This window comes from Ascidiella aspersa, chromosome 4, assembly GCF_963924565.1.
Source record: "Ascidiella aspersa chromosome 4, kaAscAspe10.2, whole genome shotgun sequence".
Lineage (NCBI taxonomy): Eukaryota > Metazoa > Chordata > Ascidiacea > Phlebobranchia > Ascidiidae > Ascidiella > Ascidiella aspersa.
Genome location: NC_139450.1, coordinates 12,092,300 through 12,375,657, shown reverse-complemented (window position 1 = coordinate 12,375,657; position 283,358 = coordinate 12,092,300). Strand labels below are relative to the sequence as shown.

General features: G+C 38.3%; 23 protein-coding genes, 1 non-coding gene and 1 pseudogene across 27 annotated transcripts; 12 read left to right on the top strand and 13 right to left on the bottom strand.

The window, feature by feature from the left end:
- Positions 1 to 2,393: 2,393 nt before the first annotated feature.
- LOC146147920 (nose resistant to fluoxetine protein 6-like) lies at positions 2,394 to 12,028 on the bottom strand. The gene is made up of 13 exons (XM_083386727.1): positions 11,725 to 12,028; positions 11,498 to 11,643; positions 10,980 to 11,155; positions 10,617 to 10,768; positions 9,658 to 9,825; positions 8,577 to 8,766; positions 6,272 to 6,446; positions 5,867 to 5,946; positions 5,604 to 5,726; positions 5,200 to 5,374; positions 4,573 to 4,762; positions 4,219 to 4,377; positions 2,394 to 3,809 (listed from the first exon to the last, which is right to left on the bottom strand). The coding sequence occupies exons 1-13, from the start codon at positions 12,011 to 12,013 to the stop codon at positions 3,634 to 3,636; spliced, it is 2,199 nt and encodes a 732-aa protein (XP_083242853.1). The 5' UTR covers positions 12,014 to 12,028; the 3' UTR covers positions 2,394 to 3,633.
- A 2,083-nt stretch (positions 12,029 to 14,111) lies between these two features.
- Positions 14,112 to 23,745, top strand: LOC146147919 (spermidine synthase-like). Its single transcript, XM_083387204.1, has 6 exons — positions 14,112 to 14,280; positions 14,651 to 14,864; positions 21,867 to 22,020; positions 22,395 to 22,624; positions 22,815 to 22,937; positions 23,007 to 23,745. Exons 1-6 carry the CDS (start codon positions 14,150 to 14,152, stop codon positions 23,076 to 23,078), a joined length of 924 nt encoding a protein of 307 aa, XP_083243330.1. The 5' UTR covers positions 14,112 to 14,149; the 3' UTR covers positions 23,079 to 23,745.
- Positions 23,746 to 31,765: 8,020 nt separating this feature from the next.
- LOC146147918 (arginine and glutamate-rich protein 1-B-like) lies at positions 31,766 to 36,737 on the top strand. Its single transcript, XM_083388488.1, has 5 exons — positions 31,766 to 32,150; positions 32,965 to 33,085; positions 33,256 to 33,360; positions 34,091 to 34,174; positions 36,262 to 36,737. The coding sequence occupies exons 1-5, from the start codon at positions 31,798 to 31,800 to the stop codon at positions 36,415 to 36,417; spliced, it is 819 nt and encodes a 272-aa protein (XP_083244614.1). The 5' UTR covers positions 31,766 to 31,797; the 3' UTR covers positions 36,418 to 36,737.
- Positions 36,738 to 37,119: 382 nt separating this feature from the next.
- On the bottom strand, positions 37,120 to 43,430 carry LOC146147917 (transcription initiation factor TFIID subunit 6-like). Its single transcript, XM_083388486.1, has 12 exons — positions 43,248 to 43,430; positions 42,605 to 42,676; positions 42,163 to 42,331; positions 41,667 to 41,845; positions 41,100 to 41,231; positions 40,636 to 40,815; positions 40,194 to 40,376; positions 39,721 to 39,795; positions 39,495 to 39,620; positions 38,825 to 39,007; positions 38,375 to 38,569; positions 37,120 to 37,451 (listed from the first exon to the last, which is right to left on the bottom strand). Exons 1-12 carry the CDS (start codon positions 43,416 to 43,418, stop codon positions 37,425 to 37,427), a joined length of 1,692 nt encoding a protein of 563 aa, XP_083244612.1. The 5' UTR covers positions 43,419 to 43,430; the 3' UTR covers positions 37,120 to 37,424.
- A 5-nt stretch (positions 43,431 to 43,435) lies between these two features.
- LOC146147916 (cytochrome c oxidase assembly protein ctaG-like) lies at positions 43,436 to 44,471 on the bottom strand. The gene has a single exon (XM_083388487.1). It carries the CDS (start codon positions 44,455 to 44,457, stop codon positions 43,564 to 43,566), a length of 894 nt encoding a protein of 297 aa, XP_083244613.1. The 5' UTR covers positions 44,458 to 44,471; the 3' UTR covers positions 43,436 to 43,563.
- Positions 44,472 to 46,722: 2,251 nt separating this feature from the next.
- LOC146147915 (putative E3 ubiquitin-protein ligase RNF144A-B) lies at positions 46,723 to 52,900 on the top strand. Its single transcript, XM_083386709.1, has 11 exons — positions 46,723 to 47,023; positions 47,499 to 47,605; positions 48,022 to 48,126; positions 48,346 to 48,406; positions 48,751 to 48,875; positions 49,167 to 49,202; positions 49,693 to 49,769; positions 50,371 to 50,506; positions 50,630 to 50,719; positions 51,100 to 51,210; positions 51,408 to 52,900. Exons 1-11 carry the CDS (start codon positions 46,879 to 46,881, stop codon positions 51,549 to 51,551), a joined length of 1,137 nt encoding a protein of 378 aa, XP_083242835.1. The 5' UTR covers positions 46,723 to 46,878; the 3' UTR covers positions 51,552 to 52,900.
- On the bottom strand, positions 52,465 to 54,702 carry LOC146147914 (26S proteasome non-ATPase regulatory subunit 12-like). Of its 2 annotated transcripts, XM_083386708.1 has the most exons (2): positions 53,548 to 54,702; positions 52,465 to 53,469 (listed from the first exon to the last, which is right to left on the bottom strand). In XM_083386708.1, exons 1-2 carry the CDS (start codon positions 54,625 to 54,627, stop codon positions 53,269 to 53,271), a joined length of 1,281 nt encoding a protein of 426 aa, XP_083242834.1. In that variant the 5' UTR covers positions 54,628 to 54,702; the 3' UTR covers positions 52,465 to 53,268. The 2 variants fall into 2 exon arrangements, with proteins under 2 accessions (XP_083242834.1, XP_083242833.1); XM_083386707.1 differs by having other exon boundaries at positions 52,468 to 54,702.
- Positions 54,703 to 55,006: 304 nt separating this feature from the next.
- Positions 55,007 to 57,446, top strand: LOC146147913 (acyl-CoA-binding domain-containing protein 6-like). Its single transcript, XM_083386397.1, has 5 exons — positions 55,007 to 55,240; positions 55,777 to 55,893; positions 55,982 to 56,129; positions 56,651 to 56,771; positions 56,918 to 57,446. The coding sequence occupies exons 1-5, from the start codon at positions 55,068 to 55,070 to the stop codon at positions 57,076 to 57,078; spliced, it is 720 nt and encodes a 239-aa protein (XP_083242523.1). The 5' UTR covers positions 55,007 to 55,067; the 3' UTR covers positions 57,079 to 57,446.
- An 832-nt stretch (positions 57,447 to 58,278) lies between these two features.
- LOC146147912 (activating molecule in BECN1-regulated autophagy protein 1-like) lies at positions 58,279 to 68,259 on the top strand. Its single transcript, XM_083386396.1, has 11 exons — positions 58,279 to 58,901; positions 59,490 to 59,684; positions 60,545 to 60,653; positions 60,878 to 60,933; positions 62,413 to 63,337; positions 63,471 to 63,576; positions 63,985 to 64,119; positions 64,539 to 64,715; positions 65,503 to 65,613; positions 66,265 to 66,335; positions 66,654 to 68,259. Exons 1-11 carry the CDS (start codon positions 58,524 to 58,526, stop codon positions 66,779 to 66,781), a joined length of 2,391 nt encoding a protein of 796 aa, XP_083242522.1. The 5' UTR covers positions 58,279 to 58,523; the 3' UTR covers positions 66,782 to 68,259.
- Positions 68,260 to 72,279: 4,020 nt separating this feature from the next.
- On the top strand, positions 72,280 to 80,897 carry LOC146147911 (nose resistant to fluoxetine protein 6-like). 2 transcript variants are annotated; one of them, XM_083386470.1, is made up of 15 exons: positions 72,280 to 72,349; positions 73,291 to 73,595; positions 73,658 to 73,797; positions 73,931 to 74,085; positions 75,081 to 75,187; positions 75,396 to 75,578; positions 75,901 to 76,090; positions 76,396 to 76,570; positions 76,844 to 76,923; positions 77,076 to 77,198; positions 77,620 to 77,624; positions 78,430 to 78,617; positions 78,677 to 78,866; positions 79,266 to 79,424; positions 79,746 to 80,897. In XM_083386470.1, the coding sequence occupies exons 2-15, from the start codon at positions 73,319 to 73,321 to the stop codon at positions 79,928 to 79,930; spliced, it is 2,157 nt and encodes a 718-aa protein (XP_083242596.1). In that variant the 5' UTR covers positions 72,280 to 72,349; positions 73,291 to 73,318; the 3' UTR covers positions 79,931 to 80,897. The 2 variants fall into 2 exon arrangements, with proteins under 2 accessions (XP_083242596.1, XP_083242597.1); XM_083386471.1 differs by lacking the exons at positions 72,280 to 72,349; positions 73,291 to 73,595; positions 73,658 to 73,797; ... (1 more) ...; positions 75,081 to 75,187; positions 77,620 to 77,624 and having other exon boundaries at positions 75,412 to 75,578; positions 78,386 to 78,617.
- A 4,935-nt stretch (positions 80,898 to 85,832) lies between these two features.
- LOC146147910 (polypyrimidine tract-binding protein 1 pseudogene) lies at positions 85,833 to 88,756 on the top strand (annotated as a pseudogene).
- A 74,652-nt stretch (positions 88,757 to 163,408) lies between these two features.
- Positions 163,409 to 167,084, top strand: LOC146147909 (uncharacterized). The gene is made up of 3 exons (XM_083387671.1): positions 163,409 to 163,883; positions 164,088 to 164,504; positions 165,241 to 167,084. Exons 1-3 carry the CDS (start codon positions 163,604 to 163,606, stop codon positions 165,669 to 165,671), a joined length of 1,128 nt encoding a protein of 375 aa, XP_083243797.1. The 5' UTR covers positions 163,409 to 163,603; the 3' UTR covers positions 165,672 to 167,084.
- Positions 167,085 to 174,522: 7,438 nt separating this feature from the next.
- Trnan-guu (transfer RNA asparagine (anticodon GUU)) lies at positions 174,523 to 174,596 on the bottom strand. Its single transcript has one exon. It is a non-coding gene; the product is annotated as a tRNA-Asn (tRNA).
- Positions 174,597 to 176,275: 1,679 nt separating this feature from the next.
- On the bottom strand, positions 176,276 to 178,770 carry LOC146147907 (ferroportin-like). Its single transcript, XM_083387464.1, has one exon. The coding sequence runs from the start codon at positions 178,735 to 178,737 to the stop codon at positions 177,115 to 177,117; it is 1,623 nt and encodes a 540-aa protein (XP_083243590.1). The 5' UTR covers positions 178,738 to 178,770; the 3' UTR covers positions 176,276 to 177,114.
- A 1,154-nt stretch (positions 178,771 to 179,924) lies between these two features.
- LOC146147906 (uncharacterized) lies at positions 179,925 to 181,334 on the top strand. Its single transcript, XM_083387846.1, has one exon. The coding sequence runs from the start codon at positions 179,925 to 179,927 to the stop codon at positions 181,332 to 181,334; it is 1,410 nt and encodes a 469-aa protein (XP_083243972.1).
- Positions 181,335 to 189,113: 7,779 nt separating this feature from the next.
- Positions 189,114 to 193,025, bottom strand: LOC146147905 (uncharacterized). Its single transcript, XM_083386716.1, has 6 exons — positions 192,529 to 193,025; positions 191,641 to 191,741; positions 191,320 to 191,456; positions 190,789 to 190,926; positions 190,581 to 190,670; positions 189,114 to 189,887 (listed from the first exon to the last, which is right to left on the bottom strand). The coding sequence occupies exons 1-6, from the start codon at positions 193,023 to 193,025 to the stop codon at positions 189,822 to 189,824; spliced, it is 1,029 nt and encodes a 342-aa protein (XP_083242842.1). The 3' UTR covers positions 189,114 to 189,821.
- Positions 193,026 to 198,906: 5,881 nt separating this feature from the next.
- LOC146147904 (prefoldin subunit 3-like) lies at positions 198,907 to 200,003 on the bottom strand. Its single transcript, XM_083387339.1, has one exon. The coding sequence runs from the start codon at positions 199,986 to 199,988 to the stop codon at positions 199,443 to 199,445; it is 546 nt and encodes a 181-aa protein (XP_083243465.1). The 5' UTR covers positions 199,989 to 200,003; the 3' UTR covers positions 198,907 to 199,442.
- A 5,248-nt stretch (positions 200,004 to 205,251) lies between these two features.
- LOC146147903 (conserved oligomeric Golgi complex subunit 3-like) lies at positions 205,252 to 222,498 on the top strand. Its single transcript, XM_083387960.1, has 26 exons — positions 205,252 to 205,451; positions 205,678 to 205,818; positions 206,081 to 206,242; positions 206,388 to 206,528; positions 206,613 to 206,705; positions 206,779 to 206,907; positions 208,978 to 209,105; positions 211,597 to 211,708; positions 212,016 to 212,122; positions 212,536 to 212,675; positions 212,859 to 213,019; positions 213,583 to 213,691; positions 213,732 to 213,895; positions 214,446 to 214,590; positions 214,927 to 215,040; positions 215,280 to 215,424; positions 215,680 to 215,761; positions 215,987 to 216,065; positions 216,574 to 216,701; positions 217,079 to 217,177; positions 218,563 to 218,838; positions 219,402 to 219,605; positions 220,176 to 220,392; positions 220,671 to 221,149; positions 221,246 to 221,368; positions 221,865 to 222,498. Exons 1-26 carry the CDS (start codon positions 205,290 to 205,292, stop codon positions 222,288 to 222,290), a joined length of 4,266 nt encoding a protein of 1,421 aa, XP_083244086.1. The 5' UTR covers positions 205,252 to 205,289; the 3' UTR covers positions 222,291 to 222,498.
- Positions 222,499 to 223,750: 1,252 nt separating this feature from the next.
- On the bottom strand, positions 223,751 to 228,441 carry LOC146147902 (tRNA dimethylallyltransferase-like). The gene is made up of 11 exons (XM_083388602.1): positions 228,269 to 228,441; positions 227,927 to 228,064; positions 227,714 to 227,863; positions 227,448 to 227,561; positions 227,243 to 227,375; positions 226,074 to 226,170; positions 225,845 to 225,906; positions 225,629 to 225,775; positions 225,384 to 225,532; positions 224,655 to 224,760; positions 223,751 to 224,233 (listed from the first exon to the last, which is right to left on the bottom strand). Exons 1-11 carry the CDS (start codon positions 228,416 to 228,418, stop codon positions 224,001 to 224,003), a joined length of 1,479 nt encoding a protein of 492 aa, XP_083244728.1. The 5' UTR covers positions 228,419 to 228,441; the 3' UTR covers positions 223,751 to 224,000.
- A 400-nt stretch (positions 228,442 to 228,841) lies between these two features.
- On the bottom strand, positions 228,842 to 232,880 carry LOC146147901 (exonuclease 3'-5' domain-containing protein 2-like). Its single transcript, XM_083388601.1, has 12 exons — positions 232,592 to 232,880; positions 231,940 to 232,116; positions 231,534 to 231,643; positions 231,358 to 231,466; positions 230,987 to 231,267; positions 230,785 to 230,891; positions 230,362 to 230,527; positions 230,130 to 230,262; positions 229,959 to 230,019; positions 229,234 to 229,369; positions 229,101 to 229,173; positions 228,842 to 228,982 (listed from the first exon to the last, which is right to left on the bottom strand). The coding sequence occupies exons 1-12, from the start codon at positions 232,841 to 232,843 to the stop codon at positions 228,851 to 228,853; spliced, it is 1,737 nt and encodes a 578-aa protein (XP_083244727.1). The 5' UTR covers positions 232,844 to 232,880; the 3' UTR covers positions 228,842 to 228,850.
- Positions 232,881 to 233,191: 311 nt separating this feature from the next.
- Positions 233,192 to 240,740, top strand: LOC146147900 (uncharacterized). Its single transcript, XM_083386986.1, has 16 exons — positions 233,192 to 233,317; positions 233,502 to 233,637; positions 234,179 to 234,307; positions 234,888 to 234,971; positions 235,054 to 235,181; positions 235,306 to 235,408; positions 235,600 to 235,771; positions 236,203 to 236,312; positions 236,760 to 236,873; positions 236,970 to 237,092; positions 237,170 to 237,301; positions 237,406 to 237,491; positions 237,614 to 237,710; positions 238,191 to 238,504; positions 238,897 to 239,143; positions 240,169 to 240,740. Exons 1-16 carry the CDS (start codon positions 233,235 to 233,237, stop codon positions 240,199 to 240,201), a joined length of 2,091 nt encoding a protein of 696 aa, XP_083243112.1. The 5' UTR covers positions 233,192 to 233,234; the 3' UTR covers positions 240,202 to 240,740.
- A 358-nt stretch (positions 240,741 to 241,098) lies between these two features.
- LOC146147899 (NADH-cytochrome b5 reductase 3-like) lies at positions 241,099 to 243,863 on the top strand. 2 transcript variants are annotated; one of them, XM_083388672.1, is made up of 7 exons: positions 241,102 to 241,306; positions 241,543 to 241,709; positions 242,470 to 242,629; positions 242,838 to 243,026; positions 243,094 to 243,204; positions 243,336 to 243,435; positions 243,505 to 243,863. In XM_083388672.1, exons 1-7 carry the CDS (start codon positions 241,283 to 241,285, stop codon positions 243,675 to 243,677), a joined length of 924 nt encoding a protein of 307 aa, XP_083244798.1. In that variant the 5' UTR covers positions 241,102 to 241,282; the 3' UTR covers positions 243,678 to 243,863. The 2 variants fall into 2 exon arrangements, with proteins under 2 accessions (XP_083244797.1, XP_083244798.1); XM_083388671.1 differs by having other exon boundaries at positions 241,099 to 241,306; positions 243,336 to 243,863.
- A 66-nt stretch (positions 243,864 to 243,929) lies between these two features.
- On the bottom strand, positions 243,930 to 245,910 carry LOC146147898 (UDP-N-acetylglucosamine transporter SLC35D4 homolog). Its single transcript, XM_083388673.1, has 2 exons — positions 245,529 to 245,910; positions 243,930 to 245,039 (listed from the first exon to the last, which is right to left on the bottom strand). The coding sequence occupies exons 1-2, from the start codon at positions 245,692 to 245,694 to the stop codon at positions 244,267 to 244,269; spliced, it is 939 nt and encodes a 312-aa protein (XP_083244799.1). The 5' UTR covers positions 245,695 to 245,910; the 3' UTR covers positions 243,930 to 244,266.
- Positions 245,911 to 246,971: 1,061 nt separating this feature from the next.
- LOC146147897 (uncharacterized) lies at positions 246,972 to 262,277 on the bottom strand. The gene is made up of 12 exons (XM_083386440.1): positions 262,014 to 262,277; positions 261,888 to 261,942; positions 261,578 to 261,711; positions 261,190 to 261,368; positions 260,870 to 260,923; positions 258,998 to 259,166; positions 254,248 to 254,388; positions 252,107 to 252,175; positions 251,320 to 251,468; positions 250,290 to 250,456; positions 249,903 to 249,987; positions 246,972 to 249,585 (listed from the first exon to the last, which is right to left on the bottom strand). The coding sequence occupies exons 1-12, from the start codon at positions 262,275 to 262,277 to the stop codon at positions 249,228 to 249,230; spliced, it is 1,824 nt and encodes a 607-aa protein (XP_083242566.1). The 3' UTR covers positions 246,972 to 249,227.
- A 3,650-nt stretch (positions 262,278 to 265,927) lies between these two features.
- Positions 265,928 to 275,015, bottom strand: LOC146147896 (guanine nucleotide-binding protein subunit beta-1-like). The gene is made up of 9 exons (XM_083386387.1): positions 274,741 to 275,015; positions 274,498 to 274,536; positions 274,225 to 274,331; positions 273,982 to 274,045; positions 273,416 to 273,578; positions 273,205 to 273,271; positions 272,109 to 272,310; positions 271,396 to 271,612; positions 265,928 to 269,919 (listed from the first exon to the last, which is right to left on the bottom strand). The coding sequence occupies exons 1-9, from the start codon at positions 274,813 to 274,815 to the stop codon at positions 269,813 to 269,815; spliced, it is 1,041 nt and encodes a 346-aa protein (XP_083242513.1). The 5' UTR covers positions 274,816 to 275,015; the 3' UTR covers positions 265,928 to 269,812.
- Positions 275,016 to 283,358: the final 8,343 nt, after the last annotated feature.

Sequence of the window (283,358 nt, the reverse complement as noted above, 5' to 3'; positions counted from 1 at the left end):
GCCATCGCCAACATTTCTATGGTACAATTGAAAGACTGTATAAGATGTTTAGTTCTATACAGAAAAACAGATAATGTTTCACACTTAATTTTGACACCATGTAGACAGTTAGATGTTGTTAGGTATAAAGTGTATTTTTATCAAGTGTAATTATGATGTACATTGCTGTAGTAGATACAGACTTTTAAAATTTCTGAAAAGACAAACTTGTCATCCTGAAAGATTATATAGATTTTTTATACAAGGGATTATTCTTGGAAATGGTAGAACAATAAAAGTTTTATGAACATGTATAATCATGTGAGCCAGACAACATTCCATAACTTGCATACGCCACATTGGCACATATGGCCAAAATTCTGTGATATATATAACAAAAAGCAACTTTTTTTATTGTATTTTTTCTCATTGCCCAAGTATTACACCTCAAAGAAAGGGACTAAAATATAATCGGGCGTGTGAGAGCTGTTGCACAAAATTTAAATCATACAAGGAGAGGCAATGAAATCAAATCAACAGTACACTAACTTCTCAAATAGTAGGCGCTTGTGGCTGTGAGTTAGCATTTGGGTAAGTCAGTTATTACTATTAGAATTATTTCTTATATATTTATTTATTTCCTGCCTAATTTCCATTTTGACAACTAGTTTCATTACGGTAAAGAAAAAGTGGTAGGATTCTAGACAAGTACCACAGTTTATTATGTCATAAATTTATAAAAATATCGAACCATAAAAGAAAAATGAAATTTTAACACAACTGGATTTTGTTTGTAACAGAACATTGATGCAACTAAAATTTTAACTACAAGGTGACGTCCTCTTATCGTCAATTGGCAATATCAGGAAGCCAGTATGACGTCATTACGATCAGAATTCTAGGGGTTTTGTCCTGCAACAACACGCTTAAAGAAACGAAACTTGTGTTGGAGATTGGTCTCACAAGTAATTGAAACTAACAAACATATTTCACAATATAACAGAACCACTGTAAACTGTTTTCTATGTTAACACCAAACGAAGCCTTTGAATAACGGCTAGCTTTGCTCGCACAGCACACTTTTCTCTATTTTCCTGATCATGTTACCATAAACTTTAAACTTTCCGGATGAATGAATACGCCCAATTACCTCAGTTATGTCGGAAAAATACACGTTATTTCCCATTCATTAAATATTTTACTTTGTATTGTAACCGTAGTTTAACGATTTTTGAAAGAAATATAAATCATAACATAAAATTAGACTATAAGATTCCTTTAGAATTCACTGGTTATTATTTCACACCTTAAAAGGGTATCAACATTTTTAAAATAGGAATTATTTAAACAATCAAGATGCACCAAATTGCGGAAAAAGATAGGATATAGCTACCAAAAAGATAGGATATAGCTACCATAAGCTATATCCTATCTTAAGGGATTTGTCCTCCTTTCTAGCGAAAAGCCAATGGTCCTCCCGGCCAGGGCTAGGTGTCAGGTGAGCAGGTTTATAGACAACTTCTTGGCGTCACATTTTGACGTAACTGTGTAATTCACGTTATAACGGAACTTTGCCTTTCTGAAAAAAAAAAAAATAATGGCCCCTCTAAACAAAAATCCTAGATCCGCTCCTGCTCCCGAGTACACAAAAAAATGTTATTTTGGCTTTTTGCACATATAAAATGACCTAATTTTCAGACAAGTTATTTGCTTCCAAGTGAAGTCGCTGTCCATAAGCAACCAGCCGAATCCTAATTCAATTCATTACTGACGTAGGTAAAATCAAGTCTTAAAGGCCTACTGTGTCAATCAAAAAAAAGAGGTAAAAATGTTTAGACCGGGCCTCTATTGATGTCTAAGTGGTCTGAATTATTTTATTAAACACTGAGGCACCATTAAAAATTTGGCTATTAAAGTTTCTGTGGTGCCACCTTACCTTGATGCTCTAAGCACGGGCTTATTTTTCTTAATGGTTTATCCCACCCTGCGTGTTTGGATAAATTAATGTTTAATAAATTACCGGACAACCTTGGTTGAAACCTCGCGTTACGTTATTTTCAATTAAAGGGAAACAGAGCAGAATGCCAAAGCTTATTGATATTTCCCTACACAACGCGAGCTTACCTTATATTCGTGGACGCACTTAGATTAAGATGGTTTGCCTAAACATCACGTAACACACATGATAATTACTAGCAAGCAGAAAGTAATTTTATTAGCCTTTGGAATCTTCGAAGTTTGTTCATAAAGCGCCCGATAACTGCTTGGCGTTTACAGACCGGATATAAAACATTGTGTTAACCTTTATTTATTTTTGGTCAAACAAGCATAAAGAAATGTTAAACAAACTATATAGTAAACCTAATACATTTAAACTGTAAGACTTCACAAATAAAAGGGCGTCTTCATTCATTTGTATTTATTCAAAATTACAAAAGAGTAACTGAATCTATTACTAAACGAGTAAAAATGAAAGGTGGTACAGCAAATTATTGTACAAAACACGGTAAAGAAGTGAAAAATCAAATAGGCGTTAACACATTAAGCCCAATTAAGTGTGGAATTAAAAAATATACTGTCGCAAAATAAGATACATAAACATCAAGTGCTCTTCTCGTCTTGCATAAGGTAAAATTTAAACACTTTCGTCCATTTAAGTCAAAGAAAACAATTCTATACCAAAACAGTGAAGACTCGGATAGTGAAGAGATATTCGAAACAGATATGGCGCTGAAAATGTTGGTTTATACAAAGCTACTTTCACGAAGGGGTTATTGTTTTTACAACGTGCTAAGCTTTGTAAAACATATTCTACATATTGGGTACGTGCAAATTAAACAGTAAACGGGAGGTTTATTTTTTAAGAACTCGCTCGTTCTGAACAGTGAGATTCGTGACAGAAGTAATTGAATAGTTGCAATAACCTCATCACTTCCTTCAATTTATTACTGTTCAACCAAGTAAAAAAACTTAGTTTTCCTGCCAAGTAACAGTACGTGTGTCGATCAAATCCCAATTGCATGCATATATCAGCTAAATAGAGGGCATTTCTCCATTAAGACGCAAAAGAGGCAAACGATTGGTGGTCAACAGACGCACGTAAAACCAAGGAAAATTATCATCCGTAATTATACACACATTTCACGCCTTCTCCACAGCTTTTAAACGAGCACTTAAATCGCAAAACAAGTGCGTATATAACAAAAAGGATTAAGAACTAAGGCACACTGAACGTATTGTACAGTTTGAAGATTTATAATCCTGAATTCAAGTTTTGTATCAACAACATTTGTACTCCTCAAATAACTACCAAAAGTTTTGCCTAAACATCAACATAAAAAGAAGTAATACGAAGCGCAAACGTTATTCATTAATAAATAATAAGATGAGCGATTTATACAGGGTTGTCACACATTTTTATGAAATGAATTTGAAGACAATCCAAGACTCTTAATCTTGAAACAACAATTAAAGATTCCAAATACATACAATTTGATTATTTGACGTTTCATGTATATAATTTAAAAGCAAAACAATATAAATTTCATGGCCAGCACAATAACAAACCACCTCTTATTTCTTTACTATGTAACTTTCTAACACGAAGTGCAGTAAAAAATAAAAATTAACGTAAACACATCATTTGAATTATTTTCATGCTGTTGCTTCGCCACCAAACTCTAGTGCCTGGTTTTCGAATTGGACATCGACAGTCTGTACTGGCTTTGTTTGCTGAACTTTGCCGGTAAGTATTTTTGTGAGAGCAATGATTGGTGCCTCGACAAGAAGGTGTACCAGAAAAGCCAATAGGTTCGCTAGGACCAACGACCCTGTAAATCAAAGAGTTTGCCACATTGAACTCGGTATATATTTTTAGCATGCTACAGGTACCCCTGAAATTTGTTGAAGCTAAAGTAAAATACGTTCAGATGTTCAGTCGAGACAACAACTATTCTTCAATATAGTATTTAGTCGTGTTTAAATATATTTAGTTCTACTTTTTGGTAGAATATTTTTTTAGATCCAATGAGAAGAATTTGTCTGTCATCTACGAATATAACTGTACGAAACATTCTTAATGTCAAACCTAATTGTCAAAATACATTTATTTTTCTGCTATAAATAACACCTAAATTGATTATCATACGAAAATGGAAACAAAAATATAAATATTCGTGTCGAGCTCGAAGGTAACTTGTGGAATAAGTTTGTAACATATTTAACTGAAGATAGTCTTACCCAAAAACAACAACATGACCGATTGAATGCTGTAATGTGTCAAGACTTCTTGAGTACCGAAGTACCACCAAATCACCATTGGGTGAATCAAATAGGCACAATAGGTCAAACGACTCAATGGGATAAAACCTTTCCAACTGAGGAAGCTGTTAACTAGGCCTAAAAGAATAATATAAAATGTTAAAAATTTTCAGTAATAATGATAAAGAAAACGTTGGAAAGATTTATAGTTATCTTTAAAGTTTACAAAGTTTCCAGCAGGATTTTATCAATCGCCAAACAAACAGCCACAAAAACTAAATTTAATTAACAAACAAAAATGTCTCTATATGTATTTTTAGTTTTTTCTCTTACCGCCGTAACCGTTGGCGCATGCGATAACAACCCAAGCAAGCCCAACACACCACATGGGTCTGCTCATTGCGTTGTAGAATGCTGCTGTGTTGACCGACAACTGATCACCATGGCTGACAGTGGGAAACAGGCCGTAAATGACCGAACAGTTTATTGCGATGGCGGTCAACCACCCTATTATTACAGCAATCTGGAAAAAGGGGCAAAACACAAATTTGGTTAAAAAACTGTTAGAACCGTGGGTAAAATTCTTAAAGATAAAAAGTCCTAAATTTAGTGGGATGATCAAGATGTAAAATTGGACAAAAAAGCATACTATATATAACAAAAATTCCATGTAAAAATTTAGATTATGTGTTTCCTCAACGTGCTAACACGGTGTTCTAATGATAATAGCGCCTATTAGTAATTACTGCGACTTCCGAAATGGCTGATTTCAGTCATAACACAACCCCTTGTGAATTTTAGGCACAAACTGATTTTGACAACGTGTATATCAATGATTTGTTTATTAATTAAACATTTGTTGCACTTTTTTCCTTTTAAGCACGTAAGAAGAAAAACTTTAAAAAACTTGACTATCTGAACATTAATTCTTGATTTTTAGAAACTAGCAGAACAACATACTTTGGGAATCTTCAGGTTTCTCTGTCGAATAAACATTATGTAGCCTGCCAAAATCCCAACCATGTAAGCTCCGATCCTACACCAGGGCTTTGCATAGAGGTCAGAAATATACAAGTTGTTCATTAGACTGTTGGCATCACCAACACCCCCTTCACCTTTCGGATTCACCATTTGGCTGCAAGAATGAAAAATACAAACAGGCAATCTTTTTCGGAAAAATAAACTATAAACTTTTAACGCCATTCAACTTTTTTCTAATGGAGGTTTACTGCAATTATAAGGCGAAGCAGCAAAAATTATAATTTTGTAGTATTTAAAATTTGATTTATTGATATTACATTATTACAATAAACCGAATAAAATTACTACTTCAACTGTAAGATATAAGTCACAATATTACTTACTTAGAAAATTGGCCTATGCTAATTATCTGAGGCTGTTGATCGGTGATTGAAGAAAACACTCCTGTGATGATAATGCTTGACAGCAAATAACCACATGTAACGGCCAGACCCCTAGTTGGCCACCTGACCACAGAAAAATTGTATATTTTTGATAATGTTAACTCTTTTTAATTAAAACTAACTTGAAACTATATTAATTTAAAACAGTTGGCTTTAGTTTGTATTGACAGACTGTAGTAACACTAAATAAGCACTAAACTTACCTGTACAGAAGATAAAGAATCAAAGGCAAGAACAAATAGAATTGCATGTCATTGGCAAGGTACCAACCCCACGCATAGCACTAAATTTGTATAAGGTTGATTTAGCAAGGGCAGATTAGTTATAGATACCAGAAAATAATTAATTAAACATTTTGGAACAACTTAAAGATACAAGTAGTAAAAAACTTTTATTATGTTTACTTTACAACAATAAAGTATCTATTGCATAAATTACTTTTTAATTTTCACACTAGACTTGTTTTAAATAAAGCTCTAAATCCTTAACTAAGCCACACAAAATGTTATGTAATATGTATAAACACCATTTATAAAAAAAAACTTATAATGTCAGGTTAAAAATAGTTAATAAGATTTTTTATTAATTTTTAAGTTTAAAAAATTCACCTCAGTTGCCATATTTGCTGGGTAGAGATTGTTAATGTATAACAAGTTACTCCACCAGTACTTTGCACAATCGCTGGATAGCGGATTAACCAAAGCTGGCCAAACCGGTCCGGAGCCCATTTTTGGCCAAATGCTAACCGACATCAAAATACAAAATGCATATGCTGGTGTCAATCTAAAATATGAAGATACAAAATTAAAAACTGAATGTATTAAGCAAATTTAAGGCACCAGCTGTAAAATTAGCTTATATTTAAAAAAACTGATAGTAAACTTCTTAATCATTTACTGTCATTATACTTTATATATCAGTTCGCATGCAACATTTAAAACTGCCTATCTATAGGAAAGTACATTAACAATTCTACTACTGTACACGGAGTTCCTAAATGGTGATTCTTTTTTTCTTGGGGGTAGGTTTGGTTTAATTTTAGGTACATTTTGTCCACTTTTCGTAATTTTTACTGGATGGCATGTAGTCTATTTTACTTGAAACAATTGGCAAAATTAGGCAGGCACTAATTAAATATATTTTTTAGTTAGGTTATTAGGTTGTTTTATATGCAACTCTTGTAAACATTGTACCTAGATCAGCGGTTCTTAACCAGTGGGCTGTTTTGAAACATGTTTTGCTTTTTTTTGTACTAAACCTATTTTATAGTTGTTTTTTTATAAACATTTATTGGGCCACAGAATTTTTGTGCAACGAAAATGGGCCACGAAAGAAAAAAGGTTGACAACCACTGACCTAGATGATTTACAATGTGGACGCAAAGCAAAACATAAAATCTCAATTGATTATAAGCAACAATTCTTCCTCAATGTTATTATATTAAGTTGCATCACTGTAATGCAGTGGTTCTTAATTGGGGTTTGATCAAACCCCTGTGGTCGACAAAGCTCTTTCAGAGGTTTAATGGGAACTTCTCCTGAAACCTTATTACATAACTCACTTAAACCTATATCACCATTGGTTTTTTTTGAAATTGGCCATGGCCATGCCCAAAGTATGTTTGAGCCAACTTTACTTATGTTAATACAATTTTGGGGTAATTTTTGTTAATTTGAACTATTAATGCCATTACTTTAAGTTAAATTTTAACCTATTCAATAATGTATCCGTTTAAACTCAAAGTTTTGCCAATTTAACCCAAATAAATCAAAATTATTCTTATGCCAAGTTTCACCTGATATTTAAGCATGGGTTCGCTAGAGAACAATAGGTATTTTCAAGAGTAATTGCTTTATGACAGCACATCTGACATAACTTTATTCTTAAAAACCTTCAAATTCCCCCTGAACAAAATCCTGGATCTGCCCCGTTTTGAAAAGAAAGAAAACAGATACTGAGTAAAGTTTGGAGTTCTGTGAAAGATTGCAGAATAACATTAGGGTTTGACAGGGTAGCAAAGGTTAAGAACCACTACTGTAGTGCTTTGAGTGTTTCTGCTTTTATAGCAGTTTTGCAAATTTAGTAGGATAAAACAGAGGGTAAATTTATCTTTAAAAGGCCAAATTTGAGAAAAAAACTGTGGAAACTGTGGGATGTGGGTATACTGTGGGAACGCAAGTTTGACCTGGGGTATCCAGAAATCCAAAAAAGGGGACCTAATTTTCAACTTAGGGAATTCCACCCTTTTCGCCTGACATTATTGACCAATGAGTCATAAAATAGTGACTGTAATAACATCACAAAGCATGCAAATAATGTATTCCGAAACAGCCAATTCCAGCAAAAGCAAAGTGAACAATTGCGTCTTCAACATTTCCGCAGGGCGCAAGCTATAAAACTGTTGGTGTGCAATCATTAACTTTAGTTGAAAACCTAAACGAATACCACAAAATTTTAGGCAGAGGACTACGCTAATTTACTAGCATAACTTTCACCACTAGAAATACAAAACGGATATATTTTATCTCAATCATTATTATGCCATGATTATTGCAACTGCACCGCATGGGTGTCAAATCAGGTAAAATGTGACCTGCGGTTAAGGAAAAATAATTGACCCGAAAACGCGCATGAAAGTAACATCTTTGTTAACTGCTTCAGTTTAGGAGACTGTTACACCAACACCAGATACCAGCACAGGCAGCGCACAGCTATTAACTGTGCTTAAATTGACTTGTTAGGCAAGAAAAAAGGATCTCTTTTTTAGTGTTGCGAAATGTGGACTGTCCTTTTTAAATTGTGCACATGATGTTAAATGTTAACAACAAAACACAAGAAACGTTAATTAAAAACATGCAGAATTTGATCTTTAAGCTGGTTTGTAACAACATTTTATTAATAGACACAACCAACCTTATGTATCTGAGCAAGTACATCAAAGGCACATTCATGCTTCCATTTCTTTTTGTAACTTCCCGCAAACCTATGTATACTGCTAAGAGGCCACTTAAGAAAAAAAAGGAATCCACTGAGAATGTTCCATTAACAATTGCTTGGAATTCCCAGTGATTTACCAGATAGCTTGCAGGAAAATATATGTTATCTGAAAAAATTGAAAACGTTCAACACCTTTATTGTTATGTTTTTAGTTTTTATTTTATTTTATATATGACAAAATACTGACAGAAATTAACTACATTGCTAACATACTTAACCAAAAAAAAATAATTCTATAATTTTGTTTTTAGACAGAAAAAATATTTAGTCACATTAATGTTTTACAAGTCAATGGAATTATTTCACAACATGACCAGCTTTTATTTGGTGTAGTTAAAAGTTACACATTGCCAGCAGTGAATTGGGTTTTACTGCCAAAACTTCATGATAAGCTTGAGTCAACAAAATTATGCAATAACTGTATTTGATCAAGCAATACAAAATGCATTAGGTAATCACATCATGGGACATGACTGATTTAATGCAACATAAGTTATTATTTATGTTAATATTTAAACCTAATAAAACAGGGGACATGAGTTCTACATGTTATTTGCAACTGTCTCAGGAGAAAAGTTGTAAATAAATAAACCTAAACATTACCAATGTGTATAATATTTATTTATATATAATATACTGGATAAAGTTTTAGTCAATGGTGAAACTTGTTGAATTACATTAAAATATTGATCAACACTAACTAGCTACAATAAATAGTTCTGCTTTAGCAATGTTGACCACTGCATTAATAACAAAATAAACTATATTTCAACTTACAAATTGGATTTAATTTTGTAAATTACATTAATGTCTTATAGATCAAAATAAACTTTATCGTTGATAGCATTTTTACTTTCACTAGAAGTTACTGAACAAAACATCAACAGGTCAAATTCCATCTTAGTTTTCATTAAGTAAAAAAAAAGATCACACTTATGAACAAAGGAACAATAAGTATTTTTGTAATTTTCTTTTAACATTTGTAACATATGCTTACCTGTGTATAATGCCACAAACAGAAAGGAATGCCCGAGAATAACCCAGGACATACTCAAAAATCGCATGCCATGCAGGCAATGAATGTCTGTGGTTTTCTGCTCTGTCGACAAGAGCCTTTCGATGTTTGATTTGGCCGAAAAACAGAGAAACAATTGCTGATGCTTTGCTGGTGAAGTAAGTTTTAATATGTAACAAACAAACTGGCAATAACAAAAAACAAACAGGAATACATAAAGGTGCCAAAAATCAGGGATACTTAAAGGTGCTTGTTTCAGATGCCCACTTCAGTTCTATATCCTGCCTTCTGCTAACTTAGATAATTATAATGCAGCTTAAGCCAGTCATGCCATTGCAATTATTATATCTATAAGACTAGAAACGAAAAAAAACACCTTTTTGCCATTATGAGCATAAATAAAGCTTGTTATATAATATATTAATGGAAAATCCACCTGGGAAGGGGAAAGCTGTGTATGAAATATGAACCTATAAAGGCATTTTTCTTAAGCATTTTGTGAGAAAAAATTGTGTTTAAACAATTCTATTAGTTGTACCCTAAAACCAACGTAGCCCTTGAGACAGTAACTGGTGCTAATAAACTGGCTCAGAATGAAACATCATAGAAGTAATTTAGTTTTTAGTAAATGCAATATTTAGTAGGGTTATGCTAAACAATAACCATTTAGGATAACAGTTTTATGATATCTTATTGTGAATTTGTGACGCTATGCATAAAAAATAGTACATAATATGATATAGTCCCTTGTGTTTTTCTAAAAGGCACTTTGTTATAGCTATTATTGTTTGTAGACATAAACAGATACAAATATTCATAAATTCAGAGCAAAAATTATTTAGGATGATAGCAAACTTTTCAATAAGGATGAATGATGTTCTTAGTCCAATTTTACACAAAAAGACTTAAATTACATTTTAGCTATTTTATGTCAAGCATACCCAAATTCTCATTTATTCCAACTGCTGGTGAATATAGCACAGCTTTGTCAGATGTTTCATCTCTCATATTTCTTTTATGAAATTGGGCAATGAGAAAATATTCATAGAGTGTTGCAGTGAAAACAATGATAAAGATCACAACAAGTATAACCCTAGAAAATATTAGGTTTCATTTTCATACCCATGTTTTATTAGGCCTTTGTATAAATACTGATTAGCCTGGTAAATGTATATTGACAGAACACACTTTCATTTCATATGAAAGAGTTGTTTTATTTGATACCAAATAGATGTTTTTTCATTGTAGATATTTAAACATTTTTTCAACTACAAACGTATTTAGGTTTAATTCAAAACACTTACACTCCAAGAATATCTTTGCCTTCCCATGTTGCAAACTGTGTTGGACAGCTAACTGTAACACTAACATTGCCCTTAATTGGGAGCGTTTCAACAACGGCTTCAAAAACAGAAGTAATGTTTGAAACAGAACAGTCGGCAGGAAAACAAGAGCCAAGAGTTAATCCAGCTGCACCAAGCTGTTTACAGAAAATTAAATTAGTTGAATAAATGCATCTACATATTTATATATATTTGTTTTTTGACAAGAAAAAGCATCCTATTATATATGGCCGCATTGCCTTTAACACACACTAAACAAAAAAATTTAGACAATTTTTGTGTTAAACCGTAGCTACTTTTTTAAATACCTTCTAAATTAACTTCAGTAGAACCAACAACAGTTAGAAAACACTGACCAATAAACAAACCAAGTTTTATGTGATTTATGCCAAAACTATATTTGCTAATAACAGACATGGTATGGATTTTTGGTGTACCGTGTACATAGATTGAAGGTGTTATGTAACAAAGTAACTTACCATTGGTGTTTTAGGACCTAAGTGTGGTGCACAATACTTTGTAGTGAAATTAACTGGTTTTGCATCCATACATTGCCCAAAGCGCCCAAGCCATATTAAATTTCCTCTGAGAATACCACTGCCCATTTTGCCCCAAGAATCTGCCACTGCAAAATATATTAAAATTTCAAACAATTTATTTGTTTCAAGTTTCATTATACAAGTGATCAACTTTTAATAACACTTACTTTGCAAAGCATACCCTTCTTTTCTCAATGTCAGATCCAAAAACAGTTGATTTAAGAAAAATGCACAACTGTCTTGTTCCTCAAATGTGTGATTATAGACAATTGCTGGACTTACCTTTGCCAAGCTTTGAATAAAAAGCTCTTCTGCAGGTTGTGATTGTTTAATACTTTGTGCAAGTGCATGCACAGGATTAACCATTGTCAAGGGTGAAGCTTTTGAAATAATCACATTGTCAGCACCAGATTCAACCAGAGCAACAAACAAAAACAGCAGTGACACTGCTTTCATGATTTTAGTTAGGTATGTAGCTTGATAAATAATTAAGGATTTTAAAATGTCTGTGTATTGCTATATAAAACACTTTTTGCATAGTCTTTAAACAACTACTCATGTTTTGTTATTTACAAATGGATAACTTAACTAATTTAAAATAAATTGACCCAAAAAGGGGCTGAAAACGTATGAACTAGGTCAGTAATGGTGAAGACCCATTCCTGGTGTTAATGTGGCCTAGAAAAAGTTATATTCGATTTTCTGGAATGCAATCAGGATTGAACGAATAATCATAACAAAAACTTAAAAAAAAAAAGTTTAGTTTAAATAACAGAAATACAAACACTTATGTTATGCAATTTATGTATACATTTTGTAATACACTCTATATAACAATTGTTTGCTTATTATGCAATCTAAACTTTATTTAAATGTGAAAGGGTTGGCTAGCTAACATTCACCCATAAAGAGTTGTTGTTTGAACTATATCATATCAATTTAGGAAAATATGATAGGCTTTAAAAACCTGGAAAAACTTGAATAGATCTCATATATCTATTTAACTGTTTTGCATGAAAAAAAAATAACCTAGCAAACTTGATTCAAATAAAACAAAGCAAGAACATAAATGAACCCAACGGTAGTCAGGTGTTTTAAATTCACTATGATTTTGTTAAGTGACCATTATGTTTTTACACCGCAGCAGCTGATACTTAATCGGTGAGAACCAAATGGTCGCCAAAGACTTAAATAAACCTGCAGAATGTACTTGCACTGGAGACCTCAGAACTAGCAATAACTCAGACACATAACTTAGTTTAAGCCATCCATATTTTTCTTTATTACGCGAATTCGACTTTTGGAAAAGTGGACTACTAAACTCAGCGTGATGACACCAAAGTTCGCCAAAACTTTAACGTAGGCGTTTAGCTGACGGCATAAGTAATTTTGCATCATCATTATTAGCATTGCGACATCGCCAAGCTATTACATAAAAGGGAAGATCCCCTCATATGATGCTAAGCGGCTCATCGGAGCGTGACCAAGCGTGGTCTCAGCTGTTTCATGCCCCGAGGAACACTATCATCTACGGAATATGATTAATGCTAAAATTTACAGAAAACAGTTACATTTCTGTAATTAACATAATATAATAAATTTGAGTGCTTCTCTAACTTGTGTCTTACCTGATAAAACCTGAACACGAATAACGGATCCACCTTATTCACCAAATTACGCAAATCATGTTTGCCCATAGAAACTTTACGTTGCACATGCCTACAAATATAAAACCTTATGTTATAATTATAGCAAGGAAGGTTGTTAGTCGCTGGTAAAAGTTTTGGCGCTGGTCTAGCATCCTACCACTGCTTTCAAAGAATTGTTTTTTCAACGCACAATATTTGAGTTGCTAACCCGCACCCAATAATGTGTGTTGTGGTAAGATTATAGACCAATGCTAAAGTTTTTAGTATCTAACAGTAATCTAGCACTAACGAGTGAGTGTGTTTTCCTTGATGGATGTTTGTTTCTCAACAGGTGATAAAATGTTTAAGTCGATTACGCTTCACAAGACTTGCATGTTTCAACACCAACCCTTAGTACCCAACAGAATTCATAAATTAATGTCAGCGTGGCCCTATCGCACAAAACCAACTTAAAACTAATAACAGCTTGTAAAGATTTTGATAAAAGTCTGATTGCTGGATAAGGTATGTCGCATTAAGTAATGTGTAAAAAATTTGACTGAAAATCTTGGTTATTTCTCGAGTTAGGGGATTCTTGCTTTTTAGCCCAATTTTAAATTTTCGACTTTTATGGTTTTTTGAACGAATATTAATAACTTATCCCTGAAAAACTGGCGGTAGAGTGTCATAACTAGTTTTGAGAAGTAGGCCCGTAGCGGTATGTATCACCCTATGTGAGTCACTTTTGAGCACTTAAAAATTTTAAGGCCGAATATGACTGAATATTAATTGAATGTTGGTTTTTTTTCTTCCGGGGATATGATATGAAAATTTTTGTCTGCATGTTTCCCTTTGGTGAAAAAGCTTAGGCAGATATAACAATGTTTGCTTGCTTATTTGTGAATTTCTACAATACTTTAAGGCAATTTTGCATCAAACTAGATTAGGCCTAGTGTACCAAACAATGGATGAGCTGAAGTTAAATTGGTTTAGTGAATTAAACAACTTGTGGCCAGGTCAATGTATGTCTTTAGAGGTGGAAGAAGTTCTTTTTCATGGAAAATCAAAATATCAGGATGTCTTGGTTTTCAAAAGGTGATTTTTTTAAATATTGAGCTAATAATAAACTATTATCACTAGGAAATTAACTATATATACGAAATATTAAATTGTTTATCAGCTTGACTTTGTTGAAAATTTCCAGCTTTAAAGCGTGTCTGGCAATTTAATGTAGCCAAACTTCTGTTTCTAATAAATAAAATAAAATAACTTCAAAGGGTTTAATCGTCTAATGTGTTTGAATGAATGCTGTTGCATTTAAATAAGGCTTAATTTAGGAAAAGTGTGATAAAAGTTTTTAACAAAACTAAATGTCTTGTTTTAAAATAAATTTTATTCAGGTAAACTTTTGTTATTTCATTTTAGATCTTTTTCTGTAACATAATTATGTGTATGTCTTCTGCAGCAAAACATATGGCAATGTCCTTGTGCTTGATGGGGTGATTCAGTGCACAGAACGTGATGAGTTTTCCTACCAGGAGATGATCACCCATCTTCCTCTCTACTCACACCCAGACCCCAGGAGAATCTTGATCATCGGAGGAGGAGATGGTGGGGTGATCAGAGAAGCCTTAAAACATTCCTGTGTTGAAAATGTCACTCAATGTGAAATAGACCAGGTTAGTTCATCATGCCCGAGATTAACTTGTTTGTGGTCAATTATTTGTATTTTGTGTTACTAACTTATCTTCAGATAATGCACATGATGCCAGCTGGAAAGGTATTTTGAAATCAGACTGCATATCTTTAAATTTTAAGTAACATTCTATAATTGTAAACGATCGGACTGCGCATCTTAAAAATAATGTCTATCACTTTTACACTATTTACAGAAAGTAGCAAATTAATAGTGGGAAAATAAGTTACAAATAAATAGTAAGGAAATAAGTATTTTTTGTGATCTTTACACATGCTCTTTGTAACTTCAATATTCAAGAATGTTTGTTCAAGATTTGTTGTTTCGTGAACACTTTTAAAACTTGTTACTGATTGCCTATTGTTATACATCAATAAGCTTTCATCATACCAAAACTCCCTTTCTTTTTTACTATGCCATGTATTATCTCTCTAGCCATGGTCAGTAATACTTGCCAAATCTGCTTTCCAATAATAGACAAATCGGTTGCTGTCAGATTGAAGGTGTTGCTAAAACATGTTTTTGTTTTTAAAAAGACACAAAAATATATCTTTTTACAACTAGATTGCAATTTGTTAAATATATATATATTATATATATATATATATATATATATATATTATATAAAACTTTAAAAGGGGTATATTCTTAAGGCTGGATTACACTAGGTGCGTTCTATTACACTAGTTCACGTTGGCTACGTTAACGGCAAACTTCGGAAAGCGTGTTTTAGGTCTAGGGGTCTTCAATTTACGTTGACGCAGAACACTCTAGTGTAAATCAACCTTTAGTGTCTGTATATTTTTTAAATAGGCATCCGTTTGAAGTTAACTGTGAATAACCCAGGCTTCAAAAAACGTAAAAGCGCACTCTTGTTTGAAAAACGTTATTTGAATTTTTCGGCTACTGAGTGCTTATGACGTTGCATAAATCCGTTGAAAATATCACATTACAACCTCTTCTCACGAATTGTGAAACTCAGGAATACACTTTCCATATATATACGTTGTTATAAATTGAAGCCAGAATCTGATCGTTTGCTAATTAAAAAAAATAGATTTATAAAACAGCCTGGTAGCTCAGATACTTTTTTAAAATAATTGATGTGTTTTTATTCTTTTGTTTAATTAAAGAAATTGCTATTTTTAATTCCTAAAATAAAACAAAAAGGTATATATAAGATGGTTCATTTGTTTTAATTAGGCATTCTCGAAACCATTTGTTTAAGGATTTTTCGAATCAAGGACGATAGATTCGCTACACTTGCTTCATGATAGGCCAAGATGTTATGTATTTATCCTTATATAAAATGTTTACGATGTCCTAAATTCACTTCATAAAATACAGCTTTTTATTCCGCATCGCAGCAGTGTTGTTGGATACTTAGTTCACCATCACACATAACCGCATTTTTTCGCAAAAATAATGATTTGCGGCTTCGTAACATCCCACAGCGTCATTTACTTTCCCATATGTAGCCAACGCAAACGAATCAGCATTCATGCGCGCTAGCACCGTATCCGGTAATACCGCAACTGGAAGTCGTCAGCTTTATCCAAACTTTTAAAACTAGCTCGGAAGGCAAAGGCTCGTATTCAATATTTAAACGATAATTCGTCGAATTTTCAAGTTGCTTAATCGCTTTTATACACGCCTGCTTGATTAAAAGCCACCGATAGAGAAGAAGCTAATCAAGCAAGCGAGTAGTGATCAGTGTACCGTAAATGACTAGCTCCATATACGCGAGGCTGACATGTACCGTTGTCGTCTGCGACTAATAAAATTTGGTACTTTGTCTTGCCTATAAATATTATCCAAAAAATGTATTCTAAAGATTGCAGGCCTTTTTGACGCATATGCGTTGAAGAAAAAATATCGAAACATGCGAAAAGTATTTGTAACCTTAAATGTTACATACTGTTTTTAAGCGAAAGAGCCTTGTCGCATTATATATCAAACGTTTCTGGTCGTGTTTAAGTGTCATTAATCGCGAAAATACTTGTCAAGTATTCGCAAACAGCTTGTATACGGGTCGTTCAAATTTTTTGACTTTTGTTTGGAGCTTGCCACGAACATCCGCGGCTTCCCGTCATGAGCTCACGCCCCTATTTCCTTATATCCACCCTTTTGATTGTCTAAGTCACCAACCTTTTTGAACCTGAGCGCTAAAAATACAGCGTGATTCGAAAGGCATTCAGTTTGTTACACTCTTCTACAAAAAACAAAACAATTTGCTCTTTCCTTAAGTTATATGTTATTAATACTAATATAATACTCTTCTATCGATAGACACTAATCATTTTTATAAGATAATCCTTTACAATATTACCGGTGGCGAGTTGTGCTATTTTTGACCAGGCCTACATAAGCCCCATATAGTCCTTGTGAACCACCTGATGGACACCATGTAAGTTTCTTCTGTTGTACATAATAATAAATCTTTTTAAGAATTGGGAAATTTTTGCGCCTTCAGATCCAAACGTGGTTTGCCTTGACCTGAGATGGTTGGAGTTCTTTACATTCACGTTTTAAATTCGTTTTTCATTGCTGCAGCTTTGTTCTTTCTCACAGTTTTGCAAATTTCGAGTGTTTTAATTTAAAAATGGACATTATTTCGCAAAATTAGTTAATTTACTGCCTGGCTAACATCGATTTAGATATACTCAACTTAAATCATGCCCCTATTCCGTTTTTTTTTGTTTCAACGATCAAGGACCGGCTTCATATTGTAGCTGTTCGAGATCAAATTTATGGACAACGTTTCAATGAAACAAATAAATGAGTAACATTCCCATACTCACAAAACCGCAAACGACCTCATTTTTTTAACTTAACGAAACAAAGCCGAGAAACTTTCGACGGGCGCGTTTAAGTGTGCGAAGTTTGCCAAAATTATTTAAATTTCAGCCATGTATGAATGCCCAAAACCACGCAATCTACTACCACCTCGTAGATTTCACGTGTTTTTACCTAAACTCTCCAATCGATATTTGCAAGATTGAACGAAAAGACCCGCAATGACGCTTGCTGTGTTTTCTGGCATACAGATGCGGAAGTAGATCTGCTATGAGTGGATCGACGCCTGTTCGGTTCAAACATGGTTTGGGGATGCGTTAGTGATTTTAAGAAACGCACTGCACTGTCCCACAACGTACTGTAACCAAGTGCCTGTTTAGTTAAAGGCTAAACAACTGGCCGAATCATATAATTTCAACAATTTTTCCACTTTTGAAGAGAATATGGCCATCCCATGCTCAACAAAAGGATGTCGTTTGTCCACCACCAAACTACGTTTTGTGGATAACTGATTTATATAAAATAAGCCAATGCATTTTTCCAACAGGAAGTTGCGTGGATGTGGATTGTGGGTATATGCGATTAAAAAATATATGGCATAACTATGCCGTTTTTAGGTCGTTATCGATGTCTGTAAAAAGTTCCTTCCCTCTGTGGCAAGTTGCATGAATGACCCGAGGGTGACACAACACATTGGTGATGGTTTGGCTTTTATGGAAAAGCACAAAAACGATTTTTTTTTTTTTAATTGTCGTCTGCGACTAATAAAATTTGGTACTTTGTCTTGCCTATAAATATTATCCTAAAAATGTATTCTAAAGATTGCAGGCCTTTTTGACGCATATGCGTTGAAGAAAAAATATCGAAACATGCGAAAAGTATTTGTAACCTTAAATGTTACATACTGTTTTTAAGCGAAAGAGCCTTGCGTCGCATTATATATCAAACGTTTCTGGTCGTGTTTAAGTGTCATTAATCGCGAAAATACTTTTCAAGTATTCGCAAACAGCTTGTATACGGGTCGTTCAAATTTTTTGACTTTTGTTTGGAGCTTGCCACGAACATCCGCGGCTTCCCGTCGTGAGCTCACGCCCCTATTTCCTTATATCCACCCTTTCACGATTGCCTTAGTCACCAACCTTTTTGAACCTGAGCGCTAAAAATACAGCGTGATTCGAAAGGCATTCAGTTTGTTACACTCTTCTACAAAAAACAAAACAATTTGCTCTTTTCTTAAGTTATATGTTATTAATACTAATATAATACTCTTCTATCGATAGACACTAATCATTTTTATAAGATAATCCTTAAAAATATTACCGGTGGCGAGTTGTGCTATTTTTGACCAGGCCTACATAAGCCCCATATAGTCCTTGTGAACCACCTGATGGACACCATGTAAGTTTCTTCTGTTGTACATAATAATAAATCTTTTTAAGAATTGGGAAATTTTTGCGCCTTCAGATCTAAACGTGGTTTGCCTTGACCTGAGATGGTTGGAGTTCTTTACATTCACGTTTTAAATTCGTTTTTCATTGCTGCAGCTTTGTTCTTTCTCACAGTTTTGCAAATTTCGAGTGTTTTAATTTAAAAATGGACATTGTTTCGCAAAATTAGTTAATTTACTGCCTGGCTAACATCGATTTAGATATACTCAACTTAAATCATGCCCCTATTCCGTTTTTTTTTTGTTTCAACGACCAAGGACCGGCTTCATATTGTAGCTGTTCGAGATCAAATTTATGGACAACGTTTCAATGAAACAAATAAATGAGTAACATTCCCATACTCACAAAACCGCAAACGACCTCATTTTTTTAACTTAACGAAACAAAGCCGAGAAACTTTCGACGGGCGCGTTTAAGTGTGCGAAGTTTGCCAAAATTATTTAAATTTCAGCCATGTATGAATGCCCAAAACCACGCAATCTACTACCACCTTCGGTAGATTTCACGTGTTTTTACCTAAACTCTCCAATCGATATTTGCAAGATTGAACAAAAAGACCCGCAATGACGCTTGCTGTGTTTTCTGGCATACAGATGCGGAAGTAGATCTGCTATGAGTGGATCGACGCCTGTTCGGTTTAAACATGGTTTGGGGATGCGTTAGTGATTTTAAGAAACGCACTGCACTGTCCCACAACGTACTGTAACCAAGTGCCCGTTTAGTTAAAGGCTAAACAACTGGCCGAATCATATAATTTCAACAATTTTTCCACTTTTGAAGAGAATATGGCCATCCCATGCTCAACAAAAGGATGTCGTTTGTCCACCACCAAACTACGTTTTGTGGATAACTGATTTATATAAAATAAGCCAATGCATTTTTCCAACAGGAAGTTGCGTGGATGTGGATTGTGCGTATATGCGATTAAAAAATATATGGCATAACTATGCCGTTTTTAGGTCGTTATCGATGTCTGTAAAAAGTTCCTTCCCGCTATGGCAAGTTGCATGAATGACCCGAGGGTGACACAACACATTGGTGATGGTTTGGCTTTTATGGAAAAGCACAAAAACCAATTTTTTTTTTTTAATTGTCGTCTGCGACTAATAAAATTTGGTACTTTGTCTTGCCTATAAATATTATCCTAAAAATGTATTCTAAAGATTGCAGGCCTTTTTGACGCATATGCGTTGAAGAAAAAATATCGAAACATGCGAAAAGTATTTGTAACCTTAAATGTTACATCCTGTTTTTAAGCGAAAGAGCCTTGTCGCATTATATATCAAACGTTTCTGGTCGTGTTTAAGTGTCATTAATCGCGAAAATACTTTTCAAGTATTCGCAAACAGCTTGTATACGGGTTGTTCAAATTTTTTGACTTTTGTTTGGAGCTTGCCACGAACATCCGCGGCTTCCCGTCATGAGCTCACGCCCCTATTTCCTTATATCCACCCTTTTGATTGTCTAAGTCACCAACCTTTTTGAACCTGAGCGCTAAAAATACAGCGTGATTCGAAAGGCATTCAGTTTGTTACACTCTTCTACAAAAAACAAAACAATTTGCTCTTTCCTTAAGTTATATATTATTAATACTAACATAATACTCTTCTATCGATAGACACTAATCATTTTTATAAGATAATCCTTTAAAATATTACCGGTGGCGAGTTGTGCTATTTTTGACCAGGCCTACATAAGCCCCATATAGTCCTTGTGAACCACCTGATGGACACCATGTAAGTTTCTTCTGTTGTACATAATAATAAATCTTTTTAAGAATTGGGAAATTTTTGCGCCTTCAGATCCAAACGTGGTTTGCCTTGACCTGAGATGGTTGGAGTTCTTTACATTCACGTTTTAAATTCGTTTTTCATTGCTGCAGCTTTGTTCTTTCTCACAGTTTTGCAAATTTCGAGTGTTTTAATTTAAAAATGGACATTGTTTCGCAAAATTAGTTAATTTACTGCCTGGCTAACATCGATTTAGATAGACTCAACTTAAATCATGCCCCTATTCCGTTTTTTTTGTTTCAACGACCAAGGACCGGCTTCATATTGTAGCTGTTCGAGATCAAATTTATGGACAACGTTTCAATGAAACAAATAAATGGGTAACATTCCCATACTCACAAAACCGCAAACGACCTCATTTTTTTAACTTAAAGAAACAAAGCCGAGAAACTTTCGACGGGCGCGTTTAAGTGTGCGAAGTTTGCCAAAATTATTTAAATTTCAGCCATGTATGAATGCGCAAAACCACGCAATCATCTACCACCTCGTAGATTTCACGTGTTTTTACCTAAACTCTCCAATCGATATTTGCAAGATTGAACGAAAAGACCCGCAATGACGCTTGCTGTGTTTTCTGGCATACAGATGCGGAAGTAGATCTGCTATGAGTGGATCGACGCCTGTTCGGTTCAAACATGGTTTGGGGATGCGTTAGTGATTTTAAGAAACGCACTGCACTGTCCCACAACGTACTGTAACCAAGTGCCTGTTTAGTTAAAGGCTAAACAACTGGCCGAATCATATAATTTCAACAATTTTTACACTTTTGAAGAGAATATGGCCATCCCATGCTCAACAAAAGGATGTCGTTTGTCCACCACCAAACTACGTTTTGTGGATAACTGATTTATATAAAATAAGCCAATGCATTTTTCCAACAGGAAGTTGCGTGGATGTGGATTGTGCGTATATGCGATTAAAAAATATATGGCATAACTATGCCGTTTTTAGGTCGTTATCGATGTCTGTAAAAAGTTCCTTCCCTCTATGGCAAGCTGCATGAATGACCCGAGGGTGACACAACACATTGGTGATGGTTTGGCTTTTATGGAAAAGCACAAAAACGAATTTGATGTCATCATTACGGACTCTTCAGATCCTGATGGTAATTGAATGTCTCATGCCGGCTTCACAAAATGACTTCCACTGCATCCAAATTTCGATTTAAAATATTTAAAATGTAGACTAAACTATTCAATAAAACGCCGTATAGCCTTATTAAGGCTAGCAGGAATCAGTAGTAAAATAAAATGCTAGTATGGTTTTGTCACCAATAAAGCTAGACTCGGTTAGATTCGAATTCGCTATTTTTGCATATCTGCCAGTTGAGCCAAGGTTAGTAATTTCGTGGTGAAAATGTCTGCTGCATCATGGTCGGACGGCGACAGCTTTATGAAGAAACAATTATGTTTTCTATTTTAATTCCGAGGTTAAATTCTGCTTTCTTCTGATTGATTTAAACCGGAGTTATATTTGCAGGGCCTGCCGAAACCTTATTTGAAAAACCCTATTACGAGTTGATGTCCCAAGCGCTGCGACCGGGAGGAATCATTTGTGCGCAAGGGGAATGCGCCTGGTTGCACCTCAACCTCATTTGCAAAATGAAGAAGTTCTGCGAAAGCATTTTTCCGTCCGTGCGCTACGCGTACAGCACAATACCGACGTATCCGAGTGGCCAAATCGGATACATGCTTTGTGGATTAAGCAAGGTAACTATTTCTTCCTCCCATTACAGCGGTTATGTTGTAAGGCAGTAAGGCAGTTTGCAAATCTTTCAAGGTGTTCTTTGTTATCGACTCTGTTGTAGATTTGTCGACACGAAATATGGATTCATATATTTGTGTTTATGTCTATTTTTTTGCATATCACTTTTATTGAATTTTTAACATTATATTTTAGGACACCGATTTTGCCAATCCCTGCAGGATAATCGCACCGGAAGACGTTAATCAAATGAATCTCCGATATTACAATCATGAAGTTCACAAGGCGTCTTTCGTGTTACCTCAATTCGCAAAAAAGGTAAGGACTAGGAGATGTTGTGCTTATAGTTGCTCAACTTCTACTTTAACCAAAACTGTGTCTTTGCAGGCGTTGGAGAGCAACTGTGCCGAGGCGAGTGGGATATACTGCGTTACTCCCGACTCCGAGTATGACGACTAATCGTCTCTATACTTGTCCATATTTTACTTCAGACACTGCCAAACCATCTCATTCGGGTCCACTGCAATCGTGTTGCATTCATACCGTCGCACCTGTAAACAATGATTTCGTTTCTCACAAAACGTCACCGCAAATTTTACCTATTTAAAAACAAACAAAGGGCGTGTTGCATTGCGTTTGTAGCGGTTAGCTCATTGCAATACAAAACACAATTTTTAAGTTAGCGAGCAAAAAGAAAACCCATTAAAATAGGTTTAACCTAACAAAAGTGAATATTGCTTACATGCCTATGTTAAAATCTGACGGACAAGCTTCGATTTCATACGTGACTAGTCTGTTTTCGGGCGTATTAAGCACATGGCTGATTAGTTGGGCAGCCTTGCATTTAGGAAAATTACTCCTAAAGCCCAGCTTATTTTGTAAACAGCTGACATAATATATTATGTAAAAATAACTGTTTGTACTGTGCAGCAAGAAAGATGTAGAGAGTAATAAGGGTCATACATTTACCAGACTGCAAACGCCGAACTTGACACCGTGTATATTATATGTGCGAGCTATTTTAGTATGATCGTACATCAGTGTCGAAAAAAGAGACTCAAATGGCAAATGTCGTGATTTAGATTTAGATGGATATTAATAAACTTCTAATAGGTTTTACCGCGTTTGCGCAAACCTTTACAGTCGAAGGTTATGTCCGACACAAAGGCATCGTTCGTGCAATTGCACTCCTAAAAATAAATATAAAAAAATGCGTTTTGTACAGTCAATTGAATCTTCGGAGGAATTTTACAAGATACATTTTGTTTATTGTTAAGAATGTGTTTGTTTTTTAAAGGTGTCTAGAACAAAATCTTCTTCTCATAATAAATACATATAACAACGCTGCAATAGCGCCTGTTAATAGCTAAACAGGCATAAAAAAGCTCAGCGCTTAAAACAGAAACCACTTAAAAACTTTGGCATAGGGCTAAGCTGCTATACATCCGTAACTATCTTATAAAGGTTTATTGTTTCGCCTTCAGTATTTAATTCTTTACTCAATCTATCAAAAGTAATTCTGGTTTTACACAAACGTGAAAACGCTTCTCCCAAATTTGGTGTGAGGAAAGATAGTGGCCTACGTGAGGCTATATTAACAGTGGTGTATCTAGAACAGTGGTTCTCAACCGGGTGTCCACGGACCCCTGGGGGTCCGCAAAAAGTTCTAAATATACCTTTATTAAATTAATTAACGCTGGAAACATGCTTAATCACAGTCTTGGTAAGTGATAAAATCGCATTGTAACATGTTGTAAATCGCATTGAGTGTGACGTACCACTTTCATTGTGATATAACACAAATAGATCAGAAAAATATAAGGGGTCCGCGACTATTTGAAAGCATCAAAAAGGGGCCACGGGTACAAAAAGGTTGAGAACCACTAATCTAGGATTTGTGTCAGGTGGGTGGAGGATTTTCAAACATGACGTGTGTTACAAAGGGTAATACTAATTTACGGAATGCTCACTAATTTAACTGTTACCCCGTTAAAACAATTATTAAACCAACGCATAATATTTGAGTTGGAGTGGGGGTTTGGGTGAAGGTGGGTCATGTGTTATTATATTTAATAATAATACTGTGAGCGTTCCGACCATTCATCATTCCGTAAATTTGTGTTACCCGTCGGCCGTCACAAAGCTTGTCAAAACGCGACGTTATAAAGCAGTAGGCCTAACCTTCAAAACCTTCTGTCTGGAATTTGCGTCTAAGCTCGAGTAGCCTGTCAACCAATTGCAGCAAATTTCGCCTTTCTGGTTTTGTTTTATGTTTACTGCTTGGCTTTTGCAATTAGAAGAATTTAGTTCGCGACCCACTTTTAATGCAAGTTCTATTGTGCAACTCACAATGAGATATGACCAAATTGTTTATCGGAAATCCCACTGGCTGGCTAAACCTTAAAGCAGTGGTTCTCAACCGGGGGTCCGCAAAAACTTCAAAATATACCTTTATTGAATTAATTAGAGCTGTCAAACATGCTTAATTACAATCTGGGTAAGTGATAAAATCACACTGTAAAATGTTGTAAATTGCATTGAGTGTGACATAGCAAATCGCATTCAGTCTGACGTAACACTTCCATTTTAATGTAACACAAATAGATGATGGAATGAATGGCAGCATTATAACAACAGTTCACATGTACTGGATTTTGGTTTATAGCAGGAGTCGGCAACCAACGGTCCGCGGGCCTGATCCGGTCCGTCAATGTAATTCATCCGGCCCGCTGCCTTTTTTAACAAACTAGACACGAGTCCATTTCAAATACTTTTTGACTACTTTAAGTACTTAAGAGCGAACATTTTTCGCGCTTTGCGCGAATGATCTTTCTGCGTTCGGTTTGTTTACGTTTTGATGCTGTCTTTTGAATTACATCAGCGCTTCTTTAGCGTTGCGCCGTGGAAGGCTGCCAAGTGCGTCGCGGACGAAAAAAATTTTTAACATTTTTTTATTTTCGGCAATGTATTAAAATTTGCGAGAAATTTAAGAAATGCAGGTATACCAAAACAAATCGCACTTTTTGGCCTTGACTTAAAAAGTTCACTGAACTAGATGAACCATTAAAGTTATATCGTTTCCTCAAAGTACTTTTATTACACATTTCATTAAGGACGTGTGGACGAATTTTAAACGAAACAAAACGCATCTTTTTCGCGCTTTGCCCTAACACTTTACTGCCTTCTTGAATTTAAATAAAAATGTTTTTAACTGCAAAAAAATCCGAGTCCCGCCTTATTCAGTTGTTCTAACATTTTAATAACACAATTCTTACTAAACATATTGTGCGGCCCGCAGAGACCTTTCCAAGTTTGATTTTGGCCCGCCACTAGAAAAAGGTTGCCGACCCCTGGTTTATAGTATACTATCGTTCGCAAAGATGATATGCGTCTATCTAGCATTGTCGAAACACAACCACACATTTCAAGACTTGCTTCGGAGATGCAGCAGCACAAATCACATTAGAATAAACGTGTCATAAAGTAATTTGGCGTTGTGTTTTACTTTACTCAACATAAGGTGCACTATTGGCAGATATGCTGAATGATTAAAAGAACTAAACGCAGATATTACGTTAGACCAGAAAAATAATGTAAGGGGTCCGCGACTATTTGAAAGCATCAAAAAGGGGCCACGGGTGCAAAACGGTTGAGAACCACTGCCTTAAAGGGTAAAAGCTCAGGATTGTGCCAAATTTTGAAGCAGCATAATGAGTTTCGTTAGGTTACAAAGAGAGTTAACAGTATTAACAATTGCTCAAGCAATCATGTTACTACTTGAATATCTAATAATTTTTTGTGTCATTTGGCGTCTATTCTGCAATCAAAGAAATTCAAGGTCATCTGACCTGAAAAGGCCGCCATTTTGAATTTAAAAATGGCCGCCGGGGTCATTCCATGTTAATTTCCAAGTCATGTAGTCCATGGCTTCTAAATCTTAAATTTGTTATTAAATTCCCTAGAACAAACCTTTCTGAGCAAAATAACGTATATATTTTCCTCGAATACATTCTAAAATTAAAATTGACAGAAGGCTATTTTCGTCACTTTGTTGTTAGTTGAGGCGTAACTAAAAAAAGTAAATTTTGATGTTCTGTAAGTTTGTTGGATTTTCTCTGTGATAGAAATTCAATTTCCACAAATGTTCAAATCAGCTGTAAACAATTACAAAGGCGTGTGCGTTTGAAGTTACACATACATTCATGGTTGTTGTTTTTATTGCACTATAGTTGTTGGTTATCCATCGTTTTCAGAGTTTGCGAAAATATTCAAGCAGAACATACGGTTTAGGTGGTGGCATGGCCTGAAGGCCCACATCTTGAATCCACTCTTTTTTCCCTAATTTAAAGAAGCACAGTTTTGCGAAAGCTTGATGTTATTTTTCGTCGAAACAGATTTTTGTAATCTCCAATTGCACTTCAGCATTACGACCGAAATTGGAATGAAGGCCAAAGTTAGCAATATCTAAATCGCAATTTATCTATAACACCCTAGTTTTACGACCAATCACATAATAAAAGCATAATAAACAAAATGCGTACCGGTAGTAATATATACTACGGAATAAGACAGCACTAAAAAGGATTTTCTATATCCATTCTATACGATATGTGGGACCCTCCAAGAACAGTAAACATTTATTTCAAACCGTCTAAGGTTACTTCTAACTTGAACATACGCCTGGAAAAGTTTAGAAAAGTTTGGTTAATTCGAAATAACATTTATTATTATCACTTGGGTCGCCATCCCTCCCTCGAAAAAAAAAATATAAAGTCGCGACAAAAATATTAGGAAATACTGCACTATTATAAATAATTGACGCACGGTCATCGAATAATAGAGCAACAACAGTTTTCTTACCTGAATACCTTAAATGCTTAAGTTGGTATGTTACTTTCCTTCTAAGGCTTGACGCATATGCCGATTATTTTTTGAATTAAAATCAGAAATTTTGACCAAATCTAGCTGAACGTAATACGATATACCAGGTTTTGATTAATGAGTCTCAATTAAATGTTCTTTTACCCCGATCAACAACCAACTTTTACAATGGGTATCGCTGTAGTCTGATTACAAATCCACACAGTTTTTGTTGGCTGGTGTTGAGCTGGCCAGCCAGAAGCCGGCAAGCAACACAACCGCTTACTGTATTAACTAGACAAGACTGGTTATATTGATATAAGCTTTCGCATATATAAGTTGAAAGTTTGCATAAAAGAGGAAAGGCAACACCAAAAAGCGGAAATGATTTATAACCCTGGAGCCTTTTTGGCAGCCGGGAACTCTAACAATAACGCGTTCACACAGGTGAAATACTTTTATCTGTTACGGAAATATGTGTCACGATATAACATTTATCATGTGTGAAACAGCCGAATGCTCTGTTCTCAGAATGACAGCGAGTCTTTGGTAAAAGGCGTGAAAAAGTGACAAATCATAAATCGTAACATATTTGATAAATACACAATACAATAAATTCCAAATTATCCACTAATTATTACTTATAACGCTACAGACACTTCAGCACAAAAGGAATTGCCGTCGTGAATATAACACGGCGGCTGCTTTTCGCAATATACCCGAAAGGTTGCTATTTTTTTAACACAATTGACTTTTGTTAGAAAGTGCTTCATACGATTTGAGCGAAATGAACATGAACAAGGCAATGAGTCACGAGTTGTAGCCTTTAGCAACACGTTCAACAACTAAATGTTTTCTTCTGTCGATAAGTCAACGAACGACAGGCGTTTTGTTGTTGTCTCCTTGTCTCGTTCAGTCCTTTCGTCATAAATGATGAAAAAAAACGTGAAACTGTGAAAACAAAAGAAAGGAGGGGCAGTTATTTGTTCGGAATTAAATTCTATTGATTTTTAACATTGAGCAACATCTCCTTATAAATTTTCTTTTTTTTTAGTTTGCACAATTCGTTCAATGTAAGTTTTAAAATAACGACGCATCACAAGAAAATACGCTTTGAAGTTACTGCTTATTCACTATTGCTTTCAACAAAAGGCAGGAAATGGGGTGTTCCTAAAGTTGTGATTTGAAAGCTAATGTTTCGCGTGTGGATAAATCATTATGCTTTTTGATACGAGGTATTTAAACTCGTGTGTAAACGCGTTTGCGTGATGAGAGAAAAACAGACAAAAACCCAAAACGTACCAAATGTTTAAAAGAATTCGGAAATTTAACACGAAATTATTTCGTGCACAACAAAATTAAGTTGATAAAAAATTAAACAAAATTATTTCAAACAGCTTACTACTGGTTTTGTCAATTTGTAAACGATTTTGACCTGACTTAATTTTAGTCTAGCATGTTAAACCAGTGCCTGGCACCATAGAATTGCAATTAGCATTCTATGCTGGCACTGGTTAAACTTAAAAAATATTGGACAGTTTTTGTTAAGTCAAAAAATAATCGCCCCGTGAATAAGCCACACAGACACTTAAATTTACATCGTAATTACTTACTAAAACACTTTTGTCCTATTTATAACCCTATAAAGTATATTACTATGACTGCAGTTTACGCCCCTTTAAAAAAATAATTTAATAAACAGCTGCCACTTTTTCTATGTCGTGTCGTCATTTCCGGTTAAGGCGTCGAAGCAATTCTGACACCTTGCCTGTCTATGGCACACAAAGAATGCACAGTTTAACAAGTTCCAAGTTTGTTGGCGCAGCAAAGGTAGAAAATACAAATTTTTAAACCAGTTTTAACCGAAATCGAAGTATATTGAAAACAAATTAAACCACTAACATTCGTTATTTTCTCATATGAATGTTACATTTTGCATTGTCAGGTGACTTAATAATAACTCATTTTTCGTAAGTATTTTGCTATTTTTTGTGTTTTTATATTATTTGAAGTGTAAAATTCTATTTTAATATTTAAAAGCGTATGTAAATGCTGTGACCAATTTGGGCGCTCTTTCACTATTGTACGTGAAAAGTTATGCAAAAAAAATAATAATAATGCCGCATACCACAACGCATATTGTTTGGGTTAGGGTGCGGGTTTGGGTGAGGGTGGGTCAAGTAATATTATGTTTATTATTAATAATAACTTGACCCACCCTCAACCAAACGCTAACCCTAGCCCAAACAATATGTCTTTGTGGTATGCGGCATTTAAAGAAAAAAATTTTTTTATTAATTTTTACGTACAATAGTGAAAGAGCGCCCCAATTTGTGTTACTTTAACAATTCTGTTAGAAAGGGCTGATTAAAAATAAGTATCATTTTGCCATTTCTATAGTACAAAACTAAATTCTAAAGAGTTTATTTTATTTTACTTGTAATTAAAGCAGTGTTGCTGCCAGATTGGAAACTTTGGATATTGCGCGGGGGAGATGTTTTGCAGCTGAAAAAATGCGCGGCTGAAAATAAAATTTCGACTTGAACTTGCGCGGCTGAAAATAAACCATCAGGCTACCGAAAGTTGTAAATTGCGAATTTATATTAAACTTACAGCGTTCATAGAATACTTAAAACACTGCGCAATTTTTGGTTGGTGTGCGGGCGCAGTGCGCAGGTAAATATTTAAAAAGTTGGACAGTATAGCATTTAATATGCAATATTACTCGAAATTGCCTAATTTGACGTCACTAAACACGTGACCGTTGTCCACTGATGCGTGACCAAATCGCCGAACTGTGCGTTTTTAGCGTTTCGCAAGTGATTCTATATGATGCATTATATTATATACGTCTTATAAACTAGCGTTAAAAAATGTTATGCAACTTCAGTATGCGGCCCGCCAATTTTTTTTTTGCTTGTTAAGTTTCATACAGAAGTTTGCGCGGCTGAAGTTTTGCGCGTTTGCTGGAGTCAGATTTGCGCGGCTGAACACATTTTCTATAAAATGCGCGGCTGTGACCGCGGCTGAAAGTGCTACTGCAGGCCAAACTTTCCAACCTGGTGTTGCTGAACCCTAAACTTTCTTAAAATTCTTCCCTCAATGAGGTTATTTATGTTGGTTTTCTTTAACCTTTGGTAAAGCATTTGAATCTCAACTGTGGCTGCAGGCGCACATTTCGAGAAACTGGACATGTAAAATTCGTGAACTGGCAGTCATGCAAATTTCAGTCAGCAAATAATCAATACTTTAGTCACACTAACAGTTTGTGGTAATAATTAATTTACGGCCTTGCAAATTTTAGAAGTAATGTTTTTACAGCCACACTCTTTTAGGCTTAATTCATTATGGTTTGTTGTTTTCTGTCGTTGTCACAACTTTTATGCAGCACCAGCCATATCAATACAAACAAGAGCTTATTCCATAATTGTAAAGCGACAAAAAATACCTTCAGTGATATAAACAGCTTTATTTTTGCATATGGCGTAGCTGCTAGGGATGTTCAAAGTAGAATCCCAAGGTATTCTAGAATAATAGGTTTCGAATCTAGAATAACGAATCCAGAATATCGAATCCTAGTATATTTTTATTAAATTATCTAACCTTGGTTTTGTTTGGGGAAGGATTAATCTTAATCTACCCCACAGGGCCTACAATTACAGCAATAAAACGCCAAACAATTTGCTAACATGTGAACATTATAATAAAAAAATCTCACATATGTTGAACATTCTTAACAACTGTCATTTGAAGCAGTTCTGTAAACGGTATTATATCAACTGTCCAGGTTGTTGCCAAAACTTATATTTTTGCCAATAGTGAGTACAATGAAACACTGCACACAGAAGTCTTAAGCAATTCGGTCCTGTTTTTTAAAGCATTGTTGGGTTTTAGTGCTTCTTTTTTGACTAACATGATATGTTATGCAGTCAAATAATGTACTGCAAAGAATACAAAGTTACTATTGACATAGCGAATACTTGACAATTACGCTGTTCATAACTGCATAACCTCGCTGAATATTAGCCTAAAGTTGACCTTAAGTAACCCTATAGCGCATTTTGTAGACGGCCAGCACGTTTTACAACGTAATATTACTTTTGCAACTTAACACATTTAGGGAAATTGCGAAATCCTTAAAACTGCTCTAGTATAGCATAATATGATATAAACACTATGCAAGTTTAGGATTCCACTTTAAACATGCCTTTTAATAATTTGCGTAAGTTTGCACCATGCATTAAAAAAAACATTTTTTATTTTGTAATGTTGAAATTTTTAGGTTAAGTTGCAAGTGCTTTCTTGGTAAAATCAATTTATGTTGTATCGGAACCCTGAAAACATAAAGATGTCTAAATCACCGAGTCCAAGCCCGGCCGAATCCAAAAAGAAGCATAGCAGCAAGCACAAAAGCTTTTCAAAAGATCGACAAGAGCGTTCTAGTCGTCACCGTGGTGACCGCTCACGATCTAAAGATCGTGAACGCAAACGGCGCCGCTCCCGTGAGCGTGGAAGTCGTCATGGTAGCTCCAAGAGATCACGCTCCATCTCCAGCAGTCCTGAGAGAATCGACATCTTTGGGCGTGCTTTGAGCAAGAGAAGTGCTCTCGAAGAGAAAAAACGAAAAGAGGAAGATGAACTGAGGCAGGCTGTTGAGCGACAGAGACTGATGTATGATTGGTATTCTTGTTTATACTGTAAACTCATTATAAATTGCCTGAAGTTTATAGTATAACCTTACCCATTTGGTATGAAAAACAAAGCTCCATGTAATAGTAGCATATGTTTTTCGTTGTGTGTAAAACGTATCTCGTTAACTCCTGCATATTTCTGTTAGAAGAGTAAAAACGATATTTCGTTAAAATTATAAATTATGTACCTAAGATCTTTATTTTACTCAACTAGTTTTGATATACCAGAACCTTTTTAAAGATTAAAATTTTCATAATAATGTAATTTTAAATTTATTCAGATATGTTCAAAGTTAGCTGTTGTTGTTTGAAATTGTTAATTGGCTAAAGTATCAATAACGTCTCTTCCATCTCTTTTTACTAGATTGCCAAATAAAATGGCCAAATCTTTGCAGGAAAGATGTGCGCACAAAAACAGATAACAGCTTCACAATCACTGGATAGTATCACTTATTATGTGTTAAATAATTAGTAAATCACTGTTCGTTCATTGAATTTGCATTTGTAATTAATTAGACTTGATGTTATTTAGGGATGACAGTTTTTATCATTTTTGCTATGTAGCTTAACTTTTGTATTTTTTTTTTTTGAATTTTACATGCATGTTAACTTAGACTTTTTAATATATTAGTCTACCTTATGCTAAATGCTACTAGGAAAATTGTACACCAATCCATAATAGTGCATAAAAAGCGAGGTGTGGTTGTTTATAAGTGACTTTGTAAAATGTTACTGTACATAGTGTTTGGATTGTTGTAATATATATATATTTTAGCTGTGTTAAATATTCACAGACAAAAGAAGCTTATGGAGGAAAAATTGATTGAAGAACAAACTGCAAAGCGAGTAGAAGAAATGGTTGCTCAGCGTGTAGAAGAGGAATTGGCAAAAAGAAGAGATGAAATTGAAAATGAGGTAACAATAATTATATATTTGCAACTAATATGGTATAACGTTATGAGAGCCAAGGTTGAAAAGTCTAGTTATATGTGATGTTCCTTTTGGATAGTTAGTATAATCTTTTACATGGTGTTTTAAAGATAACCAAGTTTAAACTCGTCAAATTGCAATTTTTTCTTGATCAGGTTATGCGAAGGGTGGAGGAAATGAAAAAAATCATGGAAAAACAAATGGTTGAAGAACTAGAGAAACAAAAGCAAGCTGAGATTCGAGCCAGACTCGAAAAAGAGGTATAGATGTTGTTTTTCAACATTTTTTTTACATTTTTAAGCTATTTCATAAAGTTAAAAGTAAAAAAGGTTTGCAACTTTGATGTTTTCATCCAACTAATCCATAGTAGAAGGTGAAAAATGGTACTTACTTAGATAACAGTGGAACCGTCTGCAAAGTGAGTTTAAAGTTGTCTTTGTCGGTCATCTAACGCAATCTTTTGTATTCAAACCCATTAGGTGACAAGAATGTTAAGTTCAAATCTATGTGATAGTTTTGACCGATCCTGGGGAAGGTATAATGTGTTTTCTTATCCCTGATAGTGGTGCAGTTGCAAGAAAGAAAAATTAAAACTAGTACAGGCGCTACATCGATAACTGTCCTCTCCGGTAAGTTCCTTCAATGTAGGCTGTTCTTCAGATGCTCAAAATCTCGTATTTGTAAACAGACAAGTTGCTAAATAAATACATCAATTTATCATTGCAAGTTGTTAATTTAAGTTTACTTTCCTGCTCGGAACAAAATTCGTGCTTACAAATGAAAATTTCCAGTCGGTGAAATTTATAAGATAGCTATTATCTAAAAATGGTATGTATAAGAAACCCTTGGTGTCATTTGTTTTGAAAAAGCTATTTCATGGCTGTTCTATTGTTCTAGTTCAAGAATAAGGCTGCCAAAAGATTAGCTTATTTTTTTAAGATGCTGGATTACTCTTGATGCGTTATACTTAACAATAATTTTATTTTTAAGAATGAAGAAAAACGAAAACGTGAACAGCTGGAACTGATTATGGCAGAAAATGAGCAAAAGATTAAGGAAGCACAACAAAAGCTGGTTTGTTTTTTTTACTACAAAATATAGGCATTTTGGCATTAACAACAAATACTGCGGTGTTCCACCATACCTGTAATTAATGTTTTTATTAAGTTGTTTTGGGGGACCGAAACGGTCCCCCAAATTTCTCCAGCGGTTTCCCAAATTTTGGACTTGCAACTTTTTGGTATTTAAATGAAACACTTGCGGTCTCTTAAAACTACTTGGCTGTCACCCAAACCAAACCTTAAAAAAAACCTGCCTGTAATATTACAAACTGTTTATATATTTTTTCTGTTTTATTTTGATTTCAAATATAAACACAAAAAGTTTACAAGAGCAGGGATATATATATTTTTGTGGCAGGACGTCCTACCCTGCCAAATTTCTGATTTGATATTCTATACGGTCTGTACAATCTGACTGACCTCATAGTTTTGTTTAAAAAAACATAAATGTTAATTGGCTAATGAAGGACTTTCTTGTTTCTTTTAATAAAAATATTATCCTGCTAAAAATAATATCTTGGGGCATGGAGTATACTACTGCTTAAAATAATATCATTGAAATCACTAAATTTGTTCCTAGTTGACAACCATAGTGTTTTTTTTAATGCTTTATAAAGATTTGTAAAGTATTAAAAAGGGGGAGTGCAACTTTTTATACTTAAGGGCCAACCATGTGTATTCGGACTACACCAAAGCCCAAACAGAAGTTGTTCAGAAAGGCTTAAATTCTTTAACATGTCAGCACAAATCAAGTACCCTTAAGAAATCTGAAGTTCTCAAGCTAACTGTTATAGAAATATGCCATTGACACTTAACATTGTTGCAGGAAGTGCGACAAAATGTGTTTATGACTTCGTATTGCAAACTTTAAAAAAATAGATAATTACTTCTAAAAAGAAGGCGGTAATGCGTTTGCATGAAAAATTGCATTTATTTGGTTTAAATTTGAGCCCACCTAGAAAATACTTATGGTGAAAGACGGTAAATTAATTGCAAATCTATTTTTTAATGCAATTTGAATAGGGCCGGAAAACTCTTGATGTTATGCTAATATTTAAAATACATCAAATTTGTGCGTAGTGCAATATAATACCTTTTGAAACACTAAATTGACGAAAATTTGATTGTTGATAGTTTCAGGGTGTATGCATGGCGCGGCCGGCGCCTTTAGACTGAAAACTATTAAGATTTCTTATAAATTCATGCACACAGAAAACATTTCACTAAAATAATTCTGCGTAAATTGCATTTTTTGAGTCCTGGTCTATACGATGTAGTCACATAAAAACTTGCAAGGAAAAAAATCTGATGTGGATTAACTTTTTTTTATTTAGTTTTACTTAAAGTTGTATGTTAAACTTTTACAAAGAACACACTTAAGTTTAGTTCCAATCACATACAATAGGAATTCCCTTAAAAGTCGCTTTACCAACGTTTTGAAATTGCTTGCCTTAAACTGGTGCTGATGACCTAAAGGTCATTCTCAAGGTATTCATTTCTTAGTATAAAAACTCTCACTTACGTACTAAATGACGCAAAAAAGATTTGGCCTATTGCTAAAGCAGACTGAAGTCCCCATATTTTTGCTTTAAGTGCTATGCTTTTCTTGCAAGCCGCAGGTTGCACAATGCACAACCCTGCGTTGAAATAATATTGATAGTTATTACACATCAACCTTACACGATAAAAGATTCATTCTTTTATTAGCAAACGTTTCGGCAATTTCTTTTGCCATCATCAGTGCAGTAAGTGAGACTAAGATAAAAACGAGTCACTATATAGACGCTCGGACGTTTTAGAACGTTAGTGAAGATAATCAACAGATCCGTGTTTAGTGTTCCTAACCTTGAACGGGTTTAAAATTGTTTGTTTTATAGAGACTTGTAACCTTGTATTTAGTTAAATTCAAGCAATGAAGCATAAGCGGCCAACAGGGTCAGTGATTACGGTTAAATGTTATATGTCAAAGGCGCGACATACATATTTGATTAATTCTATTAAGGTAGTAAATTGACATAAACCCTTATTAAGTTGCACTGCCAAGAGATAAGAAGTGCATTGTTTATATATAACTTTAAAACTGTTTTACCTGCGTTTAAGGCCGAAGAAAGACTTGCTATGATCGAGGAACAACGATTAATTCACGAAGAAAGACTGAAAATGCAAGAGGAGCGAAAAAAGCAAAACCGACAAGAACAGAATGTGATTCTTGGCAAGAAAAACAGTCGACCAAAGCTATCGTTTTCCTTAAAGTGATCTATCCTACACCCTAAAACGTGTCGATGTGAGATTAGTTCATGTGCTGTCTGCGCTGTTTGCGGAAGAGTTGACTATACACCGGAATGGCTAAATGGGAGCCAATGGTGTTTTATCTGTGGTTGCAAACGGACGCTTTTCCTACGACTAGGCAAATTTATTTAAAATAACTTGCACGCCTTTTTTATGTAGAGGTAAGTATACTTTTAAAATAGCAATAAATTGGGATTGAAATTTTTTCGTTGTTACTGTTTTACCGCAATTAAATCCACTAAGAGATACTGGATCTTGGTTATCTTTAAAATATAAAATGCAACTGAGGCATGATTGTTAAATTTAAACGCATAGTATATAGAGTCGAGGATCATTTATTGGTCCTGCTTAAAGTTATAGTAGCTTACCGTCGAAGACTAGTTTACTATAGTATATTCACTTGAGTGAAAGTGGCAGTTTATTCTGCGTTTTCCATACCACATCCTGAAAGAGTTGGATTTAATAAAAAGTTCTTACGGTGCAACGTGTAATCTGTGTGAATTTCAATTTTACAGTCGCACAAATATTTGAATAATGTTTATGTCCGTCCTATTAAGATAATATTCTTCGCTTTTGTTCTTTTTTGTACGAAGCAGCGTGGGCACTAAGATAGCGACCACTGTTAATGTATTTTTCGGCGCTTGCAATTTTGTCTATGGTGATAAAATAAAAATGTCTTCAGTCGCCACACACAACCTAGTTTGACAACATCAAAAACTACTCCACATTATTTCGAACTTAACTTACCAAAACTAAATGAGTTTGTAGGGCGCTACCCTATCACTTTTTTAAAATACTTCATATCTGTCCAACTGAACAATTACATACAAATTCCATTTTTGTGTCTTAAAAATGCGAAAAAAGTGCAGATTTCGAGAACAGCAGTTGGCAAACACTAGCAGGCGGACGTCTCCTCTTTCGATTTACATAATTCCTTCTCGTACTCAATTCGTCAGGGTTTTTGTTTCGCTGAGTCACCAGTCCGACTTCATTCCTGTAAACTGTAACCAAATTGTGGAAATTACCTTTGTTAAGGAATAATGGTTAAGTGAAACAATAATCAAATGAAACCCTACGAACTCCTAATCATGTGTCTATTTTTCTAGAAGTCACATTTTACACTTATGTTATAATGATGGCGCGACTAAGGAAAGTTAATGCAAAAAATCCTAAGTCAGGTGATCTACACAATTGACTTAAATCCTTTAAACAACACTGTTAGAAGCGATTGCACAGCTGTTGAAATGTTTTTAACGAAATGCATGATGCAATGCACAGAAAAAGCCTCTGTTGCATCACTTGATTAAACTGTGCAACAGGGCTGCGGAGTCGGACTCGGGACTCGAGTAAGACCGCGTAAAACTACCCGAGTCCCGAGTCCGACGTGCGCAGTATTAAATTTTAAAACTGTTAAGGCGGCAAAATGTAAGTTGTAAAAGTGTAATAACAAATGGTGAAATATTTTTAAACCATGTAATGCGGGTGGATCAATTATGACAATATGAGTGGATTGCTGAAAATCGACCTTAATTTAGTTGCGTAAATGGGTAAAATGCTGTAGAGTCAGAGCTGGACTCGGGACTCGACAAAATCTTACATTTGGTCGGACTCGTTTTTAACCAACTCCGCAGCCCTGCTGTGCAATCGGGAAACATTACATTTGATTAAAATTGGGTTATTTTAATCAATAATTATTATTTAAGTATAAATCATATTTTAATATTTGTTTTTTAATACTTGCTATGAAAATAATGCTTACAATGGAACGCGTTTATCGATATTGTACGTGTATTATTTATACAAGTTGTTACGCGAATGGCTTGGAAGGATTCGAAGTCATTTCAAAATGACTTATTTATCGCTATGTCAACCAATTAGCTGTTGTGTGGAGTTACACCAAAAGTGTTTTATGTGATTGGTTTACTTTCTGTGCCTGTGTGTGGTACACGGTCCTTTGTTGGCCAAACGAATACGGCTGCTGTTGATGCTGCATCTGTTGCTGTGGAGTTTGCGGGTAAGCCTGCGAGTTGGAAAACTGCCGTTCTAATTGAGGCGAGGTAGAAATGTTGAGCTGCTGTCCGGAATTGCTGCCGGTGCTCAAAAGTGGCGGACGAGAAGTCTGAAAAGAAAACGACTACGTTTATGACCCTGCCTATTACTGGTTAAACGAAATACCTGAACGCTGTCTACGCGAAACAAACACGAAGAATAGATATCGACATAAACAATGTAAAAAATCCGTAGAGAAAGGGCCGGTGTGCGATTCTAGTTACTTAGCCGAGTCGAGTTTACGGAAAAACTTTCGCAAATAAACAAACACCAAATGTTGTGCCTTGAAAAGCATCAGCGTAAAATCGATCAAGCCATTACTCACCACAGGAACGGGAGGCCTGGCTAAACCAGCACTTGCAAGCAGCCTTGACTTGTGAGCTTCTTGCTCGCGCAGCTTGACGATGTGTTGGCATATAAGGGGCCCTAGCGAGCCATAATCGCGCAGGTATTCTTCGGCAACGTCTGGTGGCTGCCGCACGCCCTTTATCACCGATCCGCAGTGTTTCTGTAATACAGTGTCAAATAGGCACAAAGTCTAATACAAAATATCAGTGTTGCAATGACTTGACTCCAGTTATTTAGAGAACGATCTGACTTGGACTTATTTCGTCTAGGCAAACAACTAACTTCGATTTAAGTGCTTTAATTGCACACATTTTAGTTAACTTGATTTATTCAAGACACCTAGTACATTTAAAAACTGTTAAGTTGCTATTTATTTCGTTTTTCGTGCTTTCTTTGTGAAAAGACTTGTTTTATAGTGTAAAATCCGATACAACATTGTACAATTAGTTCAAGAATTTTCCTTTCATAACAATATTATAGCACTGAAACAAAGAGGTTGAATATTGTAATAAGTTGGGAGATATTCATTCAAACATATTATACACCTATACAGAACTATGGTTAAAGTTGATTTAGACAATCATTCAACATATGACAATCATTCAACATATGTATAAACACCGGTTTAGAAAATATAACACCCTTACGACTAAAAGGCCGCGCAAATGCTCTGCCGCCGTTCTGTCAATGTTGTTGAGCAGCGGACTCTCCAGTATATTCTTGATCCTTTCGCCTTCCACTCGCAGTCGTGGCAGGGCAAGATTTTGCACCACCTGATAACCACCAAATTGTAGGCCAAAGTAAGGGTACAATAGTTTAGCTATACACTTTAAAACTGTAAGCTTGGAACTAGTAACGAACAGAAACACTTACGTCCGGTCCAAGTTCAGCGAGGCCGGCAACGCTTCCATATCTGGCCGCCAACGAGGATTTGTCGTCATGCAAGCACTGCGAATAAACGTAAAAACACGTTCAGACAACGCAAAAACTAAAAGGAAAACTCAAGTCCGATTGAATTTTCTGTTCGCACCTGCCGATACCAGAGTTGGATCAATTACATTAATTCAGTTCAATTACAATTTCTCCCTCAAATGTTTCAATTACCTTACAACTACAACTAAAAACTGTAAGTAATTACATCAATTACAATTTTCGACATTGAAACTTCATTTTTCTCAATATTAATGTATTGAGCCAAAATTTTAGCAAATTACAATTACAATTACAATTAAAATTACACAGAATAAAAATGCCGCAATTACATTACAATTTACATTAAAACCTGTAATTAATTACATCAATTACAATAACAAATTACAATTAATCCAACTCTGGCCGACATGTACCTTGCAAAACGTTCCGGTTATCCTGGACTGAATGAGGTTCGTTGATGTGCTGAAACTTCGGCAGATCTGCGCCATAAGCCGCGCGGCGTAATCCCGCAGAGCCCAGTGGTTGTCGACGTCGGGACGTGTGCACAGCTGCCTGCTTACGATGCAAGTCACCACGGCAGGAATCGTCTCATGAAGCTAAAGGCAAAAATTAGTAAAATTTTGACTTTAGTTTGCTCATCGAAGAAAAGGGGGTGAACTACTACTAATGTACACAGACTAAAAAAAACGATATTAAAAAACAGATTTCATAAGGGTGATTAAAATAATTATGCTTTTATAAAATTAGTATGTGAACAAAAAATGTTTTCACGATTTTGTTATTGTATGACAGATAAACAGTATACATTAGCGTTAAATTATACAAAACTTAATATGCACCACAAATTAAACTTACATATTTTTCAAGGTTAAGTGTTGGATTGTCCATCAGGGCTTTTACCATTCTCATGAGATAAATGAGCAGCGCTAGGTTATTTTGAACCACATTTACTCGAACGCCTTCTGACACAAAAGTGCTGAAGCGTGGCAACATTTGAGACAACCCGGGGTCAGTAGCAAGACTCTGAAGAGCTTCCTAGAAACAAAAAACAATATTTCATAAACTAATATTATAATTTTAGGATCACAGAAACATAATCAAACTTGATTAATTATTACAAGGGAGTTAAACCAAATCCAACCCCTATCTTGGAATTACTGCCCCAACATGGAAAAACATAAAAACATCAATAAATCGATGTTTTATATATTTCTGTAATACCTGCGGTAGTTTTCTAATAGGATTTATTAGAATTCCTCTACAATGCCCAGGCCCCAGTTTTGCTAATTTGTTACATAAAAAAATCTTAGGTTTCTTACTGCTCTTCTGGCCTCACTGGAACCAACAGCTGCTTCAGTGATTTCTTTGTAATAAAGTTGTTGTTCAACTGAGAGTTCATGGGTAAAGCGAGATTTTAGTCCCACCAGAGATGAACCCCCTTCATTTTTTTTCTGCAAAAGTATTTCATTCCATTGTTAGCAGGGATATGGGGACAAGTATCACCAATTTTGACACTTAAGTTAGTTAACTGTTAAAGACTATCAAACTCAATATATTATTATTTCAATATATTATTACGATTCATAAAAGTTTTGCAAAACTTAAAGTTTAAAAAACAGATTAAGATCAGAGATATTGTAAAGAGGCTTATAGTAAGAACAAAAACATCATTATAAATGGTACCTTTGTTGGCAACCTAAGGTTGTGTAATATTCATTACATGTCTCAAGCCGTTTTCTTTTGCTAATAGTCTGATTAAAAATCGTTTATACCTTAATTAGGATAGTATTAAACTGTATTACATCCCAGCATTGAAAGGTTGTATTTGAATACAAAAGGTAAACTAGTAAGCTACCATGGGTAAAACTAAAAAAGTAATCAGTTACCTTAGGCAATGTTGTGGTAAGGGGATTGTTATTGGTGACTTGGCACCTTTTAATGGGCTCAATCAGATTACTAGTGTCGTTCTTTTCATTCCGTTGTATGACATCTATAGAGAAGCGACCTTCTGGTGTGGGATTTTCAGGAATGCATGGCTGAACACCCTCAATAGCAAGCCAGTGGGCTGAAAAAAAAACAAGTGCTTTCGCAAAACAGTTTCAACCAAATTGTACTATCAAAAACACCTAAACTTTTCAATAATATTTTTTATTTAAAAGGATGCTCAAACCAAGGTTAGATCTTTCCCTAAAAACGTATAATGATAATTAAGTAGAGAGGCAACGAAAGAAAGGAGAAACGCACAGAAGTAAATACCATAGAAATCAGAGTTAACTATAGAAACATAAATCATTACACTATTTAAATTTGATCACTAAATAGAATTTTGTTTTTTAATATAAAATTTAATTTATGAAATATATTGCAGTTTTATGTTTTTACCTTTTATTGCAACATCATGAGGGATTTTAGGCATCGCGCCATTGATGATGGAAGTCAAATCAACCTCTTTTTCCTCGACAAAGTGCAACTCTCTGCCACCACCACTGGCAAACCTGAACGGTGTGAAATTCTCGGCCACAAACCCATATAGAGGTTCTATGTTTTTGGACTGTAATCAACAAAAGACTATTAAAAAATAAGTTGAGCATTTTTAACTTTGCTAATGATTGCTGGCTTGCTTGAAAATTGCATTTTTTAGGGAATTTTCATGAAACTGGCCATAAATATCTAGTTGTAAAAATTAGATCACAGATACAAACTGTGTTGTTTATAATTGATGAGAATATGCTTCTAATCAAAGAACGTGACATTTTTAGCAACCTAACCAAATTATTTTCTGTACCTTCTTTACTTTTTGTAGTATGACAGTTTTTTTACAAACCTGCAAAGAGTTGTCAACGTCCTGACAAGACAACTTGACACCCTTTCTGTGATTGCAAAACTTCATTGCCTCCTACGCAAAACAATTGACTTTACTTAAATATTGTACAGTAATGTTTATAAAAAAATAAATGTATATTCATCCACAAAAAAAAGTAACAGAGCAATTTAATTTGGATGTAATGCCAGTCACAGGCGCCGAACGTGGGTGTGCAGAGATATTTTTGACGCCCTGGATTTTTCGTAGGGCTTCAAAACGCCCTAAAATTTGACCACGTAATATCGGTGTAGTACAAAAATCCGCACTCGCTCCATCATGTCAGATAATAATGAGTTACAAAACACTGCTCAAAGTAGATTGGCACTAAACCTAGTCCTTTTTCATTTTAATGCAGGACTGAGCAGCGAGTACGTAGGCTATTTGTTTGAGTAGAATTTATATTGTTTTGAAAATAAAAAGTAAGTTTACTTTAACTATCCCACTCCACTAATAAGTAACCAACTTGTTGTTTCACGAAAACCGACCAGCGAGTTGTTCGCAAGAAAACTATGAAGAACAAGCATTGTTTTGAAAATAATAAGTAAGCACTGGTTCATGCAAACGCCCTGGGATTTTGAAATATGGCGCCGATGATGCCAGTTACCTGCAAAATTTCTTTTAATCTGTAAGTTGATTCTACTGCAACATGTTGCGTTGCATGATCGGGAATGTGTGTAATTCCAGCTGCCTCTCCAATGATTTTTACGCTCTCAGGTGAAAAAGAATTTTTGAAAAAATCATTAGCATTTTTACGTTTAGATTTTGGGTCAGCCATTTGTTATGTAAACAAAGCTGTGTAAAGACAAAAACAATTTGCAAAGAATATATAGAATGTGTTTTATAAATTAAGATAATTAATTATAAATGCCCCATTTCAAATTTCAAAATATAAAAAAGGGTTAGCATGAACTTATATGTGCTTAAGCAGGGGCACTTTGCACTGATTGCAGACTCATAAATCCCGGCATAGGCAAAGTTTGTCCTTCTTCAGCCTTAAAGAATGTATAGCTAAGGATGATGTCATCAACATTAGCTAACTGAGGATCATTATCAAAATCAGGATCAATGTAGAAGAAAACTGGCATGTCCACCTCTTCATGAGGATTTAACCATTGCTTTTCAAAGCAAAAACATTGAATCTTATTGAAATAAAGTCCTGCCTGAAAAGGCACCACATTGTAGGTTGCTATACCCACAATCGGTTCATCCGTAGGATTTTTTGCAGTATAGAACGCCAAGGCAGTTTCTCCTGGCACAACTGTAATACGTTTTTGACTTGGTTTAAAGTTCCACTTCATTGTCGCATGATGGTCAGCATTAAAAGTCACTGTGATACGTCGTTCACGAATCGGTTGCATGGTTTCGACCAAGTCAGTTTTATGACCAAGCTTTGGGTCACCTCCCAACCCAGTTGCTTGACAAAACATTCTGTACAGTGGCACAGCAGCATAAGACAAACCAAGCATAAATACAAGTACTGATACAATATATAAGACTAAATTAGTATTTGTGTTGTCTTGGCTGCTTCCTTTTTTCCAACTCCATTGCCTTGGGGTTGTAGAATACCAATAGCGTTGTTGCACTGGAAATCCTATAACAACATTGTATACCTTTGGTTTCAAAAGACGATTAATCCCAACATAAGAATCAGAATACAAAGGCAATGTTGCTATGGAGTGTTCGTTTTCAATGATCCATTTACATTGATGAAGAGTGTTTGAACTAAATACACAAGATGAAACACTTCTTATGGAAAGAATTGGTCTCTGCCCTTGAATTAATTTAAAACCTTTTTTAAGCCATAGCAAGTTCATTATTTGAAAAAAGACCTGCTGAATATAAAAAAATAGGCTGCTTTAAGAATTTCTTTAAAAACAGCCAGAAGCCAAGTTAGCATTAGCAAGGTTAAGATTATGCACTTGACCGCTTTCCAATACAAGAGCAATTGTTTGGCCGACCACTCGCAATATCTCTTCAAGATCTATCAATTTTTCCTGGCTGGTAATTCCAGTGATATTAACATTAGGAAGAGGCTATACGCCAAAATAGTTTAAATCAACATATAATCGCTAACGGATTGACGCAAGCGCAAAAGAGCTATCCTGTCCAATTGCCACTTCCTTAATATTATTGGTTCATAATACCCAAACACAGTTACAAACTCTTTGTACCACTACAATTTTACTTCGCCAAAGCAAGTATGGTAACTAATTTTCCATATATGGAAGAGTGAGCTGGTCCCCAATGTTCAAATTTGGCACTGGTCTAGAATCCTACCACATTTTCGTCCGGGTGTTTATCTAATACCTTTCTAACAATATTTGGGTTACGGTGACAGTTAGTGTTTGGGTTCGGGTGGGTCAAGTATTATTATTATATAAATTCTAACACATTTATTCCCTTATTTGCAATTTCAACTTTGACAACTCGTTTCATTACTGTTAAAATAAATGTGGTAAGATTCTAGACCAGCGCCAAAAATCTAAAAGTTCGTTAAATGGCTATAGAATTAGTTTGCAACTAAGAAGTACCTTATTTTGCACATTATTTGGTTTAGGGTGTCGGTTAGTGTTTGGATGAGTCAAGCATTAATGTTTAATAATATTGCTTAACCTACCCAAGCCCAAATAATATGCATTGATTTAATCATTATTTGAACGTGGGGTAGGATTTTGGTCATGCCGCACATTTTGTTTTAAAGCTTTATTTTTGTTTGTTTAATATTATTTACAAATTCAAAATCCGTACATATATTTATATATCTGATAAATACGCTTGAAACCTTTCTATACAAATTGTGGAGAACCAAAAGCCAGGTATCGTATATTTACCAATTTTTTTATTGCCAGCCAAATTGTCCATTTTTGTTCTAGATTCTATTATTAATAATAACAACGGAGAGCAATATAAACTTAATGAACTATACAACTTCCTTTGCACGTATTTTTCTACTAGGCTAGGGAATTAGCCAAACATTTTTGTGTTTGTATAACCGTCACAAGATTCACTTCATATTATTATTATACGCGCCAAATATTGAAATAAAAAGTAATATCGTAATCTTTTACATTGAGTGCCGCAACGGTTTCGACTTAATAAATGCCTCTTAAAATGTCGTTAACTTACTTTAAAAAAAGTGTTGAAAACCTGTGTTGTCCTATTTCTTTACAATACAAAAGTTATGCTTTAAAAGTTATTAAGATTTCAACACAGCTGGAATTTAGAGATTCCGTACAATATTTGCTTGGACTGTTCCGCCTTTTTCTTATTGCCAATTTAATATTTATGAAGAGAAGGGGATCTTTGTTGTTTTGGTTTATAATTTGTTTCTAATACACTCTGGCGTTGATTACGATATGATCAGAATAGCTGACAAGGATACAAAGATATATGTACAGAATTGAAAACTAGTAAAAACTAAAATACATTTTTTTCTCTTCTGAAGCTAAAGGTTTACGCACAATCAGGAAAACGTTTTTTTTTTTATCTGTGTGCGTTTTTGCCATATACTTATTCTGCGATGCCAATTCAGTCGGTAACGAGATTTACTTGTTTTTCCTGATGGGAATTTTAAGCGATAATGGATTTTAGTCTGCGCTAATTTTAATGTATGTATGGATTTAGAAACAAGGGGAAATCATAAAAAATACTAACGTAAGAAAAACTTAATTTATAAGAAACTTTTGTTGTACATAGTAATGAATAACTGTTCCCCTTCTAAAGAGGCTTTGCTAAATTTATTGCTATTTAGGATCACAAACATACCAATAAAACATTTCTACCACTATACTTTCTTAAAATTTAAATTGATTTGAATGTTTCTTTAATAAAATAAACGTATGTTACAAAATTTGACTTTATAAGTTATTTTGTTTGAGCTTTAGTCATTTTCCTCTTATAACTTTATTCAAATTGATGCTGAATGCAGGTTGGAAAACTGGACAAGTTTTCCATCATACTACAAATAAACTCAATGCCATTTTTTGCATATTTTTGTAAGCATTTGAATCAACATGTTATTACATGCAAATAAAAAATAATAGTATTTTCATCTTTATAACATTATATTTGTAGGCTAATACATAAGTTTTGCTTGTGGCTAGACTTAAAGAAGTGATAATGAAAAGTGTGAGTTCATGTGTATCAGGGTAATTCACAAATGATTACCACTTGCTAAAAAAAAGATTTGGCACATTTACACAAAACAAATATTTACAAAGACTCATGCCTAACCAATGGAATCCACTTCTAACAGTGGCACAAATCAAAATGAGATTACACTAGAAGACATGAAGAAATATCCTAGTAGCTCTTCTGATGACATTGAGGCAACTCCTTTAAATGAGGAACAAGCCGTCAATGTTGACGAATTAAATAGAGGTTTGTTTTCTTGCACTAGACAATGTTAATTTTATCAAGATCGTTTTGAAGAAAAAAACTATATACTAATATTTTTTTTAACTATGGCAGTTATTAAATTTTTCTTATTTTTGTGTTTTATGATAAACTCATTTTTATTTGAATAGTCTCTCAAGTTTGTATGTATATTTATCTTGGCATTATATACAGATTTATAGGTGGATTGTTAACTTAATTTGTTAGGATGGTATATTAATGCAAGAAGTATATATATACAACTGAAAAAAATTTGCACCTGTCTGAGTTTGCATAACTTAGTGGCTTATTAATTAATATCAGTAGACAAAACTGGTTTGTGTGTTCGTAATGCGACAAATAGGTCAATAAATATGTTATTCAACACCAATAAATCAAACCATTAAAATACGGGTTCTGGCAACTAAAAAAGTATGCAGCTAAATCCGGTATTCTTAAAAAAAGTTTGTTATGTTGGTAGGTGACACACCCTTAAATGACAATTCTTGCAAGTTGTGTCTGGATGATAACTTTCTGCTATGTGATATGTTTAAACTTCAAGCTTGCCAATGTGTTTTTTGTGTCAAGGTGAGTTAGTTACCAATTAACTTGGTCTACTACCATGTCATTCTTTACTGTACCTTGGAACATATATAGAAAAAGTTATCTGGTATATGTTTATGTCAATTTTAATGCCTGAAAGTAGAGTTAACTAAAGATGTCATATAAACTTCAAACAGTTAATTTTAAACATATTTCATTATGTTTTTATATGTATGACCAAGTACTCTTTTTGTCATTTAACTTTGTATCAGTTACATCATGATTTTAATTATGTGACTTTAGACCAGATAGTGACCAATTTTGACCATTAAATAACAAAAACAACATACCTCACAAAGGTTATACGAGTAATACTTTTTGATCTGATAAAACTTCGGCCTACAAAAAGATAAAACTTCGGCCTAACACCCTAGTATTGATTAAATTTTAAATGATTACAGTGCATGAAAAATTATGTTGAAATACTGGTGAATGATGGAGTTGTTCTTGTTATTTCCTGCCCTGATGCTGACTGTCCAGCCATTGGAAAGATGAAAGAAACTGAGGTTAGAAAAAATTGTTTGCAATAATTTAACACATTTATGCGATTTCTAGGCTTGACCTTTTAATTATTTGCTCTCTTGAAATATTCTTCAAAAGTTTTACCGCGTTTTTTGTATTAAAATGAAGATTATTTATTACAGTAACAAATTTATTTATTGTACTTTTTTCATATTGTAAATGCTCTGTTTGTTTGACAAGATTTGTTTGTTTTTCTTTATTAGATCCAGGAACTTTGTGAGGAAGACACGTTTAAAAAGTATCAACGCTTAAAGTTTGAGCAAGGTTTTAAATTACCATTGTAAAAAGTTGTTGTGATAAATTTATCTGAATAACTTATTCAAAAAAATGCATATTTTATGTTTTTCACTGTTTTATTCTTCATATGCTAAACCTAATTAAGTATTACTGCTTCTTAACCTGATTGATTTAATGTGCTAAATTTACTAATGAACAATACAATCTGTATAAAAAAACACCAAACACACAATTACAGTTGGTAGATTTAAATGAAAGTAAACTTATCAATGCTTTGTCAACCTAGTAGTAAACCCTTACTGAGTTGATGTGAATAAAACAGTTTATGTATTAAACTTTAGTTTATGTAATAAACTTTTACCAAAAAACAGAAGTTGCTGTTGATCCACTTCGAACGTTTTGTCCTGGAGTGTCATGTTCTGCAGTATGTGTTCTTCATGACCGAAATCAGACTGACCCCACTCCCTCTGACAACTCACCAGTCACCTGCCCCAAGGTTTTTGTTTTGTGTATACTTTTTATTGTATTTGGTTAAAACAGACCTACTTTTTTTTATGAAACTTTTTATCCTGGTAACGTCAATGTTTTTAAACTATTAAGTAGTTTTTGGTTGATAATTATATGCAGGTTAAACTGTGAATTTTTTTAAGTTGCAAAACATGTAGCGTAATATACAATAAAGAGAAGTTAATAACTGGAAATAGTTTTTTTGTAACATGTGTTCTCAATTTTGCTTACTTGATGGGAGCCAATTGCCATGTAATTATACCCTTGTATTCATTTACAGTGCCAACTTTCATTTTGCTGTATTTGCAAAGCAGAGGTGAGTTTTAACCTTGTTTTACTGTTAGTGTGTTTATGTCATGGTAAATGAGGCCCTGAAATGGTTTATTAGGATGGACATTTGGGATATGAGCTAATTGCCATATTCCAATCTAAGTTTCAAACTGTCCTTCTGTGGTCAGGGCCCTGGAAATGAGTTTCAATCAGATTTTTTTCTAACTAACGGCTAAAGATGTTGCAAGACCGCAACACCAGCCTTCCTTGCAGAGCAATCCTTTAAAGTAACTAAACTAATATTGATAAGCTTGCTAAAAAGAATCTTATGAGGTTTAAACATTTACCACATCTGTTCATTGATAGGTATCTATTGTGCCCATGAACGCTGACATTCAGATAAATCATTTGTACATTGCTACTGTATAACATTTTAGGTGGATAGTGAATCACTGATTAATTGCATATGTTAGCAATTGTGACTGTTGTATTATATATTAATCTAAACTGACAACTATGTATTGCTACACTTTCAGTGGAAGACAGAACATCGCTGCAATGAGTTTTCTTTCAGTTTTGGTTCAGAATTTCAGAAACTTCAATCTAAAGCTGGGTAAACAATAAACCTTTAATATATATTTTTTACAATATGACCATATATGAAATACAGCTACCGTTACCAGGGTTATTCAAGCCCACATTCATATTCTATGTGAATGTTTACTTAATCTAAACATGAGTAAATGATAAACGATTTAGAAAATGAGTCTCAATAATGAAGGGCAATATTTTAATATAATCAATAATAATTGTTAAGCTGCTAACTACATCTTATTCAAGGGTGGTTAGGTGTTTGGAACAGTCTTAGTTAAACCTACTTACAGTGTCCTTAAGGGATTTTTTCCACCACTTTCCACATATAAACCTAAAAAGCTATACTTTACCTAAAATGTTTAATTTTTTTTTATATATAAATATCAGTTCCAATGGGGAATTTAATAAATCACTGAATGCTTTTTCGTAAAGGCCACTTGAAAAATGTTGTTGACGATTGTGTTGATTGTTTCGGTTTGATAAAAAATAATATATTTCTAGTCATATGTTGTTTTGCATTTAAAAACGTAGCATTCTCAAATAGAATACAAAAAAAGTCTCATTAATAACATTTAGCTATGTTATGTCAATTTTAATATGTATTAACACCATGTCAACAGATTCAATTTGACTGATTCCAACATTAAGCGATGTCCCTTCTGTAATATTCTTATCGAAAAAGACAGGGGCTGTGCACAGATGATATGCAAAAACTGTAGCCATGTTTTTTGTTGGTACTGTCTCAAACTCCTTGATGTAAGTAGAGCTTTTTTTATAGTATGACTGTTTACAGGTACTTTATCAATATGTTGCAGCATTACCTTGTAAAATATAGTTATGAAAAACATTTATGTTTATTAATTCTATTTTTTACTTTAGAATGATTTTATGCTCCGTCATTATGACAAAGGTCCTTGTAGAAACATGTTGGGACACAGCAGAGCACAAGTATACAGACATAGGATTGGGGTAAGACCAATTAAAAATTATGGAAACATATATATTATTATTGATAGACAATGATACAAACCAGGGCTGCGGCGTTGGTTTTCAATAACCGGAGTATGGCCTGTGTCTTTACAGCCTGCATTTCACCAATTTACGTAACTAAAATAATGTGGATATTAAGCAAATTCATATAGGGATGTCATATAATTGATCCACCCGCAATACATGGTTGGAAAAAAATGGATTAAGCTGTAGCTCAGGCTCCACAACATAATAAAATGTTGTTAGATAAAATGCTTTGGCTCCAGCTAACACTACCATTTTTGGTCTATGAGTAAATATATTATAAATTATAATATCAGGGTTTCTTTTTAATTGCTATTCCCATTTGTTGTTGTTAGGTGATCGGCTTGTTTGCTGCATTTTCTCTGCTCCTTGTGGTTGCATCGCCTGTTCTACTACTCGCTGCCCCTATCATCCTATGCTGCAAGTGCAAAGAGGGGTGCCAGCAGGTGCGTCTGGCTAATATGTGATGTGGGTGGTAGACATCCTGCAAGTCCTTCAAACATTTAATGTTTAGTATTTATATTACCTTCCTGCCTACTGTAAATTGCAAACTGCTGACTATCTTTTGTGCTTAAATAGGCAATTGTTCAATAATATTATGTGATGTACTGGGGATTGTAAACCTTAAATTGTTATTCAACAGGCAATTAATCGTTTCAACCAGCACAACAGAGATCAAAACAACTTTCCACTTGAAGAGCAGACGCATAATGTCATTACTGAAGATCCACAAACATCGCAGGTCAAAGATATTGTCCCTAAAACAAATGACATTGAAATCGTTTGAGATTTAGTGCCTTATCGCCAACTTAAATTTAGACATTGCCATACATGGCACAAATCGCGGCCTTTTTCGGTTGCATCTGCCCCCACACGCTTTTGTCTCTATGCATTCGACTTGCACAACAATGCTGGATGTAATCCAGTTGGTACTGCATGTTGTTTGTTCGTTTGTTCAACAAACAAAGCGACATGCTTAATGCTTGTTATGTATTTAGGCATATTTTTGTGCTAAGTTAAGTAACCTTTTTTTCATTTTATGTAAGCTGTTGCGCCTGACACCGGAGTGACAAGCTGCTGTAGCACTAATCAATAAATTAGCTAAATGTGAGAGACCTATTTTTTCAATACTACCATCTCAGCTTATCAAAACTAGATTACTTTTATATAATTAAACAACTAAGAGTTTGGTTAACACACTAGAAAACAAGGTTGAAGGGAATCAAACATAGAATGGTTGTATTTGTGCATTTGTAGTTTTGTTTTACTTTTTTCATATTTTGTCTTATACACTGGTTAAAATCAATTGCTTAAAATAAGGTTTTCCATTAAAGCTGTGACTATAATGTACAACTAGGATTTGGAAGCCTAGTCACAAATATTATGAATTATACTGCACCTGTTTTACATTGACCTGTTTACCATTTCCAATTATTCTGTCCACTAAAAACAATGTTTTTTTGCTTACTATGCTACTGCTTTTGCATTATATTACTTGATTTTGTTATTAAAAATTCTCTTTTCCTTGACCTCTTTGTATTTAGCCGAAATGTTCCTAATACCTTTTCAGTATTGTTTTTGATTTTAATGCTGGTGCTACTCACTTTGGGTTGTTTTGAATATATTCAAAAGAACAAAAAAGTGACACAACGAAAATACTTTAATTGTCCTTAAAAAGCATTTCAATGAGTGAATATTTTCCTAGACTTCGCCTAACTTAAATAGGGTTTTGTTCATTTTGCGCATTGTCTGTATAACTGTGATTTAAGATTGGTGCTGTCAAAAAAATAACGAAAATAAGTTTTTCAATGATAAAATATTCCGTTAGTACACTTCTCTTTTACAATTATAATTTGTAACACTAATTAGACAAGGCCATTTGGATGCAAGCAAAATATAATTTTTGTCATTCTGTATAAACAAAAAGCTACTGAATTGTTGTCAGTTTTGTTTCCCACCTTTGTATATTTAAATTTGTGTCTACATATTTAGTAAATTGTTTATAATTATTGCTTTGAATTAGAACTACTTTTCTTTTTAGTGTCTTTGTTACACTGTTCTACTTCACATTTTTCGCACTTGTAAATTTGAAAAAGTCGCTTGAATCCTGGTACAACAAAAGTATTATAAAATACATAAGCATTGTTGTTGTGGACAGCAAGTGATTACTAATAGTTTTCCAGAACTCTTTTTAATAATTCAGATTTTAAGAAAAGAAAATAGATTTAATTAACTTGTTTATGGTACTATAGAAGTTATAACACAACTCTTGTGTGAGTTCACAAAAATTATTAGGTCTTTGGTCCTGTACAATTTAACAGAATTGCGTATTCAAAATTGTAATCATATTATATCTATTTACCATAGGACAAATAGTATTACAACCAAGGTGTAAATACAGTCACACAAATATAAACAATGAAACGTGGGTTAATTCTAATTGAATATAACCATTCAGTTTACTATTTTATCAGTCCCGAACTTTTTTGTGAGTTCAATACAGCTCACTTTAGGGCATGGACCATTTCCTCCTTTGCAATCAAGTGTGTAGCTTTATTGACTAGGCCCATTAACTTATTGACTGAATGGGACCACTCATTTAGGACATCACTTGGGTCCCTTGGTCGCGAGAAGTTAATAATTCCACTCAGACGGTCGATTTTGGCAAAAACAGTTTTGTTGACCACCAACTTAGCAAGGTACTCCTCCGCCTCTTCCACAGATAGATTGAGAAGCATTCCCATTCTCTTAGATGTAATTCTGGTGTAGTACTTCGACATCACCCTTATGTTGTGCTCGATCACCCGGTTGGCAAAATCTTTCCACCGCTTCTCGCCATCCTCTGTGTGGAGAAAGACATCAGTACAGGGACTTCCTGTTTCTCCTTCTCTTAACTCATGCTCATAGAGTGAAAAGAACTTCTGAAGTTGAATAAGTTCCTGACAAACAAAGCATTCAAGCAGTTCCTTGTACTTTGGAATGTCCTCCAGTTGCTTTTCCTGCTTAACCCTTTCCAGCATGTCGGACTGCTCATTGTCATGTGGAGCTAAAAGCACATAAAGGACAACGCTCTTCAATGCCTGTTGCCACTTCATTTTATCACTTTTAATTAGTGGTGTGTCGTAAACCGCTTTAAAATGCTTACATGTAGCCAAGTACTGGCTATCAGCTAAATCTAATTCAATCATCATCTGATAAAATCTGAGCTTAAGGTTTTGGATTTCCTCATCTTGGGAGTCAAAATAACGTGTGCTTATTTTTTTGCTTATAATTTGCACTCTAATGTAATCCTTTTTGGCCAGACACAATCGCATTTGCTCCAAAATAAATTCTGTTTTTTCATTACGGTCCATACTCCCAAATGTTTCCACTTGTAGTTCTTGTAAAATAGTAGCAGCTTCTGCAATATTGCCTTGATCTTCTTTAATTTTAGCAAGTTTCGTGGTTAAACGTGCCCTTTCATTTTCAACATAGATTTTTCCCTCCGTTACAGTGCGCAAACAATCAATTAACTTCAGCTTCGTTTCAAGATCTGGGGTCTTTTCTACATAGGTGCAGCTTTCTTGGACCATTTTTGTGACAGCTTGTTTTAACTGGCTTCGTTTTTTCGTAAACACAACGATGTTATCATTGAGCGTTTCCCACTGTTTTCCTTCAAAACATAGACGGACGGCAGCTACCATTACTTTTCCATTTGATATCATGTCACATGCCACGCGGGTTTGCTTTTCGAGGGAATGTAACTTTTCAAGTGCTTCAGGGAGATTTCCATCGTTTGCTATAGATTCACATTCCGGGATAACCTTTTCTACAGTGTCTGAATAATCGATATCCATCTTTTCAAGTTTTCCCTCGTTTGCCATTTTGTTAGGCCTTTAAATTTTACAATCCACAAAAAATGGGCACCAATAGCTTATAACAAAAATCGATATTGCGCACCAAACTCTCAATTTCAAAGCACTACGATGTTAATCGAAAAAAAAATTGTCATTTCTTAATCCAAAGCGACGTAGTAGTTTTCGAAATTAAAGGGGTATAATTTGGAATTGTTTTAGTGATTTATTAAGATTTTAAATCATCTGTAAATAAAAACACAAATGTATATATTGTAGATACTATTTTATTCCAAAGTTACGAGAATTATTTTTATTCCCTTGACGTAGGGAAAGCACCGTGGGATTCTACCTTACACTTACACTGGTAGACATTCTGGTTTGTTTGTTACTGGTCGTAAAAGGAGAACGAGATGGCGCAAAGTGTTCGGTTATGATATTTCTTGATTATATTCGAACTAGCCGAAGCGATGGCTGACGAAGATGCATTCTATGCTTCTGCTGAGCATCTAAAAACTTTAATTGATAAAAATGCTGGGGAGAGAGATCTTTTGTTTTTATACGGTCGTTATAAACAAGTAACTGTAGGTCCATGTAACACTTCTAAACCAAATCCACTGAACATCAGCGCAAGAAAAAAATGGTAAGTGACCGTTTCGTAAGATGATTTTACTTAGCTTATATTTGTTCAACACAACATTATAAATTTATATCCGGAAGTTAACCAATCTTGTAAACGCTAGAGCATTCTACCACATTTTTACAGTAATGACACAAGTTCTCAAAATTGTAAAGCAAGGAAGAAATAAATACAGGATAATATATATAATAACATTACTTGACCCAACCAAACCAAAACGCAAACTGCCACCATACTGTTAGAATTATAAACCTCGAAAAAAAATGTAAGTTTTCTAGACATGTGCCACACTTTACCATGAATAAACAAAATTGTGTTTCTAAAAAATGGTCCACGGGAAAGTCTGGCAGCTATTGCTTCTAGATTTAGGTAAGATGTAATGCTAGTGTTCACAGATGCATTATACAATAGTCTGCCTTTCAAAGTTAAGAATTTAACTAATCTATTATGTATGATTTTATAGAACTATGGTGTGTAAACCATGACATCAAATTTAACGAGAGCATTATTTAATTACTTGTTACTCTTTGTTTATTTAGGAAAGCTTGGAATGAGCTGAAAGATTTAAGCAGAAAAGTTGCAATTGAAGAATACATTAATAAAATTTGTCAACTAGATAATTCATGGGATCCATACACTAACAAAAACCTGAAAAAGTATTTACTACCTTTCCATATTTTACTTGTTTCACTTGCTTAGTTTAAATACGCTGGGTTATTAAACTTATTACTGATTATTTAATAGTGGAATGGGTGTAGCTGTTAGTGTGTTGAGATGTCATGAAGATGAGACCATTGCTGAATCGGATAAAACCATATTTGATTGGTGCAAAGATGGTGTTTTGGAAAAAGTTGAAGAAAACATGACCAAGACCCAACCCAAAGATGAAGAGGTTTTTATGTTACATTGTTACTGTGTAAATTAGAAATGTCCTACCATATTTTACTGGGCAACAAATGCATAGCTCATGGCATGCATGTTCCTCTTAACCAGTGTTTGTGGCTGTTACATTTATTTTTTATTTGTCATTCTTAGAAAGTGCAGCATTTAACTTGCCTACCATTAGGTCACAGGTTCGCTTAGTTCAATAAAGTCATTACATATTGTAAGGTTTACAAATTTTGCTAAGAAAAAGTATGTGTATGTGAAAAAGGTACAAATGAAGTGTTACTCATTTTTTTAATGTGTGTATGGTATCACGCTTTGTGATTTATTTTAATTTTTTCCATTGACAAATGAAGCTCTTTATATTTGACTAAAATGTCACCCTTTCACTATAGTAACATTTTCAAATTTTTGGGCAATTGGAAGTAGCAATGTTTTAACACACAGATTCTCATGCTGTGTATCAGCCTATGTAAATTTGACTAATGTCTTTCTTACACTTTTAGGCATCACATTTATTTATTGCAGGGTCGTACTTTGTTACATTGGGCTTGTGACCGTGGTCATTTGCATATTGTACAATACCTTCTAAACCAAGGGCATGATGTTAACTGTAGAGATTCTGACATGTCAACTCCACTGCATTATGGTGAGTTTTTGGCTGCCAGGCTATTATTAACACCTAACTAAAAATATTTTAATTTAAACTAAACATTAATTAATATACAAAATATTGTTTCAAAGTAGGTACTTTAATTTACTGATTAAGATTTTACACAGTTATTTGTGTTTTAGCTGCTGCTTGTGATCATATAAAAATTGCAAAATTATTATTGGAATTCAAGGCAGATCGACATCTTAAGGACAATGACAATGAAACTCCTTTGGATTGTGCTTCAACTAAAATTTCAGAATTAATTACACAACATACACCTTCTCCCCTTTCTCAAAACTAATTGTGTTTTTTTCGTAAAATTGTTTTTTTAGCAAAATTTGTTGCAGTGATTCCAAGTTCCATTGTTGATAAGTATTCTTCAAAACAGTTTTGCACACTTTTATGAAAGTCGTGGTCCTTGGTGTTGCATCCAATCTGGTGTGTTTATCTATTATTTTCTTAAAGGAAAAGGGATCAATTTTTTTACTTTTTCTACTTGTGAATGATCATGTACTACCAGTCTACCACTTTTTCTTTGGAGAAAACTTTTGCAGCTTGCACAAAAAACTTTTACTATCTTTTTACTGTATTTTCAACATATTGTTGTTTATGTTTGATTTCAGTAGAATAAAAAGACATGCAATTTGTGTCATTACCAAAATTGGAGTTGAGGGATCAAAATGTATGTGTATATTATTTTATTGCAATTCCTTAAAAGTTTTTGTTTCAAATGGTCATCAGCTTTTTATATACACTTTTCGTTCATTGCGATAAACTTTGTATGTATTGTAAAAAAGCAAAGTTTTAATGATTTAAAAAAAATAGTACACAATGCCATTTAACTTGTTACAATCCTAGAAATATCTGTGGGCTTTACTTTGTGATGTATCTAAAATGATAGTTTAAAATATAAAATTGACCATCGGTCAGCAGTTGCTTAGGGATACAAATAGACCTATATAAGTATGACCTCACGAACTGTCACAATCGTAGTTGGTCAAGCGTGAAGTCAGCTGTTATGTGAGGAATTTTCACCTTCTTTTGATGACCTCCTGAAGTTTTTTTTTCCAGTAGTATTAGCATAATTTACGTTGTCGTACATCTGCAAAAAACGAATTTTACGTTAAATATAGATTTACTCTTCCTTATTGTGCATAATGGCCGAGGGTATACGTCGATTTAGAACAGAAATTAGCTGTATATTTCTAACGCTAAGGATTTGCTTATTCCTTTTTTCTTCAATGTTGATATTCTCTTTTTTCTCTCTGACGTAAGTTTTAGATTTACATAAATTTTTCTGTTTCGCGTATGATTGCCTGTTTGCTACAATTGCGTCAATGTGTTTGTTGTTCATGTGTTGTGGTATAATGGTTATTATTAGTTAATGTGAAGCACGTTCTTCGTAGGCATAAACTTACTAACATGCCAACGAGAAAAATAGACAATCTAATCTGTTTTTTTTATGTCAATTTGGTTTAAAATACTTTGTATGTTTAACATGTAACTAAATGATGTAGAAAGCTACATAGAAATATATCAGATAAACAATTCTCTAAAGAGGAGTTTGCGGTGCTGATCAAAAATCGTACCACACCATTAATACAAATATTAAATCAACGCAAAATATTTCGGTTAGGGTGTGGGTGGGTTAATTAATATTGAATTTAATATTTAATATTATTACCTCCCCCAACTCAATGTTGTCTTTTATATTTTATACAATTTCATTGTTGGTCATATAGAACAATGACTAAGCATATATCAGTTGATAGGGTAGGGCATTGTAATGTGGCCACTGCCTTGCGCAACCGGTCAAGAGGCTTTTCAAGATTTTGTGGGTCTCGCAACGTCCTTGAAGCATATGTTGAGCATTGTGCTGCCACCATGTGCACAGACAATCATAAGATTGAACTTCCAGCCCGGACTCGGTCAACATTCATGACTGCATTCAGTCCTGACCACACCCTTGTTGCGAGCTGTCATGGTGACCATAACATTCATGTGACAAATTTAAAGACAGAGAAGCACATCAAGACTCTTGTAGGTCATGAGAGATCACCATGGTGCATTTCTTTCCATCCTAGCTCAAGGGACATATTGGCTACAGGCTGCTTAAACGGAGAGGTTATTTGATTTAGAATGTTATATGATGTGCATAAATTAGCATGGCGAAATTAAAAACTTATTTTCCAGTAACCATAAAGCAATACTACTATTATTAAACTTTCATAATACAAAAGTCTGCTGTTCTTATTGAAACTTTGTAACTATTTTTTAAGGCTGTAGTTTTGACACTTTTGCTAGAGAATGTATTTACTTACATTATTTATATGAAGGGATTTTATTCATATGTCTTTAAGGGGGTCAAAGTTAGATAAACAACTACTGTAGCTGGCAGTAAAGTTCCAACTCATAACCTCTGCCTTAGCTACGTAACCTCAGTTGGGGCTGGTTAAGAAATAATCATAGCACCATTGCTACTGATTTCTGTTATTGATCGACCAACCTAATTAAGCATGTGAAACATTAAAATGCACAATGTGTATATTCTGTGATAAAGCTCTTCTAGAGTCCTACTCACCATAGATATTGGCACATATAAAGCACGAATTATGCCTTCGAAAAGGCATGTGTAATAAATGATAACAACATATTAAGTAATAATATTTAAAAAAGACTAGAATGTGCAAGTCTTAGCTTGTTTTATGACAGGTCCGAGTTTGGGATCTTCGTGGAGGTGGAAGTGAAGTATGGATTGCTCCCAATGACAATGTTACCATTGCATCTCTGTCATTTCATCCTACTGACCAGGTTCTTCTTATTGCTGGGGGCAATGAGATCTACTTCTGGGATTGGAGCCTCCCTAAACCATTTGCATCTGTAAAAACTAGCAGTATTCATGAAAAGGTAATTGTGTATGTTGTGATTTGATGGATATAATTAAGTTGCTACAGGATTAAACTTAATCCAAAACCGCTTTTCAAAATATACCATCTTCATCATAATGGTACTTCATACAGCATGTTGGTTTGTTATCCAGATCACAATCACACATGTGTGTGAAAAGGATTATCACTGATATTGTAGCAGGATTAAAACTGAACTACAATTGGTAATCATATTGTCCTTTAACGGGTACATCCTTAAAGCATAGTAATTTCAGTGTTCAAACTACCATTCATAAATGAAAAGTAAGAAATATTTAACCTGCTGGTGTAATTTATAACAAACTCTGTGATAATATTGAATTATTTTAATCTAAATTCCAAGACATACATATGTTCTTATTCTTAATCAAAGTATTCTTTCGAATAACAAAATCTGCCTGAATCCGAATGGTGAAAACAAACGATTCTGGTTGCACATCAATGATAAAGATTAAACTAAGTACAGAACTTAGTAAACCGAAAATCAATTTGTTTGTATGTTATAAAAAGATAAATATATTTCGCTATAAAGCATTATCAGTATCTAAAAACATAACATTTGTTCTTATTCTTATGCGTTATTAGTGTGATTAATTCAAAAATTCACATACAATTTGTATGCTGGTTGTCTTACAGAATAAAAAAAAAATATATTATATTATTTTGGAGTTAAATAACACCCTATCTGTACAATAAATAATTAATAGTTAAGGTAAATTGTATTAATACAGTTAAAATATCACAAGTAGAACTTTAATTTTATGGGTAACCTTACATTTCCACACAAAAAAACTAGATTTTCATAGTGTGAAAGTTAAAATTTTTTTTTTCTTTTGTAAGGTTCGTCTTGTTCGATTTGACATGTTCGGAAGCAGGATTTTAACTGGGGTTGTGAATGAGGACAATCCCAACTCGGGTGGGGAAGAGGATGGTGAAGACAGTGATGCTGGTATAATACAAAATAGTGCTTTGTTGCTTTTTATGTTTTATTTGTTTTGTTATCAACTGCACAGCTTAAAACACTGATAAATACAAATTAAAGCTAGTCTGATTAAGTTACAAAACATTTTGTGAGGCATTAAGTCCTGGTTTTGCTTGTTGGTCATTTAAATGTTCCTTATTTATTAAACTGCCTAACATTCCTATAATTTAAGTTGTTTGTTTTATGTACAGTGGATTGGGGTTTGCCACCACCAAGACCTACAGCTTCTCATTCACCAAACACAAGGGTAGGTTTTCTATTTTTGTAAACCAATACTGCCTGTTAAAAGTTGACTTTTTTTAATAAGAGTGTAGCAATGCAAACACAATTTTAAAATTATTAACACAATTGCATTATATTTTATAACTCTTATTTCAAAGATTAATTAGCATTCTAAAGGTTTTATGCTTCAGCGCTTCTTATATGCTGGGCTATAGCCCAAAGGTGGAAATGTGATTGATAAACATCCAATCTCAAACTTGAACATACTATTTCATTTTTTTTACTGCTACAAAAAGTGTGTGCTTCAAAATAATTGTCAACAATATGAAGCTGCTAAGTATTCAAACTTTTGTAAAACTGCATCACAAGTTTAAAATATGTTAAAAAGTTGCAGCTGCCTTACAAAATATGTTCAAAACAACCTATACTACCAAAATTTGGGCTCGTCCAGAATAGCTTATTCGTTTGTAGCAACCTTTAACGTCGTGCATAGGGATGTTCAAAGTAGAATATCGAATCCTTGGATTCAAATCCAGATGGGATTCGAATCCAATTCTGCCGTTTATTTCGGGTAATTGGAACCGATATAATTTAATGTTTTACCGCCGATTGTTGCGTCTAATTGTGCCAACGCATGCGGTAAGTTGGCCTGTCGCTGCGGCGACCAATTTATAGTGCTTGCTTTAAATGTAACCTGGTAGTGCAGTGTCAGCGTTTTTTCGGGTCGACCAATTACCGCGTCTCACGATAACGTTCGTCTAATAATTAAGTGTCAATCAGGCGTTATTGGGCGAGCGACTAACGTGTAATGTCAGGTGCGGAGTTCCCAATTTCCCTAAATGCGTTAAGTTGCAAAAGTAACATTACATTGTAAAACGTGCTGGCCGTTCACAAAATGCGCTATAGGGTTACTTAAGGTCAACTTTAGGCCAATATTCAGAGAGGTTATGCAGTTATGCACAGCGTATTTGTCAAGTATTAATTATGTCAATAGTAACTTTATATTCTTTGCAGTACATTATTTGACTGCATAACAGATCATGTTAGTCTAAAAGAAGCACTAAGACCCAACAATGTTTTAAAAAACAGGACTGAATTGCTAAAAAGTTCTGTGTGCAGCGTTGCATTGTACTCACTACTGGCATAAATATAAGTTTTGGCAACAACCTGGCCAGTTGATATATTACAGTTTACAGAACTGCTTCAAATGACAATTGTTAAGAATGTTAAACATATGGGAGATTATTTCATTATAATGTACACATGTTAGCAAATTGTTTGGGCGATTTATTGCTGTGATTCTGGGCCCTGTAGAATAGATTAAGATTAATCCCTTCCCCAAACAAAATCGAGGTTAAATAATTTAATAAAAATATACTAGGAATCGCTATTCCGGATTCGTTATTCTAGATTCGAAACCTATTATTCTAGAATACCTTGGTATTCTACTTTGAACATCCCTAGTCGTGCACAAATAATTGCCTCCCGTTTGCTTATTGCGCAGATGCCGCGTGAGAGGAGGCTTCCAGACTGGGCGATGTCCTCGCTACTCTCCATGTCCAACGTCTCCTGGCAGTTCTTTAACAACCGGCGGCGCGATGAGAGGCCGTTACCTGAACCGCCCGCTGACGCCCAAACGCAGGAAACGAACGCGGGCGTCAGTTCGGCGCACTACCAGCTGGGCACAGTCCGGGAGCGGCTTATGCGCGCAAGGGGCAGTTTGGACACGGCCGCTCCGGCCACGGACGGTGGCACGCACACGTACGCGCGAGACCACGAGCGCATTCTTAACGCGCGCGTTAGCGTCAACGCCGAAATCCAGCACCAATATAACCGGCTGCAGCTACTGCGCCAGGAGCGGCGACGACTCGAGCTGCGCCTGCAGCAGATACGCGAGCGACGCAGCGGCGAGCCAATGATGCCTGGCGCCCACACGGGCCCGACCCGCGTTAGTCGGCCGTTCCCTTTGGCGTCCCGCACCCCTCAACAGACGAGCCCGCCGCGGCCTAGCGTCTGCCCCAGCCGCCCGCTGCACCGCGCGCGCTCCATACGGGAACGCCGCATGGCGCGCTTTAACCCGTCGTCCGTCCAGGAGCGCATACTCGAATCGCTGAGCAATGTCGAAATGATGGTGAGTGTCGGAAGCACAAACAGCAGCAACAACAGCACGTCCACCTCGCAGGACGAGTCCTCCAGTAGCGCTACGCCATCGGGCACGACCGCTGCCGGTGTTTCCTCGCCTTTGCCGGTTGGAATGATGGAAGAGCCCCTCGAGGAACCGGACATTTCCCTGGCGTCGTACAATACGCACAACCCTTCGGTGTTGTTGCCGCCCACCATAAACTTCCCCGAGGGTTGGACCCGCTCCACCCTGCTGCCCGAAGCACCCCCGTACTCCACACCAATCACGACACCGCTCTTCTTGACAAGTAGGTGTTCTGTTTACCGGTATACGATTATTACGCGCCCGTTAAACAACGGCGTGTTCCTTCATATGCGGCCTTGCGGTAAAACCACCATAAAAGTGCTACATCATTCTCATGTGCTGTTGTTGATTTGAAGCGCCTCGCGTGAATTTGGAAACTCCAGAGCCACCACCGCCCGAGCCAGCCTTTTCTCGCACGACAACAATCCGCAACAGGATTAGACAATCACGGTCAAGTTCAAGGTGGGTTGGTATTTATAACAAAACATATTTTAGTAGTAATTTTCTAAACGTACCTTTACGCTTTTTACGCGTTGTGTTTTGTTTAATAAATCATTAGATTTTGAGATACTCCCTGATATTTTACATTCCCCAAAGAATGCCAATATCAGGGAGTATCTCATCTGCCCATGATTTGTTTCTAACGGTAAACAATGCCTTTTACTTTAGTTTACCTATTTTTGCAGTAAGACTTGCAAAATTGATGAATATTAATCATTGCAAGGTTTGTGAGTCTTACTTTGATTATTCCGCCAGCTGATACAGAGAATTTTAATGTCGTCACAAACAACGTGATGATCGACAGACTCACCTGTGAAACACTTTCCAAACGTTAAATTGGGACGTTAGAAATCTTTTTATTTCCCACAGCAGGCGTCACGCTCGCCGATTACGAAACATCAACCACTACCTATCGTTTTATCCTGGCCACAAGGCACCGGACCCGACCACCTATCGGCTGCAGTGGTGGGATTTCTCCAAGCTGGATCTTCCCGAGATCGGAAGGTACGTCGGAATCATTTTGGAAAACTTTGTTTATTGTACCTTTAGGGCATTTTTTTGTTTTTAGGGACCAATTTACAAAACTGTCAACTAGGGACCCATGTACAAAACTGTCAGGTGAAAAAACGTAGAAAACATCAAAAAATATTAAATTTTTCTATGGTTTCCTACAAAAAAATTGCCAAAAAATGTTTTTAACATTCTTGAAAAAGTTTTAGATATTTGCAAGAGAAGCGTTAAGATTGCTCTGAAAACTTTTACACGCTTAAAACTCTATTTTCCCACTTGTGTGGATATGGTTTTACATAACCTGTCGACTTACCTATAGGCGTGAAAAATAAAGCTAAACCGTGTTTAGTATAATATCTAAACATTGCGCTTTTCGATTCAGCCGCGGTTAACAAAAACTGTTTGCATCACAGGCCCGACGTGAACGTGCTGGTACAGCAGTGCAAGATCTACAACGATTCGAGCGTCGACCTGGCCAAGGACGGCTCCAAGCTGGCCGCCTTCGTCCCAGCCGAACTGGGCTTCCAGGACTCGATGAAGGTTGCCGTCTACTCACTCGAGCCCAGCACCCTAGGCCACGTACTTTTCAGGTAGCAGGGGAAAGGAATTTGCCTGGTTAACGGCTTTCGCCTGGCGTTTAAATACTTCTGAATTACGTCGTTGTCGTTTTGCATGAAAGCCCGGCGCAGAATGCGACTGTCAGTTATATTCGGGTTGCGCGAAAGTCGATTACGAACCCGCTCAACATAAAAGCTGTTTGCATAATAATTGGGTTGTGTAGTTATCTACCAAACTGTGTTTTAATAACATTTAGCTCTCGATTTGTAGCGTAACCTCCTAAATGCGACATGAAGTATTCATACATATGTGCACATCTGTGTCTCGCTTCCATGTTGTACTGGCCAAACGAAATTTCCAGTTGTACTGGCCAACCGAAATTTCCAGTTGTAAAACTGGCCAACCGAAAGAGCATATTATATTGGGAGGGCTAACCTATCAAGGATTTGCTCACGAGACAAATACATAACAAACACGTTTGCATGAAATTTTCGTTGGAATCCAGCCACTACATGTTGCGGGGCATTAAAACCATAGCCACGAAATACACAGCTTTGTAAGAAAAGGGTCGACAGCCGGGCTGATCTGGACATTTCATCTATCTGGGAAGTCCAAGCCTTTTTATGCCATCGTTATGGCACGAAAAGACACTTATCTAAGATTCTTAACACACGACTATACAATGCTGTTGAATATCACCGAGTGTTGTAAGTTGCTTTTCTCCTAGCTCGTAATTTCAACCTTTCAAGGCCTAACGAGTTTTAAATAACTCGCAGATTTATTTATTGATTAAACAATTTTGTTTATTTCTGTTTGCAGAAAATCAATCGGACCCAACGCCGTTTGTCTCAGCTTATCGCCGTTAGCAGGTTACATTGCGGTGGGCGTGAAAAATCGCATGTACCCCCCAGACGGGAGGCAGTTCTACAGGTGCATTTACTTATCTTTTCCTTTTACTGTAAGCCTTGCAATCTGATATCGATAAATATCAATAATTGTCGACTTTCGAATAAACAGAGCGACAACTCGTTAAATAAAATAGTATTTCTGCCTTTCCACCTTTTTAATTTAGCTGCAGCTGTTCGTTTTTGGTTAACAATATGTCGTCATGACGTTATTTGACGTTAAATTTGACGTTAAATTTATATTGAAGAAAGGGTATAACAGCGCACCGAGAGGTTGCAAAGTTTGTGCGAGTTTAAGTTCGTTTCTATGTGTTTTGGTTACTTTTTCAACTGTGTTAATGTTGCTTAAATGTCAGAAACACTCATTTGCTTCGCGACAACAGCGTGTCGTACTTAAATGAATAGCGTTTCCGCTGTTAGGTGTGTGTTTGTAAGGTACCTGCTTTGTATTCACATTATTTGACGCAGCGGTTCGGTTTGATTGTTACTCATGGGATGACTTAAGGACGTCAACATTTCAGAAAAACGTTTTAACAGGCATGATGCTTTTAAAAAGTTTATCTTAACCAATAAAAAACAAAAAATCACTTGAAAAAATTACCAAAAAGTTGTCCGCTTTCTGCCAAAAACCCACGCAAACTGAACCGAATGTAAACTGTAGTCATTAATATTTCAGATGCTCAATGGCGCAAGTTTTTAAGGTCAACAGCAACGAAGTGAATCCGGTGCACCAGATCAACCACCCTGGTAGGATTTTGTGTCTAAATGACACCTATTGTCTGACGGCTGCTTTGCGGGTGTTTGATTGTACCCTTTTTATAAATCGAAACCTACAAACCTTTGCGTCTGCTGCTGACCTATTTACCATTTATATTTGATGAAGTAAATGATAAAAATCCGTTTAGTATACACGTTAAGCGACTTAAAACTCGACCGGATCTGGCCAGCTGGTCGTAGTTTGCTGACATCTGGACCTACGTCTTGAAACAAATTTCCCTTTACGACACTGTATATTTTGGAACGAGCCCAAATCGTAGTTTTAAAACTTGCTGTTCGTGCTTCCAGTGATTCCTGATACGCCTCAGCGCTTCGTGAATATCAACACTATCGCCTGGTTACCGACGGTAGGTCAAGGAATCGTGTACGGCACCAACAATGGCGAACTTCGCATTTGTCACACCAAGACGTCCTGATCCCGTTTGTCGCTTGACAATAAATGGCGGAATTTTAATTTCGAAGTTTGTCTCTGATTTTGATGTGGTAGAGGGAACTTTTTTGCTGCGCGAACGGTTTGCGAAACTTGAAAACATTAAATTTCCGCAAACATGTTCAGTGTAGGGTAAATAGTATCTGTTGATTTTCTTTCCTATTTGACATTGGCCCAATTTTTGGAGGCCGGTAGTTATCGATTCGGGTTACAGCTGCTATTTTTTTTTTCGGTGGTTGTATAATGTATATTCTATACACAGTTTTCGGACCGTTGGGTATTTTAATACTATGGGTTATTCCAATTATTCAAAAGTTGTGTAGAATTAATTAACTGTGGACAATAGCTGCTAAAACGTGATAGAGCATGTGTGTATGTACTTTCATATAGGAGTACCACTCTTAACGTACGCAGCTATATATTCCAGCGAAGTTTAACATAAAATTAAAACATTAATTAAAGTTTATGTTCAATCTTGTCTCATGTTGCTGCTTAAAATTATTAATTTAGTAAGTTTCAAACAACTCAAATAGGTTTTACCTGAATTTCGAACGATGCTGAAAGTTGGCAACGTTGCAATTTTGTCATCAATGCTGCACAAAGTAAATAATTTCAGTTTAATACTAATTTAACGTTCCGTCGTTTGACCCACGTCATTCATGACGTTTTGCCAAATAACATCCTTCCATATTCTTGCTGTATTGTTTGTGGGAACGTGCAACGACACCAGTGTTGAGGGACAACGTGGTCCCATATTTATTTTTTTTTCAATCTTGTATTAATTGCCCGTTATTAAATTGTGGCCGTTCGAAGTTTTTTTTTCTTTCTTTTTCTGCAACACTTGGTTTTAAGTGCCGTTGTACCGAACGTCTTGAATGCAGTGCTACTACAGTTAGCACATCAATGCGTTTTAATGTTTCTACCACCTATCCTTACTGATTTTAGGTGAACGCGCAAGTTTTTCTGTTATTAAATATGTAATGCTGTCACAAGGTGGAAGGTTTGGCAGATATACTTCGATTTTTGGAATTTTATATTTCTGCTTTGTTTTACTCGTTTTGTTGCTTATCGCTTGTAGGGCAAAACCTTACCAGTTGCAGTCTAATGAGGAAAGCCGGCATTATCTTACGTCTTTGTGCAAGTTACGTATTTAGGTTTAAAAATAATTTTTGTTGTTGTTTTACTGGAAGTTGGGCTTTTCAGCGTGACTAACAACTTCAGGCGTGTTTGGTTATTTATCCATCCTTTGGCTTAATAAGCGTGTCGATGCTACATCGTTTTTTTTTTTCATTTAACCTGTAGCGTTTTACTGGTACATCACGTTACGGCTTCAAGACTATAACGTTCGTAAAACGAGCCTTTCAAAAAAAGCCTTCGCTTGTTTTGATTCGCTTTCTACGCCTTGTTTTAGCCACCCTGACAAATATGCACTGCACAAATGACGCGAAAAGTGTTTACGTTTCACGCTGCTTCTTGAAGTTGTAATAAACTCGACAAGTGTGAGGACAAACCTGTACAATTAAGAACTTCCTCATCTTTAGATTGTTGATTTCACATCAAAGTGTTGCTGCTTTCGAAGAGTAAGTTTAAAAATTAAAAAAAGTATCAGAAATGAATTCGAAAAAACATAAAGACGGTTTAGAACGCATCCGTCTCTTGAAATTCGAATGTTACAGCCGCATCAACCCCTTTGGAATTATTTCACCGCTGTATTTCAACAACTTAAGTCCAGTCTAATTTATTGCCTCCTAAAACATGTCGCACAGTATCACAACGAAATCTTCATGGCTGTGCTTGTTTTTTGCAGCGCTGGATTGATGAAATTATTATCTTGTGTGAAAACTAAGACCCGGGTTTGAAAACCGTTTGGGCCAGCAAGCATGCATGAAAACCAGACGAAAATATAAAATAAACAGATTTTAAAGCTTTTAGTATTTCGGTTAGATTGGTAACCGGTAGCCTTCGTTTGCTACCGCTTTCAAAACCGTAAAAGACAAACACAAAACTCAACTGTACAACAGGACCGACTTTAGCAATATGGCATGATCAGTCACATCTGGCAGTCAAAACAGACAAAAAGCAAACAAAGAGGCAAAGGAACGGTGTGACGTTAAAGTCCAAAAAAGATACATTTTATCTTTTTTTTCCTATATCAGGGGTTTTTAAACTATGGGGTAGGCCTACGTGGACTATTTTTTAGGATTCTGTGACAGCAAAATTAAACTCGAAAATTGTATGAATTTTTTAAGAGGAATATACGCTTTGCATTCTCGAACGAATATAGATTCGATTTTAATCTTATGTTTTCACAGGTGTTAGACTGAAGCACGCATTAAGCTTGCTTGTTTGCAGACGTGATCTCTGTAAAATTTCATGCAGATTCTGGTCCAGAATTAGAGCTCCACGTTAAACAATATTTAGGAAACCCTGTCTTATGTTATTTGCGTTTTAACAGTCCTCTTTAAAACCCAAGGTTTGAAATAAATGCTTTTAATTTTTTGAATGTTATTGCATTGGAAGTGAAACCAGCCTGAACAGTTAATTTGGTTTAGATGATTCTGATCTTAAGAGTTTCGCTTGCCCATTGTCTATTTTGAACCCGAGCAAAAACAGCTTTCATTTTAGGTGTATATTGACATTGTGGCCATTGCATTCAAACAGACGTGGATTTAGCCGTGGTCGATTAGGCTGCAGCCCATGCAACGTCCACTCAAAATATAGGCACACTGCGAGAAAAAAGTGTCTTTGCAAGAAAATGTGTAAAAGATATCACGGACCACTGCTGCGTGATTAGATCTTTTCATCGTGTTTATTTCCAGACCATCAGATTATCACCCGATCCCTTAGAAATTAGTGCATCGCTAAGCAAAAAGGTCTACGACAGGGGTCGGCAACCTTTTTCTAGTCGCGGGCCAAAACCAAACTCAGAAAGATCTCTGCGGGCCGCAACTAAGAATTGTGTTATTTTCATGTTAAAACAACCGTGAATCAGCCAGACCTCGGAACGTAATAACATTTTAAGAAGGTTGTAAAGTGTTGGCGGAAAGAGGGAAAAGATAACGCGCTAAAGTTAATGTAGCTGAGTGTTGGCACACCTGGCGAGCGAAGCGAGCGCGATTTTTTTGGTATACCGGGATTTCTTTTAAATTTCTTGCAAGTTTTTATTACATTGCCGAATAAAAAAGGGTAAAAAATATACGTCCAACATTTTGAATAGGTTTTCCGTGACGCACTTGGCTACCTTCCATGGCGCAACGGTAAAGAAGCGCTGATCTAGGTGAAAATACAACATCAAAACGTAAACAAACCGGATGTAGAATGATGTCACGCGGAGCGCGAAAAATTTTCACACTTACGTAGTTAAAATAGTCAAAAAGTATGTGAAACGGACTCGTGTCTAAATTGTCATTGTCAAAGAGGCGGCGCGCCGTAGGTAGGCGACTGGCCAACGACAATTAGGGCACAATATTAGAGTTAGGGTCGCACAATATTTGAGATAGGGTGCTGGTTGGCGTTTGGGTTAGGGTGGGTCAAGTGTTATTAAAATTAATCTTCTTATGCAGAGATTTGTTAAGACAAAATAGTGCATTTTCAAGACCTCAACGTCGAAAAGTCATACTTTTTGATCCTTCGGATGCACTAATTGTCGTAGACCATTTTGCTTAAAACTGCACTAATTTCTGACAGATCGAGTGAGATTATGCGTTTACCGTCAGTGCACGTGTGCTATCATCAATATAAATATTCTAATCCCAAGATATTTGACAAAATGACGTAAGTCCAAGTCATTTGTCCAAAATACTAATGTCAAGTTATTCTGGTCAAAACACTTATGTTAAGTGATTTAAAAACAGTGAAGTCAATAGAACACTGGTTATAACTAGGGCCATTTTTATTTTAACCTAAAAAAAAAAAATTTTTTTAACTTTATTTTAACCTAACGAAATTGCTTGTTTCTAGAGGCCACAGTTCTTCCTTGAATTGATGCCAGTTACTCAAAAACATAATATTTTGTCGATTTCAGACCCAAACGTAACATTTTGTCGCAAAGTCAAGGTGTTTTATGGATTATAAAAAGTACGTCGGTTCTTTTGGCGATAGATTTAGCTTGCTTAGGCATTTTTGTATTACAAAATGTCAGTAGGCTATTCCTAAAATCCAAACTGTTGATCTTCGAAAAGACCGCGTTTATGAAGATAAAGTGTTTTATAAGAATTATTTAAATACGTAACAATAAATAAAAAAAATGGCAATTTGCGATAAAAGTTCCTGCTGATCCAAGTGGGAATTGTGACATTTTTCCTGCTTTTATGGCTTAATATGGTTTAGTTGTGTCGCAGTTCCTGATTTACAATGCTTTCACGACAATTTTTACAAAAATTACTCTCAAGAAACACAAAAACTTTGGCAAAAAACAGAATTTGACAAATTTTGACTTTATTAAAAATTTTAACTTTATTGTAAATTTTAACTTTATTTTAACCTATAAACTTCTTAGAAACAGTCCCCTAGGTGCTAAAAACAACTTTATTCTTTGATTCGTGGACATACGAGGTCCTTAAAAATTTTTAACTTTATTGACTTTTGCGGGCCCTAGTTATAACTTATACGTAGAGGAATGTTTTACAGGAATTTATATTTTCGGGTTACTGGGTTAGGGATTTAGAGGGTCGTTTCACCCCATCCGTCAGAAATCAGTGCAGTTCTAAGCAAAAAGGTCTACGACAATCAGTGCATTCAAAGGATCAAAAAGTCCGACTTTTAGACTTTGAGGTCTTGGACAATGCACTAAGATTAAGTTTAACAATACTTGACCCAACCACACCCAAACGCTAACCAGCGCCCTTAACAATACTTGACCCAACCAAACCCAAACGCTAACCAGCGCCCTAACCCAAATAATGTGCGATAATTTAATAATTATAACGCTTCAGGCCCCAATACCTCAATTTGTGACGTAATAATCTTAAATACAATGGACGAGAAATCTTATGCCCATCCGAGTTTGGGCCTTTTTCCCCAGCATTTAAAGAATTATTAAAATTACGCACATTATTAGGGTTAGGATTCGGGTTAGCGTTAGGGTTTAGGTGGGTCAAGTGTTATTAATCCTATCTCATAGTTTTTGTTATCTTTTCTGAACTTTTAATGAATATTTTTAATTTATCTACGCCGGGAGTTTACCTAAAGGTCCAAATCAGTGCATTGCCAGGACCTCAAGGTCTAAATGTCTAGACTTTTCTGCCATTGGATGCCCTGATTGTCGTAGACCTTTTTGCTTAGAAATGCACTGATTTCCAACGGATCAGGTGGTCGTTTCGTCTGTGGCCTCATTCCGGACGTTGGACTTGAATGTTGCGGACGTGATCCTGATTCTGTTTGTTTCTCTTGTTAGCTGGGGAACCTACGAAGTTCGCCGTGCGTTTGTTTAAGTCACGTGATAAGACCGCTGGTCCTGTGACTATTGATCAATTTTCTTTTCAAGTTTGCTAATTAAACAATGTTGTGCAATCAACTCATTTGACTGGATGCGGCTCTAGCAACACTTTGGGAGGTATTTTCTTAGCGGAGGTCTCCTCCCTTGTATTTACAAAAAAATTAAGCTAATATAGGTTGCTTAATTGTATAAAACTAGGGTTGGGCATTTGACCAGTCAAATAAAATCCAGTCAATTGACCGTTCAAATACTCGTCAAATAGGTTAAATATTGGTCAAATACTATAAACACTATCATAATGCAATTGAAGTTAAAAATAAACCTTGATTTTAACTTTAAATAAATATAGGAACGTTTTGGCTCAGATACAATGGTTTGTAAAACAAAAACAATTTATTTTTGACTATCAATAATAATTTTTGCAAAACCATGCCCATCTTATAGCAATACTGTAGCAGTTACTGTAGCAATTTTTACCACTACTAGAACCACCAAGTTTATTAACGAAGTTTAACAACAAGTAAATGCATCAGGTAAAAAGTATTATTACTCCTCGTCACAACTTTTGTCACTATCTGATTGTTTTAAATCAACACCAGGATTTACTAAAGACAAGGGATTTGGTTCTTCTAAATTTCTAAGTAGCCTAAGATTGTGGTATACCCCAACTAGTGTTTCCTTTTATGACAAACGCGATTCATCATATACGTGCATTTATTCTAAAGTTCTAAACAAAATAAATCTACTTTACTTTTAGAAACACTTTGTTATTACCACAGAACATGTGTTTGCATCAAATAAACCCTACAATTTTATATTTGAATTCTTTAAAAAAGTTACAATCAAGATTATTAACAACTCAAATCACAAAACAACCCTTAAAAAATTGACACCATTTGAATCGAATATTAGTATTTGACCGGTTAAATAAACTGCGGTCAATTGTCCGGTCAATTGACCGTATTTGACCGGTCAATTGACAGGCTTGCCAACCCTAAAACCAACAAAAAGTTGCTGGTCACTTATTATACATATTGAATATATTTCGTATTTTACAGAAATCCCCAACAATCAAGAGCAATTACCATGAGGTTCCTTTTGAGCATTGTATTTCTCATTTTGTGTAATTTTGTTAGTGGAAAATATGCTGAGTCCGTGCTAACAGTTGTTAATCCAGTGGATTTTATCAAAAGCAAGGCAATACAGTCCATTAGTATCACAGATCAAGTGCTGATTGAATCTTTGAAAAACTTAAGAGATAAAGTTTTCAAACCAAACTTTACGGAAACATGGGATCCTTGTGTCTTGTCAATCAATCAAATTTTGCAGGATGCAATGAAGCTGGAATGGTATGCAGTAAAACGTAAGTTTGTGATCAAAATACCCACAGTTGTTAACCTAAACAATAAATTATAAAACCTTTAGTTCTTGACTCATGGGGGAAACTTGAAAGTGGAATTTTACAGTTAAACATGAAGTGGATGGGCCGTTACTATGAGTGTATCGATGTGAAAACTGCTAATTTTAGTGGAAAATATTTTTCCGCTCTATTCACATCAAAAAATGTAAGTGCTGTTAGGTACTAGAATTTTATAAAACTTTAACCTATTGTTTTGTAATGAATGATCATAGGTTGCTATGTATGTCACAGCTTAAATCTTAGTAAGATAACTTGAAATAACTTTGCAGCCTCAACAGCAAATCATAAAGATTACCATCGGAACCTGTTTTCCAAGCACTTGCTCACAATCAAATGTAACCAATTTGCTTAGTGCTGTTTTGGCAAATATTACGACAACAGTTGATACACCTGATCAAGCCCTGCTTTCAGATTCTTTATCAATTTTGGGATTGTGAGGATTAAATTTTTACCAATATGTTATAAAGTTAATATTTGAGTATTAGTCAACTGTTTGGTAATTTAACTTTGGTGCCAATAATGGTATGTAGCCCGTGTACTCTTGTACTATAACCAGGGCTGGGGAGCCACCGTAAAATAGCATTAGCTCCAGCTCCGGCTCCAGCTCCGGAGTCGTAAAACTCAATCCTTTGGTTCCGGCTCCAGCTCCGGAGTAGTAAAACTCATATCCTTTGGCTCCGGCTCCAGCTCCGGAGCCATCAAACACACACCCAATGATTCCAGCTCCGGTGCCACCAGTCACTTATTCAATGGAAGTTTTAAAAATTGCTTTGGCTAACTAGAGTTGGAGATTGAACAAAATATAATTTCTTAGCTTTAGCACCACAAATTGAAAAATGGCTCCAGCTCCACAAAAATAATAAAAAAAGCTCCGGCTCCAGCTCCACAAAAATAATATCAATGGCTCCGGCTCCAGCTCCACAAAAATAATAAAAATGGCTCCGGCTCCACAAAAATAATAACAATGGCTCCGGCTCTGGCTGCAGAGAAAATGCTTAGCTCCGGGCTCCAGCTCCGGCTCCCCAGCCCTGACTATAACAGAGTCAGCCGTATTCACAATTTGTAGATAACAAGCTGTAATTGGACACTTATTATTGTTTGCTGCTTAGTTCGGGGTGATCGAAGATTGTCATATATTAACCTCTGTTGCACAATATTATTGAGTGTTTATTGTGGGCAACACACAGAGTAATTTGAAAATCAAAAAACATAATGACATTTGTTTAATCTATGTTAAATTTGGTACTTTTTATTGTATATTTTATTGCAAGAATTCAAAGTTATTACTGAATTAGGCAATGTTTACAAAACATAATTATGTTGAACACATGTGACTTCCTGGCCTAAGTTTGAACCACCCTGACTTTAATTGTGTAAAACTGATGTTGGTATATATGTTTTTAAATTACATATTACATTTTTTGTCAGATTTATGTTGATTTTCATTTGTTTTATTGTTGTCTCTGCTACCCTTTTTGATGGCATATTTATATACAAAAAAAAGAAAACCCACAGTGAAATATGTAACACAATTGCAAACAATGAACGAGGCAAGTTTTTTGTTAATTTGCCAATCTGAGCAAAATCTATGTTTAAATATGATAGATACAATACATAAATATAATATAAACTTTTTGAATTATTTTGTTTAGCGATAGTTTTTATTTTATTCAAGTCTGAGTTTTAGAATATAGTTTATTGGCGCTTTTAAATTTGGGTCATATTGTTGAAAAAACATAACAAACTACATTACAGAAACAAATTTCCTGAAATATGTCCGGTCGTTTTCAGCAATTGAAAACAGTAAACGATTGTTAAACACCGAACAAAAACCAGGAGATATACACTGCCTTCATGGAATGCGCTTCATCAGTATATTGTGGGTTATTTTGGGACATTCCTTTTTGATAGCTTCTAACTACACAGGTGTGTATTCATATTAAACATTTTGTATTTTTTATCTTGTACAATAAATTTCCATTAAGCTTAAGATTAAAAACATAAGCTTTTGTTTCAAAATTTTGTAATTTAGGTTTTTAAATTAAGCATGTTAGGTGTATTTTAACAACTTTTTCATAAAATTTAAACTGATTTTTCAGACTCAAATAGCAAAACTTTTTAATGTATAATGTTACCTTTTATTAATTTTAACAAATCTTTTGTGAATTGTAATAAATCAAGGCTAAATATGTAGTAATTTCATAATTAATAAACAAATCTTATTTAAATTTTTTTTTATGATTTTTAGATAATCTTCTATTCATTGCGGAATACTTTACCAGTTCTTGGACATTCCAGGCTGTAGCCAATGGCACATACTCTGTGGATACATTTTTTTACCTAAGTGGCCTTCTTGTCACATATTTGGGAATGAGGGAGTTAAAACGTTCACATGGCAGAATAAATGTACCACTTATGTATATTTACCGTTATGTCAGGTTGGTAATTATTCATTATTGACAAGCTGTTTGTTTTTTAGCTAAAAAATTGACAATCTGTTTGTTTTGCAAAACAATATCAGATATAGGATTCGAAGAAAATACAAATACGAAAAAAGTTTTTAACTATTGTTAATTTGTTTCATTCAAAGCATCATGTTATCTGTAACATAGCTAGTGTTACAAACTTATTCTCAAACTATTTTTTTAACAGCTTCCCAAATCAAAAATTAACAATACAGCTTGGCAAGTGCTTGATTTTTTCCAATTTTATTGTTGTTTATAAGTTGTAATTTTTTTTAAAGGTTGACCCCTGCCTATGCATTTATGATACTCATGACTGTGTCTATAATGCCCCTTGTTGGCACAGGACCATCTTGGTGGGCATCTAATCAACCCATGGTGGAAACATGTACCAAGTATTGGTGGACAAATTTACTCTACATAAATAACTTATACCCGGTTGATATGACCCAAGAGGTAATATAAATGCACAAATATGTTAATGTTATTGCCGAAACGTATGTAAATAAAAGAATGAATCTTTATCATTTATTTGGGCCACTCTTTTTCTACTGAAGATTATGAACAGATCCATGTTCCTAAATATGTTATAATTGAAACTTTCATTTATATTATTATTTCTCTTTTAATACCAAGCTTATTTACAACGAGCTTCTTTGTATTGGTTAGCAACTTAATGTTTGGTATTAAATTTCAACTTAAGTTAATTGTTATTTGTTTGTATTTCAGTGCTTTGCTTGGGGGTGGTACCTTGCAAATGATATGCAATTTTATTTGTTGGCTCCCCTTTTTCTCTACTTTCTTTATAGGTTTGTTTTCATATTGGGCGATTTATGATTAGGTAGCATGAGAGTGTTTATTTGAACAATTAATATCTTACAGTGTTTCTTTTCAAGAATATTATATACATGTTAAATGTTCTTTACACTTATTTTCACCCTGCTATCTGTGCCATTTTTAGGTCACCAAAGGTTGCATTTTCTCTTATGGCATTTTTTACGATTAGCAGCATTACAATCACAGGTGCGTTTTCCAGACACACACTACAACAGCCTCAAGTCATTACTATGGCCTCTACTGCTTAGTAAGTTTTTTGGTTTAATTTTGAACTAAAACTTAAGAAATGCATTTTTGCATTGTTCCTATATTATTTGCCTGTTTTAACTACAAAAATGCAAAAAAAGGAAATTGCGCTGAACACAAATTGTATAAAAAATACTGTTTTATAATTTTTAGGAGAATATTTACATCCCAAAGGCACTTTTTTATACCATGCACATTGCACATTGCACACTCTATATTTGTTTTGTCTAGTTAATTAATATTTATTGGCGCTTGGTTGATCTGGCTTTTGTATCACAAATAACACCTATTCAATTGAAAGTTGAACAAGATAAACAAAAAGTTGCATAAATATGTCACAATATGTTTTGCAAAATCATCTTCTTATTTTATGATCAATGCAGGTCACGTCTAAATAAAAATAGCAATTTAAACATAATAAGTGGAAGCATTTCCTGCCAGTCCTCCCTGAATGTAATTAGATTCAATTTCTTTGAGGTAATTTCTGCACTACTTTGATGAAGAACAGCATGTTTCTTAAGGTTCTTTTTATGAGAAAAATTTGCGGGACCATTTCTTAAAATTTTAGTTTTATTCCCACCCTATCAAAATCGTGGATCCACCCATGATAACTTGGTACACAAAAAGAAAACTGCATTTATAGAACTATTGCTAGCTAACCTTATCAGGGTATATATTCGTTTCATTAAAGCAAGCTTTTAACTGTTACACACAAACAAAATCCAGTGCTTATCAAGCAAAACCACGCTGCCAGTATTATGCGCTATATGTTTTTTGGCAAAAGTATGGCAACATAGTGAAATTAGCATGAATGACTTGTTATTAATTGCTATAAAAGCAAGATTGCATCACAGGTAATTAACATTATCAATATGGTTTTATGATTTATATTTCAACTACATTATACACATATGATTTGTACGATGGTATGTTGAACAACCTTATCCAAAAAGCTTTGGTGGAATTTGTCAGATAGTAGCAAACCCTAAGATTTTTTTTACATAAAAATGTGTTTCCTGCTGAACAATGAACATTTTGACCTTTAGAAACAAATACTTATGTTATTAAAAGGTTATAAATTTCAAAACTAATTTTCCAAAAGATTGCAGCTTCTGCAAAAATTATTTTCAGTCATAGATATACAGTTTGTTTAATTATAGAATATAAGTTTTATTTTTATGTTCTTAGCCTTGTACTAAGCATCTTTGACAAACCTGGAATTTCATCTTCAGTCTCTGGATCATTTCCGACTTTAGCAAATTCTACTATTAATAGCACTGTGATTGAAGAAAGTTCACCTATTAGTGTCTACATGTCTGATTTGTATTCAAAGCCTTGGTGCAGAGTTAGCGTCTACATATTTGGCATGGCAATTGGTTACTTACTACACATAAAAAATAATGAAATTAAAATGAAAAAGGTAAAGAATTAAGATCTCTCAATTGGTAAAAAAGTCAACTATTTAATATATTTTTTTAGATTACTGTCATTATTGGTTGGGTGTCTGCAGTGGCTATTAATATGTCTATTGTGTTTGGTTTGTTTTCAACGATTAATCAAAAAGGTTACTTGAATGTTGACCTTGCTGCATTTTACAATGCCATGTCCAGACCAGCATGGTGCATAGGTTTAGCTTGGGTAACAGTGGCTTGTGTGAGTGGCTATGGAGGTAAGTTTTTAAGGTTTACACACCAGGGTTTAAAAAACTCAAATTTTTCATGCACTTGTTGCTTCATAAAACACAGTTTTAAAAACCTTTTCCAACATATGAAACTGTTTTTAAAAATCATATGAAGTTTAGTCATGAATATACTGTTGCTGTCAGGCATTGTTTCAATTATAAAATTGTTCTTCCAGCAAAATTTTACAATTAAAATTTATCCATTTTGTTGCAAACAGATTGTCAAAAAATAGTTTAACCCTTTGCTTGTCAAAGAAATTTTTATATTATTTAATTTTAAGAACTGCAAAAACATGCTTATTTGATTAAACAATATAATTTGGGTTAACACATAGCCATATAAAAGTGAAATATTTTTTAATATTAACTAATGCGCTTTGTGTAAAGGTTATGTCAATACTTTTCTGAGCTGGAAGGCATTCATACCATTGAGCAGGTTAACGTATTGCTTGTATCTGATTCACCTATTGGCCATGGAATGGCTTTTATTTACCTCTGAAACCCTTTATCACTTCAGCATCCACCAAGTTATAATGCTATATACAGGTAACTGGCGGAATATACACTTTTAATGATAGAACATTTTGATTTTAACATTATAATTTTTTTTCACATCACCCAATATTTTGTTTTTGAGTTGGTATGCAAGCCAACTTCAGGTCTTTTGTCCGGTTTAAAAATTGTTCAAGAGTAATATTTCATTCTGTCATGTAATTTTTTTTTTTAAATTAATTATTTTTTTTACTTAAAACAATTGGTGCAAAGTAAGGACACAATGTCACCCAGTGGAAGCAACGTAGTTGGGAGAACCACTGATTCATTATTTGCTGGATTATCTATTGAAATCTGTTTTTCTTTGGTGCATAGGTTCCCTTATGGTGACAATGATCCTTGCATATATTCTTCATCTTCTTGTGGAGGCTCCAGTTACTGGATTGATGAAAATACTAACAGGAAAAGACAAAGTCATTCAACCCAAACAAACGCTAACGCAAGGGAATGATGCTAAACTATTAATAGGAGAGGATAAGAATGATGAACATGATGCATAAAAAATAGTTCCAAACCTGTAGTTTAAAACGTATGAAATTGTGTATCAGGTTATTTTATAATTTAAAGTTCAATGAATGTAATTTTTGTTAAAAGCACTTTCATGCAATTTTAGTCAACTTTTGTAAAAGTAATTGCGTTTTTATTGTTTTTTAATGCATTTTTTTTTCGACTGCTTGCACTGTGGTTGAATTAAAATGTTATTATTTTTTGTTCCTTGTGTTTTTTAAATCGTTTGTACTGTAAATTAAATGATATTTAATGTGCCGTAATTAACCCTCAGTGAATAAAATGGACTATTTGTCGTAAAATATTTATTTTATTGTGTTATAAAATATTAGGAGTACAAAAATGTCTAAGAATTACTGGGTAAAAGCTTATTAAAGGGGCCGCAACTCCTTGTGAGAACCACCACTGTAATAGGACTTAGTAGAGACGACATCTAGTCCCGCCATTAAAGTATTCAAAGCGATTATATTATCTCCTTGTTACCGTTAAGTCGGTTTTAAGTGATTGTATTTGGTAATATTTTTAAATTAACTTAAAATTTCGTCGTTGTAAAGTGGATCGGTGGAAGTCGCACCACATTTTTTCTCTTCAAGGTTTAAGTTATAATTTCCAGTTTATACATCGTAAATGGGGATTTCCCATGAATTATTAAACCTTGCTGTTACGCGTGAACGAGCAATGGCGCGCCTTGTAGTTCAAGAATATCGGAGAAAATTTTGTCTTTCGTGTTTCGAGGATTTGAGAGGGTCACGTTGCGTTTTTTTAACATGTTGTCAACATTTATGATTTTGCAATAAAGGTTATAAAAAGTTTCCTTCAAGTTCTGTTGTTGTAAAGGATTGGGTATTTCGCAGAACCTTGGTTTAGTTTTTCACTAAAATTGTATTGGTTGAACTGAATTCTTTTGAATTTCTAACTTGAAAGTTTAACCACTGCTTGTGTTACGTTTATTCACCTGTTTCCTACATGTAAGTAAATAATTAATAAGTAATATGTGTCCAATGTATGTGTTATTATTAGTTTTCCTAAGTTAATATGAAAGTTTACATTTTTGTTTTTATTACTCTGTTCCTCGAATATTTATTTATATGCAATAAGGTACATCATTGACAATGAACAAAAACTTGCATCTGTAAAGTTATTTAGAAGTATTTTCATTTTTATGTGGTCAATGGCAATGCATGTCTGACCAGATTGCATTCCATAACCCAGATTGAAAACTTTGAATTTTGCAGCTTAAAATTGTGCGGCTGTTATAACGTTATTTGTAATATTTGCCCGGCTGAAAATGGAGTACTATACTGAAAACCGTTAGCGCCACAAAAGTTTTGCGCATTTGAGCGATTTTTCGTGGCTGACCGCATTTTATGTTGATTTTACATGAAATGCGCGGCTATGACCGTGGCTCAATGGGAAACTGTGCTGGGGATTTATCCTTACCTTTCAACCCTGGTCCATTACCTTATGCCAGTGACCGCATTTGGTGTGAAATATTGACAACATAGTGAATTTACAATAAAAAAGGCCTTTCTAGCATGTATAGCGCAAAATATTGGTGTAGAATTTTAGCAATAATACTATTTGTGTGAATATTTCACACTACAAATAATGGAATGTGGCCAGATTTTTGACTGTCTATTGATCCAAAACCGGATTGTTAACCTGTTGGTTAGCGTAAGTTCTTAGTAAAAATAGGTGGTATGTCAAATATGTAAAATAGGTGTGAAAATCATTGGGCTGAACAAACATGAAAAACTCGTAGCATCCTTAACGTTTGAACAGCAGTGCTAATTTTAGATATAATTAATTACGCAAATGTTAGGCTGCTTAAACAAGAATCTCCTTATTGCAGTAGCAAAAGTTCCCAATACCAGGTGTGTTATGCTGCTTTGTGAGCTATTATGTGCTGAAAGCAGAGGTATGCTGCACTTGCAAATTGAATTCTTTAATCTGACTACATGCACATTAAATTGTCAAGGCAGTTATATTCATTTTAATAACAGTAGTTGTACAGTTCTGTGGTTAGTGTAGCCCTTCAAAAATTGAAATATCAGGGTTGAGATTTTGCACTCGCTTGCTCAGCAATGCTGGTGCCAGTGGCCCCTGGCGAATGCTGATGACACTTGTTCATCTGTCTGGTCAGTTTAACATTGGTTGTTGTTATCAGACATATTGGACTCATTTTGTTCTGCAGGAAATGATAAATAATCAAACCTGAATGCTAATTATTTAGTCTTGGTACACAGTAATTGTTTTACACTTTTAAATGACTGACAAAATTTACACTTTTGATTGACTGACAAAATCCATCTCCTGCCCAAGAAAACTATATAACATTGAAAACACACCAAAATACAAAGTTAGACTGGACGAAAATTCATAGAATGTGTGTTGACACTTTTTTTCAGTGTAACTTGGTCTGGACAAGAACTAGTTGATAGACACTCCCAAAATGAGATTCATATCCAATTCTGACGTTTATTTCCGGTAGTTGAAACAGATATAATTACAAACTCGCGTGGCAAGTTTAGATAAAGGCCTGTCTCTGCGGCGACACATTTGTAGTGCTTGCTTTAAATGTAGCCTGGTAGTGCATAGTCAGTGTTTTTTCGGGCAAACAATTACGTAGCATCTCGCGATAACCTTCGCCTGATAATTAAGTGTCATTCAAGCGTTACTGGGCGAGCAACTACCATGGAATTCCAGGTGCAGAGTTTGCAATTTTCTTAACTGCATTAATTTGCAAAAGTCCCATTCCCTCATAAAACATGCTGGCCTTGGACAAAATGCGTAACATTAAATTATTTGCAGTACATATTACACAGTGCATAAAAGAACACTTTAGTCAAAAAAGTAGAACTGACACACAACATGTTGCGTTGTACTCACTACATTGGCAAAAAAGAACACATTACAGTTTCCACAACTGCTCCAAATGAGTGTTGTTAAAAATGTTAAACATTTAGGAGATTATTTTTCAATACAATATACACATGTTAGCAAATTGTTTTAATTTATTGCTTTTAGAAAAAACATTCTGGATTTGTTTCACTTCAATCGTACACTGAAAATTGTATTGAGAAACCTGCCAATAGAGTAAAAATTGGATTTGAAATTACCTCTCTGCGCTTTGGTCTTTTAAAATGGCACCCTGGTTGGAAACCACTGCACAATATATTAGTTCAAGTGACTACAATATCATCATAGGCACTGATATAACTAACTTCTCCAGCCCTTATTTGTTGCACGCCAATGTGTTCAGGATTAAGAAATGTGATTGTTAAATTATTGGCAACCTCTGTGAATGATGATATCTGACAGCGTTTTATTACAACTGAGTGTCTATACAGAATCATGGTGCGACGCCTTGGAAGATTAAAGCGATGCACAAGGGTGTTCAATGTACAGTTAGAGTACCTCTGCTTTAAACCTGTAATGTTTGTAAAACAAAATAAAAAGTACACATCAGTCGTGGTTCTAGGTTGGACTTAATTTGTTAATTTTGTAAGAAACGCTGATTACAACCCTCACAGCATGGCACCTTATGAGAAATTTGCACTCGTCCATCGCGCAAGTGTCTAACAACCAACACTCGCCTGGACGAAATAACACTAAAAATCCTGGCATTCGATGCTGTCTGCGAATTTCAAATTATTTTTAGATATTTACCCTGCCTTTCTATTTTGGTTAGTATACTATACATGTGAAGTTTTTGTTTGGTTGGCCACGATTGTTTCCTGGACTACTGAATACAACAGCTTGTTTAATTCTTAGTTGGGCAAGCATGTTTTGTTAGCGATTTATGCAATAATTGAGTCAAATAGGTCTAAAAACAACTATGATTTTGTCAATCGGCACTCACCCTGAGCAAATCGCACTTGAATTGCCGAGCTGGTGAGTGCAAAATCCCAACCCCTTAAATGTTTATATATATTTTTATATGGCAGGTGGTACTAGTTGGCATAAAAGCCACATAATTTAAGAGGACAATTGGTACAACTCACCACATAGGATTGCTATTAAATTAAAATTTGCCAGTGGAAGTCTTGTCAGCCGCTTTCGAATTTATGTTCTAGGAATTGTTTTTCACCAGTTAATAACCTGCCTTTCCATATTGGTAGAATTAATTATTTCTGGTATGCAGGGTTGTTCCTAAGCAAAAAATTATACTCACCAGCCGGGTGAGCGGCTATCAATCAGCACTCGCCAAATTTGTTGGCACGCCGTCTGCAATTTCGGTCCTAGCTCGGTCTTTTCTTGTTATCGTTAACATGTCTTTTGGTTTCTATACGTAAACATTAGTTTTTATAAAAGTCTGATCGTTTATTTCCTTGCATGGATGAACAAATTAATTACCCATAAAACAGTTTACACTTAAAACAATGGTTTTAGTCTAATTATTTATTACAATCTTTAGTTAAAAAATTAACCCTGACAATTTAGTAGCCACGGCTTGCCTGTTTTCCATTTATCTAAAAATCCTTGTGCTCCTCTTTTTTTGTATTCTGGTTTTTCTGTGCTTGAAGGACGTTTCACCCCAGGTTGCTTCGCGCCACAAACAAAGCGCCACATTTCGCCTAACACTATAGTTACTGGTTGAACAGCAAATAATGACAAAACAATTGTAAATTTACAACTAAACCATTCATTCGCAAAGTTAACAACCACATGCACCAGAGGTTATGTGCTGAAAGACGCCTTATAGTGGGTTGTTTCTGTTTTCCAAGGGCGTCCGCAATGGTTGCGATTCGCAGTTGCGATATAAAATATTTACAGACAGTTACTTTCTAAACTTAGGCTTGGTTAAGACTGCTATAAACTTTAAGAGATCGCAACAATATACTTACGTAGACTAATTCCTAATTATCAGCTTTAGTCACACAAGTAGGCAATATTTTAACTTACAAATATTATTATAAGACATTTGCATTCGTACTTATTGTTACCAAAAACTGCAGCAATTGCATATAATTTTGTTATACAAACAATAAATACAGAAAAGTAAAATTCCTATCGCTGGGTTTACCGCAAGTCCAATAAACTTTTCCAAAGGGGTCAACAACCGGGATTAACATTTAAAAAATAACAAATTTTAGGTTACACAATAAACCATAACTATTTGCCACTGCAGTAATGACATCTTTGATTGTTTGCCGGTAAAAATTTTTTTAAACGGACAAAGAGTCTTTATTACGGGCTTCGAATGTGACTTCGATTAACCTTATTATTTGTGTAATGTTGACCGTAATTATATTTCACATAATAGTGGGTGCTTAACACAAATTGTCCTACGACAACTGATAAAATTTCTCGCCAAAGCCACTCGCCAGTCGGGCGAGTGGGCAGGTTTTTTTTTAAGGTTTGGTTTAGGTGACCGCTAAGTAGTTTTAAGAGACCGCAGGGGTTTCATTTAAATACCAAAAAGTTGCAAGTCCAAAATTTGGAAAACTGCCGGAGAAACCGGACCGTTTCGGTCCCCCAAAGCACCTTAAACAAAACACTGCAAGTGGGTATCAATTACACTCGCCCACAGCAATTTGCACTCGCATTGGCGAGCGGGCAAGTGCTTAATCCCAACCCTGGTATTGCTAGCCTTGATTGTTTACCCGACTTGTAAATGTGTACAACTTTCGACCCTGTCTGATAAGAACAACCTATTTTTGCTTTTGGCATTGGTCAGTCGATATGTTAATTGTCTTGAGCGAGTTAAACTTTCATTACCAAGAGGTGAAGGCAAAATCACAACCTGCAACATTGATTGTCTATCTTGCCAAACATGGCATGTTCGATAGCCAAATATTTTTTAATGAGTTGGATGGTGTTTCTACTTTGTATTTAATTTTTATTGTATCCTATTTTTTACTCTAACACAGTTTTCTTATTAAAGGTGTTTTCTATAGTATGAGAATAATGGATATTTTTACCGGCAGCGGTGGTTCAAAGAGAATAAATGAAGACATGTACAGTGCAACATCTGGCTCTGTAAACAATGGAGCCAAAAAGATACGCACAGATCATAATAATGAGGAAGTATCAAAGGTTATTCATATTCGCAACTTGCCGACTGACGCAACTGAAAATGAAGTGATCAACCTTGGATTAAACTTTGGTAAAGTGACTAATTTGCTGATGCTGAAAGGAAAGAACCAGGCTTTTTTAGAAATGGAAAGTGAGCAGATTGCCCAGAAAATGGTGGAAGATTGCACAATCAGTCCTCCTACGATTCGCCAACGAATAATGTACATTCAGTTCTCAAATCACAAAGAATTGAAGACGGACAATTCTCCAAACCAGCAAAAAGTTCAAGCTGTCCTTCAGGCAATGCAACAAACAGAAGGGGGTCATAATCATGTTTTAAGAGTAGTTGTTGAGAATATGCTTTACCCAATTACGCTTGACATATTGCACACTATCTTCTCTAAGTTTGGTGTAGTTCTTAAAACAATTACCTTTACAAAAAATAATCAATTTCAAGCACTTCTCCAGATGGGTGATGCACTTCAATCTCAAACTGCTAAACTTTCCCTGGATGGTCAGAACATTTATAACGGGTGTTGTACTTTGCGAATAGAGTTTAGCAAGCTTGAAGCATTAAATGTCAAGTACAACAATGATAAGAGTAGGGATTACACCAGAAACGACCTGCCATCTGGTGAAAATGCTATACTGAGTACACCAACATCACTGCAGTCTATTCTTGCAGCAACATCAAGCTCCCTAATGCCATCTCCCATTCCAAACCATGCTGCAACCATAGCCGCAGCTTTGCAGCAGTCTCAAATGCAATTGTCTGCCTCCACTGGTGTCTTCAAAAGTGCAACAGTGGCTGCGCAGTTAGCAGCATTGGTAAGTGGTCAGCATGTCCCTGGTGGTCAAGGCAATGCAGTTTTGCATGTGTCCAACCTGAACGATGAGGTGACCACTCCTCAGATGCTTTTTATGCTGTTCGGAGTCTATGGTGATGTGATTCGTGTTAAAATTTTGTACCAAAGAAAAAACGTTGCCTTGGTACAGATGAACAACAACACTCAAGCAAACCTTGCAATCAAGTACTTAAAGGGGATAAAATTTTTCGGCCGTGTCCTTCAAGTGGTCATGTCCAAGCACACCCAAGTTCAAATGCCGAAGGAAGGACAGGACTTTGAAAATCTTACACAAGATTACACAAGCTCCAATTTACACCGCTTTAAAAAACCTGGATCTAAAAATTTCCAGAACATCTTTCCACCCTCTGAGGTCCTACACTTGTCCAACATTCCTCCAGAAATCACTGAGGAGTTCCTTAAAGAGACCTTTTCCACTTATGGCACTGTTGTTGCCTTCAAGTTTTTTCAAAAAGATCGCAAGATGGCCCTGATTCAGTTATCGGGGGTTGAAGAAGCCATTAAGTGCCTAGTGATGCTGCACAACTTTAAACTATCTGACACCAATCACCTAAGAGTTTCGTTTTCAAAAAGCCTAATCTGATTCCTTTATTGATCATACAAGAGAGTTCTTGTTGCACTGGCACATAGATGTCGTGGGTTTTATTGTGATGATTGATCAATCACAGTTGCATGCTATTTTATTGGTGGTTAACTGTTATGAGCAATGAGAGAACATAAAATGTTTAAAGTGTTGCAGGCCCTTTGTTAAAAAATGCCACCCTTTTGATTAATCTCTGAATACTTCATGCTGTAGTGGCGTATAGGGCTGGTATATGTTTAACTTTTTTTGAATGCGATATCACATGCAAATCTTTTACTTCAATGCTTTATGCATGTCATCGTCAACAAAATGAATAATCAAACAGATACTGATTGTTTATTGTATAGTTATTTCATTATAAAAAAAACACTTTTGAGGATTCATTTGAAAAGAAGTATTGTAAAAAAGTTGTTTACTCTGTAGATAAATATTTCAGATGCTAAATTTTGTTACAAATTGGCTAATGTACTTTATCTAGCATGTGTTAACTTTAATTTACAACCAAACAAAATTCCCTTTTAATGTAGTTTATATGTTCATTGTGTGTTTTTGCTTGTGATCAAGCGTACTATCAAACCGCTGGCAATTTTGTGCCATGTCCACTATTGTATCTACTTCTATACCATATACATAATCCATTCAAAATATTCTTATGGCTAAAAAGCTATTAGTATCCCGATTATACAAGCTAAATTGAGCCTAAAATATCAAACATTTTATGCATTGCATTTGCATACATTTAAACAGATCAGGAATCTGCTATGCATTAGCGTTTATTCATGTCTATTGACAATGTAATATGGGTTAAACAGAATTTATTAGTTTAAACCATCTGAATTGATCAGAAATATGTATTATGTAGTTTAGGCTTGTTTTAACATGAATGGCTATAAATTTAACTGTACTTATGTGCATTTATGGACGTGACAGACACTTTATATACAGCATTTATTGTAAGACCTAGCTTATGTATGCTTTCTTTTGAAAATGAGACAATTGTGTTACCAGTGTTCAGCCCTTTTTTATTGGCACAATATATAGCTTCAACAACAAAAACAAAGCGTAATTTGTAGCATGCCTTGTCAAACTGCTGGTGCTATTTTTTCTACAACTGTGTTGAATTTCCCATGACCCAGCTCTTTCGGACATGATTATAGTATTTAACTTTGCTTTTACTCTCTGCTTTACTTTGTCAGTCTCAGACTGACCTGTGATATATCTTTTCCACTCTCTCGATATATAAATACTGACCAAATTTTTCGGCATTTGTTGTAATTAACATTCCCCTTCTTTGAAAGGAACTGTTACCATTCTTTGAGTGAACTTTTATTTTTTACTGATGTTATGTGTAGGTCACACACGAATATCATTAAAATAATATAGTTATTTTGCTTGAAAGTATATTGCTGTTGTGGTGCTTCATTTAAAGAAAAGGTGTCTGAAGACAACTTGTAAGTAAGATGTTCACTTTTAGTCAAAGTAGAATTTTTATATTGTTTTAAGTAGGAATTCAAAAGAAATTGATTGACAAGGTTGGTTGCTATGCATACAACTTTGTAAGTTTTAAAAAATTATAAAAAGCAAAAAGCAAAAACAATATGTTATTGCATGTTAAGACAAAAAAGCATTTTGAACATTGTGACTGGACCAGTGGTTTCTCACTTTGGGTTTATATATTAATTTAAAAAAAGTCATGAATTAAAGTTCATTAGAAATATTTACTGCTTGTTTCCTTTGTAATAAACAACTTTTTTCTTGGAAAAAATAAAAACCAACAGACAATATTATAGTGACAAAATTCTAGCATTTTCACCACAATAGAATTTGTGTGAAAAGAATTAATTTGGTCATTAGCTTTTTTGTTGTATATGAGTTACAAACAATGCCTTTATTTTAACGTCTTTAGGAAACGTGGCAAAACGTAATGGTTGTTTTCTGGAGTTTTTGTATTTACAAATTGCTTTACATGGTGTTTTTATAGTGAGACAATCATTTGGATGAATATGTTGTGTTGAATTACAGTGCTAGAAAACAACATATGACAATGCATGATTTGGGCAATAGTACGTTTTAACAACGCAGTTGGCTCTTTGGCGACAACGCGCTGTTGTTTATTGGATAATTTAAACCACTTGGTGCTGCCAAAGAGCAACGCCGACATCAAAATCATATCGCTGGTGTTTTAATGTAATGTTACTTGAATGTTGCATAGTAAATTTAAATTTATAAAACTAATGCATTTGTGTTACAGGAAACGAAGATAGAAGCTAAAAGGGAGCAGCCAAGATAGTGCTATAAGGTAACATTTTTTGCAATGCAAAATTGGCAAATATTTTTCCAACAAACGGCCATTTCTTTCCTGTTTGTAACAACAATATCGTTCAACAAAAGTTAAATGTACACATTCAACCTTTCAGCAAAATAAGATCTGTAGAGGAGCTGCAGCAGAAGTTGCAATAAAATCATTAACATTGTAAACGTGGCAATAAATTTCAGCGCAACTTTTCGAACTCGAACCTTCGTCCCAACAAACTTTACTTGTACAGGCAAGAAAAAAATCCTTTACCTTTAACGTGTGTTTTTTCGCTATTGGTTGTCGCACGAAATCGAGATAAATCCCTGTACTTGCCCCCGTCTTTAAAAGCTTAAGCAGCACTTAAGCGTCCCATTTTTTACCTTGTTGGAGCTCAGCCGCACGAATTTTGCGTCGCCGTCAATTTCAGGGGGCGGGGTGGGCCTGGCACGTGGCACAGAAACGAAGCAAAGGTGACCTCGCGCTTAGTTTAACCGTAAAGCTGTTTACTGGTTTGGCGTGAGTCGACATCACGCCACCGCCGTTAAACACGTGACCCTTCCGCGGCGCCACGTGTTTCCTTATGTGTGCGCGTCCTTCTGTGTAGTGTAAAAAACAAGCGTTTATGTGCATTGCCTTGCGCGACGCCCAAATTTCCGCTTTTCCTCGACTTGTTTTTTTCGCTTTGTCTCTATTTTCTCTTTTCCAAAGTCTATGGAACGCCGCATTTCGGCCCCTTGTATATTTTTGCGATGTGTTCCCCAACCTTTCCTTGGGATGGTTTGGACGAGACGCGCCTATATTATCCGCACACATTCGCTGAAGGCGTGCCTGTTTGCTGCTAGACGAAAAAACACGTTTAATTCTGCCTCTCCACTATAATTTTTATTTAGATAATTTCAATTTAAGTTTGTTAAACGTTTTATTCGTAACTATATGTGTATCCGGCCTATTCAATTGATCCCAATGTTTTGCATTTATATTTTAACATTTGAGGTAACTATGATTGACGCATTTCCATATGACAAACTGCTACTAAACGTGCTTTTTTCGATCTGACTGCACACATAATTGCATATACTTGTCGATACACAGTCACTTTCGGTACCTTGTACCATATACAGCCTTATTAGCATACAAGCCTCCCGGGAGAGCTTTCCTGTCGTTTCTATAACGGCCTGATCTACTTTATACCGCAACAACCGGACACGTGTCGCTTTAATTAGCCTAAACTGAAAACCATGCATCATTATAGATAGGGATGCGTACCGCAAAGTTTAAAACAAATTGCTGAAATGGTAAAATCTCTTATCACAGCCAAGTACGTCATGACTTTTTTCATATAGGTTTTAGGTCGATGTAAAACTACTCCACACTTTGGCCTTTCCTTCGTTATTTCTGAGTTTTAATGGGTCGCGTCATTTCGGAGTAAGTCAAAGGGTCGTCTTCTGGTCTGCTGTATTAGGGTGATTATATGTATATCATTTAAGGTTTAAGCCGATTGCGCCATCCCCGTCAGTTGACCTCTGCAAAACAACTGTTTATTGCTTTTTTCGTGGAAACCTCGCCTTTCGATACTCGTTCGATTTTGTTTTTAGCCTGTTGTTTTTCTCGGCGCTGATTGGCTCGCCGAAGTCACGTGGATGTAATGATTGATGATCATCTTTAGAGTTATGCGATTAATAACTGATGCGGTAAAACTATATGATACCTCAAAATTTCAAAATTCACACTCGCCGGGCTTAACTGTTTGTTGCCTGCGCAATCGATTTTTGTATTTACATATAGAATTATTTTTTTTTTTATAGAATTAATCTTTAGTTAGTTTTTGACTGCAGGCTGCTGTTGCCTAATTGCTAATGTTTATAAGGTATTCGAATAAGTGTTGGTTGGTTCGAAATATCGCCAAAAAACTACACCTTTCAATTTAGGTAAAGCTTTTGTGATGGATGTTGTAGTCCTGTGAAATTACACCAAATAAGTTTTCGTCATGTTAAATTGCACTAATAGCTTTTATCAATGCCTAATATGGCCGAAAAGTTTTGATATTCACGTGTCTAAAACTTTTTATGAGTAAAATTTCAACATTTTCATACTAAAGCTAAACCACGTCTATATCTGTCTCTTCCAACCAAAATACCTCGACGTTTTACACAGACGGCGACTTTAGTTTGATATTGGGCGTAAACAAAGCGTTTTCCCCCGCCACCGAATGTGTTATTTTTGTAGCGAATACGCCAAGTGGTAATCGGTCGGGTTTCGCCAGTCAGTTAAATTGCACTTATCATTTCGTGAGTCTTGAACTCCGTCGTGTGAAGCCTCGCTACATGCAAAGATCACGTAACCTGGGATCACGTCATCGCACGGAACCTTTGATCAAACATTTACTTTACACATGACGTTGCAAACATGGCGCAACTGTGTTTTTTGACGACATTGTTTAAAGCCGTGAGACCCTTTTAAACCTTTTAAAGACGATTTTATTTAAGTTTAGATGTACCTATATATTCGAGATTATTCAATATACGGTAGTGATGCCTTTTTTGCATCACGAGCCACTATGTAAATTTTTAGATAACTCCCATGCATTTTGTTTTAATTTTTCTGAAAAATGCCGCCTCAAGATTTATGGTTTTGTTATTAAATTTTACCTAATCATAACTATTGCCATTTTACTCAGCCTTTTATCATATACACTTCTGTTACTGGCTCACAATGAGGGGTGCGTAAACAAGTTCTAGAGATTCGTGAGACACTGGAAATTGAGAAAAAAATAATTTGCAATAATATGTTTGATCATTTTTATTTTAGTTCGACTCAATATTGCATAAGAGAGCTTACTAATCATGATAAATGTAGTCGTATTTTTTTTTAATTAATCTAATTGATCAGTGTTAAAAAACGCGGGTATCCACAAGCTTGAATTTTTTCAAACGGGGGTGTTTAAAAATCGCTTATGAGCAACTGGTTGAAACCCATACAGAGATCAGCTTTTATTTTTTTAATTGTTTTCTTATGTGGTTAAATGTCAAGACGTTCTATCTCGAAAAGAATTTCTCAAAGGCGGCGACACTGCAAATGACTTAATCGAATGGTGACCGTGTGTATTGCGAAACCCCGATCGTCGAGCGCCCTTATAAGCTCGTATATCCTTTCGATGGAAGAGCCCTTCGAGCGCATCGTTCAATTTCGAATACACGGCGCAGTGACGTACAAGGCTGTTGCGGTTTTTCGCTCGGCGATTATGAATTACACATGTCTGGCTAATTCGATAGAGCGCGACAACCAGGGCTGCTTGCTCCGAGAGTCTCGGAAACCGTTCGCCCGGACAAAGGTCCCAAGGCCGCGGGCGACTGTTAACACGTAGTCCTAACCGAATTGGGGGAAACACGGCTTCAATAGAGTGGCGGTGGCCTATGTCAGCATTTTGCACCGGTTTACATGGCCACTTTTAAAAAACACGCTTTGTGCCTTTTTCGCACTGCGTTGATCAGCGGGCACTTAATTTTAAACGATGCTCAGTGAAAAAAGCCATAAAAGCAGGTAGGAAGAAAACGGAGCCGACTGTTTTTTTTTTAGTGATTATGTAATCGGGCCTAATGAGTCTCAGAACCACTTCAGACCGGCGCGAGGCGGTCGAAATCCCATTTCCGTGCCCCTGATTGGTCGCCGGCGTTTTTGCCATGTCGGCACTTCGCGCACTGCCAGCAACTTCAAGTTCGCAGTGAAATGAGAATTCGAGTGGCCACGGTGGAGAGCTCTTGACGTCCCGCTAACAACGACAAAGACCGATTGCAGTGTTGCCCCCTGTTCAACTCGTCTACGTCACCAAATAAAGACTGATTCACTATCCTTTGTTTCAGCAACCAGACTAAAATGAAGTAAATTGTAGTTTCGACTAGACAAGGTGCGAAGTTTTGCGGAAGTACAATACTTAGCATATTTCAATACTGGATTTACCGCTTGGTGCCGCTTTAGAGCAACATTTTTTCAAATGTTAGGTTATTTGTTTCCCTTTCCAGTAATACCGTCACATGGTGCGAAAAAAAAACTCTTTTTAATATCCCTTGTCGGATACGATTTCAAGGTGTGCTGTCGAAACGAGGTGCGTTACAGCAATTTTCTGTTTTATGGCCGTAGTTTCCCAGTGTATCCGATCGCCAAGCATTTCCGAGGTGGGACAACCTCTGCGATTTCGCCTGGAATTCGACACTTCGGAATATGCACCACTTTTGCGCGGCGCCTCATTACAGCGAAAAAACTGATTTAAGGGGGGCGTTTTAGTTCGGATTTTAACTTTTGAGTTTTCACAAGATGTACTTCGTTGCAACAGAGCCCACACAATTGCCCTTGGTTGTAATGGTTAAGCGTTGTTTGCTTTACACACGTAACCGCGTTTTTATTTGGCTTTTAAACTTAATCGCTATAATAAAAGTTTATGGCGCAATGCTACATTTCTATTTTCCCCTTTTCGAAAGTTTAATGTTGAAACGTATTCCCATCAAGTGACGCAGTGGGGAACTTCCTCGCGCTAAAATAAATAGGGAGGGTCCGAAGAAAGTTCGACCTTGGGTCAGGTGTTTTCCCTGCAGCAAACCTGTCGAAACTTCGCCCGTCGTTTTCGTTGTTTGTGTAAATTCGCGTGTGTGTGTGTTAGGTAGGCGCGCCCGCGTGTTGAACGACAATCCGATCTGCCCGCTATCGCCGCTGCGTTGTGTACAGAAACCGAGCTGCCGACCGGCTGACACCCCACACCCCTGGCCCGGCTTGTGCCAGAGAATTCTCACCGGCTCGGTCTCGCACGTCACTACCCGGGAACCCGACACAGGCCGCCGTCGCGTCCCTTTGTGCGGCGATAAAGACCGACCGATTGTTGGTCAACAAGAGCCGCGCAATGTCGGACACTTGTTTTGCGACTTGTCCGTTTCGCTTGCGGCGCGGCCAGGAACCAGGGTTTGCCGTCGATTGTGATGCCACGAAGTATCGTTCTGCGGTGCGCGAAAACATGTAATTCCGTCATCGTCTTCTGTTGTGTGCTGCTATTTTTGACGAAAATGGCGCGTTACCGATCTGATTACGAACTAAATATCCTGTGCTGTCGAGGCGGCATGACGCACTTTTGTAAATATCTTTTGAATTATCTCTGTGGTGACGCAAGCGCCTTTGACTGGATTCGAAAGGACCCGGTGTTTCGTTTTCTTGCTACTGCTTTCGTGTTTCGCCGCCACCGCGACAATAGGCCAGAAAACAAGCGACGTCTGTGCGTAGGCAGTGCGAATTGATCTTTTCGCGTTGCTCAATTTCGAGCTACTGTCGTCCAATGTTTCGATGCGAATAGCCAAACAAACGCTGAAAAGCACCAACTTTGCTCGTGCGATACGCATCGGAACTTCGAACAACCTCAACCGTATTTTTTCTGCGAGAACTCGGTAAGCTGACCTCTGACCCGATATCACGTGACCATGTGAAGGTCCGCCTGTGCTTTCAAGTGAACGAAGCAAACACTTGGAAGGGTCGCGTTCAGCCCGGGGTCCAACGGTTAAGTGGGACAGCGGCTCAAACAACAAATCGCTCGAATCGACAGCTAGAGGCACCAGAGCCCCATCCGTCAACCTTTGCTGCCCTCGTTCGAGTTCTTGAACGGCGACTGAGCAACTCTTTCAAGTCGTTACATAACAGCTGATTAGCTCGTTTTGTAACGTTTTGCTGTTGTGAAATGTAATTATTGTCGTATCTTGAAAAAGCGAGATCGATGCATTTTTGCACTTCTACCTTCGCACTTTTAATACCTAGAATCTAGAACAAACGAATTGGGTAAATTCTTATCCTTGTTACCCAGTCACGTGTTATATTCGGACTCGCTTATTCCGAAATTCAGCTTGTAATTATAAGGCAGCAAAAATGGCCTGCCCAAACACACGGCGAATTGGCAATCTACTCAGCTGAGGGTTTGTTGCCAGTGTTATTGGCCCGCCCCTTTCCGCCGTCCTACTCGCGCACGTGAACCCGTTCCTTGTTGGTAAACTTTACCGCGTCTTAAAAGCGCTGCATGTGCCGCGGCCAATACAGGAAATCCGTCCCGCGATGGCCAAGAGCCTTGGCTGCAGGTTCGAAGCCCCGGTGTGACCCGTATATTCGAGCAATGACGGACGCAAATGCGTCAAATCAAGCCGAACACCGGCGAGCCTTTGCAGCTGCAAAACTTGGCTGCTGCGTTTCAGCCTCGGCTGTTTTCCTGGCTTTCTCTCTCTCTCTCTTTGCTGTCGAGCGTTTGACACGAGGCTGCTGGCTTAACGCGGTCCCGGTGTCAGCTGACCTTTTGTTACCGGGGTGTGGTCTGATCCAACCGAGATAGAAAGGTCATTGAACTGCGCGCACTTGCCCGCTTGTCGCCTTTGTATAGGACAGTGCTTATCTCCAAATTTCATTCACCCCTGTCTCATGATATGATAAAACTATCTGGTCTATACAGTATATAACAGCGCAAAATGACTTCGGTTGTTTCGCAAGATATCACCCACTTCTGACGGTTCACCCTTATTCACCTGATTAAGAAACACTGATATAGAAAACTTGCAGTTTAAGGCTGTTAAAGGTCCTACGGCGGTTTTTTGTAGCTGCTGTAAGGTAATTTGTCATAAAAAATTCTGTGCGTTTTTTAACATGATAAAGGCTTATGTTGAACTAGAAAACAATTATTCACCTGATGTTCTACACCCTACACCACCGTTGTGCAATTTCTGTGTCCTGAAAATACACGCAGCTGACCAAGACTTTCGGCCCAGTGTCAGCAAATCTGTATAGAAGTATAATTAACCTTTTCTGAAATGATTGTAAAAGGCTTTTCTCCCTCCGACGTGAAATAGGATTGTTGTTGATGTCCAGGGGGTCACGCTTCATTTGCTGGCTACCGTTTCCTTGACGTGGCACTTATTGCCCCGACCACAACATGTTTTTTTGGCCAAACTTAGACCAGAAGTACTCCTTGTTATTGACTTATAGGGGCGCGAAATGACACTGTTTGTGTGCTGTGCAGCATGCTTCAGGGGCGGCATTCGTACGCAACCCTAGAAAACAGTGCCACTGCCCATAAATCAAGGCACCCGTGTTGCAGTTTTGTTTTGGCCGACTTCCAATCCCACCGCAAAAACACGCCGCGAGTTTGCTGGCCACGTGACCGCTTTGCTCGCTTGCGATTGGTCCGACGCCTTCATTGTGTTAGGTGCCCGTAAAAACTGGTAAATACGGTTGGGCGCTGGGGACTTGTGCAGCTAGCTTCCCTTGTTTTGCCGCTATCTCTCTCGGTATACGGGCGGTTCTAGTATATTTTGCGTCGACTACACAACAGAGTTATGATCACAATATGTTGCCTGAATTCGCACCCACGCCACTGCGCATGTTAGTGACGCGCGAAGTATCATCGATGACCATTGTGACGACACAGGCCACTGCTGGTCGTGCGAAAAACACAAGCTTTATGACCTGCTTTCCACCGGGCGACGAGCGTGTGTTAGTTAAAGTAACAACATGTTCACCAACTCACGTCGAAGCGGATATTTTTCGGTTTGTCCGCGCATGACGTGGCATGAGTGGCCGGTGCCATACGTGTTTTTAACCAAGGTTTGTTTTTGGTTTAATGTTGCACGTTTCTTACATTGCGAAACTTTCGCCAAAGCAGGCGCTTTTAACATTAATCAAGCGAGCGCTTGTCAAGTAATTACCTAAACGTTACGTAACCTAGCCGGTTTTGTGTGCTTTGCTGTAGGCAGTAACACCGGCTCATAAAGCAGCAGCCCGTTGACACAAGCGCTGGCGTACTTAAGTGTTGTGAACCTTTCGTTGTACTTGTCAGGCCCCGCGGAACATTGTATGCAAGCAAAAGTTGGTATAATTTGATTAAACGTGTCGTCGTTTTTTTTTCAGTCTGGACGACAACAAAAACAAAGTCTTATTCGGGTAGCTGGAAAAAATTGGGCCAATATTTGATTACGGAAAACCGCAAGACGACTGAACAACGCGTCTCCCCAACTCATTGTGCTCGCTTGAGCCCCCGAATCTATGACGCACGAGTCTAAACTCCTGTCAATATTATTGGTCTATGAACAGTGGTAGGCTGGAGGTCACTCTGGTTCGCTGTTATTTAAAAGAGCGGCAAATTTGAAAAAGGTATTGACTCCCAAGGAGAACAAAGACGCGTGTAGCTTGTTTATAGCACCTAACTTTTTCGTTTTCGTATCGTTAGTCGCTCCCAATTTCACAGTACAAGAAAACAGGTATATGACCCGAGGTTTGAGCTCGCGGGAGTAGAACTCTGGCTTGTTCAAAAAATACTCGAAAAATAGTCAACGTTAAATTGTTTCAAATCCAGGGTTGGTTCGCTAACTGACGTTGTCGAAACCACGTATTAGAGATAGACCGATATATCGGTTTACCGATAATATCGGCGGATATTTGGCTTCTATCGATATATCGGTATCGGCAAATGTAGGCCGATATTTTAGTCCGAAAATATAGTATAATTTTTGCTATACACCAAACAACTTGCCCATTTTTTGATCAAAAAAATTGGGTTTTAGCATCACGCCAAGTTAATATGGAAAATAATAGTTTAATAATTAATAAAGGTATATAAGCTAGAACATTATTTGAATTTTATTTTGAATTAATTCAAGTTTTGAACATTTCCCAGGTATATAAAAAAAAATCGGTATCGGATATCGGTTGACAAAATTGTAAAGAATCTGGTATCAGTATCGGCCAAAAAAGTGATATCGGTCGATCTCTACAACGTATCACGAACTTGTATATCCTTTCAACTATCTATTGCCATTCAGGCGTACCCTTCGTGCACATGTTTATGGGCGGCCTAGGAGTAAGTGGGTTATGCTGGATGCTAGTCGGTTACTTCCAGCCCTAACTATGTGACAAATGCGGCAAAACAAAACACCTCGCCGCCTTTTCCGCTAGATGTTTACAACCGACCACCTTTTTTCTCCGATTGAAGGTTTGTTTTTGCACTTCTGCACGCTTTTCACTAAAGTTCGAATGTCGTGACTATAGAGCCGCGCTTTTTATGTAGTGCCACCGTTAGGCGTGTCTGAGGATGTAGACTGTAGAGTTGTTGCTTAAGGTAATTATAAAATCTAAAGCATTAAAAACCCTGGAATAAATATGTTAGCTGAAACATACGGGCATTTTAATTAGCCATATGTGTGTTAAACTTTAACATACATGTATTGTTTAATTCACTATACTATTTTTTTGTGAAAAAGCGCCTGGGTCGTTTATCAATTTGCAATGTTCATTACCATTTCCTAAGCACAGTCGTCCTCAGTGGCCCTACAAACCATGTGATTGCCGCACTCTCGATTTTTCTGCAAAGCTTGTACAAACTTGTGTTTACCGCGGGATTCATGAGTCATTTGTAAGCCACAAACCCCAACCGAAGTCGTACAGAGAACGACTTACGACCGCCACCATTCAAATGGAACCTACCTTCTGTGGCCAATTTCAATACATTGAGGCGCGGTTCGCTCGACCGGCCCTTGTTTTTGTTGAGGACTCTCGAGTTTTGTTGCGTTTGCACATCACTATGACGCACGTGGGTCACGTGACAGGCCCCACTTTAGTCTCGCGCCGGACCGTTTGTTATTTTTTGCCCATTGAGCCAACATACCTCGGCGATCCTCAGGGTCAGTCGGTCGACTTCTTGTTGATGCGATAGTTAAAGCCGTCGCGGACGTCTTAACCATTATAGACCCCCGTGGGGTTGAGTGTAATGGTGGGAATATTCCAACTGAATTATCCGTCATTAATCTAGAGCAGGGCCTTTTTTCGCTGCTCGTACCCCTTTGTCAGGTCAGAACGATTTTGGTAGCCCCTAATCGAAATTTTCAGATATATATTGCTAAATTACATTGCTTTTATAGCTCAATTAAAAGTTGAATAAAAAATGCCAAAATCGTAAAGAAATAACAGTTATTTTGTTTGTCACTTCTCAGTGAGATATTTGTTACTACTTCAATATAAAACTTTCATTCCACACGTGAACCATCTGCAATTAAAAAACGCATTATTATAAGACAATGAGGTTTCTTACTGAATAACAAAAATTATTTGTAAATAATTGTTTTTTAAAGCAAAGACTCTAATGCATAACATCATTTACAATTCCAAAATAAAACTATACTTTGAAATCTGTTTGGAAAACTGCTCTGTGACCCTAGGATATTCGTACCCCTTGATGTTCAATCTCGTACCCCCGGTTGGGAACCCCTAATCTAAAGTCAAGCAGACATGGTATAACTAAAAAAAAAAAACCTAAAAACAGTTTTGAAAAGTTGTCTCTTGAGCTGGCCATATAAACTTGCACAAGGCGCTTAACCAAAACGCTGGCACTTTGAGCCCATTTAAGTTTTTTTCGGCACTCAGTCCGGTCCACGGCTGCAGGGCCCTTGGACAGCACTCGACGCGGCATCCAAGGGCCCTTGTTTGGGTTGCGAGTCTGGAAAACACCTGCGGATATATTGGAAGAAGTAGTTCTCAGGGTTCTTTTCGTTTGCGCCCTTTCGCTATTTGTTTTATGAAAAGTTGTTGTATTGGGGCGGGTATAGTTTGTTGGACTTGCAAATGCGCTTAATGTGATTTCCACATCAGCCTTTTTCTTATATTTATCGTCCCGAATTGCGCAAATGGCAAGCACACATGTTCTCCAATAAAAAGTCAAATGCATTATTTTTGGAAGTTTTGTGGATGAGAACTTTTCCCAGCACATGGACGTTGGAACAGCACGATAACACGTTCCGGGCATGCCTGGAACTTTGCACCGGCATCGTGTCGACACGCTGTGCTAAATCGCGACCCATTGTTCTCGCTTGTTCAACGTTTCATCTGCCGACATGTTTCGCCACCGAAACAATGGACCGTCTCCGGTTGCCGCAAAAATACGTAAGAGGTCCCGACGAAAGTGTCTGGTGCCGGTTTTGTCCCCTGATCCTTTGTCGTTGCGTTGCAACCGACTGCCGGGTTGCGCACATTGATCAGGCCGTATTTTTAACCCACGCGGCCGCTCTACTGTTGATCACGCAGCCGCCGCGTGTTTCCTTCATTGTTTTGAGAAATCTCTCCCCCGAAGCGTGTCTTGAGCGTGCTTTGTGATGATGTCTTTCCAAGCAGCAGAGTGACCGAATGCCATATTTGGCAACGTGTATACGCTTGACTTTGTAGCACGAAAGGTCCTCGTGCGGCGCCAACGAGCGATTTTCGACCCGGTTGAAACTGCAGTACTGTACTTCTATGTGTTCGATTATACTCTTAGCGTTTTAAACCTTTTTGTTTCAAGTCCTAGATGGCTGGATAATTTAATTGGACAAAGGATTTTAATAGAAATACTTTCTGCGTAGCGTAATGTGCATTGTATGGTGCTCGGGATCCTAGTTTGTGTTTTATATAATTCCTGAAATGTTTAAAAAAACAGGGTCAACGACTTTCGTTGCGCTGTCGAAACATGAAGGGTCCGGGAAGTTTGTCGGCCCCCTGAAACCCATCAATAGGTAGTCCTCTCGATTTTGCAGAAAATCTACCACGACCCCATGGCCTAGATGTGCGACACCACGCGACCGCGATTATTTTCGCTGTAAAAAATCTGGTGTTGTTATTCGCAGCACACCGACCCAGTTATTTTTCTTTTCTGCGCACACACGAAAATCGCGTGTTAAATGCCTGGCCCATCGAAGCTGCCATGCAAACGACATTGTGAAATAGCGTGAAACGCTTTGTATCTTAGCATGCATTCTAACTATTCGTCCACAAATTACAATTGTATTTTAGGCTTTTCGAACTAATAGCTTTTAACGCTTATCAATCGACCAGTCCATATCGCATGGTTGCACTGTTTGTCAGGTATACTTCCAGTATATCCAAATGCCCACCGAATGCCCCCAATCAATCGTGAGTAATGATTCCGTCACCTAATTGGAAAAAACATGACGGCATGTTTTTGTTGATTTTAAACCGCGCACCTGCTGGCTAGCCGAAAAGACCGCTATTGATGGCGATGAATGGTATCAATGACGCTGTTGCGATTGTTCGGTGTCGTAGAAACATGTTTATTAGCATCCTTAATCGATCGTCGTCGCAAAGTTAATCCCCATTTGCTTTTGGACCCTTGGGTGATTCATCGGCGGGAATTATCGCCGAAAATTGGCAGGTCTCCAAATAGCCGCTTGAACCTATTGGATGCTGTGATTAAATGGTGCATAATATGTTATCGACCAAATCCAGTTTACTGGTTTAAATTTTGTTTCATTTGTAAGTTGGAATGTAACGTATGTTCAATGTTCATTCCGTTAGTTACTGTCTCAAAATACTAAATACTAAATGCGTAACACATCAAAAATGTTTCGCAATTTGCAAGCATCCAATTTCGGAACCAGCAACTTGTATATGGTTTATACTCCTATGTGGCCAATATTCCTTTCTCGCTGATCGGTATTTGCGCGCTGACACAATTTTTGAAAGATCCGATGTTTTATTTATAAAGTGTTGCCCAGAAATAACAGCATAACAATTTTGTTTTTGAAGTTTTAAAAAATAGTGTGATAAATCAAATCCAACAAAGCATTCGGTTGTGAATAGGCCGTCAATGAGAGTTCCAAACACTTTTGTGTCAAACGTCTTCGAAATGTGGAGTTTTACTTTTACTGTGCAGTTTGGAGGCTGAGATTTAATACGATTTAACCTGTCGCATATTTTGAAGCAAATAACAATAAACCTTCCTCAAGAGAATATTTAGTGTTCCACAGAACTGGAAAGGCATCGCTATTAGTATTTCGAATACAGTAAGGTTCATTTTTCTACTCAACTAACTGTAAATAAGGTGTTTGCATATATTGTGATTCGTAACCTTGCAAAGTAAAAAAAAGGTCCTTGTCAATGATGTCATGTGGCCAACAGCCTGCTTTCTATGCGGTACTTTAGACAACAATAACAAAGCGCCTTGACAGCCCTACAAACGTACAAAAAAGGCTTCAACGCTAGATGATGACTAACGAAAGACAAACAAATTGTTTCCCGAGCGCACGCGTGCGAAATGATACAGTGCGTTTTATCCCAACCCTAGTCTTATTGTTGTTTGCTCTGTGCATTGACCGGAATGGTTCGAAGAACGATGCTCTTGCACCCAAGTGTTTTTGAAGCCCGAGTGGCCGTACTTACCAGGATACTTTTTTACAGTCTTGCTACTGCATGACCGTTTTGGATCCTCTGTAAACTTAACTTAAATTTGCATCTAGTCGTTTGTCGAATATAATCGGCTGTTGTTTGTCCTTTTATAGCTGTTTGCATATTAATTAGTGACGCGAACATTCTCAATACCGTTTGAACAAAAAACTAGAAGCATTAATACCCGCCATGACAAGGAGTAAAAAAATGGAAGAATATATTACATATAAATCACTAAAATGGACACTGTCTTAGCGGATGTTTCGTGAAAAATTAACCCTAATCGAAGCAGTTTTTGATGTAGTTGATTGGAGTAAAAATTATGTAAAGATTCAAACCATAACCGTCCTTGTAAATTGCAGGAGCGGCGGCCGCGTTATTTGATCTCTTTTGCAGCGTTAAATCTCCAGATCCCTTTCCAGTCGGCGCCAACCTTCGGGCAAAAGGGCTTCAGGGCAATTTGGTTCGCTTCCCTCCAGAACTTGCCTTTGACGCACGGTTGGACCCTTCTCTCGGCACATTTGCGCAGTTAACCCGCCACTAATCCCTCCAGATAATCACTCACAAGCTCTCAGCCGAGTTAAGTGATTGCACTGGCGAGCGTTTCTCCCGACTTGGCCTCGGGATCACTCTTTAACGCAGCGAGTCACACTTTTGGGCCACGTTTGTTTTATCACATTATGGCAATTACACCCCGTTACCGCTTTTCGTGACCGCTAATGGTTGAGTACACCCCTCATTTATGATCGAGGTTGGGAATAAAGATTGCAAGGTGCAATTTTTAGGTCTTAAGGAAAGAAACAAATATCACCTTTAAATTTTTAAATAATCGTTTGAATCTCAGCGATTGCATTAAACACAAAAACAACATTAATGGAGAACTTCCGAACTTCCATACTTAAAAACAAGCATTAATGGATAACGAGCCCAGTCGCAACTAAGCAATCCTTTCAAAACGACAATGTCGCTGCTTGTTCAATTTTTGCATATTTTTACAAAAAAACAAGCTTTTTTTGTGTGTTTCCGGATGACGCAAATGGCGTCATACGCGGCTCCCGAACCCACTCGACCCCAGCGACGCCCCAGCTAACACCCTCGGGCTGTGAGTCACGGCAAGATAATACCAGCAACAACAGCGGCTTTATGAAAATTATGTGCTACAGCGACAAGTGGCGTGTTGTTGCGGTAAAATTCTAACGTATATTCTCCTGAACCCGGTACTGCGAAATTCAGCTCTTTGCTTTCTTTTTATTCTTCGACCGGATTGGTGACGGCTTCGCGAGTTAACCTGCGTCAATGCTGTATGTAAGCACACGAGCGATCAATAACCTGCAATTTTGCCAATTTTGCGTCTCTTTGTTACAAGTTTTGTCGTCGACTTCGAAGATTGACGGGTGCAATTCGCCACACCTACTTTGTTTGCGAATAGACGGGAGCGTTGGATAAACGTGATTATTCTGACTAAAACATTGATTGGTTACCTTTTTAAACGACTTACCCTTGAGCGCATTTAAATATTTAAATCTGAGAGTTTAACCATAAGAAGCAATGGAACTTTATTCGACTTTTTCCAAGAATGAAATATGTGCTATCGCAGAAGAGAGTCAATTGTTTTTTGACCTTTGCGCCCGATCGCATTGTTCCGGGTCATTTAAAGAGCTCCCGCCGTCTCGAAATTATACACCAGCGCAGGAGAAGTCCACTTGAACGAACACTGCCCATTATTGCGAGCATTATTATGGAGCTACAAAAACCTTGGCCCAGAAAAGAAAGCGCTGTTTTATATAGACAGAAGTCGAGAGGTTGCCCCGAACCCTTGCCGGCCATAATCCTTGAAACCGAAAACTAAAAATAGGCTTGCGACAAAGACCTACAGGCTTAACTTATAGCTACGGGTTCAACCGCGAGTCGGAATTAAGGGATAAAACCGGCTTCGATAGCGGGCTCCATTAATGGCCCGCGCCTTTTATATTCTTAGCTGGTGAATACAGTGCTACCGGCGCTTGCTGCTCAAGAGATTTAGCACTCTTTGCTAAAAAGGTTCGGCGAATGCCGCACTGCCAGCTTAACTTTTTTTCTCAAAACGCTTAACTTCACAGCAATTTCTAAAAGTGTGCGCCTTGGGCCAAACTTTATAGTTGCGTATTAGTTTTTGCTTTTTTGTAGTTCAACCCCGGTAAAATTTAAGTGTTTTGGGTCATTTGAAGTCCTTTTCTACACACAGAGTCACGGGGTGATGTCAGTTCAACTTTATTCACAGCGGTCGCCTTTCAGGAAATTGCATGTGGAATTCAATCAGCCGTCGCCCGGGGCCAGGCACCTTCGCCTCAGGGACGCGCATTTCTAATTCAATCGCGGTCGCTCGATCACGAATCTTGGTGCAACGAGCAATTTTGTTTACAACAAAAACCAGACCCCTCTACCTGTTATTTGTTATGTTCGCCGTGTGGGTTGAAAAGAACATGAAACCAAGTGGCTTAAATTGGACAGGTTCAGCATCAAAATGCGGACTTCTATGCAGTCAACGAACATTGATTTAACGTTACTTTTAACGACCCGGCTATTCGCAAAACGAGATGTAGAAAGTAGTTCATCTTAAAAAGGTTGCGTCCGAACGCCGCTTTTTATCGCCCGATTTTAGCTTTATCATCTTGGCTTTTAACCATCGCCGAAGCCTTTTTGCCGCCTAGTTTCTCAATGTTTATGGCTCGTCCATCTTCCATTCCAGCAACAAAATACGATTGAGGTAAATTGATAGATTATGCAGCCGTATACTTCGTTTCACAGACGGTTTACCAAATACTGTGGAGACACGCAGCGCCAAGTTACAAATTGAAAGTGGTTGTAAACGCAACCGGATATTGCCCCATTTCTGTGTGCACTTGACTGAACAATGTAATAACATTATCGGCCACGCTATACAGTTGTGCCGAGCACTCAGCTAAGCTGACATAATGTCAGGACAAATGAAAACACATGTGTGGGTTTGTTTTCGGCGCCACAGTGTACGTAATGGTGTTATTTTAGCCGCAAATAACCTGCATTACTAATTCTAGAAAACTGTAGTTCTTAAGATTGTAATTCTAATAAACCAATGTAAACAGTGCTAAAATATCACCTGGTTGGCTGCTGCAAGGTGAAACAAGCGAGTAAATTGTTTGGACGGACTTGTAATACCACCTTCAAGTTTAGTGCAAAATAACTTCTGCAAAAAGTGCTTCTTGCCTAAAGCAATGCAGGGTTGCTGCAATGTTTCATGGCACGCTTTGGGTGACAGGTGTTGTTACGTCCTCCCGAAACCCCGCTTCTCATCGGTCCTAATCTTGTTGCCATTGACATTTAGCGACCTTCTCTACAGTTGGTTACTAGCCGTACCTTAGGCGGCGCTGTCTTTCGTGATCGTTTCTGGCTTTGTTTTCGCCCTGACAAGGCAACTTTTTTAAAGCAAAATTCCGCATAAAACAGGCTTATTTTTGTGTAAACGATAAATCATTCAACCATCAATAAATAAAGCGTTTACGAGCCAGAGTGTTTTAGCTGATCTTCTTCTACTAGTTTATGTAGTTTCCCTGCATAGCAATTAAAACGTTAAAATAGAAAACTGCTGTTAATATTTCGATTTTGAGTATATAGGGTTTTGCTAAATGTCCTTAGTTACGCGAACAGACTAATCAATAGCAGCTGGAAAATCCCGAGTTCGTCCTAAAACCGGCCGCTCCTTTTCATTCGATGTTTCGTGGTATTTTAAGTGGCATATGTGACGGCAAATCAAAATGTTAAAACAGCTTTAAACATGGTAGAAAATAACTGTCAGCCCCTAGCAGTAGCCGCTACCTACGTCCAGGCAGCCCACAGCCGACTAATTCCGCACCTAAATTGATTTATTTCTTTTCCCCCGGGGTTCGTGCCACCACTTGCGGTCGGCGAAAGTGCTTCCGTTATCTGTTGTTTTGCAGTCGTCCTCTCGTACCGAACTGACCCTGACTCTAAGTGCTTGTATTATTTTCAATTATGCGCTCGGCCACCTTGTTTTTTTGCTTGGCGGTTTTTGCTTTTTTATTTGATGATTTCCCTGACCCCGTTTTGGCTGTTAACCGAAGCCGCCAACATGTTGTTATTCTCGGAAATGGAGGGTCGAATTATTTTATTTTTCCCAGGCCTTTTTGCCAAGCGTGATATAAAAAGAAACGCGCCGCTCTGTGAATTGTACGAGCGGAAACGAGCAAAAACAAATTTTACGATCCTTATATACTTGCGCCTATTTGCTCGTGTGTTTATTTAATGTCGCCATGCGCTCGGCCTAGTAACCCCGGCACAATAGTCGTGTCTTGGTTTGGTGAAAATAATGCTGTCCACGCAAATTTCTCCAGTCCCAGAATACTAAAATAAATAAATGAACTATGAATTGAAAAGCGAATCAAGGTTTTTCGCAATGTCGATGCTCGATCTGAAAATGCAGTTTGAACTGGCGCCCACTAACACGTGCCGAACGTCGCATTGCGCAGGTAAACGCTCTGTGAAAAGGCACGACCGTATGAGAGGTCACGTGACGCCATTTGTCCGCTAGTCGCGCACCAGCAGCATCACGTGACGTTTTAGTATTATCTCCGCATTTTACAAGGCGCCAATGTTACTGATCTACAACGCCAAACTGTATGAAAAAATACGCTCCAGTCAAACTCGGGTTACTTCGGGTTCGCTCGCCGCCACTTGTTTCCGGGTTTACTGGGGGAACCCGCTTTAATCCAGTCTTTCCGCTTCGTTTGGCTCCACCGTGTTTTGAGCCGTGAGCGGGCACCCCAAAGCGTCATTACCTAAATTGGCGATTTCGCGAGAGGCGGCAATTTTGCTCGTTTTTTGGCTCCGCTCGCAAAAACGAGCGGAATTCTCCGAGTGAAATCGGCTTATCACGCGACCTGGTTCGTGCAATTTTCGAAAATTACCAAAACCATGAGTCTCGAAGGAGAAATACACAACGCCTAGTCTGTGTACTGTTGTTACCGGTTAAATAAAGACATGTCGGCGTAATAGCAATGGCAAAAAGTCAATCGCAAGCACACCTGTAAAATATATTCACATCCTGTACATAACCGGGTGCCATTGTTCGAACGTTTCAAGTGAAACTTGATTTAACAAATACAAGGAATATAGGTATTATATATGTGTTTTTTTAGTGTGTGGTTGTTACTTGAATTTGCTTTTCTGTCTCACTCCACTAACGCTACCTAAGTAGCGGCCTGACATTAATTTAATTTAGTCGCGCTAACGGGAATCTCAAGATCCTGGGATAAACAAGTTTACGAGGCGGAAGCGGTGATGGGGAGGACGACAGTATATTATCCCGCAATCATAAGTCAACGTCAGATGCGAAGCCACAAGTTCACGAGCGCTAGATGTGCTGATAAGTCTTATGTTGATCGATCACCCGGGGATTCGATATCATGAAACTCGTGATTCATAAAAACAGCGAAAGGCACTCGGCCAGATTTCGAGGCCACTACAAAAATGGCCCTGGCTCCCTATTGACCTTGCTTCAGAGATTTCGGCCACTCGTGGCCGCTGCAAGGGAATTCCACAAAAAACATATGGGGTTTTATTGTCCATCCGAGGGTTCTGAATATTTTTTAAACGGTCTAACAAGTGACTCGGTCGTCTTTTAGCCCGTCAAAAAAAAAGTCTGGAGTCGCATCCGCGTTGGCCATCGTTTGCTGTTTACAAGTTTGAAACAGGGAGAAACATGTCGAGTGTTGCGCACGGGAGGCCTCGACCCAGACCTGACTCGCTCAAATCGCGCACATCGGGTTCCCAAGTGGCGCACCATCTAGCCAGGAAAGTACCCCGGCTACGGGTAGTCGATTCTCCCGAGGCGCTTTCTCCCCAAGTCTGAGTGTAATTGCGGAACCTAATCGGCCTTGTTAATTAAACCCAACGCGCTTCGATATTATTGGTAGCGAAACCGAGTCGACGCACAACAAACCGAGTCATCGGTCCACTTTGCGCCTTATGTTTGTCGGCGTGGGCGGGCGGGCGCACGCAACACACAACAGCCGTCTCTGTTCGTCCGAAGCAACAAAAAGCCGCCTGCTCGGCGCTCCCGTTCGCTGGCTGCTTTCTCACAGTCGGCAATCCTTTGTGCGCGCCTCGCCAGGGCGTCTTGTCGGCATTTAAACTCGACAGACGGAGCAGTTTGGAAGACGAGGCCCAGGCGTGGTTTACTCGGGTTTCTGTTCAAACAACGGCTGAAAGAGCCGGCCGTCCTGATGCGACAAGGCGTCGCGAATAATTACGAACTGGGCGTCGACCAGATTTAACCGATGTGCCAAGATCGGGTTAGATCCCGGGGTCACTTGGAGGCCGAAATTTAGCTTTCTCCCTCGAGATTTCTGCTAATATTCAACAGCGCTTCAGCAAATTATTTTTAAATGCCCATCAATCAACGAATGTCACTGCACGACGTGATTTTTTCTTGATTTTATAAGTGATGAAGAAAGATTGAATCTGTTCGTGCCACATGATGCGAGTTTTTAGGGAAATCTACGTTCGGTTATCCGATCCATGTTCTTTTGCACGGAAACTCATTATGTTTTTTTCGTTATTTATTAATGAAATATCGGATCCTGTTAACGACTTTTGTTTTAAACCCAGAGTTCTATATTTTATTAAGCTTTCGAGCTTAGCAATAGGCTATTGTAAATTCCATTCTAGATTTTTCATGTCCGAAAGAAGCAATGGAATGTGGGGAAACTGACTCAGTTTAAGGATAATATTAAATTAACCGTGTTTACCGACATTTTGCCAATCTGAAAATCCTGATTTCCATGGCAGCATTATCGCAAATTGATATATGGCCTGGGTATATATTGCCCTGAGCACCGGTCTGCGGTGTTACAAAGTCCTCAGGTGTCCAGGTCGCTACCTTGGCGCATAAAAAGCACCTAAACACTTTTCACACGTTCGTCAGTATTTAGTGCCGCGTCTTTAGCAAAAATGTTCTTCGCCTGCGATCAGGATTCGAACGATTTCGCTTGCCTCTCACATCGTTTTCGTGTACATTTACCGCTGGTATAAGCCGTGAACTTGGTCGGGCAAGTCTGTGACGAGGCCACGACGCACTTTTCCCAGATGAACTCCTCGCCGACCGGCAGACGCGGTTTCCCTGGAACGACCGGTGGCGTCGTTGTCGCTCGCTTAATAAGCCCGGCTAATAATACACCGACTTTCCAGCTCCCAGCGGGACGCATTGCGCTCCGACTGCGCGCTCAGCAAGGCCGCGTGCAGAGTGCATAAGGCGGGTTCAATGCCCCCGGTTCCTTAAATACCTTTACTTTTTGCGCGTTTTTCGGCACTCCGGCAGCCCTATTAACTCTATTACCAGCTCTCTGTATTTTAAAAACTCCACGTATTAAAGTTGACCGAGGCAAGCTTGTTCAACTGTGTCGAGGAGGGTTTTCGCGCGATGGGAGCTATTTTGAGCCGGCCGGGGGATTTGGCCGTAAACAACTCCACATGTTGCCGTTATATTTCCCCGGTGGCCGGCCGCGGAGCACGAGGCAAATAAGCAACTTAAGAGCGAACGCCAGCTGTGCGCCGCCCGGCTTTATTATCCTGGATTTTGTTCCGGGCCAACTAGGTGCACCTGGATTCGTGGTTTCCGTATTTTCCGCCATGTTTTGTGTCGCCTTTTAATTCGTCGGCCGTTTTTTTTTTCACGCCCGCTTTTAGAAGCTACAATAAACGACCTTTAAGCATCACATTGTTGTTTTTAGTTACAAAGCCTCATTGAAGTCTAGTGCTCTAAACAAGTTATTTTGAAATAGATTAACCTTAGTCAAGTCTTTGCAAAGTAAAAAAGTCTAGTTTCTTCTCCAGTTTTAAGTTATCATTTGCCAAATCAAGCCCTAGTCCCGACTTATTGTCAAACCTAGACAAGTTATTGACATCAAAATCAAATGTTAACCAATTATAACTGGGAAATTTGTCCAAATCCTTTGGACAAATTTTTAAATCATTTTTGTAATAGCAAACATATAAAAACGTAACATATAGCAAGAAACCCGTTAACGTGAAAATTTGAGAAATATAACTCAACTTTACCTAAAAAATCCTTCCCTCACAGGCACAGTGCCGATCAAGTTATTTTCTCAAAATACCTTATTCAAGTCAATTTATGCTGCCCAAAGACTTAAGTCAGGTACAGTCTTTAAAAATTGTTACTACAATACTTTTTTTCTCGCTAAGGTACGTGTTTTGTTTGTTCGTGGGTCGGCAGCGTGCTTTTATTTTACAGAGATCCTCCCAACACCCTCTGTCGTAATGTGACAAGGCATTTTCACGCGTTTACGACCTTTTTCGAATGTCATGTTTGCTTGATTTGCCAACACAAGCTTGCCCTTCTATTTGTTTAAGGTTGCTGTCCGATTAGTGGCCGTTAATTTGCGGCACGTTGAACCTTAACGCGTTCGTTACAACTTGTAAACAAGTGGCCGTTTGCCTGCATTACCCAAGAGAATTTTTAGGTCCAAAACGAATATGGAATGCGCTTCGACTTGTGAACGCAAAGGTCATCTGTTGCTTTACGGGGTGACGTCATTCCTTCATTGCAAGATAAACTGCGATCGTAAATGTGCGCGATTGACGTCAGGAGCGCTGTTGAGCCATTGCCATTTGTTGATACGGGACCGGCGGATTTACGGCCTGGATGACTCGCGGTGGGAACAGCATACCCCGGCAACGTCCGGGCACCTCATCATTCTCAGTCACCTCGTTTGTCGGCTGAACACAAAATGCCGTGTCGGTAATAAAGGTTAAGATCAAGGGTCGGTTTTAAATTTAGTATCAGCCTTAACGAGTGACATGGGAAGAAAATTGAAAGGATTTTTTTTTAAATCACTCACATGGGACAAACGTAAAATGTTGTGCAAAATCTATGCAACGTTTGCTATTGGCGCATTCAGTTGTCGCGGAAACAAGCGCATGCGCGTACACACACGCCGCTGTCCCAAATCACTGCACGCATTTGCTTGAGCGTGTATCAAAAATAACTGCGCGTTATCATATTGGTCCTTCCAACCTGCCAAAACAGCGGCATCCACGGTACGCCTTCAAATGTCAACGTCTGCTCCCCCGGGAACTTGCTTTTTTAGCGTCCTCTTCCAAATAGAACGCCGTCCAACTGCGCGATTGATTTCTCATCTCTGATTTAACTGGAAGTGTATCAGAATAGCCCCGCTGCGAATTCGACCGCAGGCCACGGTTGAGCCTCTATAGGAACGTCACGTGAAATAAGAGCTGTCGTGCTTACTGCGCCGCTGGGAAAACTCGAACTCGCCGAAAACGCCGGGGGTCAGAGGAAGGCCGTAAATAACAAAAAGCGGATCCGTACGAAAAGCTCATTTTTAACAGCCACTCTTCGAAAACCGAAATTTTGGGTAAATAAATGTACAATTCCACCTGTCTTGTTTTCATTTAGATATTACCACGTAATTATCGAATTAAAGCCGTATAAAACCAACCGGCGTTTTCTTAAATGTATAACATTGTCTGTATATGTACTCTCTAGTTTCATAAGTCTGTCGCAACCGAGAAGGGCCTCCCCAGTCCCCATTGCTGAAAACCCCAATCGCTTAACGATGGCCTAACAGTTGTTGAAGCGGGCCCCTCGTGTTGTCTTGACTTTATTCGGGTCCGAAGTTTAACCTCACGCGTGAACTCGGGCCCGGATCGCGTGCGGTCGGTTTGGGCATTAATCGCTGCGCAAACAGTCGAGTGGACTGCTGGCAAACTTGCCACCTTGTTGCGAGCGCGAGGCCACAGTTCTGTACACACCGGCTCACCGGCCGGTATGCAGTGGGTCGTGAGACGTGTACACGTAAAAGGCCAAGGGTCGAGTCGATCGCGGTCGCATCCACTTCGCCACGTTAATGCATTGGGCGGGCGCGACGACCCATCTGTTCCCCTGCGCGGTGCTTTTTCAAAACGTCCGTGTTTGCTCGGATCGTCTATTTTTAACCCGGACCCGGCTCGGCAAATAGCAGGGCTCGTCCTGATCGATAGCCTTTCAGTCGTCCTGGCTGCGCCATGATTGTCCCTCTCTTTTGTTCCGCCTCGCCGACGAAAGATCGCTTAAGCCTATACTCTGTTGCGTGTGCCTAACCAACCCGCGTATCTATAGTGTTTGCAAACACGCACCACGCCCCCTGTGTGCCAACCTGTGTCCCCTTGCTTTCGTGGTTGCCGCTGGATACGTTCCACCAAAACGGTCTTTCAGTTGGCAATTCGAACGCGATTGATTTGTTACGGTATTGGGGTCTATCTGTGTTGAAACGCAACCCATTCTCTATGTGGAAAAGAACTTCACATAAGGAACCCAGGGAAACCATTACACAGTTATAACCGCATGTTAAAAGGAATACTCATAGATTTAGAGTATAGACACAGCGTCAAATTATTCGCTTTCCCATGCCCCCTCTGCTTGTTCGGGTCTAATCGCGTGGCCCAACGTAATAGCAACGCTTTGTCACATGCCATATTTGTAAAATTCGAAAACTGCAATTCTTGATCCAGATAAAGGCAAACCACAAAATGACTTTTCACCTCAGCAAAGGTTTCGGTTCATAACAGTGATAGTGGGTTGGCAGATATCTAATTATTTCGAACGGTGTGGTTATGGCTATTTGTTGTAAATTTGACTTAAGTTTATCCTCTACAGAACTCTTAAAAACTTGCTCATAGGTTTTCAACACTTTACCCTTATCATTTTCAACCTTATCTGGCGAAGCACTGCTACTTGCATCTCACTTACATCACACGGTGGCAGTAGAGTTCGTCTGCCGTCTTAAAAATCGTAACGGCTGATCCCGTGTTTCATTCGGCCTATCTAAATATGTTCAAGGACAAACCTTGGTTATATCGATTTTTCCAATTTTTCCCACAGCTATTGGGTTTTCGAAAAACGTATGTGGGGCGCAAAAAGTGTTACTGGTGAACAGTAACTATTTGGATTTCATTACAGCCAATATAAAAGTTGTTACGCGCCATAAAATCTTCTCGCTACTTTACAACAGCTAACTATGACCTAAGGTTTTTTTTTCTGTTAAAAGAAGCGCAGCCATTTAGAAACAGCCATTTTTTTCGTTTTTCAGGCAAGCCCTTGACACCGCTTCCGGTTAGCGTCGCAGCCGAAAGGAATTCGCTGGGTTTAAGTTCGACTGGCGATTCTCCCTATCGACCGTAGCAGGAGCCACGCGAGAGGTGAGCGAGTGATTTGTTTTGCAAGCCGTTTTCTCAATATCTCCGCTCCCGGTCGACAGGTGCCCGTCCTTTGTCGGGGGAGCTCGAAAACTGGGTCTAGTTTCTCGGTTTGTTTTGCGCGCCAGCGGCGCTCTTTTGTCACCACAAACCGTGGCCGGGGCGCTGCTGATGCGTGCCACCGCGTTATCGCTTGGACGAAAGGTCTCGACGCAGATCTAATCGCCCGGAGGTTTTTTTTAAGCCAGTGAAAAACAGGAGAAAGGCTGCCCGACCTCTGTGTGCTGTATTTGTTAAGCTGTTCATATTGATATTTCAGCCATACTATGTCCTATAACGTCTGATTTTTATTAGTCGGTTATATATGCCAGCATAGGTTATAAATTTCCACCTGAACAATCCAGCGTTGCATAAGAGCCGATTTTAACGGCCCGCCTTCCCCTTTTACTGCGCCGCGACCCGTTTCGAGTCCAGTTCGATTAAACAGCTGAAATAATAAAGAGAAAAATGCGCGCTTCTCAAGAGATGTAACATCGGATCTTGGCGTGCGCTGCAGCGGCCCTTCGCTGGCCAGTCTGCACTGCGGCAAACAACACCCACGCTTTTGACCAGCGTGAAAAAGCGCGGCGTCCGGCTCCGCGCCTTGCCCAGGCTCGGCCGCGCGATTTCGCGACGCAGAATTCTACGCCGGTAATCAGCTGGGCCCTTTGTTCGGCGAGGATGAATAGAAGGCGACGCCGTTCGATTGTCATTATAAAGCGCGCTGTCAGCGGATTTTGGGTTGGGAGAGAGGCTAAACGCGCCCGTGAGTGTTCTCGCGCATGAGTGGGTTGTGTGTGTGCCCGCGCCGTTGCGGCTGACCGATTCGATCGAAAATGAACAGCCCTTCTTTGTTAGGCTTTGGCACGAAACTTGAACATTGAAACAGCTTTAATATCAACACAAGGTACCTAATGGATCCAGCGACAATTCCTTGGGCACATTTTGCGAATTTGTTTTTATTGCACTGTGCGATTTCTTCGCTATTCGTTAACAGCGTGTAGGCTCTACTACAGTCTACATGTTAATAGCTTTGCACTGCGATGGGGCTGTAACTAATAATGCAACCATTCTGTCCTCATAATGTTATTTTATTCAGATTGCCACGGAACAAGTGTTTGAGATATCCTTGTTGTCACCAGACTCGCTCGGTGTTTACACGATTGTGATGAACGATATCACCGCCCCAGTAGTTTGGGATTGGTCGATAAATAATGTCTTCGTCAGAGTGTTTGTTTGCAGCTTGTAGAACATCAACACACCGCTCTGCAGATTCCTATGGGTTTAGCATCGCGGTTGCGTATTCAATTTACACTTCGGGCCGTCTTGTGTCGACAAGAAAGCGAACATGTTTTTACTAAGATATATGAGCTTACGTAAGCAGTCTACCTGGTATGTGGTGCGACTTCTTTTCGTTTTATGTGTTGACGATAAATGGAATGTTGTTAACCTATTTGCGTGTACGTACGAAACTAAGTGCGACTGAAATATGGTGTTAAGAAACTCAGTTGTTGCTGCTGGGACTACTCTGGTCGAAAACATTTATTTTTCAGTCCTTACCCTGTTGCATTTGCGACAATTTTCAAAATATTAGTATTTAAATTCTAATTGCAGATGACATCGGATTTTTTTTATATGACTTTTGAAGCACCGTTTTTCTACTTTCGTCTGCGTATCAGAAATTTTAAATAGGAGGCAAATATTTAATTTTTGATGGGTAATATAAAGTAATAAATGAGATCCTGGCAGTCTAAAAAAAAACAAAAAACATCCACGCTTTAATGTTTTGTTTTCATATTGGACATTAAAGGCATTACCCGTCAACCCGCTCATCGACCCAATATGCTTACTTACGACTCCATTCTTATAGGATGGGTAGCATTCGGTTGACCTTTCGGCTTCTTGCTTCAACTGTCAAACCCGACGTTTTCCCGGACCGGCCGGCTTTTAGGTATTGCGGCCTTCCTTTTCTGGCTGACTGACAGGTGATATTTCGTTCCGAATCCGAGCAGATCGAAGCTGGCATTCGGCTCATTATGCCTCGCAACTCCAAAAAAGCTGACGCTATTCATCCTTTCTTGCCCCAAGACAGTCGCAACCGGCCACCTAAGAACTTAACTCACGTGTTGAGATGTTTACCTATAAAAAGGATCTGTGACTATTTAAAGACATAGCTAATTGCCAATTTAGGTGTTTTGACATGATGCATATTAACGGAGGAATTATATTATTAACCATGACTAACTTGCAGCCTTCGTAGGCGAACTAGACATACCCGTTTGTGTAGTAGAGTAACTTTTAATAAACTAACGCTTAAAGAACACTTTCGTATGACATACGGACGGTTGTCACACGAGGGGTTTGGTCACACACGCTTCGTCCAATGGCATCACTTACATCAGTGGCTGCTTTAGCCTGGGTGTGGCCTCTTCAGAAAGCCACTTGCGTATCTTGCACGCCGGCGAGGGGTGGGCGGGGTCTTTATCGGGCCGCCACTCAGTACATTAAATTTCAGCAGGCGACCTTGTCCTTAGGGCAACCGCCACGTGACGCCGTAAGTATACAGTTGGCTGCCGGCGATCGCGAAATCCCCGTAAACAGAAAGTGTTCCACCGTTTTAAAAGCGCGCATTTGTCAATTACGCGGCTCTCCCGGCAGTCGCAAGTCGACGGACGCTAAAATCCCGTTTGTCAGCGGCAGCGTCTTGGCCATGTAATTTGACTGTTCTCCGAAATTCGTTTTTTTGTCCGAGAGCCTAAATCGGCGGCCCGGCAGTCAGCACGCTAATCTTTCCCGGTCCGCTCGCGCCGCAATTTTTGGCTTAAGGCAATAAGCAGGCGCCCATCCTACGCGACAATGGAACGCGAGCTGTGTTGTTACAAGACAAAACCGGGATTGGCACCTTCTGCTGACACGGCAATCCCGCTTAAGACTCCGCGCGTAACTTGACTCCTGGTCAAGTGCGCTTCGGGACGTTATTGTGACTGACGAGTGTCTCTTGTTTGTTTATGCCGAAGTCATTTTTTTCAAACGATTGGCCGTTCCGCGCGCGTGCTGAATTAAAGCTTAATACAAAGGTTTATTTTTTCGGTAAACCTGGACTCTCTAATTTAAGACGGGACAATTCTCTTGGTTTCTTAGTTGTGATAAACGGTTTTGTTATCTCCCCAGTTTGTCCATTGAAAACGATCGCTTTCCATAACACGAAAGGCAATATCATACTTTTCTGAACCAAATGTAGAGATCGCATTTTACACACGCACGGAGGTAAAGCACCAGCAACATACGCGACTTCTCAAGTCTGCAGGAGACCGTGCACCAGTGGCAGACCAAGCGGCGGCGGCATTCGTCCGTCGTTCAGCCAGGGGCTGACGTTTCTGGCTAAACCCTGAGCGGCTCGGATTTGGGCGATTGGCGACTTAAAGCCCGCGGGACAAAGCCCGATTCGCCATTACGATACAATTACCCGGCAACGTTTGGCGAGCGAAAGGTTAACCTCCTTAAATCCACCAGTCCTTCTTCTTCCATCGTTGAAGCCCGACACGCGCTGTTGTGTCTTCCCCTTGGCGGAGAGGTGTCCCCGGATCACTGCACGCGGGTTGCGTTTGTTTGCTCGCGCTGCAACGCCTCGCTGCCAACGACGGGAATTTTATTTTCTCGCTCGTTTCGCCGATTGAATTTCGGACCGCGAGAAAAAATTAAAAAGCCGCTGCTCTTCGTACGAAGGATATTAAGTACCGTGTCTCGAGGGACTTTTAACGCATTGCTCGCATAGAGCGTTGAAAATTTATGGATGTCAATAGCGAGTTTATTTAAAGTTTCAGCTGGTGGCGGGGGGACTTCGCTGTATGTAAATTGTTGTTTTCGTAGGTGTTTTGCGAAATAACGTTCACGGCTATGATCCCAAAGAAGCCTGTGGCTTAAAAAGACTCTCTCTAAAGTTTTTTTTTTCTGTTTATAAGAGCTTATGAAGGAAACAGACAAATTTAAAACGTGTATGTAAATTTAAACCGCCTCAATTACACGGCGTCTGGCTTTTTAAACCTCGAGAAGAACCAGGGTCGTCTTTTGTAACCCCAACTCGACAAGTGAGTGGGGATCATTAAGTTCTCCCCACTCCAACCCCAAATTACCCAGTGTTTGGGTTCGTACGCCACCAAGAGAGCGCGTTGGGCTCCGCTGTGATCGCAAAGTTCGCGTGAACTCGCCCAGTTTGCAGCGCTTTGCAGCAGAAACCCGGTTGCCGGCCGGTCGACCCCGCTACTCGCGTGTTTACCAACTTTGGCCGAGCCTCGCCGTACTAGAGCTGCGCCAGCGGGCCTGGATTGTTTTGGAGCAATCAAGGAAGCCAGTGTAATTCGAGACCTCTCCTCCTGCTTGCGCCGCTCTCTCCCTCCCCTTTTCTCTCTCTCTTTCTCTCTCTTCCAGCGACTCCTTTTTCCTCCAGCGTGTCACTGCTGCTTGATTTCGACTGAATGCCGCCGCTTGTCCTCACTCGCCAGCGTCTTGTTCATCACAACACGACCTAGATTGCTCGCTGCAGAAGATTGCCGCAGCCTCCTTTACAGTGTTTTCAATCCGCCTTCTGCACGATGCGCGTGTGAAACTCGCCGGCCTCGTGTCGGACCAAACGTGCTCGAAAAACGATAACAACAACAACATACGTGCTCCCAAAATAGGCCCCAGTCTGTGGCGCGATTACGTGAATAATTTATTTCTTGTGTTTTCTTTAGTTTTAAAATTACTGCATTACGCGTGTTTTGAACTGCAGTGGCCTCGATGAAAATGTATTTTTAGCAAGGCCCTTCAACGAATGTAAAACTGTGATTGAAAATGCCTGCTGAATTATATTGACTGATATAAAAATGTTTTCGTTTGGATAACAATTGCAAGTTAAGCAATGCGCATTTTGACATTTGTGCAGGCCGTCTTTGCAGCCCACGTGCATTACATTTGCAACACGTTATTCCTGCGCGTGCAATGAATGCATTATGCATGCATGATGGAAATTGGGCTTGAAAGGTTTAAACACCCTGTCATTTCCTGTATGTGCACCTATGGTACGCCGCATGCCCACGACACTGGCATTTAAACGCTTGAAACAAACCCTTTCCCTTTAATTTTTCCCATAATATATAAAATCGTGCATTACCGCGTTTTATCAGCTTAATGTTGATGCAGTTTGCCACAATTTCCTAGTTAGTTTGTCTTTGCTGGTGCGCGCTTTCCGTTTTTGGTAAGTTCATATGAACGTTTCTTCCATTTTTATGATAACCTCAAATCTCTTGTTTCACTTTTCTTCGGTTGACAAAGTCGCAATGTAAAAAACTCCGCCAAACTAAATCAACATATGACGACTTTATGGGTAAAAAGGTGCTTTTTCATGCCAAATAGGGATAAGCGAATGCCGTGTTGCTGTGTAGGTGGCGAAATCACGCCACCCGAGTCCTTCATTGAAAACGACCCAATTTCGCTGCTTTGTTCGCCCTCTTTTGTGCCCGAGCCCGGGACTTACTGGCCCCTTTTGCTGCAAATCAACAGGTGGGCGAAGTTTTGGTTGTGTGTGTTGTGTTAACTTGGGTTCGTATTGATCAGACTTGGGCGCGCGGCAACCCGAAGCCTTTCAGGACTGGCCAAGCCCATCACTCGATATTCACTTTTCACCGCGTCCCGTTGAAACGTTAAACAGATTATCTCCACTGAAAAGGGTAATTACGCCAGGCCGAATCCCAGTCATCAGTCGTCGACGCCTCGACGGTTTGTGCCTCCCTTCACCCAAACGTGAAATGCACCCCACAGGCCACAGCCTTTGTGTTTTTTTCTCGCCGTTTTGGACAGTGATGTAAACTTTCGCTTTGGAATTTTCGAACCCCAGGAAAAAAATAATCTGTTACGTAACCCAGCTCGCTTGCATAACACCATATACTTCTCGGTGTCCATTAACGGTCGAACCCTTTTTCGTTGCCTTCATGGACCTCGTCGCGTTATCTCTGAACGAAATTAGCAAAACAGATTTTAGCCGGCAAAAAATATCGCAAAACTTGCACAGAAAAGGTCGGAAAAGACATTTGCCGGAATACCAACGCTCATCGACCTTTACCTTTCTTTGCGCATGGAGCAGTTCGCAGCACTGGTTTGTTTTCTAACCAGGCGATGATGGACTTCTGATTGTTGCCACGACAAATTGCGGCAAAGCCGCGGCGCGATGCAGCTGCAAGAACATTTCTTTTCCTTGTAATCGCCGAAAATCGAGTCACGGAGGAACGTTTTCGCTTTGCCTGAATTTCATGATGAATTCATCACAACAATTAAGGGCCAAAACGGTCAGAGATGTCGCTTCTTTAAAATTGAATGCCACCATGTACTGTGTTAACTTCAAAAAGAATAAATGGATTTCTGAAACTCGATGGTACTATGAATAAGCCGTATATTTTACACAAGCCTTTATTTATCTGTTTTAAAATAGTACATTTTTAAGGTCGAAATGTGTACACTGTGGTGGAAAAAGCAGCTTCGCCTTTGGTTTAAGCAACTCGGTCGCTCAGAAAATAAAAGCAAACACTTCAGAGATTGACCTTTGTCTAGAATTTAAGTTGTAACTTTCTCGGGTACCACTGACCTTCGGACCTTCTCTACTTGTAAACACCGGTCGTCAAAAAAAATGCACAAAAAGAGATGTAAATAACGAGCGGCCTTCTAACTTGCAAATTTTTAGCTCACATTGAGCCGACAAGTCCAAAAATAGACTTCTGAAACGGGGCATCGCATCTTTGTTGCTGTAAATAATGTAGAAGGTATCTGGAATTCGTTATTTATTACGCCCCTTCTCGCACAAGTCGTCCATCAATATCTTTCAGTCGCCGAAACAGCTTTAAACTTTTTGCCTGCTTTTGCGCCGCCCTTTTCTTCTGTATAAGGCAGCGTTTCTCAACCTGTGCGCCGCGAGCAAAAGGAAAAATAATGTAAAGACACTATTATATAAAACATATCTTTTTTACGTTCCTTTTAAGCTTAGCTCATTGATTTCACAAGCCTTTCAAGTAGAAAATGCAATAGGACCTACAAAGCAACAATATTTAAACAGATAATTAATCTATATTAGGCTACCATAAGTAGGCCTATGACCACCGACATAATAACGCCAAATTCGCAGTAATAACCACGGCAGAATACGATCTAAAATAGTCCAGATAAGACCTAAACTTGTCGAAATAAGTTCAAAATTAATCGGAATAAGATTTAAATGACAAAATAACGTTTTCAGTCTTAAGGCTGGAGTCCCTTAAAAAAATTGCTGGCAATTTCAGAGAAATACCGGAACAACTCAAAAATTTTGCGCTTGCTTCGCTCGCAAGGTGCGCCGCCACGTTTTCATACGTCTCTAGGTGCGCATCCAAGTAAAAAAGGTTAAGAAACTCTGGTATAAGGTAATAAGGTTCATAACAGAGAGACGTGCAGCGTTTGTTGCCCAATTTTTTATGGTTTACGCCACATGTAATAAACTTGACAAACTACAGTTGTCTTCGCTTAGGTGATAATATTTGTATGTAAGCTGCTAATTTTATCATCCAAGCTATACGTTTAATAGGATTGTTTTAATCCCCCATCATTGAGCAAGGCCAAACGTGTTTATTGCAATGGTTAGTAGATGCAAAAGGTGGCGCCCGCCTTGCAAGAAAAAAGCGTGTACGGGCAAAGCTGCCTGAAGTTACATGGGCACCTTTGCCCGGGGTTTAACATCAATCACCTTCCAATATTGTCTGGTCGCCAAACAGCAACATATCCCCTCAGCCCTCACCTAGAAGAATTAATGTATCCTTTAACGCTTTGTCAAGCGCACCCCGTGCACTTCGTCACTTCCAGTCCTAGTTTAGGCATGAATGAAATTAATGAAAGAGACCGGTGTGACGCGATATTTGCTGCGAAGAAAATGACGACTGATGGACCAGCTGGGGCCTTGTGGACGCGATTGTGCAAGGTATGCGAAGAACAATGACCCGCTTCCTGTGCAAAACTGTCTTTACCTTGCCGTTGATCCCTAATTGATGTTAGGCAAGCTTTTTGCGACACAACAACTAATATCACATTCTCACGGAAACCTGTGCCTTGACTGCCCATAAACGCTAAGATGTGAACAAATCAACGCAAATATATTATTTGGCTTCACGAACTTTGCTCGTAAGAATAAATAATAACAAATAATAAAAAAAATGAAAAAATTAACAAAACTTTTATTCATATCTAACATTCCGTTTTACTTAATCTTGTATTTGCATAATCGACAAAACTTGTATCATGTCGTCTTACGCATTTGGCTGCGTTTGAAGTTGTAGTGTGCTATTTCGTTTCATTCCATTTTCTGCTAAACGATCAATAGGCTTGCACTTGTACCACTCGAGATTTTTCACAAGATTAAACAGCTTATGAAAAAGGCATCGTAATGCTGCCTTATGAATATTCTTGAGAAGGGATGCCTCTGGTATAGATGTCCCTCGTGCAAAACTTACTCAATAACAAGCAGAACCGTTAATCGCCTTAAGACTGCATGTTGTTGTGCGTGAAGTGAGGCGTCAGTCTATTTTCGACCAAGGCGAGGATTGCTTCGGGTTGGCCTCAGCCGCAAAAGGTCAGTTTACATGTTGACCGTTTAACAAAGGCTGAAAAATAGCCTAGAAAGAGGTTTCTGTTGCCGCAGCGCCGCGGGCTTGATCAAATCTATGGGCCAAATCGCCTGCCGATTTAGCCCGTAAAAGACTTACGTCGGTCACGTGATCAACGCGGAGCCAATGAAAATTAAAGCTTAGGCCAAGTCCCGCTACATTCGGCGGATAGTAATACATTGCTTTTTTTCTGTGTTTTTGTCGCTTTTTAATTTGAACCTGGGCGAGTTCGACGACGTCTTGGGCCCAGCCTACGTACTGGTTTGTTTACATGGCCACTCTTGAAGGCGGCCGGCTCTTTCCATATAAACAAAAGAAGGGAGCCGAGCGTTTGCATAACAAAGAGGTATTTTGCACACTACACACTCACACAGCGCAATACAAGGTAAACTCGAGGCTGGGTCAGGGCCGATGACTGTATCTCTGGATTACACGCGCCACTGCAGAGGTTTCCCGCTGCGTTCGCGACAATAAAATTTGCAAACGCGTTAAAGCTGCATCTGGAACCCTTCTTTCGTCAAGAGCGCCACAAGTTGACACACACGGAAGCATATACTGTTTTTTAAAACAAACAGTACGCGACGGTTGTGCCGCGCAGGGTTCTAGGCTCTAGCACAGGGGTTCCCAACCTTTTTTACACCGTGGCCCCCTTTGAAAATTTTGAGAAATCAATCAAAAGTGTTGAGAAACGTCAGTTTAATTTAAAAACAATGGTTTAAACAGGATAGTACATTAAAAACGGCCATAGCCCAAGTTTGGGAACCCCTGCTCTAGCATTAACCAACTGCGTTTTAAAATTTAAGGACTTGATGAGCAAATGTTGGGTTTTAAACGGGAAAAACAGGACGTTTTATTGAATTCCAAGCGTTTAAATTTCTTATTCCAATAAAAAGGTTTCATTTGTGAGGCATCACGCGTTGATCGTTAAACATAAAACGGACATATGTAAAAAGCGTAAACATTGAAGTGAACTGGTTTAAATAGAGCACGAAGCTGTGCAGATTGCCGCAATGCCAGTGTTCGCTCCAAAAAGTAGGCCAACCCTTCGGGCGCATTCCATCTGCAATCACGTGATCACGGCCAAACACGTGACATTGTTTTTGTCGTTTTACAGCCTTTTTCTTTTTTTCTCGGTCGCCCTTTTTTCGTCTTGCCGGGTTCTTTTGTGTCACTTTGCTGAAACGAAAAAAATAACCTGAAAACAAAATACATAAGACATAGTGATTTTTGCGTTGCTTTCGGCGTTTTTTCACCTTTACCAATATACGGGCCATGACGTTTAGTAGTTACAAACCAACTATTTTCAACTTGAAATGTAAACAAATAAACACCCCCGCCATACCCTCTTTAAAATGGAAGATCGTAACCATGGTTTATTGATCTTCATTGTTAACAGACTTAATTATTTTATGCCCTACGAAAAAAGTTCGTAATTAACTGTATTTTATGCGGTGTTTCTATTCCTGTAGCCTAGCGTTTTGGGCCTTCTTCACACTCAAAAGAAACCTTGATCGCGTTTTTACCTTCAGAACTTTCTCTGTGCCTCGACACGGCGAGAAGCCGCGACCCGATCCGTCGCAAAAACCGAAGCAACAATTTTCAGCGCTCCAGTACTACTTCGTTAAGCGGACCACTAGTCAAACAGCGCGGCGCCAGGAAACCAACGCTGCCGAGTTTCAATTTGCGACCAGGTCGAAGTTTATTACCCCAAATGCCGGCGTTTAGCCACGCGCAGGATGCAGTTAGATTCCCCTATACTCCCCGTACACTGCTCTATCTTCTTGCCTCTCCGACGGTCAATATTTACCGTTCCGTCGGTTCAGTTCACCCCGCCCTTTGTTTCGACATTAAACCTGCGACGCGCCGCAAACACGACCGTTGAGCCGATTATTATGTAACGCCGGCCGTTTTGTCGATTCCGACGGCTTTGCAACCCGGAGAGAATCGATTGCGCTTTATGTATGGATCAAAAAGATCGATGTCGTTTGGCGATGAAGAATCGCACCAAACCTTAGCACTTCGGTGTTTTTACACAACTTCTAGGCGCAATCCCCTGTTTGTTGCCCTCTCCGATAAAACTGATTAAACAATATCGTTCAATTATATCAATCCAAACACGTGAGGTGCTGTTTAAGCGAATCTTGAAATGCGCCTGTCAACACCTTATAGTCGCCTAGCCTTAGAGCCCTAAACCTATGTTACAGTGTACGTTCGTCTTGCGTCGATAAAATAAACCAAAGGTGTAAGCTGTAAAGAAGTGTTTTTAAAAATAAGAAAGTCTGTTGTTCGACATTTTTCTAAGTTGCGTTGTCGATAAAATAAAAAATAGCTTGTTTGAAGTTTGTATTTAATCCTTAACTGCTCATCTTCGTAGAGTAAAACACCGCTGGTTTGACAAAATTTGGCAGGCGAACCGATCTTCAATGAGCTTAACTCATCTTGTTTTTTTCATAGGCTTCGGGTTGGCTTTCGTATTACAACTGGTCTCAATATTTTGTTATTCTTAAACGTGTACGTGGCCTTAAGGAGTTTATTGTTCGCTCGCAATGTCACATTTCCGTTTTCGCGCCGCAGCGTTGCTACAAGTGGCACAAATACCAAGTCAGAGAGTTGACATCGTCGCCCGCGTTTTTGGACGTTGTCGCTCTGACCTTGTTTTCACAGGCCGGCTCTGTTATTGTGCTCTCTATTCTCGGTGCGATTGGCGTCGGGTTGCGCGTTTTGCTTCAGCTGACAGGCGACGAAGATAGGCGCTGCGCAGCCGTGTTTAACGACTCGTCGAGGGAGTTGCATCCTTAGTCGGATGCCAACTCGCCAGCGCTGCTTGGTAACCCACCGGCCCGACCGAATGGTTCGAAAGGTTAACATCTTGGTTGGCTTTTGTTGCAAGCCCGCACCAATTGTGGCGCCATGGGAGTGCGTTGTTGCCAGCGTGTTTAACTCGGTTACAAGGCGTTCTATTTCGAACGCATTCCAGCCTGAAAATTAATTCTTTTTTAAGGAATTGTTTGTTTAGCAAGAAAATAGAAGATTTAAGCTGCTTTAAAAAACACTTTCACCAATTGATTTCTATGTTTCAAGATATTAAATTGCGAATGTTTTGAAGCCAGTTTTTCATTGTTCTGCGTCTAGTGTCGATAAGCAATATTGCACGAACTTTGTTTATGTTCTACTCCCGCCTATGTCAGCCGTCCGTACAATACATCCATAACCCGAACGCACTTCCGAAATTCTGCGAATCGCGCTTCGAAACTTGCTTCCTTTCAAACACGTGTCGTAAAAATAAATGTTCTACGGGGCCAATAGGTCGAGTTGCATCTGTTTGACACCGTCCTTCGTCGCATAAAACGTAAATGTTTGCGTCCTTATGATTGTGTCATCCGTTTGCGTTCTCAATACCTCTCGAACCGGCCGGTGTACTTATGCAGGTGCATGATTACACAAGCCGCTCGTTTCCTCCTGTAAAAAGTCTGTTTACGTTAACGCGTTTTAATCGCGAACTGCTCTGCATCACTCTTAACAGTTTTTGTCGCCGATTCCGCCTCCGTTTGACAAACAACACAGGAACAAACAGGACTTTGACTGGCCGCAGATTACTTGCCGCTTTTTGACTTCGATTGTGTGCAGTAGCATGTGGTCATGTGACGCGTTCATTTCGGGCGCTTTGTTGCCCAACAAACGCCGACCGTACAACACAACACTCAAACCGTTTGTTTCCTTCGCCTTAGTAAAGGAAAAAACTTGTAATCGGCGCTTGGGTACGTTTCTCTTTTCCTTCTGGCGACCGCTGCATTTGGCTGGCAGGCGATCGTCGCGCCATTTAAATCCGCCCAATTTTAGTCGCCTTTGCGTTCGCGCATTCGCAATCGGCCGTCGTTCGTTTGTTGATTGCTTCCGCGACAGAAGCGGCGCTGACGTAACCGTGGACCGCTCACAGGTGTCGAATTGCCCTGTTGGCCGACGACCGACCGTCGACCTGCGCGCCCGCGAATGCCAACTACCTACTGCAAGACCCTCGAATACGCTCCCGATGACGCCAAGCCTATTAATTTGGCCGTTTCTCGATTTTTGCATCTGCGCGGTTCCCATCGCTATAACTGTACGCATGGGAAGCACGAATTTATCGCGCACCTCTTGTTTCTTTTTTACATTTGTTCGTAACCTCGGACGTTAGGAGGGTTTTGAATGTTGTCAAGCCATCCGCCGGACCATATTTTTTTGTTTTCTTTTCGCGTTATCTTAAGGTTGCCTCCTTTTTTAATCAGGCCTGCTTTTTAGCGGCCAAATTACTTGCCTGCAAATAAATACCGGCAAACTGATTTCAGTACTGACGCTACTTGTGGTGCCACCTTTTTAGTTTGGTGTTCCCAGGCTATTCAAAGTGTGTTGTTGGCAGGAAAGCCAGGGAAATCGTGTCTTTTTGTTATAAAGTCGTTTCGTTTGTCGCAAAAGGTTACTGCCACATAAATCGACTTGAACTCCCAATATTTTACGTCCATATATCCTGTCGCCGTTAACTATCTCATTTAATGGCGATGGTTTATTTTCTTGGATTAACCTGACGTAATGATTTAAAATTATATTTGACCAGATGCCCGAGTAAACTTATATAGCGTTGTGATAAGGTGAGTATTAAAGTCGTGTGTACAGTTTTAAGGGTATGTTTTAAAGTGATCATCTGCCTCCAGCCACTTTTTTCTTTGCTTGGTCGCATTTTTAGGGAAAATTTGCATTATATATTTTATATCCAAACCGTACAAAGTAAGCGGCAATATTTTACCTTCATTTCCCCATCACCATTGCAAAATATTTTGTATTTGTAGATGGATTACGTTTTTATAATGTGAAATATGCATTACGCATTACATGTTGACAATCTGAATTACAGCTGCCGCGTTTTTCACTAAAGTGAGCGATGATGCCTGAAGACATTGCCACAGAACCTAAACCAGGCGCACAACGGAAAGCAACAAAATAGCCGCCCTTTATAGTTTTACGGCATACCACTTTGTACAACCACCACGCACAGTAGCAACCGTAACCACAACTGGCTGAAAAGGCCGTACCTTTCTTTCATCCACCTAGTAACCTCCTCCTGCAACCAGGCCTGTGCGGCTTCCATTTTCACTTTGCCGCATTATTACGAGCCGAAAACGAATTTTACTGCTCAAAGTTGTTTGGATTTCACGTCGAATTGACGTCACCATATACGAGAGCTCTGCGCGATCGGTCGTAAAAAGCGCGCTGCCGATGTTTGTTCGTGAGGTAACTCCTGTCGCTGGAAGGCGACGCTATTTTTAGACACTCGAGTAATTGATTAAAACGAGGAAAAGATTTCTGAGGAAAATTAAAAAATCTCTATGCAACCTGCGAGTTCGCCGGTTAGCTTTATTACATTGGTACCTTTAACTTGTGTTTTCGTAACCAAAGTAAAGTTCCGCTCGCTCTGTTCTTAACATACGCCATGTGATGCGCAACCCCTATTTATTGTTGTTCTATGCAAAAAAATCGATATTTTGTTGTTGACGAAGAAGGACGAACACTGCGAACGCGCAATAATTTAGCATTAAGCATGGCACCAGAATTCCGGTAGTACAACGTAACGCATAAACTTTATTGATGACTCTTTTTTTTATTTTATTTGAAGGCCATAATTTGCCAAATACCGTAAAAACACATAACCTGTGCCCAAATTACCTCCAATTTACCCATAAAATTCCTGTTCTAAACAAAACCACCGTTACATAAACACAAAAACGGTGTTGGCGATCCCCAAATTCCCCGCCCATCGGTCGCTCGCGAAAAAAAGATTGCTGACTCTTAAGTTAAGCTAATCAGCTGACGCACAGCAACATATTTCCATACGCTTAAAAAGTACTTAAAAATCTCAAAACCGTTGCGCGCTTCCGCCCGGAGCCCCGTCCTTCTGCACTAATCCGAAATTCTCAACTTCGATCGCTGGTAATCGGATCGGCGGAGTTGGCGTCGCCCAGTTCCGATCCAGCCAAAGTTTAATCCCGTTGTTTTCGGCCGTCGAAAGGTCATTCATTATTGCTCGAGTGCCGAATGTCAAGTGGCCGTCTATAAGCTCGGCTACTGGGCTGGGCAGACACTGGCCTATGTTTGTGACCGCACCTGCTGGAATTTAATGAAGATTCCTTGAGTTTCAGATGTTGTCAAAGTCTATAATTGTTTTTGTTCGATTTTAAGTTTTGGTTTTTCAAGTAAATCTTCGTTCTGTTTTTTCGCGTAAAATATTTTTCAGCCACAAATAGTTAGCGGTCGACGTTGTCAAATAGGAAAGCATTCGCTCATCTCAAACGTAAAATATTAAGGATACTTGTTCAGGGGCGTTTTATGTCTTTGATTCACCTGGTAATTTCGCAACCGTCTATTTTTGGCAAATTCTAATGATTTGCGTTGTGTACGTAATATACTGTCGATCTTCTGTAAAATCAGCGTCGGTGTCTTGCTGTTAGAAAAAACTTTAAAACCGACACCCTGTCGTTTCAATACATATTCTCGCGAATTGTTCGGGGCTTCTGGGCGAGGTATTTGTAATCGGCATCCCATTGTCTTCGCATTTATGTCCATTGTGCAACCACGCTGGTTTCGCAATTAAAGCAGAAAAACAATGCCAGGCTGATATTTGATTCGCTCCGTATCGCTGCAAACTATGCATTATTCCTCGATCGGCAGCTTCTATTGTTGGCAGAATATTACGCGAACCCACGCATCAATGGTCAGTAAACCGTCAGGTCAGTTTGCGTGGGCGAAAACTATCGACAAGCCGCCTGCTGCTTCTTGCGTATCCCCTGCTTACGATATCACCAATCGAGTTTTTTGTGTATGTCAGTATGTGTAATCAGTTATGTCGCTATTTGTCATCGTTGGCAGCGCGCAACTGTTTTATAGCTATGTCGTTGGGAACTGATACCCGACGCTAATTGATAGTATCGATACTGGTCCAAACTGCGGGGAACCGGGGCCGATCCGATAATATTAAAGTATTCCAGCATAAATTTCCGATCAAATGCATCGATATGTAACTTAAAAGGTAACTTATCGAAAAATAGAAAGTTCACGATTAAATGTCGAACTTAATTTATTACTAAAGCAAATTTACCTCTAATAACCTGAAAACATTGCCCGATTATATCTGTTTTTACGAACGATTTTGGGTCGTACAATATGTGCTAATACATTTTCGTATAGGTGTTTCATTTAACTCTTTTGCTAAGGTTTTGTGATTTATTTTTATTTAACTTGTAAATATTTTAACTGTCTCCTCATTTCACGAACCTAAATCAACTTTATTGCAAAAACAAGAAATCCTCATCCCGGCAAGCCCGCCTCTGCAGTAACGTTTTCGCCTACTCAACACTTATTATTTCAGCGGATGGGCTTCACGTGTTTTTACAAAGTAGAGCCGTTTACTTAACCTTTCAAAAATGATACGAACTCGGGGGAGGCGGGTGATTTGTCGGCCCATGGGACTGGCGGTGACGTAACTACCAAAAGAGCTTTATTCGTTTAAGTAAATGGTGAAACTGCGTACAACTCCGAAATGGACATTGCGAAGGAAAAATCATGTGGGTAACAGGGATTTTGCTCGTGGTGCCGCGTTTTCGTAGCAAAGGCGACATGTCAACACAGATTTAACAATGCACACAAAAGATCGCACTTAAACCTTCCTAAACTAGCGCGCAAGTAACTATATGCGTACCGAGGTTAGGATCAAGCGTACACCCGTTCTGTAAAGTAAGCCTGGCGAAAGCGCGATATTGCTTCTCGAACCGTTTTATTTTCAACGCTTCTTTTCGATCCCAATATCGGCGAATCGGTAAAGGTCTGCCAAAGCGTCATCGTCGCCGCTTGCACACGTCACGTCACGCCTTGGCCCTCCTGCATCTTTCGTTACCGACTGCAGTTATAATTAGATTTTCTCTGTTCCGTTTGTCACCACGTTCGCCTCTTACCGCTCAAGCGTCAAGGCTTGACGCGCATCACTGCAGACGGTCGGCAAATGGCTCGCTCGTACAAACAAGGCCGGATAGTGAAGGGGTAAGGTTTGTTGCTGTTGTATCGTATCACACTCCTGGAAATGACCCATGCTTGAAAAGGTTCTTTAATGACTACCGTGTTAGAGTTCGGTAGTGTTGGTTAGCAGTATTTTAAAATATTACCACGACAAGGGCAAATGATTGTATTTATTTCTCATTTTAATTATTTATTTTTTCTATTATTTTTTTCTATTTTTTTTCTAAGCCTAGCAAACAAGTAAACTTGTGAACAAAATATGCCGACTCACATTAAACCAACTTCCGATCAAAATGCCTCAATAATCGATGTCTGATTTCAAATAAATTAAAGGTTTATTGTTTTCAGTGTTTTCAACACATTTTAAACAAATATTTTATTTACCAGTAGAAAAAACTTAAATTCGTGAGGCGGTAGTTTAGAGAAATTCTCCACAGCCGTAACTTTGTAAAAAAAATGCAATAAGCCTTTCTATGGCCAAATCACTATCGCACGCAATGCAGTGGTAGTTTGTTTATTGCATTCCTACAGAGATAGATGTATCTCACTGCAGCATCGAACAGCTACCACGCTTTGTTGCCTTCGTCTTGCTGGCTACAATCAAAATGTCGTCAATAACCTTGAGCACACTGGACGTCTTTGTGTGCGCGGTTGGCGCTTCTATATCACCGCCAACGATCTGCGAGTCTGTGACAGCGATTGGCCAGATAAGAACGAAAAGATGGACATCTCATTTTTCGTCAAAAACATGTTTTGCGGTTTTGAAACTCGCGTCGCGAAGAAGTGTTGCTGTTGCATGTGTTGCATTTGTGCAAGCTTGCAGTCGGGCGATTTGCGATAACGGGTGGTTTTCTCCTACGGTGTGCAAACAAGTCGATTTTAAACCAGGGCAAAAAATTGAGGTTAAGTCGTTGGCTTCAAATTGGAAATTTTTTGTAGCAATTTAGACTGTGCTATACAAAAGATGTTAATAGGCCGAAAACCTTTTCCTTGCCGCAAAGGTATAGTTTTAAAACAATCAGGCCGTTTTACGAAACAAACGTTTCGCATATGTTTCACGTAATTTGTCAAATAAATACGTTTTACTGAAAAATTCCAGTTTCCATTCAAAAGTATTTTTTTACATTTTTATAATAGATAACAGCAAAGGCGGCCATAAAAACGCGATTTACTTTCTTGACTTGAGTTAACTTACCCGGAGTCGCATGCTACCAAAAAGCGATGAGCCGCCGATATTTGTTGAATGCATCGCGATAAGAACGTGACGGGGCTTTACATGGCGAAATGTGGTTAAGGCCCGACTCTAAGCGGATCGGCGGCCAACCGTCCACAAACAAGACGCTTTATCGTCATTGCCGAGGCTCCCCGAATGGCGTTAGGGACCGATTCTATCGCACGCAACAACCGCCAGCAAAAACAGGTCACGTGACCCGATAAGAAGTCGGCAAAGCCGCTTATCGCGCAGCGAATCGCGACACATGACAAGAGCCGTCGTCGAGCGCCGGTCAGCCTTTGCTGCGGTTCACTTGCAGCAGATTGCCCGCTCGTGCCGCGCACCTTGTTTACCGGATATTACAGGCTTCCAAAATTTTCTGGACCTGGCGCACCGGCCCCTCTTTACACTTTATCTGAATTTACAACGCACTCGGCCCATAGTATGCTTGACTGATTTAAAGTCCTTGAGCTGCTTCTTTTCGCTTTTTTGTGTGATTCCAACTCATGCTTAGAAACTGGACTTCAATTCCCCAACATCGCCTCCCAAAAAAACTACTTTGTAAACTAAAATGATATTTTTTTAGGTTTGGTTTATTAAAGTAAATATAGAACGGTATAAACATTATTTTTAACCACACTGGGTACTGTTTATAGACACCACTACTTGCAACCAAGGAAGTTATGAGGAATGATTAATATATTTAACTTGACCAACGAATGTTGCCAAGCAGGCAGTGAGTTCAATTTCGACTCGGACAAACCCGAGTTCGCGCAATCCGCATCTGCGGCGACCCGGCGGTTCCAAGTTTAGATTTCGCCGGATATTTACCGCCAATCGGGCGTCCGCACATTGCGTCACGTTCTTTGCTGGTTTCTTTCGTGCGTCATTCCGCATGTTGCCGTTAGCTATCTTGGAAAGTTAAACCGGTTATTTCTCGTGCGACGTCTGTTGCGCCGGTGTGCATTGTACATACACTTCCAACCGCAGGTTCATTTAACCCGTGACCTAAGCCACAGTTTATGGATTGCGATTCTTGTTATAAATTGACTAGAATTCACGACGAGCAATAAAATGCGACAAGCAATTTAAGATGATTACAAAAAAATCGTAAAAAGAATATAACAAAAAAATTGAAAAGTGTTTTTTTAAAAAAACATGCAGATATTTTTCTCTTACTGCCTCAAGTATGCAGACGTCTTTTTCACTGAAAAGCACGCACTTTAAAACAGTACATTGTTCAACAATAAATTTTAAATATGACCAAGTACAAATCAAATGAAACGTTGTACTTCGGCCATTCCAATTTTTCTGTTATCTTGAATTTCTTTTTAAAACCCAGCCAACCCTCTCTGGGCGATAATAATATAACTTTACCCTCAAGCAATCCAGCACCGAGGCCATTATAAGAACGGGCGACTCCTTTTGGCCAGGAGACAATCGACGTCTGTGATCGATCTGTTTTAAATCCCCTGCTGGCTTCGGTAATGCGCTGTTATGTCAATATCTCCTTACAGCGAGGCTGCTATAAGGCCTCTCCAACCTTATGCCTCGCGCCTTAACTCTTTTACTCCCTTCAGGGCCAAATCGCAACTTGGTAATTTGCATGCATGGACATTAAAAACAGGTATTCGTTTGTTTCTACTCTTCACGGGGAATCCACTTTTGGCCTAGTTATTCATACCAGGTATAACTGATGGCGCCATTGTGCAGTACGAATTCAAAGAGCTCTCAGTGTTCGTTGAAAGCAATCGATCTTGATTTAGGCTTGTTTGTGTCCTGGAATTATCCGGATTACAGTGCATTTCTCAGACAATTATGTTTTTTTCGAAACGAAAGACGACAACATGAATATATGCAATGCGGTCCCTACTTATAATGCACGTATTACAAAAAATCGATTGTTTAGTATTTTATACGAAATGTCAAAAATATTTATTATTTTTTGTATTTTCATCGCAATGAGTTCTATCGTTGCGTTACGTTTTTCATTCATTTTCTGTGCATTTTTGCGATTGAGTCGAGATTTTTTTGTTTTAGCGTTCGAGTCGAGACCCAAGAGACGTGACCTTTGGGCCACATATGTAGGTCAGTGGGCGGGTCCAATGCAGAACGGATCCACGGCTAATCGCGACGATCGCCAAAGTGGGCTCATCGCCTTGCAAGTGCGCCCGCGCGCACCAGCAGCAATTGTTAGATACTTGAACAAATCCTCTCGTGGCAAAGAGACGCGCCTCTGCTCGCCCGCAAATAACTGCCGCCGGAATCGTAACACCGAATTTGGCGCACGAGGCATATCTGCCCAGTGAACTCGCTGTCTGTCAGCAACCCGGAATCTGTATCGGCGTTTGCAGGAGCTCTGTTAATTGCCGGGTTCGGCCCGGGACTTTTTGTTTTTTTACGACGGCCGAAACGCCCGGAACTCTCGGGACGGCGCTCACTGGCACCGGGCGCCAGGTTCGCGGTCGTCGTTTCGCGGCCAACTTGCAATTAGCGGCGTTAAACGCGCGCGTGGTCACCGCTGTTGTTTGTTATTGGGAAATTACTACGTGGGCCTTTCGTGGCGGGCAGCTGATATCTTGAGTCCGAATGCTGCTGGCTACACCGGCCACGAGTAATCGAGAATGCGACTCTTCTTTGTTTATCAGCTGGCGTTCAAAGTGTGGGGTCCCACTAACCCCTGTTCCAAACACAGTTTACAACTTATTAACGTATGCCCACGCAAGTCTGTAGAAAATTGGGTTCAACGTCACCTTGTTAAAAAGCTAACAGATTTTTTCACGCCCCAATTTCAAACTTTATTTCGGCAATAAAACTTCGAATAAGGTTTTAGCAATTTTAATAAACACATTGCTTTTAAACAAATTGGGATAAAGCGTTGACTCCAGCGTACTTTTTTCACCAGTTTCACCTGTTTACATGTTCCTTCAAAGACATTTTCATGAGCCCTTACACGACCTATTTTCCACAAAAGTGCTGGGTGTTGGCAGTGTTCGACATAAACGTAACATGTTTGCAACCAATAAACTAAAAGTTTCTACACAAACCAATTTCTTTTTTTAAACGCCATGTACAGTTTGCACATTTACTCCCTAACTATGTCGAATGCCGAACCCAGTTTGCAGATTGGAAATGTGTTTTTCCTTAAAATTTTCCGCTCTAAGTATAGCAATGTTTCTTGTGCGATTACAGTCCTGGGTCTGGGAGTTTGTTGGTATAACTCCACCATTATCATATTGCTAAAGTCATATCGGTTTACGCTGTACGTGTTTTCCTAATGATATGTCTGTTGAGTTTAGTTTACTTTTTCTGCTAGTGATATGGGTTTCAAGCGAATAAACCAACTGCTGGTTGCTTTTTTATATGTTATCTTTGTTTTGAAGCAGTATTACTGTTATTACACAAGACACATACATACGATTACTCGTGCTCTACAGGGAGGCTGATATTTTTTTTGTTCTTTTTTCACCACAATATTTCCTAAAATCACAATAACTCAGTCTATGCAAACCGAATATTTGAAAAAGAAGATATCTCCTCGCCCTAATGCACGTTAGTGACGACAATGACTTCGAATGGTAGCAAAACAGTATAGACTTTCTTGTCTCAGTCAAAATCAGTCACTATAGGTTCTAGTTTATAAAAGAGAAATATATTTCGCCAATCACGGCATCATCAGTCTCTTATTCAAATAGAATGTTTAACTCAGTCTAACTTGAAAGTTTACAACCGAAAGTGTGCGTTTTAATTAGTGGCCTACATTTTATAAAATTGTATAAAAGCACTTTCTCTGATTTCAACAATTTATATATTTATTAAGGATTTGCTTGATCGCAATTAATTCACCGAAACCGTTATATCAGTTTACCTGGTAGTCCAGTAACTCCGCGATATATTTTATATTTGGAAATGTCAACCTTTTATGGATAAATCCCCGACTTCTTTAGTACGCTTCATCACGAACGATGCTTTCGGGAATTCTACTCTAAGTAAACATCATGCGGAGAAGTATTTCCATTTCAACGAAAACGCGGTTAAGGTCTCTTTGTTCTCCGGAGGTTACGCACCTTAAGTGCTTCTTTTGTATCCTGCCGCATCAAAGGCAGTCGTTGACCTTAGGCACTTCTTTCGTCGCCCCACTGGTCATTAGTGTGACGTAGGTAGTGCAAGGGTCAAGGTTCGGGAGTATTCACCTGAATCGATTTAACGTATAGTGCCATCCTCGTTTTTGATCCGTTATATGTAAAACCTCTTGAATCGTGTTTGCCTGGGGGCGCAATTTCCAAGCAACACTCGCTCGCTGTTTTGTTTAATCAGCCCAATTGCAATTATCTGTTGATTTGGTATTTCTATAACGCAAATCCTGTGACTATATGTAATAAAACTTTCAATTTATTATACTTTAGGAATCATTCGCCTTTCGGATTTGTGCGCATACATGTTGATTTGCACGTAGCCAAGTCTTTCGGTATTAAATACACAAAATGTAATCACGTTTAGCGCCGAACGCGATTAAAACAAACTTGAAATCAACAAGTGCGATGTGTAAGAGGAAAATCGAACGTAATCATTTATTTCGTTCAGGTAACCACGCGATGCAATTATTTCGCTATTTATGTAGTGCTGCTGAGAAAATTGTCCCGATTTATCCGGAGACGTAATTATCGCACAGTGCACTTAGCGCGTTTATTAAGCCAAATCGAGCGGTGTTTTTCCCAGTGTTGCTGTTAAAGTCCGCGCTGCCCGAGTGGATTTAACTGAAATTGAGGACGTTTAGTCTCGATATGCTCATTTCTCTTCCGATAGCGTTTAATTTGTTCGCAGGCCCTCCCACAAGTACTTGGAACTTGAAGCTTGTTTCGACAGTTTGAATTAGGTACAAAAAATATCATCGGCAAACCAAGTGTTCTTCATTTTTACCTCGTGGTTTTCGTCATAGCAAAATGGCAAGATATACCCTTGAATTTTATATATACATCTCCCTTTTTTGTAAAACTGTTAACAAAAATAGGGTGGACCGTTAAAAAAAGTACCCATCCACTGGAAAACATGTAAGTGCGGATTTGACCGATGTCGACCGAAAAACCAGCTTCGCCCACACGTTGCTTTTGCAGCCGCGATTTTCACCCCGGCTCAGTGCAAGAGGACTTGTTTATGGCAAAAGAGCAAGGCCCGTACGCGAATTTCGTCGGATCCTTTCTCTGATAGCCGACGATTGTTTCCTCGGCGCATTAAAGAAGCCGCGCCGCTTAACCCTCTTCTCGGGCAACATTGCATCAGCATCGGGCGCCAGGCGATCATGTTGTGAGCAAACATCCGCCGAGTTTCTTGCATTCGGACGCCGCGCTTTTCCTATCACCACGTGTTGCTGTTTTGCGCCCCGACGACTGCTTCACAGAACCATACGCAGTGCACCACGCTGTGTGACGCTAAAGATGCGCATTTAAAGCTTTTTCGCATGACCCGTTGACTGAGTTTGTTATATAGAGCACAGCGCTTTTTAACCGTGCTGCCATGTAATTTGATAGATGCGCGTCGCGGGAAAAAAATAATTAAGAATAAAATAAATACATTTTTTATCATTTACTTTCTGTTTTGGTTTTGCTCATTCCGCATACGGTACTTAAGGGCTTTGATGCCTATATGCAAAAACTTGCAATTTAAGAAAAATACCGTTAAACCGAAAAAAAATTCAACTCGCTTTGCTTGTGGTTGGCCACCCCGTTCTAGAGGTCTTCAGGTGCGCCCTGACGTAAAAAAGCTACTTGTATAGCCGTTTGAAATGAGCACGGAAACGACCTATACGATGCGAAACCTATTTCAGCGTCGTTTTTTCTATCGCGTATGCTTCCTTGAACGCAAATGATGCAATATGTGCCGGTTGTTGTTTAGCACATCGGAAAGCCCCTCCCGCTCGCATTGGCAAAAAAATATCCGCGATTTTTCGCAGTACTTTATGCCGAGCCTTGTGGCTGTCGCTTAGGAACGTCAATGGACGTAGAATTAGGCCTTAACTCTGTGAAACTTGGTATTAAACTGGAAAATTAGGATGAAGAAAGGTTGGTTTATTTACAGCAATGTATATCAATAACTCCGTTAATCGTGTTTTGCTTGCATTAGGTAACATCCAGCCAGCTTAAAACATTAAGGTTTTTATTGTAACCATGGACGCCAGACTCTGTAAGATACGCAGGTGTAACTATTGCTCAAGCTCCTGCAAATTCGTAATGCCAAAAGGAGTTCGATCCACAAACCTAGCATACACGCCCTGCCACACCCCTCGAAATTTTCCACGCTCCGATCGTAGCGCGTGTTGACTTGTTCGGCAAAGCTTGAACCGTGGCTTGTTTTGCTGAGAACCGATGGGAACGGCTCCTGCGGAATATTTTCGAACTCACTGTTTTGTTGTTGTTGACGCCTCTTTCTCACCTCGTGCATTTTGCGGTCAAAACACAGCGAACTCCCACAGATCAGCACTTTTCCACCCACCGCTTGTTTTGACCTATTACGACCGCGTGGCTGTAATAATAATAATAGATAGATCCTAAAAAAGCCGTAACCACACATTTAAGGAACTGTTTATTTGCCGCAATGGCAAGATTAAAGAAGTGCACAGCAAATTGCGATGAACTCTTCGCAAATATACAGCGCGACATCACAGCACCAAATGGTGTAATTTCGACCACTAGGCTCGTAAAAATGCATCATGCGTCATCTTCTGACTTAAGGACCCTAGGACATCCGCCCAAATCCATTTTAGCATCATGCCCGACAACTAAAGCCGTAAATGCAGTGGCGGATTTATGCGCCAATCCCCGTTCAAAGGTTCCGAGCAAATGGTTGCGTCTACGTTGGTCGTCTCCCCTCACACCCTGGCGCCGTTTATCGGCAGCTCTTACGTGGACCTAATGCCTTATCGCCACTGGAGTAAACGCTGTATTGCTGTTCAGAAAATAGCCCAAACGCGGAGCAAACTGCCTGAGCCTGTCTGCTTCGTCGTAATCGATCAAACTTAGATCGTTGTTGTGTTGTGGGAGTGTGTTGAGCCGAAAATGGGGCAAGTGGTGTTTGGCGTTGAGCTAGAAGATTGCCTCACCTTCCAGACGAGTTGTACAGATGGCTCTCTTTTCATACCATGTTTTGCACCTATTATGAATGTATCATTCGCATGAGCCTTAGGACAAACCGGGCCAACTTGCGTTGGAAGGCTGCTTACTTTAATTGTTGAGAAATTGCACGTTTTTCGAAAATATATAAAATGAATTACCCGATTCGCTACCTGTACGCCGTTTTCAACGTGTGCGAGCATCGACTGGCGTTTTTTGGGCGTGCACCGCGCTCACAAGCACATCACGAGTGCTCTTGATGTTCGCAACCACAAAAAGTGTCCATTTCTTCAAAACAAGCAAAGAGACCGCATCGAACAAGGCCACATTAAACGCTTCGAAATGTTGCGGTCTTGTACAGCTTGATCCGGGCGCTCTCTTGATGTCGTCCTACTTATTTCTTTAATCGGAAAACTCCGGTAAGTCATTCCAACTGGTAGAAGCAGCAGCAGCAGAAGTGTGGGAGTGGCAACAACCGCCGGTGGGCCGTCCTCGCGACGCCAACGAAGGCTGGGAAAACCATGAATGAAACACTACAAGAAATCTCTGCTTTCGCGTTGCGACTTTATTATTGGTTCAATTTTCCCTGGATTCCGTAAGCGGTTGCATTTGTGCAGAGACCGTCCTTATTGGACAAACGCTATATGGGCGGTAGGGGGCGTTTTGCTGTGATTGACAATATTCGGTCGGATCGCTGAGGTGACCTGGTTTACTGGACTTATTTTATTTAGTTCAAATCGATACACAGTGTGATGGTATTTTACGCAAAGCTTGTCCCGCAGTACCAACCTTTATATTGTGGTGTACCAAGAATCCCTGATCTGTTCACATGCGGGCCGTCGCAAGCGTGACGTCATTGTTGCCGCTAATGAGAACGACGGCACCCAGCCAAGAAACGAAAGTTGATTTCCTGTTTAAGAAAGCCTGATTAGAAGCTCTTGCGCGCAGCAAACCCGCTCCTGCATTCGCGGAAACGCGGAGCCCGCTGGCGTAGTAAACAAGTCGGATTCTCCCGCCCGTTTCTGTTTGCCCGGTTGCCACGCAACGACACTTGTACATACATCTGTTGCTTGCAACCAAGCTGCGACCTTGAACGCTTAACGCGAGTAGGCCACAGAATCTCGCGGCTTTAAACACGCACTGTAAGGCTGTTCTTACATAACGGGGCGGGGCGACCAGGAACGGGAGTCGCATTCCTTCAGCTCTCTTTCCCAAGCCGGCCTGGGTCGCTTATCGGCGATAGGGCTTGCTGCTCCTGTTGCAGCGCCCGTTATTTTCCCAGCTCGACTGTTTACTACGACCGAGCCCGCCTGGGAAGACGTGTGTGGCCTGCTTCGGCTTGTACTTGTGGCCGCCTGTTTCCAGTTTTGGTTTTATTTTTATGAACTAGGTCGCCGAGGGAGATTGGCGCTTTATCGCTCCTTGCTAGTCTGTTACTAATTTTATGTTAGGCAGGAGGCCTCGTTTAAGACATTTGCAGCAATCATTATTGCTATTTGTTTCTCTCAAAAATGTGATTGTAAGTTTGTCTAATTGCTTATCTCCGACAACATGAACTCCATTACCTTACCCATTGCTATACAGTTCATTGAAAGGCGCCACTCATTTCCAGTAATTCTTTCCTGGTGTGTGAACTTCGCCGTGAACTTGTCAGCACAATGAGCGCACATATGGCAAACTCTAAAATTTCTATGGCTTTAAAAAAGAAAAAAAAAACACATTTTAAATGCCCGTTGTGTTGATACCACGCTCGGTCGAGCGTTTCAGGCGGTCCTCATTGGCTTGGAACTCGTCACGTGACCGTGGATCACTAGTTTTATGTAACCAGGAGACGTAACGTCACGTGCTTTTTGGTGAGGTTACTGTGGGCCGGTCGGCTAAAATCGTACGATTTTTTTCGCTGTTACCTTCGGTCAAATGGAGCCCACTGCTGTTAAATTTCCGTTTCTACACCAGCGCTGTCCTGGCCAAAAACAACTGTGCGGCAATGATATGTCGTGCGCGATCGCGTTTTTTTAAACAGTGCACTTAATTAAATTTTACGTTATACTCTTATTTAAATGTTGAACTTTCACTATACATATGTTTGATGTGTTTCATGTATTGTCTAATAGAACGTTAATGTCTATTGAACAATCCTGGTCCACATTCCGAAACTATTGTTTGTGATGTTTTGCATACCGTGCGCTGAAAGAAGCTCATTCTCTCAAATTACAGTAATTCCATTTGCAAATCTAGTGCCCAAGTCACACAGTCCTTGTTAAATCAGGGTTCAAGAATGAGAATAAGTACGTTTGTCGACTTTGAAACTAACCCAAGTTGGAAAAAGGTAGGCGACCGCTTCGGGTGTGGAAAGAAAAAACTTGCTTTACTTGGCCCAAACTCAAGCGACCGAGCGAATCGACCTTTTCAAAATCCGGGGAAAGAAATTCGGTGCTGACGCGCGGGTATTCCCCTCCAAAAGATTCCCGTCACGGGCGCGTCCCGAGTTTTTCCCGACCCTCGCGGCCCCGTTATGTTCCTCGGGAGAAGTCAATGTGTTCGTTTTTCCATGTAAGAAAGACAGTATATGACGTAAGATTTGGGGGTTTTCAAATCTGTCATTTTCTATTGTTCGTCGTCTGTCTGCGTACGTCTTTTTTGTTTTGCCTTGTAGCCACAATGATAAAAAGGTGTGCGCTTTCATCGGTGAAAGTCCGCGATTGCCACGCACAGAACCTTTTATGTTCTTTTGATTTCGATCTTTGGTTTGTCGTCAGTATGTGTCTTTCTGTCTTATCTTTCATGTGTTATTGCTTCGAATTGACGCAATCGACACATCTGGGTTTTTTGTCCTTGGATATACCGCTTCTTAACTCGAACAGAGCTGTAAAAACAATTTATTTGCGTCATAAACAATCTCAATTTTGTTTACCACGAAATGGCGCAACAGACTTTTTTATTTAATGTCATAAAATATATTCTTTTCTGTTTACCATTATTTTACTTATACCTTTTGTTATTTGATGTCGACTACACGTTACCAAGGTCACATTTGTGTACACAACAGTGCTCTTAGCTTGCTGCGTAATCTTGCAATAACTTTTCGCCGAAATTGACACGAATTGAGTGAAGGTCGAAGATTTTAGCTTGACGCTGTTGCTTGTGCGACGTACAAGCCGTTGCAAATCGCTCTAATCTGCTTTCGTGCGCGCGCTATTATTACGTTTTGCCTTTAAGCGTTCGCCGTAAATTGCCGGAAGCATTTTTGCGGCATTGATTTAGCCGTTTAAATTAAACCTATGCATACAGTAAAATAAGAAAACAATTTCTCAAAAACAAATGATAAAGAGCTGTCTAATATGTTTGTCATTCGTGATGGGTGGTGTTGTACAATCTACATAAAAATAGCAACTAAATCAATTTAAATTAAACCTTATTGTTTTCTTAAACAATAGGTTATATGCAAAGCTTATAATGACTCGACCATTGATACAACACAATTCCACAATAGAATGCAAGCCAAGTATGATTTCCATTCTTCGCTGTTAAATAAAGCTCCATTTTTTACTCACAGAACTTCAATGTTACCATCCGTTCAGTGTTTTCGTTGTGAATACAAGGTGGTTATTGGCCTAATACGTGATTGGAAAATTATTTAGTGGCTGTTTGCAAAGCAAGATACACGTTACACAGGTATGTGTGTGTGTTTTAATCACTAATTTTAAATATAGTTTGCTTACTAATCTGCCACAGAGTTTATAAATTACCTTGCTACCTTGTTATGTAAAATATTATAAAGAGCCTTGTTTTCTCAAATATTTGTAAGATTTGTTTCAAATCGTTTTTAGCCGTTAAATAACCGTTTGCTTTGTGGACTGGCACTTCCAGGTTTGCCACTGACAGCGCTATAGGCATACGAACGTGTAAAATATCAGCACTATTGATTTAATCGATTTGTTAGTACATAGCAACAGATTGTGATACTCCATACAGCCAACGTTACTAAAGGGATAGTTATGTCGTATTTTACAGAGATTTCAGTTTTACACTTTAGGTGTTTGTGGTTACAATTACTTATTCCACTCAATTACTGCTGGCTCAGCTGGATTTTTGACAATCGTCTTAGGAGCGTTTACTGCCCGCCTGGACGATCATATATTTGTAAAAATCTTGTCGAAGTCTCACCGAGATTCGCAAAACTAGTTCGTCTATTTGTTATTGCCTTCTTGCCAGAAATCGACTTCCACTTCCATCTGCAGGCATCAGTCATTTGAGAACCTTCGACGACCGTTAACCATTTCGACCCGACCTTTTGTGCGCCCAAAATTCGAAGAAAATCGATTCACACTTGGTGCTTTAATGACGACTGCTGACACCCTTTCCTGTCGTCGGCCTGTTGCCCTGTGACGCCTTGCAACATCACATTATGTCGCTGGTGCATAGCTATTAGCGTTGGGGCCAAGCTGTTGTTGTCAGTCGTTAGGACGCGATCGCCACGCGCTCTGTTAAAACACGCGCAACACGATTTCGCAACAACCGGCGCGCGTGCGTCTGTTGAAACAATCGAGCGCGCTGCGTGTGTGCACCCGGCTCACGTGACCGTCTCGACCAATCGGCGCCGGAACCGGCGCAAACGCCCGTTGACTAATTTGCTTTGTGCTCTGAAATCATTATGCCGGCTGAGAGCGCACGACCGAAGTGCCTAGCCTTATCGGTGGCGTTTGTTCAGGTTATGCTACGCCCCGGGGCAGTGCCGCTGTCCTATCTCGGTCCTTCATCATCCGAAAAAACTTTGCGACATATCTGCGCAAAAACGATCGTTTTCGAGATGCGTTAGAAGACCTGCAGATAGCGCTTGCATTTTCGTCTTGCGCCGGGTTCTTTCTCCTGCGTGATGAAACCGGCATCTCGACAGGCATCGCATTAACAGTACACGACTTGCAAACTCGCGTCCACTTTAAACTAAGCGACAAGCGCGGCGTTTTAACAAGTGCTAGGCAAACTTGTCAGCAGGTTGTCCCTGTTCCATTTCACCAGCTTAACCCGTTCATTATATTTTTATCGCGCGAACTCACCGACATTATTTCGCGTTGGGTTGTGCAGGCTAAAAAAAGCACCGTCACGGTTGCGCAACCGAGCAGCGGCGAAAAAAAATACGATTTTGCAATTGCGTCTCGTGCATTATGCATGAGCCAACTGGGGCTTCGGACCGGTCGCGATTGCTGCAGCAAATTCATGCACAGCGCCTGTTGCCTGGCTTGCATTGCAGCAGCTCTTTCTTCCCGAAGGCCGACACCGCCGTTCGCAGGAAACTTCTGACTGCTTGAAACCGAAGTCGGGCGATCCGTCAAAGCTGCAGAGTCGGACAAAGCTAGGAGCTCTCCTTACTTTGCCGCTCTGCGCCTTCAAGGCAAGCTATATTGATATGTGCAACCCCGCGGGCGCATAGAGTGGTCACTGGGTCGCCTGAAAATAATGCCGCTGGTCTTTCTTCGTCTTATTTCAATTCCGGAGGACAGAGTTCCTTGCGCGTATTGTGCCAACATCGACTTGTCGAAACGTGTCGAACTTTGGTTGGCTCTTTTATAGGCCACGAAAAACGGCTAATAGCGTTGTGTATATGCCACTAACAAACAAACCGATGGGACTGAAATACGCGTTTGGTCGTAAAGCTTGATCCATGTTTTTGAGTGATCGTGCTGAAAGGTGTGTCACTTCTTGACGTCAAGTTTCACATGCAAACTGCTCTTCGATATGCACCAAGTAAAGTGTATGTTGCGCATACCACCTCTATATTTAAAATTATTTCTATATTTAACTATAGAAATGATGCATTTCACGTGAACAGCTGCAGCTCGGCACTCTACTTGGATCAAGGAGGCCACTTGTTGATTTTACGCTCCCAAACCGGTGTGTTTTTATCCTGCTCGACAGCTGTTTAAATGCCAAGACCTTGTAACATGTGCCACCGCTTAGAATCCAAGTGTGGGTCCAACCCGTTACAAACACGGCAACTTGTCCTGTTGCTTTATTTGGCCAAGTACGGTTTCTATCCAAACACTGCATACGGAAAAGTGGCGGTGTTCTAGTATCGCCTGACAACCGGTATCGCTTGTGGCGAGGTTTGAGGGGGTAGACCGTGTAGTTACGTCACACAGATACATACCGAATAACCAAATTAGGAGCAGAGAACGCGCACAGTGTTCACTCAGGTTTATTACTCACGCTAATTGAACGTGTAGAAGCACAGCAATCCCTCAAATGCAAGTTATTGGCAATTAAAGCTGAAAGTAAATAACTGATCGTTTCGTTAAACTACAACAATATAAGTGTTGCAATCGTGATTATAGTTAGTTCTATAGTCGACTAAAGTTGTTTTTGTGTCTATTTGCCGATCGTCAATTTTTTTTAAATGTTTTTTTCCGAGCATTTTTTTAAAGAGGCGACCCAACATGGAATACCATTTCCTTATCCTGCCTCGGTTTTGCAAACAGGCTAACGAAAAAAGACGCGTTCTAAAAATTTAGTTGATTAACCGCAACGCAGACAAGTCATTTTCATCAAATTTTATATTAGGGTTTGGCGACCGGAATCGTTTGTTAGACGCATTTACTTTAAAGGCGTTTTAAAGCGCGTTCACGCCGGGAGTGCTACTTCATGGTGTTTGAAATGATTGAAAGGCCAATCAATCGCAGAAGGAAATCATGGCATTCATGGTGCAACATCATTCTCCTGCCCAGTATTGTGGGAACGCGCAATCGCGGTGGGCTTGTAACCATGTAGTCAGTTTGGATGGAAATGCCTTTAGCGGGAGTCCGGGATTAAAGAAGTACAGTTTGTTGCCGCTCGATTGATAAATCCTGGGGGTTTCCGCTCTGGAAGCTGGCCGAAACGGGAGTGTTTGTATCGTTAATTGTCACTGCCAGGATACTGTTGTTATGCGCTTTAGCAGAGGGTTGGAAGTATTTGCATTGAGCGCTTCGAATAAACTGAAAAATTCTTCCCAACTTAAACAGCTAAACAACCTTCCCTAACATGAGCCAGCATAAGCATTGGTCATATATCAAACTACTCAATAAAGATTGTTAAAAATTCGACTTGCCAAACCCAACTACACAATCTCCTGTTTAATTTGTCACTATGCTCGTAACTCCGTTATTTCCCAATCTCGGGGTTTTTAACGATGTTGGTGCACTAAAATCGCTGTTCATTAAACACATGGATCAAGACCGTCATGTCAAAAGAAGCGAAATACATGACAAAATAGAATTCTTGTATCGAGTATAAAACGTGCTGGTTAAAGTTGGTCAACTTCATAACAGCATACCACATGGTGATTGAACGGCGCGAAAATGACGGGTTAACTAGTATTATTGCAAGCAACTAATCATTTTTTGACTAGAATTGTCAGAGAGGCGTGACGTCATACGAAGAAATGCCAAGCGGCAATTGAATATTCCTCTCCCCGTCGAATCTTTGACCATACTGCACTACTGCAGGTCGAACCTCACCCGGCTCTCATTGGTCGGCGTCGTTTGCCGGCCATTGGCACAAGCCGGCCGGAAAGCCTTTGTGACGTGTCAAACGCCGCCTCATGTATTATTTACGCAACGCACATGGCCCGACAATCAGCTGATCACGTTTCGCAGCAGGCCGGATTGACCGGCCTATGCACATCGGCACATTGCCTACCCTATTTGTGCTTTGTAAATGGCAGAGGAAGCGAGTCGGTGTTCGATTCTGCTTCGTTCTTTGTGCGAAACGCTCATCACTCACCTAAAAGAAGCATTCGATGTTAATTTTTAATATTGCGCCACCATCTATTAATACATTATTCTTCGCTTTGTTTTCTGCGAGGCGCTAAAGTGCTGGTCGTTTTGTTCAACTGTTAAATGGGCAATATACGCGATTACCGGTTATTAGATGAATGTGCATTATCAACATTTAATTGCCCACAAATTAAGCCGGCAATAACTAAAATAATTTATATGTTAGGTCAGCACTCAGCAATAAACCTTAATGCTATAAAAATAAAGCTCGAACGCTAGAATTGTTCACCAGGAGGTGGTTGCTTTTTTAAGCTTTAAAATTTTCAATCCTTGTCGCTGTGAAATTCGTCCACCAACATCCAGTCCATGCTTGTATTATAATTAGGTATGGTATTGGGTGTAATTTGTACGTCAAATTACTTTTGGTTGCCATGGCGTTTAATGTCTGTGATGAGCAGATACTTTTCGATTGTAAATTAGGGAATAAAATTGCAAATGCTTTTGAGTAGATAATACCATGAATTGTAATACATTTGTACTGGTAAGAGTTTGATGTCCTTGCGTTCTTAATACCCCGATCAACGCCGACTCTGCAGAAAAGTGTTTCACAGTACGAGAAAGCCTTGCCTCACTACAGCTCCAAAGCACAATTGTGTATTTGGTATACTTTGAAACAATCGTGGAGCGACAAGGCTAGGGACTTCAGGGTTTACCGCTGGACACGCGGGCAGCGCATGATCGCTTGTTTTGATCTCGGCGCTCGCACTTTTGATGACTGCGGCGGCTCATTGTTTGTGTTTTTGCTTGTTTTTTGTCGGCTCGTTGCGACCATCTGCAGAAGCGCTGTTGCGTGCTCGTGAGCCGCAAAACGACAGGACGCTCTCGGTTGCAGGACGCCGCGCAACGTTATGTCACGGAAAGTTTTCGTCACGCTCGAACGTGCAACGGTGCGTCAGGATGCTGGGTTGTTCTTCTGTTTGCCGATGTTTTTGCATCAATTGTTGATCCTCTTGCTGGATTCGCATAACTTTCGATGGCGTACCCATGCGTCGAGTTTGGGAAACGCTAGTATAGGCGCTAAGACTTCCCATTTTGTCTTCCCGGCTTGGAGGCTAGCATTACATAGTTGCGTCTTGGTTTCCCCTATTTTTATTCTGTTTACTAAACCCTAGACCCGTTGAACAGGAAAATAGCACCAGAATTAGCACCAAATTGCTGTAAAGTGGCCCTGGCTATATGTAAAGTTATTTTTTTTGCATGGTGCAATTTTGATAAAAACTGCAAAGTAACTGAGCGTTGTTTTTTTCAAACTGGAAAATGAAAACTGAAAGCCCAATATCGTTTGCAAACTGCCAAACCGTTCTTATTTTATTTAATGGTCACGGACACCCACCCACAGCGCGCACCGTGCCATGAATAATTGACGTCGTTCCCGCGAACATTCTTGAATCCCGGCCAACATTCTTTCGGGAGCAACCTTTTCCTGCCCTTCTTGCCCCTCGGGATAGAACGTAGGGCCACAATTCTGTTCCACACTGGCTGTGAAGTTGTTTTTATGAGTTAATTAATTGGTTAGTTAAGTTGGCCTGCGATCATGGGCAGATGTTAGTTCCTCAAATCCACTTATGTGATCAGTGACACCCACCCACCAGGCCACGAGTTGAATCGCCAACGCAAAACGGCACATCGCGCGACCGGCACAACGTTATTAGTATGTTACACGGTGATATGTAACATATGTATAAAAAATTACATGCAGGTGTGTTTTGACTGTGACTCAGCACAGAACAGTTGAAAAGGTCGCACCAGTAAGTCACGCGTAATTATGTGTGTTGCAGAGGTCGCACGTTGCTTTAACTGATGGACGAAACTTGCCAACTTATAAAAACTTTATGTATTTGAATTTTACAGTGAAGGTGGCTCGAACAGCACATTAACCTCAAGGAAGAGTTATGCTAAACCCTTCTGTTTTGCGTGCTACATGCCTATATGTGTATTATTGTATCTATGTTTTTAAGTCGTCTGTTGTGAATCACACTCGCAACGAATCTGAATGCAAAAATACATGCGCGTCACGTGATGGTGATGGTGATGATGATGGCGGTTGTGACGACGGCACATCACTCACTGCATCCTGCCGCCCGCATGCAAACCGTAATACCCGTGCACTGAATGACCCGCTGTTGATGGCGTATGTGACGTCGCCAAGGCGCTTGTTAGTGTTGTCCAGGAAGCGCACCTATGCATCAGCGCTGCTTGATTGACAGGTGTGCCGACGCGCTTGCTGGAACTCTAGGTTTGCGATGTTTCGTCAGAACGCTATCTCGTTAAAACCAAGTCGAAATTAGCTGCTGCGTTTTTATACGTTGTTTTTGCTGCCATGTCGACCAATCCGTCACACACACATACGCACACGCACACGCACACACGCCCGTACCACATTAATGATGGCGTCATTGTTGTGGCCGGCTTGACGCCGCCTTACCAAGAATCGCGGCAGTCGGCATTGTTGCCCACAAATACCTTTGATTTAATCCTTAGCCAGCGAACGCTGCGTTAAACCAAAACAGGTAAACCAGATCTTTTGGCTATAAAACAGAAACAGGCAACGTCACACAATATGTGTTTCTTGTGTTTTTTCGACCTGAAGCCATTTCACCCTTGAATGTGTCATGTTTTTTAATATGAAACACATGTATGTCGTTCATTGATCTAATCCACAGCACATTTAGCGTTTTTCGCTAAAAATGCCCTTATTATGATTGCGGTGTCTCAATCAAGGTTTTCAGTTTTAACAAATGAAAATTACTTTCTTATCTGTGTCGGTCCTAACAATTACAAACTGAAACTTTGCCAAGAGGCACTTTTCAACTTTGCCAAGATAGCACTTTATGAAGTGACACTTTCTTTAGGTATGTTTTACAGCAGCCTGCCTTTTTTGCACTCTAAACCGAAACTCATGGCCCCGCAGTAAAGTTGACGCTCGTTCAAAAGCTACACAAACATCCTGCAAACTTTTAAGCCTACCGTGCACTAAATTATGTATCTGGTGACAGCCGCTACCGGTGATTGATGGGGTGTACCTGCACAGAAAGACTGAACGTCGCCAACAGGTGAGAGGAATTGCCCATCGCCTGCGTATATCCCTTCACCCTTTGTCGACACTGAACGAAGGAAGAACTTTAAGCGAGTAGGATGCTGCTTCGTTGAGTTTACACTTGTTTTCGGACTAAATTTTAACGTATTTTAATATAGCATTTTCTTAGTCATTTTCGTGGTTCAATACGTTGAAATGTCTGCGTATGTGCCTTGTAATCGACGAGGCTCAACCGGTTAAAAGTACATCAAGTGCAAAAAGTATACAGTTTGACTACAAACAAGCTTAAGCGTGACTTAATAACAACAAATGATACATCCTTTTATTAAACACTTTACCAGTGATGGTGATCAACATAACCTTGTGCTCGCAAAAAATAAATGTAGATCAACGGCATCAAGCACTGAAAAACTTGAAACAACATTGCTTAGAATTCGAATAGGTTAAATAATTGTGTATTTCTAATTCATATTACAAAGTAAACCTTTCGGTGCCTTACTGGAGTTTAATTTTTTCCGAAGGCAAAGTGGAGGTCAAATAAAGTTAAAGCCACCGCACTGCCCTTTCCAATTTCAATGCTGGCGAGCTGCAGGTTTTTTTGCTTGCTGCGCACCTGAATGCCGGTTAATCGCCCGATTCGATGTCGATCTTCGAACGCCATCGACTGATTCAATGGATCCGCGCTCACTTTCGACAGGCACCGAAGCGACGACCTCCTCTAAGCCGGTGTCATTTCAAGGGTCAAACGCGAGCGAGGAGCCCACAAAAACCCTCGTCGGCCTCGCTCTGCCGGCGTCGACCTCTCGCTGAAACGGCCCTCCCACCGCAAACTAGGCGCTGGAAAGGCTGCAAGTGATGCTGCGGTTGGCTCAAGGCGGTCCACAGACGCCCCGTCTGAAAGCCAGCGCCTTTGTTATGTCTCAGAGAGGGCCACGGCCCGTTCTTCTTTACCGCCGTATGTTCGATTTCAGTGGTTTTGTAGTCCAGTTTGTATGCTGCTTTAAGTCGTTTCCTATGTCATATTCGTGGAAATCCAAAAGATGCAAGACACCAATTGCGCCGGCCGCTTTTTAACTGCCCTTGTAAACTGTCCAATTCTGAGGCCGTTTTCAGCAACTAGATTTGGAGCTGAAATGAAGTGCTTTGCGACGAGGCCGCGCTCTACCGCACCTGCTTATCAGGATTGAACCCTCTTGCTGGGGATGTCTTGGCCTTTTGGCGAAACCGCTAATGGCGAGGCGGCACCAATTTTGCAATCCGGCACGATTTTAATGGCTCTGGCGCCAGCCGATTTTTAAACGACCTGTTTTGCTGCAACTGCTAACACTGCAAACAAGTCTTCTTCGATCCGTGGTCCTGCAAAGTCATGCAGGTTTTTGGCTCTGATGGGTCGCAACATTTTTATTTGACTGTTGTATTTTAAATCTGATTTTAAACAATAAGATCATCTAGTTAGTAGAAATACAAAAGCTGGTTAATTTTTCGTTTAATTCTTGTTCTTTCTGACGAAATGGGCTGTAGATTAAAACCTCCAACACGGTTCGTGCTTTCTGCCCCTTGTAAACAAAGATTGCACAGATGTTATTTTAACGCGTGTTTATTACGTTTTGGTCGCAACAGATCAGGCAACAACGGAGTAGTCTTTTTATACCCCACTTTTTGGACAAAAATAGAACTTTCAAGTCTACTTAACTTTTATCCTAACCTGAAAACAAACTATTTATGCCCAACTGCTGTCTTAAACAAGCCATGATTGACCAAGATTGTCGAAATTGTCGTGCAATTTTTCAATAAGCGCAATTTCTCTTTTTACCCTCAGGGAGAAAAATCGCTCGGTGAATAAAGCGGCGCATAAGACAGAACAACTTTGCATTTTCTATTCAGCAAAAAATCCGTTCACAGTTCATTTATTTCGCTCAAGTGGGGCCGGAATTGCCGGAAACTGCCTAAGATTGTGCAGCTTTCAATGCACCGCTGTGTAAGCCGGTCAATTACGCGATGACTCACCGCCACTCGTGTTACGCGAGGTTTATCAAATTGGGAAAAGGTCGCCTTCTCTTGCTGAAGGAGTAGCATGCCGCAAACCAGGGTCTCGTTGCAGGAAGTGTATCGATCCCTTCCGGCAAAGTCATTGAATTTATTTGCATAATAAACTCTCCGGGGAATGAGACTATCGATTTTGCAGTGCACGTGTTGCAGAAATCGCGTGGGCGCCGAGGCCCAAGGTGCAATGTGCATAGATAAAACAAACCTATCAGCGATATAAAATCGACCCGTTCTTGTGTCATTCGTGGAAGGACGAGAAAAGCCGCAGATGATATCGACCTCATCTTGTCTTGGTGAAAAACAACAGTGGCCCTTGTTTTCGCCGTGTCTGTGGTGCCGGGCATATACCGTCAAATCCGTCCCCAAAATAGACGACTTCTGGTGTGTTTCTTTGCAAATGGGTTTGGTCGAAGGCAACCGCTAAATCCCGGTGTCCTCCACGCTGGTACTTCCTTTCAACAAGGGGAACTGCAACTGAAACTTTGTCTACGAACACCTGGATGTTTTTCGTCCAAAAATTGTTTTGCACTTGCGGGAGATAATGTTTTGTTTCACAGAACGCAGCCAGCCTGACCTACTTGTCCAATATGATCACAGGCATAAATTAGCCTATTTAGATGCTGCCCCAATATTCACGAATCATAGTGAAATCGAATCATTCCTGTTTTTTGAAACTGTATGTTGTAATAAACTTCGTAAAACGCTACATTAGACCGAAAAAATTAAAAACATTCAAGGCAAAGTATGTAAAAGCCTTTTCTCAAAGTCTATTTAATTATTTGCGCCTGACTGTTTTACATAACTAAATTAAATTTTACCTGATATGCATAGAAAGTAGAACAATGTCGTTTTTGTATAAAATTGTTTTTAAGTTTAGTTTTATTCGTTATTTATACATTATTATCATTGCCTCAAACCAAATAGAGAAGTCGACATCCGCTTTGGGGATAGTCTTTCCAAGAGCTAAGAGTAAAATCTTCGCCACAACAAATACCCATCATCAAAACAAAAGCACCATAGTGCCGAAGCAGTTCAGAAAAGTTGTCATTTGCAACCAACGCGAGGCAGAGACCCGTGGCGCCCCGTGAAAAACAAAACCCCACTCGAAATTGGCAGAAATAGACAGTCTGCTAGTTGTTTACGAGGTAAGCCGAGCTTCGATCCTCGTAAGGGTGAAGCGGGTGCGAGCCATTAGCGAGAGAAGATGAGTGTTTTACTCGCAAACACCCCAGGATAATACACCTTTTCCCCTGTCACAGTGTCATTTCAACTTAAAAAATTGCAAACTTTTTCCTTTGTTTTTTATGTGCGATTTATCAAATTATGAGGCAGTTGCATGAGCATTGAGCTGTCTATTTCTATTTTCCATCGATTTTATAAAAGTTAGGGTGTGAAAATGTTGGCAGACTGTAGCCCCCGCAGTAGCCAGCAGATTTTTTGTTATTTCAGTCCCTAGGACTGGTATTGTACTGGTGTTCCCTGCTGGTATCGACCTTCTATCGATTTTCTTTCCATTTTAGCGAGGCGAGGAAGCCCACCACTACAAATTCGCATTGATTTCGCCTACTTTTTCTTTCCATCTTTCCCTCTCGTGCACACGCAGACCTATTCTCGTATAAATAAAGATGTAAATAACTGAACAAAAGATTTACACAGCATTTCGGTTGTTGCTCTATTTCCAGCGGACCCGTGTTTAAATAATAACAGCACCATATCGATCACTTCCTATTTGTTTGATTTATGTTTTTTAATGAAACAACAAATGTAAGAAATACGAGGAGCTTTACCCTCATCTTAGGTTATGAAGTGAGCAGAAACTGCCCAAGTATGTTTTCGCAACGTTCCCTAGGCGATTCCCTGGAAACATCTGACTGCCCTTTCTTTGATTTTTAGCCCTTTTCGGTTCATAAGAAACCTTGTATTGTTAGACGATTGCTTTCGAAGAACGTGACACACGCGGTTCTGGTAACTTTCCCCTTCATAAATGCAGGCACCCGAAAGGTCCATCTCGTTTTGTTGAAATGTCATCTGTTCCTGCCTGATCGTGTACAGCGATTTCTTTCCGGATAAGTCGCACATTCGCACTTTGTTAGCGAACTGGCTATTTGGGTCAAAGGCTTGTACTTTTACTGCAGTCGCACTTAGATGCCTTGTTTACAGTGCTTCCTTATCTTGGCTGCTCGTCCGCTGATCAGGTGACATTTACCGCCGGGCAATTTGCGGCGCTGCGGAGAATCCGGATTTAACCAGTTTCGGCCGGCCGGTGAAGTTTAAATTATTCAGCGCACGGCTCGGTCACCTCAACAACAGGCCAGTGTGCTGCTGTGAATCAATCCCGTTTGGAAATCTAGACTTGCACGTAACATTAACGTCCATCAAATTGTGTGTGTTTTTGTTAAGATTTTATTTCAATCAGACTATCGTCTTTGGACTGAAGCGGCTCAGTGACTGCTGCAAATTAATCTCGTATAAAAATCTTCACGTGAAATCATTGTCTTGCAAGTCGTGTCGTTTATTCAAGGTGGAACTTATAAAAATATATTAATGCCAATGCTTATTGCGTAGCTGTATTGCAAAGGGTAACATTCTACTAAGCCATGTTTTGAAAGGCATAATAAAAACACGGCAATAAGTAAGCAATAAGCTTATAGAATTGTACCAAGTCAAACAGTAAGCAGTTCACCTTAAGAGCCATATAGTCCGCCTTCATTAGTAACCTACCTAGGCCTAGTCAAATTGCTTCTAAGGCGACTGTCGGGAGCCAAAGAGATCGATTTTATTGCTGCTGTCTTGCCATTTCAAGGACAGCTGCTTAACTGGTTTGCTTAGAAAACGAACTTTTATAAAGCACTCTTCTAATCAAGCCGCTTTGTTTAAAAGTGTTCCAAAATTATGCAGACTTAAAAGAGTGTTAATATTGGACAAAGCCAAGGGTTTGTTTTTGATTTAGGGTTTTCAAGGAAAGGTTTAATGGTATTTTTACTACCTCCTGTTATTGTGATATATCACAACTATTGTGATATATCACAACACGCAGCAGGTTTTACAAAACGATGTATCAGTAATTAACGCAAAAACATCATTATAAATGACGTTTGCTATGGCTTCCGCCAATTATAAATTTTAATTAACAAATGACGCAATATTTTCCCCATAATGGCACAATCTGCTTTAGTTTGGGCGGTCTTCGACGCCCAGTGTTTCTTTTTTCCGCTCGAATGACTTTTCGACGCAATCAAAACTGAAATGTCGGCGTATGCTGCGCACAATTCGCCTTTTGTAAAGAAATCAAACTACACGTCTATTGTTGCCTCCCTTAGGTGTGTGCTTAGTTCGCCCAAAACTCATCGGTGACGCAATGTGGCCGGCGGATTGCGTAAAAAATGCACGGGCGTGAAATAGGCGTATAGTGATAGCCACACTTTCTTCCCGACTTGCGCAATACTGTTTCTAGCCACAATTTACACCAGACCCCGGCATCAGCCGAGAATTATCGGCGTTCCGATGTGTTGCGAAATTTCCGCACTAACGGCGTCTACACGCGCACGCCGGCTTTTTGCGAGTAAGAGGAGACCCTTGTCGTGGTGGCGTCGGCTGTGGGAAAAGCGTTATTGCGAAATCCTGTGTCTCCCGAGGCCGCCGCTGATCGTATTGTCTGTTGGTCAATTTACACCAATGCTTCGAAATAAGTTTCACGTAAACTGCAAAGAAAAAAACAGCAGCTCGTCAGTGAGGTCGTCCAAATCGTGTTTCTGTATATTTTTCGGGGTGGTAGACGTATGTTGGTTTAATTTATGCGATTGCCAACAAAGATAGCTTTCGTTGGGTCTGTAATAATTTGTTAAAATTTAAACGAAACAGTCGCCATTCAAACGATTTTCTTTACGCGAATCTCTGTTGTCGCTAGATTTTGTTCCGAAGTGCTGCACAAAATAAAGATGTCACCTTTTGTTCGTGGGTGTTTTTTCTCCAGCAGGCCTAATCGTTTTTTTCTTTCACAACTAAAATTTACTTACCACTCTTGCCTAACGTGTCCACTTTGTCTGTCGTGAATCCGGATCTGCGTGTTTTCTAGGTGTGTAGCTCCCTGAGCGTTGGTGGACAAAAGGAAACGCAAGTGGGTTATGCAAATAGCTCACGCGGCCGCTAACACGTCGAAGTAAATCTGTTTTAATGCCGTTGCGTGGACTCGGGCGCGTTTATTACTTATTCATGGCACTCGGTTGTCCTTGTGTGCTTGTCAATTGCCGCCTTGATTAGGAACCGAATCGATATGTCTTTTTATTGGAGCGGATTATTACTTCTGCCCGGCGTGGGCGCGCTCCTCCACGTTTCTGATCAATGTCGGCGGGTCGATGCTCCTCCACTGCTGTTACGGCACGCGCGTCTTGGTTCAATATCAGTTCAGAACCTTATTTGAAAATGGTGAACTGAGAACTGTAGGAGATACTGCACCACAAACCCAGTCATTTGGTATTATTTATTTTGTCTATTCTAAAAACCGACTATACAGATATTTATACTTAATTTAATATCCTACCGAAACGTTTCAATTGTACTGGTAACCGCATCGAACCGAACGTGATGCCGTGGTTTGTTTGTATTTGGTACCTAATGAGAAACTGCAGTGTTATTGCGCGGTTAGAAACTTATTGTCAAAATGTCAACACGGCAATGTCCATTGGCCTACGACTACAGCGCAGCAGTGCGATTTGCATGTGCCAAGTAAACGGAACTTCGGCGAGATTTTTCCAACCGCACGAAAAAACGAAACGTGCTTTCCCCTAAACGTTCAGGACCACTGCGTTTCTGTCGCGACGATTTCCCAGTCTTTCTGCAGCGAACGCTTATTTCGAAAAACTCCCGTAAACCGTCAAGGTATTTCGTCACATCAACTGGGTGACGAAATTGTTGTGAAACAGTAGTTCCGTCGTGTGGTAACCGCCAGTCGACCCGGCTCGGCTCGGCTTGACTCGTTCAACCGGTTTCCGAGGCTGCCCTTACGTGACGTCACGTCCATTCAGTGTTTCGCAATAACCGGCGTCGCGAAAATAGCTGCCCGCGTCGCGACGCCCCACGAAAGCTCTCTCTAATACAAATCCTAGCGGCACCTTAATTATTTTGAGCGACGGAGACCAATTACCTGTTTCCCACCGGTTTTCCTGTTTGTCAATGATGGTCGTATGTCGCTGAACTTCACGTCGTTTCGAAACTTGGCTTTTGGTTTAGCTTCAGTGTTGTCATAAATTATCGTGGTTGTTGTGTTTAATGTGCAACGTTGGTTTAGAAAAGCGGTTTATAAAATTACTTTAGCCGGTGTGTGTCTCTTCTACTATTTACTTGATTAAACAAATACATAGAACCTTGAGTGAGCTATAAAAACACGTGTCTATTAAGTTTGAAGGCGTTTTACCTTTTTGCATAAAACAATGACGCCTGTCTCTTTGTTACACTAATACGTGTCCCGCTGCACGTGCCAGAAGTGGATTAAAGTCCGCTTCAGAGCCTGTTGTGTTTGCCATTTATGTGGGTTGATAGGTTTGCGTAACGTTCCTCGACAAAACGCAAGGCTACGTGCACCGGCTGGCGTTTTCCATGCGCCATAAATACACGACGTGGGAAAGTTCATGTTGCACGAGTTGCCAAGTTCTCCTTTTGATATCGATGAAAGTCTTCCCGGCCCTGTCACACAGCGCATGTGGATATTTTCCACTTGTGGATATCACCGTATGTGTATATTTTTTTCCGCAAATAGTTAACCGAGATTGGGTAGCAACTCTACGGATGCTGTTTTCGGATTTTTGCTATTACTAAGAGATGTAGATATAAGCATAAAACGCCCAAAAAAACGTTAAACGCTCACCAAAACGACCACGCCTTGTCTTGTGATGAACGTGTTTTGTCACTGCCACGTATCTTCTACAATCGTGGACGCAAACACCCGTTAAACAGCGGGAAATCCTACGTGTCGCAGCCATTGTACCGCGTGTTTTAACGATGGCCACGTTGCCAGGGGTTGAGCGGCCTGTCATGCTGGATCGTCACTTTAAAACCTAGCGGTCGGTCGCGTTGATTACTTCCTGTAATGATAAAGGTGGACAACCGAATCATCATCGACAAGCTGTCACATATGAGTTCTTGTTACCGCAAACCTGGTTTTCTCTTTTTTTAAATCATTGTTTCGAATGTTGTTACGTAAATGCAAACATTTTATTTATATAGCACTCGTAGAGCCTGTTGTGTGCTTCGAAGTATTTTACCACAGCCCACTTGTATTCTTAGCTACATACACTTCTGCGTAAGTGATCCTGTAATCAGCTGTACGCCGTATAGTGCGCACGCTCTGCATTGTTGAGGAGAAACGCTCTATTTTTATCCAGTTGATTTCGAAATTTCTACGCCCCCTTAGTCACAACTCCACGCGTCTCTTGATTAAAATACATTAGGCCGGAAAGAATCCGTAGCTGGAAGACGAGCAAAAACAATATATTATAATTAATTTATCACAAAAAGAGTGCGTTGCGCCTAATGCAGTTCGATGTTGTTTCAGGGCAGTTATTAAATTCTTTCTTCCATTTTCATTTAAGGTAAACGCACTCGTTTAAAAAACACCATTCTTATCATTCAACTCGTAGAACGTGTTTTTCGTTTCACGGGAAACTGCTCAAATTAGATCTTTCGCCCGGCTGTTTTACAGCCTCGTTCAAGGTATTGTCGTACGTAGGGATTTGGCGAAACGGTTGGAATGAAACGACAAACAGCAGTTTTTTAATGATAAGCCTTTGACCTAAATGCTTGACTTGAAGTCTTATGGACAAATGAATTGATTTGGACTTAAGTCATTTGTCAAATATTTTGGTTAAAATAAGGTGTTTTCATTGGAAATTGTTTAATAAAATTGGGTGATTTGTCCTAATTTTTCTACGTAAAACAATATTCATGCTGAATATTGCATTTTTGTTATTTTTATTTGGGTTATTGCTCATGTTCAGACGATTTTTTCAATTTTATTAATTTAACGTTTTATTTTTATGTCAATAACTTGGCTTGAAGTTGACTTCTTTTAATAATGACTTGACAGGGACTATACTTGGGCAACTGATGACTTGTTATATTTGCAAAAGACACTTGGACTTTGTAACTTCAAAATGGCTTGTTTACAATGCTATCAAAAAACACCCGAGTTTTAAGCGTTTTATCCGCATTCTTATTGGCGTTACTTCAACAACTCGATCGTCCCAGAAAAAACACCGCCGAGCAATCGCGAGCCCTTCTTGATGACCAAACAAGTGCCGCCCGGCTCGGTTGCCACGGCGACCGTCAGCTGTTCGCCTGTTTCGTAATAACGCCGGTATCGCGTCACAGCAGCAGGCCTTATTTCGCAACTGACCGGGTGTTGCGAAATAATCGATGGCGACCGGCTTCCCCGCGTCGTGAGCTTAGTGCTGACGCTCTTTCCACTTTGTTGTGTTCCAGGCTTTTTTGCCGGGATGATAAAGTCTGTAGAGTCGCCTTCAGCCAAAAGTTCACGCTGCGGTTAATTGCCTGTCCTTTCAAGCCGACCGTGCGTTTGCAGCCTTTGCGTCGGAAACGCTTAACCAGACTTTTTCCTGTTGCCGTTCGGGACGCGACTCTCATGTCGCAAATCATCAACAAACCGTCGCTTCTGGACTTTGTTTATTTACGACCAGGTGTTGACAGTTGGCACGTCGTCCTTACACCGAGGCTTAACGCGTTTCGACCGGCGTTTTGCGTCACGCCGGCCGGTTCGCGCTCTGATTGGTCGAGAGGCGCTAATCATTAGCTCGGCGCTTCTCGGCCTGGTTTCTTTATGTGAACGACGAACTTAAACTACCCCCGAAATAAACGTATTGCTTTTTGTGGCGATGCTCGTTTTGAATTGAAACCGCTCTTGGAGGTTTATTCTATAGTCTAAAAGTGGTGATACAGTCTTAATTAGTTTACCTTCTAATAGACAAAGACCTTACACAACTAATAATAGACAAAGGCCTTAGACACCAACTATAAGCTTTGTGTGTGCAAAGTTACACTGTTTGGAAATGGCGCAGTTACACTGTTTGGAATGGTGCTTTTCTGCTCCACAATCTACCCCGGACCGACGATGGTGAACTTTGATCATCTCGTGGATTAACGAGAATAACGTAGACAGCTCTTTGCTAAACAATAGGGTTGAATACGAGGTCAGACGGGGCTAGTGCCAACCCTTGAAATTTACCTATATGCGTGAATTTGCAAAGCAGCTGTAATGCCGGCTTGGTTTAATTCAGGCGTATGATTTCCCTATAAAGGGCCGGCGATCATTCCTGGTTGCGCAACATGCACAAAGATCCGTGGAGGTTTCGCCGGTGCCCCCGGCCGTGAGTTTCGCAATCCAATTACGCTGTTACGTCTGACATCGACACGACCGAAAACGTTTATTACGCGGCGTTTGGCTGACGTCAGATAAAATAGATACTTATCCGGCTATTTCTGTCAGTTTCTTCGAGCGTATACTATTTTTGCGTTGATTTGCGCGTTTCGGCAAGCCAACGCCGTGTGAAGAATATTACATCGTATTTAGAGGAAAATAATCTTCCGTTTAATTTTTTTTTTATTCATCTTGCCTAAATGTACAAAAGCACAGTTTGAACACATTATGTTTCCCAAAAGTTAATATACACCGTGGAACCCAATTCTTACATTACTAGTTTTTCTGTCTTACATGACGTCACAGCATTACCGTTTCCCCAACAGGGAACAATTTCCCACATGCCCATATTTGAAGCGACTGAAAGCCTCTACTATCGCATACAGCACGCTATACGATGTCGCAACCCCTCGCCCGATTTCAATACCAAAGCACCAAACGTCAGTCCTTTGTTTTCTTTTCAAAACTGACGCACCGCCTATATTTAGATATGTGAGATGTTTCAGACGGGCTTGGCTGCGATACAGGGCGTTTTGCAATCAGGTGCGAATTCGGTGTAATATCTGACAAAACGATGTTACAAACGTGAACCTACAGACCAGCGGTTTTGCCGTTTGAATAAAACTGATTTTAATATTACAACGTCGCAAATGGCGCAGTATATACGATCTTGGCCGGTTTAATGTTTTTATAAGTTCGCGTGAGAAAATATCACAGGGGTTAAAAAATTAAACTAGATATTAACGCCCAGACACTTACCGATAAGTATTAATTCTGTTTTAACTACCATTAAACAATAAAAACAAGGCAGTTACAACATGTGCGTCGATACGTGGGCGTGCGCTAAATCAAACAATTTGCGTTATGCGATTTTGGGCAAACAAGCAAATGGGGCGCTGTCGCAATAAATTTGCATAGGGCCATAAGGTGTAGGTTAGACGAGTCCCAACCTGCCTGCCAAATGCGCCATTACCTCATTCAGGGAAATTGCACAATTCTTGTTGGCCACCCAGTGGCATTTAAGTAAATTACATCACCGTTCCAACGCCGCAATTAAAACAAAATGATAAAGCGGCTGAAATTGTGTTGAGAATTCCATGTTCAACTAACGGCCCACTGAAGCGTTTTTGCAAAGCCTTTCAATGAAAAAAAGAAGAATAGTCGACGGACCGTTTCGTCAATTTCCATTCAAACCATTGGCTCGCCCATGCTTTTTTATGTCACGCCCTGTCAATGAACCGCATTTCGGACAAAGAAATGAATAGCCCGCAAATGGTGCTAGTTCCCGAACATGTGTTTTAAACATGCACAGCTGTTAGAGTAATTTGTTGCAGACAAAATATCACGAGTAATATGCTTAGAATGTATTTGTATTGTTCAAATACATTTGGGTTGTTATTTTACAACATCAATTTATTATTGTAAGGTTCAATTCCGGCTCATTTGTTAATCACATATATTGTTTAGTTAATAAAACGCGCAACTTAACTGCATATTTTACCATGATTTATATAGGTGGAATATTTCGTTTTTTTCAACATAAGCATACTTTCCCACTTGCAACCTTAGACAAATGTAAAAACATAATAACCCAGTCCTAAATTGTGTTTTGTCCATTTTTACTAATTAAGTACAAGCTCATACGCGACTTTCATGTTTACACCAAAAAAGGCTTGCACAGGGTTGGGCCGTAGTCACGTCAAACTTTTGCAAGTTACTAACAGTAGTTTGCGACAGCGGTTATGTCTGTGAACCAAGGCATAGTGTCATATCTCATAGTTAAGCTCGGCCTGCCACTATCAGCATTCTAACTTTATTGCTGCTGCTTAGCAGTGCTGCTGGCGCGGCAGTATACAGGCATTGTCAGCTTTTTAGTTGAATGCTGATGCCTGTTAATTACGCAATTTACTGCGTCCATCCATATGTTATGCTAAAGTTGCGTAATCTTTCCGTTGTAATAGGTTGCGAAAACAAAGTTATATTTTATTAATGTGCAATTGTCAGGTGCAAAATCCAAGCTAAAGAAACCCTATTGGGAAGCATGTAAATGCTGCTAAAAATTTTTTTACAATCTTCCAAGCAAACGGACAATTCAATTAGTTAAAAATGCAAAGTTGGAAAGGCTTACTTTAGGGAAACACAAAGGATTTTTGAAAGTGGCATTTAATCCATTGTTGTTGTGATTAATTTTCGATAAAACATTTTGCATTATAAAAAGCGCTCAAATCTGACAAGAAAGAAAATCGTTTTGCTAAAAGCAACTTTGCCAGGGCCCGAACAAAAAGGACCTGGCGCAACAAAGAAAGATTTCGTCAAGCCCAGCCAAGCACTGGCTGAAAACGTCGACTGTTGATCGCACGAGCAAGAAGCAGCCTTTAACACGATACAGGAGAATAAACAAGCCTCAAGAGATCGCTCTTTGTTCTCTTTAACTCAGCCCTGCTCCAAAGCCTTCTCTTTTTTACCGGCGCCGCCGTCACGCTTCGTTTCGTTTTATTGTGCAATACTCGGCTCCTTTTTCGCGAGTTAAAAAGAACAAACCAGAAATTTCGCAACCGCTGCTATATTGCCTAATGTTTCATCAGTTGGTTGCGCCCAACGGGGTGTTGTGCAACAGTTGGTTAGATTTCTAAAACCAAATGTAACTAATTTTTCCGGTATACGGCGCAAAGTTATTGTTTTATGTTAGATTGGTTGTGTACTTCAAGTAAATTTTTTTAAACCGTGATTTTTTACACTACTTAGCACAAGAAAATCGGCGCGACACCCTCTCGCCGGCAAAATGGTCGCTCCGTGACGGATTGCTTTTTTCTCTTCGCAGGCTTGCCGGTCAACATCCCAGGCCGCAGCGTTTTTTAAAGCTTGTTTACGCCGAGCGGTGAAGCGCTGCTTAATATGCCGAGCGCTGGCCGTACAAGTGACATTCTGAACTTGGAAGCCAAGCGAACAGCTGCGAGAAAACAAGCTGGACGATAATCGAAAGAACTAACTGTGTGTTAGTAAATGCTATGATCATTTAAGCAGCAAGAACAGTAAAGCAAAAACACACCACAAAGCAATGGCTCCGCAAACTACCAACAGCACTGCAAGCCTGATTCAGGAAAAACTGGGCCCTAACGACGACGCCGTAAAGCAAAAGATGCCGGTCGACTGCAATCACAACGAGGTGCCTGAAAGGACGAGGCACCCAGCCGGCCTTCCACCGACGGCACCAGCTGCCAGCAAAAGACCAAGCAATAGTTCCGACGTGAACGAGCGATCGCGAAAGCTGATCAGGAACTGCTTCGGCCATCTCCACACCAACCTTAACGTGCTGGTCATCGGCGCGCGCGGCGCAGGTAAGAAACTTTACTGTTTTTTTTGTTGTTTAACAACTCGTGTAGTAATTAAAGCATAAATCATAACGTGTTTAATTTGGTGTTGCACGTTCGGGCCACGCTATAGCAGCGCGTTTTGCAAGGCCGATGACTTAATTCCGCGAATTTCCCAGGCAGCACCGCGCATCAGGTCTCTAACCGTGCGACGTATTTTATTTTCAACAGGCAAGTCGTCCCTCATCAACTCGATGAACATGTCGCTGACCAAAAAGTGGACGGACCGCGCGCGCTACTGCCCGGGCCGCAACCACCTTTTGGACGAGTGCGTTATGTACCACAACGACAAGAACAGCGGCAAGGTGGTGTTCTGGGACGCGATGGGATTTGAGGACATCCACGACGAAGAACACGCCGTGCTCATCCTACGCTACATCCTCGAGGGTCGCATCCCGGCCAAGTGCATCCCCTGCGTGCTCCTAATGTCCAGGGAGACCATAAAGAAGCGCTACCATCGCATCGTCGAGGCAAAGCGACGGATCGACCTGGTCCTGTACGTGTCGGCGGCCAACGAGGAACCGCAGACCTTCTTTATGTCCAACATCGCCCGCGCTATCTGCACCTCCAAGCACGCCTCCGTTAACCGTAAGTTAAAATTTATTTGCATGATGAACTTGTTTTTTTAGCAGCGCGGCACCTGGGTTACTGTAAATTGTGTTGTTCAATACTTCCACGCGATTTCGTCGAAATCGAAATTAATTGCGCATGTTTAAGCCGACACAGCAAATACGTTTAAACTTTTAATGGTTAGCAACAGTGAGCGCGCCCAATAAAACACGCCCTCGGGATCTGTAGCTCTCGCAAAACAGCTTCTTCTAACCTTGCCGCGCGAGGCCGATCGTAAAGTATGTCAGCTGTAGGGCCCCAGTCGCCGTAAACAAGTTTAGCTTCCCAGTTCGCTTAGCACGCGCTGCCGCCGTAGGCCTGCGCGCGTGTGTTTGCGCGCTCGCTTGCTAATCTCTGTGCGGCGCCGCTCTCTCCGCTGTCGGTTTTCGAGCGAAACAAATCTCGCTCTATTTGCAACTCGGGGGGGGCGCTTTTTATTTAGTTCGCTCCCGATTTCTGCGCGATCGGCCTCAGTTACTTGCGTGTACTTGACGAGCGGCGCAAGTGTGCTGCAAGATCGACATGGAGTGCGGCCGCCGTGTGCAACCCGACACTCCATATGCCGATTATTCGCTTCCTGATTACAGACTGCAGAACTAAGCCCTTTTCGCACTTGTTTTGGCGCTGCGAAACAACCGCTATACTGTAGCATTGTTTGTAAAGGTTTATTCGTTTCGTGGCGATTTGAGCTAAATGTCTTATTTTTGTATAACAGGGATTCCGGTGGTGTCGGTGGCAACCAAGTCCGACCTTCTGGACGAGGGCGACGCACTCTCCCGCGATCGTCTGTCTTCCTACAGCCTGGAGAGCCTGGTCACCCAGCAGAGCCTGCAGCTGCGCCATCCGCGACGCAAGCAGCTCCCTCCAACGCCCGAGGTGGTGCCCAGCATTAAGCTGGTGAACAACTACCGGTGCGAACTCGAGCCATGGAGCGACGAGTCGGTCAACCCGAGCTCGGTAAAGTCGGCTCCCGAAAGGGACACGCAACTGCTCGCCGTCTGGCGCGAGATCATTTCTCGCACCGCCACCTGCAACGGCGGCGACCGACGCAAGCGTGCCTATTCGGCGGGCGCCCAGTCGCGGCCCATGTGCCGGTGCCTGCCCTTCCGCCTGGACTACATGCGCCTGCGCAGCGCCTCGTTTTGACTGCGCCGCCGTCGACGCGACTCCAAAGCAAAGAAGAAGATAGCGACAAAGCATGATCCCGCACCCGATCATCGGGAGGCGGATACATGTTAACGACGACGATGGACGAGCAAGGAGCGCGCGATAGAGACGCAAAACTCTGCGCACACACACAAACTACGAGCGTCGCACTTTTCTTTCTTGATTTACTACAAGGTTCCGCCGACAAAGACATCCCCGCTGTGCTGGTGCTCTACCCCTTCTCTCTCTCTCGCTGACGTCTTGTTATTGTTTTTGCACAAGCACGAGGTGCCCGGATCGACGTTTTTTCGGCGCGCAACGGGGTCCGATTTTTTTTGCGGGACGAACACTCCCGCCAAAATAAATTTCCCCGCATCTCAGGGGCAACCCGAGTACCTCCCGTTTAAAAAAAGTAGCAAGTTGAGAGACAACGCGCGTTGGCTGCTATGGTCGCGACTCAATAGTAATTCAAGAGCCGAGCAAAGGTGTTTGTTGTACTTTATTATCTTTTCGTTTTACTTATTTTTTTTGTAATTTTGGCCGCACCGCCATCATTGGTCACCAAGCCAACGCATTGGTAGGAAAGGTGTATATATTGTGATATTGTGTACTTGGTAAGAGTTGCCGGGCGTGTATGCTGGTAGCCACGCGACCATTTGGACGCGTTATTGTGTTGACGTACGTTGTATTCGGCGGGAAAGAGTGACTGTATACCGAGTGAGTGCGAGCGTGTTTGTGTTTGCTAAAGACTTGCCTTTAAAGCGAAAAAGTCGCGATCAGCTCCGCCCTGGAGTGCCTTTAAAAGCCGCGAGACTAGAAAATTCCCTTCTATTATTGCCTATTTTGTCATTTGAAATGCAACGCGGCAATCGCGCGACAAGCGTTTGAAGAAAGCATTTCAACAAAACTGCCTGCTTTGCCTGAACAGCAACAAATAGTCGCCTGTCGACTCCACCATCGTTTAGTTACCGCTTTTCGCATCGTGTGCTTTTAGTGCTCGGTGCCAAGCCGTTTAAAGCCACGGTGCGTTTTACATTGCTCTTCTGATACTTGTTAAGAAAGGTCAAAGATGTTTTTCGTCTTGCTATATTTTTTTTCTTGCAGTTGCGTTTTCAGTGTTCCATCGATATATATTTTTCAAAATACTATTTTTTTGGTCCCCGCCAAGCGGAGCCAGCGTGAAGCCCCAACTTTTCCCCACGACTGAGAGCCCTTGGTTTGTTTTGTTTGGTCCGCGTTCACCGTGCTATTAAGGACCACCATATATTTCACTGTTGCTTCACCTTGTTTTGCCCCCACGCTCTGCTATTTGTTTAAGTGTAGTGGGCGGCCCCGTTTATGTTTAGTACTTTTGTCTTTTTTTGTTATTTCGCCAACTTTTCAACAAAAAAATAAACAAAAAATCCTTCGTTATTCGAAAGTTTGCTTTGGCTAAGTAACATTTCTCAGACAGACTGTTTTTTAGACTTCGGTTGCCTAGGTAGATTCTAAGAAATGCAGTTCAGGTAATTACTAATTTGATAGTCTTATTAAAGTGGTACACACAGTGAACAGCAAAACTTTAAAAGCTGTAAAGAAAAGGAAAAGCGTTAACTATATACAGTGAACAACAAAACTACAAAACCTGTTAAGAAAAGGAAAAACATTACCAAGTTAAAATTTATTTTTAAACCATAGGCATTTACTTAGCTGCTATACTCCACTCAAAGCCTAACCCAACGCTTACTTGAGTTGCTTCACTAACCGCTGCCACACAAGCATTTCGACGGTACACTAGCGCCACACAGCGGCAACATATCTTTGTGCGTTTGTCGGCGGCGGGCAGTTCGCCAGGCGGTGCAATTATAGCTGCGGTTGCGGCGCGCAGCACCCACCTTCCTGTCCAAAAAGTTGCACCAACTTGCTACAATGCGCGCCGCGTGTTGCAACCTATATTAGGAGCGTCTACTTTCTTGCATTGGTGGTATGATATAGCGTGCCGCGGCTTGCAGACTAACTGCAGTCTTTCACAAGTCTGCATTTTTTCATGCCATGGACAGAGGTCATTTTATAAATGAGATCACATAGTGCGGTCTTGTGTGGTGTTGGTGATGTAACGGTCCTGGCATTCGATTTATGGAATCTTACTTTGTAGAGGTAGCTGCGAGCTGCTTCATGCATAATAGTTAACTGTAATTTTGCTGAAGCGAAAGAAACAGGAAATGGGCAACTAATGAGGTGCCGAATTCAACGGAAATTCTTTATTTAATTCATATTAAAAATGAATACAGAGTTGTTCGAAACGTTTAAAATGATACCTACTTCTGTATGGGTTTTTATATTCTTATTACGTCTTACTACTAACCTCCAACGAATATGCTCCTAATTCATAAAGTTTCCGTTAACGCCGCCTCCAATAAATTAGTTTAGCGGACTTGAAAATAAGGTAGATATGTGCAAATTTATATTTTGACTAGGACCAGGTACTTCGATGTTCTAACGATACGGCTACAAGTTGATTCATTCGGAACTGAGAATCCCATTCAATAATTTTTTTGGAGTTTGAACAATATGCAGACAGCCCTGCTAGTGTTATTTCATGACATGCTACTTTTTGGGCATGTGTAGCTCAGTCGGTAAAGCCAAGGCCCCATAAATTATTAGATGTTTTTTTAACGAAACAAATATCAAGTTAACATTTATCGCCAGTGCGAGTGCAATTTCGAAAACCGACCCCACCGAGTCCCGCGTCCCAATTCCGACTCCGAATCCGCAGCCCTGTTCTAAATCAATTCACCCTGAGCAAAATTTAAGCTCGCGAGTCGCAATTGAGATTGAGTAACTAATAACTAGTGACATCTAGTGGATTAACGTGGTGTGAATTTCTGCCACTAGGGAACAGTAAGTAGTCTGCTGTTGGGGCTACAACATAGTGAGTTTGTTTGTTAAAACAGGGTCACAAACAGGGGTGAATCCAAGGGCAAACAGGATATGTCCTTACCCCACTGACGTTTTGTAAAAGCTATTTTATTTTAATTCCATCGATTTTTATTATGTTTTGGGCCGTTTTGGGAAAATCTTCTTAGACCGAAAGCACGAAGCGTCATGTTCTGTGAAATAAGACTACGAATTTGAACAATATGCAAACTCTTTTATGTGTCTCATGAAAACCATATCTTTTTTAATTAAGGTTTTGCAAATTTAAAACAAATAAACGCATTTTTTCGCGAATAAACTATATATGTTAGCTGCAGAAAACAACAGGTGTTTTAAAGATAAATTGTTTTATGACGTGACTTTGTGACGTCATTCTAGAAATTTTCATGTCCTCAACCCAGACAAAACTTCTGGATCCTCCCCTGTTTTCGTAGTAGTTTACTTACAGGGACTCTTCTTCTTCTTTCGTATGTCAAACACGGAGCTCTGTTGACGAGAGCTATTTCAGAGTATCATTATCGAGGTCTCTGAGGCCTCGTTCCCCATGGGGTGGACGGTAGGTGGTACATTCCTCCACGATGTGGTCCGCAGTTTGGTGGTGGGCGCCACATATGCAAGACGGATTGTGGGTCAAGCCCCACTTCATCATCGACGCTCCGAAACAGCCGACGCCAATACGGAGGCGGTTAAGATTAACCCACTGTCGCCGTGGAAGGTCCAGGCCTTTTACTTCATAAGGACTGTCTATGAAGCGATGTACTCTTGTTTGTTGTGCTGCTGACCACCTCTCCGTCTACCGGCTCTTTACCCAGGTGTCCTTGGACATGCCATCTCTGACGACCTGTAACATCGTCTTTGCCTGGGCAGCAAAGGAGTGCCTCGATTTTAGGCGCTGACGGAAGGTCTTCTCTGTGACAACGTTGTGCAGTAGATGTTCTTCGGTGCAGAGCGCTTTTCTACAGAGAACTAGGGTCGCTGCCTCTCGGTGAATGTCAGGCGGTGCTATGCCGGCCAGCACTGGCAGCTGCTCGGTTGGCGTGGCACGTAGGCAGCCAGATATGATGCGCAATGCACTATTAAGGGTAGTGTCTACCTTCTTGGCGTGTCTACTTCGGCACCACACAGGGGCACAGTACACAACGGCGGATAGAACCAGAGCCTGGACAGATATACGCGCAACATTTTAGTTGAAGCTCCCCATGCAGTACCGGCTAGGCGGCGTATGAGCACGATGCGAGCGGTTGCCTTCGCCCTGGCGCTGTCGACGTGATGCTTGAACGTCAGCGTTCTGTCAAGCTTGACCCCGAGGTATGTGGGAGTAGCATTATGCTGCAACAACGTGTTGTTCACTCGGATGTTGTATTACGCTTGGCTCCCCTGTTATTTAAGTGTAATATTGTGGCCATAGTTTTTACCATGCTTAATTTTAGTCTCCAGTTTATGAAGTAGGATGACAGGATCCCCATGTCTGCGGTGAGGCCTTCTTCGGCTTCGTCCCATGTTGGCTTGCTGAGTAGAATTGCAAGGTCATGCGCATATAGCCATATTTCTTCGACTGGGTGGCGGGTAAGTCGTGGATATATATATGTTAAATAACATAGGAGCAAGGACGGAACCTTGCGGTACGCAATTCCTCAGTTTTCGAGTCCTACTGCACTGACCGTCACTTGTGTGGAGCTGAAAGCTACGGTTGCTCAGCATGTCTAATATGAAGTTCACCATGTGCATATCTGGGATCATCTCCAGAAGCTTTAGGTGAAGACCACGTAACCAAACGGTGTCATACGCAGCCGTGAGGTCGATGAACACGGCTCCGACTTTTTCACCAGCCTCAAACCCATTCTCTATATCTTGGCACAGTAGGGTAACCTGGTCTGTGGTAGATCTGCCATTGCGGAAATCCGCTTGCTCCTTGGGCAATTGTGGATCGATAATTGGATTTAGGCGCGTGTGGACAGATCACTCCAACATCTTGTAAGGCACACGCAATAGCGTTATAGGGCGATAGCTCTTCGGGTCGTCTTTTGGTTTGATTGGCTTCGGTAAAGCTATTACCTTTGCCCGACGCCAGATCTTGGGTAACCTGCCAGTTCGAAGACAGGTCGAAAAGAAAGAGGTTAGCCGTGGGAAATTTTCCTTTTTTGGTGTTTTATAAAATCAGGATGGATTCCATCGATGCCTGGTGATTTGCCCACTTTAAGTTATTTGGTGGTTTCCGCAAGTTCTTCAACGGTGAAGTCAATTGAAAGGTTGGAGTTACAGGTTGGGGACGTACTCTGCTGAATTGCCTGTCTACATTAGGCCAACGGTTGTTGCTGAGAAGTTGGGCGGCAATCGCATTGGCCATGATGGGGATTTACTTGGTTTTGCCGACCTTCCAGTTAGCCTGTTGACTGTTTGCCAAGCTCTACGACTAGAATGAGTAAAGTCTATTGACTTCACTGTTTCAGTCCATCTCTCCTTTCGTTGGTCGTTTATTCTGCGAATGAGATCATCGGCGGCCCTTTCTCGCTCATGGATGGATTCTGCCTCGTTTTGTGTGCGAAGTAAGTGCTCGCATACTTTGTCCCAGCAAGGAACGTATAGTTGCTACGAAAGCCGCGGGAAATGTTGTTCTTCGCAGCAGAAGTTATAGCCTTGCAGAAGGTCCTATAAGCGCAGTTGATGTCGACTGAGTACGGGGACGGCAGGCCAACAGCTATTGCATCGAACTGTTGACTGAATCTTTTCCAGTTAGCTTTGCGGAAATTCCAACGCCTCACGGGATTCCCTTCGATAGGCTGAACTAACGCTGGGGTTAGAATCAGAGATGGACGATGGTGAGAATGGGGGAATCTATCCAGGACGCGCCTCTCCGGCATTAGCTTACTGGCGCGGCTCTTAAAAGATGTTCCAGCACGCGGAGTGGAATGTGGGTTGCTCTTTGGGATTGAAAAGTAGAGTGGCGTCAATGGATAAAGCCCATTCGATAAGGGTATCGCCGTCTGCATTGGTGACGCTGTAACCCCAGTCAGTGTGATGGCAGTTAAAGTCGCCGGCGTAAAGAGCTGGTGCGGTGACATCTGGAAGTGAGTCGAGATACAGTCTGCTAGTGTCTTGTACCTTGGTTGTCAGCCACTCCACAGTTGTGTTGTCGTCAGACTGCGTTATCGCTGACCAAGGTATTCCATTCCTGATAAAGGTTGCGATGCCATGGTGCTTGTTCAGTGTGAATCCGGCAAGGTTGAAGCCCGGTATCTTCAGGATGCTAGAGTTGGTAGCATGAGTTTCCTGCAGGGAAATTATCGCAACTTTGTTGTTGTTGGCGATATGTGTAATGACGCTGAGTTTGGCAGCTGGCCTAAAAAAGGCCACATGCTTCCTTGGACTTGACGCCGGGTTATAAATTATTTGACGTGTTTGACGGTTTAAAGACATTGGCTTCGCTTATGTTAGCTACTCATAGGGGATGCCACGTAAAGGCTGTCTTTGTATCCCCCACAGGGACTCCAATAGCATATATTTATTTTTATGTCAACTTATTTGAATAATTGTTCGCTTATTTCGTATACTCACGTAACTTAGATTAAATGACTTACAATTCAAAGATTATTCTCTAAATTTATTTACCAACATATTTAGATTTAACGCAACTAATATTGTATCCGAACCGGAAATTTATGACACGGTTATAAAATAACGATGGTCGAATCGGAGCTGAACCGGAACTTTTTAATTGCTCTGAACCGGAACTGAACCAGATTCCGAAAAAATCCCTGAACTCGAACCGAACCTGAACCGGAAAAGTCAAACGGTTCGACTCCCTGAATATTACTCGATATTGCCTAGTCTAGTTCGACGTCACTATACACGTGAGCGTTGTTTACTGACCCGTCACCTAACGCCGAATTGTGCGCATTCAACCATTTATTCTATTTTATACGTCTTACTAATTGCGGCTTGAATCACCGCTCCGTTTAGTTTATCGTGTGTTTTTGAGATTTGTGAGTATACTCAACGGGTAGAAACCTAGAAGGGTACCGGGGACAAATTCAGGATTTTTATGCAATAATGAATAGTCTAATTTTATTTGAAAAGATTGCGTTCGCGCGTAGCAAAAAATGCAGTTGTTTGAGTTTGATTGGCAACATTTTAATTTAGAAAGAGACGTAGAGAATTGGGCTAACAAAAAAATTGGGCACGTTGCTCGACTGAGCGGCATTTTTGGACGATTTTGGCCAAAAAAAAAACATTTGTAAGGTCAATGTCCCACCGTATTTTGCTGCAGAAAATCCCATTCAAAGTTGCGTTAACGCACAAAAATATACGTTTGTCTTGTTTGTTTTTTTGTTGGACTTTAAGAGGTTTTACTTTACGTTGCAATGGCTATGTTGAAATTGCATAAATCATATTATTTAGCAGAAATTGCATGTTCGAAAAAGTTTAAGTCCACGAAAATCCATGTTTACTAAGATAGAAGCTGTAAAACGAAAGTGCCATAGATTTATTTCTATTCTCTCGATGTTATGTCATAAATAAAATCCTTCAAGTATTCAGCAGAACCGATGAATTACGTTTGGGGGATCCAGCCCCCCGACCGCAGGTTGCCAATCCTCGACTTTTTGGGGGGGAGGTCTGTTATTGTTGGATCGGACCCCATACCCGAGGCCAAGAGGCAGTATCGGTAATCCGTTAGTAGGGTGGTATCGGTTCCGATCTGACACCAAAAATCTGATATAAGATTTTCAGCCGTGGTTCAACGCAGCGTTTTACCTTATAAGGCAAATTTAAAACAAAACAGTTTGTTAAAATCAGGGAGTCGAACAGTTTGACTTTTCCGGTTCAGTTCCGGTTTCGATTTCGAACAATTTAAAAGTTGCGGTTCAGCTCCGGTTCGACAGTCGTTATTTCAAACCCGGTTCATAAAGTTCCGGTTCGGATACAATATAAGTTGCGTTAAATTTAAAAATGTGGGTCAGTAAATGTAGACAATAATCGTTGAATTGTAAGTCGTTAAATCTAAGTTACGTGACGTAATAAAAAAATCAGCGGTTATTATTGAAATATCTGAAAAATTAAAAATCAATGTTTTATTTAATCAATAAATTCATATTTTTTTCATAACATTTCGAGCATGGCGTAACTTGACTCTGTAAAATACAAGTTGTTACGTCATGCTGGAGTGAACCGGTTTTATTTACCGGCCCGGGTTTGGTTAAGGATTATGTTCTTTTAAATTATTCGGTTCAGTTCCGGCTCGGCTTCTTAAAATCTAACAACAAACGGTTCAGGTTCGGTTACGGCTCGGAAAAAATTGACCCAAAACCTGTTCATAAAGTTCTGGTTCGATTCCCTGATTAAAACCTAATGAACTCTAACTGAATCACATCAAAGCAATTATGGCCTAATAATAACCTGGTAAAAATGCCCTCAAACGTTTCAATTTCATCTTTATTGCTTGTTTAAGCATAGTAATGACGTCATTGGTATGAGGTCGGATCGCTATACTTTTTGTCCAAAATATCGGGCATCGAAATAGTGTTTAGTAGGCTTGGCTCTCGGGCATCCCTAATTCCAACTAACGTTAAATAGTTCACATAACTAAGATTTCTTACACAAAACATCAAATTTACTTTTTAAAACTTCAAAGATACCCCGGTCGAGAACCTCTGCTTTAGCGCAACACAGTTGTGCACAAAAACAGGGAATTTTACCTAGACAAGACTCATATTCCTTTCAGTTCCAGTTAGGCTCCTTAGAATCTTGGTTCAGGTTCGGAAAAAAATCGCCCAAAACTGGTTTAGGCTCCGTTTAGGGTCCAGTTCAACTGTCTGCTTTAGTTTAAATTTAGTGTAACTAAAGTGTTTCATTATATTGTTAAAAATGAATTATTGCCAAAACAATTAAATTTTGTTCATCGATAAAAAACAATTGATCGTTGGCAAAGTTAAAAGGTCGTCCCTGGGTGGGCTCGAACCACCAACCTTTCGGTTAACAGCCGAACGCGCTAACCGATTGCGCCACAGAGACGGACGCTTGACTGTCTCGAAATTTACGATAGATTCTACAAATCTTGTTACCGCTTCGCAATAAGTTTTGTATTGTGTATGAGAAAATCTGCCTAACCTTGACGTAAACTCGCAATTTGAAAATGGACTTTCTGTCGAATTATTTAATTAATGCAATTTTCTATACAGCTTGAAATTGCGTTGACTTGCTGTTAACTATAACTCTTCGAAACGTCATAAACGAAATGCTGGCCTGAATAAAGAAAAACGCTCATAAACGGTACTCTTGGTAGCATTGACAATATTTTCGGAATTTTACGATTCGACTTTAAGAGCCGCAAAAAACATGCCGGCGAGCCGCAGTTTGCCCAACCCTGTTATAGTCGTAACAACGTCTAAATCAAAATAAGTCCTAAACCCGTCGGAATAAGACCTAAATGGCCAGAATAAGGCCTGCACAACATTTTATCCAACTCTAACTTTATCACTAATTCCCCTAGTAATTTCGACCCTAACACAACTTCTAACCCCATCCGTTATACCCGCCTCTAACCCAAAATATTGGCAAACAAGTGCCAAAACAAAGGAGCCCTAAGTCGACACTAAAATGGCCTATGCCATGAGTCTTTCTCCACAGTTTTTGGCGTTGTTTTGTTCTTAAGCCTTATTGCGTTGAATTTCGGATTTATACCGACAGGTTTAGATTCTATTTGGACAATTTTGGATCTTATTATATCGTCATTTTGACTGCGTATTCCGCTTTATTTGTCGTTGATAAGGTATTATTGATATGGAATATTCTGATTTAGATTTTTGGCTTTGAAGATCTTATTGTGTGTTCCCAAGGTTAGACAAGTACGCTGATGTAGATTACCTTATTTAAACTAACACTGCAAGCGCACATACCCAATAATAACCTAGCGAATGGACGAATAACCCATAAAGAAAGTAGTGGCGTAGGAATTCCTTTAAAGCTGCGAAAGAGAAACCCGTACCAGGCACCACTCAATATTCTTAAACAAAAGATTATACGCTTCTTTTATTTTCAAGGAAGTGGGTTCACTTGACAACCAAATTGCAACGATTGATGATTCAAAGCATTTGATGAGCGACATTTACGCAACGTAATATCGTTGTTTACCAGTTCGCTATACATTAGCTAGGTTGTTTTAACCGACTCCATAGCCATGGCACTACACATTTTGAAGTAACGCTTTTTACTGTTGTTCATTGGACTGTATTTAAACAATAAAAGTTCACGTTTATATGACCATTGTAACGTCCTTGAAACACGGTATAGTCGAACGAGTGCCACTAATCTAGGAAAATAAAACTAACTGCCTACCCTAAAATGTATATATCGGACGTATTACCAATATCTTATCAGAATATGCGCAACATGAGCAACTCCACATTCACTTAAAATCGAAATAACAATACGAGAAATGCGGGGGTTCACGTAAATGGTTGCCGAGAATTAAATGTTTAATCTACTATACCACACTTTGTTATTTTCCCTGCTTATGGCATAAAAAAGCTTAACTAAGTGACAAGATTTATGGGGTTCTTGTCTGATTGAAATAAATAAAATTGTTTGCATACGTTTTTATGTTCAAGTAAACATAACACTTATTCTGTCAAAATATTTGAAAAAATACAAAATTGAACAAACATACAAACATATTATGGAACATAAAAAAAAAAAGCCAAAAAATGCAGGTTGATGTTACACTTAATATCACACCCATCCTGAAAGAGGTAGCATGTTGTGACTGTTTGTAACAAATCTTACTCAAAGATATTTTTCTGCATAAAATAAAATGGAATATATGCAAAATTTTAACAACATGATCTACCTTTGAATGTTTTATGTTTCATACTTATTACATGACAAAGAAAGATGTTACACATCAAAATACTAAAACACACCATAAATTGTTAAATTATTATAAATAATAAGTTGCTTTTCTATATTACTTTGCAACTGACAAGAATTTAGAGAATACCTTTCATTATCATGCTGTTGATTTATTTTTATCAATACAGCATTAATAAAAAATAGGCACACAAAAAAGGATAGATAGCAGCATTTTGAAAAATTCGCACAAGACAATGTATATATAAAGATTTACAAAACTGAACCTTTACAACAGTATTGTACTTATGTTTTCTATAATAAAGACTCCTTTGAACTGTCAACTTGTGTTAAGCCTAATTCAATACAGAAGAATGCTTAACAACCCATGAAACTTAGTAAAAGCCATGAAACACAGCAAAGGCACTTTGCATTCTTACAATTCTGATATATGTTAGTTTATGAAACAACATAAAAAACAAGCTATGAACAATACAACTTGGTACTTACCACTTGCTTTCAATAATACACATATTCTGATATTCTGTATTTAAGAATACAGAGATGAATCAAAAACAAATCAGAAATGAAAGCTGGGCCCCCAGGGTTTTGGTTCACAGGAAACCTTTGCATTTATCACATATGACATCATAAAAACAATTGGTTTCTGAACACTACGCTACTATCAAGTCGCAACATTATCATCATTGGGATGTTTTGTGGAACTACCTTTACATCTTGGTAGTAAATGTCCTCTTATTCTATGAGCATATATGCAATAGAGAATGTAGCCGAAGCATACTGATATGGAGGATAACATGACTAAAATACCAAATTGACTTGGTAGTGGCAAGGCAAGCACAAGAATGTAACGAATCATGTCCATAAAATTGTTAAGGGAAGTTTGTACTCCATTAACCACTCCCCTATCAGATTCTTTAACAGTCTCTTGAATGAGTTGTGTTATAGTAAGGTCAAATCCCCATAAGCCAATTCGAGCCAACACAATTCCTGACATTAGCAAAGATAATGACAAGAATGATGGTGGGATGCTTACTCCATCCAAACACTTGATAAATAAGTTTGATGAATTTGTAACAACTACATTACTAGATATGTTTGTTGTGCTTTGGTTGGTTGTGAGGGAAGGTGTAGGACTAACTTGATTAACTGGCAACAAAAAGAATGGACTTCCTGATACAAAAACTGAAGCAATACACATGCTAAGTGTGAGGATCTGAAATACAGCGTTGAACAATCCTGTCCTAATGAGACCCAATTTTTTTCTCATTACAGGGTACAAAAATGTTGCAATTATTCCAGTGACAGCTGCTGCGGCAAGCAATATTCCAACTAACAACTCACTGAAGCATTGGTTATAAGCATATGAAGTTGTAATATAACCAAAACCAAGCACTGTCATGTACAAAAATGAAAAGCCAAAACAGGGCATTGCAATGGGTTGGGCAATATATAGCTTCCACCCATCTTTCAAAGTAAATAGAAAACTAAACATTTTACGAAAAATGGACTCTTTTTGTTTGGATTGTTGTTTCTTATCTCCAGATTTGTCCTCCTTATCTTTATCATTTTCTTCATTTTCTTCATTTCCGTTTCCAGCGCCTTCATGTAGCTCTACCATTTCTTCCCCTTCTGGATTTTCTTCAGTGTTGTTTTTGTGGGCCAAAGCAGGAGTGCGATCATAAACTTTTTTTAGTAAAATATATTCAATGCACATCGAGAATGCATTCCAGCAGGTTATAAATATTGCCCCGCCCATGAGACCTGCCACGGCCATTATCTGGCCACAGGCGAGAGGTGATAATATCTTGGTGGAAAGATCAATTCTTCTCACCATGGAATTGAGGTTGGCCAGTTTGTCTTTTTTACCACCAGCAACTACAACTACCCAATCCTTCTGTATGATAATGCCAGTGGCAACACTTGCTACCTGGCTGACTGCTCCCAAAACAATTGCTCCAATTTCAACTGCAATTAGGCATGGTGAACTATTGTCTCCATACCTCAGGTTTAGTAGCAGAACCAAAGCACACAATATGACCGCCAGGTTCTGCAACACAAGTGAAACTCTTGCTGCATGGAGTCTTGGACTTCTGTCTATCCAGTCTCCAACCAGTGGTCCAAACAATAGTACCGAGCAGGCCAGCGTTAGGCCATATCCTGCAGATAATGCCAGTGATGTAGGATCAAGCTTCATTAAAAATAATGGTATGGCAAAATGCCACATACGATCTCCCCATGATGAAAAAAAGTGTCCAGCATAAATCAACACTTCAGTTGAAACCATTTTTGTCAAGTCGTTAAGCTTTTCATTATTTACCAATTCTAAATAAGAAAGTATGCAAGCAAATAGTTAGAAGTCGAACAATAATTTAAACATGCCTCGCCAATTCTGTAACTTACTTTTATGCTTAATTACTAATTTATATCGCCAACAAAAAAATGGCCTTATTTGTTTTTTTAGCAAACATAATCTTAAACAAATATTATTGAGATATTGCACTTGTAAGAATTTAATAAAAAAAATCGGCGCTGGTCTAGAATCCTACCACAATTATTCAATCAACGCACAATATTTGGGTTAGGGTGCGAGTTAGCGTTTGGGTGTGTCAAATATTATTATATTCATTATTCAATAATAATACCTGCACCCTAACCCAAATAATGTGCGTTGTGCTAGGATTCTAGACCAGCGCCAAAAAATCATGTTAACAGGGCAAAAACTACGAACTAAGCTGAGTCAACAAAAGGACGTGTGGTTTAAAATAACAAAACAACCGCACACGTTTAACAAAATAAGGATCAAGTTGTACAAACTTAATAATTTACATCGGCGCTCTCTCTCACTATTGTACGTGAAAAGTTATGCAAAAAAAAAATAATAATACCGCATACCACAACGCATATTGTTTGGGTTAGGGTGCGGGTTAGCGTTTGGGTGAGGGTGGGTCAAGTAATATTATGTTTATTATTAATAATAACTTGACCCACCCTCAACCAAACGCTTACCCGCACCCTAACCCAAACAATGTGTGTTGTGGTATGCGGCATTTGAAGAAAATGTTTTTTTTTATTAATTTTTACGTACAATAGTGAAAGAGCGCCTTTACATCTCCCGCGTGTGGCTTAAACTAACAAAACAAACCACATTTAACGAAAAAAGGATTGTTGTATAAACTTAATAATTCACGTCTACTTCTGTGAACAAATATATCTTGTATAATTGCCCTTTGCGTGACAACAATTAATGTCTACATTTTGTAACTGTAATACTGGAATTGTATTTAGCTTACTAACGATCAAAACATCAATCAATCTTGCATGACTGTTTGGTCACAAGGCAAATAAGGTAGGCTGCAAGCCGGTTACCACCACTACTGTCACTAGCGGCGGTAATATATGGTATGAACGAATACAAATTACAAACTACATTTGCAAGATTCGCTTTTGACGCTCGAGGAGTGCGCACCTACAATGAAGAAGGCGAGTTATGCGCAAGCGACGGTGAAAAGCGCAGGGAGCGCGATGAAGCGCCCAAACTGTCTATCGTTTAGAGCTGATACGCTCTTGAAAAGAGAAGATTTGTGGAAGCTGTTAAAGGACATCAACTTTCCATTGAACAAAGTTCTAGGAATTGCGGAAATGAAGGGAACACAAATTGAAGTAACGTGTACAAGCCGAGAAAATGTACTAGAGCTCCAGAAGAAGCTTGCCGAAGTGTCATATCTACGAAATGTGCGTCTTTTCGAGAGTGATGTTATTAATGTGGGTATCGGATGGGTGCCAATTCCTTTCTCTAGTGAAAGTATCGAAGAAAATCTAAGCTCGCATTTTGGCGAGGTGAAAAAGATGACTCATAGAAAAGATAAACAGGGATTACTGTCAGGCATGAGAATTGCAACCATGAATAAAGCAGATGTACAAGAAAATCCCATTCCGAGCTACATTTACGTGGATGGGTTAGAATTTTATGTAACCTACCATGGGCAGCAGTTTACATGCAAATACTGTGGGGAAGCTGGACACAAACAAGTAAAATGTCCGAAAAGGCTGAACGACTTTCCAGAACTCCTAAACCAGGATACAGACAGACAACGGAAAGCGCCGTTAGCTGCCAGCGCACAGCAAATTAGAACGCCTCTCTCGCCTGGTTCGACTGCTTTGACGCAAAAACAACCTGCAGATCAGACTTGTGCTGATAAGCACTTGCATAACGGACAAGCCGCTCCAATGATAACTGATAAGAACGTACACCTGAAGGCTGGCGAAGGAAAAGACGACTCCCAACAAGATTCAAGAAACGAAGCAGCATCGAACAAGACAAAGTTTCCAACAGCAAACTTCAAGAAACGTTTCCGCACGAGCCCTCCAGCTTTGCCAGATAGCAAATCGCAGAGCCTCTGCGAAGACACCATATCTTTGATTTGCTCAAAATGTAAAACGGAAAGCACAATGGCTCCGGATTCCAAGCACTTTCACTGTTACAAATGCAAGAGTGATTTCAATATAGTAAAGGCCTGTTGCGAAGATGCTATGTACCTGGTCCCAGCCAAGCAAAGGGAATTCTGTTGCCCAAAATGCCACTCCAGCATGCGGTGGATGCCATGTTGCCAGGAAATCCAGCCGGAATTTCAAGTGGACGGAGACGTTTTCGAATGCATCCAGTGTGAAAGGTACTCTATTGCTTGTGTATGCAAAACACTTAATGCGGTTCCAAAGCTCACTACGAGCAAGGAATGTACTAACCACCTGTGTAAGTTTAAACTTGTTAACTGTAGCTGTGGACAAAAGTCAGCACAGCAAATCGAACCTAGGTACCCATATAGATGTGCATGTGGCTTTGAATACGAATGGGACATTGACTTAGGAGTAGAGCGGGTATAACTCTCTTAGATGTAAGTGTTTTTTATTTTTGTTTAATCTTTATACTTATGCCTATTAACATTGCTTCTTTTAATGTTGCCGGTATTCGTGATGGTACCAAACGTAAATCGATCTTTAATTTTATCAGAGACAAAAAATATCATATTACGTTGCTGCAGGAGACACATTGTTGCCCCGCGGACGAAAAATTATGGCGGATGGAATGGGGCGGAGAAGTCATATGGGCACATGGAACTAAACGTAGTAGAGGTGTGGCTATTTTGTTTTCCAAGCGCCTAACGTATTCAGTAACAGATTTAATCGCTGACCCACTTGGAAGGTTCTTGATTGCCTCGTTGATAGTTGGGGATAGAAAGATTACACTAACTAATATTTATGGCCCAAACTCTGACAGTCCGACATTCTTTGATAGCGTATTCTCAAATCTAATGACGTCAAGCAGCCCTGACCTTATAATAGGTGGTGACTTTAACGTTATACTAAATGAAAAATTAGATAAGAGTACAGGCCCACAGCACGCAAACCGCAACTCACGCACTACTATAAGAGCGCATATGAACACGCTAGGCTTGCATGACGCGTTTCGTGTCTTGCATCCAACAACCCCAAAATATTCCAGGATTCAAATTAATCCAAAGGTAGCAACGCGTATAGATTTCTTTCTGGTTTCCCAAACACTTATGTGTGATGTTTTGACCACCGACATTGTCCAGGGAATCATGTCAGACCACAAAATAGTGACAATTTCTATTAAATTAGCTCCAAGCCTACACGGAACTGGTTATTGGAAGCTTAACAATAACTTATTAGGAGATAAAAAGTACCTCACTGTAATTCGTAGTACAATTAAAGATTATAACATAACCAATCCAAAAGGTCATGTCAACCCGCATGTTAGGTGGGACGCTCTAAAAGCAGTTGTACGTGGGGTATCAATTAAATATAGCTCTGAGTTTAAAAAACAAATTAAGGCCAAACAATATAACTTAGAAAAAGCCATCGGAGATCTCGAACATGAAATAACGACATCCACTCAACCCCTATTCAACAAAAATTATGAACTAACAAAACGTAAAAACGAACTTGACATGTTAGTTGAAACTAGAACAAAGGGGGCTATTATAAGGAGTAGAGCACAGTGGGCAGAGATGGGAGAAAAAAATACAAAATATTTCCTCAATCTCGAAAAAAGACACACCGCTAAAAAGGCAATAAATCGCTTAAATGTGGGAGACACAATATGCACAGATCAAACGCAGATAATGGAAGAACTAACAAGTTATTTTGAACAGCTTTACAAGACCAACAACAATAAATACCCACTGCCGGCAATTAAATCACGGTTAGCTAAATTAAATCTTCCGCAACTAAACACGGAACAGTTTGCCGCAAGCGAACTGCCTATAACTGCACATGAACTACATACAGCGGTCCTTTGTATGCCAAAAAACAAATCCCCGGGGCTGGATGGGTTTCCGGCAGAGTTTTATCAAGCATTTTGGCCTGAGATTAAAGATATATTCCTCGACTCCTGGTCGCATACCAAAAAAACGGGTCGTTTCAGCCCAACGCAATCTCAGGGCGTAGTAACGTTGATTCCTAAACCTAAAAAAGACCATTTGTTTACAAACAACTACAGACCAATCACGCTGCTGAATACCGACTATAAAATCGTATCAAAGGTAATTAACAATCGCATTAAGGCAAACTTACAACATCTTGTAAGTCACGACCAAAACGGCTTTATCACGGGTAGGTTTATAGGAGATAATCTCAGACTTTTATTTGATATTATGGATCTAACTGACTCTTGCGAGATCCCGGGAGCCGTGCTATCCCTAGACATATATAAGGCGTTTGACACTGTAGAGTGGGATTTTATATATGAAGCTATGCAAAGCTTTGGTTTTGGAAACAACATTTTACACTGGCTGCGGTGCTGCTACAACAACCCATCATGTAAAATCACAAACAATAACTTTCTATCCCGGGTATTCGGAATCGAACGTGGTGTGAGGCAAGGCGACCCACTCTCCCCTACCCTTTTTGTACTGTGCATAGAGTGCCTGGCCTCAGCACTACGCGCTGATGAATTTGTTGGTATTAAGCTTTTTAATAATGAGTTTAAAGTATCTCTACTTGCAGATGACACCTTGGTTTTCCTTAAGGGTGATCAGGTAGATTTCGACAGAGTTTTTAATGTTCTCGACGAATACGGCCTAATGTCAGGTTGTAAAATTAACATGAATAAATCACTTGCGTTTTACGTCGGGCCCGGGCGACAGATTAGGACGGAGCGACCTTTTTCAGATAAAGGGTTAGCTTGGCCTGCAGAATCATTTAGGTATTTAGGCATAGAAGTTCCAATCATGTCACGAGATGATCTTTTTAAACTAAATTTCGGTAACTTCTTAAGCAATATAGGTACAATACTTAATGTATTGTCGTCACGAGGGCTCACCCTTTTAGGGCGAATATGTATTCTCAAAAGCCTGGTTATCCCATCATCACTAATTTATAAAGTCAGCGTCATCCCGATCAACCTTCCAAAAAACTTCCTGCGCAAACTCAAAACAAAACTTTTTCAATTTATTTGGGGCTCTAAATGGGAGAGGATAAAACGAACAAAATTGTGCGCTAGCGTTGCTCAAGGTGGCGCTAACATGGTCGATGTGGATGCCTACATCCTCGCGCTGAGTATGAAATGGGTAACAAAACTATTCGATGACAGTTATAAGGCGCCTTGGAAAAAACTGGAAAGAAGTAGTATAAGCAACAATGAAATAGAATGTTGGCTTCGCGGAAGCCAGTCTGCCCTCTCTCAAAAAGCCCGAAAACTGATTCCTTTGCAAACTATCAGAAAAACAATTGCGGACTGCAAACAGTTGATTAGCATAATGTTTACAAATCTAAGGGACGGTAGACCGTTGTGGATTAACGACCAGGTTCAATACCGTAAACAAACCTTTTTTATAAAGACTATGATTAATGCTGGCATATTGGATTACGCGCATCTTATCAACAATACAGATCATTACATGTCTTACGATAACCTCGCCCAATATTACAGCTTTTCCACCAACAATAATGATTATTTAGAACATCTAAAACTAATTTCGGCTATCCCTGGAAAATGGGACTTGAATGAACCTAGTAACATATCCATGATTGACAACAAGTTGCAGACTTGTACCAAATTTCTCTTAAAACTTGATACAGTTAAAGAAATTTATTCACATATTAAAGATGCTGGCCTGTCCCCCCCAGTCAAACAGCAAATCAAGTGGGAACAGATCTTGCAAGTTTTACCAAACCGAATCCCTTGGGACAAACTTTACCAAATTAACTACGACTGTACCGTGGAAAACAAACTTAGAAGTTTTCAGATAAAGTAAACCTTAGGGCCATCGTCACCAATGACGCCCTGTGCTCATTTGGAATTAAAGACTCAGATAAATATGTTTTCTGCTGCGATGCATTAGAAACTGTAGCGCACGTGTTTTATTTTTGTACCAAAGTAGTAACTTTCTGGGAAGAAGTAACTGCCTGGATCTCGGCGAAACTTCTTATTGATTTACGCCCTGACCCTGTTCATATGTTGTTTGGTGTTGTGGCGGATCAATCTGAAACCCTTTTGAATTGTTTGTTGTTGTGTGCGCGTTTCGTAATTTACCGCTGTAAGTACGCCGAATCCGTGCCGAATTTCAATATGTTCCTAAATATGGTTAAATCTGTTCAGAAGTCGGAACATCTTATCGCCATTCGGAATTGTAAAATTAACGACTTTCTTTGCAAGTGGCAAGGGCTATCTTAACGCTCACTTCATGTTACTCCGAATCCCCAACTGTATTTTAATGCCTTCCTGCTAGTTCGTCGCTTTCTGACATGTGTTTTATCTCGCCTCTTTTTTTTCTTTCGCACTTGTTTTATTGTGTCGCTATATAATAATAAAACTTGTCAAGGAAAAAAAAAAAAAAAAAAACTACATTTGCCAACGCCATTATCTCGCCTGCGCAAAATGGTTTTATTCCAAAACGATACATAGGCACTAATATTCGTCTTTTGTTCGATATCATTGACTGCGCCGACTATTACGATATACCTGGCGCGATGCTGTCTTTATACATGTTCAAGGCCTTTGACACGGTAAACTGGGACTTTATATATACAGCCTTAGCTGCTTTCGGGTTCGGGGACAAGATTATTAAATTGATCGAATGTTTTTATCAAAATCCTTCGTGCGTAATTGTAAACAACAACTTTTTATCAAAATCGTTTAACGTTGAACGTGGCACGCCAGGGAGACCCTCTCTCTCCAACTTTATTTGTCCTGTGCATTGAATGCCTTGCCGCTGCGTTAAAACAGGGCCGCCAAAACGGCATCACAATAAATGGCAAATAATTTAAAGTGTCCCTATTTGCTGACGACACTACAATATTTCTATCGGGTAGTGATCAGGATTTTACAGAAGTCTTTAGGATTATCCACGACTTCGGCGAAATGTCAGGCTGCAAGGTCAACATGTCCAAATCAAACGCCTTTTTTATTGGAACAAATCGTGAAAACCGCCACAAACCCATGGAACAAAGTGGCCTTCTATGGCCATCAGGTACTATCAAATACTTAGGCGTTGAAATTCCCACTAGCTCGAGTAACGACGCCGATCTAATTGAAAAAACTTCACAGCACTTCTGAAAAAATTAAAATAGTATCAAATATTTGGTCCGCCGCGAGGGGTCTCTCTCTTCTCGAAAAAATCACAATTATCAAGACCCTCATGATTCCAATCTTAACCTTTAAAATGAGTGTTGTCCCGGTTAATATACCCAAATGCTTTATCTCAAAAGTTTAACGAATCCTCTTTACATTCTTATGGGGGTCCAAATGGGAGAGGGTGAAAAGAGAGACTTTGAGTGCGAGTATTGCAAATGGGGGGCAGGAATGATCACAATAGATAATTACTTGATAGCCTTACATACGAAATGGATCTCTAAACTACTTGACGAAAACGCGGAAGCTGATTGGAAACAAATCGAAGGCCCCTTTATCCAAGGTAACAGATTAGAAGCGCTTCTTAATGGGAACATAGGAACAAACAATGCAATCACATGGCGTATACTTCCTATGCAAACGTTACGTTGCGCAATAACGGCGTGCAAACAACTCTTGGAAATTATAGATCCAAAGTCAAACAGCCGTCCGCTTTGGCTAAACAAAAAAGTAAAATTCGGCTCAAATGTTTTTTTTATGCCATCACTTATAGATTCCAACATAATTTTTCACCAGGATTTATTGAAGAGAAATGGCGAGTATCTACAACATGACACATTAGTAAATAAATTTAACTTTACACCTAACCACACAGATTTTGTCCAATTCATAAAATTAATATCGAGTCTCCCAGAAGAATGGGATTCGGGTAGCGCAACAACGTTCCGATCGTATAGAACCCAAACATAAACTACATTTGCGCAATGTTATGAAATATTTTTGTTTAATCACGGCGGAAGGACTGTTTAAACTTTTAGCAAAGGTTTATGTAACTATACAATAGAAGCCTGATGAAATAATGTGTTCTGCTTTATGTTATTCATTCTGTTAATAATTAGTTTTATCAACCAACACAACAATTGTTTTGAATCGTTGTAGAATAATGCTTCTGAACCTTTCAGGGACATACAAACGTCTTTGATGAGCCACGGTGATCAATAATTTTATATAACATTGGTTCAAATTAGTGGGGGACAGTTAGATTCCTGGTTTTATGCATAAATACCTAATAGCCGATAGGTACAACATTGAAATTTAAAGCAACAATTTCTACATGTTAAGCAGGCCTGAAGAACTCAAAATGGTACAAGGGCCACAATAAATTGATAATTATTCATTGTAACTCGTATGTTACTTGGTCGAGCGAACTTAATCGTTGTTATGTGGCTCAACTACACTCTAAACCCGCAAAGCGCGAAATTGTTTTTGCTTTTTGTTGAAAATTGGCAAAACTTTTAATTTAACATGATACGTGGTGTTTTATGAAAGACATTAACATTTTTTAACAGAAATTTCACTTTGTAGAGATTATGAGTCACGCGATGCAACATTCCATAATATGCATAGCGCTTTTGGGCAATATAGATGTCTTTAAAACGAACAAAAACACATTATTAGCGCATAAAAATTTAAAATGATAGTAGTCATAGGCCTACATAACAAAGCTAGAAATAAGCTATATAGTTTGGGAGGGGTATAGTCTGGTTGCTTCTGGATCCGCCCTCTGTCATTCTACAAACTCACCGTGTTTTGTACCCAAGAACAGACCACTTCGCGTAGCATACTCTATAGCAGTGTTTCTTCAACTGGTGAATGGTCCACCCCTGGGTGAACAAAATTTTTGCAGGGTTGAACCAATCAAAAGGGGTGAATAAGGGTGAACCGTCAGAAATATATAGCTCTGCAGTAAATCGACTACTGAACTGGTGTTTTTTGGTGTTTTTTTTGCTTATTGTAATAGTGAAGTTGGTTTGCACTGAGTGTTTCAGTACAAAAATTTGATGACTGTGTTTTTTGCTTTTGTAGCTTTACATTTCTGGACTCGAGAAATTGTAGATTTTCAATGGTAAAACTTAGCTTAAGTAAACCTTAACGAAAATTGAAACAACCTAAATCATTTTGCGCATATATATGGAGATAGTTTTATCATATCATGAGATAAGGGTGAATGAAATCTGGAGATCGATGCTAGGGGTGAACAAAACTAAAAAAGTTTAAGAAGCACTGCTCTATAGCACTGTGCTCTTCAACATTTTTGTGATGATGCACCTTTAAAGATGTTGTGACGAGCTCATGCAACCTATAGTTACTAAATGTTAACCAAGATAAAAATACATTTTAAAATCATCTTTATTGAATATTGAAAACGAAATCTGCCTGTTTTTAACTGTAAAATGTACCTTAACCGAGGAGTTATTTCATTTTGAATCAGGGAATCGAACTGTTTGACATTTTCGGTTCAGGTTCGGTTTGGGTTTAAGGAATTTTTTGGAATACTATTCAATTAAGGTTTCAGTTCGGAGCAAATCAAAAGTTCCGGTTCAGCTCCGCTTCGACCATTTTTATTTCAAAACCGGTTCATAAAGATCCGGTCATGATACATATATAGAAGTTGACTTTAAAATATGTGGGTCAACAAATGTAGCGAATAAATATTGAATTGTTTCTAGTATTAAATATAAGTTTCGTGACGTAACAAAAATCAAGCAGCTTATTGCTAACATATCTGAAAAATTAAAAAGCAACGTTATATTTATAGGCCCATTTACTTTATCGTAAAATTTGAAACATGGCAATGGAAAACTCGACTCTGTAAAATACAACTGGTGGCGTTATGCTAGAGTGAACCACTTTTTTGTCAGGTTCGAGTTTGGCTAAGGTTTAGGTTCTTTCAAAATATTCGGTTCAGCTCCTGAAAATCTTACAAAAAACGGTTCAGGTTTAGTTACGGTTCGGGAAAAAAATCGCTCAAAACCGGTTCATAAAGTTCTAGTTCAGTTTCGGTTGGACTCCCTGTTATGAATTGCCTTGGATTGCTTATTTTGATTATATAGGATAAACTAATAAAAAACAACCTTAAGTAATAACACCGAAGTTGCAATAAATGCACACTAAACCCACGCATTACCCATCCCCAACAAGGCGTCTACAACTCTACAAACTTCACACGCTTGGTGAAGCACCCTCAAGGCTTTAAATGTCAGACAGTCTGTGCTGAAAAGTTGCAACAAAATTGTTTGGCGTTACTTTTCAACATATGGGATGTATTCGTACAAAAAACATTTTTGCAAAGTGTTTTGGACAACTTGAATGTTATTCGAATCACCCGATATCAATGGCGAAAACAAGTCGGACCGGCGTACCGGAAACATATTTTCTTCCTTCACTCATCTTAGATCGGCGTGGTGGACACTTAATGACTGTTTTCAAACCGTCAAGTTCAAGCCTTCTTCGTTGTTCAACTTGTTAATCAACCAATACAACATTTATCTTCTTTTTTTATTCAGAAAAAGTAGTTCGTAGTCAAGATATAAGTACAAAGATAAAAAAAAGGTGACAGCTAAATAAACAGCTTTTACTACTAACAGCGACTTTCGGTAATTAATCATTCGATTAGAATACGTAGATATAGGCATTTAATTCTGTTTTTCTAAATACGCTAAATATTACTATTTCCAACTTTACGTACAACGCACAAAAACATGGCAGCTAACTTCAGGAAATACGTTCGTAAATACGTCGTAAAAAGTGAAATGGGTAAGCACTAAGTCCAACTTGTAATATCTGTAAATACCATTTAATTGTTACATTGTATAAATATCACAGCCTGTTTGCACTAATTTTTCGAAAGCCTTTACAAAACGGATTCTCCATGTCACGGCCTTCCACTGAGTGACTGAATTGGTTTTAAGTCTTTTTCTAAACCTCGGCTTCATCTATGTTTCATAATCATCCTCTTCGTGCCATTTTCTCTTCATTGTATTTGCGGTTGGCATAATCATCTAAAAAAAATCGATCAACGAATTGAAACACAGTTTTCTCAATGAAAATCTTTAGGTAGTGGTAAACGGTACGGTCTTGGTATATGTATAGGCTCAACGGTCAGTTAACGTCTCCCTGTTTAAGGTGGACAGAGCTGCAATTCCACACATCTATTGTATATACACACCGACAGATTAAAAAAAACATTGCCAAAAATCTTTATCTATGACAATGAGATTTATCTCGTTTATTTTAACACTGAATAACTTGTGTCCGAAATTACAATTGTTTGTCTCAGTAAGTGGTCGGCAAACTTTTTTTGTAGATGCTTGAAGTACTTTTCAAAGTTCTTGAAGGCCCACTATGTAAAACCACGAGGGAAACGAATTTAGTATATTTGTTTCTAAGGTGAAATATTACAAGGCGCCTTGATTTCCAAAAAAAAACACAACCACATAATAACACTAAGCCATTTTAAACTCGCGGCTCACTAAAAATAGCTCTGCGGCCCACATTTGGGCCCAGCCACCAGTTTGCCACTGGTTTAAGAGCAGGGGCTCTCAAAAAGTAAAATAGAAAATTCATTAACATTTTTTTACATGCAATAAATAAGTAAATACATAGGACCGCCCATGTAACGTTGGCGAAACAGTGTGGTGTAAAATATATAGATTTTAGGTAAAAATACAATACCTAAATAAATATCACATTACCTGAGGACTAACAAATTGTGGCTTTGAAGTGGTAGATGGTGAGGCTAAAGATCGATTGGATGAGTGGCCGAACTTTTTCTGGGGTACCGTCTGCAAAAATGTGCATTAAACATACTTTCTATCTTAAATCAATCATAGAAGAAAATAATTTAAATAAAAGATACAAAAAAGTTAATTTCAAAAGTTGGTAAAGTTAAAATATACAAACCCTTTTGTCTGCTGTTGATTTAAGCCTGTAGTTGACAGAAGAGAGGCAATATCTGTCCGGAGGTAAGCGAGCACCGGAAAAGTGCTTGAGGGACGGCAAAGGTGTAGCATTTTTTTGTTTGGCAACATCCACTAGAAACTGTTACATTCAATACACAATCAGTTAACCTTGCTCACTGGCCATGTATAAACACTGACCCAAATCATTACCAAACAAGAAAAACCGACCAGGTTTAGCATGCAACGTTTATTTTCATGCCACATTAAGACACGGAAAAAATAGTGCTTTAGTTAATTTAAAGCCTTTCAATGTAAACAAAACCAAGGCTATACTCATTAGGCAACAAGCACATGCTTTCATGAGCCTGAAATGTAAGAGTGATATGTTTTATTGTTCTGGAGAGTTTCATTTGCGAATAATATTGTGAAAGGGGGTAACTGCAGTACACTATACAGACTGAAAAATTAAATAAATAATGTAGACCTTCCGACATTGAATAATATAGATATATTTTATATTAGGAAAACAAACTTCTCTTGGAGGAGGGTTTGTAAATGATTGATCTAGTTGAGACTTGATTGCTAGTTTGCAGTCATCAATAGATACTGAAGATCTACCAGCATGATTGGCATATAGTTTTGCATCATCAAGAACTTCCGCTATATATCCTACAAATATACAAGATGCATACCAAAATATTAAAATAAATCCTTGTATTCCTATGGAGCCATGAAGAAAACAAAATCATAAATGATTTTTTTATAATTTTCAATCAAGCATAAAATCAAAGCTGTTGCTTTTTAATTATCTATATATTAATTAAAAACAAACTTAAAAAAAAGAAACTCTTACTGTAAGTGAACTCAAGCAACTGGTGAACTACTCTTGGTTCATACTCGTTAACACCCATGTCCTTAAGAACCGCCACAATGGTTTGGGCATCTTTAGGCATTGTAGACTCATCCCTAAGAGATTCACCATCCAAATTTAGGGAACCTGAGTTTGTATGAGCTGCCATACACTTACCCTAATTGTATCTAAAGAGAGAAATAAAAACGGAACCCCAATATATTACAAATGTTGCAACTTGGAACAAATTCAAGTTCATGATGAAAAAAAAGAGTGTAAGCTACTGAGCGGACTCGACAAAATCAATGTCTTAATATGAAACTTGTAAATAGACATGATGAAGTCATTTATATTTCACAATACAATATAAAAAAATCAACTGGCAATAAAGAACCCACTCTAAGTTTTGACACAAAAAGTTAACAACAATGCTGTAACATTGAATTTTTGTCTCCCGACTTCTACCAGTCTGCTTCTCCAGTGGCTTTTTGGAAAACATAGTCTCTCCCATTTAAGTTCATAATGCCAACTTTAAGGTGAAATTTCCACCTGGATTTTGTGCGGTGAATTTTGTCGTACTGACAGACGACAACGTTATCTGTATCAAACAGCTCAACAGGATCCTCGTCGGAACCGTCATCATCGGAGCAGAGTGGTTCCTCGTCAACAGCCTCTGGTTTCTCTTCCTCCACATCTTCATCCTCATCATCATCATCGTCATCATCATCATCTGACGAGGACGAATCAACATTGCCATCCATTTGACTAAGAACAAACACTGCTTTTTTGGTGGTGCTTTTTTTGAAATTTTTTGCTTTTGTCAGAAAACACTTTTTTGGGGAATTTAAGGTCATTTTTGGCTGTGACGGTTCATCATACGCCCCATCAAATTGTCTAATTTCAGATGATTGTTTTTTCTCTGTTGCTTTTGATGCTGATCCACCTGTAGTGGATGCAACAACGACCGTGGGTTGCGACGAGGAAGGTTGGTAGGAAGCGTACATTTGTGGCTGATTTCCGCCGGCAGTGGAAAGCTGTTGGTAGACAACGCTGTTTGGCAAGGCCATTGTGGCCTGGTGTCCAGCTCCAGTCATTTGCAAGCCCTGTGGCAATTGTCTGTACAACACTTGATGCGCATCGTTTCCTGTATTGTTGTTGTATACGTACATAGGCATTGATCCAGATGGGCCGTGTCTTGTTACATCAGACTGTTGCTGAACAGCCTTCGACTGTACGACTTTTGACTCCCATGTCTGTTTTAGTTCCTGCAGAACTTGTTCGTCAACCCCATCATCTAAAAATGCCTCTCTTATGTTGTTAATGACGTCATCAATCACACTTTGATAGAGTTTTCCTACTTGATTTTGGTTAGTGCTAGATTTAGCCATATTTCTGCAAACAAAAGCAATGAACACCTTTATTTGATTTGAAAAAAAAAAATTAATTTGTTAGACCAGTGGCTCCCAACAGGTCCAATCCGTGTGGGTCGCGAAGATATTTAAAGTGGGTCGCAAAGCATTTCTAAATGTTATAGTTTTTCTTTTTAGATTTGAAATTATTGCATTATCATTACGTAACATTTTCTTCATTACGTAACAAGTAGATGTATTGTGTCGCTGTCGCATTAACTAATTCAGTATACATATGCCAGTAGTAAAGATGCAGGTTTTATGTAACTTTGTTTGTTTGGTCATAACTCATTGTGAATCGCACAATAAATTTTTTTATTAAAATTGCATCGCGAACTGAAAAAGGTGTATTAGACTGTAAATCAATCGGATCGAGAAAATAAGCCATTATTGCTAATTTGCAAATTGAATAGGTCAATTGCTATGTTAATTGAGTTTAAGCTAACGTGTCTGGGGAGTAGTCATAAATGGTGTTCCGGTCCGTGTGAAATCACCTAATGAACTGCTACAAAATTATTTTCAACAAACGTAGTATTTCTTATTCTGCAATGTTTGTCCAAATGACCAACTTGACTGCTTCACCTAAAACGTTACTTTTTCCACCCGATCCGTTATAAATTAGTGCATTTCTAAGCAAAAAGGTCTACGACAATTAGGGCATCTAATGGCAGAAAAGTCTAGACTTTTAGAGGTCCTGGCAATGCACTAATTTGGACCTTTAGGTAAACTCCCGGCGTAGATAAATTGAAAATATTTGCTGAAAATTCACAAAAGATTACAAAAAGTGTGAGATGGCATTAATAACACTTGACCCACCCAACTCAAACCCGAACCCTTACACTAATAAAGGGGTAACACTAATTTACGGAATGATGAATGGTCGGAACGCTCACAGTATTATTATTAAATATAATAACACTTGACCCACCTTCACCCAAACGCTAACCCCCACCCTAACTCAAATATTGTGCGTTGGTTCAATAATTGTTTTAACAGGGTAACACTTAAATTAGTGAGCGTTCCGACCATTCCGACCATTCATTATTCCGTAAATTAGTATTACCCTAATAAAGTGCGTTAATGTAATAATTAAATTGAATGCTGGGGAAAAAAACAAACTTTCGGTAGGCATAAGATAGTTTCTCGTCCATGGTATATAGGATTGTTACGTCACAAAATGAGATATTGGGGCCTACTAAAGCGTTTATGTAATTATTAATTTAGCGCACATTATTTGGGTTCCGCTCGGGTGCTGGTTTGGGTTTAGGTGGGTCAAGTATTATTAAACTCAATCTTTTTAAGCACATTGTTAAGTCAAATTAGTGCATTGTCCGAGACCTCAGAGTCTAAAAGTCGGACTTTTTCATCCTTTGGATGCACTAATTGTCGTAAACCTTTTTGCTTAGAAATGCACTAATTTTTAACGGATCGGGTGCTTTTCCACTATAACATTGAAATCTGATATTCAACTTATTATATATTAGTATTCTATGGCTATACAGAAAAATCAAGGGCCATATTTAAATCATCAATAAAACTAACAAACAGCATAAATTCTTTATTTTTTTTGTTTCGATCGATTGTATTCCGTAGTCAAAATATAAACAAAACTTTAATATAACGATCTTTTTCAATTTCTTATAGCCTATCAAACCGATTTAAATTTTTTATCTAATTTAATTAGTTAATATCGAGCAACTTTTTACGTGTTTTCTGTTCAATTTTACCGCTATTGGGTCAACGAGATAGAATAAATACATGAGCCTACTTCAAAAAATTACTACTGTGAAATATATTTTTAATCTGGATTAAGATTAGGCCTACTTTTAATCGTTATTGTTTTGTTCAAGCCAAATCCGACTATTCTTCCAAAATTTAGAAACAATACGTCCGGAAATGCTAACACTTTGCTAATTTGATGATGATTGCAATGTGGTTTATGAGCAAATACACCAAATTGGGAGTCTTGTATGATTTTCGAACAAAAAGTTGGGAACCACTGCAATGCATATAAATACCAAATCATCATTTTTTTAGCGACATAGTGTACATCTCGCCTTCTGGCCTATTTTCCAAACTACAACAAAGTTTCACAACAGACAATCTGTCGAGGCACATCAGTGTGCCGTGGCACAAAGTTTGCGAATTTCTGCTATAAAGGCTACCATTTGGCAGTATTACTACTGGTCGCCAGGGACGTGCAGTCAGGGGAGGCAGGTGAGTGCCTCACCTGGCAACATCTGGCAAAGCAAAATATATATCAAGCAAAAGTTATATCAGTTATATCTCTACCGCAAATTTTATGTTTCTATACCTAAAGCGTGCTTTATTTTTTCTTCTATTTCTGTTGCGTTATTCATATCAAGCGTTCGCGTGGTCAAAATCGTTGAAATACGCAAAGTGACAACAGGGGACGTGGCGTTATTTTGCACAATGTGCGCAAAAATGTGCACGCCAAAATGTGCAAAAATTGTGCGCACATTTTAAACTGCCTTAAAAAATGTGCGCACTTTTTTCTAACAATGTGCGCACATTTTAGACTGCCTTAAAAACTGTTCACATTTAACTGAAGTCAGAAGCTGTTTCGCAATCGCATTTTGACGTAAAAATTGTATGTTTCGCGTCAGAAATAAGTGTGAAAAAGGCTTGAGTTACGCCCTTTTTATCACGTGATATTTTGTTAAGTATTATAAGAATTAATGACGTAAATCTTTCTTTGTTCGCAGAATTTTTTTTAACTGATTCTCGTCTATAAATAGCGTGTTCAATCAATATAAAATGAGGCTTTTACGGCTTTTACTCAGACAGCAAACTCAAGTGCTTTTGTGACTGAACCAGATAGAGGCTACTCACCCGAACCGCAGCAAGCGGACAGAACAGGGTTTGTACGCCGAGAACCAGAGTTCTCGCCAATCAGTTCTGCAAGCTCAGATTCAAGCAGAAATTCTCCTGTCAAGAAGGTACGTAAACCCTTCGTTAATCTTGATAGACTTCAAGCATCTACTTCAGCAGCTGCTAATCATACAGCGAAAATACAATTGAGGAAGCCATCTCGAGGTCCAAGAACTCCACCTTCGATTAGACGAATTTCAGGATCCAGATCGCCCATAAGATCTAGATCACCATCAAGCAGAAGATCACCATCAAGCAGAAGATCACCATCAAGCAGAAGATCACCATCAAGCAGAAGATCACCACCAAGAAGAAGATATCTATCGGAAAGAAGAAGCAATTACAGAAGAAATAGCCACGAACGTTCTCCGGAATCCGAAGATTCTTACGAACTGTATCTCCCGCCAGCTCCAAGACCTTCGTGGCGAATCCACGTCCCGTTTAGTGCAGGCACATCAAGAGAGCAAATTGCTTCCGATCGGCTACTTGAAAATCAGGAATCTTGCCCCTTTGTCGATTCTTATTTCAAGGCTCGTGCAGTAACTACTCAACAAATCAGACTTCTAGACGGATCTTTTGAGGTCATTATCAAGAGGACGGCCTTTGACCATTTTGCTATTCCTAGCATCAGAGAATTTCGGCATATCAACGATATAGACAATCTTGGAATTGTGGCTGTGCATTCTCTGCAAGTCAACAACGAACCAGGAGACGTGTTCGTGTGGCGATCAAGTCATACTCCAACATCTATTGAAGGCAAGGTCTTAACAGAGACGTTCTTGGCATTAAGAATATTCCTTAGTGTTCCATTACGTCTTGTAACAAGTCTTGTTTCTCCAATTTCAAAAGTTTTTTTTTTGCAAATTGTAAAAAAAATGATGAGATATAAAATTGAAATTTCAGTAACTCATCATGTTCAGTAAAATGTTTTATAAAGCAGAAGTCCTAAATCTAAAGCATCAAGCAAGTCCCTTTATGCAACTTTATACGGCATTAAGCTTTTAATGTTGATTTTTTGTCCAAAAGTATTGAATATTTTTCAAAAATCATTTTTAGATTATTTTTTAGATTTCTCCATAAAAATCTAGATGTTTTTAGATTATTTTTTTGGTAAATCTAGATGATTACTGTGAGAAAAAAATGGCAACTATGATTGTGACGTCCAAGCTTGAAACCTTTCTTTGTCCAGCTTGAATTCCCGTATAGTGCGAGTACATTGACTTCTTGTAGTGTAAGCTCTAAAGTTGAAGTCATAAATAAAGGCAGACCTGTTGCAAATTTAAAAGTTTTGCATCAGACGACTGGACAAAAAAAATAACACGCAACTTTCAAAGAGATTGATAAAAAATAATTACTGTGTGGATGTCATGACCATGAGCCCCCCAATAATTTATAAATATTGTACTCTTAATAATAATTTGTTTTGTAGCCTTTATGGGCAGTAGCCTACCACAACAGTCGATCACAGGCGTGTCACACCTTCAATTGTCATCACAGTTACGTCATAAACGGTGTAGTCATTGTTACGTTTGTTATATTAATGTAGTTTTACTACTTTTTAGTCATTTTCTTTTTTCTCTCTGAATAGAGTATTGTGCTAAAACTCAGTCAGTTGCTTCTCGAAACGGTATAACGTGTTTTTGTTGTGTATAACGTGTTTTTGTTGTGGTTGTTAAAGAAAAACGTGACGCGAAAAAATGTGCGCCTCACGATCTAGGAACCTCACCGCACGTCACTGCTGGTCGCACGGACGCACGACACTCAAGTGGTTTCGGTGCCTAAAGTTTATACTTATTTAACGTGTGCATTACGACCTTAATTGTTTTGCAAAATAACGTTTAAAACTTTATATCTGAATATTTTACATTAAAATCGAAGGTGCCTTTACTCTTGTACATTACTGTTGCACTTTTAAAAGCCTATTGGGACATAACCTACTAATAACTTCGCTCGATATAGGAGAGCCGTTTTGTCTTTCATTAAAAATGGGATATGAGCATCGGACAACGCTAGATCAGTGGCGATCCGATACCAGAATGAGAAAGTCACCTCAGCTCATGGTTTGTGATAAAACGCAACGTTCTCTTACGTTAAAATCAATTTCTTTGGGTTACGTTTCAGGACTTCAATCAAAAGGATTTAGAAAATAACGGTCTATTAATGTATATTTCATATTTTTTGCACACTTGACTAAATTCGCTTAAATGTCGTTTTAAAAACTATGCATTTCCAAAGCACACTTTTTGCCAGAAAATAAACGATAAAATTTGTTCTCCAGTTATTTAAAAAAAAAAAAACACCACAATTTTTCAGAAATGCAACTTAGCGCAAATGGATAAAATATTTATTTGTTTGTAATGTGGATTTTGTATTGTGAATAACGCCTCTCATAAACTTTAACAAAAATTCACTATGTGGTGTTGTTAAGGTTATTGCTTTATTGTGAAGTTTGAACATAACTTTGTGACATCCCGTTAAGATGTACCTTTGTGTCGTCACGTTATAACGTTATTTTGTGACGTCATCCGTGAAAAAATCCATAGTCACTCAAAGGAAAATCCTTGTTCCACCACTGAACATAAGTAGGAGGGAATTCTTGGGAGCTCGCGTTGCAAAAGTACCAGACCAGCCAACGCAAATTTTGTCCATCACTGGAACTGAAAAAGCACGAATTACAAGGATCTGTGGATTCGGAGCCGAACTAGCTGGTTAATTTTTGCGGGAGTCTGACTCGGCTTTTTTCTACGTCGAATTCGACGTATTTTCTCTTTTAAGCTACTCCACAGTCTTTCAAACAACTCAATTGCCCCTTATAAACTGATTTGTCGTTGGCGTTTAACGTATTTGGATTCGTCAGTAAATCTGATAACGAAACTCAAATAATGTTAACGGCGCTCTTCAGCTGGGTGACAGGGTGTCAATCAACACTCGCCTAAAACGAAATACAATTGCTTGGCAGGTGGGCGAGTTAAAATTTAAATCCTGTTTAATGTGTTTTGCGGAACTATTGAGCACCACATTACAGTTTTAAGAAAATAAAGTACAACATCATTTTTTGTCATTGGTGCATTGCAATATTTAGTACTGCAAACAAGAAAGCCTATTAACTAACTTAAAAACATAAACAATCTTGAGAAAGGAACATAAATAGTTTGTTGCATTCCAGTAACAACAGATAAAACAATAGCAGTGCATGGTAATAATCCTAGTGGATTTGGGTTACCCTTCCGCGTGTTTTAATTCTTTTTTATTTCTCACATGACACAAATAAACATTTTGTTGAAGCATATGTGTCTCATAGGCCTAAAAATGCCCATCAATGCACACCTGTTTTTTTTTACACAGAAACATGCAACATTTAAAAATAGTTCACATGCATATTTCGTAACTTTAAAAGATAGAAATGCAAAACAGTTAAAGGACAACTAATACAGAATTATTTTTGAACTGAGTCATGTTGCAATACGCTTCTCATTTAGGCAACAACACTTTTAAGTTCAGGATTTAGGTTGAAGGTTTTTTCCTCTGTTTTACATCCCAATTGTACATCCTTGCCATGGTGACTTCAGTTGTAGTTATTTGATCTCTCAAATAATCCAAATCTTCGTTAACAGCTGCTAATGTTTTTGTTGCGGATGTGCTATTTTTTGTGAGTAAATCAAGTGCTTCACCTGTTGGATAAGACAGCATCACGTTTGCCCCAAGCCAAAGGTAGACCTCATTGGTTGGAGGTATTGAGGCCTTTGCATGAAGGCCACCTGAAAGTAAAAAAGAAGCACTGTCTGTAGTTTCTTTCTTATTTTCATGTAGGTAACGAACAATTTCCAGAGTTGATTTCAGTTCTGGAATCTGTAGTTGAAGTCTTCTCTTTTTCTGTAATAAGTTTACTTCCATGAGTTTATATTTTTGGTAGTTCTCATCTAACTTTTGCAATACTGATTTGGAATTGGATTCCTCATTTTCTTTCATATACACATCAACATCCTCTATGAAAACTGCCTCGGGTATACCAAGATGTTTTTTAGGAGGTAAATTATTCAATTCTGTCATTTTATGTTTTAATTACACTCTGTGAATAATATGTTTTGTTAGATCTGTTAAAATTATTTACCAGGTAATCATTTTACCACTGGTTTACAACTAACCCTAATACAAAGAGTTTTATGCACAAACCAAAATGAGATGTTATAGTAATAACAAGGGGCTCTATTAATTCAAGCATTATTACTATTAATTCAAGCATTATTACTATTAAGTCAAGCATTATTACTATTAATAAATATAATAATGCTTGACCCAACCAAACCCGTACCCTAGCACAAATAATGTGAGTTGGTCTAGAATCCTACTTCAGCATTGAATCAATGACTGAAGCAATGCAAAATATTTAGGTTAGGGTGTCGGTTTGGGTGAGTGTGGGTCAAATAATGATATATTTTTTTGTCATCCTTGGTATTTCAAATATTTTACAATTGTTACCAAATAATGTTTGTCTTTATTTTAGTCGCGAATCAACAACAGTATTCTTTGTGGGGCTCTTTCAATTTGGTAATATAAAGTAGCACGGCACTGGTCTAGAATCCTACCACAACGCACATTATTTGGGTTAGGGTGTGGGCTTAGCGTTTGTGTGGGTCTAAGTAATATTTTTAAATGATTAATACACTAATACTTGACCCACCCACACCCAAACGCTAACCCAAATATTGTGCGTTGATTTAATAATTGTTTGAACGCTGTGGTAGGATCCTAGACCAGCGCCCTAAATTTCACTATAGTAAGATTAACCCGGTTTCTTAACCCTAGGAATTTACCGTGTATAAGATAAAATCAAAGAACTGATGTATTTTATTACTTAAAATAACCATGCCTCAGCCCTCAAACGATTAACAAACCTCCATTTTCTTATTGCTTAAACATACACGGTTTCAATTTAACGCATAAATAAAAGTCATTTAAAACTGATTTATAAACTGCAAATAAGCGTTTTAGATTTTCAAACTTTAGTGTAACGAGAAAAGCAATTATTACACAGCGATTAATTCTTTGCTAGAAATAAATATTAAAACAGGCATTACAATATAATAGAGTTTTTTGCTATAGTGTTGGTGTTAAAGTAGAAATATTTAGCAACCGTTAAAATTACATTTTAGCTGTAGCAAATTTATTATAGAATACTTACAAAGCAAGCTTGACGAATAGAATAGAGAACACGGACCAAAGAGATTATTAGGACTATTAAACAACAAATTACGCCAAAAGCGTACATTTTTATAACAGGCTTAAATGGAAAAGATGATGTTTTTCTTATTGTGAATCAGACCGTGACGGCTGTCGAAAGTTGGATACATTGCTTAAAGGCAAAAGAAAAAAGGCAAAAGTGAGAGTTTGTCCTCATGGTTATAATCTCTTTGCACTGACAAACCAGTTAAAAAAGTTTAATATATGTTTTTTAATTTAGAAATACGTGTATTTTATAGCATAAAAAAACATATAAACGGACCAAAAAAAGGTACCTTTAGCTAAGAGTTGAAATTGCAACACCTAGGCGGTAGACGCCTTTAGCTGGGAGTTGAAATTGTAAACAACATGTGACGTCATCGTAAGATTGATTTTTTTATAAAAATATGTCCTAAATAGAACTTGGTTTGAAGGGAACCAGCTGTACAGGGAGTCTCGCGTTAACGCGTGAAAAAGCGCACTGTCAAGGCCGAAGAAGTCCATTCTGCTTTCAAATCCAGACGCCGGTATGCTATCACATAAAGCCGAAACTTAAAAATCCCTCCGACCATCGTCTGTTAAATGCAATTATAAAAACTTACCAATATATTTCCATAAGCCTTTACATTTTGTGTTTCCGCTATCAAAAATCTATTTTTACCGCTGCACAGCCAATTCTTTGAAATGTGGGACGTCACCGCTTGGGGCGGTGCGCGCGATATATTTTATGTTTGGTTAAAAAAACACGCACCACGCTATAAAACGGCCTTATGGTCTTAATTAATACACAAAACCCACAAAATATCATGATTATAATAGTAAAACGCAATCGCCTATGATAGACAAGTAAGCAAGGTGAAAACAATCAGCAAATTGCAAAAGCTTACAAGCACAGAACATTAAATAGTACCGGTAACCTATAACAATACAAGACTATTTAATTCAAAAAAAGAATATTACGACAACGTAGTATCATTATTATCAGTCTGTGTCACTGAAATTCCACTTTCATTCTTGGAAAACCATATTTGCATGGGTAATGGTGTAGCCTACAATAAACCATGCTTTCCACTCGGACATTTTATAGAGTTGTGCGTGTCACTATGCAGTTACGCAAAGAGATTTAGTGCAGATGCTCGTACGTTCTGACAAACGTAAGTTCCACAGGAGTTTTCTCTGGCTTACACCAAAATGCGTTTATTTGGCTAAAATTGCCAAAACTTTTGATTTTGCTCAAAACAACAGATTTATAGTCCGTATTAATGGTGATTGCACGAACCAAGGTACCTATAATAAAAAAAGTAAAGAAAGGTTGGCAAAAGATTACCTATAGTAAAAAAAGTAAAGAAAGGTTGGCAAAAGATCATTAAATCATAGGCGTTTGCCGTTAAACCATTGTGAGACAATATGATCATATTTGCTTTTAAAACAATTATGCTGGGATTGCTGGCAATAATTTAATAACATGACCGATTGACCGTATGCCAGTCTATTTATCAACTATATTTTTCCACGTCTTACTGAATTTATTGTCCCAGTAAAATATACCGCAGCCTTGACCATTGTCATTTCAGCGAAATAATTTTTTTTATTTTTTGATAACACGTTTACCACAATTTTCTTTCGTATGTCGTATATTAGCGCCAAAGAAAGGCAAAATAAACAATTTTCTGAACCGAGGAATTTTCTTAAATTTTAACGCAACAGAGCGGACACATGTCTTAACCTAAATCCACTTTCATTTTTATTCAGCGCTTCAGGTATTTTCAACGAAATGGGTTTTCATAGAACACTCATTTCACTGCCATATACGGCTTATTGTGATTTGACGAAGCGTATATTGGCGAGAAGGTAACGCAAAGTAAAACAACTTTCCGAACCGAGAAATTTTCTTAAATTTTAACACAACAGAGCAGACACATTTAACCGAATCCACTTTCATTTTTATTCAGCGCTTCGCGTATTTTCCCAGAAATGGGTTTTTCGTAGAACACTCGTTTAACCGCCATTATACGGCTTATTGTAATTTGGCGAAGGGTATATTGGCGAGAAAGTAACGCTGAGTGTATATGAAGAAATAAAGCAATTTATTGTTGATCAAATTTCATTACCGGGCAATCTTAGTTTGTAAGCCCTGAATTATGTTAAAAAGAGAAAAAATTTGCAAAACACATAAACATTTTAAACCAAGCCAATTATTACGTCAAAATTAAAACAAAGTATCCAAGATTCAATTCACATTGACCCGTAAATTTTATGGGAATGAGTGTTTCAACAGAAATGCCATTTTTAGCTGTGTTGTGTTAAAATTTAAGAAAATTCCTCTGTTCGGAAAGTTGTTTTATTTTGCGTTACTTTCTCGCCAATATACGCTTCGCCAAATCACAATAAGCCATATGTGGCAGTGAAACGAGTGTTCTACGAAAACCCATTTCGTTGAAAATACCTGAAGCGCTGAATAAAAATGAAAGTGGATTTAGGTTAAGGCATGTGTCTGCTCTGTTGCGTTAAAATTTAAGAAAATTCCTCGATTCGGAAAGATGTTTTATTTTGCGTTACTTTCATGCCAATATACGCTTCGCTAAATCACAATAAGCCGTATATGGCAGTTAGACTAGTGTTCTACGAAAACCCATTTCGTTGAAAATACCTGAAGCGCTGAATAAAAATGAAAGTGGATTTAGGTTAAGACATGTGTCTGCTCTGTTGCGTTAAAATTTAAGAAATTTTCTCGGTTTGGAAAGTTGTTTTATTTTGCGTTACTTTCTCGCCAATATACGCTTTGCCTAGTTCTACAAAAAAACATTTCGTAGAAGATATCTGGAGCGCTAAATAAAAATGAAAGCTGATTAATGTTAAGGTATATCTCTGTTATATTGTGTTATAATTTAGTAATATTCCTCGGTTCAGAAAATTGTTTATTTTGCCTTTCTTTGGCGCTAATGAACGATATGCGAAAGTAAATTGTGGTAGACGTGTTAAAAAAAAAAAAAAAAATATTTCGCAGAAATGACAATGGTCAGCCTTGTCAAGTTTTTATTGTTTTACATAAGGGGAAATCCCTAACTGTTTCGGCACGTCACAAATGTCAACTAAAATACATATACATGTTTATTTTGCCATTGAAATTGTAGGATGAGATAGTGCGAGATTTTGTAGGTTGGCTAGCTTTTGGTAACTGAAAGATACAAGCTGGTTTAGAACATTTTGACAGAATTTTTCTTCTGTATAAATTTATTCTACATATAGAATGTTGAAAAAAATTTCACGAATTTTGAACCTAGTTTTCAACTTTATGGTATTTTCTATAAATAATTCCCAGTCGTCTATGCCAGTCCGCAATCTTTTATCAAGCTTTTTTATCGGGGCTCTTTTTATTTGGTGTATCCGTAGAAAGTAACGCAAAAAAATTGTTTACAAATACCGCAAAGCACATTATTTGGGTTAGGGTGTCGGGGGATCAAGTATTATTATATTTACTATTAATATTAATGTTTGACACCCCAAACCAAAACGCTAACCCACACCCTTACCAAAAAAATGTGCGTTGCGGTACACGGTATTTGGTACATTTTTGGGCGCTGGTCTAGAATCCTACCACAACGCGCATTATTTGGGTTAGGTTGCGGGTTAGCGTTTGGGTTAAGGTGGGTCAAGTATTATTATTAAATAAAGAATATAATAATACTTGACCCACCCACACCCAAACGCTAACCCGCAACCTAACTCAATTTTGTGCCTTGATTTCATAACTGTGGTAGGATTCTAGACAAGCGCCCATTTTTGTGTTTTTTTTGTGCTGTTACTTTGTACGTACTAAATAGCAAGAGCCCTTTTTATCCAATATCAACATAAATCCTACCAGTTTTTACAGTAACAAAAGAGCTGTGAAGATTAAAATTGCAAGGAAATTAAATATGGGAAAATTGATATATTTAAATTAATACTTGACCCACTCAAACCCAAACGCTAACTCGCACCCTAACTCAAATAATGTGCAATCTAGGGTTTGCTTAAAAATTTGATTGCACACCTCTACACTTCAAAATTTAATAGAGACTCAACAACAAACGTTTTTCACTGCAGATTTATGGCTTAGCTTTTTACAGGTTATTTAGCTGTGACAGTACTATGGAGCCAGATTCTTTTACACCACCAAACATTTTAAAAATGGACAAATTAAACAAGTGGGATGGTGTGAGTCCAGACTGCTTGGCACCTCTTGGGTCATTACAAGAGGATAGCTTTTTAGAACTTGCATCAATTGCCTCAAACAGACCTCTACCAATTGAGGTATTTTACGTTTGGGAAAATTCATTAGGAATGTAGTTGTATCTTGCATGTAGAAGTTTTTAATGTTTTCTAGATAGCTTATTAGACAAGTCTTTTAAATTAGATTGGGGCACACATTTATCATAAAGGTTCAACATACTTATATTATAAAATTATTAACAATTGTTTTAAAAGTTTAATTCTCCAATATTTTATTTGTCAGTTTAAACCAACTTTTTTATTGAAGGTCCCTTTGGAAGAGCCGGTCAATATTTCACACAAGGTGTCGGTTAAAGGAGTAGTTGTTCCAGGTTCTACAGAGGATGTTCTTGCTAAAGGATTTGGAATGCTAAAAATGGCGGGAGAGCGCATTGAAAATGCACAGCAGGTATTTAACTTTTTTGTTTTTTAAACAAATGTATATTAACACAAACTTTAAGTTAAATATATATTAACAAGCTTGTATGTTCGATTGCTTTATTACTTTTGGAATAAATAGTTTTAAAATTCTACTTTTTGAGAAGAACACTAAATTTTGTCTTGCAATTTATATAAAGCAGTTCTATTTATTTCCTTAAGAAAACAGATAAAAAACAACTAACATACGTATTCTACATCATACTAGATTCTTTCCATTTGTTTGTTTTTAGTTCTACAGCTGGTTTTCCAAAGTTGAAGAGAAAATGGCAACAATGGAGGCTGAAAGTTATGTGGAACACTTGGAAGCGCTAAGAAACCACAGAGAATATTGCCAACATATTACCGCAGACGTTGACAAAGCCCTTGATTTTCTCGACAAGTTGGAGAAGGAGGTTAGTAAATTGTAAAATATGTATGTGGTATAAATAAAATATTTATGAATTTCCGCTCGTATATAAATCCCTTACCTTAAACACTGCAGTTAATATAATGTCATAAAATGTATTGATTCACATTTATACAATTATATATTTGCAGTATGTCTTTGTTTCCACGAAAACCAATGCATTACATGAAGCATGTGAGCATCTATTAGCTGACCAAACCGCTCTGATGAACAATGCCGAATCAATCCATGACAACCTAGATTATTTCAGTGAACTGAGTAGAATTCAGAATGTAAGTCTGTGAATTGCATGACTTTGACACATTTAAAAGTATTAAAGTGTGGTATAATAAAGAAAGCATGCCTCATTATTGCAGAAACTTACTTCAGCAAATCTGCAAGTAACCGGGGAATCATTTCAGGCAATGCTCACAAGAATCGATGAATGCATTGAATTTATGCAAGCTCATGTAATACAATTTTGTTTGGATGTTTAAAATCTCTCTATATATTTATATTTATGTTAATTTTTGCTATTTGTAGCCAATGTACCAAGAAAGTTCCAGCTACAAGGAAAAGTACAAAGCTGCCCTTTTCACTGCATTGGGAATGATAAAGTCGTATGTTATTAAATCTTTAGAAAACACAACACAGACAATTCAGAATAGAAAAGTAAGTTAACTATAAATCTGTTTATGTAGGGTTGTGTATTAGGGTGAGGCTGATGCCCCACTATTGTCAAATTTTTCGGCCCTTTGTCAATATATTATGGGTACTATAAATAGACAAATTATGAAGTTTTATCAAATTTGGATGATGCTTAGGGGTGCCTCCTTACTGTTAAATTTTTAGAGGATTTTACAATTATACGCATATAAATAATTATAATATTTCACCTTGAAGAATGATACATCATGCTGTATAGTTGTGAGAATGACTTTCAATGAAAAACATAATTAGTCAGTTGTGTATCCTGTGTAACTTAAGCAAGCATGCATTACAATTGTTTTATTACGTTTCCTGTGTATATCATTTAGTACACTTAAAGGTTGTCGCCTACCGACATGCAAACAATATTTGTTTTCATTTATCGCATTTAATGATGAGATCCAAGAATTAAATCCAGGCGAGCAAGGAAGTAAGAGAACAGCTGCGAGAAAAGTTGCAGTTCAAATTTTAAAGCTTTATTCATTTGCTGGTATTAATAGTATTACACAGAAGAAGATTGAAGAAAAAATCATTAATTTTTATGAAAAAGATGTTAAAAGTTTGCAAAACATAAAGGCATATGACAGAAAGCATATTGGAAGAGTCTTAGACTATGTCCTTTGGAAAAGCACGATGACAGACAGGACAGCTACATTTACAGGTAAAGATTCTGAAAAATGCAACGCGATGGGAGGCTTCAGAATTATTACAAAAAGAAGAGGAGCGAAAACAGTTAATCACTTTGGAAAGGACTACTGCAAATACTTCATTTGATCAAATAATGGATTTCTGATCTGACAGTAATCCTGGATCAGAAGCAGCTTCCACGTTTCCATCAAAACTGGCACAACAATTCATGTTCCATTTGATATTTGTAAACATCCTTCAAATGTTGGTTGTTCTGTGAGAAACCATGTAAGTCCTGTTGCGTTGTCTCAGACCTGATAACTCTATGTGGCAGAGATGTAACAAAAATCAACCTTCACCACTCTTAAGCTCCGAGATATCCAACTGAAACTGTAAAAGCAACTGCTGAAGTCATTGAAGAACAATTGCAACCAACATTGGCCGGAACTGAATCTTAACATTGGGATTGTAAACTTATGATGGCTCTGGATTCAAAGGAAAAAGAGAAGTTTCCCATACATCTTTCAGGTACTAATGGCATTAAGCTTCCTACTAAATCTAATGAACCTATGACAGAACTGATCTCTACAGCAACAGAAAATCTACTTGATGAATGGAAATGCAAATCTTCAGTTGAAGCTGTGGTGTTTGATACTACTAGTTCTAATACTGATCAGGTTACAGCTAGAAAGTCTCCTGGTGTTATTATATTTGGAAAGTTTAAAAAAGGCTTCAACAGCTTACCATTTGAAAATCTAAATAACGTTTCATTTGCCTACAAGAAAAAGTCTTAACCAAAAATGGAGAATGGATATAAAGATCAGCTCATAATTTTAGTAAAATCCATTTTACTTAGAAAAGAAACACCTAGAGAGGACTATAAGAATTGTTAGAGCTTGCAGCATTCTATATTCAAGAGGATATCTGTGATGTGTACAGCAGGTTCCCATTCTTGAGTTGTGGCCTTATGCACATTCTTTTTAGTTAATTTTGTTTCAGATTGGTTTATATATCTTTTTTGTGAGGTTCTTTCTATTAGCTGTTGAATGTTGCTTTATTTATGATACATTTTAACATTTAACCATTGATGTTCAGATTAAATGATGCTTGAACAGTGCATTAGGTTAAAATGGCGAATTTTATAAAAACGTATAATATTTGATCAAACAGAGGCACCCCTACATGTGAATATTTCTTAGTTTTATTTTAGAAATCTTAATATACTGAATCTAGAGAATGTTTTTGGAAAGGGCCAAGGAACTACTACAATATTTTAATTTTTGAGGGGCATTGGCCTCACCCTATTGTGTATTGGTCAAGCATGATAACTTTTAACCATTGTACTATCAGCATATTCGTTGGGTATATATCAACATATAACATAATTATAAATTGTTATGTTTGTAGACTGCAGCTACTGTAGTGTCAGGCACAGATGATGCCTTTACACTTTATTATGGAAAATTCAGAACAAATGCCCCAAGAATAAAAGAATTAATGGAGCAGATTGAACAGAGAGTTGAAAAAGATGACCTGTAAGTTATTAATTCTGTTGTTATAATGCAGGAGTGTCCAATAAACCAAATGTGGCATGCAACCTAATATAAAATAACTTAATAACTTGCAAGCCCCCCCCCCCCCCCCCCCAAAAAAAAAAAAAATACTAAATTTCTTATTCAGTCAATTGTCATAAAAATACTAATTTTTTGTAAAACAGACAATTGCTATTGTTTATTCACAATATAAAGCAATTGTGGCAATTGTGGCACTAAAATCACTTCTGATATCAGGGTTGGCCTTAAGCACTCGCCCGCTCGCCAATGCGAGTGCAAATCGCTCCGGGCGAGTGCCGATTGACACCCACTCGCCCGACTGGCTTTGGCGAGAAATTTTAATTAGTTTGTGTAGGACAACTTGTGTTAAGCACCACTACTAAGCGAAATATTACTTAGCGCCAGTTATTTCCCTAAAAACTAAGACGCAAATACATTCAACACTACACAAATAATAAGGTTAATCGAAGTCACGTTCGAAGCTCGTAATAAAGACTTTTTGTCCCGTTTAAAAAAAAAATTGTTTACCGGCAAACAATCAAAGACGTCATTGCTGCAGTGGCAAATAGTTATAAGGTTTATCGTTTAACTTGAACATTGTTAATTTTTAAATGTTTAACCCAGTCGTTGACGCCTTTGGAAAAGTTTATTGGACTTGCGATGTACCCAGGATAATAGTTCTACTTTTTTGTGTTTATTTAATTGTTTGTATTTTGAAATTAAGAGCAATTGCTACAGTTTTTGCTAACAATAAGTTTCAATGCAAATGACTTATAATAATATTTGTAAGCAGTGTTTTTTTATGTTTTGATGGACCGAAACCTCCACTGAAAACTACGATATTTGAAAATATCGCCTACTTGTGTAACTACAAACTATAGTGTTAGGCGAAATGTGGCGTTTTGTTTGTGGAGTGAAACAACCTGCGTTAAAACGTCCTTCAAGCACAGAAAAACCAGAACACGAAAAAAAGAGAGCGCAAGGATTTTTAGAAAGATGGAAAACAGGCAGGCCGTGGCTACTAAATTGTCAGTGTTATTTTTTTCACTAAAGATTGTTAAAAATATTTCGCTAAAACATTGTCTTAGGCTAAACTGCTTTATGGGTCATTAATTTGTTCATCCGTGCTTGGAAATAAACAACCAGACTTTTATAAATACTACTGTTTACGTATAAAATCACAAAACAGAATAACGATAACCCAAGAAATGACCGCGCTAGGACGAAAATTTGCAGACGGCATGCCAACAAATTTGGCGAGTTTTATTTCGTCCGGGCGAGTGCCGATTGATTGCCGCTCGCCCAGCTGGCGAGTGTAAATTTTTGCTTAGGAACAACCCTGGATATTATAACATAATACTTTAGTGGAGGCTAGCATTCACATAATTATGTAGCTTGGTGTGAAGAAACAAATAAGAAGCAAGTCAGCTCACCGACGGAAACTTAGATACAGTAATTCACAGTAATGCACAAATTGCTACTCCACAGCTTAAAGGCCGACTTTGGCAGACCAAATAAAAGGTTAAACTTTGGCATGGGAAGAAGTTATAAGATAAAAAACAACACCCCTAATATAATGAAAAGCCTTATTTAAAGATTTTTGTTGTTTAATATTAATATTTATGACACATGATAAATGCTGTTGCTTTGGATGTTTGATTGTTAGTTGTTGCAATGATGCTTGATTTGTAATAGAGATAGATTTTTTATGTAGGATTTTTTTGTGTAAACTGATAATTAATATACTATATACTAATAATTAGGGCGATTATTTTTTGACTTGTCAAAAAAAGTCAAAATTTTGTCAAAATTTACGCGTTAGGTCAAAATTTGTTAACATTATTTCAAGTCAGAATCGAATAAAATGCACATAAATTCTTTACAAAATGAAAAAACAACTATTAGTCTGCTTTTCAAAATTGTCGTTCAGTTTTTGTGAAATTTGTCGTTCAATTTTATCACAAAAATGTAGTTTTGATTTATATTCAACAACATTTTAACTGTCAGTACTATATCTTCATTAGAGCAAAATATGGTATGGGCGAGAAGAATTAACCACCTAGGCCGTAGCTCTCTGATTTGGACAAATGTATTGAACAGTATTTGCTGTCTTTTTTTGCTTGTGATTTGCAATTTCTTATTTCATAAACTGGGTCTACATTTTTTTAATTTGGCATTTTTATAGTTGTTTGTCTTTTTGAAATGACAAAAATATCAACTGAGTATTATCATGAGTTTTGCATTAACCCGAAAAATAACTGATTTGTGTTGGACCCGTAATCAGAAAACATCAAAAACATGTGATTGACGACGCCAAGACACTAATGTAGTACGTTAAACAATAATAGGTTATTCAAATCAATGTTTTTTAACAGGTCAAAATTTGTCAAAATTTGAATTTTTTGGGTCAAAATTTCCAATTTTTTTGGTCAAAAAATAACCGCCCTACTAATAATTAATTATTAAATTTTAGATATCAGCACCTGCTTGGTGAAATCCACTATTGCTACTTTATTCAACGTGAAGCGCTTCTGGGTCCTTCTGTTACTTCTGCAATGACTGAGTTGGTTAATTTAAACAAACAGGTTGCTGTGGTTTTTATATTATCTTTCTGACCTAACGGAGTTCCTTTTAGTTAGAAATTCAGGCTTGACCACACCTTGTTTAAACTAACAGCCATGCAATTTTTAATGTTTTAAATGTGCTTGTAATATTCAATTAACAAAAAGCACAAAATTATGTTTTAAACCTATTTTGTTTTATTTATAGACATTCTAGACATTATAAACTGTGAATAGCATTATCCCCAACACAAATTTAATAATGTTACTAATTGCAAAGGTGCAGTATGCATAAATAGCTCTTCAGTAACCTTTGTGTTTTCATACACAGGATCACTGTGCTTTGGTAAGAAGTGGTTGCTCATTTATGGTTCATGTTTGTGAAGATGAGTATCAGCTGTATGGTCACTTCTTTTCAGCCCAATCGCCAAAGCTTCAGTATGTGATTGAACTTCCATTTGTAACTTAAGTTGATAAATATTAGGACACAATCTATTACATTTAATGCAAGTACTATTAATCTATTTAATCCTACAAATAAATACCCAATTTATTTGAAATTATAAACGGTTAACACCTTGCCTATAAATAAATTTGCTCTTCAATGAGTTTTCTTCTGTTCTTGATAATGATTAATATTAAATTAAAATTAAAAAATACAACAAGCTAAAGGTTTTCTCAAAATTATTTATTAAGTTAAGCTTACTTGGCCCTTTGAACTTAAGAATTGAGAGTTTTGCATCCTTAAATGACATAACAGCAAATCGTTGAATTGTTGTGCTAACAAATGTAATTCGACATACTCTAAGTGTACGTACCTGCGAGTTGAATAAGTTACATACTCTTTGCAGTGAAATGTTACTGCGATTATGTGGAAATCTATATGATCTCCTGCGACCGTTGATTATCCATATCTACCACCTGGAAACGTTAGCAGAGCTGTGTACTATTCTGAAAACTGAGATGATTGATGACCATGTTCAAAACAATCGTAAGTTGCTGTAACTTATCATTTTACCAGTGACATTAAACAGCAAAGGTTAATGAAAGAAATAAAGGAAGGATGATAATATGATATGATAAATCGATGTTTTATGTGTGGATAAGGTTCAATTGGGTTAAATTATATAACACTATTAAATACCCGGCCGGAACGTAAATTACTTGTTCACAGCTCAACAGTTGCAAGCCTTCCACTCGGTGTCGCTACAGATGTTGGAGGATGTCCAAGAAAGACTGGTATATCGTGCCAACATTTACATCAGAGATGACATCATCGGCTACAAACCGTCACCTGGCGATCTTGCTTACCCAGAGAAACTCCAAATGATGGAGGTTTAAACTCTTGTGATCGTATAGTAAAAAGGGTCGAAATAGTAGTTGTCCACGCAAGTGTATAAATGTTTCGATGGGTTAAAGCAGGGGCGGGCAACTTCTTCAGTCGGCGAGCCGGATATCGCAAAATTAAGCAATTGGCGGGCCGTATTCCTGAATCGATTCATTAATCGTGTATTTATCCACCTATACAAGGAATTAAGCGTTTTTTGTTGTATTCTTTAAACGCGGCAACACTTTGATTGCACGGCAAACATACTGTTTTTTGCCGAATTGATTAAAAAAGTATTAGGGCATTCAATTACTGTAATTTGCGACGCTCCTTGTCAACTTTCTAAGCAAAATCCATGGCAAAATTGTTAAATGTAAATTGATAAAAATTTTAACCCAAAACAAAGAATCTAAAAACACACTCAAAAAAACAAAGAACTAAAGAATAAGGGTCCGACCCGCTGGCCGTAGGTTGCCCGCCCCTGGTTTAAAGACGTATTGCGACATTTTTATGGGCATTGTTTATCAAAAGACATTATTTTTTTTAATATTGCACCTTATTATTTTAATAGGAGATCGCACAAAGTCTGAAGCAACCAAAACAATCTCTTGACGGTTCCTTCATGGAAATCAAACTTGATGAGCCAGACATTGGAGATGGAAAACTCGCAAGCGTTTCCGGTAAATACGAGTTACGAAAATCGTCGAACATTTTTTGAAGTAGCCAAGCACAATTCATTGTTACTTTCAGGCGACGGAAGAGTTCAGTCGAAGAAGTTGTCGTCCGAAAAGTTCCAAACATCGCCGGCAGACATGCACGGGATGTGGTACCCTACAGTCAGACGTGCGCTGGTCTGTCTTTCCAAGCTATATAGATGCGTTGATGTAAGCTGAATTTAATACAAATGGTGATGCGTTTCGATGTATCAGTTGTCAATTGACAAAATTTGTTTTTTAGATCTATTACAAAAACACTCTTTGGTAACCAACATGCGTTCAATACAGTTTATTCATTTAAGGAACGCATTGAAAGAAACACTGTTGTTTAGTTTACCATACCGAACACTATGTTTTGTTTTCTCACAAAATAAACCCCCAAATAGGAAAATTTGTCTTTGGTGATTAAGATATGCTATTTTATATTGTTAGTGTGTTTATTTTGTTTATTAAATAATTTTAGCTAATACAGGGTTGCCACAGTCTTTGAATGTTTTTAAATTGATTTACAAATTGAAAAGTCTTTAAAAAACCCTATCTTTCTATGCTTCAAAAATGTTTGGATAGTCTTTGAATTTGTTTTGTGTACAACGATACATTTTCAGGTCTTTAAAAACCTACCAATTTTGTTTAAAACGTTTTTAAATATCCTAGAAAAAGTTTCATAAAAAATTTCATAACAAGTGTAAAAATTACCACAATGTTTTGTTTTCTGCAGAAAAGCATTTTTCAGGGTCTTTCGCAAGAAGCGCTGGAGGCTTGTGTGCAATCGTTGGTAACCGCATGTAACGGAATAAAGGATGGTATGGGCAAAACAAAATCGAGTAAACAAACCTCCGAAAACAAGGTAAGTTTGATTACCGGTAATTTACGTGCAAGCAACACAAAAGCGCCAAGACTGTTTAAAGTACATTATAAAATTAAAAAAATTATACATGATATAAATTGATTTTTTCGTTGTAGTTGGTTATCTTTAAAGTACAATACATACATACCCTCGCGAAATAACTGGATAAGGGGCGCTGACTTGTTTTTAGGTGGTCGAACGTTGGCCTGCTTGCACAAGATGTCTATTCTTGGAGTTTCCCTTTGAAAAGCCTCTGTTGTATATTAGTATAAGTGCCTTTAAAGTTGATTCTACCAACCTTCTTATGTTCAAGTATTAATGTCCCTCCTTGCTTTTATTCAATTGCAGGTAGTTGACGCTCAACTGTTTCTCATCAAGCATTTGCTGATACTACGGGAACAGATTGCTCCATTTCACGCAGAGTTTGCTATCAAAGAAACACAGTTAGATTTTAGCAGAACTAAAGGTATAGCTAGGGTATTTTAAAGCATATTAGATTTGAGTCCGATTTGGCCGTAAATATTACTTAGTGGGTTGTATTTTCGTACAATAGACTATAAATTTACTGCACACGCATTCTCTAGAGTCTAGAGACTTTATTTTTGATAATATAACAAAACAGTTACTGGAAAACATATTGTTGGTTATACCGCTTTGAATGTTGTTGTTTTTGTAAACTTTGATGATAATAATAGTTATTTTTAGATGCTGCCTTCAAGTTTGTTTGGGAACCCAGATCGCTGGCCAACATACTCAAAGTAAACGCAAGTAATCCTCTACTCCAATTCATGTACGAAGGTACTCCTGAGGTCAAGGAGTTCTACATAGACAGCAAAAAGGATGTCGACAGGTAATCATTCGTTTTCACTGATTTAAATATCTTACTCTTTTTTACGTTTCCGGATAAGCTATTGTACGACATTTTGCGACAAAGTTTAAGTGAATAATGTATTTTTTGAGCCATCAATGCATCGATAAAATTGTTTAAGTAAAAAAAACACGCAAGTTTCCATCAGTTTATCATGCTATAACTTGGCAACAAAGGCGCTTTTTATCCCACAAAAATTGTATTACATTTTATGCAAACTACCTCTGTGTTTTACAGGCAGCTGAAACAGGTTTGCGAAGAATTTATTCAGTATCAAACTGATTTGTTTTGCGGATTTCTTTCGGAATTTCTCAACAAGGTAATGTTTACATAAATACGGCGGTTCTTTTTTTAATTTTTTTGTGGTTTTTAAGTTCTTTCTTGTTAGGCATCGCGTTATGACGTATCAGGGTAATATTAAAATATGGGTTCATGGGTTACGTTTTCTCGATCAGAAATTTCTTGAAATAACGATACAAGCAAAAAGTGGTAGCAACTCTGTCACAATCGTTCGACTAATTTCGCTTAAATAATTCTCTTGTAGGCTTCTAAGTTTATAAATATGAGCAAAGAAGATGGAAAAGGCGGTGCATCCCTCAGACAGCAAGCTTTCGCTACACCCGGTATTGTTTCACCTTATAAAAAGTTGTTGACGTTGATTTTTTAATAAAATAAAATTATTTTAAATAAATGTTCAATAAAAGTGGTGTACAAACTGTTATAAATTTGTCAATAGCGTATATCAATATATTTTAGTAAATCGATAACTATTCTTAGGCACAAGTTACTTTATGTATCAAATCTGTCCTTAATTTTATACTCTAGTCACGAAACTTATAGACATCAGACCAACTCCAGTGTAAACAAAAATGTACAATTAAGAGCCCCTTGGACTTACCGTCCAACACAATGTTAGGAAGTTTTAGGGAAAAGCTATATTAGTTAGGGTTCATCACAAAATTTTTAATTTATTGGTTTACAATTGGTGATGAAAACAACCATTTGCATCAAATTGCTTACAAGTGATTTTTGTGCGATATGACCCCCCCTCAAAAACAAAAAAAAATTGCCTCGTTAGCCCAAACAACCTTTCACATCATGTCATTTTACCAGACCAATTTTGTGACGCAGAAGTCCTGCATGACTTGGTCGGCCAAGTGTACCGTGATTTGAAACTTCGCGTTAAGAAGAGCGCGTCGAGCATGGCGCTTTACCTGGCTAACAAGGAAACGGAGAACATCCTCTTCAAGCCGGTCAAGGTACAGCAAAATAGGCGCCACCAGGACTACGATTAGTTGTGTCACCTGAATTTTCACTTTTATTTAATCAGCGTTACTAAAGTGTCAAATGTTCTTTAGACTTTCCTGTCTTAGTGAAAGTTAGTCATTAATAAAATTTAGTCTTTTAAAATTTGCTCCCATTAGTAGCCAGTGTGGTCAATTACGTGCAAGCACGAGGAGATATCTTCCTATTTTACACATTTAGTTTGTCATTGGTAATGTGTCATTCGAATTTAAAGACATCTGACTTGGTTTTCAGTATACAAGCACTTTAACCTTTTTAATTTTATGGTAAATAAAAAAGAAAAATTCTTATGGCGAATGAAAAGCGACATCTGTGTTCGTTCGTTTTGCAGCTGAACGTCCAGCACGTCTTTCAACAGCTTCACATCACTCTGATTGAGAATTACACCGAAGAAGATCAAGCCATCGTAGCGGCACCCTCATCCGATCAAGTGAGTAGAATGTTTGATCATTACCTCAATCAGAGTGTCGCAACATAATTTATTCTCAGATAAAGCGCAAGACGGTTTTACCAAAAATACTATTTTTATGTAATGTTTAACCAAGTTTATCTTGAATATGGGTATCACTTGCTTTTGATACCCACACCCTTTAAAACTAGCTTTTAGATATAGATTTTGAAGTTTAACCTTACAAATACTACTTTAGATTAGTCGCATATAAAACATGGACGTTGGACATTTGTGTGCAAACCTGTTAACAGGGGCAAACACCTGTGTTTACTAATTTGAAAAAATGATTTGCCTGAAATGTGATAAAATATTGTTAAAATTGCACATGCAAATTTTATTTGTAACTATTTGTTTATTTGACATTAATAACGACGTACTAGCCTACTAGGTATCCAACCGGCCGGACGGACTTTTATCAAAAAAACGCTTTAACGGAAGGCTGAAAACAAAAAAATATATCCACTGACACTGAAAAAAAAAAAATTATTTTTAATGATTTCTTTACTGTAAAAAAATGTTAGGTGTTAGCTTCAAACTACAGTTCGGATTAATTCAACTAACTTGACTAATAGGTGTAGCAAGAAACGCGGCGGAAACGCGACGAGCAGGCGAAATTCAGCGACGCGTTTTTACCGCTAGCGACTCCTGTGTCGGCCGTCGATTTTGCTCGGTCATTCCACTAATTTTGTGCGGTCTATTGTTTGCCGGAGGAAGCCACAACTCACGGGGGTGTGACAGGGCGTAAATTACGAGCCGTGGCGAATATGTATCGCTGTGTGTGTGTACGCCAGGCACGATCGTATGTTTACAAAACAGGAGAGCGCGCGTACGAATCGAGATTTGCTTAAGGGTCCCTTGCGCAAACACGCGCGCTCTCGCCGTCTAATTGCAGATCACCTTATTGGAGTAAAAACAACACGGCACAAGTGCTTACCATATGCCAGGCGTTTTTTCCGGTAAAATACACCAACTCGTCCCATCTTGCCGTAATCGAAACGCGCGGAGCAAAAGGAACGCGAATCCCGGAACATCGTAAAACGGCTCTCTCGCGAAAGTTTAGCGTTTAGTCTGCCACTGGCAGCGAACGAGATCTAGCTTTTTGTGTGAGATTTTCCAACCTGGCAGCAAAGTTTAGTGACAAGCGTACCCCTACTTTCGACTGGGAGATAGATCCACTTGACTTTAGTGACGCAACTGTTTGCCTTTGGATAGGCCTGCGTCTTCTTATCGGCGCGCATATGGACAACTGAGCAAATGAAGACAAGTTGCGCAATCCGTTGAAAGAAAGAAATCGCCCTGCTGGTTTCGTAAAGACGATCATAAGTGTCAGGAAGTTAGTTTTGATAGAAGAAGGACGTTTACAGAAAGAAAACAGGTGGACAATGCTGAGGGCTGTAACTCCCAAAAGCTATGGCGACACCAGCCAAGTGGCAGTGACCACAACGGTCAGCACGTGGGTCAACGAGCTGTATATTTTCGAGTTTTTGGTCTTGGTGGTCGCCTCGGTGATCATTTTGGCGAACCTGGTAATTGTCGTTGGAGTTTCGATGGTGATCGCAAAAGGGAGAGTTGCGCAAACGAACAATCACCAGATGAACAGCTACGTCCTCGTGCTGAACCTTGGAGTGGCCGATCTATGCGTAAGTATCGTACGTGTTTTAATGTTGCTTTTCATCTTTAGGCTCGCGTATTTTTATCGATAAGAAACGAATGCATTGACAATAGTGAGTAACCGTAAAACTGGCCTAAAACTGGGTTTTGAATGAGTTAAAAAATTATTCAAACTTGTTTAGAAGTAATATGCGTGCTTAATGGTTACTTTCCATCGTGAAACAAATGTATTTTTTGAAGGTTTGTGCGCACTTCAATGCTTTCTGTCATTTTATATTTTATAAACGGTAAACATTTTGATTTTGCCGCCACAAACGAAAACTGAAATGACCAGTGTAAAACATTTTATTTACAAACTTCCAGTTTTTAATTAAAAAAAGGATAGCAATTGAAAAATCCCGTTAGATCTGTTTTCGAAACTATTACACCTTACTCGAAATTTCGACTAGTTTATCCGTGGCACTTTGCCAAGATCCATTGTTTGCTGACGATAAATCACGACGCGCTTTTCTCGCTGTCATTACGTAACGGTTTTTACCCAACGCTTTGCATTTATTTCCGTATGTGGAACCGAAACCCTTTCGACTTTCAGGTCGGCCTCGTGAACTTGGTTATACTTAGCATCCATCTGGCCAAACCGACTTTTGACCGAAGTTTTTCCGACTGCATGCTCGAAATCTGCCTCGTCATAGCGCCCTGCACGGCGTCGGTGTTTTCGATGACCGCCATTAGCATGGACCGCTACTGGTCCATCATGCATCCGCTCAAGTACGACTACAAAGTGACCAGGAAAAGGGTGAGACCTGAGCTGCACATTGGGTGTTGACAATACTTATCACGACTGTAGTAACAACTGTATGGTATTTGATTATAGCTGGACAAAAAGTGCACATGTAATGCATTATAAACGATTTTAGGTAATGATTTGGTTTAGTGCAGCGCTTCTCAAACTTTCTTATAAATGCTTCTTTGAAATATTGGCGGACCACTTTTTTTTTAAAGCGAAAATGTAAATCTTACTATACAATATATACTTAAATAAAAATAAACATTCAGTTTTTTATACTTACTATGCTTACTGTACACAAGCTACGAATTTTTATTATAAAAAAAATTCATTGGGAAATAAATGCTCGACCAATATATCTATCGCCAATAAAATATGAAAATGTTGTGAGGACCCCTTCAAACCTTCACACGGACCCCAGTTTGAGAACCACTGGTTTAGTGTGTATAATATATTTCTTGATACCTATATTTTATCTAAACGGCAATTTTTAACGATAACATCGAACTTGATCATAAAACGGTAGAACTTATAATAGTTATTCCAAAAACAACCAGTAAAATAGGCTGCTTTCTGTAGGTGATTATTCTTGCTGTTTTGATTTGGCTTGTGGCCATCTTCCTTGGCTTTGCACCCTTCTTGGGCTGGGGAATTCAGTTGAAAGAGTTTATCGAGATCGGTCAGACGTGCTCCTTCCTTCTCATACTGCAGCCTTCCTACGTGATTTTCACCTGCTTCGGCATCTTTGCTCCCCAACTGGTGCTGATCACTTACATCTATGTGACAATATTTAAAGGTTAGCAGAAGGTTAAAAGGTGTGTGTTTCCTGAATCGTTTTCACTCCATATCAAATTGATGTTATGGCTACCGTCGGCCACTATACCTTACGCTGTGTTTGTTCGTACATTTCATTATAACAACCTATTGAGGCCTCGTTTTGTGTCAAAATATGTTGGTATATTTGTTGACCAGTGCGGAATTCATGTCTCCGGTTTATGGCTTGAAACATTTCAATCCATCAGCATTTTTTTCTCGAACTATAAATGTGCAAAAACTGGGCCGTTCTTTTTACAGTGTCGCGAAAGCACCACAGGAAGATATCAGCCGCCAAGTTGGGCGTGATCAACCCATGCTTTAACACAAGCCAGTCGGCCGAGCCGGGCGACGACCTTTTCTTGTTGGCCGACGCATCCCGGCCGCTGCCGAGGTCCCTTTCGTGCCCGGACTTTCCGCTTACAGGAAGGGAAGATAGAGCGACGTCGCTCATCCCTGAATCCGTCAGAACCGTACGATTCAGAGTCGGTGGAGCAAGCTCAATCGACAATCGTTCGCCGGCCACGCGCAAGCTGAGCATGCCTGCATCGGTCGTGGGTTCGAATCCCAGGCCCGACGTAGGTAGCGAGTTGGCGAACGGGCCGAAGCTGTCGCTCGTGTCGGCCCAGACGCTCCCAGCGGCCAATCGACGACTGGGCGACTCACTCACGAGGACGGCCTCGCTCAGACGCAGCGCATCTTACAGCAGTGGCGTGTCTTTGGGAACGTTCGCGACACAAGTAAGCTAAGCGACACTAACGTGTGTGCGACTTTGTACAGTAACTTTGATGTCACGAGTCAGCTTCATTTACTTTCTTGTTTTTTGCACTTTGCAGATGAGAAGGGTATTCCCCAAGCACTCGTCGAAAGTTAACATTAAGGCCCTGCGAACGGTGACCTTGGTGATTGGCTGCTTCTTTATTATGTGGACACCTTTCCTGATTGTTGCCTCCGTGCAGGTACTTTGCATATATTTGTTACCTCGTGTGTTTTAGTGGATCCGCACTGCCCCCCAGTCCATAATTTCTACGGAAATTGAATCAAAGTTATTATTTTTCATCATGTTAGCATTGCCTAGTAAACTTGGTTAAATCTCCCTGCATCAGAGTAAATCAACAGTTTGTGTTTTTTACAACCCATTATCCATGATGGTTTTGGTGGTTCTAAACAAACAACACTTACCATAAAAGAAAGTTTTTCACATATTTAGAGCTGAATGTTTGAACAGTATTATTCCATGCAAATATTTTACTGCATACCTAAAAAAAACACACGTGGTCGTTTGTCATGGCTGGTCAGTGGTCACTGGTCAGTAGTCAGTACACAATATTATAATTTTGTTTTTAGGCCGACCGATTTTTCAAGGATACTTTTCGATTTTATATTAATTTGCGAAACTTCACTGTCCAGTCGAATTTTCACTGATCGAATTTATAAGAACTACGTTTTTCGTAGTTGATCTGCGGGGCGTCCTGTCGCCTGCACGATCACGTGGGCACCTACCTTCTCCTGCTGGGCATCACCAACTCGGCCATCAACCCGCTGGTGTACACCTACACGAACCGCGAGCTGAAGAAGCGACTCCGCCTTGTCTGCGGGAGGAAACGACGTCGCATCGACATTAACAAGCCCATATCGAACTGCTCGGCCAGTAGCACTGGAAACACTAACAACAACAACTTGGCGATTCCGAGGACTTACCGGCGAAATGGCACTGGGAGCACTCCACGGCTGCAAAGCGTCAGCCGCTTTGTTTCGTCTCCCAGTCCCGCCTCGTCTTCACAAGCGGCAAGGTTTAACTTTAGCGAGAGCCAGGTCTGGTGGAAGAACTCCAGTCTGCCCGGAAAACAAACTAGTCCCTCCTGTGTTTTTTCGTCTTGAAATGATGCAATACGTTACTGTCCTTTTGTGCTGCCTTTTTTATATGCATTTGATATTTTTTTGTAAAATTTGTTTGCTGTTTGGTGAAATACACGTTTATATATAATAAATGTTTGAACGGCGTGCACTTCTTTTTCGAGCTGTATGTTCCATCTGTCGCGCGTGTCTTGAACTATTTTACAGCTATATTAATTGTTACATTTTCTTTTCAACAGGTCGGCCTTATGATGAGCACTGCAATGAAGACCTGATGAAACAACGCTGAAGAATACACGCATTTTTTATTTTTTTTGTGCAATATTTAACCAGCTTCACGTTTAAACGCGGTGCTTTCTATTTATCGTTTTTTGTCCTTACTTAAAATTTAACATTAATAAAACAACTAGTTTGTACTCTTGATATTGCATTGAAAATGTGAAAAGGTAGGGGTAACGCCGCTCATTTAAAATAAACTCAGCGTTTTTGTTTTATTTTACCCTGAAATCTCGCCATTTTTAGACACCACCGTCTTACAATTTAATGTGTAATACGTCTTTGTAAGAGTTATGTCTGATGTATCGACTATGCTGGTAGAAATTCCCGTTAGCGCAATGACATGATGATAACCACGAAATAAAACAAGTATTTTTTTTATTGTGGTACAATGTATTTCCTAAAAAGATACAAAAAAAGTGTAAGCTTGCATATATTGACATTGATTTAGTTTACATTACATCCTAATACGATTTAGTTAACCAAAAGTCCACACTCTTCTTATGGTATACATGGCCCCAGCAGTAATTGTATAATATAAGCCGTTAAATGTTTGTGGTCGGTAACCACTTGGAGGTAGAACAATTGTTCGCCTTTATGTTAAATTAAAAAAAAACACATTTAAATATGACGGGTCTAATTTACACCTAAAGACATCGTGCTTCAAACAATGACCAGTTTCATGACTCGTCGGCAAATATAGGAAAATCAACATTTCAGTGTGACCGACCATTTTGTTCTGAAGGCCATCAGTCAAACTGATGCGAATGATGCTTCGGTTGGATTAAAAAAACGTTACCAAGTGTTATATATGTAATGTCACCTTGTTTTTTTTTGAACCTTTAAATTAAGTCTAAAAAGAAATTTTTGCCTAATATATATTAACCGTAATGCTTTGGCTGGCATGTGCATACTAATATGAAAATAGACGTTAGCTTATATGCTTTTGCTACGCCGTGACCTCCACTTATTGAACTATGTTGAACCCTTTTTGCAAATTAAACTTAGCAACATTCAAATCAAGTTTTAAAGCAACTTTTATTTTCTATTTGACGTATTTTAAAGCAACGTTCAACAGAGATATCCAAGTCTGGACTTGCCAACTTTTAGAAAGGGCTAAACATGCTTACAGCTTCCTAAAACAAACGTGGGAAGTTACAGTTTAGATCCAGATCTGGGAAAAATAGAACCCGAATATGTAAAGAGTTATCCAAATTAGACTTAATTCTCCTTACATGGGTTATTCTGCCATTTTTAAGTGTGGTGGTTAACAAAAAAACGAAGAAAATAGTTACAAAAAATTATGACAAAGTCTTGGCTTATTAATGTGTCTAAACAAGAAACAAGTGCAGGCTTACATTGAAGATAGAATTTTTTTTATGCGGAGTTGCACAAGAATGTAGATATTCTCAGAAGCCCCAAAACAAAAAAGACAGGAAAAAGTGACGCGACCGCGTGTCACGAAACGTCAGATTCGGATTTTTTATCGCAATCAGAATCGAAAAGAGTCCCAAAAACATCGCAGGAAGCCGGGTCTTCAGCATCGGGCGCCTGATCTGACGTTGCCTTTGCAGAGTTGTCGCGAGCCGCTGCGATTTTTGCGATGTGTGCTGTCAGGATTCGCCTGGTGTTGGCCAGCTCCCTTTGACGCTTGAAAACCAGCGCTCGATGTCGACGAGTTTTTATATGGACTAAAATAAAATAGTAAATCGTTATCTTTTGCTCGTTTGTTAAGTATTTTAGTTCTGAGTAGAATATATATATAATATATATTATAACCAATTGTCATTTTTCAGTATGATGCGATTATCAGCTGACGCTTGAGAACTATCGTAATAGTTCTTCGTGAAGCATTTTTATCACTGTGATAAAGAGCTATTTTTTATGAAGGGGATACTGTCAATTGTTGTTATTTATAAGTCTTAAAGATTCATCTTTATTCGGTTTATAATGAAAACTACTTATTAAACAATTGTCTAGAGCGCTGGTTCTCAACCTATTTTATGGGGCATGACTCCCTTCCAACAATTAATCAAGTTACGTCAAAAGGGAAATATCTAAAGGTTTAATAATGGGAACCACAAATATAAAAAAAAAATATATCATTTGTACCGTTCCACATGTGGTTGTCGATGTACTTATTACATTCCACGCAATGCTGAAAACCGAAGTATTTGGGACGCTCGCGTTTCTTAATTGGCTGCACAAGATCGTTTTCCTTGAAAATTACAAAATTGTATGAATATTAAGCACAAAAAAACGACACAAAGAAATTAGGTGTTGAAGAAATGTTAAATATTACAAATATGCCAAATTACTGTCATTAGGGTAAAATGGCAATGGCCCCGAGTTAAGACATTTCCTTGAAAAACTGAAACTGGTTTAGCAAAACTGATAATACGGCGTCCCGGTTGCTTGTATTTTCTTGTATTTACTTCTTGAATAAATGACATTTATTAACGCTGTAGCACCGTATATATTTGTAATTGTATTAGGTCAGGTGTGTCCATAATAATAATTTTGTTATACAGCCAACTGCCATTGTTTATAACAATACAAAACGCATTGCTTCCACAAACCTGAAGGCCGATTTATCTTCAGAGTTGGCTAAAAACAAACGTTTGCAAAGAAGCAGTTTTGATCAATTATGAATAGTGCTTGATTAAAAAAACAAATGTTTTTCATATAAATAAACGTTTTATTTTTTGTAAACAAGCGCTTTTAGTGTTAGAAAGAATTAGACTTTGGCACAGGAAGAAGTTGCCAACATGTTTGAGTTGGACACCCCTGTATTAGGCTAAAGTAACGCGATTTCGATTGAAGTACTTCGCAGAATCTTACAATTACGTTAACGTCGCGTAAAGCAGTGGTCACATTATCGTGGTCCCCGTAAAAGTGCTTCAATACTTGCAGAGCTGGCGTGAGAACTTGCGATTGCCATGAACTTGGATCAGAAGCGTCCAATGGGAAAACAGGAAGACCGTTTTTACCTTTTAGAGAAAACAAAACATGACTACAAAGCTAAATAGCCCTCGGGTTTGAACGGTTGAAATAAAAAATTAAATGTATAAATTAAATGTCCTTACGGTGTACGATTCGGTTTTTGATGCATTTTACTTGATACTTTGCGTATTTCCACGTCTGAATTTTCATTCGTTCAACGGCGTTTTCGAATAGCCGCTTCTTTTCGTTTGTGTCGATGTCTTCAGGGGCAGTTAAGTACTCGTGAAACTCTAAACAGTAACGTGATTACTCGTAATCACAAAGTAAGGAGTCAAGGTTTCAAGAAAATGAATGTAAACCTTTGAAACCAATACTTTGGAAGATCCCTCTTTCGTAGTCCGACTGACTTCCCTCTGACAACCTATTGGTGCGGGCAACAACTTTATTTTCAATGTTTTGTGGTGGTTCGATTTTTTTGGTATAAAAAACAAGGAACAATAATTTTCAAAACTTGCTACTTAAATCAGGAATTATTTCAAATTTCATTGACAAATACCACTTTCATTGACAAATACCACGTTTTTATACCTCTGCTTATTATAGCTTTCATGGAAGTCTAATAACTCATTTACAAGACCTTGCTTAATCATTTTGTCAACCCTCTTGTAGACGCGTTCTTCTAGAACTAAAATAAAAAAAAACGATTTTTTATGCAGAGAAGTTTGTATGGGTAAGTGCAGACCTGGGCAACATACGGCCCGCCAAGCTGTTTAATCCGGCCCACGGCTTATTTTCCTTAAAATACATAGGCTAAGTGAAAATAAGGACGAGTGTCGAAATTTTGTTATGTCGTAAACACTCTTTCCAGGGACGGATCTAGTCATGAACACGCCAAATTCGATTTTTAGCCTGTTTTAAATACTAAAACGGGAATTGTTTTCTTTTCTGTCTTTCTCGTAAATTTTCGGCAACTTTACAGACAAAATAGCGTTCTCTGCACTGTGGCACTCTCTCCAACGAAAGTTGAACAACCTTAGCCTAAATACTTATATTTTTTACGCATCGAAAGACTTATATATTTTTAGCGCTTCGAAAGTATTCCGTCTTTAAAATATGAGCGAAATACGACCGTTTTCTACACTCTGAAATATACCGATTCATATTTTGTTAAACTTAGTTAATGCCATGTTTTGTTTTAGTTAATGCCATGTCCGATTTGTATCCTATTTGTAATATGGCCGCTGTACCGTAACACATCAGTAACTTGAAGCTTTAAAAAGCCAAAAACACATTGTAAGGATTTTTGTATGAATTTTTTTCGTATTTTGATCGTAACTTTTAGGTCAACGCGCCCCACAACTTGATAAACGCCAATATATCAAGCAATGTACTATTTTTGTCTGTTCTTAAAGCTTTACGTCCCCCTCTAAATCTAAATTAAACTTTGCATTATAAAACAAACATAGTTAAAAATTTCGAGCTTCGCGCGACGTCTTGTGGCCTTTCAATTTAACTTAAATTACACATAACTCCAAACGTAACAACAAATTCGTTAGCTTATTCGTTTTATACGGTAAACGTTTCTGACATCATTTTACGTGTATTTCAGATCCTATTTTTGACCCGGCCCGCCATAACATTTTAAGTTTCCGCGGTTAAAAATAATTGCCCACCCCTGGGTAAGTGTATAGTATCAACATTATTTTCTTAGCCAAGTTGTACTTGCTAAGAATAGTTTAGCTGATTTTAATGCTTACTTTCTGGGTCGCATTTTACCCACAGAAGACATGCGTTGTTGAACCGAAGAGGACCACCACGATCAGCATTTTCATTTTGAGCTAATTGTTCCTTCCAATGCTCTGAAATTGGTTTTCCGGTTATATGATGGACCTGTGGGTTTAATATAAAAAATTAAACGAGTTTAATTCCAAACCTAGAATTAACATACTGCACAAAACCTACCTCTAAAGCTCTGATCATTTTTCTCTTGTCACCAGGGTGAAAGCGCTGAGAGGCATATTGGTCAACATTGCACAGCATTTCATATAAGTGCTCTGGTGGGTAGGCTTCTAGTTGCTGTTATGAAAATAAATGAAGCCACAAGTTAAATTTAAAAACGTAGATTTTCCAATACACACTTCCCAAATTCAAAGGTAGTACAAATAAGAACACGGTGACCAATGTAACACTTTTTTTTAAATTGCAGAGAATTATTTACTGACAATTACCTGGCGATATGATTGATCAATAAGTGTAAAATTCTCTCCAGATTCCAGTTGTTTTGTTTTAACTAAATAATCCCATAAAATAGATTCTACATAGTAGTTTGTTCCACCTACTAAAATTGGAATTTTGTTTCGCTTGTGAATGTCTGTAATCTAATAAAACAGCTCTACTAAGCTCCAAGTGCTTGTGATTACATGTATTTATTTATTACTAACAATGTCTAGAGTGCAATTTTGGTATTCTGTAATAGTGAATTCTTCCAAGGGTGATAGAAATCCAATCATATGGTGTGGACACATTGCCAGTTCTTTAGGTGTCACTTTGTTTGTAACAATGTCCAATCCCTTGTATATCTTAAATGACAAAAAAGGAACTATTGTAAGCCTAAACAAACACTTTGACAATAAACCATATTAATACAAAAAACATAGCCAAAAAAAGACATTTATAAACAATTATGGAGACATAATTAACAAAAACTGTTCATCATTGTTGGAAAAGTGCACAGCAATAAAATAGGCTTTAGTACAACTGTACTACCTTGCATAGCTATTTACCTGCATGGAATCCATGCTAATTATTTCTCCATTCAGTTGTGCAGCTACTTCCAAAGCCAATTTTGACTTGCCAGCTCCGGTTGCACCAAGCACAACAATTAAAGGCTTTACAAAGGAAGGCATAATCTTTTTTAAGGATTTGATTCCCATGAATTCATATTAATATCAGATATTTCTTTACATTTTCTACACCTGATTGAGCAGTGATGTAAACAGTAACATTTAAAACAAGAATATAAAACAATGTTGAAAGACATAACAAATTGTTGAGACTGGTATTTAAACAAGCATTTTTAAAACTAAGCACCTGAAAATGTAATCCTAAATTATTTGAGGGCAAGCATTAACTAATATTAACATAACAAGCAGTAGCATGTGAAAAATATAGAAAAAAATAGTCAATGGAGGTTTTAATATTTCATACCAACTGAATCAAATGGTTTATTTCATGTAAGTGTATGCCATATCAAAATCAGTAAATCGATTTGTAAAGCACTGGACAACAAAAGTTACATTAAACAGAAATAGTGGAACAACATAATCTGTAAAAAACAAATGGATATAATGAACCTAAAATTGTTATTATACACCATTATGACATTGGTTTGGTATTCTGTCATGATTGTGGTCCACTGACCACATATCGGGTAAATATTTTGGTTGCATTGAATCAAGAAAATGTTTTCTCCATTTCCTTTCAAAATCAATTAATCCCTGAAAAAAAATTGGACATAAAAACACAATTAAACCTTAAAATTTGCAAAAAGTATTTACAATCTCATATCATTTTATTATAAAATATTAGTAATTTACATTGATAACTAAATCTTACTTGCAGATCTTGTGCTTCCATAATCTTTGACACCACTTTTAGACCATGTGGCATATACGCTTCATTTTTATACCTTACAAAAACATTTATTGTAAGTTTATTTCATGCCTTTATTTAATTAAAATTCCCATACCTAGTCTCCAACAATGAGGCTTTTTCAATTAATTCTCTTGTAACAAAATTAACTTTAAAAAAGTCTGTGATAATTGTTTCAAGTTGAGATTTTCGTGGTTCTGGAATTTTATCCCAAGCAGCAGCTAAAGCTCTTCCTAAAAATCAAAAACAGCATGAGGGACAAAACAATACACAACATTATTAGAATTTTTTGCATAGTATTTCAAAACATCTTAAGTTTCTTTGTAAAAACTTTAAAATAATTATAATTATTATTATTTTTTTTAACTTATTCTTTAAACTTTTAAACATATTTTTGGCAGTGCTTAAAATAATAATAAACTGGCAGACTAATGAAAGACATGACAGACTCACCTAATATGTCAATCAATAATGCAAGCAAGGCAGGCTAGAAAAACAACTAGACTGCAGTGAGGTTCGAACTCACGACATTCAGCCACACTGGGACAGGCTCAGAGAGGAGCAAGTCGAGAAACAACTGTACGCCAATGCTTGCTACATTCTGTCATTACAAGCACCCTTACATTCTGTACACTTAATTGTAATTTAGGCTATATTTAACCCAAAAAGATTTTAATTGATGTTATAATGTGTCAAGGATAGCAAAATTACAGCACTGACAAGAAATAATAAAAAAAACTTGTAAAAGCAATATGGAGCATGGCTGTTGATAAAATGTTTCATTAATTACATTTTTGGATATAGAATTAAAAACTTTTTTACCGGCAGATCTAACAGACCGTCTTTCATGATCTTCAAACAGCTGAACAGCCTGTTTTGATCCCTTAAAAAAATATAAAATATTGTAGAAAAAGGAAAAAATATGAAATAGTTAAAAGAAGTCTTTTTAAAACTTAAATAGTTTAAACCCAATCAATGTGTGCTGCAACTTACCAGTGGAGCCTCGCATTCAACAGAAATCTGTTGTCGAAGACTAGCGTCATAGAAACCTGCCACTTGGTGGCATGTAACACACATTGGAAGGATGTCATGAGATATGTGATCTTTCATTACTAGTGGAAAGTGTCTAAATACATTAAAGGTTTATTTGTATTTATAACCTACTAAAAGTAAACATGTAACAGATTTTTTTTCAAGTTATAAGCTGAACTTGTTTAATTGATACCTGCGATATTCATGAGGAATGACATTTTTTCGAACAATCGAATCACTGTGACCACACACAACACAAATGTTTTCTTTATCATTTAGGTAATAGTCTCTGTTGGAAACAGGCCTGCCTGCTGGCTCAAACCGGAGTCGAACAGTTAAAGGATCTTCGGATATGACATCTATAATTTACAATGATCATTAACTGTTTTGCTAGAAATCAGTGTTTAGATTAGTTAAAATGTTTAGCTGGAGCATAATCTACCTCAGAAGCTGGCCAACCTATATAACAGATTGTAACTTTTGCTATTTTATGTGATAGGATGATAATTATAATCTTAGTTTTAATAACTTGACAGGATCTTATCAATTGTTAATGTTTCAAGTAATCCTTGGGAATCTAGCATATTTAACCCAATGCAAGAACAATGACAATAACCTGCCAATTCCTTTTCCAAGTACCAGCAGGCCTTTTTTCGATCACAAGTAGAAAGAAGTTGACCATCAGGCGCTTGAAGTTTGCAATTGTCATACAATGGTTGTTTTCTAAAACGTAATATTTTCCAAACTTTTTCTTGATTAAAGGTATCTATACAATAGCTTTTTACTGATATTCAAACTAAAAATTTGGATATACTCACCTTGTCGAATAGGATTTTAAGTTCCTAAACTGTAAACCAGAAACCATTTGTTGCCTTGCTGAAGATTTCACTCTTTTTTTGGGTGAATTACTCCGGTGTTTGAATTTAAATTTTACATCTTTGATGCCTTGACAATAGCTACATGCCAAACACCATACTGTGTGCCGTAAAAGCTTGGTAGACAAATTGTTGACAGTTTCAGAGCTTTTTGTAATTTTTCTTGCAATTAAATGTGAAAATATCTGTACTGCAACCCAAGCATCATTTGAAGCATACTGAACCTGTAATGTGTATGTGGAAATTTACACAGGTTTAAAATTTCTAAAATTTTAACATTGGTAAAACTAATTCAAAATGGTGAAAGGTGATACCTGTTTGTAAGACAAACAATCAGCCTCCCAGTTGCTACACTGGATTGCTTTAGCCTTTTCAAGAACAGCTCCTACATAATTGTCAGCCAGTCCCTTTAAACTCATAGATCTTAAAAGAATAAAATTTCATATGCTGCTCACCCACTTTGTTCACCAAGTTTTCCCATATTTCTCACCCCATATATCTGTCTCTCGTCGCCATTGCTCTGAGATCAACACAACCTCGTACAACAAGATTCCAGTCCTTAAAAAGTTTCATAGCATCGCCAAGCGGCCCAACCCCAACCTTAAAATATTACACATGTTATTCAACTGGTATAATTGACAGGTACACACCGGATATTTTATTAAAGCAATTTATGCCAAATGTGATTTATTACATCATACAAGGCCCGATTGCACTCCAGGGCCTTCCCGCCAAAGTTATTTTGCTCAAAACCACACAAGAGGTGTCATTTGGTGTGACAATTCTCAACCAAGAAAAATAATCATATATATAAATGTCGGCCACAAACTATGAATTTAAATGCAAAATTGGGCAGTTTGTATTGTTAATGTGTATTTAGGCCATGAACATCATACCTTAATAACACTTCTATCTCCCATAATTGTGATAAACTGTTTTGGGATTTCATCAGTATATTTGCAAAGTCTTATAAGTAGACACAACCCAGAGACTGTGGCAACCTGCAACAAGGCAACTGGCCCTGTACGTTCTGCAGTTGACACCCATTCACAGTCAAAACCAAGAAGTTTTACCTGTAATCAGATTTTTGGAAAGATTTATGTAGTACGTAATAAATTATCATAACAACCGATGATGTTTGTAATAAAATCACGTTTATTTACTTTTATAATGTGTTGTCAAAAATAATTTAGTAGAGTTTTTATACTACATTTTATACATGAATAAGCAATCTTTCACAACCTATGTTCATGAGGCCCCAAGGATTAGGCATAATTATTACAGGAAAGCTTTGACAACCAAATTATTTTAAAACTTTTTGTAAGCAAACAAAACATGAAAATGAGCAAAAAAAATGTGCATTTTTTAGTTAATGTTTGTATAATCTTTGTACAGCTTTCTTCATTTCCTTAAATTTGTACTAATCTTGCTCAGAATAAATCCTAATAAACATAACTATATGAACTACTGCGGTCCGCGACCCATTAGTTGAGAACACTTAAATGCAGCATATATATAAGTAACAATAAAGTGTATAATTTTCCCTACATTTGCCAAGTGTTGTTCTAGTTTTTTAATACATTGGTCGAATTCACAACGTGTAGTTATGATCCGAATTTCTTTGAACGGCAATCCATCTTCTTCCGATATTCGTTGACTTTTGAAAGGCCATAAATTGAGTTTAGCCAAACAGTAAGACAACGAACGCTTGGTTTGCTCACGCAAGTATGCCAGAAAAGTCCCAGTTACTAATCCAGCACATAAACCTCCGCCAAAAGCAGCCACCAAGGCATGCTTCATCCTAACTTTTTAGGATAATAAAGTTAAGCCTTCTGTACGCAACCTGCATAATATGCAGCAGAATTAAACTTTGTCAAATACAAAACGCACGTGCGATTTGTTGTTGCTCAGCGTTTGATGACGTAGCATGTGATCGAATAAAATGCAAGGAAAGTAAAAGGTTTAAATCGTGCATAAATAATTACCTTGTGTACGGTATTTAGAGTCCAATTGGATATTTTTTTAAGATAAAAGAAACACCCAATTCTACGAATACATTTTAGATAAACTTAGTAAAGACCGTTTACCGTGATTTTACTTGTCAATCATCTATGGGGATTCCCCGTTATTTTTTTAACAGAAACAAAGCAAGTTTTGTACTTCCGTTGCTGTGAAAGCACATCTCTTCGATATGCCGTTAAGTATTTTAAAAAAGAAAAGATCTAAACTGGTTTCTGTGCGAATATCTATGTTTGATGCCGACCTAGAATTCAGGTTTGTTCTGTTGCATAATAATGATGTCTTATGTTATTTTCTAATCTATAATATGTTTGAAAACTGTGTATTAATATTACAAGTACTCAATGTTTGTAAACATATTTAGTTGTTTAACTCTGCCTTTAAATATTAACCTATACCGTCCTATATTTGATCTAATAATAATTTTATATGCATATAGTGTGGATCAGTCAGCAAAGCTGAAAAGGGTTTTTGATCTTGTTTGTCATACAGTTGGACTACGTGAAACATGGTACTTTGGTTTGGCATATCAAGACAGCAAAAACAAATTAGTTTGGCTAAAACTTGATAAAAAGGTATTATACTCTGTAAACAAAATAATATTATTCTCGATTGATTTGTGTGAAAGTTTAAGAAGAGGAGAGACTATTTGCCTGTAGGGTATACCTAAGCCAACAACTATTGAAACTCTCACCCTAACTCAAATAGTGTGCAATGATTTATTAGCTATTTAAACTTTGGCAAAAATCTCAGAATTAAGCTGAGCATAGATTTATGATACCAATTAGTGGACTAGCAAAAAAGGAATACATTATGAGAAAAAGTCTAAACTGAGGACACCATCTGAACTGAAATGCCTGCCATTAAAAGTAATAAACAAACATTAAAAATTTGAAATTCGTATTTTTAATTTGAAAAACTAGCCTAGACTTTTTTTAAAATTAAATTTAGGAAATAGGCGATCTGAACTATTAATTGCTAAAAATTCAGTGCTATGATTTATTGCTAAATCCAGATACCAGTGGTCCCCACCTGTCGGTTGTGGCCCCTCGGGGTAAACATTTTTGTGGTGATTTTGTGTTTTAATGATAATTTTGCCAAATAACAAAATTTTAGATTCTTGATCAAAGCATACCACGATATTCTGCTGGTTACATTGATTTAAAGTTTTTGGCAAAGTTTTATCCAGAAGTTTTAGAGGAAGAGCTAATACAAGAAGTTACAAGGCATATGTTTTATCTGCAGGTATTTTTTTTCATATGGCTTTGTTTTATGAAACTCATTGTATTATATTTGAACACCAATTTAATGAATACCTTTGAGCTTTAAGCAAATAAGATCCAGTTTTATAAACTTATCTGTCTGTTTAGGAAAAGTTTATGTAGTTTTTTTTAACTGGTTTATTTATATAGTTTTACCTGGCCAAAATATATCTTTGTACAATATTTTTAAAATATCAAAACTTCAAACAAGAAATAATGGGCCTGTGTGATATGATATTTCAACCCTGATATTTAAACTTTTTGAATAAATTAATCTTTATTCACTATGAGCTTTAAACTTACTTATAAAAAATATATGGAAAAAAAAGTGACATTGAATTAATTTTTCGTTTAAATAATACAGGAATCAATTTGGCTGTAACAGCAAACTTGTTATTTTTGGGTGTAAAATGTATGTATAATTTATGTATAAAATTGTAATTTGAGTTGCTAAACCCTCTGTCTTTGATGTATCACCTTTATGAAATACATTTTTCATGAAATCATTAGTCAACTTTAAGACATTAAAACTAATAGTAATGTTTATTATTTTCAACTATTAGTTTCAACAACTAATTTTAACTGAAGAAATTGAATGTCAACCAGAAGCATCAATCCTTTTAGCGTCATATGCCGTTCAAGCGAAGGTATATTTCCAGCATTTGTTAAAGGATTCAAATATTAAGAAAAAATATGTCCTATTTAATTGATTAACAATAATTGTTGTAGTTTGGTGACTATGATCCTGAAGTGCACAAGCCTGGGTTCTTGTCAGAAGAAATCCTTCTTCCACAATGTGTTTTAAACAACTTTCAGTCTGTGACTGGAGCAATGTGGGAAGAGCAAATCACCAATTGGTACAATTACATTGAATATAAAACATATTATGGTCTTCATCAGTATAATTAATAAGGACTGAAACAGAAATATTTTTTACCTTTTTACTTCACATGTTAACGATTTTCATATAACTACTTCAAGGTATGCTCAACATCATGGCTATACAAGGGATGAAGCAGAACTTGAATATTTAAAAATGGTCCAAGAATTTGAAATGAGTGGAGTTAACTATTTTAGCATAAAGGTGAACATCCGTGACATTCTGGTTTTCTTCAACTTAAATCCATTTCTGCCAACTATCCCAACCTTAATGTTGTAGAATTTAAATGTAATTTGCTTTACAAAATCACATTATATATTTGTTATTGTAGAATTACTGTATAAAATTGTTGACTACCTTTTCAGTGTTTGTTTACTGTTTTATTTTACATAAAGGATGCAAATGGGACAGAAATGTGGCTGGGGGTTGATGCCAAATCTGTAAGTCTGTATCCTAAAAGCAGCAAACTTTCACCTATTCATTCCTACCATTGGAGTGATTTGGCTGACATGTCCTACTCTGGAAATAAGTTTATCATCAAGCAAACATCCAGTACTGGCAGCGGAGGTTTGTTTTAAAGTGTCCAAAACAAATTATTGATACCCCACTAAGTTTAATTTATAATAAAACTGCTTTGTGTAAATACATTAGTATGTTAGGTGACACATTGTTAGAAATGTGCAAAAACATGAGTATAAAATAGTGTGGAACTTAGTTGTTGCTTGGTAAGCTGTACATTCATGGTAGTGTTTTATTGTTACGCCAGTGATATGACGTTATGGAATAACCTAAGATAAGCCGAGTTTCCCCCTCCTAACTCTGGGGCACCCATGAAATGCCAATTAAAAAAATAATAAAATATACGGTCTAAATAAACAGTCAAAATATGTTTAGATACCAATTCCTTCCTAGCAAAATTAAAGGTGTAACACAATCTGGACTCTAGGAGTTTGATATCTTTGAAATCCCATCTAAAATATTATACCATGTGTGATCAGGTGGAACACTTGGCAGGAGAAGGCTTCAAATGATGTCATCGACCACAAATATTAACAATATGTGTGAGGAAATTTCCTTCTACACAGATGATCAAGACACTAGCAAGCTGGTGAATATCTACACATGAAACATTATTTACCTCTTTACTTTGAATTGATTTTGTGGAAAATATTTCATACAAAGATTTAGATGGGGGTTTATCAACCATGGCCCTTGGCCTCTCTGGGGATCCAAAGAGTAGTATTTGAGCAAGCATATATTATTTTAATTATTTAGCCTTTTAAAATGTATTTCCTGTTTTCATTATGATTTCAGAAAAGAGCTTTAAAAAAAAGGTGTTAAGAACTACTGGTTTAGATAGACTAATCATTAGTGGAAAAATAATATGTGACATACCCTGTTCTAATTATAATCCTAATTTGTTGAAATAGCTTGTATGTGACTATTAATATAGTGTTCTTAGTATGGTAATGTCATTTATTTCACATTAAGCTTGTCAATTTGTAAAGTTTCTAATCTCTATATTCTAAAGATGTTATTTTTGTACTATGTCTAGATCCTCGACTTGTGTAAAGGAAATCATGATCTTTTTATGCAACGAAGAAAAGTAGACAGCATGGAAATACAGCATATGAAAGACCAGGCCAAAGAAGAAAAGGCTAGAAAACAGGTATATATATATATATATATATGCTTACTTCGCTGTTTTCAAATATTGAAAATTTATATATACTTTGCTTTTCTTATATATATTTCCTTTTCATAGGCTGAGAGGGATAGATTGAAAAGAGAGAAAGACTTGCGACTTCAAATCCAACATGAAAAGGATGAACTAGATGCAAAACTGAAGCAAGTTCAGGACGAAAACAATGCATTGATGGATTCACTGGTATGCTCTCTAAATATTACTTTTTTCCATTTATTTTGTTACAAAACAAACTAGCTAGTAGTAAGTTTTGATTTTAGAGAAAGTCGGAGGACTCCAATGAGCTATTGTCGGAAAAGGCCAAGTTATCAATGGAGGAAGCGATGTTGTTAGGCATGAAGGGTTCCAAAACTGATCAAGAGTTACAGAAGCAAAACGCAGAGCTGATGAGGGTAAGTTGAAATGTATGGCAAAGGTTTATACGTAATGAACTGGTCACTGTGTTTTTGGCATTGGCTTTACTCAAGTTAACGCTTTGGATTATATTTTTGTTAAGGCCCAAGAGATTAATCAGCAACTGAAACAAACCATTCATCAGTATGACCAGATCACGAAGCAACTGACTGAGAATTCAAGAACGCAGTAAGTTTAATTGCGATATGTAATTATCTACAGTGTTTGAAACGATATTTATTTTTGGTCGTTTGTCGTACCTCAACAGGAGAAAAAAAATGCTAATTTAATACTGATGCTATTACTTGTAGAGAAATGGAGAATGAAAAGTTAAAAGAAGAAGTTAGAACGTTGAAGAAAGCTCTTAATGAAGTCAATATGAAATTGTGGCAGCAATCAACTAACATGGTAAGCTTGTAATTAAAATGCGAGCCGAATTGCTTTTCTTTCCAAGTCATGGTTTATTTTTAACTTTTTAACTTTTGCTGGTCGTGTTTTTTTATAATAAAGACAACTCAATCGCGTAAGTTTGGATTATAACAGCGGTTCTCAAGAAACTTTTTTTTCGCGGCGCCTTTGTAAAAGTTGATTGCCGAGGCACCAGTGATTGAAATTTTCTTAGTTTTTATTTATTTTTTGTTTGTTTGTAACAGAAAATTAAAATAAATCGCTGTATTTTTTTGTAACCATCATTTGAAATGCATACGTCGGAGGATAATAATAATATATTTGCAAGAAGTATGTCGCAATTGAATTGAAAAACTTAAACGACCCCCATTTGATTATGATGAAATAAAAACATTTTACAAACAATAGATTGTGTTTAAATAGTGTGAGGTTAAACAAAAAGCTGCGAAATAAAACTGTTCCAACTCGTGCCTTTTTTAGCACCACGCTTCGCCGAGCACATCAAGCAACATGTCGGTGAACGGTTACACCATGCCGCTGCCCCAGCAACAGCTGCAGCAGCCCCCACCGCATACCCAGGTTCACCCAATTCACACTCTCGCCCAATCCAGTAACTCGATGTCGGTACCAGCTGCCGCCCACCAGGCGTCGCCCTACCGCATGTACTCACCCGGAAGCAGTACTTCCGGGTTGACCGACGGCGGAAACCCGTCAAACCGAAACAGCAGCGAGTTTTCCGCCAACGCTGGTCACGTGGACATGCAGCAGCTGTCACAGGAGATTGAAAAAGAACGGTAAAACACCCGTGGCCGTTACCACTAGTTAGTAGTTATTGCAGAGGTTCACATGGCTGTTCGATGGTTAGTGGTTCGTGACCAGCCAACCATTAAAGTTACAGATCTAGATGTGACAATGAGTTGCAGTGTATCCTATATTCGTTTGGCAAAATCCACCGACGGAGAATTTGCGATGCTTATGAAAAACAGAAAACTTGTTTTTTTAATTTTAAATTATTAAATGGTAACTTTTCAGAAATAATATAAATGTTTGCTAAAATTACTTCGACAGACACTTGAATTTTTAAAACATTTTTCCCACTACTCAAGTGTCGCTCGCACAATAATATCCCTGTGATAATTGTTCTTAAGATTATCTGCGAAGACCTGCCAATCTATATTTCATTTAGGGTCGAATACCAAATGAAAACGCGAAACATCGAGAAGCAGCTTCAATCGCTTCGATCCGAACTGGAGTTTCTTAAGTTTGACGACCAACAACAGCAACAGCAGCAGCAGCAGCAGCAGCAGCAGCAGCAGCAGCAACAGCAGCAGCAGCAACAGCAGCAGCAGCAGCAGCATCCTTCCACAAGCTACCAGCACTTTTCGCCGGACCTTCCCGCCCACGATTTGCACTACGTGTCACAACACAGCGAGGTTTGGGGATCAGGTTTACTATAACTTGTCACAATAACTGGGATATTGGGGTTTAAAAACGTGTTATTACTGAGGATATCTGATACTTCATATTTTATTACATATCCAAAAATCATATAGAGCAAAAAGCCAATCAGATCGGATACCAAATGAGGGCATTGTTATGGTTAAATAATCCAAATAAGTAGAATTCAAAATATGCAACCGTAAAGTTTTTTTGGTGGCTAAGCACAAAATTGCTTAAGCAGTGGGAGACTTAGTTACCTTTATTTTAAAAAAATTGGCAAAATTATGGCTGAAATGTCTAAATTAATTTGGTATCGGATCGAAACCACCCTAGTATGATACGAGTACCGAAACTACCACTTGTCTCAGGGTAACGGCCCGTCCGATATTATCTATCGGACATTTCTAGTAATTATCCAGGTTTTAGAGGGAAACATTTTTATTGGCGAAGAGGCAAACAATGACAAACAATGCGAAAGCGTACTTATCAGCTGCGAATTTGGCGAATTTATGCTGTTAGCTTTTTATGCTTAGAACATTTGCTGCCCAAGATTTCGACGCCGACCAAGTTACGCTATAGTGCCTGTCACGCTTCGCTGCCGTTTGTCAGCGGCGCTGACTCGGCAGATTTTTTTCGCTGACCGGTTTTATAGCGGTGCTTTTTGCTTGGGCTTTTGTGCAATGCTTATACCTTTTTGTTACCTAACTGTTTTTGTTAATGCCGGGTAACATCTAGTTTTTACATATAACGCTGTGTCAAGTCACAGAAAAACTAAATTAGTTTAAACCCAAGACATGATGACAGTTAATTGTTTCATCAAGTATTAGAAATAAAACATACTACAAACGCTATTCATGCATTTCATTTATTTCAATAAATTGGATTTACCTGTTTTATTTCTATTTTAGTTATACTAGCATTGCCCCTTTTCATACGACTTGTTCTACTTTTATTACTATCTTGTTTTTTCTATTTCGTTACGTATGTTTGAAAGAAGATACTTTCATTGTATTTTCAGGTGCAAATACGGCCACAGTATTACGAAGGCTAATTCTACTGATTGACTTTGCTTCAATCGTCGATCATATAACAAACTGTGGTTGGGGATCGTGCCATAAAGCTTACGAGTCAAATAAAGTTACACATTTTTCCTTAATTCTGCTTTGTTTACTCGCTTTACACTGTTTTTCCAAGGTGCTTTCCAATCGTGCTTTGATAGAGGTTTTAAATTTGCGCTACAATCATGACGAGTACAAATTGCAACATATCGCAGTATCTGCGTTTAAAATCCACGGTGCTTTTACGAACTATGTCATGTCGCTGCGTTTATAATTTAAAGCCATAAATTGGATACATACTCTTCTGTCAATAAGTCTATCGCTTTGCAACCTTTGCACTTTTTCTGTATTTTATTTTGGGTTTATTAAATGAGTTGTGCTATTTGGCTTATTGTGCCATGCGATTTGCTGTGTTTAGTGCTTGTTGCCTTTAAGGTACCTTTATTGCGATTGTATAAACTTTCGTTATATTTTGTGCTCTGAATTTCGTGCCATTTACAGTTATAGTTGACTGTTTAAAATAAAAAAAAAAAACGAACAGTGCCATGTCGAGGTGAGTAGGTAAAATCTTGGTCATTTAAAAAACACGGATTAAATCAGTCTTTTTTATATTTACGTTCATTACTTGTCAAGAAGCTAAATCACACCAGTGCCTATACCTATATCAATATATAGGCACTGATCACACACAAGATATCAGCTAAACCCAAGCAGGACTGTGCCTAACACATTTGGTAACCTGCATTAATATATAAAGTTCGACGTTTTTTTTGTTCATCTTTTTTGCCTACCGGTCTTAAAAATGCAAAACTCCTTCATTTCTTCGAAACATGCCAACCGAAAGGTATGTATCGCTTGAAGGGGCAGTGAAACGCTTACGCAGCTTTTTGTTTGAGTGTAGGGAGGTGCGCCTCAATTGGCTGGCCCAGGTTTGCTGTTGTTCATCAAAGTAAATCAGCACGGCGCATCAGTTCAGGAAGGAAAAAGGAGACAGGGAAGTGCGGCAATTTTGTCAGTGGTCTGAATTTACGCCGTTGTTGCTTGTTTTTAATAGACGCTGAAACGAATCGAGCAATGTCGTCCGAAGTTAAACCACCTGTAAGTATCGTTTTATTTAACGAAATAGATTGCTAGTTAACGCAAGCCTTGCTGTTTTCATCAATATCTTAAACGGCGTTTCGTTAAGAAATTATACAACTAAACTGCTGGGCAATAAACTTCAGCTGATTGTTATGGGCAGATATGTAAAGAATCTGTTAACGCAACTAGTGTTATTTAAAAACTGATTGCTTAACCCCAACAACCCGTTAAGCATTTCTTAATTATTGTGACAGTCTACAGCTTCAATAGTTGGATTCGGCCTCACTGCGGTAGCAGCCACTGCAGCGGCTCTATTTGCTGATAAACTATGCAACAGTGAAGCGCCAATAACTCTGGTTGATCCTGAAGTCAAGTACCCTCTCAAGCTTGTACGCAAAGACAGAATATCACACAACACCAGGTTTAAATAAAATAAATTGATTGAAATCGACATGCAAACATAAAAATTAAGTTAAACACATGCTTGGTAAAAGTAATTTGGTAGCATTACCAATAATGTATATTATAGATTTGTATTTTTGTCTGATTAACCATGATAACTTGAAATGTGAAACATGAGTAGTGCAACAGCTTTAGGACAGGGGTCCACTATAAAACCTAGTGTTTAGTAGGCTCTTCGAAAGACCATTTCTTAGACAGACATTTAAAAAAAATGCTTCAAGAACCTAGAGTTGTACCAGTGTTTGCTTATCTCATAAGGTTAAATCATCACGGTGGCAATTCTACCCACTTTGATTAAATTCTGTGTATAGTTGTAAGAAAAATTTGTTTCAAGTTTCATTGGTGTACTGTATTCCGACAATTTTATATATAATGTATATTAGAAAGTTGCATCTTTTTCAGAAGGCACAACATATACCATGTCTGAAAAGTATGGCATATCACTGGTAAACGTCATAAAAAATTGGGGTGCATCTAAGGTCAAAAAAACTGGCTGCATATTAATTTTTTAGGGGCACAGGTCAAGTCTGTTAAAAAAATTGCGGTGCACTTGCCATACTTTCCGAACAACAGTTGCTTTAAAATAGTGCTCCTACTTAAGATTGCCATTTATTTATATTTGGGCATTTCTGTTATAAGACACCCAAAGAAACTTCTACTGAACAAGAAATAGCTTAAGTTGCAGTCACTATTTACAACTATTCAATTTTGGCTTTCAGGAAATTTATTTTTGAGTTGCCTTCAAGCAATCACATCCTAGGATTACCAGTAGGAAAGCACATTTTCCTTTCAGCGACGGTAGATGGAAAGTTGGTGGTGAGACCTTACACACCGGTGACTTCTGATGATGATAAGGGTCACATGGACCTTGTCATCAAGGTACCCTTTTGTTGATTTTTTCAAGATCAAGTTTTTCCAATATGAGTTCATTTGCTTAACTGTGGTGGATTAGAAAACAAAAAGAAAATCAATGTGAAATATAAGAAGACTATTTCTAGTTCTTTATATTAATATTGGTACTTTTGATCACTCAAAGGTGAAGATAATATTTTTTTGGTAGTAAAATAAGATGTTTTACTTTTTTAAGGTATATTTTCGGAATCAACATCCCAAATATCCAGATGGTGGAAAAATGTCTCAATACCTAGAAAACCTTCCCATCGGACAAACTGTTGATGTCCGAGGCCCAAGTGGTTTGATTAAATATAAGAGAAAGGGGCTTTTTTCGGTTCGCTACATTAAGGATGGGCTTTCCTATTGCAAAAGAACAAAGCAGGTAAAATTACAAAAAAGAAGTATACAATAGCTTCGCAGTAATTTTATTGTAAAACTTATTGATTCAGATTGGAATGATTGCTGGTGGAACAGGAATCACACCTATGTTACAGCTAATTAGACAATGTTTGAAGGATCCAACAGATAAATCTAAAATCTGGATAATTTTTGCTAATCAGGTAATAATGCTGGTGGTAATAGATTAAAGCTGTATAATAAAAAAATAGTGAACTTGTTAATGTGTGAAAGCAAACTGCTGGGTAATTTGCCATCCAAGGTTAGTGATAAATATTATGTGCATGATTTCCAGACAGAGGATGATATCTTGGTGAGAAAAGAGTTAGAAGAATGTTTATCTAAAGATCCAGGACATTTCAAGTTGTGGTATACATTGGACAGGCCCCCTACAGGTATCTCAGGTTTACTGTGTTGTGTAAGCTTGCTACTACATAATTTAACGATTGTGTTTCTATTTCTAGGTTGGCAATACTCCACAGGATTTATCACAGAGGATATGGTTAGAGAACATCTTCCTGCGCCAAGCATCGACAGCATGGTGTTTCTCTGTGGTCCAAAACCGATGGTTGAGTTGGCTTGCCTGCCTAGTTTAAAGAAAGCTGGACATCATGAAAGTCGAATTGTAACATTTTAAACCTCAACCAAATCAAAAAAACAGTTATTGATAGTGTAATTGCTGCCACTGTATGTATCAAATGTGGTAATGAATGTAATATGTATTTATGTTTTGAGTTGTACATTGTGCTGCATTAACTATTGGAAAGTGTTTTATTTGCAATTGAATGTCAAAGATAACAATACATTATTGGTTGTGCCATGATTAATTGTAAAACCCATTTTTTTCTGATTAGACATGTTTTTTTCCCTTTTGCAACAAAAATGCTATTTATCTCCAGTTTATTTCACATCACCAAAAGTGTAAAACGCATAATATTGCACTTTGCTATAAATATTTAAATGAAAACATGGTAGTTCAGATAAAAAGGTTGAAGAGATGATACTTTAGTTGAAGAGATGATATTGCGAATGCCCAACGAGCAGGCCATTACTGCAAATAAAAGTCGGAACTCTCATCCATAAGCGAGATTTACTAAAAAAGACACAGTGGCTCACAATGACAACAATTTGTATGAGGTTAAAGAGTGGTTTTCTTTTATAACATATAAAAATACAGAGCGACAAATCAATTTTTTTGTAACACATTTTTTTCAGACCAAATATTTTTAAGTACCTATGAGAATATCTCTAACTTCATGTTCTAAATTGTCAGTTTCATCAAACATACTCCCTACAATATGGCTGATATCACCTCCTACACCACATAGAATTGCAAACCAAAGAACTAAAGTATGCTTAACTGGGTACAAATGCATAGACACAAGCAAAGTAATTACTTTAGCAGCAGTTTGAATCATTTGGGATGTTGAAGTCAGCACTCCAGGAGTAATTTTATTCCACAACCGACTCACTCCCCAACCTAAGATACCGCTACAAAAACAGCCAATGTAGAAGTTTATATTTCCCAAATGGTTGAACTCTTGCATTGCCACACTGTGGTGACCAAGAATATATGCTGAAGAAAGCAATGTGAGAGTTCCCCATAAGTTGTTTAGGGATTGTCTTTGCACAGGGTTAAGGTTTGGATATGACCACTGTGGACTTGTGTACCAGTAGGCTACTGCTCTGTAAGAACCCGAGAAAACGGCATGCACCATTATCCATGACAAGTCTGCTAAATCAGCATTGACAAGCATGCTCCACAGTGCAAGCATGAGAGCAGTCATTTTAAGGGGTATACCAAAATGAACAGCACCAGTTGGAAGGTGATCATCACATAGTATTAATATCACATCGCTAGCACCATGACTAAGTAGAAAGACTGGGATAGGTGTGCGTGAAAGAGCTTTTGAGCCAGAATACAAACTTCCAACATAAAGAATCATAGAAGGAAACCATGGCATCAGTTCTGACAACGTAATGTTTTTGAGTTGATTTCCTATGTATAAAGCAAAGAATATTTGTAATTGTAAATATCATAACTGGAACATATAAAACAAATCTAAAAAAGAGTATTATAAATTAATGCTTTTTACTTAGGCCCCAAATTGAATTTGAACAGTACATAATTTGCCATAAACCTTTTGGGGCGCTCTTTCACTTATGTAAGTGAAAAGTTATGCAAAAAATAAAACAAAATAATACCGCATACCACAACGCATATTGTTTGGGTGAAGGTGGGTCAAGTATTATTATGTTTATTATTAATAATAACTTGAACCACCCTCAACCAAACGCTAACCCGCACCCTAACCCAAACAATGTGCGTTGTGGTATGCAGCATTTGAAGAAAGTTTTTTTTTTTATTAATTTTCACGTACATAAGTGAAAGAGCGCCCCTTTTTGGCTAATTGTAAAATAATATTGGGAGTGATTTGGGGTAAGGCAAGATATGTTTATGAACATATTTCAGCAGAACTATACTTACCAGAGAAAATTGAGATAAGGGCAAATGCAACCAAGGTTTGCCATCCCTGAAAAATAGTTGGATATTGAAAACCTAAGGAGCTCAAAACGTACTTGTTGCAAAGCACAGCAGCCATGTACAAGACACAGTATGTTACATACTCCACGATATTGTGACGAGCAGTCATACCAGCAGCACAGAAAAAATATTTTATATATAATAAGACTACATTTAATCTCTGAAAAAATGCAAAATTTAACTAAAAACTGGTAACAGTTTCATAGGTTACAGCTTTGGTTTATAACTCAAAACTTTTACTTTGAAACTATGCTGAAACGTCTAGAACGGGGTTTCTCAAACGGACACAGTGCATTCATCTTTTTGCGAAGAGGAGTTTGCCCAAGTGAAACGTCGGAGCTTGTAGTTTTAATATTTTTTGTTTACGTGGGGGCGCAACTAAACGCGCTCAAGCAGCCAAAAAGCAGTGGAGCATGAAAACTTTCTGTAGGACAATACTTTACAAAAAAGAGAAATATATTTCTCGTTTTAAAACATATTTTCTATTTTTTGTTATAAGTCAAGCTTCCCATAACAAAACTAACTGCCAGCGCAACGGATGGAGCGCCAGCCATGATAGGGTCGGCAAAGGGACTTGCACCAGTAGGGCTTTAAAGAGCTGACCAAACATTTCCAAAGTTTGGGAAATGTTAAAAAACAACCCGAGCTCTCCGACCCCGAATGGAATAAAGATTTTGCCTTTTTAGACGACATACTGTGTCACTTGGATATATTAAACTTAAATATACAGGGTTATCATTGACACACATGTAGACGAATTATTTCGATTGACAAAAATGGAAAACTAGCCAGAGTTGAAGAGGACTGCCCATGACAAGGATTGTCATAAGTTTCGCTAGGTAGGACTGTAACACACATTTCACTAAATGCCTTGCAATTTTTCATGTTGGTGTCAAACATTAAAAATAAACCTGTTTGAGCAAAAAAACAGTATCTGTTCATGTGAGTGCGAAAGGACGTTTTTCATATAAGGTAATCGGTGACTCTTTGCGGTAAACACAGCAGAAATGTGTCGCTTGGTCGCTGCCACCCTGATCAGATGATTATGGTTCTAACAAACTCTTTACAACACTAGTCACTACAGAAGTTTTTTTTGTTCTATACAAACAATTATAAACTTAAGGTTTTCACAATAAATTCCTTGGAAGACATTTCCTGTCCACGCTTGAGAACCAATGCCCTAGTTGTTGTAGAATTAGAATTATTTAATGAAACAAAGAGAGATTATAACCTAAAGATGATATCTCCAACTTTGGCAAACGCATATATTTGGTAATATTTTACGAGAAGCTTTATCTGGAGCATTTCCATTATCGCAAACTCTCGCAATTCCTAGTCTCCAAAAATTGAAAAAAACGCGTACAAAACACAATCTTTATTTCTGCATGAAGTGACGCCACAGAGTTAGGCAGCGCAGAGTAAAATCGAGGACGTTCAGGAGGGGGATTATCCAGAAACTCCAAACGCGCGTCATTTTATATACTCAATTATAAAATATCGCTGTATGCTTTTATAACGGCGCGGCGGAAAGATAAATTTGTTTAGCATAAGTAACAAAACAACCGTCAAAGCAAAGCGAAAACATAGAGAAAGCGAATCAACGCCACCCATAAAGTTGCGTGAATGCGTCACATCAGTTACTAAAAGTGCGGACGCATGACGTCCGAATTAATATAGTAGGTGGGGCGGTGCAGAAGACAATGAAGAAGTACAAAAATATCTCGAATGTGTGAACGGGAGAATATACAAGGCGATCCACGGCAGGTGACACGAACACGGCGCATACGTACGAAGATCGCTTTAAATCGTGGTTTGCTGGATTGTTCGAGCTGTTAATTATGCAACGTTCAGCGCGCAATGAATCGTTCACAAACGGACTATTCTTACCATCTTAAAAAGAAGTGGCGCTCGCATGCAAAATACGTACGATAGGAAAAGGTGACATGCGTAAAGCACTAAAGAGTTCGCGTGGTAAAACGCAAAGTTACAATCACTACACTGTGGCATCACACCTTGTATCGCGGGAATCGCCTTTTTCTTAGCGGACAATTAGGTTCAATCCTAAACCCGACGCGGCTTTAATCGTGAGAAAGCAAGGGAATGGAGAGGTCCGACCAAATCGCACTTTACAACTATATACAACGCGCAAAATAGAACACGGGTAAATTATGAGTTTAACCTTATTTGAAAATCTCGCAATGTTTGCCGGCAGGCGGGTCCACAGAGTGAGAGCACAGGAGATCACTTTTCCAAGCTTCACCAACGTCTCCAGGCCCCTCTCTCTGGTAGGCGCGACTTTAGCGTCCGCCCAGAAAAGGTAACGAGCGAAGCGATTTGTGGCAGCGGCGGAGCTGCGCATCCCTGAGCACGCACGACTCGTACAAAACAACAACTACTAGACGGTGCTTTTTTACGTAACGCAAAAAAGCTAACTGCTCAGTTTCCCAAAATCCGAAGCAAAGGCGGCTTCGCAACAGCAGAGTGGAAGAACGTCAATTTATTTTACGGCTCCGTTTTTTAAACTGACCTGCAGGGTGGGAACTGGAAAAGGTAAAAATGGGAGACATTCAATGTGGCCGAAAACTGGCCTAATGACAACCAATACGACGAGACAACAGGCAATAGTTTGAAACTTGGAGAGAGGAAGTTTTTGTACATGGCGACTCGCGCATAGACGACGGTAAGGTGGGAGACGGGAGACAAGAAACTATTATAAGAAGTACGGCATTCGTAGACTTTGGTTGACAAAGCACGTTCCATAGCGCTTGTTTAAGTCTACAAATACATAAATACGTTTATATTTATTGCAAGGCACAATCTAAAATCAAATTTATGGATTGCGGTAATGAGTAATTGACTGTCAAAATTTGGATGCATTCCATAAATATGCTTGCAAAAAGGTATATATTGAAATGCAAAGACGATTTAAATAACATAATGTTGTCAAATGAAACTACCAATCCAACATACTTAGTTTAGAATTCCAATAGAAGTAATAACAACGAGCCAAAGCAACAAAAGCAAACAAAGCACCGCCCGCCAAGTCTTGCCTGGTGTTTTCGGTGACCAAAAACGGAAACACAGTCTAGAAAAATACCTTGTGCTACAAATCGTGACAAACGTAAGAGATGGAGTGAATCAGGCTGGGGGCTTCGGCACGAACTAGATACCAGCTTATCATTAGCTCTATCGCTAAGACAATGTATGATCTGATTACGTAAAAGCGCAGAAGACCAAAAACACGTGACAAGTGAAGCAACACACCTATACCGGGCTTGGTATAATGTTACAGCGACAACGCCGCCGATGCGAAATTACAATAAATCTACATTGACTAAGTAAAAAGAATTGAGCTTTTTAATAAGGTAATCGAGCTTTCGCAACCAAACAACTTTATGGCTAATAATTCTCGAGACGCATTTGATATTAATGCCCCGCGGTAGGCTCGAAAGTACAATAGGCGTCACATCGGGCGCATAGCGTATCCTCAAAAGTCCCACAACAGGCTTGGTAAGTCAGGACACGACTGCGCAGACAGTTCCGTTAGCCAGTAATCAAAACGGACAAAAGAGAAGCTTGTCGTCAACAAAGCCACCCAGCAGCGCACGTCCTAAGAGAGATTAAAAATCCGCGCGAGGACGCTCAGGTGTCATAAACCACGTCGAGCGGCGAGTCGCACGAATCCTGGTCCGACTCGATGCCGGTGTTGCTGCTGCTGCCGCCGGGAGTTAACGAGAGGAGCCCGCTGTGAAGCCCGGAGGAGGAACGGGACGAGGAAGTAAATCCTCCGGCGAGGTAGGAGCTGCTGCCCACCTGGCTGCTGTTGGTGACCATGGCTACCTCGTGGTCGTCGGGATCACCGTTTCTGTTTAGGGAGAAGCAGGTTCCCAGCATGTTGTCGGGCTCGGTCTTGATGGTTTGTTGCAGCGTGTGGTCCAGTCCGTCTTCCACCAGAGTCGTGATCGTCTCACATTCCACCCCGACGTTCATCAGCTCACTTCTGCGCAACAACAGACGGAAAATCAGCGCGCGGTCAGTGATGTGCAATATTATTGGTTAGGATTAGGTTCCCGAGGCAAAGTAACATCGGCGCCGATTTTGTGACAGGATCATTTATTATTTTTAGCTATAAATATCCAATCAAAAAGGAAACTAAGCTTCCAACCACTAAAACAGAACTTGGTCCCAAGAGCTGAAAATAACAAAAGCAGGTTTCAAATTTATCAATTTGGCAAATTTTTGCTATTCAAGTTGGACGGCGGTACTTAGTGATAAAATCATAACACGTACAAGCTGCAACAATATACCAGCACTCACGAGGGTAAAATCCTTGGCGCGTCCTGGATAGAATATTTGGTGCTAGTCGAAGCTGGAACTGTTTCCCTTCGGCATCCGGCCATTTCTGGAGAAAAGCAAAAGCATCGAAAATAAATGGAAACTCCCGAGCGAGTATTCAAGGCGACTTTCAGTCTGTTTCGCCAACTGCGCCCAAGGGTTGCCGCACATTTTAATTGAATCAATTAAAAAAAATCTTAAAGACTTTTCAAAGAAAATCTAAAGTAAAATGAGTCGCCTGATATTCCGGGGCGGTAAAGTGATACATCAATAACCCAGTCGTTTCCGAAGAGTGAAAAAGGTACCAGTAAAGTTCGCCTCAACAGTGAAAGGACTGCGCAAAATGCTTCAACTATAAACCGCCAATACCTCGTAAGTAGGGCTTGAGTACGGGCGGCACCAGGGTTTGGGCGGTCTTGAGGTTCTCGGGCGTGCAGTTGCCAGCTTCCAACCCGTAAGCCATTCCCATGCGCTTCAGCACCTCGATGTCGTCGTGGATCTCGAACGTGTTGTCGAAGTTGAACATGTACTCGTACCTGAAAGGAAAGGTGCCGCTCATTGCTTGATAGAGTTCGCTGACAAGGCTCGACTTAACGTATAGGTAAACGCATTTCGTAAAACATGAAGTCATACTACTGCCGACTGAAAATATTATTCCCTCGGTCAGGGGATCTTAAACTGTTTTTTACCGCGGACAGCTATTTTTTGCTTCGCGTGGACCACGGTAGGTAAGAACATTTCAAAAAAGGGCGGCATAAATTGACGCCACAATACAAATAGACTCCATATATATGTTGATTCTGATTTAAAAAATGTAAAAGTAAAATGTAAAAATAAATACAGTGCAAAACCGTTTTATTTATAATTAAATTGTTCTTTTAAAATGATAACATTTCAATTAGGCCTTCATAGACCCCTTAAAACTAGTTCACAGACCCCCAAAGGGTCCATGGACCTCAGTTTAAGAACCCCTGCCCTACATCGACTGAAATGTTTCTTAGGTCTATATTAGATTCGACTGGGAATAGTTTTCTAACGAAATAAAAAATATAAATAGGACCCTCGAAATTAGGTTTAAGTGCCAAGCTTTTTTAGAAAAGTCTACTACCAAAAACCTTCCTAACTTGAACACGACATGGTTTGTTTAGCGAAATTGTTCAGCTATCTTTGACATGGCTCCGATCCACTAATTTCTGCCAGAATGGTGCCTGGTTTGTTACCGGAATTAACGAGCAATTGAACATGTACTTTTTAACGTTCAGATGAGTCTGCCTTTTTTCGGTAATTAACTAGCAATAAAAGTTTATTACGTCCGGCAAGACAACCAGGTGCCAGTTTTTCGTGTATGAATGGCAGACGTTATCGATTCGTAAAGGTAAGGACTGCAAACAAAACTTACTTGTCGTTTGAGATGCTGCAGTCGATGACTGTTTTTTTGCTCGTGTTGACAATAATGAAAGGCAGCTGGATTGACGAGTTGTCGGCTGGCGGGCCTTGGGTCTGCTGGATTCGCTTGTTGCGCTGTACTAAGTTCTTGAAGGCAATTTGCTGCAAAACGCAAAAAAATCGTTTACTGTAGGTCGAGGTATGCTAGATACATCCTGTGAGTTTGTCATATGTCTGTTTAGGCAAACTTTTAGGAAAACGTACAGTACGTTTGATTTTGGTGGCCACTTTAGTTGTCTACTTTCTTTTCCACTACACGAAAAAAAAACAAGTAAGCCGAGCAAAATGGCTAAACAAATGAGAAAAAGGTCGGTGTTTGGCGCAACCTGTTAAGCAATAAGCCATCGAAAATACACATTAAATGCACTCGACAGTGTTTTAAGCCATGTCGGATCGCAGTTTTAGCTTGAGCCGTTTACAAATCTTCAATATTGATAATAATTTATTAAGCATAAACTGCATCAGCCAAACGGGAGTCGTGCCATACAGAAATCCCACTTCAATCGCTTAAACAAATGACGGAAATCGAAACACTAGAAAAACAATTAGGTTAACAATCGAGCGAGGCACGGCGTTAAAAGCCGGGCGTCGTTACAGACTGAAGTTACACAATTGCCGTCGAATATGGGTTGTGTTTATCGCACGCACTTATAGGTTGGTGGATGTCGCAGCTTCCGTCGCGAAAGCTGATGGCGACCAAAACTGTATGGGCTGCACGCCGTAATGGAACGAAAACAAACCTGCAGTATGAGTTCTTGAAGTTGTAAGGTCTTCTGCTGAATTCTCTGTTCGCGCTTTTCCTTTTCTTTCTGCAAAGTAAATACAAATAGGGTTGCAAAATGCGATCAGTAAATTATTGCCATTTAATATAAATCATTTCAACGTACACGCTTCAGGAGTTGGGTTTATTTCCTAAAATATTTGACTATCGCTTTCACATTGCACCTGAAGATTCCTGGTATTTGCAGGCGCGCTGTGGCCGGTTAGTGTAGAGCTTGACAGTCTCCCGAAAATTCTTTAGGTAATCAAAACCTCACTTAAAATTGCGTGGGAAAGCATCAACGCCCAACGCAAAAACTCGTTTTTTAAAAAAATGACAAAATACCAGGAATATTTCGAAGGGTGCATAATAATTGATCTTGCGGGTTTAAATTTACAAATTTTCTAAATTTGTGTGTTATGGGAGACATCAGGCATACAAAACCAGGAAACGGTAATACGTGGCATTATTAAAAAGAGGTCACGCCGTTACGCTAAGGAAAGCATTGTGCTCACCACGGCTCCGAATAAACATGTCGTTGTTTATGGAAGCACAGTTAGGACTATTTAGGACGAATGTATGATAACTGAACAACTGAACATCGTAGGCAAAAACAGACTTTTGGGGAAAAACTGTAAACACACAACAAGAGCGCATTACGCACTCACGAGCAAGGCAGTGCTGTTATCAAACGAGATAGCGCTGCTGGGCGAAACAGGCAGCAGGAATGTCGAAAATGCGGAACGCAACACGAAAATCGCCGTTTGTTCTCGCTTGTAACGGCAAAACACGTAGGCGAGCGACGCATGCCGCAAATTGACGTTCGAAGGCTAAAAATCGCGATTTTTCCACGCTTGACCTTAACCAGTGGCGTCAACCTAACAATATCGTAAAACAAAACGCGGTTAAAGTATTCAGAGGGGCCCGCTGCTGGCTAGCGAAGGCTGCTGGTGAACTTTGCTTGCGCACAAAGTCAATGACGTAATGGAGGTAACGTGAAGGCAAATCTTCGCAAAACCTGTATTTACCGTTTTTTCTGTTGGATCGTATTACAGCACGACAATCAGTGCCAGTTTGGGTTTTGTCTATCTACAAGTTTACCTGCCTACTTTAGAGGCCAACAGGTTCTCGACTATTTAACTTGGGAATGAGAAGTTAAACTATCAAAACCTAAAACAAGCAGTCATAATAGTTCTGTAAAGCAGGGCTTCAATTTTTTTTAGTGTGCAACATCTTTGATGTAATTCAAACTTTTCGCGAACTTCTGGTCAACAGCGTTAAACAACACATTTGTTTGTTGTCGCATTAATACGCATAAGTAATTTTAAATTAGTTTTGTCATTGCCTAAACAAAAAAATTACTAGTATCATAGATAAACCTCTTTGTGTACAATTAATGTAGCCTTACTGACGACACTTAAAAACTCGTTGCACTACCCTTAGCTTAGTTTGTGAAGCCGTGATGAAAAGTGTAAACTGACACGCCTAGCGGTTGAAAAAGGGAAGCTTCAATGTTCGCTTTATTAATTTTTTATGTTACATAAAATAAATCTAAATTCTGAATTTAAATCAGTGCTTTTCTAGCGTTTTACTATCAAAACTGTCACACTCAGGCAACATTTCAACCAACCTCTAAACTGAAATTACCAGTGATAAAGTTGAACAATTCGGTGATAGATACTTTAATATTGAAGTCGCATTATGGAGTGACTGTGGACACAGTACACTTTTTGCAGTTAAACAGAACGCTTTTTAATTAAACTTGGAAGTGTGAATAAGCGAGTTTTGCGTGGGTTATTCAAATGCGTTAGGTACACGATTGAGATTGTGCTCTGGCTTCTACTGGAACAAAATAGTCTATTGTTGAAAGTGTAGCATGGAATATTGTGCGCACGACATTGGTAAGCAGACCAAACCCCGCGACAGTTCGCAAGTCGTATTAAAGAAAGTGTTGCGAAACTTTGATTTTCTATGTCGAGGTCTAGAAAACAAATCGCGGGTGGCCCGATCTAACTAGTCAGTCCAAAAGTTCGATCATCATTTGACTGTTATTAAGGAATTAACGATAGTGGTGTTTTATAGAGACAACGCATTCAGCTAAATGGCTTCCCATCAACTCACCTGTAGTGATACAACCTCTTGAGCAGAATTGGTTGGTAGTCCAACCCAATGGATGTCCTTTTTGTCCTTGTAGATGATGTCCATTGCCATGAGGACATTGAGCGCGTCATAAACTCTCCGGCGGATGTTCTTCTGGTCGTACTGTTTAGGAATAAAAAATATATTTTTTTTTGAAGTAAAAACTTTGAAATATAAGGCATGAACGTTTAAGATATCTTAAACGTATAAAATCATGGGCGACAATTTTCTACTGAAGCAAGTATAGTCCACTTTGGCCTTGGAAGCAATAAAGGTTTTCGATACAATTCAGAAAAACGTTCAATATTGTATAAAATGCATAACTCGTTTTCGTTCTCAGTTCCATTCCATTAAGTGGATAGCAGCAGTTATATGCTGCGTGTTCAGAACACTAAATAAAGTGTTGTTGTAAGACCCCTATAGGATTACTTAGAAAAACGCCACCAAATGCCTTAACCATTAAGACTCGCTTAGGGATAGGTTTACGAAAGGGCCAGAATAGGTGTGTTAAAAGAAACCAACTTATCGGAAATTGTTTTTTTGCGTACGCGTGGGCGCTAATCTAGCATACGCCGGGGACCAACAATTTACCGATCACGCTCTCTCGCGCGACACATTCCAGTGAACAAACACAATACAACTCCTCAAAATGATGGGAATAATCGTGTACAAGGCAGGCCAAAACTTTTATAGTTTGAATCGCTAATAAACGATCAACTTTCCGTAAATATTTACCCGAACCTCTTGCGAGTGGCAACCTGCGGGTGGCTTATGTGGCAAAGTTAAAAATTAACCAGCAATAGGTAAATGAACGTGTCGGAGACAGCTCGAATTATAAACGAAACTAACTAGAACACAACACAAATAAGTTAGGTTTCGCGTTTCTTTCAGCAGACTTTGTTTAAATGCCGAAAACTCCTATGTCATGTACCAATACATTTAAGTGCACCAGATGTGCGGTATTTATTGAAACGTTGGGGGCAGAGATGAATGTAGTTACTTAGCATAGGTGTATTAACAATAGGTATCAGTGACAATTTATCGCCTTCCCATGCTGTATAAAGAGAAACCGCGAGGCAAAAGTGAAATGTCAATCTCTCAGCATGAGTATTTCAATCCCTCGAGGTACCCTGCAAATGTGAGCGCACACGTTGCGATTGGGCAGTGATTCAAAAGAAAACTGTATCCAGGCGGGCAACATACACATATGCGTGGTTAGAGTCCAGCGCATTCCTCTGCACTCAGAATTCCGCTATGGCGTCATAGCCGATTTAGGCCCGATCGACCGGAATCGCGGTTTGATGATCCACACAACTCGGCGTAACCCGGTGGTGGGCGGTACGCAGGCGCGGCCGCTCAAGCGTGGAGACAATACACATGGCTTTGTGACGTCATGGGTAAAGCACTGGGCGCGCTGGCGAGAGACGCTAGATTGCTGGAAAGGCGCTGTTTGGCGCGAAGGATTGATTTGGTGGTGGGTGCTGCTATTTAAAGCGGATTACAGGTTTCAACTTGTTTCAAGCTTGTTGGTTTGCGTTTCCGCTACATAACTGCGGTCTACACAATTTTATTGCGACAAAGTAAACTAAAAAAAATGCGTTCGATCCATGGCTCGACGTTGTTTCGGCAAACAGGTCATTATTCGGTGATAAGAGCGGCACGGACCGAAGTGCTTTCAAAGCTTTCTCATCCGCCGCTAAAGTATCGCAACTTAGTTAGCGACACGCCTGCGCGCGTAGTACAACGACCCAAAGCCGACCGCGCCGAATCCAATTCACGTGAATGATTACAAATAGGCTCTTACCGCAGCAGCCAACAAACTGTGTTGGCGCGCACAAAGCCGGGAAGTCCTCGTGTCAACAGGACGCTGTCGCTGCCTCGTCCACGGCCTAACGAGCATTTGTTTTTCGACTGGCCGATAAATTGGCCATCATTTATGGCCAATTTATAAAAGTGTGGCCATCATTTTGTACCGCCCTATGTTTAAGTCAAATTACTCTCCTTTGATTAGTTAAAGGATGTCTTATCCAAGGGCTCGCCCATTCGTTATTTTTTGTTTGTTCAAACTGATTAAAAAAGCAACTGTCGCAAATCGGGTGAGTAGAATAAAAGTGGTCCAGAAAAAAGAACTTACGAGTGACACGCTAAATCGCGCTGACCCGAATCCAGGGTGTGCGGGAAATGGAAGCTTTTAAGTCGTGCAAATTCGAGGTCGCAACGTTTCCGACACATGTTTCGTGGGCGTTGTCCCTCTTGCGTACGCTCCCGACGTTCGCCACCATTTGCTGCACCAAGTTGAATTTTTCCCAAACACCCAAGCTAAAAGCGTTGCTTATAAATGATGTTGTCCACTGTAGTGCACACCTGTGATATGTACAAGCTATTCTAACTTCACAGGGGCGACATTTTGGCAACATGTTTCTTCTGGGTGTTGGTAAACCGAGGAACTTTGACTCGTTGTTGAAATAACGCAGAATCTCCTAAGAAAAGGTAGCATTTCAAAAGCATGCGCAACGTGCGTAAGCGAGGAAGCCCTGCAGGAGCTTTACCGAGCAGCAAAAAGTACGTAATTAAACACGAACAAAATAGTAGGGCAGGAAGGAAAGGGAAAAGTTTTAATCACTCACTATAACAGATTGTTTTTTAATGTAAAGACGTTTAATAACAAAAAAGGAGAAAATCAGAGTTTTGTGAACTGTTCTTAGGGCACAAATGTAAACATTAAAATATATTCACGAACATGTACTTTTCAGGTTTATTTTGAGGAGTCACGGACTAATCTCATGGCCTGAACGGAAAAGAAGAAAATCGGACGTATGACCGGTTTGGACACAGCTTTGACATTGTAACGGTAAAAAGGCCAGAAAATCTTGAAGACACGTCTAAGCAAATGCCTCTTATTTATTTAAAGCCTTGACTTGCTGCTGAAAAAAATGAGAGATAGAATCGTTAGGTGGAATATAGTCAAACTTGAAAAGTTTTTTTTTATTCAGGTGTGTTGTGCTTTGCCATGTTTACATGTCTGTCGTTTAAAAACAAGATTTCTTTCGCACTACATAATCCAGGTTCGCCATTGAAAGATGCCTACGCAAGCCTGGCGTAAACTAAACATGTTTACACATTTTTTTTAAGTTTTTAATATTTTTATTATGTCTTTTTCTTGTCTCCTGTTTTACGATTGTAGATTATCCATGTAAAACTGGCCCTAAGGCTTCCTGGCGTGCGACAAGCTGCTTCGACCACAAAACTCGATGACGACAGCGAAAAGTCGCGCAGAACACCACTCGAAACTATAAAGCAAACACAAACGCGGTTCGTCATTGAGCTTCACGCATGGGCGCACGCCGGCAGATGGTTGACCCCGGTTTCATCCATCGCAAGGCCACGTGGTGAAAGGACTGCTAGCTGCCGACTGCGACTCGTTGCGCTCAGCGGGTCCTGCTTCTTTTCATTCACAGAAATCAACAAGGATAAAAGCGTGTGGAAGCCTGTTTGCGAATCGCGCGTGTTTGGGAAAGGCGGGCGAGAACGACAAATAATAGCGGCTCGCTTTCGCTCGACAATATATGTAACGACGGGTTGCCGACGGGCGCGGCAACGTTCTGTTGGGAAGAGCCGACCGCTGAACTGCTCTTTCTTTTTTGGATCCCGACGAAGCTTAAAGGAGCGAAAAAAACTCGCACGTCCGACGAAAGGCGTGCTTTGAACAAAGCGGGCTGAAACAATGCCGGGACGAGTGAAAAGGAACGCCGGCGCATACTTGACTGCCACTCTCTGAATAGCTGTGTTGGCAATTGGCCGGGCGGGCCGCAACGAGCGTACTGCCGTACTATTTACAGGGTTGTGGAGAGCCGGCGTCTTTGCAACTTGCCTGTACGAATTCCAGCACTCGACTTTCCGCGAATTCGACATTTTGGCCGTCAGAGGATCTTTGAGTACTACACAATTGATAACCCTATTTGGGGGAATTTGCATGTGAATTTACGTTCGATAAAAACTTGCCAAGGTTTCCGGCGTTTGAAGTGAATGTTTAACGCTTCACGAGAATTGCCTGATAATAAGGCCTCGAATGGCCCGACGTATAGGCGGCGAAGCTATGCGCGGTCTCGACAGTCGACACGAAGAACAGGTGCTGAGCGAGCAAAGGAGCAAGCCAGCTCATGTTTATACTCGGGAGACTTGGGCGAAGCGATTTCGCTTCAACTTGGGATACAGACAGCCCGAAGCGGCATACCTTCTATCCATAAAACTGTTTGCTCTGTGCAGGCACGCTTGCCGGCCGGCAAAGGGTTTACCGATATGAGGGTAACAAAGCATCAAAACAACTTTAAAGCAGTAGGTCGCTTGGTTATATGCGACGTTCCAGCCACAAGACATTGTGCACATATTTTGCTTTTAAATGACCACACTCACACATACTGAAGCGACTGTTTTTACTCACCTCTCATGGAATATTTCTAGTCTTTGCAAAGTTCACTCTTTTAGCCGCTTAAACGATTTTTAGGTCAGTAATCATTTAGTAAATTTATAGTAAAACAGTTACAGTTCGTTGGAAACAGGAACAAAACATTCTAAGGAATGATTTTTTTAATATAATTATGAACAAAGGGTACTTTTTATAATTATAAATAGACTATAACGTTTTAAGAACATATACAAGCAACCTAAACAACAATTAGACGAACTTAATTAAAAATATGTTCAGTAGTTCATGGTTTGGTTTCTAATTTACCTGGTCAGAGACAAGTTTTTGTGCATCAGCATATTCCGCAACAAGCTCATCAGCAACTTCATTGTAGGTTGTAGTGACTTTCTTCTTAACTTTTTCACAAACCAGCATGGCAAAGTGTCTAAGGCCTTTGCTTCCCTTTTCGTTTGAGGTGATGGGGCGTCTGCGCTTACTGTATTGAAAAAAAATACTTGTATTAACAAAAGGTAAAAAAAATATTAAGAAAATACTTCAAACATAACACAAAGCCATAAAGAAAATGATTAACTAAACATAAGTAAGTCTTCTCTAATGTAATCCCTTGCTTGTTCATAAAGCAATGCATCAAGTGGCCAAACTCTGTACTCAATTTTAAAAGAGTTGCAAATCATCACAACTTATTACTCAGATTGTTTTTGGCTTTTTACATTGTTTAATAAAATATACCACAATAAAAAAGAATACCATTTCTTGGTTAACATAAACACATTTTATAACCTATCAAAAATTCAAACGTTTCTGTCTTATGGCACCTGTTTAAGAGCCACTTCGGAGACCACTGGTTTTGTTAAATGTTGATATACTGGTAACAAATTTATTCAATAAATTAACAAACATGCATAAAGTTCATTGCTGAAGTGACACAATCAACATCAGGCTTATAGCAAAACTTGTCTTGAGGTTGCTTAAATTTTGCAGAGCACAGCCGAATTGTTGTACCTGATTATGATTACATTTTAATGGGATGGAAACCAAAAAGGAACATATATCAAGCGCACACTACACAAGAGGTTCCTGGTCATCACTAAACATAACAGAACAACTTAAACTACTCTTAACTTGTGAAAGATTTCTATATTTTGGCTTTTCTAAGAAATTGCTTAGTTTTTAATTTGATTTTCACTGTGATTTTATGGCAGAAAAAAACAAACAACAAAGTTGTTCACAGAATAAAACTGCACTATGGTATTTCAAAATCACAAACATAAAAGCAAAAGATATTGTTTAAGTGTGTAATAACAGTGGGTAAACGGAAATGGGTAATGGCATTTATATAAAAGATATATACATGAATATAAATAGTTATCCCATTCACCAATAATAAACAGAAAAGTTTCCACAGGCACTGAGAAAGCATTGGAAGATTTCTGGTTAAGAACCAATTCTTACTATAATTAAGGTCTGTTTGTTATGCACTATCAGTTGTCCCAATTTCACATTAGGTTGGTTGGTTAGACAAATGACAGCAGAGCATCAACAGGTTATAAAATTTGATTATTTAACACTTCTGATTTCAATCTTTGATCTTTCGTGAAACAAACAGTGTGTTTTAATCACGAACAAAATATAATTTTCTCCAAAACGAAACGATACCGGAACGTTATATATATGTCTAACAATACTATTTAATGAAGTACTTTTGCAAAACATTCTTAAAAACCACCAGAAAAACATGTGGGTATAAACCGTAGACATGAACATTGGTTTTAATGTTTTTTTCCTGGATGCTAGTATTAGTAAAATCATAAGATGTAAGACTCGCCTGGTGGCTTATAAAGTTGAACAGTGGCAATAACGCTTTAAACAGTTTTACTTCTTGTAATGTAAATACCAATTATGAAAAAAATTTGCAGACGGCATGTAAACATTTAGACAACCTGGCATGTGCAAATTTTAATTCAATATCAACCCTAAAATTTCTGGTCACACACTATTGTCAAACCGACTCACTTTGAAAACCCTAAATTACACCTTTATGGACAAAAAATATAGGGGAGTAAAAAATTAATTGCCTTTCCTTAGTTAAAGCTGTATAGATCCATATGACTTGTTTTCGCAACACCTAGCATATTTAAACAATATTGTTGTTGTAGGAATATCATTTAAAAATCTCACCTTTCACTTGGTGGAGTACTTTCACAAAATACTGCAGAACGTTTGTGGTGTGGACTACAAAAATAAAATTAGTTGTTAAAAAACTCATTAGTAAAACATATCTACAAATTTGAAAACAAACCCTAGAACCCTAGATAGCTCCAGTTACAAAGGACATAATAAGCCCCTCAACAAGTTTTTTAGAAAATATTTTCTGTCAATTTAATAAATGAATTAACACGATACTATGACATTTCCTATAGATTAACACCATTTAACTCCACATAAACTACTAAGACTATATTTGCAAGTATTAAATTCCTATTTTATACACACCATACCTTTGTGCCCACGATGGGGAAATAGTTGTGAGTTTAGCTGGGGACATGTGATGAACCATTGGTATGGATTGGGCAACCGAAACATGCGGGACAACGGTGGCAAGTGTTGGGCTCATAAAGCTGCTCTGGACTGCAGTGGATGCCACAACAGTCACAAGTTTTGCAGGAGTGGAAGCAAGCTGATAAAAAAAATTTTCACTAAAAAACCCAAGCAATTTAACAAAACCGATATTGTTCTGGTGAAACAGAACAAGTAGTTTTTAGTTTAACAGATAGGACAAATTTCAAATACTGCTTCTAGGATTACTTTTAGCTTTGCAACTCAATAAAAAATGCTTTAAAAAAGATTTCCTGAAACATAACATTCTAACTTTCATATACTCCTAACCATAGTTTGTATTGTCCCTCTGTTGTTGGAGCTATCAACTGACGCAATAGATTTTTGAATTGTAATGGTATCGCCAACTTTTAGTTTGGGAGTGGTGCGATTTACAAGCTTAGATCCTGATGGTAGGTTCATAACTGTTGAGAAAACATCAATGATCCTAATTTAGATTTATCTTTATATTAAAAAAATATCAATAAACTTTATCATACATTTATATTTCACTGGATATTAAACAGTAAAAGCAATCCAAAAAGTAGCAAAATCAAGAGCACTCAATATATAAACACAGTAAAAAAATATCACAAAATACCTTTTATTGGACTTGTAAATGATGCTTTGATAACACTTCCACCAGCTAATGCAGGCTAAAATTAAAGGCATATTACAGTAAAGCCCCCAAGTTAACAAGACTATATTTTCTATACCATTTACTCACCGAATCAGCTGGATTTTTTATAATTCGGAATATAGGAGTTTGAGCTGCAGTTCCTACACTACCCACTGGAAGGGTTTGGATAATTCTTGTCTGTTGTGGAAAAACAGGCTTGATACTGGACCCGGCACTACCCCTTCCATGATTGGTAGGAATAAGTGTAACTATGGGCTGGTTGGTTGCATTAATTGATGTTGATATTGCAATGTTGCCCACCACAGTGGGCGATGACAAGTTTTTACAGTCTACATTTTCCTGAACCGCCATACCCAAAGTAGTAGGGCTAAAAAACACATATTGAATAAATAAAAAAATTCTGTTAAAGCCAAAATATTATATAATTTTGCACGGAAACTTAAACTAATTTAGTCATAGTTACTGGCAAAATTCCTGATTGAGTACTATTATTGTAGCTCAAATTAAAAATTAAATTTTCCAATCCATGTTTTTTTAAATTATGAACAGCCTCTTCCTAGTTCCAAGTGTTCAGCATTTTAACAATATAAGTCAAGGATGTCAGAGGTCTTATCTATGGACAAATCAGAGTGCTATTAAATACAGAAGTGAGATTTTTGTACATTCTTTAAGAAAGGCTTACTGGTCCACCTAGTTTCAAATTATTTACATATTAACCAATGAAGTATAATGGTTTGGGGTTTTAGTTAAACATAGTAGAAATATCAAACCCATATAGAACTAGGTAACATTTTGACTGTTTCTAATATATATTTATTTATTTCCAACATGGTGAGAAGGCAAGGCCTTGTGGATTTGATATTCCTGCAACATCAACCTAGTTTAAATTATAAAAAATATGTCAGGAAACCAGATATATGGTTAGACAATTGTGGCCCTAAATACATTGTTAGTTTAGCTGGTATAATGATTTGCATAATTTACCCTCAAGTCACAAATCAAAATGTAGTAACTATCTTTAAGTTTTGAGCAACATATTATTTTGGAAGAGGCTATCCAGTAATTTTAGTCTGTGTATATCACTAAAGGGAGCACATGCCACTGTGGAAAGGTACTATGGCAAGTGCTCCTTGTTTTAACAGACCTAACATGCACCCCAATAAAATAAAATATGCACCCCAATTCTTGCATACTTTACACTAGTGGGATGCACATAGGACCTTTGATGCACCATGTCACCCCATTTTTCAGCTGTGAGATCTGCCACACACAAATAACCAATAGGCACTTCTGGAGGATTTACCCAGTCAACACAGGAATTCAAATGCGTATGTAACCTGCCAATCCAGGTAAATTGCTTGGGCTGTAGGCAATTCCTAAAACTATTTACCTGGCTAACAGTGTAATTTACAATGATTAAGAAATATAGCATTAATAAAAGTAATGACAAACCAGTGTTGTAATGACTTTATGACTTGACTTAAGTCGCTATTTTCAAATTACTTGAATTGACTCAACTCTTTTGGGCAAAATTACTTTACTTTACTCAAGTCTTTTAGAAAAATGACTCGGGTTGAAATTAAGTGTTTTTATTCAGCATTTTTTCATAAAATTTGTTGTTTTTTTCCTATTTTTTGCACATAAAAACAATTTGCTTTCCCTCTATCGCTTTTTGGCATTTTTTAGTTAAAGCAATGCTCATAATTGGACACATTTACCCAATTTTAATAGCTTAACATGTATTTTTTAAGACAAGGATTTGACTTGGAATTGACTTGGCCTTAATTATGACTTGACTGGGACTTGTTATTTATTCAGAAAGACTGGACTTGGACTTAAGTTATTTTACATATGACTTGAGTTAAGACTGAAGTTATTTTGCAAATGACTTGACTAGGACTCAAGTCATTGTTAAAATGGCCTGTTTACAACACTGTGACAAACTCACAACATTAAAACCACCTACATAACCCACATAATAATGTATAGTCACTTAGGGTGTATGTGTCTCCGGAGATTTGTATGTGTCCCTGGCGATTTATCCACTGCCTACTATTTTAAGTACTCATGACAGAATTTCTAAAATTGTAAATAATGATTTGTTTGCTTACTTTGTAACTGTTATCTATCACTGTCTGTCACATGGTTAATCTTAACTCTACTGGAAACTTAAATAGCTGATTTAACAACGTTTACTAAATCGGTTATTATATATTCTTACCTCTCTATAACATATAACAAATGATGGCGCTGGTCTAGAATCCTATCACATTCGGTGGTTTATATTGATAACGTCCGGTGGTTTATATTGATAACAATATTTGGGTTAGGGTGAGAGTTAGCGTTTGAGTGGGTGAAGTATTAATATTATATGCAATCTTAACTTTGAAAACTCGTTTGTGGTAAATTTCTAGACCAACGCCCAAATTATAAAACAGCGATTAAGGACAAACCAGGCATGCAATACGGCGCTGGTCTAGAATCCTACCACAGTTCTAAAATCAACGCACAAAATTTGAGTTAGGGTGCGGGTTAGCGTTTGGGTGTGGGTGGGTCAAGTATTATTATATTCTTTGTTTAATAATAATACTTGACCCACCTTAACCCAAACGCTAACCCGCACCCTAACCCAAATGGTGTTTCGTTGTGGTAGGATTCTAGACCAGCGCCTGCAATACTAATAGGCCTACCACTAAAACAGACAAATGCAAGTTACTCGAATGTATTTGTGTTACGACAATAATTGTAGAAGCAATAGTTGCATCGTAACAAGGGAGTCTGCTCTTAGTTCGGCAATGTTAAGTTTTTAGTCGGCAGGATATCGCATAAGCTAGCCGGTCTTAACGTGCAGCAATCCTTCCGCCGTATCGCCAAGCAGGTTGCCCAACAAAGATTAAGATTCGCGGATCACTTCAAGCTTCACTGAGCAAATCACGTGTGCCATTGTTTTCTTGCATTTTGGCTGTGTCATAAATTTACAAAGTACAACTTACAAAAGCATTATAAATTTTAGTACAAGTAAAAAACACGTATTTTATTGACAAAGTTTATAAGTCATTTAATATACTTCTTTCAGTTATACATTTCACTAATATAAATGTGTTTTTTTAATTCTAAATAAATTGCATTACCCTAAGAGTGTATACGACATAGCACTAATACACGGGACTTAGCGCTAAGGCAACCTTACTTGGAATGCAAATATAAACAGTTTTTAAAGAACAATCCATAAACTCATAGGTTTTTATGAACGTTTCTTTTTAATAATAGAAGGACGTCAAAATGGAATTTTACTGCTTGTAAATGCAAGTTAGCTGAAACCTGAAAGCAGCCTGGTATTGACTAACAACTTACTTTAGCTTAATTCGTAAATATTTTGAACACTTGTTAAAACGGCATTCGAGTATATAAAAAGGAAGCGGCGTGCACTTTATTATAAAATGTTAATGTCTTACATATTTGCCCCTAGTTAATCAACTGCATCAATCCTTTTCGTGTGGAACGTAAAAATTTAAGTCTACACTGCTTGGTGGCGCTGTTGTGCAAAGTGGGACGGGTCCGAACCACCGCCCAACATTATTCTAAATCTTCCAGAACTGTTTATTACTGAAATGCAGGCTCTCAAAAAACTGCAGTTATTTCGGTATTTTTTTTTGAGGTTATGCATATACACGTTGGTATTTCGGAAATGTAGGATAACATTGCATGCCTAGTACAACGTCACTATACAACATACACAGAATCGCGGAAATAAGTCATGGTAAACCGTTCAAAAACTAAAAGTCACATTTTGCAAATTATCGTAATCCAAACCACTTAAAATGTCTAGAAACACTACTACAATTTTGACAGATACATGCCATAGAAAACCTTAAAATAAAAAGGTAAATACTCCTCAAATCCAAATAGTTTGTGAACTTGTAGTACCACCTAACGTTTAGTGAGCGATTGGTCGATGGCAACGCTATATTTATACTGAACTCAATAAAAAACAGGCTGCTTGTAGTTGTTGATATTTTATTAAGTGATAGACAGGTTCACATTCAAAATACAAATACCTAACTCACCACGGTCGCGCTTTTTTACTACGTCGAGTTTTTTAACACACACGACGCCGTCTTGAAAAGAGCCCGGGAAGTAGGCTCGCTCACAAAAAGCAAGACCAGTAACAAAACGATATGTACAATATTACTGAAGATAGGGGATGACGCGGGGACAGGACCAGCTGGGTTACAAGGAAATATCTTGGCTCCAAATCAGCAAAACGTCGATGGACGGCGTTTTTCTCGCGGGTCACGTAATCCGGTTGTTAAACGTTTACGCAAAGGTGGTGGTAAGCAATTATTTCACGAAAGCGGCGGGGTTCTCTATGACAATAGTAATTGACGACAGTTAAAAGACAAACACGATAAGTACTGAACGAAAAAAATGACGTAACACGAAAAAGTTTCTTCTTGGTTGAGCGCGAGAGGAGGGTAGGGAGTTGGGTAAGCGATGCATGAAAAGTCAGCGACCGGCAGGAAGCAAGCACGCACGCACGCTCGCACGCCCATTAAAATGGTAATAGCTATATATTTCTGTAAAAATGATGTTAGAAAGGAGTGCCGCGGGAGAGAGGGTGTGGTTCAACTGAATGCATCTGACCGCAATGACGAGAGGGCTGAGGAAAGCCACAGTGTGAGTGAAGTGGCAAAGCAATAGTCAACTTACGTGGGCGCCTGCCGTCCCGAAACACGCCAATGTATGTTGGAGGTTAAAGCGGACCAAGCATATCATTCAATGAAAACGTTTGATTGGATAATGACATTTACCGGGGGTCGGACTGTGGAAAATGAGAAGAGGGGCTAAGAAATACAATAGCTGGTTGGTTGGTTGGCTGGCTGTTAATAGGTCATAGGCGGGTGCGCGATGCCGGGGCAACGATGCAGAACACACGAACGAAGAAGATTAGCACACGAATATAATAACAAGCAAGAAAGAAAAGTATCTTTAAAGCAACATAGCAAGGGAGGGCGGTAACGATAACTAACTGTCGTTCTGAACGCGTTTCTTGATTTGGGGGGCGAAAAATAAAAGAATCAAAGCCAAGGTTTCGATTGAAAGTTCGGTTCAACTTAAACAGAGCATACTTTTGTCACTTTTTCTTACCAGACGGACACACAAGAGACGGTAAGGGCATAAAATGTCGGTAGGAGATAAAGATAAAAAAAAATAAAACATCAGACATAACTGGAAACGAATGACTGTCACCCGTTTCCCGAGAAACAGAAAACGACTGCTGGTGGGGATGATCGTTGCGCAACAGAGGATAGGGGCAAATCTCAATGCAGCAAAACACAAGAGGACCCTACTTTAATATGCAAGCAAATAGGAGTGCTTCATGATTTAGAATTGGGGAATATGTGTGGTAAATGGAAACAAAACTGATGCGCGCGCCATCGAAAGGGAAACCGAGTGGGGAGCGGGCGTGAGGCTGCGAGATATCCGCACGCACGCGCGCGAAACGACTGTTATGACGCACCATGATCGTGCTCTGTGTCAACGTAATGTGACGGGATGGGATCGGATTTGGGTGCTTGGCTCTCGATTGCCGCAGTGTTTTAAGCGGTTTGACGATGCGGCTTGTATTTTAATCCCAAATGAGTACGCGGGCTTTGAGGATCAGGCGCCAGCGGTCAAGCGATGGCCAGCCGTAAGGTCGATATATTTCGGCCTCCCGTGCAATTGCAAATCGATTTGTCATTTCGTTGTTGGCGATCGTCTTTCTTTTACCAAAACGTTGTTTAACGACAATCTAAATATAAGTGCTGCTCGACGTCCCAGCGGCAAGATCCAACAATTCACAGCTAATAACCACGACATGATTACCGTCAAGCAACGACTTTCAACAAACAAAAGACAGGTTTAGACCGCCTTTTAAAACTTACTGTTCATGGCGCGCTTTTTGCTTAAAATCAATGGTTTGGCAGCATGTGTTAAAAACCGTGTGCTGGGTAACATTACTGGTTGAGAAAATATGTTAGAATTTTTGAAGCACATTACCATCATCGCCTTTCTGTGTAACATGCGCTAAGAGGATATACACAAGCATATAAACGTATAGAGATATTAACAAACGCCATGCGATATACAAGAAAGGGGGCGCGCGCGAAATGGTTGGGCATGTTGCTGGTAATAGCTGATTTTGTGCGCACTCCAAGGGAAAAACGGAAAATCACGTTTCTCCGCTAACGAAAATTGATTGGGCGACAGCGATCGGTTTTGGAGAAGACCTTGTTGGGCAAGGAGCTGCGGCGGTTACTTTATTAATCCGCCGATGAGTGACACAAATATTTGACCTGATTTCGGCGGACCTGATGTCGCCGCCGATAGCGTGACTGACAAAGAACGGGGCATGAGTAAATGGACCGGCGCTTTACGTTTACCAAGCGAATGGGCATGCTGTAATAAATCCGAGTAAATTTATTTAAAAAGTAAGTTCGTTCGTTGATGTTGGAAAGAATGATAAAATATAGAGACGGCGTTTTTTGCACACTAAAAGTCGCTCATATATATATATAACTGAAAATATATGTATATCGGCTTTTGGTGGGCTTCTAGCATAACAACCGGACATTTATTGCACATAGTGAGTGGGCGCCGGACCGTGCGGCGTTTTTCTTTTTACTTGGGGTTCAAATTTTGTTCCGTGTTACAAAAATGAGCGGGTCGCTTGAAGCGGGACCGACTGCTTAACTTTTCAGAGGTGCGTGCATTTTGGTAAGCAGCATATATAGATGACTTACTAACAATAGGCGGCCTAAAAAAGTCAAACATTAAACGGCCCGAAACAAAATCGCGGGTGAGCGTTACAATCTCTGATAAATGGTCAGGTGGCGTTCCAATATCACCTTAAACGGCGTGTGGAGATAAGAGGTTTTGGGGTGTTGGGGTCGGGCTTTGAACGATGCGAGCAAGTCGGGATGAACACTTTGCCACAACACCTCAAAAAACTTCTCATAAGCCATAACAACAGCAAACACATATAAATACCTAGAGAGAGACAGAGAAAGAGAAACAAAACATTGTCTAAAATTCCATCGTTTCGTCGTCGCCGTCGTCATATGTAAAAAGAGTTAAGAGGATTTCATGCAGGAGGGAAAAAGACTGACACAATAACCATGTAAATGAAAAAAATAAGATTGACACGTCGATATTTCACGCAGGAGCAAAGGGTAGTAGACCGGCAGCGAGGTTTCCGCAAAGTTAGTATACGATGGTCGCCTGAAAGCTTCTGGGAGAAAGAAGGTGCGGGGGTAAAGCATAAATGCAGGGGCTACAGAAATAATCGCATCAGTAAACTAGGGCGGGGGTAGTTGTAGGGTCAGATCAGGGGGGGGGTCAGTGGGAGGCGGGGCATAGAGATAGATTTAAAGGATACTAAACAAGGATCGTACGAAGTTGCTAGCAGATCCGAGAATTCCCAGTTCTGCTTACCCGATAAAATTCACTGCAAATATATATACGAAAACAAAGTCATAAAAGAGAGCGAAAAGAGAAAGAGGAGAGGGGGAAAGAGAGTGGCGGCGTTAATCGAAGGGGGGGGGGGATTCTCGCGCCACAATATTCCTGCATCATCATCGTCATCCAGGAGGAGGTGCAACAACAAACAACAACATCATCATCATCATCATCATCGGCTGATGCATCGAGGCGCAGGAGAATGTGTGGCAACTCGGGGTCCCGCGCGCGTTGGCCGTTTATCAATTTCGGTCGCGCGAAACAATAGAGAAGACAGGGGGTGTGTTTTTAGTTTTTCAGGGTGTTTGTCGAGCTGCGCCGCGCAGTTTGGCGCCGTGCAAAGGAGCGTCTGACAATGTACGGCAGCGGCGACCGTCTCGCGTCCATTAGTTCCACACTTTGAGGAAGGAGTCCCAGGATCCGGTGGCGACTGCCATGCCGTCGACGGTTATTCCAAGGCAGCTTACGCGATTGTCGTGGCCGGCCAGTACCCCTGGATAAAAAAACAGCGAGTTTTAGAGATCAATCAGTGAAACACTGACATTCGGAACATCGAGTGGATTGGGCGCTCATATTTGTCTTTAAACATTGTACCGATGTACATTATAATCTAGTGACAATAGTGAGGTTTAACTTATAGGTGTGGCTTAGTAGGTTACAGTTTTAGGGAGATTTCAAAGGGGGATGAACGATATTCCATGAAGCTAAAGTGAAAAGCAAGCACACACGATAACAACGGGGATGCATTGCGATTCAATACAAACAATAGTGGGAGTAGTTCTAAACGGTTACTAAGTGCTATATAAAGCCACAAGTCTGAGGCGTGATGACCAAGCAATGTGCCTGCTATGAAGACAAGTACTATATCCAACCCCAATTTGCATATATGCATTTGCATCAGATAAACCTAAATATACCACTCCCGGTTCAGTAGGACATTTTTTGTCACGTAGTTTAAATAGAAACGGGCAAGGTAAACTTGAACGTAGTTAAATACGATATAAACGTGTATATATTGAATATTAATGTTCTCAGAAAATCAGACAACCATTGTGCAAAACGCATTGCATTATAACGTATTTAGTAGTAGCTTGGTAAATTTGCAAGGCCTAAAATCGTGCCTTTGTTTATAATAACAGTTTTAGCGCAATGGAATAACGGCGTCATAGCGATTGTGTTACACAAGAAACCCGATGCTAAATCAATGGTTAGATCAGTGTGGCAAGTATAGAGTGGGCATTGGTAAGAAATCGTGTCAGTACACTGTACACATCATAGCAGGAACGACTAAGTAATTCGTGAACGCGTAGAAGCGCCCATGTTGTAATTTATAGAAAACCGCGTGGAAATTATGATGAGACTCGGCTAAAAAGCAAAAGGCCGCGAAACGCGACACTAAAGCGGCAACAGCAGCTAGACGCGAGGCTGCTGGCGTTTCAGCAACACAGCAAGAGATGGGGTGGCGCTCACACACCGACCGCGCCATTTCAGGTCAAAGAATGGTTCGCCTGCCATCCTGTATAGGTGCCCTCCGCGCTGCGCCATTCACACGCGCGCGCACATACAGGAAGCGTGTAGTCCACTTAGTCATACGCCTGATATTATGATCGATTCGGTGAACAGGACGGGCGCCACCCACTTGCTATACGGTGGCTTTTTATGACAGCTCCGATGCGCTGTTAAATCGAGCGTTAACCAGCAAATAAAAAGTTGGTGGAATTATTGCTTTGCTTCTGCTACTGCTGCAGTTGTTGCTGTCAACCAAGCGCTGGCAGTTTCTGGCAACACAAAACGCTACGATATTGACTTAACACTGCTGACCACTGACAAGCTGATAGTACCGCAAAACTGGTTCAGATACACTGTAGACATAATCGTATTTAATAGCGGCATAACGCAAACCGATTTGACCGACTGCGCGTCATATAATCACCCAAAATGATTACAAATCGCATTGCAAACCCTTTACCTGCTCTCTCGCCCTTCATAGAGTCCCAAATATTGCAGTTGAAATCGTCATAGCCGGCAAAATATAAGCGCCCACTTCGACTGAACGCAACGCTGGTTATTCCACAAGCGATGTTGTCATTGCTGTAAATCATTAGCTCTTGGTCAGAGCGGATGTCAAATAATCTGCATGTGGCATCATCAGAGCCGGTTCCAAATGCCATGTTATTTGGAAACATCTGCAATGGAAAGGGCAATTAGATATCAAAGTAAACAACATGTTCAACCTGTTTGTGGAGAACCAAATCACATTCGGGTTCATTCACTGATCAGATAACTGCAATGCACTCAGTTCAACTAGCATTACATGCAAAAACCCTCAGAACTTGGATCACTCTGCACTATCAAACTAAATGACTTTAAGGTGAACCAGAATCTTAATCTAATTTGGTTATAGACAGCAGAAATATACAAATGATGCCTGATACAAAAGCATCGCAGCAACTAATACAAAAAAAAAAAATTTGTTTGCATATTTATTAAAATAAAAAGCATACCATTGCAAATAAATAATCAAACTTTATATCAACATACAAATGCCAAAAAACATAGCATATAGTCGGCGGAGAAACAATCAGCAACAAATTTTTTGAGTGGCTTAAATCGGTTTGTACGAAGGAAAAATAAATGATAGCCTTAAGTTGCCAATTAAAAATAACTAATTTGTTAACTTACAGAAACTGCATTGATATCAGATTCATGGCCACTGAAAGTCTGGCGGCACATGCCATCTCTCAAATCCCAAAGTTTGGCTGTTGCATCGCAAGCGCCAGAGATGAAGGTATTCTTGTCATCAGTAACAGATAACGACATCACATCTCCAGTATGTCCAGTAAACGCGGTAGTTTGCATTCCAGTTTCGATATCCCACAAAGCACTAAATACAAAATTTAAGGTTGGTTGAAACAACATATAAAAAATGAGACTGCATTTTTTATTATGAATCTGCACAACTTTTTAATAGCGACGATTAACTGTTATCCAGTATTTTAAAACCAGTTCAATTCTTTAACTCTTACTAAAACATATCATAACACCACAACCTAAATTCATCATTAGTGCTCGGCACATTATTACTAGTGCAAAAAAGTGTGTCAATAAAGGCCAGTAATGTGCCAAAGCACAGACCCAGGGGATAAACACTTGTAAAAGGAAAATTGAATTTGTGCACCCAGAGTCTAAGAAAAGGTTTCTTCTAAAACAAGGTTTACAGAACCCAACAGCACTGGCAGTGATCAATATGCTACAAGTGAAGCATTCATTAATTATTAAAAGATGAGACAGCAGCAGGCCAGCGGTGCTAGTGCTTGCCAAAGCAACCTTCCATCTGTTGTCATACAGGTGACCCAAGGGTCTGCTAAAAAACTCTCCACATGATATCAAGTTGGTCAACCTGACACTTTTGCAAGGTGCTTTATAGCTTTATACAGTTAGTGTATATTTCAGATGCAGTTTGGCATTGATTCTAAAATTTACTTCACAACTGACATTAATACCACACTATATCTTGTCTTTTAACATGTTGCCCTATTGATGTTATGTATTTTTTTATTTAACCCCTGAACTATGAATTGAGAAATAAACCATGAGATGGTATATAATATTTATTCACTTTTAACTTATGAAATATTTAAAATATGCAACTGAAGCAAATTTTCACTCATACCAGCATTCTGTTAACAGAGTACTATTATTAGGAGGCACCAACACCAACAACCCACAACAGCTCATCTGACAGTAAAGAAACTTAAAAAAAAATAAAATAATTTACCATGTCATATCTCCAGAGCTTGTCACTATCCTGGTATCATCCAGAAAACGACAGCAGGATAAATATCCTAAATAAATAAAAGAGTAAAACCAAGTTGAAACATAATTTTTAAATCAGTTTTGTTTATAACTTCAGTACGCTACTTTTTTATCTAATGTGAAGTAAAAACAAGTTGGACAAAGTTTATATATCAAAATAACATAGCACTTGCCTGTGTGTCCATTAAGTTCGCGAGACACTCTAACATTGCCTTCTCTTGTTTTAAGGGAATAAATTGAACATATATTGTCAAGGCCTCCACATGCTACAAAGCTTCCGGAAGGGGCATACGCACATGTCATTACCCAGCTGGAACGCAATGGAATGGCATGCACCTAAAAATTTAGAAAAAAAAACTAAAGGTAACAAATGCAAATTAAAACATATCTTATTTTAGGAAAACAGTATTTAGCGAGTTCAAAGTCATCCTGAAATCTCTGCAACATGGTATTCCAATTTAATATTTATTTTCCAGTTATGTAACCTATACAAAAATTACAACCAGTGGAAAATGCAAATTTATGTTGCATGGTATTGCATGGTTACATGCTATTATATAAAAACATTTTGGTCCCATAAAAATACGGAATATGGTAAGAAAAATAACATATGCACCTGAATACCTTACACTGCACAACACAAACATAAATAAATCAACTACCTAGATGAACAACTTTTTATCAAACTTATTCATTAAACAAAACAAAAAATAATTAAAAGCCCCAATATAAACTTTACCTTATTAGTTGTATAAGAATCCCACAAAATAAGCTTGCCATCCTGTGAAGCACTGACAATATGTCTGTTAAAAAAAATCAGTTAAGTTCAAGGCGACTTCATGAATTGCTTATCATACAATTCTACTTTAAATACAAAAATTAACATGTTCAAATTTGAATTAAAAAAAAAATCTTTAGTTCTTCATCTTTTTAAATTTGTTTTACTACATTCTTGTTGGTCAATATTCTTACAATTACTCACCTGGAATCTGTGCCCCAATGCATCGCATAAATTTTGGCTAAATGACCACGTAGGGTTCTTCTCGTTCTCATTTGAACTCGCCCAATTGGATCAACATTGGAAGCAACCTATAACACATGACAATGCTATAACTAAAAAAACATAAAATCTTCTTTTTAGGCAATATTAAGATCCATATGAAACCTAGAACACAGTGACTTTAGTTAATTAAAAAAAAACAAGCTATTAATCTGTTTATTGCACACCAATCGTCCAAACTAATCTCTAAATTACCTCCATTAGGCTGGTGTCTCTGAGTGCATTTCTTTTATCCTGAAAAACAGAACTTAGCTTTAAACATTTACAACAATATTATATTTGGGTTATCTTGTAGGCAGTTTAATTGTAAAGATTAACAAAAAAATATTTAGCTGATTTAGGCTCTACAAAGTTTTAATTTTTGTTGAGTTGTTATCATTTTAGAGTATTTCATATTGCGGTACTAATTAAAGTTACAATATTTCTACAAAAACTTACCCGTATTTCTCTTTTAATATTTTCTGCTTCATTTTTCAGGTCTTCGACACACGATTGGTTTGTTTGGTGCGCCATACTTATTAGATTTGTTTTAGATAGGCTCAGTAGTGCCTACTTAAAAGACACGTCGCTATATAGCAGCAGCAATACTGATCACTGATTATATGTTGACTTTAAAAGTCAGAAATATGTTGGTCAAGTTTGTAGAATAGCCAGCCAGTACAGTTCCATACAGCAAAAACAGAAAAATACAATTGCTAGTTACCTTAAACTGCTAGGCTGTAAATATAGAAAAAAACAGTTAGTACAGGTTTTTATTTTGTATATTGCATAATGGATGCTTTATTAATTTTTTTAACATACTCGAAATAGCCAGGTTTGTACACGCCTAATAAGCGGTTCAACACTTTTAATATCGTGATGCATCGCATAAAACTTAATAGTATTTGTAATTTAGGCGTTATCAGGGATACAAGGCATTCACCATATTTTATTATTAAACTTTTTACACACAAACAAAGTTTAAAAAACCTACAACTACAATATGACTATAGCAAGAGTGTGTCTACGACTTCACAAATTCTATCTGTCCGGCTCCAATTTTTTTAATGATACATACAAATAGGATTTTAAAACTATATATTATTTAACATGAAGAAAATGCTTTGTAACATATATTTGTGTCTTTATTTTCATATAATATATTCAACACAGGTGGAAAGACCTAGAGTTACCAGAAATTATGGTTAGCTATAAGTAAAACACTGGAATTGAAAAAGTTTTACACAATTTAAAAACTTTACCAATAACAGTTTACCAGATAAACTTACACAAATAGAAATAAAACTGCCACCTAATTTAATATTTTGTAAAAGACATATATCGCAATAGAAAACAAGTATGCAACAATTTGTACTAAAACAATAAACTGAACTTTCAAATTGTAGCCTTAGGCATGCTTTTTGTAAGAGTGTTTCTACCAGGTTGGACCACACATTTCACCAAGCTTAATTTGCCATCATATAATTGGATGTAATATAAATTTTGAAACAATGTTTAAATCCACACTAAACTAGAGGCCTTTAAATTAAACCCTATTAAAAACAATTAAAAACAATGGAAAATCGCCAACTGATTTTTGTGAGTGCACAAAAACAGAAAAAGTTAGACATGGATTGGTTGGGTTTATGTTTATTCAAGAAATGTAGTTTAGAAGGTCTGATGAACATGAAAAAACAAACAGTTATATTTTGCTGGATAAAATTAGCATTATTTTTAAAATGAAAAAGGAAGGGTGTCTAACCTGCGGCTTGTGGCCACGCCACTTAGTGTTACTCTAAACTGGTTCTATCTGTATACTTTATATGCAAGTAAGGAACTTTTTTTTGATAAACTTTTGTTAGACCTTATGGAAAAGTTGTAAAACAACACAGGACTATCATGATATGCCCATTGTTCTGAATTAATACCATGTGGTTGTCTAAACCAGTGCTCTTCAACGGTGTGCACGGTGCACCAAAATATGCTTGGGGTGCACCATTACTAAAAGGTATACAGGGGTGCATCACAAAGTTTTAATGAATCATTAATATTTGACGTTGAATGCTGTTATATGACATGCAATAGTACCCGCAAGCAGCCTGCAGCCAAAATCAAACTCTCACCGACAGTGTGTAAAACTTCGGCAGCTCCGCTCGGTTTAATTGACATTATGATATTGATATGCATAATGATTTTTCATATCGCTTCTTACCTCAGTTTACCTTTTAAGTAAACAGGGTGCATGAGTTCATCACAACAACGTTAAGGGTTCACCAAACCAAAAAAGGTTGAAGAGCACTGGTCTAAACAATCTATTGTATTTTTCTGTAGGCTTGTTAGCAATATAGCGTTTAAATGTAAAATTTGTCACCTCAATAGGGTGGAACTTTTCAATTATGTCAACAATATTTTGCCTTAGAATATGGTAAGTAAGAGTCAATTAAAGACAGATCTATATGAGCAACTAAGTAGTTTGAGAGTTGCAAGAGTATAATATTAAATGTTACTATGAAATAACTTGTGCACCAACATAAAAAAAGAAAACTTTGCAAATCCGAAGGCTTGCATGTCCATCTGTTTTTGCAATTAGTTATTGTGACAGCATTGACTGCAAAGAGGCGCAAGCTGTTTTCAGTAGGGCAATAAATATCAAAAGCAATATTGAAAAATAACTATATGTGTCGCACCCCAGAGAAATAAATCATATTGTTTCACATCTAAGAGATTTTATATAAAAAGAGCATTGTATCAAAAAAGCTGGGACATTTTATTTATTCACCGTTGATGACAAATATACTGCATGTAGACTAGTTACTGTATTTTGATAATACTAAGAACTAGCTGTAATCGCTGAAACTAGTTTTGCGGAACTCTCCTGGCGAAACAACAGACAAGGCCTCATCTATTATGTGTGCGGCTAGTCTTTATTTGATAAAACTAAAATGATGAGGGTGGGAACACCAGGCTGTGGCCACCACTAACCTCAATGATTTTTTTGCATTTCACCCACACTTTGTTCTGTTTTCGTATTTTTTTTATATTTAGCTTGACATTATTTCGAGCAATATGCAGGTCAGTCTCTTTTATGTGCTAAATGGGTCATGTATCTTTTAAAATATCCGTTTTAACATCATACAGGTGTTTTTCATGATTTAAAATAATTTTTTGGTACATTTGCACACAAGTTGAATAACAGGTGTCTTAATAATTAATTGTTTTATAACCTTTTTCATGATTTAAAATATTTTTTTGGTACATTTGCACACAAGTTGAATAACAGGTGTCTTAATAATTAATTGTTTTATTACCTAACATCATAACATAACTTCGTGATGCAATGCCTAAAATTTAATGGACCTGACTATGCTTATGCAGCCCTGATGCAAAGTGCAAAATAAGAGTTATATGATTAAAAAAATATAAGAGTTAATATAGGTAGATAGACTGAATGTCATTTGAATGTTATGTTTAATTAATCTAAAGTATTACCATATCTGTGGTTGAAAAAATATTGGTCACGGTTGGCAAAAATATAAAAAGTGATATTCACCATTCTCTACAATTCATCACACAAAATATCTCACATTGTGTGCAGGTGTTCTTACCGTACATTAACAACAAACTATCCTGTGTAAATGTTGGTAAGGGTGACAGAAGTCAAAGACTTGAAACCACTGTTCTAGATCAGTGCTGGGCAACCTTTTTAGACTTGCGGCAAGCAAACAGAGGTAAAACTATTCGGCGACACACCTACAAAATATATGTCGATCAACAACAAACAACTTGAGAAAATATCCTAGCCAGTCAAAAGAAAATGATTTATGATGATACCCGCCGAAGGCAAAACATTTTCCATATTAACATATCATTATCTCCTCATTTAGTAGTTTTGCTAAAATTTCTTAAGCCGATCAAAGTCATAAAAAAGATATTTCATTGATTTCAAGCAAATGCTTAATATCTCTTTCTACTACGGTAAAAAGTTTAAAAACAAACGTTGGTATGTTTATACTCATGGACAGGTAGTTGTTCCTGGTAGGTGAGTCAGTTGAAAAAATATTTTTTTTTATATTTCATTTCCGGCGATAGGTTTTAAAAAATACGGATTCTTTCTGTAGTAAAGAATTCAGGTTTAGGCTTGCTCATCGGAACATCAGCGCTTTACCATGCAAACATATTACATTATAGAAATTAAATGTTTGGATATTAGAAAGAATTACCTCACAAAGAACAATTTAATATCAAACTATTTGTAATGTTTGGTTATTGCAGCGAATCCATAGCCTAAACTGTCACAGATAGAATACACATATTGGCTTTGGCATGTGTAATTTATTCCCAGGCTAGTAATGAAACAGGCTGGTAGAACCTTGTTCGCCATTCTGTAGAGAAAGTTTCTTTGGGGGCCTAATTCTTTGTTTTTTGCGTTCTCAAATATAATGCTGTGTTCACCAATTTATGACCTTACCCCATTTAGGCAATAAATAAGGGAATAATCAAGTGATAGTCATCTAAAAGTTTTTTGTGAAATTAACAAATAGATAAGGGGGGTGTGAAAGTTTTTTTTTACTGTTACAATGTTCCACAAATTAACTTGTGGAGCAAATTTGCACCTAAATTTCATAAAGTCCCAAAAAAATAGTGTTTGTTGGGTTAAATTGTCAAGCATTTTGAACAGAGATTCACATATTGCTCAAAATAACCGCATTAGTGTTAAAACACCTTTGGGCTGATAAATAGATTTCCTTAATCAGATAAAAAATAGCAAAAAAAGTTATCTTGTTTTTTTTGGCATATTTTCCTAGTTAAAATAGCCAAAAACATATTTCGGAGGGTGAGGCATAGGTTTTGGCCACAAATGTCTTACATGATTATTTCACTGGAATTATGACTGTGGCAAGTGACTTTTCGAGTCGAATGGGAGTACTACTAAGTGCTGTAACAGTAAAATTGACACACAACAAGTTGTTTTCAAAATTATAATCACTACATGCCTGAAACTACATTTTCCCCACCTTAACAACATGTTTTCAGTTTACCTTTTTGCAGAATGTCACACAACAAAATGTTAAACTGACAGTTTACACAACCACATAAGTTTAACTTGTTTGACATAAATTGAAATGTTTTATTCAGTGTTTCGCTGTTATTTTTAATAATAACTTTTTATTGCACCAATTTCATAGAATTTTGGCTGATTCTTTGGTCGACATAATCACCAGCTTTCTGCCACACTGGTAGACACTCGCTCAGCTGGTGAGTGCAAGTTTGATTTCATTACCATTAAAGTTGGCTTTCTAGTTTAAATGTTCTCAATGCCTAATTAGATTAACGAGTTACATACAAGTTTTTTTTTCTTTATGAAACATATAAACTTCTGTTGCGGCACTAGATTACCAAAACTAGTGCGATTCAAGTGAATCATCACAAATATTAAGTTGGCATACCAAAAACAAATAATGTTGTACTTATAGATCTGCAATTTGATCTGATCAAATTAAACTCCATCAATTAAAATATATAGAATTAACAGCTGATAAAAATTTTACAAACACCTAACAGCAGAAAAGATTAAATGACCAGATAGTTTTTTTTAATTCTGGAAATGAACATTCCCCATAAATCACAAGCAAAAGAGTGTCTTATTAGTAATCACATTAAACAGTTATTTTTGTTAAAAATAAAGAAACAATTTATGGTGCACTAATTATTTGTACTTGGCAAACATTGGTTAATAATAAATCTGTGGGTTTAAAATAGTAGTTTACTTTGTTGGCTAGATGTGTACCACATCTGAAATCATATGCAGGTTTTTAATAAACCTTTATCTGCATTTTTTTTCTTTACAAAATAACACTATTGCAATTTTTTAATATTATTTCATCTCAAAAATTAGCATTTTTTTTTATATTTTGCATACAAAATAACTTTTAAGTATAACATTGCAAAAATGTGGGCTATTTATTGTTCGCTAAAGTGTACACCAAAATAAAAACATTCATATTTCCTATATTTATTATGTACATGTTTCCAGAAAACAAAACACCTTTTTCTTATGAACTTGAACCTTGATATATGTTTACAATTTATTTTACTTGTAAATCATGTAACACTAAATATATATATGGTACTGATTTGTTGGTTTCTTGGTATTTTTTGTGCACAACTCATTTACATTCTTTCAGTCTAGTACAAGCTATGAATTTGGATAAAATAATCTGTTGACACTGAGTTTAACATTCATATATATATATGTGTGTGTGTGTTTAGAGTAATACCTTAAAAAGAACAATCTAAAAAGGTAAAGACATAGCTGCAAACTTTATAATAAAATATCTGTGTTGCATCTTGCTTAAACAGCTGAAGTTGTCAGGTGAATATCTCAATAAACTGAACGGGTTCTGCCAGTTTGCTCCCAAGCACTCTTCTTATCTCGAAACTTCGATGTTTTTTTACCTCGCCTTCGATAAAGCGTGTCTCTAAACACAGAATATTTTAAAGAAATGCTTATTCTATTTCAACACAAATTACCTGCACACCCTGACAAATGTATGAATTTCATGCATGCTAGGATTTTGCACTTCATGGTTTACGATTCTTTCATTATATTTCTATTTGTATTTTCCTTTAGCCAACGCCCCGGCCAAACTAGTCCGGATGTAGAATAGCCACATATAATAGAACTATTTAAAATCGATTGAAATTATTCACATCGATTTGCCTTTGTGATTTTTGCCGGTTTGAAGAATTAATAAAAAATTACACAATTTCAGTTTAGTTTTAAATTTGGAAAATATTAAACTATTCGTATGCCAAACGTTTGTTCCATTATTATACTCTTGCGTTCAAAAAGTAAATGTCATATTGCGTTACGTCACATGTTTTAAACGTTCGGTACGGCATAAGGTTAAATGTACTACATAGATATTGCTAATAAGTCAGAAAGATTGCGCTTGCAACATTTTTGGAAAAAAATGGCTTACTAGCAGGTCCGGCTACTTTTCTTATTGAAACCAAGTAATTTTTTCAACCGGAACGTATGCAACAATTGGTCTGAAATAGGGAGTCGAACCGGTATCAAACCGGAACTTTATGAACGGGTTTTGGGTCATTTTTTCCGAACCGTAACCAACCTGAACCGTTTTTAGCAAGATTTTAAGGAGCCGAACCGGAACTGAACCGAATATTTTAAAAGAACCTTAACCGAACTCGAAAATGTCAAACAAGCGGTTCACTCCAGCATGACGTTACAACTGGTATTTTACCGAGTCAAGTTATAAACCGGAAACTTTTAAATCGGTGGAAACCGAAACCGGAACTGAATCGGGTTCCGAAAAAATCCTTGAACCGTAACCGGACCTGAACCGGAAAAGTCAAACGCTTCGACTCCCTGGTCTGAGCCACCGCATCTTTAACTTGTTCGCTCGATTGCTAAGTACTATTATGTCGCGCATGACCTAGCTTCATACATTATTTTTAGTCCATTAATTTTGCTCTTAAATGTTATTTCTGTGATTTGCGTTGTATTTTATTCAGTTTAGGCTCAAAGCGTTTAACCAGTATTTTAAAACTTTGGATAGGCTTAATGTCAAGTTTATTTGATGGCCAAATACAAAAAAATATGTTATATAAAGTATTTTTCGTTTAAAGTAATTTAGTAGACCCCACCCTAAATTGATGGTTGGCTACGCTACTGGTATTGTAGGCCTACTCATAATTCCTTTTTTAGGTTATTTCTTAGATTAGAACCCAAATCAATGTACATCTAACATGGGCTTGTATAGATGTCATGCTACTATATGACTCAGTTGTAACACACTGGGCAACAGAGAATACTAAAAACTCCCTAGCTAGACATCTAGCGGAAAAGCGGACTCTATATAGTGAATAATTTCAACAGCAAATATCTATAGGTTTTTATTTGAGATTTATGATACCTGACATTTTATTCCGAAGCCCATATTTTAGACCAGGGGTGGGCAACCTTTTTCTAGTCGCGGGCCGAAACCAAACTCAAAAAGATCTCTGTGGGCCGCACAAGATGATAACTAAGAATTGTGTTATTTTCATGTTAAAACAACTGTGAATCAGCCGGACCTGGGATTGTAATAACATTTAAGAAGGCTGTAAAGTGTTGGCGCAAAGAGCGACAAAAAACGTTTGTTTGGTTTAAAATTCGAGTTGACACGTCGTCATCCATACTACTAACGAAAAGTAATAAAACTCCTTTGAGGGAACGCGCTAACATTTAAAGTTAATATAACTCAGTTTTGGCACACCTGGCGAGCGAAGCGAGCGCGATTTTTTTGGTATACACGCATTTCTTTTAAATTTCTTGAAAGTTTTTATTACATTACCGAAAATAAAAAAAATGATAAAAAATATACGTCCAACATTTTGAATGCGTTTTTTCCGTGACGCACTTGACTGCCTTCCACGGCGCAACGGTAAACAAGCGCTGATATAGGTGAAAAGACAACATTAAAACGTAAACAAACCGGATGGAGAAGGATGTCGCGCTAAAATAGTCAAAAAGTATGTGAAACGGACTCGTGTCTAAATTGTCAAAGAGGCGGCGGGCCGGATGAATTACATCGACGACTCCTGTTTTAGACAAACAGTATCGCGGTTCGATCCAATATCAAATGACGTAATTACTATAAATCAGGCGTGCACACTTCAAAATTCTGCAAGGGCCGTAACAAGCAAAAATTAAATTCGCGGGATGAATAGGGCTACTGAAGTTGATGAAATTTAACAGGAATGGCGTTCCAAAGTAATATTGTGACATCATAAAGCAATTTACTCAAATATGCGATTTATAAATGCAGTCTAATTGCACGAAGTGTGAAAATGTGGATTTATTTGATTAGAATTGGCAAAACATTCGATTTACAAGGATAAGTAATGCATAAAACATAAAATAGATTCACATATTATGTTCGAAATAACGGTATTTATAGTCTTATTTAGAGTTTAAGTCAAGCTCAACATGCCATATAGTACACGCAGTCATGCATAGCACTTTTGGACTGTATATAGCAGTGGTTCTCAACCTGTGGTACGCGTACCACTAC

Excerpts from the sequence above, each read along its gene's own strand:
- LOC146147920 (XM_083386727.1), bottom strand. The coding sequence starts at position 12,013 with ATGAAAGCAGTGTCACTGCTGTTTTTGTTTGTTGCTCTGGTTGAATCT. Across the intron at positions 5,375-5,603 it reads AGCATAGGCCAATTTTCTAA|CCAAATGGTGAATCCGAAAG; the intron begins GTAAGTAATATT and ends TCATTCTTGCAG. Across the intron at positions 4,378-4,572 it reads ATGCGCCAACGGTTACGGCG|GCCTAGTTAACAGCTTCCTC; the intron begins GTAAGAGAAAAA and ends TTATTCTTTTAG.
- LOC146147919 (XM_083387204.1), top strand. The coding sequence starts at position 14,150 with ATGGATGAGCTGAAGTTAAATTGGTTTAGTGAATTAAACAACTTGTGG. Across the intron at positions 22,021-22,394 it reads GGACTCTTCAGATCCTGATG|GGCCTGCCGAAACCTTATTT; the intron begins GTAATTGAATGT and ends TTATATTTGCAG. Across the intron at positions 22,938-23,006 it reads TACCTCAATTCGCAAAAAAG|GCGTTGGAGAGCAACTGTGC; the intron begins GTAAGGACTAGG and ends GTGTCTTTGCAG.
- LOC146147918 (XM_083388488.1), top strand. The coding sequence starts at position 31,798 with ATGTTGTATCGGAACCCTGAAAACATAAAGATGTCTAAATCACCGAGT. Across the intron at positions 33,086-33,255 it reads GAGATGAAATTGAAAATGAG|GTTATGCGAAGGGTGGAGGA; the intron begins GTAACAATAATT and ends TTTCTTGATCAG. Across the intron at positions 34,175-36,261 it reads AGGAAGCACAACAAAAGCTG|GCCGAAGAAAGACTTGCTAT; the intron begins GTTTGTTTTTTT and ends CCTGCGTTTAAG.
- LOC146147917 (XM_083388486.1), bottom strand. The coding sequence starts at position 43,418 with ATGGCTGACCCAAAATCTAAACGTAAAAATGCTAATGATTTTTTCAAA. Across the intron at positions 42,677-43,247 it reads GATTAAAAGAAATTTTGCAG|GAGGCAATGAAGTTTTGCAA; the intron begins GTAACTGGCATC and ends TGTTTTGCGTAG. Across the intron at positions 39,008-39,494 it reads ATTTGCGCGGCCTTTTAGTC|AAACACTGCGGATCGGTGAT; the intron begins GTAAGGGTGTTA and ends ACTGTATTACAG.
- LOC146147916 (XM_083388487.1), bottom strand. The coding sequence starts at position 44,457 with ATGAACTTGCTATGGCTTAAAAAAGGTTTTAAATTAATTCAAGGGCAG.
- LOC146147915 (XM_083386709.1), top strand. The coding sequence starts at position 46,879 with ATGGAATCCACTTCTAACAGTGGCACAAATCAAAATGAGATTACACTA. Across the intron at positions 48,127-48,345 it reads GAAAGATGAAAGAAACTGAG|ATCCAGGAACTTTGTGAGGA; the intron begins GTTAGAAAAAAT and ends TTTCTTTATTAG. Across the intron at positions 50,720-51,099 it reads TATACAGACATAGGATTGGG|GTGATCGGCTTGTTTGCTGC; the intron begins GTAAGACCAATT and ends TGTTGTTGTTAG.
- LOC146147914 (XM_083386707.1), bottom strand. The coding sequence starts at position 54,627 with ATGGCAAACGAGGGAAAACTTGAAAAGATGGATATCGATTATTCAGAC.
- LOC146147913 (XM_083386397.1), top strand. The coding sequence starts at position 55,068 with ATGGCTGACGAAGATGCATTCTATGCTTCTGCTGAGCATCTAAAAACT. Across the intron at positions 55,894-55,981 it reads ACTAACAAAAACCTGAAAAA|TGGAATGGGTGTAGCTGTTA; the intron begins GTATTTACTACC and ends ATTATTTAATAG. Across the intron at positions 56,772-56,917 it reads GTCAACTCCACTGCATTATG|CTGCTGCTTGTGATCATATA; the intron begins GTGAGTTTTTGG and ends TTTGTGTTTTAG.
- LOC146147912 (XM_083386396.1), top strand. The coding sequence starts at position 58,524 with ATGACTAAGCATATATCAGTTGATAGGGTAGGGCATTGTAATGTGGCC. Across the intron at positions 58,902-59,489 it reads CAGGCTGCTTAAACGGAGAG|GTCCGAGTTTGGGATCTTCG; the intron begins GTTATTTGATTT and ends GTTTTATGACAG. Across the intron at positions 64,120-64,538 it reads GATCTTCCCGAGATCGGAAG|GCCCGACGTGAACGTGCTGG; the intron begins GTACGTCGGAAT and ends TTTGCATCACAG.
- LOC146147911 (XM_083386470.1), top strand. The coding sequence starts at position 73,319 with ATGAGGTTCCTTTTGAGCATTGTATTTCTCATTTTGTGTAATTTTGTT. Across the intron at positions 75,579-75,900 it reads GATAGCTTCTAACTACACAG|ATAATCTTCTATTCATTGCG; the intron begins GTGTGTATTCAT and ends TATGATTTTTAG. Across the intron at positions 76,571-76,843 it reads CGGTTGATATGACCCAAGAG|TGCTTTGCTTGGGGGTGGTA; the intron begins GTAATATAAATG and ends TTTGTATTTCAG.
- LOC146147909 (XM_083387671.1), top strand. The coding sequence starts at position 163,604 with ATGGCTCCGCAAACTACCAACAGCACTGCAAGCCTGATTCAGGAAAAA. Across the intron at positions 163,884-164,087 it reads CATCGGCGCGCGCGGCGCAG|GCAAGTCGTCCCTCATCAAC; the intron begins GTAAGAAACTTT and ends TATTTTCAACAG. Across the intron at positions 164,505-165,240 it reads CAAGCACGCCTCCGTTAACC|GGATTCCGGTGGTGTCGGTG; the intron begins GTAAGTTAAAAT and ends TTTGTATAACAG.
- LOC146147907 (XM_083387464.1), bottom strand. The coding sequence starts at position 178,737 with ATGGTTTCAACTGAAGTGTTGATTTATGCTGGACACTTTTTTTCATCA.
- LOC146147906 (XM_083387846.1), top strand. The coding sequence starts at position 179,925 with ATGAAGAAGGCGAGTTATGCGCAAGCGACGGTGAAAAGCGCAGGGAGC.
- LOC146147905 (XM_083386716.1), bottom strand. The coding sequence starts at position 193,025 with ATGGCTAAATCTAGCACTAACCAAAATCAAGTAGGAAAACTCTATCAA. Across the intron at positions 191,742-192,528 it reads CAATCATCTGAAATTAGACA|AATGCCTAAAGATGCCCAAA; the intron begins ATTTGATGGGGC and ends GGATGAGTCTAC. Across the intron at positions 191,457-191,640 it reads GTTGCTTGAGTTCACTTACA|GATATATAGCGGAAGTTCTT; the intron begins GTAAGAGTTTCT and ends GTATATTTGTAG.
- LOC146147904 (XM_083387339.1), bottom strand. The coding sequence starts at position 199,988 with ATGACAGAATTGAATAATTTACCTCCTAAAAAACATCTTGGTATACCC.
- LOC146147903 (XM_083387960.1), top strand. The coding sequence starts at position 205,290 with ATGGAGCCAGATTCTTTTACACCACCAAACATTTTAAAAATGGACAAA. Across the intron at positions 206,908-208,977 it reads AGACAATTCAGAATAGAAAA|ACTGCAGCTACTGTAGTGTC; the intron begins GTAAGTTAACTA and ends TTATGTTTGTAG. Across the intron at positions 215,762-215,986 it reads TTTCGGAATTTCTCAACAAG|GCTTCTAAGTTTATAAATAT; the intron begins GTAATGTTTACA and ends ATTCTCTTGTAG.
- LOC146147902 (XM_083388602.1), bottom strand. The coding sequence starts at position 228,418 with ATGGGAATCAAATCCTTAAAAAAGATTATGCCTTCCTTTGTAAAGCCT. Across the intron at positions 225,533-225,628 it reads CAAAAACCGAATCGTACACC|GTAAAAACGGTCTTCCTGTT; the intron begins GTAAGGACATTT and ends TTTCTCTAAAAG. Across the intron at positions 224,234-224,654 it reads CGACAACCACATGTGGAACG|TCCATATAAAAACTCGTCGA; the intron begins GTACAAATGATA and ends ATTTTATTTTAG.
- LOC146147901 (XM_083388601.1), bottom strand. The coding sequence starts at position 232,843 with ATGAAGCATGCCTTGGTGGCTGCTTTTGGCGGAGGTTTATGTGCTGGA. Across the intron at positions 231,467-231,533 it reads ACGAGAGACAGATATATGGG|ATCTATGAGTTTAAAGGGAC; the intron begins GTGAGAAATATG and ends TATTCTTTTAAG. Across the intron at positions 229,174-229,233 it reads GCCTCATTGTTGGAGACTAG|GTATAAAAATGAAGCGTATA; the intron begins GTATGGGAATTT and ends TGTTTTTGTAAG.
- LOC146147900 (XM_083386986.1), top strand. The coding sequence starts at position 233,235 with ATGCCGTTAAGTATTTTAAAAAAGAAAAGATCTAAACTGGTTTCTGTG. Across the intron at positions 234,308-234,887 it reads GGCATATGTTTTATCTGCAG|TTTCAACAACTAATTTTAAC; the intron begins GTATTTTTTTTC and ends TTCAACTATTAG. Across the intron at positions 237,302-237,405 it reads AAAACGCAGAGCTGATGAGG|GCCCAAGAGATTAATCAGCA; the intron begins GTAAGTTGAAAT and ends ATTTTTGTTAAG.
- LOC146147899 (XM_083388671.1), top strand. The coding sequence starts at position 241,283 with ATGTCGTCCGAAGTTAAACCACCT. Across the intron at positions 242,630-242,837 it reads ACATGGACCTTGTCATCAAG|GTATATTTTCGGAATCAACA; the intron begins GTACCCTTTTGT and ends TACTTTTTTAAG. Across the intron at positions 243,205-243,335 it reads GGATAATTTTTGCTAATCAG|ACAGAGGATGATATCTTGGT; the intron begins GTAATAATGCTG and ends CATGATTTCCAG.
- LOC146147898 (XM_083388673.1), bottom strand. The coding sequence starts at position 245,694 with ATGACTGCTCGTCACAATATCGTGGAGTATGTAACATACTGTGTCTTG. Across the intron at positions 245,040-245,528 it reads CCTTATCTCAATTTTCTCTG|GAAATCAACTCAAAAACATT; the intron begins GTAAGTATAGTT and ends CTTTATACATAG.
- LOC146147897 (XM_083386440.1), bottom strand. The coding sequence starts at position 262,277 with ATGGCGGTTCAGGAAAATGTAGACTGTAAAAACTTGTCATCGCCCACT. Across the intron at positions 260,924-261,189 it reads TCCCCATCGTGGGCACAAAG|TCCACACCACAAACGTTCTG; the intron begins GTATGGTGTGTA and ends TTATTTTTGTAG. Across the intron at positions 250,457-251,319 it reads TGCAGCATCTCAAACGACAA|GTACGAGTACATGTTCAACT; the intron begins GTAAGTTTTGTT and ends CTTTCCTTTCAG.
- LOC146147896 (XM_083386387.1), bottom strand. The coding sequence starts at position 274,815 with ATGGCGCACCAAACAAACCAATCGTGTGTCGAAGACCTGAAAAATGAA. Across the intron at positions 274,332-274,497 it reads GAGACACCAGCCTAATGGAG|GTTGCTTCCAATGTTGATCC; the intron begins GTAATTTAGAGA and ends CATGTGTTATAG. Across the intron at positions 273,579-273,981 it reads ATTCTTATACAACTAATAAG|GTGCATGCCATTCCATTGCG; the intron begins GTAAAGTTTATA and ends CTAAATTTTTAG.